Source organism: Panulirus ornatus, chromosome 50, assembly GCF_036320965.1.
Source record: "Panulirus ornatus isolate Po-2019 chromosome 50, ASM3632096v1, whole genome shotgun sequence".
Classification (NCBI taxonomy): Eukaryota; Metazoa; Arthropoda; class Malacostraca; order Decapoda; family Palinuridae; genus Panulirus; species Panulirus ornatus.
The window spans coordinates 28,090-233,089 of record NC_092273.1 but is presented as its reverse complement, the minus strand read 5'-3'; the positions used below and the strand labels follow the sequence as shown (position 1 = coordinate 233,089).

Below are 205,000 nucleotides of genomic sequence, written 5' to 3'. Positions count from 1 at the left end.
GGAAATAAAAAGAGCGTGGTTGAGAGAGCAGAAGAGGGTGTTTTGAAATGGTTTGGTCACATGGAGAGAATGAGTGAGGAAAGATTGACCAAGAGGATATATGTGTCGGAGGTGGAGGGAACGAGGAGAAGAGGGAGACCAAATTGGAGGTGGAAAGATGGAGTGAAAAAGATTTTGTGTGATCGGGGCCTGAACATGCAGGAGGGTGAAAGGAGGGCAAGGAATAGAGTGAATTGGAGCGATGTGGTATACCGGGGTTGACGTGCTGTCAGTGGATATATATATATATATATATGGTGTGGGAGGCAGTGGCAGTGCCACCCTGTGTCAGTGAGGTAGCTCCAGGAAACACGAAAAAAGACCACTTCTGCTCACTCTCTAGCTGTCGTGTGTAATGCACCAAAACCTCAGCTCCCTCTCCATGTCCTGGTCCCATAGACCTTTCCATGATTTACCCCAGACATTTCACATGCCCTGATTCAGTCCATTGACAGCACATCGATCCCAATATACCACATTGTTCCCATTCACTCTATTCCATGCTTACCTCCAGCATGTTCAGGCCCCAATCACTCAAAATCTTATTCACTCCACCCTTCCACCACCAATTTAGTCTCCTGTTTCTCGATATTCCCTCCACCCCTGACACATATATCCTTTTTGTCTACCTTTCCTCACTCATTCTCACCATATGTCCAAACCATTTTAATGCACCCTCTCCTGCTCTCTCAACCACACTCTTTATTACCACACATATCTCTTACCCTTTCATTACTAAATCAAACTACCTCACCCCCTCATATTGTCCTCAAACATTTTTATAACCACTTTGGGTAGCACTATACTGCTGACAACACTGGAATGGGTTGCATTTTAAATAGCTTGGAACCCCTGCCCTAGATTATCAGAGCTCTGTATTTCATTGGTTAAGGGAAAGATGGATAAGTTTCTCATAGGTTCTCTTCATAAGTAAACATGTCTTTTCATGATTTATATTATATTACCCCAACTCTTATCCTCATTTTCAATGCTCTGTTCATTTTTGAAAGTTTTATTCTTGTAGGATAAGGAATTCTGTAGAACCAACACTACAAGCCGCTGGTGATAATGTATATGTAGTAGTAAATACAGTCCAAAGCTCCATAACATGCTCTGCATTTTATGTTGATACTGTTGTTGACTTTAGATACACTTTCATCTTCGTCTTTACTTACTGTGGATCACTTTTTCTTGGTTTATTGCCTCAAGAGGCACAAAGAGCTGTTAGCAAAGGTCCAAAGGAGAGCAACAAAAACAGTACTAGAATTAAGAGAGCTTGACTTTCAGGAAAGGCTAGAGGCCTTAAGTATGCCTACCTTGGAAGAGAAAAGAGTGAGGGGTGGCCTGATCACAACATTCAAGTTTTTAAAATAGATTGATGATGTACATAATGAACAGTTCTTTGAGAGATGTATGGTTAGAGCATCAGAGGCTGTAATGTGATATTAAGTTAGAAACATGTTTATAAAGATGTGAAGAAGTACTTTTATAGGATGTATATGAGGGATGACTGAGTGGAATAAAATGCATGAAGACATGGTTGATGCAGACAATGTACACAAATTTAAAAAGTTGTATGTTAGTAGAGATTGTTCAAGAGATTGGGCCATTTGAGTGTAAACTCCCTTGCCATACTGCACAAAGAGATAATTGAAAATAAGCAACAAGATGGTGCCAGAATTAATTGAGCTTAGTTTCGATGAAAGCTTGTAAGCTACATAGGTTTCCTCCTCACAGGAGATGATTGAGAGGGGTGACCTGAGACTGTTAAGTTCCTAAATCAACTGGATGATGTTGACAGTCAACAGTTCTTCAGAAGGTGCATTACCAGAGTTATCAGAGCCATGATCAGAATTTGAGAAACAGGATGGTTAAGAATGAGGTAAATAAATACTAGTTTAGTGTGAGTAGTGAATGGTTGGAATAGTCTGAGCAAGGAGACTTTGAATGCCAGCAACTCACAAAAATTTAAAAGTCCTAATGGTACAAAAGATACAAGAGATGGTGCCCCATGACTATGAAATTCTCACCTTGCGATGTACTTCATACATGTTCACTATTTCCCTTGTATTAAGGTTGCACCATGAACAGATGAAGGATGGCCTCAAATGCTCACGTTTACTCTTTAGCTGTTGTGTATAATGCACCAAAACCAGAGCTGTTATATCCACATCCAAGCTGCTTAAACCTTTCTGTGATATCCCCTGACCATTTTATATGCTCTGCTTCAGCCCATTGTATTCAGACTCACCTCACTTTACCTCTCCATAAGTGCAAACCATTTTAACACACCCCCTTCAGCTTTCTCATATTTACCTCTCACTCTTCATACCTCACACTTTACCATATCTTTTCATAATTGATCAATTCTCCACACACCACTTATTGTCCTCAAATATTTAATTTCCAACACATCCACCAATTCTCATACTTTTTTATCTAGGGCCCATGCTCAGCATTCATACAACACCACTGGGACTACTGAAGAAACATACTCATCTCTGCCCTGACAGACAATAACCTCTCTTTACCATCACTCCTCAGGACACCCAGGACCTGAGTTCCCTTACCCAACCTATAGCTTACTTTATTTTCCATGTTTCCTTCAGCTGATGTATTAAAAAAAAAGGTTTTTGCCATTCAAACTCACACTCCAACCAATTTGTCCTTTCCCTTACTTGTATTCACCAACCAATCTGTCCCTTCCCTTACTTGTATTCACTAATCAATCTGTCCCTTCCCTTACTTGTATTCACATTAACTCAAAACTTTCTTCTTTTGCACACTCCCAAACTTTGAAACCAGCTTTTATAGTTTTCCTCTTGAATCTGCTACCAGAGCCACATCATCAGCAAACAGCAACTGACTCACTCTCCAGGCGCCTCATTTCCTATTAGACTACAGACCTCCCCTTCTCTCCAAGCCTCAGCATTCACCTCCCTCACCATCCCATCCATAAACAGGTTCATCACACACTCCTGCTGCAGACCTCCCTTCACATGGGACAGCTCACTCACCCTCATTTACTACCTGCATGCACACTTTACTGTCTAAATAAAGATTCCTCACTGCTTCTGGTAGTTTTCTACCCACACCATATATTTCTCACACATTCCACAAAGCATCTATGTCAGCCGTAGTTGATATTCTTTCTGGATCCATAAATGCCTCATGCAAATCCTTGTTTCTTTTTGATATTTCTAACAAATTCTTCAAAGAAACCTGGCTCACACATACTCTTCTGCTCCTTTCCAATCTAGTGCTCTGTGCATGCCATCCCTCTTTCACTCGCCACTTTTCTTTACAACTTGTCAAGTGCTGTCAGCAGTCTCATACCTCCATTATTTAGACATTTACTTTTGTCTCCCTGTAAGGTATACATTTTGAAAGATATTTATTTTAGTTACTTTGTAGATTCACTGATACACAGCCTTACATAAGTGTCCCAAATTTTTAGGCATGAAGATTCAATTGGGTCGAGCAAGGGAGTTCTTGAGACGTAATATGGTGATGATTGTCATGGTGCCAATCCTTGTTGGTGTACATTATGGCTGGCAGAAATTACAGGATATTGAAATGTTCGTCCCCAAGCAACAGCGTAGGGACCTTCCCATTATTCAGGTAAGCATCAGTTTTTGACTTGTTGATTGTACATATATACATAATACATATGCAGGTATAACCACAAAGAAACGGGAGATATGAAGTGTCAAATGCTTTTGTATGAATACACCATCAGGGCTGAATAGAGATAAAGAGAACCATAATATGATATACCAGCTGCCACTGGGCAAGGCAGGCGAATTGATTAACAAACAGGTGAACGGATTAAGGCACAGGTTACCTTTAATGACCTTAGCTCTCTCAGGTTAACCTATGTTCTGGCAAAGATATTTAAGCTTTTTTTTCTCTTATAAAGTTTTCTAATTTCTATAAACCAACATTGATATTCTGCCATGTTTGAATAGAGATGATTTAACAATATCTATATCCATTACTGAGTTATAGTATACTATAACTTTAATATTACTTCATTAAATAGCAAAGTCTGCCTCTAAGAAGTTGGACTCCTTTAAGTGCCAAAATAACAGTTGCTTCCTGTGTACAGAGGGTTGATTTGTCCTTGTATGGAGTACTGTTCTCACATCCGGGATGATTCTAGCTCTGCATCCTTACTTGACAGAGTTGAGTCGAAAGTGACCCAACTTATAAAGTCTCCCAGGCTAACTTTAAAACTTGAGAGAGTCTTGGAGAGTGTTTAGTGAAAGGCTTGCAGAAGATGAAATGTAGCAAAGCAGCTTGAATGGATGGTATTGCTGTTGAGTTTATTAAGAAAGAGGATGACTCTTGGTGATTGGTTGTTAAGGATATTTAGTGTATGTATGGATCTTGGTGAGGTGCCTCAGGATTGGCAGAATGCATGTATAGTGCCACTGTATAAAGGCAAGGGGGATAAAGATTAGTGTGAAATTACATTGGTATAAGGTTGTTAGGCTACTTTTCCTTCAGACACCCATTTTTGCCTTCCCATGTAATATTCTCTCTTTCCACACATTCTTTAGCACTCACAGAACCTTCACTTCCTCCCCACACTGTGACTCACCTCTGCTGCCATGGTATCATTCACTGCCAAGTGCACTCCCAGATATCTAAGACACTTCAAAGCCTACAATTTTTCTCCATTCAAACTTACATCCCAACTAACTTGTCCTTCAGTCCTGCTGAACCTAATAACCATGCTTTTATTCACATTCACCCTGAAAATTTTCCTTTCACACACTTTTCCAAACTCAGTCGCCAACTTCTGCTGTTTCTCTTTCAAATCAACAACTGGTGTTGTATCATCGGCAAACAACTGACTAACTTCTATTTCATCCCCAACAGACTGCATACTCACCCCTCTTTCCAAAGCTCTTGCAGCATTTACCTACCTAACCACCCTATCCATAAACAAATTGAATAACCATGGTGACATCAAACACCCCTGCCTCAGACCAGCCTTCACTGAGAACCATTCTCTCTCCTTTCTTACACCCATGATAAAAACTTCTCTGCTTCTAGCATATATTATTAAGACCGTCCGCAAAGCTTTTCTATCAACTGTATGCCTTCTCCAGATCAATAAATGCAACAAACTAATCCATCTGTTTTTGTAAGTATTTCTCACATACATTTTTCAAAGCAAAGACCAGAGCCACACATCCTCTACCACACTGCTTTTCCCCAATTTATTTCTCTGTACAGGTCTTCAACTCTCAATCAGTATTCACCCATACAACTTACCAGGTATACTTAACAAACTTATACCTCTGTAGTTTGAACACCCACCTTTATCCCCTTTGCCTTTATACAGTGGCACTATACATGCATTCCTCCATTCCTCAGTCACTTCAACATGATCCATACATGCAATGAATATCCTTTCCAACCAGTCAACAACACTGTCACCCCCTTTCTTGATAAATTCAACAGCAGTACCATCCACTTTCACTGCCCTGCTACATTTCAACCTCTACAAGGCTTTTACCATCTCTTCTGTCTTCAACAAACCACTCTTCATGACTCTCAGTTCGCATATCACCCCAACCAAAACACCCCCGTATCTGCCACTCTTATTAACAAACACTTTTAGCAATCCTTCAGAATACTCCATCACTATCTGTTATCACTTCCCCTTTTGCATTCTTTACCATTGATCCCATTTGTTCTCTTCTTTCGCATATTATTTACCTCCTTCCAAAACATCTTTTTATTTTCCATAAAGTTTAATGATTCTCTCTCACTTCAACTCTCACTTGCCCTCTTTTTCAACCCCTGCACCTTCCTCCTGACCTCCTGCTTTCTCTTATACATCTCCCAATCATTTGCACTCCTTCCCTATAAGTACAACCCAAATGTTCCTCTTTTCTCTTTCATTAGCAACCTTACTTCTTCATCCCACCGCTCACTACCCTTTCTATTTTGCTCACACTCCACCTTTTGCATGCCACATGCATCTCTTGCACATGCCATCGCTGCTTTCCTAGATACCTCCCATTCCTCACCCTCTCCCCTCATTTCATTTGCTCTCACCTTTGTCCATTTACACTCAGTCACTCCTGGTATTTCTTCACACAAGTCTCTTTTCCAAGCTTGCTTACTCTCATCAATCTCTCTCCTACATTGTTTCCTCTTTTTTGAAAACCCCTTCAAAGCTTCTCTCTCACCTCCGCAAGATAGTGATTATACATCCCACCAGTTGCCCCTGTCAGCACATTTGCATCCAAATGTCTATTTTACACACCTATCAACTAATATGTCGTATAATAACGCCAGTTGACCATCTCTCCTTCTCACATTCATATACTTGTGTTTATCTCTCTTTTTATACCAGGTATTCCCAATCACCAGTCTTTTCAGCACACAACTCCACAAGCTCTTCACTATTTCCGTTCATAACATTGAATACCCCATGCATACCAGTTATACCCTCAACTGCCACATTACATACCTTCAAACTGAAATCACCCATCACTAACACCCAGTCTCATACACCAAAGCAGCTGACACACTCACTCAACTGTTCCCAAAACACTTGCCTCTCATGATCTTTCTTCTCATGCCCAGGTGCATAGGCACCAATAATCATCTATCACTCACCATCTACTTTCAGTTTTACCAATAGCATTCTATAATTTGATTCCTTACTCTCAATCACAGAATCTCACAACTCCAGTTTCAGGAGTAGTGCTACTCCTTCATTAGCAATTACCCTTTCACCAACCCCCAACTTCACTTCCAAGACCTCCCCAAACCATTCTAACCTTTACCCTTGAGCTTCATTTCACCCAAAGCCAGAACATCCAGGTTTCTTTCCTCACACTTACTTCTTATCTCTTCTTTCTTTTCATCTTGGTTACATCCACACACATTCAGAAACCCCAGTCTGAGCCTTTGAGGAGGATGAGCACTCCCCCCTTGGCTCCTCTTTCTGTTTCCTCTTATAAAAATTGAATTACAATACAAGAAGGGCAGGGTTTTTAGCCCCCAGCCCTGCCCTCTTTAGTTGCCTTTTATAACACACAGGGAATACAGAGGTGGAATTCTTCCTTCCCGACCTGTCTGTTTTCCTGGTGCTACCTCACTGATGCAGGGGGTGGTAATGCTGTTTCCTGTGGGCTGGAGTGGCCCCGGAAATGGATGAAGGCTAGCGAGTATGAATATTTACATGGGCATATATGTAAATGGCTGTGTATTTGTATGTATATGTGTATGTGTTGACGTATGTGTATTTATATGTATGTGTACGTGTATCAGCATTTATGTACATATGTGTGTATGTGAATGGATGGCCCATTCTTTGTCTGTTTTCTGGTGCTATCTCTGACACAGGAAACGTTGATCAAGTATTATAATAAGAATGATGAATAGATAAAATATATTTATTTTATATTATACTTGATCGCCATTTCCAGCATCAGTGAGGTGGTGCCAGGAAACAGATGAAAAATTACCTAACCACTCATATACACACATATATATTCATAAACACCCATACACTTACATATACATACACATACAAATACATATTTACACATGTACATATTCATACTTGCTTGCCTTCAATCCATTCTTGGCGCCACCCTGCCTCACAGGAAACAGCATCGCTGACCCCCACTTCAGTAAGGTAGTGCCATGAAAACAGACTAAAAAGGCCACATTCATTTGCACTCAATCTCTAGCAGTCATGTGTAATACACTGAAATCACAGCTCCCTATCCACATCCAGGCCCCAGAGACCTTGCCATGGTTTACCCCAGACGTTTCACATGCCCTGGTTCAGTCCATTGACAGCACATCGACCCTGGTATACCACATTCCAGTTCACTCTACTCCTTGCATGCTACTCACTCTCCTGTATGTTCATGACCCGATCACTCACAATCTTTTTCATTTCATCCTTCCACCTACAATTTGGTCCCCACTTCTTGTTCCTTCCACCTCAGACACATATCCTCTATGTCAATCTTTTCTTACTCATTCTCTCCATATGTCCAAACCATTTCAACACACCCTCTTCTGCTTTCTCAACCACACTCATTTTATTACCACACATCTCTCTTACCCTTTCATTACTTACCCAGACACACCACACATTGTCCTTAAATTTCATTTCCAAAACATCCAACATCCTCCGTACAACCCTATCTGTCGCACATGCCTGGGAACCATATGATATTGTTGGAACTACTGTTCAAACATATCCATTTTTGCTTTCTGAGATAATGTTCTCTCCTACCACACATTCTTCATCACTCCCAGAATCTTTGCCCCCCTCCCCCACCCTGTGACTTACTTCTGCTTCCTGGTTCCATTCATTGCCTAGTCCACTCCCAGATATCTAAATCACTTCACTTCCTCCAACCTTTCTCCATTCAAACTTACATCCCAATTAACTTGTCCCTCAACCCTACTGAACCCTAATAACCTTGCTCTTATTCACATTTACTCTCAACTCCCCTTTCACACACTTTTCCAAATTCAGTCACCAACTTCTGCATTTTCTCACTTGAATGATCCACCAGTGTTGTATCATCAGCGAACAATAATTCACTCACTTCCCATGCCCTTTTATCCCCAACAGACTGCATACTTGCCCCTCTCTCAAAAACTCTCTCATTTACCCGAACATCCTCTTTTGGCCCACTTCTCTGTTCCTTCTTTTGAAAAATTAAAAATGAGAGGGGAGGATGTTCAGCCTCCCTGCTTCCTCCCCTTTTAGTTGCCTTTTATGACACAGGGAAAACGTGGGAAGTGTTATTTCTCCACTATCCCCGGGGATATATATATATATATATATTTTTTTTTTGCTTTGTATATATATATATATATATATATATATATATTTTTTTTTTTTCATACTATTCGCCATTTCCCGCGTTAGCGAGGTAGCGTTAAGAACAGAGGACTGGGCCTTTGAGGGAATAACCTCACCTGGCCCCCTTCTCTGTTCCTTCTTTTGGAAAATTAAAAAAAAATGAGGGTATATATATATATATATATATATATATATATATATATATATATATATATATATATATATACATACATATACATATATATACATATATATACATATATATATATTTTAGGGAGAACAAAAAGATGTTCTGGAAGGAGGCAAACAAAGTGCGCAAGACAAGATATATATATATATATATATATATATATATATATATATATATATATATATATATATATATATATATATATACTTTTTTTTTTGCATTGTATATATATATATATATATATATATATATATATATATATATATATATATATATATATATATATATATTTTTCATACTATTCGCCATTTCCCGCGATAGCGAAGTAGCGTTAAGAACAGAGGACTGGGCCTTTGAGGGAATATCCTCACCTGGCCCTCTTCTCTGTTCCTTCTTTTGGAAAATTAAAAAAAAAAAACGAGAGGGGAGGATTTCCAGCCCCCTGCTCCATTCCCTTTTAGTTGCCTTCTACGACACACAGGGAATACGTGGGAAGTATTCTTTCTCCCCTATCCCCAGGGAAATATATATATATATATATATATATATATATATATATATATATATATATATCTTGTTCTGACCAACAGCTCCATCTATTCCAAGATGGAACAGCTACAGCCAGTTTGAAAGAAGGATGAGTTGCCTGAAATGGACAGTTGATGAAAAGTGGCGTTGATGCTTCATCCTTGGGCTTTATGCAGGTATAGCTATCAACTGATGGGCATCTTCCCACCATATTAAGTTCTAAGGACTTCATCAGGTTCTAATAATCTTGTTTTTAGGTGAGATAAAACAGATACACAGAATGAAGAATAGGCAGTGCTAGGTGAAGACCCTTACTGGAAAAACAATCACTCTTGAAGTAGAACCTTCAGACACAATTGAAAATGTGAAGGAAAATAGTGAAATTGGAGAAAAATGTAGCTTAGACATTGAAGCTTATTGATACAGTGGTTAAATTGATGAGAACTGCTATTGACGTTTGTGTAAATAAATTATACATTTCCTTTTTTCCATAGCCAGAGGTTTAACCATTATGTGACATTCATTTTTTTCATTCATTTCAAGCTAGAAGTTTCAGTTTTCTAAATTGTTTCTTACATTTCTCATATGTATATATATGTATGTGTGTGTGTGTGTATATGTGCGTATGTATGTGTATGTGTGTGTATGTGTATATGTATATATATATATATGTATATTATCCATGGGGATAGGGGTGAGAGAATACTTCCCACGTGTTCCTCGCGTGTCGTAGAAAGCGACTAGAGAGGACGGGAGCGGGGGGCCAGAAATCCTCCCCTCCTTGTATTAACTTTCTAAAATGGGAAACAGAAGAAGGAGTCACGCGGGGAGTGCTCATCCTCCTCGAAGGCTCAGAGTGGGGTGCCTAAATGTGTGTGGATGTAACCAAGATGTGAAAAAAGGAGAGATAGGTAGTATGTTTGAGGAAAGGAACCTGGATGTTTTGGCTCTGAGTGAAACGAAGCTCAAGGGTAAAGGGGAAGAGTGGTTTGGGAATGTCTGGTGAGTAAACTCAGGGGTTAGTGAGAGGACAAGAGCAAGGGAAGGAGTAGCAATACTCCTGAAACAGGAGTTGTGGGAGTATGTGATAGAGTGTAAGAAAGTAAATTCTCGATTAATATGGGTAAAACTGAAAGTTGATGGAGAGAGGTGGGTGATTATTGGAGCATATGCACCTGGGCATGAGAAGAAAGATCAAGAGAGGCAAGTGTTTTGGGAGCAGCTGAATGAGTGTGTTAGTGGTTTTGATGCACGAGACCAGGTTATAGTGATGGGTGATTTGAATGCAAAGGTGAGTAATGTGGCATTTGAGGGAATAATTGGTATACATGGGGTGTTCAGTGTTGTAAATGAAAATGGTGAAGAGCTTGTAGATTTATGTGCTGAAAAAGGACTGATGATTGGGAATACCTGGTTTAAAAAGCGAGATATACATAAGTATACTTATGTAAGTAGGAGAGATGGCCAGAGAGCATTATTGGATTACGTGTTAATTGACAGGCGTGCGAAAGAGAGACTTTTGGATGTTAATGTGCTGAGAGGTGCAACTGGAGGGATGTCTGATCATTATCTTGTGGAGGCTAAGGTGAAGATTTGTATGGGTTTTCAGAAAAGAAGAGTGAATGTTGGGGTGAAGAGGGTGGTGAGAGTAAGTGAGCTTGAGAAGGAGACCTGTGTGAGGAAGTACCAGGAGAGACTGAGTACAGAATGGAAAAAGGTGAGAACAATGGAAGCAAGGGGAGTGGGGGAGGAATGGGATGTATTTAGGGAATCAGTGATGGATTGCGCAAAAGATGCTTGTGGCATGAGAAGAGTGGGAGGTGGGTTGATTAGAAAGGGTAGTGAGTGGTGGGATGAAGAAGTAAGAGTATTAGTGAAAGAGAAGAGAGAGGCATTTGGACGATTTTTGCAGGGAAAAAATGCAATTGAGTGGGAGATGTATAAAAGAAAGAGACAGGAGGTCAAGAGAAAGGTGCAAGAGGTGAAAAAAAGGGCAAATGAGAGTTGGGGTGAGAGAGTATCATTAAATTTTAGGGAGAATAAAAAGATGTTCTGGAAGGAGGTAAATAAAGTGCGTAAGACAAGGGAGCAAATGGGAACTTCAGTGAAGGGCGCAAATGGGGAGGTGATAACAAGTAGTGGTGATGTGAGAAGGAGATGGAGTGAGTATTTTGAAGGTTTGCTGAATGTGTTTGATGATAGAGTGGCAGATATAGGGTGTTTTGGTCGAGGTGGTGTGCAAAGTGAGAGGGTTAGGGAAAATGATTTGGTAAACAGAGAAGAGGTAGTGAAAGCTTTGCGGAAGATGAAAGCCAGCAAGGCAGCAGGTTTGGATGGTATTGCAGTGGAATTTATTAAAAAAGGGGGTGACTGTATTGTTGACTGGTTGGTAAGGTTATTTAATGTATGTATGACTCATGGTGAGGTGCCTGAGGATTGGCGGAATGCGTGCATAGTGCCATTGTACAAAGGCAAAGGGGATAAGAGTGAGTGCTCAAATTACAGAGGTATAAGTTTGTTGAGTATTCCTGGTAAATTATATGGGAGGGTATTGATTGAGAGGGTGAAGGCATGTACAGAGCATCAGATTGGGGAAGAGTAGTGTGGTTTCAGAAGTGGTAGAGGATGTGTGGATCAGGTGTTTGCTTTGAAGAATGTATGTGAGAAATACTTAGAAAAGCAAATGGATTTGTATGTAGCATTTATGGATCTGGAGAAGGCATATGATAGAGTTGATAGAGATGCTCTGTGGAAGGTATTAAGAATATATGGTGTGGGAGGAAAGTTGTTAGAAGCAGTGAAAAGTTTTTATCGAGGATGTAAGGCATGTGTACGTGTAGGAAGAGAGGAAAGTGATTGGTTCTCAGTGAATGTAGGTTTGCGGCAGGGGTGTGTGATGTCTCCATGGTTGTTTAATTTGTTTATGGATGGGGTTGTTAGGGAGGTAAATGCAAGAGTTTTGGAAAGAGGGGCAAGTATGAAGTCTGTTGGGGATGAGAGAGCTTGGGAAGTGAGTCAGTTGTTGTTCGCTGATGATACAGCGCTGGTGGCTGATTCATGTGAGAAACTGCAGAAGCTGGTGACTGAGTTTGGTAAAGTGTGTGGAAGAAGAAAGTTAAGAGTAAATGTGAATAAGAGCAAGGTTATTAGGTACAGTAGGGTTGAGGGTCAAGTCAATTGGGAGGTGAGTTTGAATGGAGAAAAACTGGAGGAAGTGAAGTGTTTTAGATATCTGGGAGTGGATCTGGCAGCGGATGGAACCATGGAAGCGGAAGTGGATCATAGGGTGGGGGAGGGGGCGAAAATTCTGGGGGCCTTGAAGAATGTGTGGAAGTCGAGAACATTATCTCGGAAAGCAAAAATGGGTATGTTTGAAGGAATAGTGGTTCCAACAATGTTGTATGGTTGCGAGGCGTGGACTATGGATAGAGTTGTGCGCAGGAGGATGGATGTGCTGGAAATGAGATGTTTGAGGACAATGTGTGGTGTGAGGTGGTTTGATCGAGTGAGTAACGTAAGGGTAAGAGAGATGTGTGGAAATAAAAAGAGCGTGGTTGAGAGAGCAGAAGAGGGTGTTTTGAAGTGGTTTGGGCACATGGAGAGGATGACTGAGGAAAGATTGACCAAGAGGATATATGAGTCAGAGGTGGAGGGAGCAAGGAGGAGAGGGAGACCAAATTGGAGGTGGAAAGATGGAGTGAAAAAGATTTTGTGTGATCGGGGCCTGAACATGCAGGAGGGTGAAAGGAGGGCAAGGAATAGAGTGAATTGGAGCGATGTGGTATACCGGGGTTGACGTGCTGTCAGTGGATTGAATCAAGGCATGTGAAGCGTCTGGGGTAAACCATGGAAAGCTGTGTAGGTATGTATATTTGCGTGTGTGGACGTATGTATATACATGTATATGGGGGGGGTTGGGCCATTTCTTTCGTCTGTTTCCTTGCGCTACCTCGCAAACGCGGGAGACAGCGACAAAGTATAAAAAAAAAATATATATATATATATATATATATATATATATATATATATATATATATATATATATATATATATCTTTCAAACTATTTGCTATTTCCCGTGTTAGCGAGTTAGCATAAAGAACAGAGGTCTGGGCCTTTGAGGTAATATCCTCACCTGGCCCCCTTCTCTGTTCCCTCTTTTGGAAAATTAAAAAAAAAAACGAGAGGGGAGGATTTCCAGCCCCCCACTCCCTCCCCTTTTAGTCGCCTTGTACGACACGCAGGGAATACGTGGGAAGTATTCTTTCTTCCCTATCCCCAGGGATATATATATATATATATATATATATATATATATTTTTTTTTTTTTTTTTGTCGCTGTCTCCCGCGTTTGCGAGGTGGCGCAAGGAAACAGACGAAAGAAATGGCCCAACCCACCCCCATACACATGCCTTGATTCAATCCACTGACAGCACGTCAACCCCGGTATACTACATCGATCCAATTCACTCTATTCTTTGCCCTCCTTTCACCCTCCTGCATGTTCAGGCCCCGATCACACAAAATCTTTTTCACTCCATCTTTCCACCTCCAATTTGGTCTCCCTCTTCTCCTCGTTCCCTCCACCTCCGACACATATATCCTCTTGGTCAATCTTTCCTCACTCATTCTCTCCATGTGACCAAACCATTTCAAAACACCCTCTTCTGCTCTCTCAACCACGCTCTTTTTATTTCCACACATCTCTCTTACCCTTACGTTACCTACTTGATCAAACCACCTCACACCACACATTGTCCTCAAACATCTCATTTCCAGCACATCCATCCTCCTGCGCACAACTCTATCCATAGTCCACGCCTCGCAACAATACAACATTGTTGGAACCACTATTCCTTCAAACATACCCATTTTTGCTTTCCGAGATAATGTTCTCGACTTCCACACATTCTTCAAGGCTCCCAGAATTTTCGCCCCCTCCCCCACCCTATGATCCACTTCCGCTTCCATGGTTCCATCCGCTGCCAGATCCACTCCCAGATATCTAAAACACTTCACTTCCTCCAGTTTTTCTCCATTCAAACTCACCTCCCAACTGAATTGACCATCAACCCTACTGTACCTAATAACCTTGCTCTTATTCACATTTACTCTTAACTTTCTTCTTTCACACACTTTACCAAACTCAGTCGCCAGCTTCTGCAGTTTCTCACATGAATCAGCCACCAGCGCTGTATCATCAGCGAACAACAACTGACTCACTTCCCAAGCTCTCTCATCCCCAACAGACTGCATACTTGCCCCTCTTTCCAAAACTCGTGCATTCACCTCCCTAACAACCCCATCCATAAACAAATTAAACAACCATGGAGACATCCCACACCCCTGCCGCAAACCTACATTCACTGAAAACCAATCACTTTCCTCTCTTCCTACACGTACACATGCCTTACATCCTCGATAAAAACTTTTCACTGCTTCTAACAACTTGCCTCCCACACCATATATTCTTAATACCTTCCACAGATCATCTCTATCAACTCTATCATATGCCTTCTCCAGATCCATAAATGCTACATACAAATCCATTTGCTTTTCTAAGTATTTCTCACATACATTCTTCAAAGCAAACACCTGATCCACACATCCTCTACCACTTCTGAAACCACACTGCTCTTCCCCAATCTGATGGTCTGTACATGCCTTTACCCTCTCAATCAATACCCTCCCATATAATTTGCCAGGAATACTCAACAAACTTATACCTCTGTAATTTGAGCACTCACTCTTATCCCCTTTGCCTTTATACAATGGCACTATGCACGCATTCCGCCAATCCTCAGGCACCTCACCATGAGTCATACATACATTAAATAACCTTACCAACCGGTCAACAATACAGTCACCCCCTTTTTTAATAAATTCCACTGCAATACCATCCAAACCTATATATATATATATATATATATATATATATATATATATATATATATATATATATATGTATGTATATATATATATTATTATTATTTTATTATACTTTGTCGCTGTCTCCCGCGTTTGCGAGGTAGCACAAGGAAACAGACGAAAGAAATGACCCAACCCCCCCCACACACATGTACATACATACGTCCACACACGCAAATATACATATCTACACAGCTTTCCATGGTTTACCCCAGACGCTTCACATGCCTTGATTCAATCCACTGACAGCACGTCAACCCCGGTATACCACATCGCTCCAATTCACTCTATTCCTTGCCCTCCTTTCACCCTCCTGCATGTTCAGGCCCCGATCACACAAAATCATTTTCACTCCATCTTTCCACCTCCAATTTGGTCTCCCTCTTCTCCTCGTTCCCTCCACCTCCGACACATATATCCTCTTGGTCAATCTTTCCTCACTCATTCTCTCCATGTGCCCAAACCACTTCAAAACACCCTCTTCTGCTCTCTCAACCACGCTCTTTTTATTTCCACACATCTCTCTTACCCTTACGTTACTCACTCGATCAAACCACCTCACACCACACATTGTCCTCAAACATCTCATTTCCAGCACATCCATCCTCCTGCGCACAACTCTATCCATAGCCCACGCCTCGCAACCATACAACATTGTTGGAACCACTATTCCTTCAAACATACCCATTTTTGCTTTCCGAGATAATGTTCTCGACTTCCACACATTCTTCAAGGCCCCCAGAATTTTCGCCCCCTCCCCCACCCTATGATCCACTTCCGCTTCCATGGTTCCATCTGCTGCCAGATCCACTCCCAGATATCTAAAACACTTCACTTCCTCCAGTTTTTCTCCATTCAAACTCACCTCCCAATTGACTTGACCCTCAACCCTACTGTACCTAATAACCTTGCTCTTATTCACATTTACTCTTAACTTTCTTCTTTCACACACTTTACCAAACTCAGTCACCAGCTTCTGCAGTTTCTCACATGAATCAGCCACCAGTGCTGTATCATCAGCGAACAACAACTGACTCACTTCCCAAGCTCTCTCATCCCCAACAGACTTCATACTTGCCCCTCTTTCCAAAACTCTTGCATTTACCTCCCTAACAACCCCATCCATAAACAAATTAAACAACCATGGAGACATCACACACCCCTGCCGCAAACCTACATTCACTGAGAACCAATCACTTTCCTCTCTTCCTACACGTACACATGCCTTACATCCTCGATAAAAACTTTTCACTGCTTCTAATGGGGAGGTGATAACAAGTAGCGGTGATGTGAGAAGGAGATGGAATGAGTATTTTGAAGGTTTGTTGAATGTGTCTGATGACAGAGTGGCAGATATAGGGTGTTTTGGTCGAGGTGGTGTGCAAAGTGAGAGGGTTAGGGAAAATGATTTGGTAAACAGAGAGGAGGTAGTAAAAGCTTTGCGGAAGATGAAAGCCGGCAAGGCAGCAGGTTTGGATGGTATTGCAGTGGAATTTATTAAGAAAGGGGGTGACTGTATTGTTGACTGGTTGGTAAGGTTATTTAATGTATGTATGACTCATGGTGAGGTGCCTGAGGATTGGCGGAATGCGTGCATAGTGCCATTGTACAAAGGCAAAGGGGATAAGAGTGAGTGCTCAAATTACAGAGGTATAAGTTTGTTGAGTATTCCTGGTAAATTATATGGGAGGGTATTGATTGAGAGGGTGAAGGCATGTACAGAGCATCAGATTGGGGAAGAGCAGTGCGGTTTCAGAAGTGGTAGAGGATGTGTGGATCAGGTGTTTGCTTTGAAGAATGTATGTGAGAAATACTTAGAAAAGCAAATGGATTTGTATGTAGCATTTATGGATCTGGAGAAGGCATATGATAGAGTTGATAGAGATGCTCTGTGGAAGGTATTAAGAATATATGGTGTGGGAGGCAAGTTGTTAGAAGCAGTGAAAAGTTTTTATCGAGGATGTAAGGCATGTGTACGTGTAGGAAGAGAGGAAAGTGATTGGTTCTCAGTGAATGTAGGTTTGCGGCAGGGGTGTGTGATGTCTCCATGGTTGTTTAATTTGTTTATGGATGGGGTTGTAAAGGAGGTAAATGCAAGAGTCCTGGAAAGAGGGGCAAGTATGAAGTCTGTTGGGGATGAGAGAGCTTGGGAAGTGAGTCAATTGTTGTTCGCTGATGATACAGCGCTGGTGGCTGATTCATGTGAGAAACTGCAGAAGCTGGTGACTGAGTTTGGTAAAGTGTGTGGAAGAAGAAAGTTGAGAGTAAATGTGAATAAGAGCAAGGTTATTAGGTACAGTAGGGGTGAGGGTCAAGTCAATTGGGAGGTGAGTTTGAATGGAGAAAAACTGGAGGAAGTGAAGTGTTTTAGATATCTGGGAGTGGATCTGTCAGCGGATGGAACCATGGAAGCGGAAGTGGATCATAGAGTGGGGGAGGGGGCGAAAATTTTGGGAGCCTTGAAAAATGTGTGGAAGTCGAGAACATTATCTCGGAAAGCAAAAATGGGTATGTTTGAGGGAATAGTGGTTCCAACAATGCTGTATGGTTGCGAGGCGTGGGCTATGGATAGAGATGTGCGCAGGAGGATGGATGTGCTGGAAATGAGATGTTTGAGGACAATGTGTGGTGTGAGGTGGTTTGATCGAGTAAGTAACGTAAGGGTAAGAGAGATGTGTGGAAATAAAAAGAGCGTGGTCGAGAGAGCAGAAGAGGGTGTTTTGAAATGGTTTGGGCACATGGAGAGAATGAGTGAGGAGAGATTGACCAAGAGGATATATGTGTCGGAGGTGGAGGGAACGAGGAGAAGAGGGAGACCAAATTGGAGGTGGAAAGATGGAGTGAAAAAGATTTTGTGTGATCGGGGCCTGAACATGCAGGAGGGTGAAAGGAGGGCAAGAAATAGAGTGAATTGGAGTCATGTGGTATACAGGGGTTGACGTGCTGTCAGTGGATTGAAGCAAGGCATGTGAAGCGTCTGGGGTAAACCATGGAAAGCTGTGTAGGTATGTATATTTGCGTGTCTGGACGTGTGTATGTACATGTGTATGGGGGGGGGGGGTTGGGCCATTTCTTTCGTCTGTTTCCTTGCGCTACCTCGCAAACGCGGGAGACAGCGACAAAGTATAAAAAAAAAAAAAAAAAAAAAAAAAAAAAAAAAATATATATATATATATATTCATAGTCGAGAACATTATCTCGGAAAGCAAAAATGGGTATGTTTGAAGGAATAGTGGTTCCAACAATGTTGTATGGTTGCGAGGCGTGGGCTATGGATAGAGTTGTGCGCAGGAGGATGGATGTGCTGGAAATGAGATGTTTGAGGACAATGAGTGGTGTGAGGTGGTTTGATCGAGTAAGTAACGTAAGGGTAAGAGAGATGTGTGGAAATAAAAAGAGCGTGGTTGAGAGAGCAGAAGAGGGTGTTTTGAAATGGTTTGGGCACATGGAGAGAATGAGTGAGGAAAGATTGACCAAGAGGATATATGTGTCGGAGGTGGAGGGAACGAGAAGAGGGAGACCAAATTGGAGGTGGAAAGATGGAGTGAAAAAGATTTTGTGTGATCGGGGCCTGAACATGCAGGAGGGTGAAAGGAGGGCAAGGAATAGAGTGAATTGGAGCGATGTGGTATACAGGGGTTGACGTGCTGTCAGTGGAGTGAATCAAGGCATGTGAAGCGTCTGGGGTAAACCATGGAAAGCTGTGTAGGTATGTATATTTGCGTGTGTGGACGTGTGTATGTACATGTGTATGGGGGGGGGGGTTGGGCCATTTCTTTCGTCTGTTTCCTTGCGCTACCTCGCAAACGCGGGAGACAGCGACAAAGTATAAAAAAAAGAAAAAAAAAATATATATATATATATATATATATATATATATATATATATATATATATATATATATATATATATATATATTATCCCTGGGGATAAGGGATTAAGAATACTTCCTACGTATTCCCTGCGTGTCGTAGAAGGCGACTAAAAGGGGAGGGAGCGGGGGGCTGGAAATCCTCCCCTCTCGTTTTTTTTTTAAATTTTCCAAAAGAAGGAACAGAGGGGGCCAGGTGAGGATATTCCAAAAAAGGCCCAGTCCTCTGTTCTTAACGCTACCTCGCTAACACGGGAAATGGCGAATAGTTTAAAAGAAAAAAAAAAGAAGATATATATATATATATATACATATATATATATATATATATATATATATATATATATATATATATGGGGGTGGGTTGGGCCATTTATTTCGTCTGTTTCCTTGCGCTACCTCGCAAACATGGGAGAGAGCGACAGAGCAAAATATTAATAAAATGTATATATGTAAATTTATATTTATTTTGCTTTGTTGCTGTCTCCCGCGTTTGCAAGGTAGCACAAGGAAACAGACGAAAGAAATGGCCCAACCCACCATCCTACACATGTATATACATAGACGTCCACACACACAAATATACATACCCATACATCTCAGTGTACACATATATATACACACACAGACACATATATATATATATATATATATATATACACATGCACACAATTCACACTGTCTGCCTTTAATCATTCCCATCGCCACCTTGCCACACATGGAATAACATCCCCCTCCCCCTTCATGTGTGCGAGGTAGCGCTAGGAAAAGACAACAAAGGCCCCATTCGTTCACACTCAGTCTCTAGCTGTCATGCAATAATTTATATATTTATATATTTATTTATTTAAATATATATATATATATATATATATATATATATATATATATGGATTTGTATGTAGCATTTATGGATCTGGAGAAGGCATATGATAGAGTTGATAGAGATGCTCTGTGGAAGGTATTAAGAATATATGGTGTGGGAGGCAAGTTGTTAGAAGCAGTGAAAAGGTTTTATCGAGGATGTAAAGCATGTGTACGTGTAGGAAGAGAGGAAAGTGATTGGTTCTCATTGAATGTAGGTTTGCGGCAGGGGTGTGTGATGTCTCCATGGTTGTTTAATATGTTTATGGATGGGGTTGTTAGGGAGGTGAATGCAAGAGTTTTGGAAAGAGGGGTAGGAATGAAGTCTGTTGGGGATGAGAGAGCTTGAGAAGTGAGTCAGTTGTTGTTCGCTGATGATACAGCGCTGGTGGCTGATTCATGTGAGAAACTGCAGAAGCTGGTGACTGAGTTTGGTAAAGTGTGTGAAAGAAGAAAGTTAAGAGTAAATGTGAATAAGAGCAAGGTTATTAGGTACAGTAGGGTTGAGGGTCAAGTCCATTGGGAGGTAAGTTTGAATGGAGAAAAACTGGAGGAAGTGAAGTGTTTTAGATATCTGGGAGTGGATCTGGCAGCGGATGGAACCATGGAAGCGGAAGTGGATCATAGGGTGGGGGAGGGGGCGAAAATCCTGGGAGCCTTGAAGAATGTGTGGAAGTCGAGAACATTATCTCGGAAAGCAAAAATGGCTATGTTTGAAGGAATAGTGTTTCCAACAATGTTGTATGGTTGCGAGGCGTGTGCTATGGATAGAGTTGTGCACAGGGGGATGGATGTGCTGGAAATGAGATGTTTGAGGACAATGTGTGGTGTGAGGTAGTTTGATCGAGTAAGTAACGTAAGGGTAAGAGAGATGTGTGGAAATAAAAAGAGCGTGGTTGAGAGAGCAGAAGAGGGTGTTTTGAAATGGTTACATGGAGAGAATGAGTGAGGAAAGATTGACCAAGAGGATATATGTGTCGGAGGTGGAGGGAACGAGGAGAAGAGGGAGACCAAATTGGAAGTGGAAAGATGGAGTGAAAAAGATTTTGTGTGATCGGGGCCTGAACATGCAGGAGGGTGAAAGGAGGGCAAGGAATAGAGTGAATTGGAGCGATGTGGTATACCGGGGTTGACGTGCTGTCAGTGTATTGAATCAAGGCATGTGAAGCGTCTGGGGTAAACCATGGAAAGCTGTGTAGGTATGTATATTTGTGTGTGTGGACGTAAGTATGTACTTGTGTGTGGGGGGGGGGTTGGGCCATTTCTTTCGTCTGTTTCCTTGCGCTACCTCGCAAACGCGGGAGACAGCGACAAAGTATAATAAAATAATAATAATATATATATATACATATATATATATATATATATATATATATATATATATATATATATATATATATATATATATATATAGGTTTGGATGGTATGTATAGGTTTGGATGGCATGTATATACATGTGTATGGGGGTGGGTTGGGCCATTTCTTTCGTCTGTTTCCTTGCGCTACCTTGCAAACGCGGGAGACAGCGACAAAGCAAAAAAAGAAAAAAAAAATATATATATATATATATATTTATTTTGCTTTGTCGCTGTCTCCCGCGTTTGTGAGGTAGCGCAAGGAAACAGACGAAAGAAATGGCCCAACCCACCCCCATACACAATGTACACACACACACGCCCACACACGCAAATATACATACCTATACATCTCAATGTACACATATATATACACACACAGACATATACATATATACCCATGCAAACAATTCACACTGTCTGCCCCTATTCATTCCCATCGCCACCTCGCCACACATGGAATACCATCCCCCTCCCCCCTTCATGTGTGTGAGGTAGCACTAGGAAAAGACAACAAAGGCCCCATTCGTTCACACTCAGTCTCCAGCTGTCACACAATAATGCCCGAAACCACAGCTCCCTTTCCACATCCAGGCCCCACACAACTTTCCATGGTTTACCCCAGACGCTTCACATGCCCTGATTCAATCCACTGACAGCACGTCAACCCTGGTATACCACATCGATCCAATTCACTCTATTCCTTGCCCGCCTTTCACCCTCCTGCATGTTCAGGCCCCGATCACACAAAATCTTTTTCACTCCATCTTCTCACCTCCAGTTTGGTCTCCCACTTCTCCTCGTTCCCTCCACCTCCGACACATATATCCTCTTAGTCAATCTTTCCTCACTGGTTCTCTCCATGTGCCCAAACCATTTCAAAACACCCTCTTCTGCTCTCTCAACCACGCTCTTTTCATTTCCACACATCTCTCTTACCCTTACATTACTTACTCGATCAAACCACCTCACACCACACATTGTCCTCAAACATCTCATTTCCAGCACATCCACCCACCTGTGCACAACTCTATCCATAGCCCACGCCTCGCAACCATACAACATTGTTGGAACCACTATTCCTTCAAACATACCCATTTTTGCTTTCCGAGATAATGTTCTCGACTTCCACACATATATATTATTGTAAATGGAAATGGTGAAGAGCTTGTAGATTTATGTGCTGAAAAAGGACTGGTGATTGGGAATACCTGGTTTAAAAAGCGAGATATACATAAGTGTACTTATGTAAGTAGGAGAGATGGCCAGAGAGCGTTATTGGATCACGTGTTAATTGACAGGCGCGCGAAAGAGAGACTTTTGGATGTTAATGTGCTGAGAGGTGCAACTGGAGGGATGTCTGAACATTATCTTGTGGAGGCGAAAGTGAAGATTTGTACGGGTTTTCAGAAAAGAAGAGAGAATGTTGGGGTGAAGAGGGTGGTGAGAGTAAGTGAGCTTGGGAAGGAGAATTGTGTGAGGAAGTACCAGGAGAGACTGAGTACAGAATGGAAAAAGGTGAGAACAAAGGAGGTAAGGGGAGTGGGGGAGGAATGGGATGTATTTAGGGAAGCAGTGATGGCTTGCGCAAAAGATGCTTGTGGCATGAGAAGCGTGGGAGGTGGGTTGATTAGAAAGGGTAGTGAGTGGTGGGATGAAGAAGGAAGATTATTAGTGAAAGAGAAGAGAGAGGCATTTGGACGATTTTTGCAGGGAAAAAATGCAAATGAGTGGGAGATGTATAAAAGAAAGAGACAGGAGGTCAAGAGAAAGGTGCAAGAGGTGAAAAAGAGGGCAAATGAGAGTTGGGGTGAGAGAGTATCATTAAATTTTAGGGAGAATAAAAAGATGTTCTGGAAGGAGGTAAATAAAGTGCGTAAGACAAGGGAGCAAATGGGAACTTCAGTGAAGGGGGCTAATGGGGAGGTGATAACAAGTAGTGGTGGTGTGAGAAGGAGATGGAGTGAGTATTTTGAAGGTTTGTTGAATGTATTTGATGATAGAGTGGCAGATATAGGGTGTTTTGGTCGAGGTGGTGTGCAAAGTGAGAGGGTTAGGGAAAATGATTTGGTAAACAGAGAAGAGGTAGTAAAAGCTTTGCGGAAGATGAAAGCTGGCAAGGCAGCAGGTTTGGATGGTATTGTAGTGGAATTTATTAAAAAAGGGGGTGAGTATATTGCTCACTGGTTGGTAAGGTTATTTAATGTATGTATGACTCATGATGAGGTGCCTGAGGATTGGCAGAATGCTTGCATAGTGCCATTGTACAAAGGCAAAGGGGATAAGAGTGAGTGCTCAAATTACAGAGGTATAAGCTTGTTGAGTATTCCTGGTAAAGTATATGGAAGGGTATTGATTGAGAGGGTGAAGGCATGTACAGAGCATCAGATTGGGGAAGAGCAGTGTGGTTTCAGAAGTGGTAGAGGATGTGTGGATCAGGTGTTTGCTTTGAAGAATGTATGTGAGAAATACTTAGAAAAGCAAATGGATTTGTATGTAGCATTTATGGATCTGGAGAAGGCATATGATAGAGTTGATAGAGGTGCTCTGTGGAAGGTACTATTTAATGTATGTATGATTCATGGTGAGGTGCCTGAGGATTGGTGGAATGCTTGCATATTGCCATTGTACAAAGGCAAAGGGGATAAGAGTAAGTGCCCAAATTACAGAGGTATAAGCTTGTTGAGTATTCCTGGTAAAGTATATGGAAGGGTATTGATTGAGAGGGTGAAGGCATATACAGAGCATCAGATTGGGGAAGAGCAGTGTGGTTTCAGAAGTGGTAGAGGATGTGTGGATCAGGTGTTTGCTTTAAAGAATGTATGTGAGAAATACTTAGAAAAGCAAATGGATTTGTATGTAGCATTTATGGATCTGGAGAAGGCATATGATAGAGTTGATAGAGATGCTCTGTGGAAGGTACTAAGAACATATGGTGTGGGAAGCAAGTTGTTAGAAGCAGTGAAAAGTTTTTATCGAAGATGTAAGGCATGTGTACGTGTAGGAAGAGAGGAAAGTGATTGGTTCTCAGTGAATGTAGGTTTGCGGCAGGGGTGTGTGATGTCTCCATGGTTGTTTAATTTGTTTATGGATGGGGTTGTTAGGGAGGTGAATGCAAGAGTTTTGGAAAGAGGGGCAAGTATGCAGTCTGTTGGGGATGAGAGAGCTTGGGTAGTGAGTCAGTTGTTGTTCGCTGATGATACAGCGCTGGTGGCTGATTCATGTGAGAAACTGCAGAAGCTGATGACTGAGTTTGGTAAAGTGTGTGAAAGAGGAAAGTTAAGAGTAAATGTGAATAAGAGCAAGGTTATTAGGTACAGTAGGGTTGAGGGTCAAGTCAATTGGGAGATAAGTTTGAACGGAGAAAAACTGGAGGAAATAAAGTGGTTTAGATATCTGGGAGTGGATCTGGCAGCGGATGGAACCATGGAAGCAGAAGTGAATCATAGGGTGGGGGAGGGGGCGAAAATCCTGGGAGCGTTGAAGAATGTGTGGAAGTCAAGAACATTATCTTGAAAAGCAAAAATGGCTATGTTTGAAGGAATAGTGGTTTCAACAATGTTGTATGGTTGCGAGGCGTGGGCTATGGATAGAGTTGTGCGCAGGAGGGTGGATGTGCTGGAAATGGGATGTTTGAGGACAATATGTGGTGTGAGGTGGTTTGATAGAGTAAGTAATGTAAGGGTAAGAGAGATGTGTGGAAATAAAAAGAGCGTGGTTGAGAGAGCAGAAGAGGGTGTTTTGAAATGGTTTGGGCACATGGAGAGAATGAGTGAGGAAAGATTGACCAAGAGGATATATGTGTCGGAGGTGGAGGGAACGAGGAGAAGAGGGAGACCAAATTGGAGGTGGAAAGATGGAGTGAAAAAGATTTTGTGTGATCGGGGCCTGAACATGCAGGAGGGTGAAAGGAGGGCAAGAAATAGAGTGAATTGGAGTCATGTGGTATACAGGGGTTGACGTGCTGTCAGTGGATTGAAGCAAGGCATGTGAAGCGTCTGGGGTAAACCATGGAAAGCTGTGTAGGTATGTATATTTGCGTGTCTGGATGTGTGTATGTGCATGTGTATGGGGGGGGGGGGTTGGGCCATTTCTTTCGTCTGTTTCCTTGCGCTACCTCGCAAACGCGGGAGACAGCGACAAAGTATAAAAAAAAAAAAAAAAAAAAAAAAAAAAAGGCAGACAGTGTGAACTGTGTGCATATTATTTACAGCATGAGCTTTATGTGGAAGAAAAGGATGATGATATTGAAGTTTATAACATCAAGCATTATTTTACAGTTTTGTCTAAATACAGAAGACACTATGGTAACCAAAAAGTAGTTTTTCTCAAAAAGCACTTGGCTCCTAAATCAGCTGCATATTTAACAAGTGACTGATTTATAAAAATAGATAGATTTGTAATAAAATACTGCACAAATGAATAATGATTCTGTCATGTGACTGCAATTTGGTGTAAGCAAAAACATTGCCCTAGGATCAAAACAGATCAATATGGAAAAAAAAAAATAGAGGTCATTTATGATGCAATGAACTTAACATACGTTTGTCAAGAAATAGAAAAGTATTTCAGAATTTAATGGGCTACAAAAGTTACAAAATCTACACCAACATAATCAAAGAGGTAAATAAATCTGTAATAAAAAATACCTAAGTGGGTGTTACTGGACTCCACTTGCAAGTGGTTACACCACAAAAAAGAAACCACTGGTGAGGCTGTATCATCATCAATGCACAGAAAGGACTACAGTCTCATCCAGGAACTTATCACTCCAGTGGAGTCCTTAATTTCCTTGTCCCTACATAGAGGGCACCCTCAAAGCCGTAGGAGCCCCATTAAAGGGGTCCTTGGGTTGTATAACAAGACAAGGGAATTTCTGCTTATGCAAATACAAAACAGAAAACTGTATTCTACCTTAACATTAATGTTATGAGCAAATTACAGACAATAAAAGACAAGGCCTGATGGAAGTGTTACTGTTTGCCAACTCTGAACACCCAGAAAAAATCTACAAGAGCCGGTATACTCAAATTCTAGTACACATTTATTTCCCTGGCAGTTGAAGCCCACCATAACTCATGTCCTACACAGTATAAACAATTGGAAACAAATTCTATTCTAGCAAGACAAATCAAAGAACCTAAGTGTGTTAATTTGATTATTAATTAGAACACTTAAATACTATGTAATTCAGGTTTAATAATTAAATGGGCTTCTAAATCTTTGTAATAAAAAATACTGTCATGACAAAAAATAAAGATAACCTTAACTTACTGGTATTACAGAGAAGTATTTCCTTTTAAAACTCACACTTTCACTGTCACATTACAATTATTATCATTATCATCACAAACATTTATAATATTGCTATACAAGATTACTGTGATAAAAAAATCTACAATATGTAAAATTATAAAATACTGATATGATTAATATTTTTTTTTTTTAAAGAAGGAACAGAGAAGGGGCCACGTGAGGATATTCTCTCAAAGGCCCAGTCCGCTATTCTTAATGCTACCTCGCTAATGCGGGAAATGGCGAATAGTATAAAAGAAAAAAGAATATATATATATATATATATATATATATATATATATATATATATATTTTTTTTTTTTTTTTTTTTTTTTTTTTTTGTCGCTGTCTCCCGCGTTTGCGAGGTAGCGCAAGGAAACAGACGAAAGAAATGGCCCAACCCACCCCCATACACATGTATATACATACGTCCACACACGCAAATATACATACCTACACAGCTTTCCATGGTTTACCCCAGACGCTTCACATACCCTGATTCAATCCACTGACAGCACGTCAACCCCGGTATACCACATCACTCCAATTCACTCTATTCCTTGCCCGCCTTTCACCCTCCTGCATGTTCAGGCCCCGATCACACAAAATCTTTTTCACTCCATCTTTCCACCTCCAATTTGGTCTCCCTCTTCTCCTCGTTCCCTCCACCTCCAACACATATATCCTCTTGGTCAATCTTTCCTCACTCATTCTCTCCATGTGCCCAAACCATTTCAAAACACCCTCTTCTGCTCTCTCAACCACGCTCTTTTTATTTCCACACATCTCTCTTACCCTTACGTTACTTACTCGATCAAACCACCTCACACCACACATTGTCCTCAAACATCTCATTTCCAGCACGTCCATCCTCCTGCGCACAACTCTATCCATAGCCCACGCCTCGCAACCATACAACATTGTTGGAACCACTATTCCTTCAAACATACCCATTTTTGCTTTCCGAGATACTGTTCTCGACTTCCACACATTCTTCAAGGCTCCCAGAATTTTTGCCCCCTCCCCCACCCTATGATCCACTTCCGCTTCCATGGTTCCATCCGCTGCCATGGTTCCATTTGCTGCCAAATCTACTTCTAGATATCTTAAGCACTTCAATTCCTCCAATTTTTCTCCATTCAAACTTACCTCCCAATTAACTTGTCCCTCAACCCTATTGTACCTAATAACCTTACTCTTATTCACATTTACTCTTAACTTTCTTCTTTCCCACACTTTACCAAACTCAGTCACCAGCTTCTGCAGTTTCTCACATGAATCAGCCACCAGCGCTGTATCATCAGCGAACAACAATTGACTCACTTCCCAAGCTCTCTCATCCACAAAAGACTGCATACTTGCCCCTCTTTCCAAAACTCTTGGATTCACCTCCCTAACAACCCCATCCATAAACAAATTAAACAACCATGGAGCCATCACACACCCCTGCCGCAGACCAGTATTCACTGAGAACCAATCACTTTCCTCTCTTCCTACACGTACACATGCCTTACATCCTCAATAAAAACTTTTCACCGCTTCTAACAACTTGCCCCTACACCATATATTCTTAATACCTTCCACAGATTCATAAATGCTACATACAAATCCATTTGCTTTTCTAAGTATTTCTCACATACATTCTTCAAAGCAAACACCCGATCCACACATCCTCTACCACTTCTGAAACCACACTGCTTTTCCCCAATCTGATGCTCTGTAAATGCCTTCACCCTCACAATCAATGCCCTCCCATACAATTTCCCAGGAATACTCAACAAACTTATATCTCTGTAATTTGAGCACTCACTTTTATCCGTTTTGCCTTTGTACAATGGCAATATGCAAGCATTCCGCCAATCCTCAGGCACCTCACCATGAATCATACATACATTGAATAACCTTACCAACCAGTCAACAATACAGTCACCCCCTTTTTTCATAAATTCCACTGGAATACCATCCAAACCCGCTGCCTTGCCAGCTTTTACCTTCCGCAAGGCTTTTACTACCTCTTCTCTGTTTACCAAATCATTCTCCCTAACCCTATCACTTTGCACACCACCTCGACCAAAACACCCTATATCTGCCACTCTATCATCAAACACATTCAACAAATTTTCAAAATACTCACTCCATCTCCTTCTCACATCACCACTACTTGTTATCACCTCCCCATTAGCCCCCTTCACTGAAGTTCCCATTTGTTCCCTTGTCTTATGCACTTTTTTTACCTCCTTCCAAAACATATTTTTATTCTCCCTAAAATTTAATGATTCTCACCCCAACTCTCATTTGCCCTCTTTTTCACCTCTTGCACCTTTCTCTTGACCTCCTGCCTCTTTCTTTTATACATCTGCCAGTCCTTTGCATTATTTCCCTGCAAAAATCATCCAAATGCCTCTCTCTTCTCTTTCACTAATAATCTTACTTCTTCATCCCACCACTCACTACCCTTTCTAATCACCCCATCACCCACGCTTCTCATGCCACAAACATCTTTTGCGCAAGCCATCACTACTTCCCTAAATACATCCCATTCCTCCCCCACTCCCCCTACATCCTTTGTTCTCACCTTTTTCCATTCTGTACTCAGTCTCTCCTGATACTTCCTCACACAAGTCTCCTTCCCAGGCTCACTTACTCTCACCACTCTCTTCAGCCCAACATTCTCTCTTCTTTTCTGAAAACCTCTACAAATCTTCACCATCGCTTCCACAAGATAACGATCAGACATCCCTCCAGTTGCACCTCTTAGTACATTAACATCCAAAAGTCTCCCTTTCGTGCGTCTGTCAATTAACACATAATCCATAACGCTGTCTGGCCATCTCTCCTACTTACATACGTATACTTATGTATGTCTCTCTTTTTAAACCAGTTATACCCAATCACCAGTCCTTTTTCAGCATATAAATCTGTAAACTCTTCACCATTTCCATTTACAACACTGAACACCCCATGTACACCAATTATTCTCTCAACTGCCACATTACTCACCTTTGCATTCAAATCACCCATCACTATAACCTGGTCTCATGCATCAAAACTACTAACACACTCGATCCCAAAACACTTGCCTGTCATGATCTTTCTTTTCATACCCAGGTGCATATGCACCAGTAATCACCCATCTCTCTCCATCTAATTTCAGTTTTACCCATATCAATCTAGAGTTTACTTTCTTACACTCTATCACATACTCCTACCACTCCTGTTTCAGGAGTAGTGCTACTCCTTCCCTTGCTCTTGTCCTCTCACTAACCCCTGACTTTACTCCCAAGACATTCCCAAACCACTCTTCCCCTTTACCCTTGAGCTTCGTTTCACTCAGAGCCAAAACATCCAGGTTCCTTTCCTCAAACATACTACCTGTCTATCCTTTTTTCTCATCTTGGTTACATCCACACACATTTAGACACCCCAGTCTGAGCCTTCAAGGAGGATGAGCACTCCCACGTGACTCCTTCTTTTTCTCCTTTTAGAAAGTTAAACTACAAGGAGGGGAGGTTTTCCAGCCCCCCTGCTCTCGTCCCCTTTAGTCACCTTCTACAGCACGTGAGGAATGCATGGGAAGTATTCTTTCTCCCCTATCCCCTTATATCCTATATATATTTTTTTATACTTAAACGCCATCTCCCACGTTAGCGAGGTAGCCCAAGGAAACTGATGAGGAATGGCCCAACCCCCCCCCACATACACATGTATATATATATAAACGCCTGCACACGCACATATACATACATTTACATTTCAATGTTTACATACACAAACATAAACATATATGCACATGTACATATCCATACTTGCTGCCTTCATCCATTCCCATTGCCACCCTGCCACAGATGAAATAGCATCCCCCCCAAGCAAGGCAGCCCCAGGAATGGACAAAAAAGGCCACAATCATTTACACTCAGTCTCTAGCTGTCATGTGTAATGCACCGAAACCACAGCTGCTAAGTTTACTCACAGATATCTAAAACACTTCACTCCTTCCAATTTTTCTCCATTCAAACTTATTTATTATTTATTTTGCTTTGTCACTGTCTCCCACATTAGTGAGGTAGTGCAAGGAAACAGACAAAAGAATGGCCCAACCCACCCACACACACATGTATGAACATACACGTCCACACACGCAAATATACATACCTATACATCTCAATGTATACATATATAATACACGCACAGACATATACATATATACACATGTACATGATTCATAGTGTCTGCCTTTATTCATTCCCATTGCCACCTCGCCACACATGGAATAACCAACCTCCTCCCCCCTCATGTGTGCGAGGTAGCGCTAGGAAAGACAACAAAGGCCCCGTTCGTTCACACTCAGTCACTAGCTGTCATGTAATAATGCACCGACAACAGCTCCCTTTCCACATCCAGGCCCCACAGAACTTTCCACAGTTTACCCCAGACGCTTCACATGCTCTGGTTCAATCCATTGACAGCACGTCGACCCCAGTATACCACATCATTCCAATTCACTCTATTCCTTGCACTCCTTTCACCCTCCTGCATGTTCAGGCCTCAATCACTCAAAATCTTTTTCACTCCATCTTTCCACCTCCGATTTGGTCTCCCACTTCTCGTTCCCTCCACCTCTGACACATATATCCTCTTGGTCAATCTTTCCTCACTCATTCTCTCCATGTGACCAAACCATTTCAAAACACCCTCTTCTGCTCTCTCAACCACACTCTTTTTATTACCACACATCTCTCTTACCCTATTATTACTTACTCGATCAAACCACCTCACACCACATATTGTCCTCAAACATCTCTTTTGCAGAACATCCACCCTCCTGCGCACAACTTTATCTATAGCCCACGCCTCGCAGCTATCCAACATTGTTGGAACGACTATTCCTTCAAACATACCCATTTTTGCTTTGCGAGATAATGTTCTCGACTTCCAGACATTCTTCAAGGCTCCCAGAATTTTTGCCCCCTCTCCCACCCTATGATTCACTTCCGCTTCCATCTGCTGCCAAATCCACTCCCAGATATCTAAAACACTTCACTTCCTCCAGTTTTTCTCCATTCAAACTTACCTCCCAATTGACTTGACCCTCAACCCTACTGTACCTAATAACCTTGCTCTTATTCACATTTACTCTCAACTTTCTTCTTTCACTCACTTTACCAAACTCAGTCACCAGCTTCTGCAGTCTCACACATGAATCAGCCACCAGCGCTGTATCATCAGCGAACAACAACTGACTCACTTCCCAGGCTCTCTCATCCACAACAGACTGCATACTTGCCCCTCTTTTCAAAACTCTTGCATTCACCTCCCTAACAACCCCGTCCATAAACAAATTAAACATCCATGGAACATCACACACCCCTGCCGCAAACCTACATTCACTGAGAACCAATTACTTTCCTCTCTTCCTACTCGTACACATGCCTTACATCCCGATAAAAACTTTTCACTGCTTCTAACAACTTGCTTCCCACACCATATATTCTTAATACCTTCCACAGAGCATCTCTATCAACTCTATTATATGCTTTCTCCAGATCCATAAATGCTACATACAAATCCATTTGCTTTTCTAAGTATTTCTCATATACATTCTTCAAAGCAAACACCTGATCCACACATCCTCTACCACTTCTGAAACCACACTGCTCTTCCCCAATCTGATGCTCTGTACATGCCCTCACCCTCTCAATCAATACCCTCCCATATAATTTACCAAGAATACTCAACAAACTCATACCTCTGTAATTTGAGCACTCACTCTTATCCCTTTGCCTTTGTACAATGGCACTATGCAAGCATTCCGCCAATCCTCAGGCACCTCACCATGAATCATACATACATTATATAACCTTACCATCCAGTCAACAATACAGTTACCCCCTTTTTTTAATAAATTCCACTGCAATACCATCCAAACCCGCTGCCTTGCCGGCTTTTATCTTCCGCAAAGCTTTTACTACCTCTTTTCTCTTAATCAAACCATTTTCCCTATCCCTCTCACTTTGCATACCACCTCGACCAAAACACCATATATCTGCCACTCTATCATCAAACACATTCAACAAACCTTCAAAATACTCACTCCATCTCCTTCTCACATCACCACTACTTGTTATCACCTCCCCATTAGCCCCCTTCACTGAAGTTCCCATTTGCTCCCTTGTCTTATGCACTTTATTTACCTCCTTCCAAAACATCTTTTTATTCTCCCTAAAATTTGATGATACTCTCTCACCCCAACTCTCATTTGCCCTCTTTTTCACCTCTTGTACCTTTCTCTTGACCTTCTTGCCTCTTTCTTTTATACATCTCCCACTCATTTGCACCCTTTCCCTGCAAAAATCGTCCAAATGCCTCTCTCTTCTCTTTCACTAATAATCTTACTTCTTCATCCCGCCACTCACTACCCTTTCTAATCTGCCCACCTCCCACGCTTCTCATGCCACAAGCATTGTTTGTGCAAGCCATCACTGCTCCCCTAAATGCATCCCATTCCTCCCCCACTCCCCTTACCTCCTTTGTTCTCACCTTTTTCCATTCTGTACTCAGAATGGAATTTACTTGTTCCTCAACCCTACTGTACCTAATAAGCTTGCTCTTATTCACATTTACTCATTAACTTTCTCCTTTCACACACTTTTCCAAACTCAGTCACCAACTTCTGCTGTTTCTCTCTTGAATCAGCCAACAGAGCTCTGTCATTGGTGAACAGCAACTAACTCACTTCCCAGGCCCTCTCATCCCCAACAGACTGCATACTCGACCCTCTCCAAAACTCTTGCATTTACCTTCCTAGCCACCCCATCCATATACAAATTAAACAACCATGAGGACATCACACACCCCTGCTGTGGACTGACATTCACTGGGGATGAATCACTTTCCTCTCTTTCTACTCGTACACATACCTTACTTCCTTGGTAAAAACTTTTCACTGCTTCTAGCAACTTACCTCCCTCTTTATAAACCAGGTATTGCCAATCTCTGGCCCTATTTCTGAACACAACTTTACAATTTGTCCACCATTTTTGTTTACCTTACTAAATACCCCATTACCCCGTTATTCTGTCAACTGCCACATTACCCATCTTTATATTTAAATCACTTCTTGCATTAAAACTGCTTACACATTCACTCAGACCCATCTTTACATTTAAATCATTTGTACCTGGTCTCTTGCATTAAAGCTGCTTACACATTCACTCATCTGCCCCAAAAACATTTACCTTTCATCTTTCTTCTCTTGGCCAGGTGCATAAGCACTAATAATCACCCATCTCTTGCAGTTCACTTTCATTTTTACCCACACTGGTCTGGAACTAAATTTCTTACATTGTTTTTTCATATTCCCACATCTCCTGCTTCAGCAGTAGTGCTACCCTAGAGCTTTCTCCCCTACCCCTAGGATGGGTGTTACCTTGTGGAAGCCATTTTAAGATTTGATCTTCCTGTGAGGTCAACTGCTCATATAAAAGAGGTCCTCGTACGAGGTTAACTGCCTCCTAAGTATTGAAAGAAAATTTGACTCATATCTGAAGTCAGTTTCAGATGAACCTCAAGAGGAGTGGTGATGAGGAGAAACAGTTTAATTCAACAATGAAGACATGCATTGAGCACTGTTGCTGATATTCTGGCAAAATCACACTGCATGTGTTCAAATAAATGTAGGTAGCTACACAAGACTTTATCATCTAATTTGGAATCTGTCTTTCTTGGAAGATTTTGGATTTTCTGAATTTCAGAAGTTCTCATTCCTTGGGTTCATCTCCAAAGGAACTACTTTTTGTGATTTTTAATTTACACATCTTTTGAACCTCCTTATAAGTTTCTCTTGTGTCTTTTTGAAAGGCACAGTTGCTTCTAGCTGCAACCTGAGTTGGGCTTATGGTGTCTTAATCTTGTTGTCAGATTATTATTCTTTCGTGTTATAGCTGCTTAATGGTTCATCATAAAGTTTTCTTCTTGGTAGCCACTAGGGTGAAAAGAAGTTTGTCTAAATGCAAGGACTTTTCATTGAAATTTCATTGAGGTGGGTAAGGATCATGTGATGTTTTAAAGGAAACATCTTTTTGTATCCAGGATTTGTAAAAGCCTCTCTGCAAGGATAATGTCTTCCTGGACTGAGTTTCAATTTGCTTGTAAGTCAGAGTTTGGGAATGTAGCCTTCATTTTCTGGTGGCCTTCTCTGATGGGAAGCAACTCTCAAGGTCATTGGCATCTCTCTAGGGTTTTTTATTTTTTTACAGTACTTTGTTCTAGATGTTGGAGGTCAACCTAATGTGGCCCTGAAGTAGCCACTCTCAGATCAGATGGATGTTGATTTGCCAAAAGTTAACCCTTAAGATATTGTTTTTGCCTCTATCTTTTTCTGAGAGTTTTCTTCTAATCCACCTACTGTGTAATGTCATGGCCTGCATGGTGAACTGACCCAGGAGAGAAGTGTAAGTTATAAAGTAAGGAGAGCTCTCTCACTGGGATGGTGTCCCATGAGAATTTTCATTATTCTGAGTTTTTTTTCCTGGCCTTGCTAGCTTCTCACATGTATTTTAAAAAACATTTCTCTGAATTAATGTGACCACCATTGGGTGGAAGCCATCATTCTGAGAATTGTAAGGGATGTTAGTATCAAAAGCCAGGGAATGATGATACTATTACTGAGAGGAATTTGCTATTTGGTAATGGGGTGGACCCAGGCCCAACTATGGGCTACTATTACTAACTAGGTCATTTAGAAGGATGGGAATCATTTACCTCATTAAAAATTAGTGCGTTAAGAGGCATCTACCCCATGAGCTCCCAGAAAATTTCTCATGGCTTGCAGGACACTATCCTGGAGAGAAAGGATTCTTTGCACTTCAATATTATACTTACATTTTTTTCTTTTGTCTTTACAGGGTGCAAAATATGTGAAAGGCGAAATCAAAAGCAAACTGGGATTGAAAAACGAATGATAAGCATCATCTGTTTTGGACCCACTGAAATATATATATAATTGTTAAGGTAACAAAATTCCACTGAAGTTTCAAAATCACAGATCAGTCTGTGATTTGACATTAAAGTTTTGTAATTCAAAACTTAAGTTTATACTCAGAGTGTGAATGAATGTTGCCTTTTTTGTCTGTTTTCCTGGTGCTGCGTTGCTGAAGCAGGGGTTAGTGATGCTATTTCCTGTGGGGTGGGGTAGCGCCAGGAATGGATGAAGGCAAGCATGTATGAATATGTACATGTGTATATATGTATATGTCTTTGTTTTTTATTATTACACATGATCACTGTTTACCGTGTCAGCGAGGTAGTGCCAGAAAACAGACGAAGACTGGCCCATCCACTCATATGTACATATAAATGCCCATATACATATCAACATATACACATATACCTACATAAACAAACATACATGGCCATATACATGTATACCCATGCACACATCCACACCTGCTTGCCCCCATCCATTTCCTGGCACCACCCCAACCCACAGGAAACAGCATCACCACCCCTGGCTTCAGCGAGGTAGCACTAGGAGAACAGACAAAAAAAAGGCCACATTTGTTCACACTCAGTCTCTAGCTGTCTTGTGTAATGCACCAAAATCACAGCTCCCTATCCACATCCAGGCCCCACAGACCTTTCCATAGTTTACCCCAGATGTTTCAAATGCCCTTGTTCAGTCCATTGACAGTGCGTGGACCCCATTATACTGCATTCTTCCAGTTCACTCTTTTTCTTGCATGCCTCTCACCTTCCTGTATGTTCAGGCCTTGATTGCTCAAAATCTTTTTCACTCCATCCTTCCATCTCCAGTTTGGTCTCCCACTTCTTGTTCCCTCCACCTCTGACACATATATCCTCTTTGTTGATCTTTCCACACTCATTCTCTCCATGTAACCAAACCATTTCAATATACCCTCTTCTGCTCTCTCAGCCACACTTTTTATTACCACACATCTCTCTTACCTTTTCATTACTTACTCGATCAAACCACCTCTAACCACATATTATCCTCTAACACTTCATTCCGACACTTCCAGCCTCCTCTGCACAACCCAGTCTTGAGCCCATGCTTCACAACCATATAACATTGTTTTAACTACTATTCCTTCAATCATACCCATTTTTGTTCCGAGATAACATTCTCTCCTTCCACACATTCTCCATTGCTCCCAGAACCTTCACCCCCTCCCCACCCTGTACCTCACTTCCGCTTCCAAGGTTTCATTCGCTGCGAAGTCCACTCTCAGATATCTAAAACACTTCACTTCCTCCAATTTTTTCCATTCAAACTTACATCCCAATTAACATATCCTTCAACACTACTTAACCTAATATCATTGCTTTTATTCACATTTACTCTCAACTTTCTCCTTTCACACACTTCTCCAAACTCAGTCACCAAATTCTGCAGTTTCTCACATGAATCACCCACTAGAGCTGTATCATTGGCAAATAACAACTGACTTGCTTCCCAGGCCCTCTCATCCCCAGCAGACTGCATACTTGCCTCTCTCTCCAAAACTCTTGCATTTACCTCCCTAACAACCCCATCCATAAACAAATTAAACAACCATGGGAACATCACGCACCCCTGCCACAGACCGACACACACTGGAAACCAGTCACTCTCCTCTCTTCTTACTCATACACATGTCGTACATCCTTGGTAAAAACTTTTCACTGCTTCTAGCAACTTACCTCCCACACCATATACTCTTAAGACCTTCCATAAAGCATCTCAATCATTCTTATCATTTACCCTCTCCTGGTCAATAAATGCTACATACAAATGCTTTTCTAAGTATTTCTCACACACATTCTTCAAAGCAAACAACTGATCTACACATCCTTTACCACTTCTGAAACCACACTGCTCTTCCCCAATCTGATGCTCTGTACATGCCTTCACCCTCTCAATCAATACCTTCCCATATAATTTCCCAGGAATACTCAACAAACTTATGCCACTGTAGTTTGAACACTTATCTTTATCCCCTTTGCCTTTGTACAGTAGCACAATGCATGCATTCTACCAGTCCTTAGGCACTTCACCATGATCCATACATACATTGAATATCCTTACCAACCAATCAACAACACAGTCTCCCCGTTTCTTCATAAGTTTTACTGCAGTACCATCCAAACCTGCTGCCTTGCTGGATTTCATCTTCTGCAAATCTTTCACTACCTCTTTTCTCTTAACCAAACCATTTTCCCTGACCTTCTCACTTCGCACACCACCTTGACCAAAACACCCTATATCTGCCATTCTGTCATCAAACACATCCAACAAACCTTCAAAATACACAACTCCACTCACTCCATCTCCTTCTCACTTCACCACTACTTGTTATTACCTCTCCATTAGCCCCCTTCACCGATGTTCCCATTTGTTCTCTTGTCATATGCACTTTATTTACCTCCTTCCAAAACCCTTCCAAAACATCTTTTTATTCTCCCTAAAATTTAATGATATTCTCTCACCCCAACTCTCATTTGCCCTCTTTTTCACCTCTTTTTGCACCTATCTTTTATACAGCTCCCATTCATTCGCACTACTTCCCTGCAGAAATCATCCAAACGTCTCTCTCTTTTCTTTCACTGACAATCTTACTTCTTCATCCCACCACTCTACCCTAATCTGCCATCCTCCCGCCTTTCTCATGCCACAAGCATCTTTTGCGCAAGCCATCCCTGCTCCCCTAAATAAATCCCATTCGTCCCCCACTCCCCTTACGTCATTTGCTTTCACCTTTTTCCATTCTGCACTCAATCTCTCCTGGTACCTCCTCACACAATTCTCCTTTCCAAGGTCACTTACTCTCACCACTCTCTTCACCCTAACATTCTCTCTTCTTTTCTGAAAACCTCTACAAACCTTCACCTTCGCTTACACAAGATAATGATCAGACATCCTCCAGTTGCCCCTCTCAGCACATTAACATCCAAAAGTCTCTCTTTCACGTGTCTATCAATTAACACATAATCCAATAACGCCCTCTGGCCATCTCTACTACTTACATACGTACACTTATGTATATCTCTTTTTAAACCAGGTATTCCCAATCACCAGTCCCTTTTCAGCACACAAATCTACAAGCTCTTCACCATTTCCATTTACAACACTGAACACCCCATGTACACCAATTATTCCCTCAACTGCCACATTACTCACCTTTGCATTCAAATCACCCATCACTATAACCTAGTCTCGTGTATCAAAGCTGCTAACACACTCACTCAGCTACTTCCAAAACACTTGCCTCTAACGATCCCTTTTCTCATGACCAGGTGCATAGGCATCATTAATCACCCATCTCTCTCCATCCACTTTCAGTTTTACCCACATCACTCTAGAGTTTACTTTCTTACACTCTATCACATACTCCCACAACTCTTGCTTCAGGAGTAGTGCTACTCCTTCCTTTTTTTTTGTCCTCTCACCAACCCCTGACAATACTCCCAAGAAATTTCCAAACCACTTTTCCACTTTACCCTTGAGCTTCATTTCACTCAGAGCCAAAACATCCACTGATATACACACACACACACACACACACACATATATATATATATTATTTTTTTTATTATACTTTGTCGCTGTCTCCCGCGTTTGCGAGGTAGCGCAAGGAAACAGACGAAAGAAATGGCCCAACCCCCCCATACACATTTATATACATACGTCCACACACGCAAATATACATACCTACACAGCTTTCCATGGTTTACCCCAGACGCTTCACATGCCTTGATTCAATCCACTGACAGCACGTCAACCCCGGTATACCACATCGCTCCAATTCACTCTATTCCTTGCCCTCCTTTCACCCTCCTGCATGTTCAGGCCCCGATCACACAAAATCTTTTTCACTCCATCTTTCCACCTCCAATTTGGTCTCCCTCTTCTCCTCATTCCCTCCACCTCCGACACATATATTCTCTTGGTCAATCTTTCCTCACTCATTCTCTCCATGTGCCCGAACCATTTCAAAACACCCTCTTCTGCTCTCTCAACCACGCTCTTTTTATTTCCACACATCTCTCTTACCCTTACGTTACTCACTCGATCAAACCACCTCACACCACACATTGTCTTCAAACATCTCATTTCCAGCACATCCATCCTCCTGCGCACAACTCTATCCATAGCCCACGCCTCGCAACCATACAACATTGTTGGAACCACTATTCCTTCAAACATACCCATTTTTGCTTTCCGAGATAATGTTCTCGACTTCCACACATTCTTCAAGGCCCCCAGAATTTTCGCCCCCTCCCCCACCCTATGATCCACTTCCGCTTCCATGGTTCCATCCGCTGCCAGATCCATTCCCAGATATCAGATATCTAAAACACTTCACTTCCTCCAGTTTTTCTCCATTCAAACTCACCTCCCAATTGACTTGACCCTCAACCCTACTGTACCTAATAACCTTGCTCTTATTCACATTTACTCTTAACTTTCTTCTTCCACACACTTTACCAAACTCAGTCACCAGCTTCTGCAGTTTCTCACATGAATCAGCCACCAGCGCTGTATCATCAGCGAACAACAACTGACTCACTTCCCAAGCTCTCTCATCCCCAACAGACTTCATACTTGCCCCTCTTTCCAAAACTCTTGCATTTACCTCCCAAACAACCCCATCCATAAACAAATTAAACAACCATGGAGACATCACACACCCCTGCCGCAAACCTACATTCACTGAGAACCAATCACTTTCCTCTCTTCCTACACGTACACATGCCTTACATCCTCGATAAAAACTTTTCACTGCTTCTAACAACTTTCCTCCCACACCATATATTCTTAATACCTTCCACAGAGCATCTCTATCAACTCTATCATATGCCTTCTCCAGATCCATAAATGCTACATACAAATCCATTTGCTTTTCTAAGTATTTCTCACATACATTCTTCAAAGCAAACACCTGATCCACACATCCTCTACCACTTCTGAAACCACACTGCTCTTCCCCAATCTGATGCTCTGTACATGCCTTCACCCTCTCAATCAATACCCTCCCATATAATTTACCAGGAATACTCAACAAACTTATACCTCTCTAATTTGAGCACTTACTCTTATCCCCTTTGCCTTTGTACAATGGCACTATGCACGCATTCCGCCAATCCTCAGGCACCTCACCATGAGTCATACATACATTAAATAACCTTACCAACCAGTCAACAGTACAGTCACCCCCTTTTTTAATAAATTCCACTGCAATACCATCCAAACCTGCTGCCTTGCCGGCTTTCATCTTCCGCAAAGCTTTCACTACCTCTTCTCTGTTTACCAAATCATTTTCCCTAACCCTCTCACTTTGCACACCACCTCGACCAAAACACCCTATATCTGCCACTCTATCATCAAACACATTCAACAAACCTTCAAAATACTCACTCCATCTCCTTCTCACATCACCACTACTTGTTATCACCTCCCCATTTGCGCCCTTCACTGAAGTTCCCATTTGCTCCCTTGTCTCACGCACTTTATTTACCTCCTTCCAGAACATCTTTTTATTCTCCCTAAAATTTAATGATACTCTCTCACCCCAACTCTCATTTGCCCTTTTTTTCACCTCTTGCACCTTTCTCTTGACCTCCTGTCTCTTTCTTTTATACATCTCCCACTCAATTTCATTTTTTCCCCTGCAAAAATCGTCCAAATGCCTCTCTCTTCTCTTTCACTAATACTCTTACTTCTTCATCCCACCACTCACTACCCTTTCTAATCAACCCACCTCCCACTCTTCTCATGCCACAAGCATCTTTTGCGCAATCCATCACTGATTCCCTAAATACATCCCATTCCTCCCCCACTCCCCTTACTTCCATTGTTCTCACCTTTTTCCATTCTGTACTCAGTCTCTCCTGGTACTTCCTCACACAGGTCTCCTTCCCAAGCTCACTTACTCTCACCACCCTCTTCACCCCAACATTCACTCTTCTTTTCTGAAAACCCATACAAATCTTCATCTTAGCCTCCACAAGATAATGATCAGACATCCCTCCAGTTGCACCTCTCAGCACATTAACATCCAAAAGTCTCTCTCGCACGCCTGTCAATTAACATGTAATCCAATAACGCTCTCTGGCCATCTCTCCTACTTACATAAGTATACTTATGTATATCTCACTTTTTAAACCAGGTATTCCCAATCATCAGTCCTTTTTCAGCACATAAATCTACAAGCTCTTCACCATTTCCATTTACAACACTGAACACCCCATGTATACCAATTATTCCCTCAACTGCCACATTACTCACCTTTGCATTCAAATCACCCATCACTATAACCCGGTTTCCTTTTTCCATAGCCAGAGGTTGAACCATTATGTGACATTCATTTTTTCATTCATTTCAAGCTAGAAGTTTCAGTTTTCTAAATTGTTTCTTACATTTTTCATATGTATATATATGTATGTGTGTGTGTGTGTATATGTGCGTATATATGTGTATGTGTGTGTATGTGTATATATATATATATATATATATATATATATATATATATATATATATATATATATATATATATATATGTATATTATCCCTGGGGATAGGGGTGAAAGAATACTTCCCACGTATTCCTCGCGTGTCGTAGAAAGCGACTAGAGGGGACGGGAGCGGGGGGCCAGAAATCCTCCCCTCCTTGTATTAACTTTCTAAAATGGGAAACAGAAGAAGGAGTCACGCGGGGAGTGCTCATCCTCCTCGAAGGCTCAGAGTGGGGTGCCTAAATGTGTGTGGATGTAACCAAGATGTGAAAAAAGGAGAGATAGGTAGTATGTTTGAGGAAAGGAACCTGGATGTTTTGGCTCTGAGTGAAACGAAGCTCAAGGGTAAAGGGGAAGAGTGGTTTGGGAATGTCTGGGGAGTAAAGTCAGGGGTTAGTGAAAAGACAAGAGCAAGGGAAGGAGTAGCAATACTCCTGAAACAGGAGTTGTGGGAGTATGTGATAGAATGTAAGAAAGTAAATTCTTGATTAATATGGGTAAAACTGAAAGTTGATGGAGAGAGGTGGGTGATTATTGGTGCATATGCACCTGGGCATGAGAAGAAAGATCATGAGAGGCAAGTGTTTTGGGAGCAGCTGAATGAGTGTTAGTGGGGTGAAGAAGGTGGTGAGAGTAAGTGAGCTTGGGAAGGAGACCTGTGTGGGGAAGTACCAGGAGAGACTGTGTACAGAATGGAAAAAGGTGAGAACAATGGAAGTAAGGGGAGTGGGGGAGGAATGGGATGTATTTAGGGAATCAGTGATGGATTGCGCAAAAGATGCTTGTGGCATGAGAAGAGTGGGAGGTGGGCTGTTTAGAAAGGGTAGTGAGTGGTGGGATGAAGAAGTAAGAGTATTAGTGAAAGAGAAGAGAGAGGCATTTGGACGATTTTTGCAGGGAAAAAATGCAATTGAGTGGGAGAAGTATAAAAGAAAGAGACAGGAGGTCAAGAGAAAGGTGCAAGAGGTGAAAAAAAGGGCAAATGAGAGTTGGGGTGAGAGACTATCAGTAAATTTTAGGGAAAATAAAAAGATGTTCTGGAAGGAGGTAAATAGGGTGCGTAAGACAAGGGAGCAAATGGGAACTTCAGTGAAGGGCGTAAATGGGGAGGTGATAACAAGTAGCGGTGATGTGAGAAGGAGATGGAATGAGTATTTTGAAGGTTTGTTGAATGTGTCTGATGACAGAGTGGCAGATATAGGGTGTTTTGGTCGAGGTGGTGTGCAAAGTGAGAGGGTTAGGGAAAATGATTTGGTAAACAGAGAAGAGGTAGTAAAAGCTTTGCGGAAGATGAAAGCCGGCAAGGCAGCAGGTTTGGATGGTATTGCAGTGGAATTTATTAAGAAAGGGGGTGACTGTATTGTTGACTGGTTGGTAAGGTTATTTAATGTATGTATGACTCATGGTGAGGTGCCTGAGGATTGGCGGAATGCGTGCATAGTGCCATTGTACAAAGGCAAAGGGGATAAGAGTGAGTGCTCAAATTACAGAGGTATAAGTTTGTTGAGTATTCCTGGTAAATTATATGGGAGGGTATTGATTGAGAGGGTGAAGGCATGTACAGAGCATCAGATTGGGGAAGAGCAGTGCGGTTTCAGAAGTGGTAGAGGATGTGTGGATCAGGTGTTTGCTTTGAAGAATGTATGTGAGAAATACTTAGAAAAGCAAATGGATTTGTATGTAGCATTTATGGATCTGGAGAAGGCATATGATAGAGTTGATAGAGATGCTCTGTGGAAGGTATTAAGAATATATGGTGTGGGAGGCAAGTTGTTAGAAGCAGTGAAAAGTTTTTATCGAGGATGTAAGGCATGTGTACGTGTAGGAAGAGAGGAAAGTGATTGGTTCTCAGTGAATGTAGGTTTGCGGCAGGGGTGTGTGATGTCTCCATGGTTGTTTAATTTGTTTATGGATGGGGTTGTAAGGGAGGTAAATGCAAGAGTCCTGGAAAGAGGGGCAAGTATGAAGTCTGTTGGGGATGAGAGAGCTTGGGAAGTGAGTCAGTTGTTGTTCGCTGATGATACAGCGCTGGTGGCTGATTCATGTGAGAAACTGCAGAAGCTGGTGACTGAGTTTGGTAAAGTGTGTGGAAGAAGAAAGTTGAGAGTAAATGTGAATAAGAGCAAGGTTATTAGGTACAGTAGGGGTGAGGGTCAAGTCAATTGGGAGGTGAGTTTGAATGGAGAAAAACTGGAGGAAGTGAAGTGTTTTAGATATCTGATATCTGGGAATGGATCTGTCAGCGGATGGAACCATGGAAGCGGAAGTGGATCATAGGGTGGGGGAGGGGGCGAAAATTTTGGGAGCCTTGAAAAATGTGTGGAAGTCGAGAACACTATCTCGGAAAGCAAAAATGGGTATGTTTGAGGGAATAGTGGTTCCAACAATGTTGTATGGTTGCGAGGCGTGGGCTATGGATAGAGATGTGCGCAGGAGGATGGATGTGCTGGAAATGAGATGTTTGAGGACAATGTGTGGTGTGAGGTGGTTTGATCGAGTAAGTAACGTAAGGGTAAGAGAGATGTGTGGAAATAAAAAGAGCGTGGTTGAGAGAGCAGAAGAGGGTGTTTTGAAATGGTTTGGGCACATGGAGAGAATGAGTGAGGAGAGATTGACCAAGAGGATATATGTGTCGGAGGTGGAGGGAACGAGGAGAAGAGGGAGACCAAATTGGAGGTGGAAAGATGGAGTGAAAAAGGTTTTGTGTGATCGGGGCCTGAACATGCAGGAGGGTGAAAGGAGGGCAAGAAATAGAGTGAATTGGAGTCATGTGGTATACAGGGGTTGACGTGCTGTCAGTGGATTGAAGCAAGGCATGTGAAGCGTCTGGGGTAAACCATGGAAAGCTGTGTAGGTATGTATATTTGCGTGTGTGGACGTGTGTATGTACATGTGTATGGGGGGGGGGGTTGGGCCATTTCTTTCGTCTGTTTCCTTGCGCTACCTCGCAAACGCGGGAGACAGCGACAAAGTATAAAAAAAAAAAAAAAAAAAAAATATATATATATATATATGGGATATAATGCACCTATATTTTTTACCATGTTTCACTATCTTTCTTGTATCTCTTTCTCTTTTCAAAAGGAGTACTCCCTCAGGTATTCTAATTTTGTTACTTCATTTTGACTTGGCCTTTATTTTAACATTCAAATCATCGTCTTCCTTTCTGCATTTGCTTAATAATCTCTTTTTTTTGCCACATCCACTTTCATTCTCTCTTCCAAAAGTTAAGCTTCTCTTCTCTTGTACTTGCACTCCATGAAGGCATGTATCATCAGCTAAAGAGTATGTATGCTCCATATCTCGTTCTCTTTTCTGAATATCATCATAACATTATCCATACACGTTGAAGATAACATGAGAGATATCACACTTACATGTCTTACCCCATCTTTCTATCATTTATTTATTTTTTTATACTTGATTGCCATTTCCCATGTTAGCAAGGTAGCGCCATGAACAAAGAAAGGCCACATCCGCTCGCATCCATTCTCAAGTTGTCATGTGTGATGCACCAGAACCACAGCTTCCTATCCACATCCAGCCCTCCCACCCAACCTTCCTGTGGTTTATCCCAGATGTTCCACATACCCTGGTTGTCCATTGACAGCATATCTACTGTAGATCACTGTATAACACATAATTCCAGTTCTTTTATCCCATTCATGCCTTTCACCCTTCTGCATGTTCAGGTCCCAGTCACTCAAAATGTTTTTTACACCATCCTTCCATCTCCAATTTGGTCCTCCCATTCTCCTTGTTCCCTCCACTTCTGACACATATATCCCTATTCATTCTATCCATAAGTTCAAACCATTTCAGCACACCCTCCTCAGCTCTGTCAACCACACTCTTTTTATTAAGACACTTCTCCCACCTTTTCATCTCTAGCTCCCTAGGGTAGGGGAGAAAGAATTCTCAACATACTTCTTTGATGTCTTAAAAGGTAAATAATGGGAGCAGGTGCAGGGGCCTGGAAACTTTTCCCTCCCTGTATTTCAGTTTCTAAAAAATGGAATGTAAGAAGGAACTAGGGAGTGCTGTCTTTTGTTATATTATTATTATTGTTTATTATTATTATTATTATTATTATTATTATTATTATTATTATTATTATTATATCCCTGGGGATAGGGGTTTAAGAATACTTCCCATGTATTCCCTGCGTGTCGAAGAAGGCGACTAAAAGGGGAGGGAGCGGGGGGCTGGAATTCCTCCCCTCTCGTTTTTTTTTTAAATTTTCCAAAAGAAGGAACAGAGGGGGGCCAGGTGAGGATATTCCAAAAAAGGCCCAGTCCTCTGTTCTTAGCGCTACCTCGCTAATGCGGGAAATGGCGAATAGTTTAAAAAAAAAAAATATATATATATATATATATATATATATATATATATATATATATATATTTTTATATTATATTATATTATTTTATATTTTTATATTATCCCTGGGGATAGGGGAGAAAGAATACTTCCCACGTATTCCCTGGGTGTCGTAGAAGGCGACTAAAAGGGGAGGGAGCGGGTGGCTGGAAATCCTCCCCTTTCTTGTTTTTTTTTTTTTAATTTTCCAAAAGAAGGAACAGAGACGGGGGTCAGGTGAGGATATTCCCTCTAAGGCCCAGTTCTCTGTTCTTAACGCTACCTCGCTAACGCGGGAAATGGCAAATAGTATGAAATAAAATATATATATATATATATATATATATATATGCAAGAGAGGTGCAAGAGGTGAAAAAGAGGGCAAATATGAGTTGGAGAGAGAGAGAGAGAGAGAGTATCATTAAATTTTTTTTTTTGCCGCTGTCTCCCGCGTTTGTGAGGTAGCGCAAGGAAACAGACGAAAGAAATGGCCCAACCCACACCCATACACATGTATATACATACGTCCACACACGCAAATATACATACCTACACAGCTTTCCATGGTTTACCCCAGACGCTTCACATGCCCTGATTCAATCCACTGACAGCACGTCAACCCCGGTATACCACATCGTTCCAATTCACTCTATGCCTTGCCCTCCTTTCACCCTCCTGCATGTTCAGGCCCTGATCACACAAAATCTTTTTCACTCCATCTTTCCACCTCCAATTTGGTCTCCCTCTTCTCCTCGTTCCCTCCACCTCCGACACATATATTCTCTTGGTCAATCTTTCCTCACTCATTCTCTCCATGTGCCCGAACCATTTCAAAACACCCTCTTCTGCTCTCTCAACCACGCTCTTTTTATTTCCACACATCTCTCTTACCCTTACGTTACTTACTCGATCAAACCACCTCACACCACACATTGTCCTCAAACATCTCATTTCCAGCACATCCATCCTCCTGCGCACAACTCTATCCATAGCCCACGCCTCGCAACCATACAACATTGTTGGAACCACTATTCCTTCAAACATACCCATTTTTGCTTTCCGAGATAATGTTCTCGACTTTCACACATTCTTCAAGGCTCCCAGAATTTTCGCCCCCTCCCCCACCCTATGATCCCCTTCCGCTTCCATGGTTCCATCCGCTGCCAGATCCACTCCCAGATATCTAAAACACTTCACTTCCTCCAGTTTTTCTCCATTCAAATTCACCTCCCAATTGACTTGACCCTCAACCCTACTGTACCTAATAACCTTGCTCTTATTCACATTTACTCTTAACTTTCTTCTTTCACACACTTTACCAAACTCAGTCACCAGCTTCTGCAGTTTCTCACATGAATCAGCCACCAGCACTGTATCATCAGCGAACAACAACTGACTCACTTCCCAAGCTCTCTCATCCCCAATTTTAGGGAGAATAAAAAGATGTTTTGGAAGGAGGTAAATAAAGTGCGTAAGACAAGGGAACAAATAGGAACATCAGTGAAGGGGGCTAATGGGGAGGTGGTAACAATTAGTGGTCATGTGAGGAGATGGAGTGAGTATTTTGAAAGTTTGTTGAATGTGTTTGATGATAGAGTGGCAGATATAGGGTGTTTTGGTCGAGGTGGTGTGCAAAGTGAGAGGGTTAGGGAGAATGATTTGGTAAACAGAGAAGAGGTAGTAAAAGCTTTGTGGAAGATGAAAGCTGGCAAGGCAGTGGGTTTGGATGGTATTGCAGTGGAATTTATTTGAAAAGGGGGTGACTGTGTTGTTGACTGGTTGGTAAGGTTATTTAATATATGTATGACTCATGGTGAGGTGCCTGAGGATTGGCAGAATGCTTGCGTAGTGCCATTGTACAAAGGTAAAGGGGATAAGAGTGAGTGCTCAAATTACAGAGGTATAAGTTTGTTGAATATTCCTGGGAAATTGTATGGGAGGGTATTGATTGAGAGGGTGAAAGCATGTACAGAGCATCAGATTGGGGAAGAGCAGTGTGGTTTCAGAAGTGGTAGAGGATGTGTGGATCAGGTGTTTGCTTTGAAGAATGTTTGTGAGAAATACTTAGAAAAGCAAATGGATTTGTATGTAGTATTTATGGATCTGGAGAAGGCATATGATAAGAGTTGATAGAGATCTGTGGAAGGTATTAAGAATATATGGTGTGGGAGGAAAGTTGTTAGAAGCAGTGAAAAGTTTTTATCAAGGATGTAAGGCGTGTGTATGAGTAGGAAGAGAGGAAAGTGATTGGTTCTCAGTGAATGTCATTTTGTGGCATGGTGCGTGATGTCTCCATGGTTGTTTAATTTGTTTATGGATGGGGTTGTTAGGGAGGTGAATGCAAGAGTTTTGGAGAGAGGGGCAAGTATGCAGTCTGTTGTGGGTGAGAGAGCTTGGGAAGTGAGTCAGTTGTTGTTCGCTGATGATACAGTGCTGGTGGCTGATTCGGATGAGAAACTGCAGAAGCTGGTTACTGAGTTTGGTAAAGTGTGTGAAAGATGAAATCTGAGTAAATGTGAATAAGAGCTAGGTTATTAGGTAAGGGTTGAGGGACAAGTCAGTTGGAAGGTACTTTTGAATGGAGAAAAACTGGAGGAAGTGAAGTGTTTTAGATATCTGGGAGTGGATTTGGCAGCGGATGGAACCATGGAAGCAGAAGTGAGTCATAGGGTGGGGGAGGGGGCGAAAGTTCTGGGAGCGTTGAAAAATGCGTGGAAGGTGAGAATGTTATCTCAGAAAGCAGATATGTTTGAAGGAATAGTAGTTCCGACAATGTTATATGGTTGCGAGGCATGGGCTATAGATAGAGTTGTGCGGAGGAGGGTGGATGTGTTGGAAATGAGATGTTTGAGGACAATATGTGGTGTGAGGTGGTTTGATCGAGTAAGTAATGAAAGGGTAAGAGAGATGTGTGGTAATAAAAAGAGTGTGGTTGAGAGAGCAGAAGAGTGCGTTTTGAAATGGTTTGGTCACATGGAGAGAATGAGTGAGGAAAGATTGACAAAGAGGATATATGTGTGTCAGAGGTGGAGGGAATGAGGAGAAGTGGGAGACCAAATTGGAGGTGGAAAGATGGAGTGAAAAAGATTTTGAGTGATCAGGGCCTGAACATGCAGGAGGGTGAAAGGCATGCAAGGAATAGATTGAATTGGAACGATGTGGTATACTGGGGTCGACATGCTGTCAGTGGATTGAACCAGGGCATTTGAAGTGTCTGGGGTAAACCAGGGAAAGTTGTATGGGGCCTGGATGTGGAAAGGGGGCTGTGGTTTTGGTGCATTATACATCACAGCTAGAGACTGAGTGTGAATGAATGTGGACTTTGTTGTCTTTTCCTAGTGCTACCTCATGCACATGTGGGGGAGGGGTTTGTCATTTCATGTATGGCGGGGTGGCGACGGGAATTAATGAGGGCAGACAGTATGAATTATGTACATGTGTATATATGTATATGTCTGTGTGTGTATATATATGTATGTGTTGAGATGTATAGGTATGTATATGTGCGTGTGTGGATGTGTATGTATATACATGTGTATGTGGGTGGGTTGGGCCATTCTTTTGTCTGTTTCCTTGCGCTACCTTGCTAACGCGGGAGACAGTGACAAAGTATTAAAAAAAAAGAATGATAATGATAATCTATAGATAAGCGCCCATACACACTTATATACATACATATCAACATATACATGCATATACATACATATATACACATGTACGTATTCATATTTGCTTGCCTTCATCCATTTATAGTGCTACCCCGCTCCACAAGAAAGAGCATCGCTTTCCCTGCTTCAACGAGGTAGCACTAGCAAAACAGTTAAATATGGCCACATTTGTTCGCACACAGTCTTTATGTGTCGTGTAATATACCGAAACCATAGCCCTCTGTCCACATTCAGGACCCACCGACCTTTCTTTCACTCTATTCCATGCACTCCTTTCACTCCCCTGCATGTTCATATCCTGATCAAAATCTTTTTCACTCCATCCTTCCACCTCCAATTGGTCTCCTGCTTTTCCATTTTCTCTCCACTTCTGACAGACATGTCCTCTTTGCAATTTATAGATCTAGAGAAGGCATATGAGATGGTTGATAGAGATGCTTTTTAGAAGGTCTAAAGAATGTATGGTGTGGGAGGTAAGATGCTAGAAGCAGAGAAGTTTTTATCAAGGGTGTAAGGCATGTGTATGAGTAATATGAGAGGAGAGTGATTGGTTCCCAGTGAGTCAGTCTGCTGTAGGGGTGTGTGATGTCACCATGGTTATTTAATTTTTTATGAATGGGCTGATTAGGGAGGTAAATGCAAGAGATTTGGAGAGAGGAGCAGTATGCAATCTGTTGGGGATAAGAGGGCCTGAGAAGTGTCAGCACTGGTGGCTGATTCGAGTGAGAAACTGCAGAAGTTGCGAATAAGAGCAAGGTTATTAGGTTCAGCAGGGTTGAGGGATATGTTAGTTGGGATTAAGTTTGAAAGGAGAAAAATTGGAAGAAGTGAAGTGTTTTAGATATCCAGGAATGGTCTTAGCAGCAAATGGAACCATGGAAGTGGAAGTGAGTCATAGGGTGGGGAGGGGTTGAAGGTTCTGGGAACAATGAAGAATGTGTGGAAAGAGAACTTTATCTTGGGAAGCAAAAATGGGTATGTTTGAAGAATAATAGTTCCAACAGTATTATGTGGTTGTGAGGCATGGGCTGTAGATGGGGTTGTTTGGAGTAGGGTGGATGTGTTGGAAATGAAATGTTTGAGGACATTATGTGGTGTGAGATGGATTGATGAAGTAAATAATGAAAGGGTGAGAGAGGTGTGTGGAATAGAAAGTGTGTGTTTGAGAAAGCAGAAGAGAGTGTGTTGATATGGTTTGGACATATGGAGAGAATGAGTGAGGGAAGGTTGACAGAGAGGATATATTTGTTAGAAGTGGATGGAGCAAGAAGTGGGGGACCAAATTGCATGTGGAAAGACGAGTGAAAAAGATTTTGAGTGTTCAGGCCCTGAACATGCAGGAGGGTGAAAGGTATGCATGGAATTGAGTGAATTGGAAGGATATGGTATACTGGGGTCAATGTGCCATCTTTGGACTGGACTAGGGTATGTATAATGTCCAGGTTAAACCATGGAAGGGTCTGTGGAGCCAAGATGTGGATAGGGAACTATGGTTTCGGTGCATTACACATGACTGCTAGAGAATGAGTGTGAACAGTTGTGGCCTTTTTTTATTCTGTTTTCTAGTGCTACCTCATTAATAAAGGGGATGGCGATTGGTTATGGAGGAGGAGAAGAGAATGTATATGTGATTTTTTTATCTTCTCATTCATGCATTTGTGCTGTTTCCTGTGGGGTAGGGTGTCAGGAATGGATGAAGGCGAGCAAATATGAATATGTACATGTGTATATATGCATATGTATATGTATGTATGTTTAGATGCATGTATTTATTATTTTTATTTTGCTTTGTCACTGTCTCCCGCGTTAGCGAGGTAGCGCAAGGAAACAGACAAAAGAGTGGCCCAACCCACCCACATACACATGTATATACATACTCGTCCACACACGCAAATATACATACCTATACATTTCAACGTATACATATATATATACACACACAGACATATATATATATATATATATATATATATATACATGAAATAACAACCCCCTCCCCCTCATGTCTGCGAGGTAGCGCTAGGAAAAGACAACAAAGGCCCCGTTCATTCACACTCAGTCGCCAGCTGTCATGTAATAATGCACCGAAACCACAGCTCCCTTTCCACATCCAGGCCCCATAGAACTTTTCACGGTTTACACCAAGATGCGTCACGTGCCCTGGTTCAATCTGTTGACAGCATGTCGATCCCGATATACCACATCGTTCCAGTTCACTCTATTCCTTGCACGCCTTTCACCCTCCTGCATGTTCAGGCCTCGATCACTCAATATCTTTTTCACTTCATCTTTCCACCTCCAGTTTGGTCTCCCACTTCTCGTTCCCTCCACCTCTGACACATATATCCTCTTTGTCAATCTTTCCTCTCTCTTTCTCTCCATGTGGCCAAACCATTTCAAAACACCCTCTTCTGCTCTCTCAACCACACTTTTTATTACCACACATCTCTCCTACCCTATTATTACTTACTTGATCAAACCACCTCACACCACATATTGTCCTCAAACATATCATTTCCAGCACATCCACCCTCCTGCGCACAACTCTATCCATAGCCCACGCCTCTCAACCATACAAATTGTTGGAACCACTATTCCTTCAAACATACCCATTTTTGCTTTCCGAGATAATGTTCTTGACTTCCACACTTTCTTCAAGGCTCCCAGAATTTTTGCCCCCTCCCCCACCCTATGATTCACTTCTGCTTCCATGGTTCCATCCGCTGCCAAATCCACTCCCAGATATCTAAAACACTTCACTTCCTCCAGTTTTTCTCCATTCAAACTTACCTCCCAATTGACTAGACCCTTAACCCTACTGTACCTAATAACCTTGCTCTTATTCACATTTACTCTCAACTTTCTTCTTTCACTCACTTTACCAAACTCAGTCACCAGCTTCTGCAGTTTCTCACATGAATCAGCCATCAGCGCTGTATCATCAGCGAACAACTGACTCACTTCCCAAGCTCTCTCATCCACAACAGACTGCATACTTGCCCCTTTCCAAAATTCTTGCATTCACCTCCCTAACAACCCCATCCATAAACAAATTAAACTACCATTGAGACATCACACACCCCTGCCGCAAACTTACATTCACTTAGAACCAATCACTTTCCTCTCTTCCTACACGTACACATGCCTTACATCCTCGATAGAAACTTTTCACTGTTTTTAACAACTTGCCTCCCACACCATATATTCTTAATACCTTCCACAGAGCATCCCTATCAACTCTATCATATGCCTTCTCCAGATCCATAAATGCTACATACAAATCCATTTGCTTTTCTAAGTATTTCTCACAAACATTCTTCAAAGCAAACACCTGATCCACACATCCTCTACCACTTCTGAAACCACACTGCTCTTCCCCATTGTGATGCTCTGTACATGCCTTCACCCTCTCAATCAATGTATGTATGTATGTATATATATGTATGTGTAGGTGTGTATATGTATATGCATGTGTTTGTGAGTGGATGTGTCTTTCTTCATCTGTTTTCTGGAGTGGATGCATAACAAAGTTATGTTGCTAGTGAATTAGAAAAGGGTGTTACTCACAGGGAAAGAGTGTGATTAATAAGGAAATCTGCAAAAGAAACAGTTGAGGGTCAGGAAGAAGATGGAGGAGCTGAAAAGGAGGGCAGGTTGGGGACAGTGTGCTGTGCGAGGAGGATTGATTGAGCAAATTATGATAGGGTAAGAGAGAGGAGTTGTAATACAAAGATTATGATTAAGTGATATGAAGAGGGTGTGCTGAAATGCTTTTGACATATGGAGAGAATGAGTGAGGAAAGGTTGACAAAGAGGATATATGTTTGAGAAAATGAGGGAACCAGGAGAAAGGGAAGACCAAATTGGAGAGGGAAGGATGGAGTGAATAAGATTTTGAGTACTTGGGACCTGAACAAGCAGAAAGGCGAAAGGTGCGCATGGGATAGAGTGAATTAGTGTTATGGTATACATGGAACGATGTGCTATCACTAGACTGAACCAGGGCATATGAAGCAGCTGAGGTAAGCCATGGAAAAGCCTGATGGGCCTGATTATGGATAGGGGACTGTGGTTTTGGTGCATAGCACATGACAGATAGAGAATGTATCCAAGTGAATGAGGTCGTTTCTTTATCTGTTTCTGGCAGTACCATGCTAATGCACAAAACAGTGAACAAGAATGAAAGAAAGAAAAATTTTCTTTCTAGATCATGAGCAACCTTTTGCAAGTTAGCTGGTGTGTAAGGGTTAAGTGAGGATAATTCTTTTTAAAGATATCTCCTAAATTCATTGCTATATCCATGGGATAGATAGGTATATGTCATTTCACTGCACTCACTTCCCCAATCCATGTCCAGTATATTAAAGTAAAACATGAAGTACATATTCTTTTTGAGTGATTAATTATGGTAAATTTACATCATATCAGGTACAACATAGAAGCCATTTCATTGCAGTATGACTGGTGTCCAACTTGAGGAAGAGCATGTGAGAGGGTTGTTCTGCCACAGCATGCAGGATCCAGCATATATCTCAATGTTATGCCAGTATCGGAGACTCCTTTTTTCGATGTATGGACCAAAAGGAAGCTCAGTTTTGATTTCTAATGCTGCAGGAAGGGAAATTTTGATTGCATCATCTTCTGAAGTTATAAAACAGTTATCATTTAATCATCCAAGTGTAAAGTACATTAATGCACTGATAAGTGCTCAGCATGCAACTTGTGGTCTGAATGGTCTCTACACTGGTGCCCTTTGTGTCAGGCTGTTAGAAGAAGCTCTGAGATGTGAGGAGGATGTGCCTCACCCAGTGCTCAGTGATATTTCAGAATGGATCATATCTGAACTACTAGACCTCCTTTCAAAGTATCCAGCTGAAGTAACCCTGGATTTGGACATTGGGGATATGGAGCAAGTTACTTCATTTGTGAAGACAATACTTAGGGCAAAGAACTGTTTGAACCTTAGCACACCAGCAGTTCATGATCTCAGTCTTAATATTGTTCGAGCATTTCTTAAAAGTGTCCCAAATGAATATTCCTCAAATGGGTTTGGCCATGTCTACATTGCTACCCAAGAAGGATCCTCATGTACAGAGGGCATGGTCTTTGATGGTGTCTTACACAGGGAACCAGACATATGTCCTCAACGAATTGAGAAGATGGGAGTGCACAACATCTTTAGCATCTTGCTCTTTAGTGTGCCAATACTTTGTGTGGAAGGAAGGAATATATCCATGCATTGGAGAGGGAGAGGAACAGTAGAGGAAAATTTCATTAATAAAGTTCTTCCTAGCCTTCTTTCATGTATGAAGAGGAGAAACATCCATATATTAGCTAGCCAGAAGCCAATCCACCCAGTTATTAAATTTGAACTAGAGCGAAAAGGTTATTTAGTACTGGAGAGAATGGGTACGAGCACCACTGAAGCAGTTATGAAAGTAAGTGGTTGTCAAGCTGTCAGTGACTTATGTAACCTGTCGGTGGAACTGGATAATGTTTTATTGGGCAAGTTGACCACTGTACAGCATATTGTATATAACCAGAAAACTTATATTTTACTTGACTACACTGAAAGTTGTGTTTCTACTCTCCTACTTCCTGTGGCAAGTCCAAGCATTCTTTCAACTCTTAAGGTGGGTTTTATTGTTCATTTTAGTCTGTGACACTTGGCTTGAATTACCTTTCCAGATTAAAACTGCAGCAAATTTCTTATTCTTAGATGAAATTTACCTGTCAGGATGCCAAACTTCCACCAGTTCTTAACACAGTAGTAAACATTAACTCATGTGGCTGAAGCTTGAAAGTATTATTAGTAATTTAATGTGCACATTTATGGATGTAAGGAGATGACCAGAAGGATTACATAGAGTGTGTTAAAACGGATGGGAGGGACCATAGGAGATACGAGAATTATGATGTATTGGTTGATATTCTGCACAAACCACCCAGCTTTACAGCAGGCTGTAGGTGAACATGGCTAAGAATGTGTGCAAATATATGAAAAACAAATAATTGGTTTAATTTTCAAATGGAATTCAAATCCTTTTGATGTTGGTGAGTTATGTAAGGCATTTATGATAACTGAGGTGGAACTACACAGAAAAGCAGATACCTGCATACAGTTTCAGGTCTGAGGCCGAAATGTCCTTTATGGTCACATCTGCAGGAAGAGGAAATCCAGTACAGCGTTGGTGTTCCATTTTTTTGTGTCTTTAAAGTATAAGTGCCAAGAAAGTTTCAAGTGATACCAAAGTGATTGGGAAATTTATATTGATGATTTACCAGTTTTAGGAAGGTAGCAAATGATCCCAGGCATTTGGTTGTCCCTACCCTTTACTAGACAGCTAGGCTGGGGATTCCAAGTTCTACAGAATTAATTTTCCCAAAGTGCATTCCTGAGTGTGCCATTCATCTGCCCCATTTAAATGGGATTTATGTTATTGATCATAAGTATATGGCATAGATAATGAAGTAAATGATATGCTTCTTTGTCCGTGTACAGCACTATAGTTTATGTTATTGATTATAAGTATATGGCATAGATAATGAAGTAAATGATATGCTTCTTTGTCCGTGTACAGCACTATAGTTTATGTTATTGATCATAAGTATATGGCATAGATAATGAAGTAAATGATATGCTTCTTTGTCCGTGTACAGCACTATAGTTTATGTTATTGATTATAAGTATATGGCATAGATAATGAAGTATATGATATGCTTCTTTGTCCTTGTACAGCACTTTAGTTGATGTTATTGATCATAAGTATATGGCATAGATAATGAAATATATGATATGCTTTTTTGTCCTTGTACAGCACTATAGTTTATTCATATTTGTGTCTATATTTTCTTATATAGGTAGTAGGTGGTGTAAGGTGCTTACCACTAGGTAAGCACAAACTAGGGAGGTGTTGGGAGGAGTAGTGATATGATAGCAATGAGTCAGCTCTGCATTGGCTCAGGTCATTTTCTTTCTTTACCTCATAAACACATGGGTCACTGGAACTCAAATGCAAACCTCTCTCCCTTTCACCTAACAACATTTAACTCATATGAAGCTTATTCTAATATCATGTTTCCTTTATCCCTTGGAGTAGGGAAGTAAGAAAACTACCCTTTTATCTCCAGCCTGTCATAAGAGGTAGATAGTAGGGGCAGGCACAGGAGCTGGAAACTGTCCCTGTCCCTTGCATGTATTTCACTTTATGAAAGTGGAAAAGGAGCCAAATGAGGAGTGATTTGCGAAGGCTCTGGCTACGATGTCTGAATGTGCATGGATGTAGCCAGGATGAGAAAGAAGAGATAGGTATTACAGTTGGGGAGAGGAACATGGATGTGCAGGCTCCAAGTGAAATTAAACATTAGGGAAAGGGAGAAAATTGTTTGGGAATGTCCATGGTGTAAATTCTTGGGTTAGTGTGAGGATGAAAGCAAAGGAAGGGATAGAACTTTTATTGAAGAAGTTTTAGGTGTGTTAAGGAATGTAAGGAAGTGAGTTACAGATGGTTGTGGTTGAGAATGTAAGTATGTTATGAGAGGTGGGTGATTGTTATTTCTTTTGTACTATCACTCAGAAAAGTATCTGAAAAATAATGTTCATGACAATGAGACACATCAGAAGTACACTTTTGGGAAATGGTAGAGGACCAGGCATGAAGGTGGTAGCCCTGCATGCCACAGCAGTTGCCGTATAGCATGTACAACATTTCCTGTCGTTAACATCTTCCATATGAATATAATTTGTATGGTTATATTAACTGGGAATGGCAACACACGTAAAGACATTTTCAGTGTTAGACACACATCATAAGCAATATGTTAATGGTTATGCTTAAATGTGCCTTCTTGCAACATTACCTAGAAGTAAATGCATGTGTTGACTGTATCCTTAAGTTGCATTTGATACTCAAGCATTTATTAGATATCAAGATAGTATTTTTTTTTTTTTTTCTTTTTTTTTTGCTTTGTCGCTGTCTCCCGCGTTTGCGAGGTAGCGCAAGGAAACAGACGAAAGAAATGGCCCAACCCACCCCGATACACATGCCTTGATTCAATCCACCGACAGCACGTCAACCCCGGTATACCACATCGCTCCAATTCACTCTATTCTTTGCCCTCCTTTCACCCTCCTGCATGTTCAGGCCCCGATCACACAAAATCTTTTTCACTCCATCTTTCCACCTCCAATTTGGTCTCCCTCTTCTCCTCGTTCCCTCCACCTCCGACACATATATCCTCTTGGTCAATCTTTCCTCACTCATTCTCTCCATGTGACCAAACCATTTCAAAACACCCTCTTCTGCTCTCTCAACCATGCTCTTTTTATTTCCACACATCTCTCTTACCCTTACGTTACTTACTCGATCAAACCTATTCACACCACACATTGTCCTCAAACATCTCATTTCCAGCACATCCATCCTCCTGCGCACAACTCTATCCATAGTCCACGCCTCGCAACCATACAACATTGTTGGAACCACTAATAGTAATATAATAATTATATATTATTATTTTGCTTTGTCGCTGTCTCCCGCGTTAGCGAGGTAGCGCAAGGAAACTGACGAAATGGCCCAACCCACCCACATACACATGTATATACATACATGTCCACACACGCAAATATACAAAGCTATACATCTCAATGTACACATATATATAGACACACAGACATATACATATATACACATGTACATAATTCATACTGTCTGCCTCGTACATAATTCATACTGTCTGCCTCTATTTATTCCCATCGCCACCCCGCCACACATGGAATAACAACCCCCACCCCCCTCATGTGTGCGAGGAAGTGCTAGGAAAAGACAACAAAGGCCCCATTCGTTCATACTCAGTCTCTATCTGTCATGTAATAATGCACCGAAACCACAGCTCCCTTTCCACATCCAGGCCCCACACAACTTTCCCCCAGACGCTTCACATGCCCTGATTCAATCCATTGACTGCACGTCGACCCCGGTATACCACATCGTTCCAATTCACTCTATTCCTTGCACGCCTTTCACCCTCCTGCATGTTCAGGGCCCAATCACTCAAAATCTTTTCACTCCATCTTTCCACCTCCAATTTGGTCTCCCACTTCTCGTTCCCTCCACCTCTGACACATATATCCTCTTGGTCAATCTTTCCTCACTCATTCTCTCCATGTGATCAAACCATTTCAAAACATCCTCTTCTGCTCTCTCAACCACACTGTTTTTATTTCCACACATCTCTGTTACCCTTACATTACTTACTCAATCAAACCACCTCACACCACATATTGTCCTCAAACATCTCATTTCCAGCACATCCACCCTCCTCCGCACAACTCTATCCATAGCCCACGCCTCGCAACCATACAACATTGTTGGAACCACTATTCCATCAAACATACCCATTTTTGCATTCCGAGATAATGTTCTCGACTTCCACACATTCTTCAAGGCTCCCAGAATTTTTGCCCCCTCCCCCACCCTATGATTCACTTCCGCTTCCATGGTTCCATCCGCTGCCAGATCCACTCCCAGATATCTAAAACACTTTACTTCCTCCAGTTTTTCTCCATTCAAACTTACCTCCCAATTGACTTGACTCTCAACCCTACTGTACCTAATAACCTTGCTCTTATTCACATTTACTCTTAACTTTCTTTGTTCACACACTTTACCAAACTCAGTCACCAGCTTCTGCAGTTTCTCACATGAATCAGCCACCAGCGCTGTATCATCAGCGAACAACAACTGACTCACTTCCCAAGCTCTCTCATCCACAACAGACTGCATACTTGTCCCTCTTTCCAAAACTCTTGCATTCACCTCCCTAACAACCCCATCCATAAACAAATTAAACAACCATGGAGACTTTACACACCCCTGCCGCAAACCTACATTCACTGAGAACCAATCACTTTCCTCTCATCCTACACGTACACATGCCTTACATCCTCGATAAAAACTTTTCACTGCTTCTAACAACTTGCCACCCACACCATATATTCTTAATACCTTCCACAAAGCATCTCTATCAACTCTATCATATGCCTTCTCCAGATCCATAAATGCTACATACAAATCCATTTGCTTTTCTAAGTATTTCTCACATACATTCTTCAAAGCAAACACCTGATCCACACATCCTCTCCCACATTTGAAACCACACTGCTCTTCCCCAATCTGATGCTCTGTACATGCCTTCACCCTCTCAATCAATACCCTCCCATATGATTTACCAGGAATACTCAACAAACTTATACCTCTGTAATTTGAGCACTCACTCTTATCCCCTTTGCCTTTGTACAATGGCACTATGCAAGCATTCCGCCAATCCTCGGGCACCTCACCATGAATCATACATACATTAAATAACCTTACCAACCAGTCAACAATACAGTCACCCCCTTTTTTTAATAAATTCCACTGCAATACCATCCAAACCTGCTGCCTTGCCGGCTTTCATCTTTCGCAAAGCTTTTACTACCTCTTTTCTGTTTACCAAATCATTTTCCCTAACCCTCTCACTTTGAACACCACCTCGACCAAAACACCTTATATCTGCCACTCTATCATCAAACACATTCAACAAACCTTCAAAATACTCACTCCATCTCCTTCTCACATCACCACTACTTGTTATCACCTCCCCATTAGCCCCCTTCACTGAAGTTCCCATTTGCTCCCTTGTCTTACGCACTTTATTTACCTCCTTCCAAAACATCTTTTTATTCTCCCTAAAATTTAATGATACTCTCTCACCCCAACTCTCATTTGCCCTCTTTTTCACCTCTTGCACCTTTCTCTTGACCTCCTGCCTCTTTCTTTTATACAACTCCCACTCATTTGCATTTTTTCCCTGCATAAATCGTCCAAATGCCGCTCTCTTCTCTTTTACTAATAATCTTATTTCTTCACCCCCCACTCACTACCCTTTCTAATCAACCCACCTCCCACGCTTCTCATGCCACAAGCATCTTTTGCACAAGCCATCACTGCTTCCCCAAATACATCCCATTCCTCCCCCACTCCCCTTACCTCCTTTGTTCTCACCTTTTTCCATTCTGTACTCAGTCCCTCCTGGTACTTCCTCACACAGTTCTCCTTCCCAAGCTCACTTACTCTCACCACTCTCTTCACCCCAACATTCTCTTTTCTTTTCTGAAAATCCCTACAAATCTTCACCTTCGCCTCCACAAAATAATGATCAGACATCCCTCCAGTTGCACCTCTCAACACATTAACATCCAAAAGTCTGTCTTTCGCGCGCCTGTCAATTAACACGTAATCCAATATAGTATAATCCAATATAATAATATGTAAGGTAAAGAGTAATGGCATATCATGTTTATTACTTTAATATCACATGCAGAACCATCTATCACATGCAGAACAGTGTTCAAGTGTTTGGGTATGGATGCTGCCAACTGTTGTCCCTCTGGGCTATGAAGGTGTTCCTATGCCTGCAAGGCACTAATGATGACCATAGCACAACTATGATTGTATATGTAGGTATATGTTTATGTGAATGGATGTGCCTTTCCTTGTCTGTTTCCTGGCATTACCTCATTATCATGGGAAATGGCAATGAGCAGAAGAGGGTGTTTTGAAGTGGTTTGGGCACATGGAGAGAATGAGTGAGGAAAGATTGACCAAGAGGATATATGTGTCGGAGGTGGAGGGAACGAGGAGAAGGGGGAGACCAAATTGGAGGTGGAAAGATGGAGTGAAAAAGATTTTGTGTGATCGGGGCCTGAACATGCAGGAGGGTGAAAGGAGGGCAAGGAATAGAGTGAATTGGAGCGATGTGGTATACAGGGGTTGACGTGCTGTCGGTGGATTGAAGCAGGGCATGTGAAGCGTCTGGGGTAAACCATGGAAAGCTGTGTAGGTATGTATATTTGCGTGTGTGGATGTGTGTATGTACATGTGTATGGGGGGGGGGGGGTTGGGCCATTTCTTTCGTCTGTTTCCCTGCGCTACCTCGCAAACGCGGGAGACAGCGACAAAGTATAAAAAAAAAAAAAAAAAAAAAAATTATTATTTATTTCATTATACTTAATCGCCCTCTCCTATGTTAGCAAGGTAGCGCAAGGAAGCAGACGAGGAATGGCCCAACCCACCCACATACACCTGTATGTACAGAAACACCTACACACACACATAGACATACATATACATTTCAGCATATACATGCATAAACAAACACAGACATATACATATATACACTTGCTGCCTTCATCCATTCCCATCGCCACCCAGCCACACATGAAATAGCTTAAGCCAAGAGAACAGATGGGAACATCGGTGAAGGGGCCAATGGTAGGTAATAACAAGTAATGATGAAGTGAAGAGGAGTGAGTATTTTGAAGGTTTGTTGAATGTGTTTGATGATAAGAGTGGCAGATATAGGGTGTTTTGGTCAGAGTGTTATGCGAAGTGAGAGGGTCAGGGAGAATTGTTTGGTATACAGAGAAGAGGTAGTGAATGCTTTGCAGAAGATGAAAGAAGGCAAGGCAGCGGGTTTGGATGGTAATGCAGTGGAATTTATCAAAAATGGGGGTAACTATGTTGTTGATTGGTTGGTGAGGATATTCATTGGATGTATGGATCATGGTGAAGTGCCTGGGATTGGTGGAATGCATGCATAGTGCCATTGTACAAAGGCAAAGGGGATAAAGGTGAGTGTTCAAATTACAGAGGTATAAGGTTGTTAAGGATTCCTGGGAAATTATATGGGAGGGTATTGATTGAGAGGGTAAAGGCATGTACAGAGCATCAGATTGGGGAAGAGCAGTGTGGTTTCAGGAGTGGTATAGGATGTGTGGATCAGGTGTTTGTTTTGAAGAATGTATGCGAGAAATACTTAGAAAAACAGATGGATTTGTTTGTAGCATTTATTTCATATTATATGATGAAGGCATCTAATAGGGTGGATAAAGATGCTTTGTGGAAGGTTCCAAGAGTATATGGTGTGGGAGGTAAATTGCTAGAAGCAGTGAAAAGTTTTTACCAAGGATGTAAGGCATGGGTATGAGTAGGAAGAGAGGAAAGTGAATGGTTCACAGTGAATGTCGGTTTGTGGCAGGGATGTGTGATTTCTCGATCATTGTTTAATTTGCTTATTGATGGGGTGGTTAGGGAGTTGAATGCAAGAGTTTTGGAAAGAGGGGCAAGTATGAAGTCTGTTGTGGATGAGAGGGCTTGGGAAGTGAGTCGGTTGTTGTTTGCCAATGATACAGCACTGGTGGGTGATTCGGGTGAGAAACTGCAGAAGTTGGTGACTGAGTTTGGTAAAGTATGTGAAAGAAGAAAGCTGAGAGTAAATATGAATAAGAACATGGTTATTAGGTTCAGTAGGGTTGAGGGACAAGTAAATTGGGAGGTAAGCTTGAATGGAGAAAAACTGGAAGTGAAGTGTTTTAGATATCTGGGATTGGATTTGGCAGTGGATGGAACCATGGAAATGAGTCACAGGCTGGGGAAAGGTGCGAAGGCTCTGGGAGCGTTGAAGAATGTGTGGAAGGCGAGAACGTTATTTCAGAGAGCAAAAATGGGTATGTTTAAAGGAATAGTTGTTCCAACAATGTTATATGGTTGTAAGGCATGGGCTATAGATAGGGTTGTGCAGAGAAGGGTGGATGTGTTGGAGATGAGATGTTTGAGGACAATATGTGGTGTGAGGTGGTTTGATCAAGTAAATAATGAAAGGGTAAGAGAGATGTGTGGTAATAAAAAGAGTGTGGTTGAGCGAGCAGAAGAGGATGTATTGAAATGGGTTGGTCACATGGAGAGAATGAGTGAGGAAAGATTGACCAAGAGGATATATGTGTCAGAGGTGGAGGGAACGAGGAGAAGTGGGAGACCAAATTGGAGATGGAAGGATGGAGTGAAAAAGATATTGAGCGATTGGGGCCTGAACATGCAGGAGGGTGAAAGGCATGCAAAGAATAGAGTGAATTGGAACGATGTGGTATACCGGGGTCGACGTGCTGTCAATGGATTGAACCAGGGCATGTGAAGCGTCTAGGGTAAACCATGGAAAGTTTTGTGGAGCCTGGATGTGGAAAGGGAGCTGTGGTTTGGGTGCATTATACATGACAGCTAGAGACTGAATGTGAACGAAAGTGGCCTTTGTCTTTTCCTAGCACTACCTCGCGCACATTTGGGGGGAGGGGGTGGTTATTTTCATGTGTGGCGGAGTGGCGATGGAAATGAATAAAGGCAGACAGTATGAATTATGTGCATGTGTATATATGTAAATGTCTGTGTGTGTAAATATATGTATACGTTGAGATGTATAGGTATGTATATTTGCATGTGTGGATGTGTATGTATATACATGTGTATGTGGGTGGGTTGGGCCATTCTTTCGTCTGTTTCCTTGCACTACCTCGCTAACGCAGGAGACAGAGACAAAGCAAAATGAATAAATAAATAATATATCTATCTTGTGAAGGAGAAGATGAAGATTTGTAGAGGCATTCAAAAAAGAGAGCATATTGGGAAGAAGAGAGTGGTGAGAGTAAGTGAGCTTGGTTAGGAGACTTGTGTGAAGAAATACTAGAAGAGATTGAGTATAGAATGGCAAAAGGTGAGAGCAAATGACATGAGGGGAGTGGATAAGAAATGAGATGTATTTAGGGAAGCAGTGATGGCATGTGCAAGAGATGCATGTAACATAAGAAAGGTGGGAAGTAGGCAAATTAGAAAGGGTAATGAGTGATGGGATGAGGTAAAGTTGTTTGTGAAAGAGAAAAGAGAGGCATTTGGGCAGTACAAGGAAGGAGTGCAAATGACTGGGAGATGTATAAGAGAAAGTGGCAAGAAGTCAAGAGGAAGGTGCAAGGGTTGAAAAAGAGGGCAAATTAGAGTTGGGGTGTGAGAAAGTCGGTAAACTTTAGGGAGAATAAATTGATGTTTTGGAATGAGGTAAATAATGTGCATAATACGAGAGAAGAAATGGGAACATTGGTGAAGGGGGAAAGTGATAACAGGTAGTGATGAAGCAAGGAGATGGAGTGAGTATTTTGAAGAACTGTTGAATGTGTTAGACGATAGAGTGGCAGATGTAGGGTGTTTTGGTTGGGGTGATGTGAGAAGTCAGGGAGAGTGGTTTGGTGAAAGCCTTGCGGAAGATGAAATTTTGCAGTGTGGCGGGATTGGATGGCGTTGCAGTTGAATTTACGGTTAAAAAATACTGAAGGTAGAGAATGATGGAAGAATGCATGGAATAGCATATGTAAGAGAGGCATGTAAGGACAGGGATAAGTGGAGTCTCTTGCTGTTGCCACCCCTTCAATGGGAGTTCCAAAGGAAATGGGTCAGAGATATAGGTAAATAGATAGATGCAGTTTACCATATCATTCAATTGGTAAGATGTACCTGGCACAGGAAACATTCCAAACTGTACACTTGTACAGCCCATATTTCTGTTACAGTATATTTCTTAATATTGTACTCTTATTCATTTATTAGTATATGAATTAGTCATAAACCTACTAAAGTGAATTGCATTTAACAATATATTAAAAATATAATTTAACTTATTCTTTGCATAGTTAAAGACAAAAGTTATGAAAATAAGTGATGAAACTCCTGGTGCTCGGAATATTTTTCCTATATTTTTTCAGATGTAATTCATAATTGGGGAACTGGGAATACCTGTTTTAAAAAGAGAGATATACTTAAGTATATTCCTGGGAAATTGTATGGGAGGGTATTGATTGAGAGGGTGAAGGCATGTACAAAGCATCAGATTGGGGGAGGAGCAGTGTGGTTTCAGAAGTGGTAGAGGATGTGTGGATCAGGTGTATGCTTTGAAGAATATATGTGAGAAATACTTCGAAAAACAAATGGATTTGTATGTAACATTTATGGATCTGGAGAAGGCATATGATAGATTTGATAGAGATGCTCTGTGGAAGGTATTAAGAGTATATGGTGTGGGAGGCAAGTTGCTAGAAGCAGTGAAAAGTTTTTATCGAGGATGTAAGGCATGTGTATGAGTAGGAAGAGAGGAAAGTGATTGGTCCTCAGTGAAAGTAGGTTTGTGGCAGGGGTGCGTGATGTCTACATGGTTGTTTAATTTATTTATGGATGGGGTTGTTAGGGAGGTGAATGCAAGTTTTGGGGAGAGGGGCAAGTATGCAGTCTGGTGTGGATGAGAGGGCTTGGGAAGTGAGTCAGTTGTTCACTGATGATACAACACTGGTGGCTGATTAGGGTGAGAAACTGCAGAAACTGGTGACTGAATTTGGTAAAGTGTGTGAAGGAAGAAATCTGAGAGTAAATGTGAATAAGAGCAAGGTTATAAGGTACAGTAGGGTTGAGGGGCTAGTCAATTGGGAGGCAAGTTTTAATGGAGAAAAACTGGAGGAAGGGAAGTGTTTTAGATATCTGGAAGTGGATTTGGCAGCGGATGGAACCATGGAAGTGGAAATGAGTCACAGGGTGGGGGGAATGGGCAAAAGTTCTGGGAGCGTTGAAAAATGTGTGGAGGATGGGAACATTATCTCGGAAAGCAAAAATGGGTATGTTTGAAGGAATAGTGGTTCCAACAATGTTATATGGTTGCAAGGTGTGGGCTATAGATAGGGTTGTGCGGAGGAGGGTGGATGTGTTGGAAATGAGATGTTTGAGGAAAATATGTGGTTTGCTCAAGTAATGAAAGGGTAAGAGAGATGTGTGGTAATAAAAAGAGTGTGGGTGAGAGAGCAGAAGAGGGTGTATTGAAATGGTTTGGTCACATGGAGAGAATGAGTGAGGAAAGATTGACAAAGAGGATATATGTGTCAGAGGTGGAGGGAATGAGAAGTGGGAGACCAAATTGGAGGTGGAAGGATGGAGTGAAAAAGATTTTGAGCGATTGGGGCCTGAACATGCAGGAGGGTGAAAGCTCGTAAGGAATAGAGTGAATTGGGATGGTGTGTTATGCCAGGGTTGATGTGCTGTCAATGGATTGAACCAGGGCATGTGAAGCGTCTGGGGTAAACCATGGAAAGTTCTGTGGGACCTGGATGTGGAAAGGGAGGTGTGGTTTCGGTGCATTATACATGACAGCTAGAGACTGAGTGTGAACGAATGTGGCCTTTGTTCTCCTTTCCTAGCACTACCTCGCACGCATGCGGGGGGAGGGGGTTTGTCATTTCAAGTGTGGCGGGGTGGCAGCGGGAATGAATAAAGGCAGCAAGTATGAATTATGTACATGTGTATATAGCCATATGTCTGTGTATGTATAGGTACGTATATGTGCATATGTTGACATGTAAGTGTGTTCGTGGGTTGGGCCATTTTTTCGTCTGTTTCCATGCGCTACCTTGCTAACGCAGGAGACAGTGACAGAGTATGATAAATAAATAAATACTTAAGAATACGTATGTAAGCAGAAAGCATTTTTGGATTACATGTTAATTGATAGGCACGTGAAAGAGAGACTTTTGGATGTTAATGTGCTGATAGGGGCAACTGGAGGGATGTCTGATCATTATCTTGTGGAGGTGAAGGTGAAGATTTGTAGAAGTTTTCAGAAAAGAGAGAATGTTGGGGTGAAGAGAATGGTGAAAATAAGTGAGCTTAGAAAAGAGACTTGTGTGAGGAAGTACCAGGAGAGATTGAGTGCAGAATGGAAAAAAGGTGAGAGGAAATGACATAAAGGGAGTGGGGTAGGAATTGAATATATTTAGGGAAGCAGTGATGGCTTGTGCAAAAGATGCTTGTGGCATGAGAAAGGTGGGAGGTGGGAAGATTAGAAAGGATAGTAAGTGGTGGAATGAAGAAGTAAGATTGTTAGTGAAAGAGAAGAGAGAGAGGCATTTGGACGATTTTTGCAATGAAGTAGTGCGAATGACTGGGAGATTATAAAGGAAAGAGGCATAAGGTCAAGAGAAAGGTGCAAGAGGTGAAAAAGAGGGCAAATGAGAGTTGGGGTGAGAGGGTATCACTAAATTTTAAGGAGAATAAAAAGATGTTTTGGAAGGAGATAAATAAAGTGCGTAAGACGAGAACAAATGGGAACATTGGTGAAGGGGCTAATGAGGAGGTAATTACAAGTACTAGTGAAGTGAGGAAATGGAGTGAGTATTTTGAAGGTTTGTTGAATGTATTAAATGACAGAGTGGCAGATAAAGGGTGTTTTGGTTGAGGTGGTGTGCAAAGTGAGAGGGTCAAGGAGAATGTTTTGGTAAACAGAGAAGAGGTAGTGAAAACTTTGCAGAAGATGAAAGCTGGTAAGGTGGCAGGTTTGGATGGTATTGCTTTGGAATTTATAAAAAAAGGGGGTGACTGTGTTGTTGACTGGTTGGTAAGGATATTCAATGTATGGTTCATGGTGAAGTGCCTAAGGATTGGCAGAATGCATAGTACCATTGTACAGAGGCAAAGGGGATAAAAGTTAGTGTTCAAATTACAGAGGTATAAGTTTGTTGAGTATTCCTAGGAAATTATATGAGGGTATTGATTGAGAGGGTGAAGGCACGTACAGAACATCAGATTGGGGAAGAGCAGTGTGGTTTCAGAAGTGGTAGAGGATGTGTGGCTCAACCCTACTGTACCTGATAACCTTGCTCTTATTCACATTTACTTTCAGCTTTCTTCTTTCACACACTTTACCAAACTCAGTCACCAGCTTCTGCAGTTTCTCACCTGAATCAGCCACCAGCGCTGTATCATCAGCGAACAACAACTGGCTCGCTTCCCAAGCTCTCTCATCCACAATAGACTGCATACTTGCCCCTCTTTTCAGAACTCTTGCATTAACCTCCCTAACAACCCCATCCATAAACAAATTAAACAACCATGGAGACATCATGCACCCTTGCTACAAACTCACATTTGCTGAAAACCAATCACTTTCCTCTCTTCCTGCTCTATAAAAACAAGTATGGATGCCTACCAAAGCGGCAGAAGGCTAAAGTAATGCATAAAGGACTGAGTAAGTGACTAAGCATTGTAAGCTACATACAGTTGTGCAGGAGAAGTGATCAGCAACTGTGAGATCTTTCTGCTTTATCCTGGATCAGCAGCAAAAATGGCTCTCTCAAGGGACTGGAGAAATAGTAGGCTAGGGGTAAGGATTGTGATGAAACGTTAGATGAGGGAGGATTTGCTTGCATGGATACATTTACTTGGCTCTTTGTATCTTAGTCAGTGTCTCTGCAGAAGGCATATGTACAAGCTGAAATGATGGAAGAAGAAAACTTAGCTCTCTCTTGCTTTTACTCATCCTAATATATTCATTTAGTTTATTCCATTGATGCTCAGTTTCACGTAATGGCCTTTGGTTGTTGTATGTCTGCATCTTACCAAGAACTGATGTGTGTGTGTATAGGAAATAAAATGTCTGATTATCAGAAAACTGCTATTTTTCAGGAGATAACAGAGAGTTGCCTGGCAGCCCTGAGAATGGTGGTGGTGGATGGGAAAGTGGTGGCTGGTGGAGGTTGTTTAGAGGCTTGGATTGCTACTAGGATCATCTTTCTTTTAAACACCAACAAACAACACCTCATAGATGTCATGGATGCCTCTCCTTATCACATAAATAAGGTGAAGTACTCTACTACTGTTATGATCTCTTGTTAGTATATGAAAGATTTCTAGTCTGAACTTTTGAATGTAAAAACAAACAAAATATGTCACTTCCTATGTGTGTTGTTGAGGATTTGAGTTGAATTTTTGTTTTCCAAAAGCCACAATTTATTCATTAATGTATTGATCACCATGGTGCTCAGACTTTTCTGGGTACCAACAAAATGGAAACTTATAATTGCAAAATAACTACAGTTAAAAGGAAAGTTAGATGTGAAGTCTGACTAATCTTCTTAGGAAACCACAATCATATCAGGTTAGTTGATTCTGTTAGAAAGACAATATATTTTTACATGTTTCTCATTAAGTGAGGTAGCTCTGAGAGATGATGACTGAATAGCCTCATACACCCTCAATCTAATGGTAGAAGCAGTGAGCAAGTATCAAAGAATTTTTTTTCATACTTAATTGCCGTTTCTTGCATTAGCGAGGTAGCATCTGGAACAGACAAAGAATGGCCATATCCACTCACATCCATTCTTTAGTTGTCATGTGTAATGCACCAAAACTTCAGCTCCTTATCCACAACCAGCCCCCATAGACCTTTTTCCGTGGTTTACCTCGGACATCTAACATTCCCCGGTTCAGTCCATTGACAGCACATGGACTGTTATACCACATCATTCCAATCACTCTATCCCATGTATGCCTTTTACCCTCATGCGTATTCAGGACCCAATTGGTCAAAATCTTTTTCATTCCATCTGTCCATCTCCAGTTTGATCTCCCCATTTTCCTTGTTCCCTCCACTTCTGACACATATATTCTTGTTGTTAGCTCATTCTATTCCTATGACCAAACCATTTCAGCATCCCCTCTTCTGCTTTTTCAACCACTTTCTTTTTATTACCACACATCTCTCTTTTTGTTTCATCACATACTCATTCAAATCACCTCACACCACCCACATATTGTCCTCAAACATTTCATTTCCAACACATGCACTTTCCTTCACACAGCCTTATCTTTAGCCCATGCCTTATATCTATATAATATTGTTGGGACTACTGTTCCTTCAAACATACCCATTTTTACCCTCCTAGATCATGTTCTCTCTATCCTAACACTTTTCTATGATCCCAGAACCTTCAACCCCTCTCCCACTCTGTGACTCACTTCTGCTTCCATGGTTCCTTTCACTGCCATGTCCACTCCCAGATATCTAAAACACTTTACGTCCTCCAGTTTTTCTCCATTCAGATTCACATCCCAACTGACTTGTCCTTCAACCATGTTAAACTTAATAACCATGCTTTTATTCGCATTCACTGTCAACTTTCTACTTTCACACACTCTTCCAAATGTAGTCACCAACTGCTTTATCCCACTTGAATCTGCCTTTAGTACTTTATCATCAGCAATAATAGCTGACTTATTTCTCAGGCCATCTCATTCACTGACTGACTGCATACTCACCCCTCTCCCAGACTTGCATTTGCCTCCCTCACCAATCTGTCCTTAAACAAATTGAACAACCGTGATGACATCTTACACTCCCACTGAAGACCTTCCTTCACTAGGAACCACTCACTCTCCTCTCTTCCTACTTGTACACATGCCTTACACCTATGATATAAACTTCCCACTGCTTTTAGCAGCTTACCTCCCACACCATATATTTTTAAGAACTTCCATAAAGCATCTCTGTCTACCTAGCATATGCCTTCTCCAGATCCATAAATGCCATACAAATCCATCTGTTTTTAAGTAAAGCAAACACCTGATCAACACATCCTCTACTACTACTGCTCTTATCCAGTTTGATTTTCTGTACATGTCTTCACCCTCTCAGTTAATACTCTCTCATACATTTCACCAGATTTACTCAACAAATTTATACCTTTGTTGTTTAAACACTAATCTTTATCCCCCTTGTCTTCATACAGTAGCACTGTATGTGCATTTCCTCAATTCTCAGGCACATAACCATGATCCATACATACATTGAAAATCCTTACCAGCCAATCAACAACACATTCAGTCCGTTTCTAAATAAATTTAACTGCAGTACCATCCACTCCAGCCACCTTGCCTCATTACTTCTTTTGCAAGGCTTTCACCACCTCTTCTCTCTCTACCTAACCACACTCTCCATGACATTCTCTCTTCACATACCTTCCTAACCGAAACACCCTATATATGCCACTCTGTCATCAAACACATTTAACAAAGCATTAAAAATACTCACTCCATCTCCTCCTCACTTCATCCTTTACTGTTATCACTTCCCCCTTTTGCCCCTTTCACCAATGTTACCATTTGTTCTCATCTTCCACACATTATTTACATTGTTCCAAAACTTCTTATGTGTTAGAAATGTAAGGAACAAAGAGAATGAGGAGGCCAAATTGGAGATGTATTGAAGTGCTGTCAATTTACTGAACTAGGTCATGTAAGTGTTTTGAGGTAAACCATGGAAAGGTCTGTGGGACTTGGTTGTGGATAGGGAACTGTGGTTTTGGTACATTTCACATGATAGCTAGAGAATGACTTTGAGCGGATGTGGCCTTTCTTCATAAATGCAGGAAAAAGCAATCAAGTATGAAAATTTTTATAGTTTAATCTGGAGAGTAAAGGGGTGTGCAAATAGGAATGGAGGAGGGTAAGTAATTCCAAGTGAAGGTGGTTCTGCATCAGGTGTTTGCAATGTTATTGTGGCTGCTTCTCTTGCTCATTTACAAGGTGATGAGGAAGGTAAAGGTCTTGGAGAGAGGGAGGGGGTGTACATTATTCTTGGTGATAGGAGAGTTGAATCATTTGCCGTTTTGCAGATGACATGCCTTTGGTAGAATAATTAGGAAAGAAACTTTGGAAGCTAGTGCCATAGTTTGGGAGGATGTGAAAAGGTGAATTTTTAAGTTGATTTGAATGAAAATAATGTCATGAGGTCTAGCAGGGGCACAAGTGTGAATGTAAAGAATGTGGATGAAGTTGAATGTTTTCATACCTGGAAGTGGACATTGCAGTGAATGAAACTGTGGCAGTTTTAGGAAAGGTAGGTAATGTGTGGATCAGATTTTTGTAATAAAGATGACAATCAAAAGTATTTAGCCAAAGGTAAGAGGTTGTATGCAGCTTATGTGGATCTGGGGAAAATGCATGACAAAGTTGAGTGGAATGCTTTGTGGGATGTGTTAAGGATATATGGCTTAGGGGAACAATTGTTAGATGCTGTAAAAGCCTTTTATAGATTAGCAAATATGTGTGTAAGAGTGGATGGAGAGATGAAAGTTTTGGGATACATGTGGGTGTGAAGCAGGGCTGTATGATATATATGGTATTGCAGTGGAATTTATTAAAAAAGAGTGTGACTGTATTGTTGACTGGTTGGTAAGGTTTTTTAATGCATGTATGACTCATGGTGAGGTGCCTGAGGATTGGCAGAATGCGTGCATAGTGCCATTGTACAAAGGCAAAGGGGATAAGAGTGAGTGCTCAAATTACAGAGATATAAGTTTGTTGAGTATTCCTGGTAAATTATATGGGAGGGTATTGATTGAGAGGGTGAAGGCATGTACAGAGCATCAGATTGGGGAAGAGCAGTGTGGTTTCAGAAGTGGTAGAGGATGTGTGGATCAGGTGTTTGCTTTGAAGAATGTATGTGAGAAATACTTGGAAAAGCAAATGGATTTGTATGTAGCATTTATGGATCTGGAGAAGGCATATGATAGAGTTGATAGAGATGCTCTGTGGAAGGTATGAAGAATATATGGTGTGGGAGGCAAGTTGTTAGAAGCAGTGAAAAGTTTTTATCGAGGATGTAAGGCATGTGTACGTGTAGGAAGAGAGGAAAGTGATTGGTTCTCAGTGAATGTAGGTTTGCGGCAGGGGTGTGTGATGTCTCCATGGTTGTTTAATTTGTTTATGGATGGGGTTGTTAGGGAGGTGAATGCAAGAGTTTTGGAAAGAGTGGGAAGTATGAAGTCTGTTGTGGATGAGAGAGCTTGGGAAGTGAGTCAGTTGTTGTTCGCTGATGATACAGCGCTGGTGGCTGATTCATGTGAGAAACTGCAGAAGCTGGTGACTGAGTTTGGTAAAGTGTGTGAAAGAAGAAAGTTAAGAGTAAATGTGAAAAAGAGCAAGGTAATTATTAGGTACAGTAGAGTTGAGGGTCAAGTTAATTGGGAGGTAAGTTTGAATGGAGAAAAACTGGAGGAAGTAAAGTGTTTTAGATATCTGGGAGTGGATCTGGCAGCGGATGGAACCATGGAAGCGGAAGTGAATCATAGGGTGGGGGAGGGGGCGAAAATCCTGGGAGCCTTGAAGAATGTGTGGAAGTCGAGAACATTATCTCGGAAAGCAAAAATGGGTATGTTTGAAGGAATAGTGGTTCCAACAATGTTGTATGGTTGCGAGGCGTGGGCTATGGATAGAGTTGTGCGCAGGAGGGTGGATGTGCTGGAAATGAGATGTTTGAGGACAATGTGTGGTGTGAGGTGGTTTGATAGAGTAAGTAATGTAAGGGTAAGAGAGATGTGTGGAAATAAAAAGAGCGTGGTTGAGAGAGCAGAAGAGGGTGTTTTGAAATGGTTTGGGCACATGGAGAGAATGAGTGAGGAAAGATTGACCAAGAGGATATATGTGTCAGAGGTGGAGGGAACGAGGAGAAGTGGGAGACCAAATTGGAGGTGGAAAGATGGAGTGAAAAAGATTTTGAGTGATCGGGGCCTGAACATGCAGGAGGGTGAAAGGCGGGCAAGGAATAGAGTGAATTGGATCGATGTGGTATACCGGGGTTGACGTGCTGTCAGTGGATTGAATCAGGGCATGTGAAGTGTCTGGGGTAAACCATGGAAAGTTGTGTGGGGCCTGGATATGGAAAGGGAGCTGTGGTTTCGGGCATTATTGCGTGACAGCTGGAGACTGAGTGTGAACGAATGGGGCCTTTGTTGTCTTTTCCTAGTGCTACCTCGCACACATGAGGGGGGAGGGGGATGGTATTCCATGTGTGGTGAGGTGGCGATGGGAATGAATAGGGGCAGGCAGTGTGACTTGTGTGCATGGGTATATATGTATGTGTCTGTGTGTGTATATATATGTGTACATTGAGATGTATAGGTATGTATATTTTTAATTTTCCAAAAGAGGGAACAGAGAAGGGGCCCAGGTGAGGATATTCCCTCAAGGGCCCAGTCCTCTGTTCTCAACGCTACCTCGCTAATGCGGGAAATGGCGAATAGTATGAAAGAAAGAAAAGATATATATATATATATATATATATATATATATATATATATATATATATATATATATTTTATTTTTTTTTTTATTATACTTTGTCGCTGTCTCCCGCGTTTGCAAGGTAGCGCAAGGAAACAGACGAAAGAAATGGCCCAACCCCCCCATACACATGTATATACATACGTCCACACATGCAAATATACATACCTACACAGCTATCCATGGTTTACCCCAGACGCTTCACATGCCTTGATTCAATCCACTGAATATATATATCTTTCTTTCAAACTATTCGCCATTTCCCGCATTAGCGAGGTAGCGTTAAGAACAGAGGACTGGGCCTTTGAGGGAATACCCTCACCTGGCGCAATTCTCTGTTCCCTCTTTTGGAAAAAAAAAAAAAAAAAAAAAAAAAAAACGAGAGGGGAGGATTTCCAGCCCCCCGCTCCCTCCCCTTTTAGTCGCCTTCTACGACACGCAGGGAATACGTGGGAAGTATTCTTTCTCCCCTATCCCCTATATTTTCATAATACCCACCATTTCCCGCGTCAGCATGGTAGCGTTATGAACAGAGGACTGAGCCTTTGTGGGAATATCCTCACCTGGCCCCCTTCTCTGTTCCTTCTTTTGGACAACTAAAAAAACGAGAGGGGAGGATTTCCAGCCTCTTAGGCTCAGTCTTCTGTTCCCAACAGTACCTCACTAATGTGGGAAATGGTAAATATGTATGAAAAAAGTGTCACGACTCAGTCTGCTTGAGGTTGCACTGCAACTGAAAAGTTTCCTTTGTCAAGGATAAGTTATCATTTGGAGTACAGTCTAGTCTACTTTTCCTTGTTCCAGGAAGCAGTGCTGCCTTGGGCTGTAAGATGACTCTTCCATATAAATTGGTGCTGAGGTGATTATAAATAAATATGAATGACAAGCTGTCTGTGGGCTGAATCAGGGAATACAAAGCAGTTAGGGCAAATTGTGAAATAGTATGAAAGGCTCAGCTGTAGATATTAAATTGGTTTTGGTATAATATACAAAAGAGCAAGAGACCATATGTGTGCATGTGAGATTGCTGTTAATCTATTCTTGACACTACATCGTGAAGATGGGAAAGGCAATTAAGGGTTAAAAAGTACATGTTTGTGTGATAACAATTTCCGTGTTATAGGGAAAGAGTCTTAAGCTTGTGTTGTCCCATCTCTTAAACTTGTATATGTACCATGTCTTTACTCTTATGAAACAAATGTGCCCCAGCCTAAATTAGGTACTGTAACCATTTATTGACCATCCTCAAAGGAAGGATGAACAGCTAGGTTGGCTGTGAGCTGCCTGCCACATCCAAGGTTTTAACCCTGGTAGGCTCATGTGAGCCAGTACATCATAGAAGTCCATATGTGTGTATGTGTGTGTACACGCATGTGTGTATATGTGCACGCAGCATGTATACCCACCACTGGGTTTAAATGCCATATATATATATATGGAAAAAGGTGAGAACAATGGAAGTAAGGGGAGTGGGGGAGGAATGGGATGTATTTAGGGAATCAGTGATGGATTGCGCAAAAGATGCTTGTGGCATGAGAAGAGTGGGAGGTGGGCTGTTTAGAAAGGGTAGTGAGTGGTGGGATGAAGAAGTAAGAGTATTAGTGAAAGAGAAGAGAGAGGCATTTGGACGATTTTTGCAGGGAAAAAATGCAATTGAGTGGGAGAAGTATAAAAGAAAGAGACAGGAGGTCAAGAGAAAGGTGCAAGAGGTGAAAAAAAGGGCAAATGAGAGTTGGGGTGAGAGACTATCAGTAAATTTTAGGGAGAATAAAAAGATGTTCTGGAAGGAGGTAAATAGGGTGCGTAAGACAAGGGAGCAAATAGGAACTTCAGTGAAGGGCGTAAATGGGGAGGTGATAACAAGTAGCGGTGATGTGAGAAGGAGATGGAATGAGTATTTTGAAGGTTTGTTGAATGTGTCTGATGACAGAGTGGCAGATATAGGGTGTTTTGGTCGAGGTGGTGTGCAAAGTGAGAGGGTTAGGGAAAATGATTTGGTAAACAGAGAAGAGGTAGTAAAAGCTTTGCGGAAGATGAAAGCCGGCAAGGCAGCAGGTTTGGATGGTATTGCAGTGGAATTTATTAAAAAAGGGGGTGACTGTATTGTTGACTGGTTGGTAAGGTTATTTAATGTATGTATGACTCATGGTGAGGTGCCTGAGGATTGGCGGAATGCGTGCATAGTGCCATTGTACAAAGGCAAAGGGGATAAGAGTGAGTGCTCAAATTACAGAGGTATAAGTTTGTTGAGTATTCCTGGTAAATTATATGGGAGGGTATTGATTGAGAGGGTGAAGGCATGTACAGAGCATCAGATTGGGGAAGAGCAGTGCGGTTTCAGAAGTGGTAGAGGATGTGTGGATCAGGTGTTTGCTTTGAAGAATGTATGTGAGAAATACTTAGAAAAGCAAATGGATTTGTATGTAGCATTTATGGATCTGGAGAAGGCATATGATAGAGTTGATAGAGATGCTCTGTGGAAGGTATTAAGAATATATGGTGTTGGAGGCAAGTTGTTAGAAGCAGTGAAAAGTTTTTATCGAGGATGTAAGGCATGTGTACGTGTAGGAAGAGAGGAAAGTGATTGGTTCTCAGTGAATGTAGGTTTGCGGCAGGGGTGTGTGATGTCTCCATGGTTGTTTAATTTGTTTATGGATGGGGTTGTAAGGGAGGTAAATGCAAGAGTCCTGGAAAGAGGGGCAAGTATGAAGTCTGTTGGGGATGAGAGAGCTTGGGAAGTGAGTCAGTTGTTGTTCGCTGATGATACAGCGCTGGTGGCTGATTCATGTGAGAAACTGCAGAAGCTGGTGACTGAGTTTGGTAAAGTGTGTGGAAGAAGAAAGTTGAGAGTAAATGTGAATAAGAGCAAGGTTATTAGGTACAGTAGGGGTGAGGGTCAAGTCAATTGGGAGGTGAGTTTGAATGGGGAAAAACTGGAGGAAGTGAAGTGTTTTAGATATCTGGGAGTGGATCTGTCAGCGGATGGAACCATGGAAGCGGAAGTGGATCATAGGGTGGGGGAGGGGGCGAAAATTTTGGGAGCCTTGAAAAATGTGTGGAAGTCGAGAACATTATCTCGGAAAGCAAAAATGGGTATGTTTGAGGGAATAGTGGTTCCAACAATGTTGTATGGTTGCGAGGCGTGGGCTATGGATAGAGATGTGCGCAGGAGGATGGATGTGCTGGAAATGAGATGTTTGAGGACAATGTGTGGTGTGAGGTGGTTTGATCGAGTAAGTAACGTAAGGGTAAGAGAGATGTGTGGAAATAAAAAGAGCGTGGTTGAGAGAGCAGAAGAGGGTGTTTTGAAATGGTTTGGGCACATGGAGAGAATGAGTGAGGAGAGATTGACCAAGAGGATATATGTGTCGGAGGTGGAGGGAACGAGGAGAAGAGGGAGACCAAATTGGAGGTGGAAAGATGGAGTGAAAAAGATTTTGTGTGATCGGGGCCTGAACATGCAGGAGGGTGAAAGGAGGGCAAGGAATAGAGTGAATTGGAGTCATGTGGTATACAGGGGTTGACGTGCTGTCAGTGGATTGAATCAAGGCATGTGAAGCGTCTGGGGTAAACCATGGAAAGCTGTGTAGGTATGTATATTTGCGTGTGTGGACGTGTGTATGTACATGTGTATGGGGGGGGGGGGTTGGGCCATTTCTTTCGTCTGTTTCCTTGCGCTACCTCGCAAACGCGGGAGACAGCGACAAAGTATAAAAAAAAAAAAAAAAAAAAAAAAAACATATATATATATATATATATACATATATTTTCATACTATTCGCCATTTCCCGCATTAGCGAGGTAGCGTTAAGAACAGAGGACTGGGCCTTTGAGGGATATCCTCACCTGGTCCCCTTCTCTGTTGCCTGTTTTGGAAAATTAAAAAAAATATATATATATATATATATATATATATATATATATATATATATATATATATATATATATATATATATATATATTTTTTATTTTTTTTTTTTTTTTTTTATACTTTGTCGCTGTCTCCCGCATTTGCGAGGTAGCGCAAGGAAACAGACGAAAGAAATGGCCCAACCCACCCCCATACACATGTATATACATACGTCCACACACGCAAATATACATACCTACACAGCTTTCCATGGTTTACCCCAGACGCTTCACATGCCTTGATTCAATCCACTGACAGCACGTCAACCCCGGTATACCACATCGCTCCAATTCACTCTGTTCCTTGCCCTCCTTTCACCCTCCTGCATGTTCAGGCCCCGATCACACAAAATCTTTTTCACTCCATCTTTCCACCTCCAATTTGGTCTCCCTCTTCTCCTTGCTCCCTCCACCTCCGACACATATATCCTCTTGGTCAATCTTTCCTCACTCATCCTCTCCATGTGCCCAAACCACTTCAAAACACCCTCTTCTGCTCTCTCAACCACGCTCTTTTTATTTCCCCACATCTCTCTTACCCTTACGTTACTCACTCGATCAAACCACCTCACACCACACATTGTCCTCAAACATCTCATTTCCAGCACATCCATCCTCCTGCGCACAACTCTATCCATAGCCCACGCCTCGCAACCATACAACATTGTTGGAACTACTATTCCTTCAAACATACCCATTTTTGCTTTCCGAGATAATGTTCTCGACTTCCACACATTCTTCAAGGCCCCCAGAATTTTTGCCCCCTCCCCCACCCTATGATCCACTTCCGCTTCCATGGTTCCATCCGCTGCCAGATCCACTCCCAGATATCTAAAACACTTCACTTCCTCCAGTTTTTCTCCATTCAAACTCACCTCCCAATTGACTTGACCCTCAACCCTACTGTACCTAATAACCTTGCTCTTATTCACATTTACTCTTAACTTTCTTCTTCCACACACTTTATATATATATATATATATATATATATATATATATATATATATTTTTTTTTTTTTTTTTTTTTTTTTTTTTGCTTTGTCGCTGTCTCCCGCGTTTGCGAGGTAGCGCAAGGAAACAGACGAAAGAAATGGCCCAACCCACCCCCATACACATGCCTTGATTCAACCCACTGACAGCACGTCAACCCCGGTATACCACATCGCTCCAATTCACTCTATTCTTTGCCCTCCTTTCACCCTCCTGCATGTTCAGGCCCCGATCACACAAAATCTTTTTCACTCCATCTTTCCACCTCCAATTTGGTCTCCCTCTTCTCCTCGTTCCCTCCACCTCCGACACATATATCCTCTTGGTCAATCTTTCCTCACTCATTCTCTCCATGTGACCAAACCATTTCAAAACACCCTCTTCTGCTCCCTCAACCACAATATTTTTATTTCCACACATCTCTCTTACCCTTATATTACTTACTCGATCAAACCACCTCACACCACATACTGTCCTCAAACATCTCATTTCCAGCACATTCACCCTCCTCCGCACAACTCTATCCATAGCCCACGCCTCGCAACCATACAACATTGTTGGAACCACTATTCCTTCAAACATAGCCATTTTAGCTTTCCGAGATAATGTTCTCAACTTCCACACATTCTTCAAGGCTCCCAGGATTTTCACCCCCTCCCCCACCCTATGATTCACTTCCACTTCCATGGTTCCATCCGCTGCCAGATCCACTCCCAGATATCTAAAACACTTTACTTCCTCCAGTTTTTCTCCATTCAAACTTATCTCCCAATTGACTTGACCCTCAACCTTACTGTACCTAATAACCTTGCTCTTATTCACATTTACTCTTAACTTTCTTCTTTCACACACTTTACCATACTCAGCCACCAGCTTCTCTAGTTTCTCACATGAATCAGCCACCAGCACTGTATCATCAGCGAACAACTGACTCACTTCCCAAGCTCTCTCATTCCCAAGAGACTGCATACTTGCCCCTCTTTCCAAGACTCTTGCATTTACCTCCCTAACAACCCCATCCATAAACAAATAAAACAACCATGGAGACATCACACACCCCTGCCGCAAACCTACATTCACTGAGAACCAATCAATTTCCTCTCTTCCTACATGTACACATGCCTCACATCCTCGATAAAAACTTTTCACTGCTTCTAACAACTTGTCTCCCACACCATATAATATACTCTTAGTACCTTCCACAGAGCATCTCTATCAACTCTATCATATGCCTTCTCCAGATCCATAAATGCTACATACAAATCCATTTGCTTTTCTAAGTATTTCTCACATACATTCTTCAAAGCAAACACCTGATCCACACATCCTCTACCACTTCTGAAACCACACTGCTCTTCCCCAATCTGATGCTCTGTACATGCCTTCACCCTCTCAATCAATACCCTCCCATATAATTTACCAGGAATACTCAAAAAACTTATACCTCTGTAATATGAGCACTCACTCTTATCCCCTTTGCCTTTGTACAATGGCACTATGCAAGCATTCTGCTAATCCTCAGGCACCTCACCATGAATCGTACATACATTAACTAACCTTACCAACCAGTCAACAATACAGTCACCCCCTTTTTTAATAAATTCCACTGCAATACCATCCAAACCTGCTGCCTTTCCGGCTTTCATCTTTCGCAAAGCTTTTACTACCTCTTCTCTGTTTACCAAATCATTTTCCCTAACCCTCTCACTTTGCACACCACCTCGACCAAAACACCCTATATCTGCCACTCTGTCATCAAACTCATTCAACAAACCTTCAAAATACTCACTCCATCTCCTTTTCACATCACCACTACTTGTTATCACCTCCCCATTAGCCCCCTTCACTGAAGTTCCCAATTGCTCCCTTGTCTGACGCACTTTATTTACCTCCTTCCAAAACATCTTTCTATTCTCCCTAAAATTTAATGATACTCTCACTCTAACTCTCATTTGCCCTCTTTTTCACCTCTTACACCTTTCTCTTGACCTCCAGCCTCTTTCTTTTATACATCTCCCACTCATTTGCATTATTTTCCTGCAAAAATCGTCCAAATGCCTCTCTTCTCTTTCACTAATAATCTTACTTCTTCATCCCACCACTCACTACCCTTTCTAATCAACCCACCTCCCACACTTCTCATGCCACAAGCCATCACTGCTTCCCTAAATACATCCCATTCCTCCCCTTACCTCCTATATATATATATTTTAACTTTCTAAAAGGGGAACAGAAGAAGGAGTCACGCAGGGAGTTCTCATCTTCCTCGAAGGCTCGGATTGAGGTGTCTAAATGTGTGTGGATGTAACCAAGATGAGAAAAAGGAGAGATAGGTAGTATGTTTGAGGAAAGGAACCTGGATGTTTTGGCTCTGAGTGAAATGAAGCTCAAGGGTAAAGGGGAAGAGTGGTTTGGGAATGTCTTGGGAGTAAAGTCAGGGTTTAGTGAGAGGACAAGAGCAAGGGAAGGAGTATGTGATAGAGTATAAGAAAGTAAACTCTAGATTGATATGGGTAAAACTGAAACTTGATGGAGAGAGATGGGTGATTATTGGTGCATATGCACCTGGGCATGAGAAGAAAGATCATGAGAGGCAAGTGTTTTGGGAGCAGCTGAATGAGTGTGTTAGTGGTTTTGATGTACGAGACCGGGTTATAGTGGTGGGTGATTTGAATTCAAAGGTGAGTAATGTGGCAGTTGAGGGAATAATTGGTATACATGGTGTGTTCAGTTTTGTAAATGAAAGTGGTGAAGAGCTTGTAGATTTATGTGCTGAAAAAGGACTGGTGATTGGGAATACCTAGTTTAAAAAGAGAGATATACATAAGTATACATATGTAAGTAGGAGAGATGGCCTGAGAGCATTATTGGAATGTGTTAATTGATGGGCGCATGAAAGAGAGATTTTTGGATGTTAATGTGCTGAGAGGTGCAACTGGAGGGATGTCTGATCATTATCTTTTGGAGGTGAAGGTGAAGATTTGTAGAGATTTTCAGAAAAGAAGAGAGAATGTTAGGGTGAAGAGAGTGGTGAGAGTAAGTGAGCTTGGGAAGGAGACTTGTGTGAGGAATTACCAGGAGAGACAAAGAAGGTAAGGAGGTAAGGGGAGTGGGGGAGGAATGAGATGTATTTAGGGAAGCAGTGATGGCTTGCGCAAAAGATGCTTGTGGCATGAGAAGTGTGGGAGGTGGGCAGATTAGAAAGGGTTGTGAGTGGTGGGATGAAGTAAGATTATTAGTGAAAGAGAAGAGAGGCATTTCGACGATTTTTGCAGGGAAATAATGCAAATGAGTGGGAGATGTATAAAAGAAAGAGGCAGGAGGTCAAGAGAAAGGTGCAAGAGGTGAAAAAGAGGGCAAATGAGAGTTAGAGTGAGAGTATCATTAAATTTTAGGGAGAATAGAAAGATGTTTTGGAAGGAGGTAAATAAAGTGCGTAAGACAAGGGAGCAAATGGGAACTTCGGTGAAGGGGGCTAATGGGGAGGTGATAACAAGTAGTGGTGATTTGAGAAGGAGATGGAGTGAGTATTTTGAAGGTTTGTTGAATGTGTTTGATGACAGAGTGGCAGGTATAGGGTGTTTTGGTTGAGGTGGTGTGCAAAGTGAGAGGGTTAGGGAAAATGATTTGGTAAACAGAGAAGAGGTAGTAAAAGCTTTGCGGAAGACGAAAGCCGGCAAGGCAGTGGGTTTGGATGGTATTGCAGTGGAATTTATTAAAAAAGGGGGTGACTGTATTGTTGACTGGTTGGTAAGGTTATTTAATGTATGTATGACTCATGGTGAGGTGCCTAAGGATTGGTGGAATGCTTGCATAGTGCCAATGTACAAAGGCAAAGGGGACAAAGGTGAGTGCTCAAATTACAGAGGTACAAGTTTGTTGAGTATTCCTGGAAAATTATATGGGAGGGTATTGATTGAGACTGTGAAGGCATGTACAGAGCATCAGATTGGGGAAGAGCAGTGTGGTTTCAGAAGTGGTAGAGGATGTGTGGATCAGGTGTTTGCTTTGAAGAATGTATGCGAGAAATACTTAGAAAAGCAAATGGATTTGTATGTAGCATTTATGGATCTGGAGAAGGTATATGATAGAGTTGATAGAGATGCTCTTTGGAAGGTATTAAGAGTATATGGTGTTGGAGGCAAGTTGATAGAAGCAGTGAAAAGTTTTTATCGAGGATGTAAGGCATGTGTATGTGCAGGAAGAGAGGAAAGTGATTGGTTCTCAGTGAGTGTAGGTTTGCGGCAGGTGTGTGTGATGTCTCCATGGTTGTTTAATTTGTTTATGGATGGGGTTGTTAGGGAAGTGAATGCAAGAGTTTTGGAAAGAGGGGCAAGGATGCAGTCTGTTGTGGATGAGAGAGCTTGGGAAGTGAGTCAGTTGTTGTTCGCTGATCATAAAGTGCTGGTGGTTAATTCATGTGAGAAACTGCAGAAGTTGGTGACTGAGTTTGGTTAAGTGTGTGAAAGAAGAAAGTTGAGAGTAAATGTGAATACGAGCAAGGTTATTAGGTACAGTATGATTGAGGGTCAAGTCAATTGGGAGGTAAGTTTGAATGGAGAAAAACTGGAGGAAGTGAAGTGTTTTAGATATCTGGGAGTGGATTTGCCAGCGGATGGAACCATTGAAGCGGAAATGAATCATACGGTGGGGGAGGGGGCGAAAATTCTGGGAGCATTGAGGAATGTGTGGAAGTCAAGAACCTTATCTCGGAAAGCAAAATGGGTATGTTTGAAGGAATAGTTGTTCCAACAATGTTGTATGGTTGCGAGGCGTGGACTGTGGATAGAGTTGTGCGCAGGAGGGTGGATGTGCTGGAAATGAGATGTTTGAGGACAATATGTGGTGTGAGGTGGTTTGATCAAGTATGTAATAATAGGGTAAGAGAGATGTATGGTAATAAAAAGAGTGTGGTTGAGAGAGCAGAAGAGGGTGTTTTGAAATGGTTTCGTCACTTGGAGAGAGTGAGTGAGGAAAGATTGACAAAGAGGATATATGTGTCAGAGGTGGAGGGAACGAGGAGAAGTGGGAGACCAAATTGGAGGTGGAAAGATGGAGTGAAAAATATTTTGAGTGATCGGGGCCTGAACATGCAGGAGGGTGAAAGGCGTGCAAGGAATAGAGTGAATTGGAACGATGTGGTATACCGAGGTCGACGTAGTGTCAATGGATTGAACCAGGGCATGTGAAGCGTCTGGGGTAAACCATGGAAAGTTGTGTGGGGCCTGGATGTGGAAAGGGATCTGTGGTTTTGGTGCATTATTACATGACAGCTAGAGACTGAGCGAACAAATGGGGCCTTTGTTGTCTTTTCCTAGCGCTACTTCGCACACATGAGGGGGAGGGGGTTGTTATTTCATGTGTGGCGAGGTGGCGATGGGAATGAATAAAGGCAGACAGTATGAATTATGTACAAAAGCCACATTCGTTCACACTCAGTCTCTAGCTGTCATGTATAATGCACTGAAACCACAGCTCCCTTTCCACATCCAGGTCCCACAGAACTTTCCATGGTTTACGCCAGACGCTTGACATGCCCTGGTTCAATCCACTGACAGCACGTCGACCCCGGCTTACCACATCGTTCCAATTCACTCTATTCCTTGCACGCCTGTCACCCTCCTGCATGTTCAAGCCTCGATCACACAAAATCTTTTTCACTCCATCCTTCCACCTCCAATTTGGTCTACCAGTTCTCATTCCCTCCACCTATGACATATATATCCTCTTTGTCAATATTTCCTCACTCATTCTCTCCTTGTGACCAAACCCTTTCAATACACCCTCTTCTGCTCTCTGAACCACACTCTTTTTATTACCACACATCTCTCTTACCCTTTCATTACTTACTCGATCAAACCACCTCACACCACATATTTTCCTCAAACGTCTCATTTCCAACACATCCACACTCCTCCGCACAACTCTATCTATAGCTCACGCCTCGCAACCATATAACATTGTTGGAACCACTAATCCCTCAAACATACCCATTTTTGCTTTGAGATAATGTTCTTGCCTTCCATACATTTTTCAACGCTCCCAGAACCTTTGCTCCCTCCCCAACCCTGTGACTCACTTCTGCTTCCATGGTTCCATCCGCTGCCAAATCCACTCCTAGATATCTAAAACACTTCACATCCTCCAGTTTTTCTCCATTCAAAGTTACCCCCCAATTGACTTGACCCTCAACCCTACTGTACCTAATAACCTTGCTTTTATTCACATTTACTCTCAACTTTTTTCTTTCACACACTTTACCAAACTCAGTCACCAGTTTTTGAAGTTTTTTACCCAAATCAGTCACAGGCACTGTATCATCAGCGAAACAACTACTGACTCACTTCCCAAGCTCTCTCATCCACTACAGACTCTATACTTGTCCCTCTCTCCTAAACTCTTGCATTCACCTCCCTAACAACCCCATCCATAAACAAATTAAACATCCATGGAGACATCACAGACCCCTGCCGCAAACCTACATTCACTGAGAACCAATCACTTTCCTCTCTTCCTACACGTATACATGCCTTACATCCTCGATAAAAACTTTTCTGCTTCTAACAACTTGCCTCCCGTACCATACATTCTTAATACCTTCCACAGAGCATCTCTATCAACTCTATCATATGCCTTCTCCAGATCCATAAATGCTACATACAAATCCATTTGCTTTTCTAAGTATTTCTCACATACATTCTTCAAAGGAAATCCCTGATCCACACATCCTCTACCACTTCTGAAACCACACTGCTCTTTGCCAATCTGATGCTCTGTACATGCCTTCACCCTCCCAATCAATACCCTCCCGTATAATTTCCCAGGTATACTAAACAAACATATGCATCTGTAATTTGAGCACTCACCTTTATCCCCTTTGCCTATGTACACTGGCACTATGCATGCATTCCACTAATCCTCAGGCACCTCACCATGAGTCATACACACATTAAATATCCTTATCAACCAACCAATCCTCAGGCACCTCACCACGAGCCATACACACATTAAATATCCTTATCAACCAGTGAACAACACAGTCACCCCCTTTTTTCATAAATTCCACTGCAATACCATTCAAACCCACTGTTTTGCCTGCTTTTATCTTCTGCATATCTTTTACTACCTCTTCTCTGTTTACCAAATCATTCTCCCTAACCCTCTGACTTCGCATAGCACCTCAACCAAACACTCTATATCCGCCACTCTATCATCTAACACATTCAACTAACCTTCAAAATATTCACTCCATCTCCTTTTCACATCACCACTACTTGTTATCATAACCTTCCCATTGGCCCTCTTCACCAATTTTCCCATTTGTTCTCTTACGCACTTTATTTACCTCCTTCCAAAACATCTTTTTATTCTCCCTAAAATTTAATGACACTCTCTCACCCCCAACTCTCATTTGCCCTCTTTTTCACCTCTTGCACCTTTCTCTTGACCTCCTGCCTCTTTCTTTTATACATTTCCCAGTCATTTGCACTATTTCCAAGCAAAACTCATCCACATGCCTCTCTCTTCTCTTTCACTAATAATCTTACTTCTTCATCCCACCTCTCACTACCCTTTCTAATCTGCCCACCTCCCACGATTTTCATGCCACAAGTATCTTTTGTGCAAGCCATCACTACTTGCCTAAATACATCCCATTCCTGCCCCCACTTCCATTATGTCCTTTGCTCTCACCTTTTTCCATTCTGTACTCAGTCTCTCGTGATACTTCATCACACAAGTCTCCTTCCCAAGCTCACTTACTCTCACCACTCTCTTCACCCCAGCATTCTCTCTTCTTTTCTGAAAACCTCTACAAATCTTCACCTTCGCCTTCACAAGATAATGATCAGACATCCCTCCAGTTGCACCTCTCAGCACATTTAACATCCAAAAGTCTCTCTTTCGCGCACATATCAATTAACACGTAATCCAATAACGCTCTCTGGCCATCTCTCCTAGTTACATACATATACTTATGTATATCTCTTTTTAAACTAGGTATTTCTAATCACCAGTCCTTTTTCAGCAAAGAAATCTACAAGCTCTTCACCATTTCTATTAAAACACTGAACACCCCATGTACACCAATGATTCCCTCAACTGCCATATTACTCATCTTTGCAATCAAATCACCCATCACTATAACCCAGTCTTGTGCATCAAAACAGTAGTACTAACACACTCACCAAGCTGCTCCCAAAACACTTGCCTTTCATGATCTTTCTTCTCATGCCCAGGTGCATATGCATCAATAATCACCCATCTCTCTCCATCCACTTTCAGTTTTACCCATATCAATCTAGAGTTTACTTTCTTACACTCTATCACGTACTCCCACCACTCCTTTTTCAGGAGTAGTGCTACTCCTTCCCTTGCTCTTGCCCTCTCACCAACCCCTGACTTTACTCCCAAAACATTCCCAAACTACTCTTCCCCTTTGCCCTTGAGCTTCGTTTCACTCAGTGCCAAAACATCCAGGTTCCTTTCCTCAAACATACTACCTATCTCTCCTTTTTTCTCATCTTGGTTATATCCACACATATTTAAACACCTCAATCTGAGCCTTCAAGGAGGATGAGCACTCCTTGCAGGACTCCTTCTTCTGTTTCCTCTTTTAGAAAGTTAAAATTCAAGTAGGGGAGGGTTTCTAGCCCCCTGTTCCTGTCCCCTTTAGTCGCCTTCTACGACATGTGAGGAATCTGTGGGAAATATTCTTTCTCCCTTATCAAAACAGGACTACCAGGCTAGTACTGCCATCTAATTACAAGCACTGTGCACCTACTCCAAACTTGCTTGATTTCTTCACAGAAATATTCTTGCCATCTCCTGTCTACTCATACATTTTTAAGCACAATCATGATAGAGTCCACAAATCCATGGCCCCTTGTCCAGCATCCTGGGGTGCCAAGAATCTCTGGGTTGCCACTTTACTGCTGGTGAGAAGGAGGGCTCAGACAGTAGTATTACTGGCCCCTTCCTTGACTTTTCCCTCTGTTGGACCTGTTTTTTCTATTCACGATACCATCATTTGTGGTCTCTCTGGTAGCCTCTCTTCTGCTGAACACTATCTGCCTAGTACCTCTCTTTATTTCTTTCTTTTCTCTGAGACAGAGTTGTGCAGTGATGTTCTCACTTGTTCCATTTTCATATTCAACTATGATCACTCACAATTCTGATTTAAAGGTGGTGTCTGTGCTTATTTCAACATCAACACATCTGTTGCATGCCTGAAGGACCTTGAGTCCCCAAATTTACATGTTATATGGCTCAAGGTCTGTCTCCCAACTACCACACTTTTCCTCTGTTTCACCTATTCCTCTCCTTATTCTACAAATTATATATCTTTCTTTGACTGTCTAAACTCCTGCCACGAGACTGTGGCACCCTCTTACCAGCAAACCGAGATCTTCTACTTTGGGGATTTCAATGTTCACCATAGGGAATGGTTGAATTCCTCACGTTCTCCATTCTTAATGATGTAGTGCAAATTATCTCCCACCCTACCCATATTCCTGACCGCTGTGACCACTCCCCTAATATTCTGCATCTGTTTTCCATCTCAAGTCCATCCCGCTGTAACTGCACAATCTTGCCTCCAGTTGGTTCATCTGATCACACAGTTATTCATGTATCTATTTTAATGGTGCCTCCTTCCTCCAGCAGCTCCTTTTGAGCATAAATACTGGCACCTTAGCAAAGCTGACTGGAACATCATATGTAACTTTTCTTACTTTTTTGGGGGTAAATTACTATGTTATGTGGTGATGCTTCTGTCTCTGCTTAAAACATATCAGAGGTTATTCTTGCAGAATAACCAAGACGACTTTTTTTTTCAATCCATTTTTCAATTGTCCCGGTTCTGAGGCCATTCAAGCAAGGGATCAGGCTTGGAAAAACTCTCCTTCCTCTTCTGACTCCCATTCAGCTTTTATCACTGCCCATAACCATTGCAAGTACATTATCCGTGAGGCAAAGCATTCCTCTATTCAAGGGAAGTGCAATAACCTTTCCTCGTCATCCACTGATAGATCTTTCTGGTCTTAAGCTAAGGACATATCCTACAAGTTCTGTTGCTCTGCCTTTACTACACTTTTCTTTTATGGTACTATAGGTTTCTCTCCTATAGACAGGGCAGCTCTCTTTGGTTCCCATTTCTCTCCCGTAGACAGGGCAGCTCTCTTTAGTTCCCATTTCTCTCCTGGAGACAGGGCAGCTCTCTTTGGTTCCCATTTCTCTCCTGTAGACAGGGCAGCTCTCTTTGGTTCCCATTTCTCTCCTGTAGACAGGGCAGCTCTCTTTGGTTCCCATTTCTCTCCTGTAGACAGGGCAGCTCTCTTTGGTTCCCATTTCTCCTTTAACTTCACCTTCAGCTTAACATTCCTTTACCCCCCTGATGCTCCTCTACTTGTCCAATGCCCCTCCTGTATCCTCTTTTTGGGTTATCTGAAAAGCTCTTCCTTTGCTGGATATGCACAACACTTATGGTCCTGATGGCATCCATTCCCATGTACTGAAAGAGTGTGCTTCTGAACTTGCTTATCTGTTCCATTTCTGTTTAAAAATATAAACTTTTCCTTCTTCATGGAAGCATGCATTAATAAATCCCATCCCTAAGAAGGGTGACCATTCTGATCCCTTTAACTATTGTCCTATTGCTTTAACATCTATCACATCCAAAGTCTTATCTCTCCTCAATTCCCATATCCTTAAATCTCACTGTCTTCTCTCTGACCACCAGTATGGCTTCTGTAAGGCAAGATTCATTGGTGATATTCTAACTTATTTTAGTAATGTCTGGTCATCATCCCTGAAAGATTATGGGGAGTCAAGTGTAGTTGCCTTTGACTTATGCAAAGCTTTTGACTGGGCATGGCATCAGGGTCTCATCTCGAAGCTCCCTCCCTTACTTTTCTCCTCATCAAGCTTTCTGTCTGGCCGATATATCTCCATCAACCGTGGTGTCCCTCAAGGTTCTGTCCTGTCCCCTACACTTGTTCTTTTTGTCAATGATTTCTTCTCTTCCACAGATAACCAAATGCACTCATATGCTGTTGACTCAACACTGCATTCATCCACATCCTTCAGTTCTGCTCTTTCTCTCACTCATTCTACATCTTGTCATGACGCAGCTTCCTCAGATTTGGACAGGATATCTCAGTGGGGCAGATGAAATCTACTATAGTAAAGTTTGACCCCTCCACAATCATAACCATCTCTCTTTTGAAAACTCACAACTCTCATCTCTCCTTTGAAGGTTTTGTAATTCCTCCTCTTGACTTAATGAACATACTTGGCATTACGGTAACATCCTCTTTATGGAAATAGCTAAGTCTCCTTCTAGGAAACTACTTGTCCTGTTTAGATGTCAGCATTTCTTCTGAACAGTTGCTCCTTTTATTCAAAGGATAGATTCATTGTTGTATGGAGTATTGCTATCACATCCGGGGTGGTTCTAGCTCTACATTCTTACTTGACAGTCAAGTCAAAAACAGTCTCACACATAAACTCTCCCAGGCTAACTTCAAAACCCTCTTGCCCAGTGCCACATTGTTTTTTACATTCCCTCTTCTGCATGTATTACTTTGGTTTTTGCTCTTGGAGCTTGTGTGCCCCCGCAACTAGCTATACCATGCAATACTTGGTAGGTTGCTGTGTGACATGATTACCATGTGGCCATTGGCATCTCAAGCGTGGTTTGTCTCGAGTTACATAGATACACAAACCAAAGGTCCAAATGAGTTGCTCTGGCCATAATGCTAAAAGCTTTGGAGATCTACCTTCTCATGTCTTTCCCAATAACTCTGAATTGGCACATTTTAAAAGAGAGGTTTTTCACTTCCTTGAAAATTCATAAATACTTTCCGTTGTGTCTTCTTTTTCCCATTCATTATCCTCTCTTTATTTTCATTAAGGCCCGGTCTTGATGTAGACTTTTGTCCATGACTAGTTTCTCCATGAGAGAGAGAGAGAGAGAGAGAGAGAGAGAGAGAGAGAGAGAGAGAGAGAGAGAGAGAGAGAGAGAGAGAGAGAGAATATACAGAGTAGATGACAGACATGTATTTTGGGACAAGTAATGAATAAATAAAATAGCATTTTTCTGGAAAGTAAACTAACAGTGGATAAAATAAATGCTTGGACATTACTCATCTCAAGCAACATTTGAATAAATAAACTAAGTAAGAAGCATGAAAAAGAAAGACACACATGTATCTAAATAATGTTGATCCACAGTGGTACTTTGGGGTAAGCAAAATCTTCATAATTCATGTGAGAATTAAACATCTCCCAAGCTTTCACCTGTTTTCCGAGACCTCTTCAGAGGAATATCAAAAGAGTATTATATGAAGTTATATGACCAAATATAAAAGGAACAAGGCTTTTAGCCTGACCAATCAGAACCTGACTGATTTACCAGTCCTTGAGGGACATATTGCCCGACCTGACCTCGGGTGAATTAAGTCCAGGCTATGGTCCTGTATTGCTTTTTTTATATTTGGTATATCCAGATGCAATTTATCAATAAATCATTGAGTCTTATATGTCCTTACTACTAATGACTTTTATTGATGCAGTAAGTTTTGAATTAATCGTTCTCATATGTCTAAATATCTGGAATATGATGTTACCACAAAGGTAAAACATTGACCTAAAAGAGAATATACATTTCTGTGTTATAATGGAAGTCAGTAGTTTTTATTTTTTTGTCTTAAACTGATTTAAGGAAAGTTTCTGTAGTTTGGTACCCTTTTGTGAATCAAGGAAGAGGTGTAGTGTTTCTGTCCACACCTTGAAGACAAAAGATGTCAAAGAGTGGCTAAAGTTAAGAAGTGTATCAGGTTTGGTATTGTAGGAAAACCATAAATTAAATTTTGTCATATGAAATACATTGTTGATAAAATTCTTGGTTACCAAGAAAAACATGATAATTGTATGTTGAAATTGTACGTGTACTTTAGTGTAAATTGTCAAAATGTGATAAACTATATCCCATGAAAATGGTACTGGTAGAGTTGACTGGTGTGTTCCCATGCTCTATACTTTGGGTGAATATAGCTAAGTAAAAATATTTTTATAATTATTAGAATTAACGGGCATGCCAGATTAAAAACAAATAGTTGTGCAATATGTAACAACATTGAAAGGGACATGTCACTAGTGAGGGACCTCCATAAAATACAATTTTAATTTTTTCCTTTTTAGGATAATGTCTAGTAAGACCAGTAGCATAATTATCAAAAGTAGTGAATAAATGGCGAGAAAAAAAAAGCTGAGAATTGAACACTTCTAGGTCATGGAGCGGTGAGGCCTGTGATGCTTGCCAAACCTGCTGCCTCCTCCTACACATTCCTGGTATGAAGAAATGTAAATATATGAACTTTGTGTATCACAATGTTAAAAGATGGCTTGAGGATGTAGGTCTGGGTAGATGAAGAGACTATATGCACCAAATTCACCCATTGGAATTTGGGAAGGAGTTACTGGTAATGAATTATTACAGATTCTTGTATTAGACTCGGTTATACCAAGTTACCTATGAATTATTGTGCTATAGTAATTCATTAACAGGGACAGACTCGTGTGTGTGGTAATAAGTTCTTATGTAATTAAAGATTTTCTTCTTATGCTAGAAGGTACTGCTATATTGTATTCCATGTAATGCTTCATGATCATTTCTGTATCCTGTAAAGGCTATAAAACACTTCAAAAAAGAGAATTTCATTAGTTTTGTATTTCAGGTTGGAAACATCTTCATCCGTGTTTTTATGGAACTGGCTCTGCAACTATGTGGTGGTTCATCAACAACAAGGTTTGATTGGTGTGTGGACTCTGTGTTCCACCATATGTGGCATACTCAAGCAAGGGTTATAAGGGAAGACAGAGGTATGGGTACCAACATCCTGTCACCATGTGTCATCCCCCAACAGTGTCTTTGTGGGTTGGTAAAAGAAGACGATTTGAAATACAAATATAATGGAGGATGGCATCCTGTAGAGTTTCAACACCATGATCATACTGTTCAACAATCTAGACTAAATAAATGGGTAGGACAAAGCAGGGCAGATACTTGTCCAAGAGTACCAGATAGTCATAGTATTAAATCAGATATTGAGGGTAGAAGTAGTTGTGATTCTTTAGTCAGTGACTTTGGGTCCCATAACCTGGACTTGGAAGCAGATAGCTTGGAGGAGTCAAGAGAGACAACTGTAGATGAAGTGGATAGTCTTGAGAAAACTGTAAATAGTCAGGAGGAAGAAATTGACAGTTTAGAAGGAAAACTAGAGAGTTTAGATGCTGAAGATGTGGATAGCCTAGATGACATGTTAGAGAGAGTGGCCGAGCCAAGTAAGTTTAAGGATAAACCATTTAAAGGCAAGCTCGAGGCTCGGGCAGAAGGTGCATTATATGACAGTTTCCCTGCAAAGTACAATGCTGTAAGACTCTCCCTTGAAGGTTTTACACATTTATTTCACATTGGTCAGTGTGTGTTTGATAAATGAAAATTAAAATTATTTTAAGACTCCTGTATATAAAAGTTGCAGCTCTTTATATGCCTTTCAATCCCTTGGAGGAAAAGTAACCATCTTGGGATATGGGTGTCAATAGAAAAAAAATTGGATATGAAAAAGGTTAGAAAGGATGAAAGAAATCAATGATTCATGTAATGAGAGACTTGGGCTGAAGGAAAGAGAAATGAAGCTTTTAAAATTTGAAAAATGTGTCCCATGACCATGAGATTCTCCAGAATAAGACATGCCACCAACTTGCCTTTCCTACTTTTGCTAGCTGGAATATCAGATACACAGGTAACTGCATTGGAAGAATTTTGATTTACTTTTACTTTTCCTGCTTTACTGATGCAGCATGAGCAACAAATGAATAATGACTTCATTAGCACACACCCACCTTCTTGCTATAATGTACTGAATCTAAAGCCTGCCATTCACAACCAAGCCCCACAGACTGTTTCATGGTTTGATAATTATAATAATCATATATAGTAGCCTCAAATACTACTACTAGCATTACTATAACCTAGGAATAGGAGCTAAATACTTTCTACATTTAATCCTTCAACCATTCCACCAACATGTACTTGAATTAAGATTTCCTGCCACAATAAGAAGGCTAAGATCTTGGTTAGGGTATATGGTTGCTGAATGCATTTGTAGGACACATGCCTTCCAGGCATGTGCATATGATGCTGCCATGGCCAATATTTCCTTACTTCTGGGGCCTGGATGTGGATAGGGAGCTGTGGTTTTGGTGCATTATACATGACAGCTAGAGAATGAGTGTGAACAAATGTGGCCTTTTTTGTCTTTTCCTGGCGCTACTTAGCTGAAGCAAGGGGTAGCAATGCTGTTTCCTGTGGGGTGGAAGAGCGCTAGGAATGAATGAAGGCAAGCATAAATATCTACGTGTGCATATATGTAAATGTTTGTGTTTATATATATATATATATATATATATCCCTGGGGATAGGGGAGAAAGAATACTTCCCACGTATTCCCTGCGTGTCGTAGAAGGCGACTAAAAGGGAAGGGAGCGGGGGGCTGGAAATCCTCCCCTCTCGTTTTTTTTAATTTTCCAAAAGAAGGGACAGAGAAGGGGGCCAGGTGAGGATATTCCCTCAAAGGTCCAGTCCTCTGTTCTTAACGCAACCTCGCTAATGCGGGAAATGGCGAATAGTATGAAAGAAAAAGAAGATATATATATATATATATATATATATATATATATATATATATATATATATGTTAATATATATATATGTGTGTGTGTAAGGGTGTTTATGTGTATATATATATATATATATATATTATTATTTTTTTTTTTATACTTTGTCGCTGTCTCCCGCGTTTGCGAGGTAGCGCAAGGAAACAGACGAAAGAAATGGCCCCCCCCCCCCATACACATGTATATACATACGTCCACACACGCAAATATACATACCTACACAGCTTTCCATGGTTTACCCCAGACGCTTCACATGCCTTGATTCAATCCACTGACAGCACGTCAACCCCGGTATACCACATCACTCCAATTCACTCTATTCCTTGCCCTCCTTTCACCCTCCTGCATGTTCAGGCCCCGATCACACAAAATCTTTTTCACTCCATCTTTCCACCTCCAATTTGGTCTCCCTCTTCTCCTCGTTCCCTCCACCTCCGACACATATATCCTCTTGGTCAATCTTTCCTCACTCATTCTCTCCATGTGCCCAAACCACTTCAAAACACCCTCTTCTGCTCTCTCAACCACGCTCTTTTTATTTCCACACATCTCTCTTACCCTTACATTACTCACTCGATCAAACCACCTCACACCACACATTGTCCTCAAACATCTCATTTCCAGCACATCCATCCTCCTGCGCACAACTCTATCCATAGCCCACGCCTCGCAACCATACAACATTGTTGGAACCACTATTCCTTCAAACATACCCATTTTTGCTTTCTGAGATAATGTTCTCGACTTCCACACATTCTTCAAGGCCCCCAGAATTTTCGCCCCCTCCCCCACCCTATGATCCACTTCCGCTTCCATGGTTCCATCCGCTGCCAGATCCACTCCCAGATATCTAAAACACTTCACTTCCTCCAGTTTTTCTCCATTCAAACTCACCTCCCAATTGACTTGACCCTCAACCCTACTGTACCTAATAACCTTGCTCTTATTCACATTTACTCTTAACTTTCTTCTTCCACACACTTTACCAAACTTAGTCACCAGCTTCTGCAGTTTCTCACATGAATCAGTCACCAGCGCTGTATCATCAGCGAACAACAATTGACTCACTTCCCAAGCTCTCTCATCCCCAGCAGACTTCATACTTGCCCCTCTTTCCAAAACTCTTGCATTTACCTCCCTAACAACCCCATCCATAAACAAATTAAACAACCATGGAGACATCACACACCCCTGCCGCAAACCTACATTCACTGAGAACCAATCACTTTCCTCTCTTCCTACACGTACACATGCCTTACATCCTCGATAAAAACTTTTCACTGCTTCTAACAACTTTCCTCCCACACCATATATTCTTAATACCTTCCACAGAGCATCTCTATCAACTCTATCATATGCCTTCTCCAGATCCATAAATGCAACATACAAATCCATTTGCTTTTCTAAGTATTTCTCACATACATTCTTCAAAGCAAACACCTGATCCACACATCCTCTACCACTTCTGAAACCACACTGCTCTTCCCCAATCTGATGCTCTGTACATGCCTTCACCCTCTCAATCAATACCCTCCCATATAATTTACCAGGAATACTCAACAAGCTTATACCTCTGTAATTTGAGCACTCACTCTTATCCCCTTTGCCTTTGTACAATGGCACTATGCACGCATTCCGCCAATCCTCAGGCACCTCACCATGAGTCATACATACATTAAATAACCTTACCAACCAGTCAACAATACAGTCACCCCCTTTTTTAATAAATTCCACTGCAATACCATCCAAACCTGCTGCCTTGCCGGCTTTCATCTTCCGCAAAGCTTTCACTACCTCTTCTCTGTTTACCAAATCATTTTCCCTAACCCTCTCACTTTGCACACCACCTCGACCAAAACACCCTATATCTGCCACTCTATCATCAAACACATTCAACAAACCTTCAAAATACTCACTCCATCTCCTTCTCACATCACCACTACTTGTTATCACCTCCCCATTTGCGCGCTTCACTGAAGTTCCCATTTGCTCCCTTGTCTTACGCACTTTATTTACCTCCTTCCAGAACATCTTTTTATTCTCCCTAAAATTTAATGATATATATATATATATATATATATATATTTTTTTTTTTTTTTTTTTTTTTGCCGCTGTCTCCCGCGTTTGCGAGGTAGCGCAAGGAAACAGACGAAAGAAATGGCACAACCCACCCCCATACACATGCCTTGATTCAATCCACTGACAGCACGTCAACCCCGGTATACCACATCGCTCCAATTCACTCTATTCTTTGCCCTCCTTTCACCCTCCTGCATGTTCAGGCCCCGATCACACAAAATCTTTTTCACTCCATCTTTCCACCTCCAATTTGGTCTCCCTCTTCTCCTCGTTCCCTCCACCTCCGACACATATATCCTCTTGGTCAATCTTTCCTCACTCATTCTCTCCATGTGACCAAACCATTTCAAAACACCCTCTTCTGCTCTCTCAACCACGCTCTTTTTATTTCCACACATCTCTCTTACCCTTATGTTACTTACTCGATCAAACCACCTCACACCACACATTGTCCTCAAACATCTCATTTCCAGCACATCCATCCTCCTGCGCACAACTCTATCCATAGTCCACACCTCGCAACCATACAACATTGTTGGAACCACTATTCCTTCAAACATACCCATTTTTGCTTTCTGAGATAATGTTCTCGACTTCCACACATTCTTCAAGGCTCCCAGAATTTTCGCCCCCTCCCCCACCCTATGATCCACTTCCGCTTCCATGGTTCCATCCGCTGCCAGATCCACTCCCAGATATCTAAAACACTTCACTTCCTCCAGTTTTTCTCCATTCAAACTCACCTCCCAATTGACTTGACCCTCAACCCTACTGTACCTAATAACCTTGCTCTTATTCACATTTACTCTTAACTTTCTTCTTTCACACACTTTACCAAACTCAGTCACCAGCTTCTGCAGTTTCTCACATGAATCACCCGCCAGCGCTGTATCATCAGCGAACAACAACTGACTCACTTCACAAGCTCTCTCATCCCCAACAGACTTCATTCATACTTGCCCCTCTTTCCAAAACTCTTGCATTTATATATATATATATGTGGATGGGCCATTCTTAGTCCCTTTCCTGGCAACGGCGATAAAAAAAAATTTATATTTAATTATTATTATTATAATCGCTGTTTCCTGTGTTCGTGAGGTAGCGGCAGGAAACAGACAAAGAATGGCCCAACCACTTATATACACATAAATGCCTATACATGTACATATACATTCACATACACTGATATACACATGTACCTATTCATGCCTTCCTGGATCTACCCTGCCCCATAGGAAACAGCATTGCTACCACCTGCTTCAGCGAGGTAGCACCGGGGAAACAGACCAAAAAAAGCCACATTTGTTCACACTAAGTCTCTAGCTGTCATGTGTAATGCACTGAAACCACAGCTCCCAATCCACATACAGGCCCCACAGACCTTTCCATGATTTACCCTAAACACTTCACATGCCCTGGTTCGTGTATATATATTTCATACATATTCACCATTTCCCACGTTAGTGAGGTAGCATTAAGAACAGAGGACTGTGACTTAGAGGGAATATCCTCACTTGGCTCCCTTCTGTTCCTTGTTTTGGAAAATTAAAAACAGGAGGGGAGATTTCCAGCCTCCCGCTTTTTGAAAATATATAAAGGGTAAAGGGGAAGAGTGGTTTGGATTGTCTTGGAATTAAAGTCAGGGGTTGGTGAAAAGACAGGAGCAAAGGAAGGAGTAGCTCTACTCCTGAAGCAGGAGTTGTGGGAGTATGTGATAGAGTGTAAGAAAGTAAACTCTAGATTGATATGGGTAAAATGGAAAGTGGATGGAGAGAGATGGGTGATCATTAGTGCCTATGCACCTGGTCATGAAAAAAAAGATCATGAGAGGCAAGTGTTTTGGCAGCAGCTGAGTGAGTGTGTTAGCAGCTTTGATGCATGAGACTGGGTTATAGTGGTGGGTGATTTGAATGCAAAGATGAGTAATGTGGCAGTTGAGGGTATAATTGGTATACATGGGGTGTTCATTGTTGTAAATGGAAATGGTGAAGAGCTTATAAATTTGTGTGCTGAAAAGGGACTGTGATTGGGAATACCTGGTTTAAAAAGAAGAGATGGCCAGAGAGTGTTATTTGATTACATGTCACGTGAAAGAAAGACTTTTGGATGTTAATGTGCTGAGAGGGGCAACTGGAGGTGAAGGTTTGTAGAGGTTTTCAGAAAAGATGAGAAAATGTTGGGGTGAAGATAGTGGTGAGAGTAAGTGAGCTTGGAAAGGAGACTTGTGTGAGGAAGTACCAGGAGAGACTGAGTGCAGAACGGAAAAAGGTGAGAGCAAATGATGGAAGGGGAGTGGAGGAGGAATGGGATGTAATTAGGGAAGCAGTGATGGCTTCTGCAAAAGATACTTATGGCATAAGAAGCGTGGGAGGTTGGCAGATTAGAAATGGAAGTAGTGCGAATGAGTGAAAGATGTATAAAAGAAAGAGGCAGGAGGTCAAGAGAAAGGTGCAAGAGGTGAAAAAGAGGGCAAATGAGAGTTGGGGTGAGAAAGTATCATTAAATTTTAGGGAGAATAAAAAGATGTTTTGGAAGGAGGTAAATAAAGTGCATAAGACAAGGGAACAAATGGGAACTTCAGTGAAGGGGGCTAATGGGGAGGTGATAACAAATTGTGGTGAAGTGAGGAGATGGAGTGAGTATTTTGAAGGTTTACGAATGTGTTTTGAAAATAGAGTGGCAGATATACGGTGTTTTGGTCGAGGTGGTGTGCGAAGTGAGAGGGTGAGGGAGAATGGTTTGGTGAACAGAGAAGAGGTAGTGAAAGCATTGCGGAAGAGGGAAGCCTGCAGGTTTGGATGGTAATGCAGTGGAATTTATTAAAAATGGGGGTGACTGTGTTGCTGACTGGTTGGTAAGGATATTCAATGTATGTATGGTTCATGGTGAAGTGCCTGAGGACTGGCAGACTGCATGCATAGTGCCATATTACAAAGGTAAAGGAGATAAAGGTGAGTGCTCAAATTACAGAGGTATAAGTTTGTTAAGTATTGCTGGGAAAATATATGGGAGGGTATTGATTGAGAGGGTGAAAGCATGTACGGAGCATCAGATTGGGGAAGAGCAGTGTGGTTTCAGGAGTGGTAGAGGATGTGTGGATCAGGTGTTTGCTTTGAAGAATGTATGTGAGAATTACTTAGAAAAACAGATGGATTTGTATGTAGCATTTATGGATCTGGAAAAGGCATATGATAGAATTGATGGAGATGCTCTGTGGAAGGTATGGGAGGTAAGTTGCTAGAAGCAGTGAAACGTTTTTATCAAGGATGTAAGGCATGTGTACAAGTAGGAAGAGAGGAAAGTGATAGGTTCCCAGTGAATGTCTGTTTGCGGCAGGGGTGCATGACGTCTCCATTGTTGTTTGATTTGCTTATGGATGGGGTGGTTAGGGAGGTGAATGCAAGTTTTGGAGAAAGGGGCGAGTATGCAGTCTGTTGTGGATGCGAGGGCTTGGGAAGTGAGTCGGTTGTTGTTCGCTGATGATACAGCACTGATGGCTGATTTGGGTCAGAAACTGCAGAAGTTGGTGACTGAGTTTGGTAAAGTGTGTGAAAGAAGAAAGCTGAGGGTACATGCTAAGAGCAAGGCTATTAGGTTCAGTAGGGTTGAGAGAAGTTAATTGGGAGGTAAGTTTGAATGGAGAAAAACTGGAGGAAGTGAAGTGTTTTACATATCTGGGAGTGGGTTTAGCAGCGGTTGGAACCATGGAAGCAGAAGTGAGTCACAGGGTGGGGGAGGGGGCAAAGGTTGTGGGAGTGTTGAAGGATGTGTGGAAGACGAGAACATTATCTCGGAGAGCAAAAATGGGTGTTTGAAGGAATAGTGGTTCCAACAATGTTATATGGTTGCGAGGCATGGGCTATAGATAAGGTTGTGCGGAGGAGAGTGGATGTGTTGGAAATGAAATGTTTGCGGACAATACGTGGTGTGATGTGGTTTGATCGAGTAAGTAATGAAAGGGTAAGAGAGATGTGTGGTAATAAAAAGAGTGCGGTTGAGAGAGCAGAAGAGGGTGTATTGAAATGGTTTGGTCACATGGAGAGAATGAGTAAGGAAAGACAGACAAAGGGGATATATTTGTCAGAGGGGGAGGGAACGAGAAGTAGGAGACCAAAATGGAAGCAGAGGGACAGAGTGAACAAGGCATGCAAGGAATAAAGTGAACTGGAACGATGTGCTATACCGGGTTCAATGTGCTGTCAGTGGATTGAACCAGGGCATGTGAATCGTCTGGGGGTAAACCATGGAAAATTTTGTGGGGCCTAGTTATGGAAAGGGAGCTGTGGTTTCGGTGCATTACACATGACAACTAGAGACTGAGTGAGAATGAATATGGCCTGTGTTGTCTTTTCCTAGCGATACCTCACATGCACACATGGGGGGAGGGTGTGCTGTTTCATGTGTGGCGGGGTGGGGGAATGGATGAAGGCAGCAAGTATGAATATATACATGTATATATATGTAGATGTCTGTGTATGTATATGTATGTATACGTTGAAATGTATAGGTATGTATATGTGCATGTGTGGGCATTTATGTATATGCAGGTGTATGTTGGTGGGTCCGGCCACTTTCGTCTGTTTCCTTGTGCTACCTCTCTAATGCAGGAGACAGCGACTAAGTGTAATAATATAATAATAATATAACAAAATAAAGGCCAAATAATGATCATTTGCAACAACATATTAGATAGAAAAATATAAAACAAACCTGGTGGTCACTTGTTAGCTGTTATCTATAATACTAGTCACAGCTTATGGATTTTACTTGGCTACATTTACATTATCTTTCATTATGTCTGGATAAAATGTTTTTATGAAACTTGGGAAAAAAAAATGATATGCAGGTGGACAGAAAAAAATTAGAGTGAAAAAGGGACTAGAGTCCTCATTCTAAAGCTATGTTGTGAAGTTTCCAGCTTGAAGATGCCTAAAGAAATTAACAAATAATAATGTAAGTACAAATCAAATGACATATACCTCTCAAATTTCCTTTTGTGAATGGAATTACTGACACAAGAAATGCAAATTTTTCCGTTATTGTTGTTGAGGTTGGAGTTCAAAACCAATGCCATTCTGAAGTTGACTGAAATGAAAATAAATACCTTAGACATATCAGTTTCATAACAAAACTGCTTACAGCATAAATCTAGCAGTTGTCTTAAAATGTCTGAAAACTTGAGTTATCAAATACCAAATAACAATGGTACTTGTTGAAAGTTATCATACCAAATAAGATTAGTTTTTATCTTTTATAAACCAGGATAAGTATGTTATTGTTGATTATCCCCAAATACCATATTCAGTAGCATTACACTTTTATTACTTCAGCATTCACTGAGCCAATCATAGTTCCTTCATCCTTTGAGGGAGGATGAAGTTCTAATCGTCCATATGTGCCTCCCACAAGACCTTTGGCTAGACGTTCAGGATTTAGCACCACACACTTCTCCACATCCTAAAGAATAGATATAACATTATGAGACAAGATACTATCAATGAACATTTTGTGTTGGTATACATGTTTGAATGATGGCACAAATACCACAGAAATTAGTCATAGCAACATTCAAGTGGTAAAATATATTTCTTGAAACATTCATGACAACAAAAGGATGAATCCCATACTTACATCAGGTTAAAAAATAACGAAGTGGGTTTAGTCCTTATGTTTAATTAACATCAGAACATGCATATCACCCTAGTAGTAAACGAATAATATTAATTATTATGTACAGTCAGCAAAGAGTTATCTACATCCTTGAGTTAGATGCATTCAAAATGGACACAACTACTCTCCTGTTTCAGTTGGTTTGGTAATCCTGACTGAGATACTACTACTTTCATATTATTTATGCTGACCAATGACCACTCTGTAGAGGAATATTTTTATTTGTTATACTTGATTGCAGATTCCTACATCAGTGAGTTAGCGCCAGGAAACAGACAAAGAATGGCTCATCCACTCATATATATATATATATATATATATATATATATATATATATATATATATATTTTCTTTCTTTCATACTATTCGCCATTTCCCACGTCAGCGAGGTAGCGTTAAGAACAGAGGAATGGGCCTTTGAGGGAACATCCTCACCTGGCCCCCTTCTCTGTTCCTTCTTTTGGAAAATAGAAAAAAACGAGAGGGGAGGATTTCCAGCCACCCGCTCCCTCCCCTTTTAGTCGCCTTCTACGACACGCAGGGAATATATATATATATATATATATATATATATATATATATATATATCCCTGGGGATAGGGGAGAAAGAATACTTCCCACGTATTCCCTGCGTGTCGTAGAAGGCGACTAAAAGGGGAGGGAGCGGGGGGCTGGAAATCCTCCCCTCTCGTTTTTTTTTGATTTTCCAAAAGAAGGAACAGAGAACGAGGCCAGGTGAGGACATTCCCTCAGAGGCCCAGTCCTCTGTTCTTAACGCTACCTTGCTAACGCGGGAAATGGCGAATAGTATGAAAGAAAAGAATATATATATATATATATATATATATATATATATATATATATATATCCCTGGGGATAGGGGATTAAGAATACTTCCCACGTATTCCCTGCGTGTCGTAGAAGGCGACTAAAAGGGGAGGGAGCGGGGGGCTGGAAATCCTCCCCTCTCGTTTTTTTTTAATTTTCCAAAAGAAGGAACAGAGGGGGCCATGTGAGGATATTCCGAAAAAGGCCCAGTCCTCTGTTCTTAACGCTACCTCGCTAATGCGGGAGATGGCGAATAGTTTGAAAAAAAAAAAAAAAAAAATATATATATATATATATATATATATATATATATATATATTTTTTTTTTTATTTTTTTATACTTTGTCGCTGTCTCCCGCGTTTGCGAGGTAGCGCAAGGAAACAGACGAAAGAAATGGCCCAACCCCCCCCCATACACATGCACATACACACGTCCACACACGCAAATATACATACCTACACAGCTTTCCATGGTTTACCCCAGACGCTCCACATGCCTTGCTTCAATCCACTGACAGCACGTCAACCCCTGTATACCACATGACTCCAATTCACTCTATTTCTTGCCCTCCTTTCACCCTCCTGCATGTTCAGGCCCCGATCACACAAAATCTTTTTCACTCCATCTTTCCACCTCCAATTTGGTCTCCCTCTTCTCCTCGTTCCCTCCACCTCCGACACATATATCCTCTTGGTCAATCTCTCCTCACTCATTCTCTCCATGTGCCCAAACCATTTCAAAACACCCTCTTCTGCTCTCTCAACCACGCTCTTTTTACTTCCACACATCTCTCTTACCCTTACGTTACTTACTCGATCAAACCACCTCACACCACACATTGTCCTCAAACATCTCATTTCCAGCACATCCATCCTCCTGCGCACATCTCTATCCATAGCCCACGCCTCGCAACCATACAACATTGTTGGAACCACTATTCCCTCAAACATACCCATTTTTGCTTTCCGAGATAATGTTCTCGACTTCCACACATTTTTCAAGGCTCCCAAAATTTTCGCCCCCTCCCCCACCCTATGATCCACTTCCGCTTCCATGGTTCCATCCGCTGACAGATCCACTCCCAGATATCTAAAACACTTCACTTCCTCCAGTTTTTCTCCATTCAAACTCACCTCCCAATTGACTTGACCCTCACCCCTACTGTACCTAATAACCTTGCTCTTATTCACATTTACTCTCAACTTTCTTCTTCCACACACTTTACCAAACTCAGTCACCAGCTTCTGCAGTTTCTCACATGAATCAGCCACCAGCGCTGTATCATCAGCGAACAACAACTGACTCACTTCCCAAGCTCTCTCATCCCCTGGGGATAGGGGATTAAGAATACTTCCCACGTATTCCCTGCGTGTCGTAGAAGGCGACTAAAAGGGGAGGGAGCGGGAGGCTGGAAATCCTCCCCTCTCGTTTTTTTTTTTAATTTTCCAAACGAAGGAACAGAGGAGGGCCAGGTGAGGATATTTCCACAAAGGCCCAGTCCTCTGTTCTTAACGCTACTTCGCTAATGCGGGAAATGGCGAATAGCTTAAAAGAAAGAAAAAAAAATATATATATATATATATATATATATATATATATATATATATATATATATTATTTTTTTTTTTCATACTATTCGCCATTTCCCGCGATAGCGAGGCAGCGTCAAGAACAGAGGACCGGGCCCCTGAGGGAACATAATATATATATATATATATATATATATATTTATATATATATATATATATATATATATATATATATATATATATATATATATATATATTTTTTTTGCTGTGTCGCTGTCTCCCACGTTTGCGAGGTAGCGCAAGGAAACAGACGAAAGAAATGGCCCAACCCACCCCCATACACATGTATATACATACGTCCACACACGCAAATATACATACCTATACATCTCAACGTATACATATATATACACACACAGACATACATATAAACACATGTACATAATTCATACTGTCTGCCTTTATTCATTCCCATCGCCACCTCGCCACACATGAAATAACAACCCCCTCCCCCTTATGTGTGCGAGGTAGCACTAGGAAAAGACATCAAAGGCCACATTCGTTCACACTCAGTCTCTAGCTGTCATGTAGTAATGCACCGAAACCACATCTTTCCACTTCCAATTTGGTTTTCCACTTCTCCTTGTTCCTTCCACCTCTGACATATATCCTCTTTGTCAGTCTTTCCTCACTCATTCTCTCCATGTGACCAAACCATTTCAAAACACCCTCTTCTGCTCTCTCAACCACACTCTTTTTATTACCACACATCTCTCTTACCCTTTCATTACTTACTTGATCAAACCACCTAACACCATATATTGTCCTCAAACATCTCATTTCCAGCATATCCACCCTCCTCCACACCTCTATCTATAGCCCACGACTCGCAACCATATAACATTGTTGGAACCACTATTCCTTCAAACATACCCATTTCTGCTTTCCTAGATAAAGTCCTCGACTTTCACCCCCTCCCCCACCCTATGATTCACTTCCGTGTCCATGGTTCCATCCTCTGCCAAATCCACTCTCAGATATCTAAAACACTCCACTTCCTCCAGTTTTTCTCCAATCAAACTTACCTCCCAACTGACTTGTCCCTCAATCCTACTGTACCTAATAACCTTGCTCTTATTCACATTTACTCTCAGCTTTCTTCTTTCACACACTTTACCAAACTCAGTCACCAGCTTCTGCATTTTCTCATCTCCCAATTAACTTGTCCCTTAACCCTACTGAACCTAACAACCGTGCTCTTATTCACATTTACTCTCAGTTTTCTTCTTTCACACACTTTACCAAACTCAGTCACCAGCTTCTACAGATTCTCACTCGAATCAGCCACCAGCGCTGTATCATCAGTGAACAACAACTGACTCACTTCCCTAGCCTCCATAACAGACTGCATACTTGCTCCTCTCTCCAACACTCTTGTATTCACCCCCATAACAACCCCATCCATAAACAAATTAAACAACTATAGAGACCACGCACCCCTGCCACAAACCGACATCTATTGGGAGCCAATAACTTTCCTCTCTTCCTACTTGTACACATGCCTTACACCCTTGATAAAAATTTTCACTGCTTCTAACAACTTACCTCCCACACCATATATTCTTAATACCTTCCACAGAGCATCTCTATCAACTCTATCATATGCCTTCTCCAGATCCATAAATGCTACATACAAATCCCTTTGTTTTTCTAAGTATTTCTCACATACATTCTTCAAAGCAAACACCTGATCCACACATCCTCTACCGCTTTTGAAATCACACTGTTCTTCCCCAATCTGATGCTCTGTACATGCCTTCACCCTCTCAATCAATACCCTCCCATATAATTTCCCAGGAATACTCAACAAACTTATACCTCTGTGATTTGAACACTCACCTTTATCCCCTTTGCCTTTGTACAATGGCACTATGCATACATTCTGCCAATCCTCAGGCACTTCACCATGAACCATACATACAATGAATACCCTCACCAGCCAATCACCAACACAGTCACTCCCTTTTTAATAAATTCCACTGCAATACCATCCAAACCCGCTGCCTTGTCGTCCTTCATCTTCCGCAAAGCTTTCAGGACCTCTTCTCTGTTTACCAAACCATTCTCCCTGACCCTCTCACTTTGCACGCCACCTCGACCAAAGTACCCTATATCTGCCACTCTATCATCAAACACATTCAATACGCCTTCAAAATACTCACTCCATCTCCTCACTTCACCACTACTTGTTATTACCTCCCTATTAGCCCCCTTCACTGATAGTACCATTTGTTCTCTTGTGTTACGCACTTTATTTACCTCCTTCCAAATCATCTTTTTTTTTATTTATATATTTATTTTTTTTTTTTGCTTTGTCGCTGTCTCCCGCGTTTGCGAGGTAGCGCAAGGAAACAGACGAAAGAAATGGCCCAACCCACCCCCATACACATGTATATACATACGTCCACACACGCAAATATACATACCTACACAGCATTCCATGGTTTACCCCAGACGCTTCACATGCCTTGATTCAATCCACTGACAGCACGTCAACCCCGGTATACCACATCGCTCCAATTCACTCTATTCCTTGCCCTCCTTTCACCCTCCTGCATGTTCAGGCCCCGATCACACAAAATCTTTTTCACTCCATCTTTCCACCTCCAATTTGGTCTCCCTCTTCTCCTCGTTCCCTCCGCCTCCGACACATATATCCTCTTGGTCAATCTTTCCTCACTCATTCTCTCCATGTGACCAAACCATTTCAAAACACCCTCTTCTGCTCTCTCAACCACGCTCTTTTTATTTCCACACATCTCTCTTACCCTTACGTTACTTACTGGATCAAACCACCTCACACCACACATTGTCCTCAAACATCTCATTTCCAGCACATCCATCCTCCTGCACACAACTCTATCCATAGTCCACGCCTCGCAACCATACAACATTGTTGGAACCACTATTCCTTCAAACATACCCATTTTTACTTTCCGAGATAATGTTCTCGACTTCCACACATTCTTCAAGGCTCCCAGAATTTTCGCCCCCTCCCCCACCCTATGATCCACTTCCGCTTCCATGTTTCCATCCACTGCCAGATCCACTCCCAGATATCTAAAACACTTCACTTCCTCCAGTTTTTCTCCATTCAAACTCACCTCCCAATTGACTTGACCCTCAACCCTACTGTACCTAATAACCTTGCTCTTATTCACATTTACTCTTAACTTTCTTCTTTCACACACTTTACCAAACTCAGTCACCAGCTTCTGCAGTTTCTCACATGAATCAGCCAACAGCGCTGTATCATCAGCGAACAACAACTGACTCACTTCCCAAGCTCTCTCATCCCCAACAGACTTCATCCTTGCCCCCCTTTCCAAAACTCTTGCATTCACCTCCCTAACAACCCCATCCATAAACAAATTAAACAACCATGGAGACATCACACACCCCTGCCGCAAACCTACATTCACTGAGAACCAATCACTTTCCTCTCTTCCTACACGTACACATGCCTTACATCCTCGATAAAAACTTTTCACTGCTTCTAACAACTTGCCTCCCACACCACATATTCTTAATACCTTCCACAGAGCATCTCTATCAACTCTTATCATATGCCTTCTCCAGATCCATAAATGCTACATACAAATCCATTTGCTTTTCTAAGTATTTCTCACATACATTCTTCAAAGCAAACACCTGATCCACACATCTTCTACCACTTCTGAAACCACACTGCTCTTCCCCAATCTGATGCTCTGTACATGCCTTCACCCTCTCAATCAATACCCTCCCATACAATTTGCCAGGAATACTCAACAAACTTATACCTCTGTAATTTGAGCACTCACTCTTATCCCCTTTGCCTTTGTACAATGGCACTATGCACGCATTCCGCCAATCCTCAGGCACCTAACCATGAGTCATACATACATTAAATAACCTTACCAACCAGTCAACAATACAGTCACCCCCTTTTTTAATAAATTCCACTGCAATACCATCCAAACCTGCTGCCTTTCCGGCTTTCATCTTCCGCAAAGCTTTTACTACCTCTTCTCTGTTTACCAAATCATTTTCCCTAACCCTCTCACTTTGCACACCACCTCGACCAAAACACCCTATATCTGCCACTCTATCATCAAACACATTCAACAAACCTTCAAAATACTCACTCCATCTCCTTCTCACATAACCACTACTTGTTATCACCTCCCCATTTGCGCCCTTCACTGAAGTTCCCATTTGCTCCCTTGTCTTACGCACTTTATTTACCTCCTTCAAAAACATCTTTTTATTCTCCCTAAAATTTAATGATACTCTCTCACCCCAACTCTCATATGCCCTCTTTTTCACCTCTTGCACCTTTCTCTTGACCTCCTGTCTCTTTCTTTTATACATCTCCCACTCAATTGCATTTTTTCCCTGCAAAAATCGTCCAAATGCCTCTCTCTTCTCTTTCACTAATGATCTTACTTCTTCATCCCACCACTCACTACCCTTTCTAATCAACCCACCTCCCATTCTTTTCATACCACAAGCATCTTTTGCGCACTCCATCACTGATTCCCTAAATACATCCCATTCCTCCCCCACTCCCCTTACTTCCATTGTTCTCACCTTTTTCCATTCTGTACTCAATCTCTCCTGGTACTTCCTCACACAAGTCTCCTTCCCAAGCTCACTTACTCTCACCACCCTCTTCACCCCAACATTCACTCTTCTTTTCTGAAAACCCATACAAATCTTCACCTTAGCCTCCACAAAATAATGATCAGACATCCCTCCAGTTGCACCTCTCAGCACATTAACATCCAAAAGTCTATTTCTTTTTTTTTCAAACTATTCGCCATTTCCCGCGTTAGCAAGGTAGCATTAAGAACAGAGGACTGGGCCTCTGATGGAATATCCTCGCCTGGCCCCCTTCTCTGTTCCTTCTTTTGGAAAATTAAAAAAAAAAAAAAACAAGAGGGGAGGATTTCCAGCCCCCTGCTCCCTCCCCTTTTAGTCGCCTTCTACGACATGCAAGGAATACGTGGGAAGTATTCTTTCTCCCCTATCCCAGGGATATATATATATATATATATATATATATATATAATTTTTTTTTTTCATACGATTCGCCATTTCCTGCATTTGCGAGGTAGCGTTAAGAACAGAGGACTGGGCCTTAGAGGGAAAATCCTCACCTGGCCCCCTTCTCTGTTCCTTCTTTTGGAAAATTAAAAAAAAAAAACAAGAGGGGAGGATTTCCAGCCACCCGCTCCCTCCCCTTTTAGTCACCTTCTACGACACGCAGGGAATACGTGGGAAGTATTCTTTCAACCCTATCCCCAGGGATAATATATATATATATATATATATATATATATATATATATATATATATATATATATATATATCCCTTCATACTTGCCCCTCTTTCCAAAACTCTTGCATTTACCTCCCTAACAACCCCATCCTAAACAAATTAAACAACCATGGAGACATCACACACCCCTGCCGCAAACCTACATTCACTGAGAACCAATCACTTTCCTCCCTTCCTACATGTACACATGCCATACATCCTCGATAAAAACTTTTCACTGCTTCTAACAACTTGCCTCCCACACCATACATTCTTAATACCTTCCACAGAGCATCTCTATCAACTATCATATGCCTTCTCCAGATCCATAAATGCTACATACAAATCCATTTGCTTTTCTAAGTATTTCTCACATACATTCTTCAAAGCAAACACCTGATCCACACATCCTCTACCACTTCTGAAACCACACTGCAAAGGTTTAAAAAGCGAGATATACATAAGTATACTTATGTAAGTAGGAGAGATGGCCAGAGAGCGTTATTGGATTACGTGTTAATTGACAGGCATGCGAAAGAGAGACTTTTGGATGTTAATGTGCTGAGAGGTGCAACTGGAGGGATGTCTGATCATTATCTTGTGGAGGCTAAGGTGAAGATTTGTATGGGTTTTCAGAAAAGAAGAGTGAATGTTGGGGTGAAGAGGGTGGTGAGAGTAAGTGAGCTTGAGAAGGAGACCTGTGTGAGGAAGTACCAGGAGAGACTGAGTACAGAATGGAAAAAGGTGAGAACAATGGAAGCAAGGGGAGTGGGGGAGGAATGGGATGTATTTAGGGAATCAGTGATGGAGTGCGCAAAAGATGCTTGTGGTATGAAAAGAATGGGAGGTGGGTTGATTAGAAAGGGTAGTGAGTGGTGGGATGAAGAAGTAAGATCATTAGTGAAAGAGAAGAGAGAGGCATTTGGACGATTTTTGCAGGGAAAAAATGCAATTGAGTGGGAGATGTATAAAAGAAAGAGACAGGAGGTCAAGAGAAAGGTGCAAGAGGTGAAAAAAAGGGCAAATGAGAGTTGGGGTGAGAGAGTATCATTAAATTTTAGGGAGAATAAAAAGATGTTCTGGAAGGAGGTAAATAAAGTGCGTAAGACAAGGGAGCAAATGGGAACTTCAGTGAAGGGCGCAAATGGGGAGGTGATAACAAGTAGTGGTGATGTGAGAAGGAGATGGAGTGAGTATTTTGAAGGTTTGCTGAATGTGTCTGATGATAGAGTGGCAGATATAGGGTGTTTTGGTCGAGGTGGTGTGCAAAGTGAGAGGGTTAGGGAAAATGATTTGGTAAACAGAGAAGAGGTAGTGAAAGCTTTGCGGAAGATGAAAGCCGGCAAGGCAGCAGGTTTGGATGGTATTGCAGTGGAATTTATTAAAAAAGGGGGTGACTGTATTGTTGACTGGTTGGTAAGGTTATTTAATGTATGTATGACTCATGGTGAGGTGCCTGAGGATTGGCGGAATGCGTGCATAGTGCCATTGTACAAAGGCAAAGGGGATAAGAGTGAGTGCTCAAATTACAGAGGTATAAGTTTGTTGAGTATTCCTGGTAAATTATATGGGAGGGTATTGATTGAGAGGGTGAAGGCATGTACAGAGCATCAGATTGGGGAAGAGCAGTGTGGTTTCAGAAGTGGTAGAGGATGTGTGGATCAGGTGTTTGCTTTGAAGAATGTATGTGAGAAATACTTAGAAAAGCAAATGGATTTGTATGTAGCATTTATGGATCTGGAGAAGGCATATGATAGAGTTGATAGAGATGCTCTGTGGAAGGTATTAAGAATATATGGTGTGGGAGGCAAGTTGTTAGAAGCAGTGAAAAGTTTTTATCGAGGATGTAAGGCATGAGTATGTGTAGGAAGAGAGGAAAGTGATTGGTTCTCAGTGAATGTAGGTTTGCGGCAGGGGTGTGTGATGTCTCCATGGTTGTTTAATTTCTTTATGGATGGGGTTGTTAGGGAGGTAAATGCAAGAGTTTTGGAAAGAGGGGCAAGTATGAAGTCTGTTAGGGATGAGAGAGCTTGGGAAGTGAGTCAGTTGTTGTTCGCTGATGATACAGCGCTGGTGGCGGATTCATGTGAGAAACTGCAGAAGCTGGTGACTGAGTTTGGTAAAGTGTGTGGAAGAAGAAAGTTAAGAGTAAATGTGAATAAGAGCAAGGTTATTAGGTACAGTAGGGTTGAGGGTCAAGTCAATTGGGAGGTGAGTTTGAATGGAGAAAAACTGGAGGAAGTGAAGTGTTTTAGATATCTGGGAGTGGATCTGGCAGCAGATGGAACCATGGAAGAGGAAGTGGATCATAGGGTGGGGAGGGGGCGAAAATTCTGGAGGCCTTGAAGAATGTGTGGAAGTCGAGAACATTGTCTTGGAAAGCAAAAATGGGTATGTTTGAAGGAATAGTGGTTCCAACAATGTTGTATGGTTGCGAGGCGTGGGCTATGGATAGAGTTGTGCGCAGGAGGATGGATGTGCTGGAAATGAGATGTTTGAGGACAATATGTGGTGTGAGGTGGTTTGATCGAGTGAGTAACGTAAGGGTAAGAGAGATGTGTGGAAATAAAAAGAGCGTGGTTGAGAGAGCAGAAGAGGGTGTTTTGAAGTGGTTTGGGCACATGGAGAGGATGAGTGAGGAAAGATTGACCAAGAGGATATATGTGTCGGAGGTGGAGGGAGCAAGGAGAAGAGGGAGACCAAATTGGAGGTGGAAGGATCGAGTGAAAAAGATTTTGTGTGATCGGGGCCTGAACATGCAGGAGGGTGAAAGGAGGGCAAGGAATAGAGTGAATTGGAGCGATGTGGTATACCGGGGTTGACGTGCTGTCAGTGGATTGAATCGGGGCATGTGAAGCGTCTGGGGTAAACCATGGAAAGCTGTGTAGGTATGTATATTTGCGTGTGTGGACGTATGTATATACATGTGTATGGGGGGGGGTTGGGCCATTTCTTTCGTCTGTTTCCTTGCGCTACCTCGCAAACGTGGGAGACAGCAACAAAGTATAAAAAAAAAAAAAAAATATATGGTTTGCGGCACGGGTGCATGATGTCCTCTTGGTTCTTTAATTTGTTTATGGATGGGGTTATTAGGGAGGTGAATGCAAGTGTTTTGGAGAGAGGGTCAAGTATGCAGTTCTTTGTGGATGAGAGACCTTGGGAAGTGAGTCAGTTGTTGTTCGCTGATGATACAGCGCTAATGGCTGATTCAGGTAAGAAACAGCAGAAACTGGTGACTGAGTTTGGTAAATTGTGTGAAAGAAGAAAGCTGAGAGTAAATGTGAATAAGAGGAAGGTTATTAGGTACAGTAGGGTTGAGGGATAAGTCAATTGGGAGGTGCATTTAAATGGAGGAAAACTGGAGGAAGTGAAGTGTTTTAGATATCTGGGAGTGAATTTGTCAGCGGACGGAACCATGGAAGCGGAAGTGAGTCATAGGTTGGGGGAGGGGGCAAAGGTTCTGGGAGTGTTGAAGAATGTGTGAAAGGCAAGAACATTATCTCAGAGAGCAAAAATGGGTATGTTTGAGGGAATAGTGTTTCCAACAATGTTATATGGTTCTGAGGCATGGGCTATAGATAGGGTTGTGGGAGGAGGGTGGATGTGTTGGAAATGAGATGCTTGAGGACAATATGTGGTGTGAGGTGGTTTGATCGAGTAAGTAATGAATGGGTAAGAGAGATGTGTGTTAATAAAAAGAGTGTGGTTGAGAGAGCAGTAGAGGCTGTATTAATATGGTTTGGTCACATGGAGAGAATGAGTGAGGAAAGATTGACAAAGAGGATATATGTGTCAGAACTGGAGGAAATGAGAAGTGGGAGACCAAGCTGGAGGTGGAAGGATGGAGTGAAAAAGATTTTGAGTGATCGGGGCCTGAACATACAGGAGGGTGAAAGGTGTGCAAGGAATGGGGTGAATTGGAATGATGTGGCATACCAGGATCAATGTGCTGTCAATGGATTGAACCAGGGCATGTGAAGCGTCTGGGGTTAACCATGAAAAGTTTTGTGGGGCCTGGATGTGGAAAGGGAGCTGAGGTTTCGGTCCATTACACATGACAGCTAGAAACGGAGTGTGAACGAATGTGGCCTTTGTTGTCTTTTCCTAGTGCTACCTCGCGCACATACAGGGGAGGGGTTGTCATTTCATGTGTCGCAGAGTGGCGATGGGAATTAATAAGGGCAGACAGTATGAATTATGTACATGTATATATATATATATATATATATATATGTATGTGTCTGTGTATGTATATGTACGTATAAGTTTAAAGGTATAGGTATGTATATGTGCGTGTGTGGGAGTTTATGTACATACATGTGTATGTGGGTGGGTTGGGCCATTGTTTTTCCTGTTTCCTTGCACTTTTCACTGCTTCTAGCAACTCACCTCCCACACCATATACTAAGATCTTAATAGCCTCCACAGAGCATCTCTATCAAGTCTATCATATGCCATCTCCAGATCCATAAATGCTACATCCAAATCCACCTGTTTTTCTAAGTATTTCTCACATACATTCTTCAAAGCAAACACCTGATCCACACATCCTCTACCACTTCTGAAACCACACTGCTCCTCCCCAATCTGATGCTCTGCACATGCCTTCACCCTCTCAATCAATATCTTCCCATACAATTTCCCAAGAATACTCAACAAACTTATACCTCTGTAATTTGAACACTCACCATTATCCCCTTTGTCTTTGTACAATGGCACTATGCATGCATTCCGGCATTCCTCAGGCACTTCACTATGAACCATACATACATTGACTATCCTCACCAACCAGTCAACAACACAGCCACCCCCATTTTTAATAAATTCCACAGCAATACCATCCAAACGCTATAATATTTCATATTATAGCGTTTGTTCTTAATTTGTTAAATTCCTTACATGGCAACTCACTTTTTAAAGATGAAAACACATCTTTAAAACGTGAGCTGCCATGTCAGGAATTTAACAAATTAAGAACAAACACTATAATATGAAATATCTACTGTAGTGTTCTCAGAACAGGTATCTGATTTATCACAATTAAATATTCTTCCCTTATTTACTCTCCCTCCACTATATGGAATCAAATGGCTTGGATGTAAAACATGATTTGAAAAACACAACACCATCCATCTCAGTACTCAGAGAGGATTACAGATAATGATGAACCAAATTTATTATACAAAGTTGACAAACTTTATAAGAAATAAAAGATACTTGTAGGAGAGAAATATGTTGACATTTTGGATGAAGATGCTGCTACCATCAGAGACAGCAATGTTCATCAAAGGGTCACCCTTCTACCCATTCAAGACAATATCCTGTCCACACTTTGTAGGTTGTCAAAAATTGGTTCATTCATCACCCTGAAACTATGCTGTTGCCACATCCACCTAAATCTCCAGATCTAAACCCAATCAAAAATGTTGGGTGGCCTTGGTAAACAAAACTGGCCAAAATAATTCCAACAAGTACTGCTGTAGCCAGGAGGAAGTCATCACTAGTGCAATATTGCTGAAGGAGGGCCCAAGAAGCCTGGTTGGACACATGAGAGAAGCCATAGGAATCCATGACACAAGGTTGATTGATGGCATTGGTGCTTGGAATGCTTCTTACAAATGTACTACTTTGGATGATAAGTAGTTTTCCCACTGTGAAATGACAGTCGCCAACTCTGCTGGTTAACTAGGACATACAACCAAATCAATATTGTGTATTTACATGTTCAGAGTTTGTTCAGGGAGACACTAATACTAAATAATACAATGTGGGTATACCAGCTGCATGCCAGACAGTAGAGTTGAGGACCCCAGATCTGAAAATCATTTTATGGAAGAGGGAACAGAGAAGAGGGCCAAGTGAGGATATTCCTTCTAAGGCTCGGTCCTCTGTTCTTAACACTACCTCACTAACGTGGGAAATGCAAATATGTATGAAAATAAAAGTACACTTGGTCCATCCCCAGAAATGATAAATGTTAATGGTAATAAGTAGACTTTGGTGCTTATCAAGAACTGACCCTTGCAAAGTATCGAAGATCTGATGGAAGTACAAGGACATGTGGGGTGCATGGAAGCCTTGCATGGGTTTCTGCTTGTTCTTGATCTATACACATTCCCTCTGGTGCAGGGTAAAGTGGGTATAAACTTTGCTGCCATAAGACGTGACGAGTTAGTCTCCCCAGACGGTCCGAGCCTTGAGGAGGGCTGTTGGATAAAGTATTAAAATCTCCATCATTAATTTCCTTCAGCTGGGAAGTTAAAATAATATATTCATTATAGAAACATATATGGACTATATGTCCTAATGCTGTTATAAGTTAAATTCAGCTTTAGGTCAAGATATATAAAAGTAAGAACAGTAAAACTGGATGAGCTGCATAGCATAAATATCTCGTCTAATTGGAGGGACACAGAAAATAATTATATGTATTTAACAATGATAGATTGAAAATAATTACACATATTTAACAAGGATGGATTGAAACACTTCTACCATCTCTCTCTCTCTCTCTCTCTCTCTCTCTCTCTCTCTCTCTCTCTCTCTCTCTCTCTCTCTCTCTCTCTCTCTCACAAAATATTTAACTATCAACTAGAAAAAAAAATATCAACACAGACACATCCACTTGTGAAATGTTTGTGGATCAACTGGAAGATGTAACCACTTGTGGTAGTGGTGAGTGCTGGTGATGAAGGTTATATGGACCCCAGCTGGATAAAATCAATATCACACACTGGCAAGGTATATTGGAGGGCTGCAGAGATAGCAAAGTCAGGGTTAGAAGATGATTTTCCAGGAGAGGCAGCACATGGGATGGTGGAGGTTGATGGAACAAGAGAGGCAGCACATGGGATGGTGGAGGTTGTGGAACAAGAGAGGCAGCACATGGGATGGTGGAGGTTGTGGAACAAGAGAGGCAGCACATGGGATAGTGGAGGTTGTGGAACAAGAGAGGCAGCACATGGGATGGTGGAGGTTGTGGAACAAGAGAGGCAGCACATGGGATGGTGGAGGTTGTGGAACAAGAGAGGCAGCACATGGGATGGTGGAGGTTGTGGAACAAGAGAGGCAGCACATGGGATGGTGGAGGTTGTGGAACAAGAGAGGCAGCACATGGGATGGTGGAGGTTGTGGAACAAGAGAGGCAGCACATGGGATGGTGGAGGTTGATGGAACAAGAGAGGCAGCACATGGGATGGTGGAGGTTGTGGAACAAAAGAGGCAGCACATGGGATGGTGGAGGTTGTGGAACAAGAGAGGCAGCACATGGGATGGTGGAGGTTGATGGAACAAGAGAGGCAGCACATGGGATGGTGGAGGTTGTGGAACAAAAGAGGCAGCACATGGGATGGTGGAGGTTGTGGAACAAGAGAGGCAGCACATGGGATGGTGGAGGTTGATGGAACAAAAGAGGCAGCACATGGGATGGTGGAGGTTGTGGAACAAGAGAGGCAGCACATGGGATGGTGGAGGTTGTGGAACAAGAGAGACAGCACATGGGATGGTGGGGGTTGATGGAACAGGAGAGGCAGCACATGGGATGGTGGGGGTTGATGGAACAGGAGAGACAGCACATGGGATGGTAGGGGTTGATGGAACAAGAGAGGCAGCACATGGGATGGTGGAGGTTGATGGAACAAGAGAGGCAGCACATGGGATGGTGGAGGTTGATGGAACAAGAGAGGCAGCACATGGGATGGTGGGGGTTGATGGAACAGGAGAGACAGCACATGGGATGGTGGGGGTTGATGGAACAGGAGAGACAGCATATGTAGATACTCTTTGTGAGAATTTGTTGAGAGGCAGCTTGATGGATGTCTGGTTATTTTGTGTGGAAGGCAAACATGAAGATTTGTAGGGGTTTCAGAAAAAAAGATGATATGAGTGTGAAGAGGATGGAGGAAATATATGACACCGAGAAAGAGGTGAGTGTGAAGAAATCCCAGGAGAGATTGGGTGCAGAATGCCAAAGGTGGGAGTACACAAAGTAAGGCGAGTGGCTGAGAAATCTTCTCCAATCAACCTCACACCCCAACTAACTTGTCCCCCTGACCTGCAAAGCCGAATATCCTAACTTCATTTCACAATTCCTCTGTACTTCCTCCTTTCACACACACTTCTAAACTTACATACCAACTTCTGGAGTTTTTAACTTGAGTCTGCACTAGTGCTTGGTCACCAGCAAACAATGACTGACTCACTTCCTGCCACCCCTTACAGACTGCATACTTAACCCATTCTCCAACCCCTTGCCATACTTCCTTCACTAACTGAGTTACAGAAATGAAACAGCCATGGAGACATCACACACCTTCTGCAACCCCACCTTCACCTGGAACCACATACCTTCCTCTCTACCAACTCATATAAATACATATATATATTTATATTTTATATTCATTATACTTTGTCGCTGTCTCCCACGTTAGTGAGGTAGCATAAGGAAACAGAAGAAGGAATGGCCCAACCCACCCACATACACATGTATATACATAAACGTCCACACACGCACATATGCATACCTATACATTTCAACTTATACATACATATACATTTCATATTTATTTATTATACTTTGTCGCTGTCGCCCGCATTAGCGAGGTAGCACAAGGAAAAAGACGAAAGAATGGCCCGACCCACCCACATACACATGTATATACATACACTTCCACACACGCACATATGCATACCTATACATCTCAACGTATATATATATATATATATATATATATATATATATATATTTTTTTTTTTTTTTTTTGCTTTGTCGCTGTCTCCCGCGTTTGCGAGGTAGCGCTAGGAAACAGAAGAAAGAAATGGCCCAACCCACCCCCATACACATGTATATACATACGTCCACACACGCAAATATACATACCTACACAGCTTTCCATGGTTTACCCCAGACGCTTCACATGCCCTGATTCAATCCACTGACAGTGCGTCAACCCCGGTATACCACTTTGATCCAATTCACTCTGTTCCTTGCCCTCCTTTCACCCTCCTGCATGTTCAGGCCCCAATCACACAAAATCTTTTTCACTCCATCTTTCCACCTCCAATTTGGTCTCCCACTTCTCCTCGTTCCCTCCACCTCCGATACATTTATCCTCTTGGTCAATCTTTCCTCACTCATTCTCTCCATGTGCCCAAACCATTTCAAAACACCCTCTTCTGCTCTCTCAACCACGCTCTTTTTATTTCCATACATCTCTCTTACCCTTACGTTGCTTACTCGATCAAACCACCTCACACCACACATTGTCCTCAAACATCTCATTTCCAACACATCCATCCTCCTGCGCACAACTCTATCCATAGCCCACGCCTCGCAACCATACAACATTGTTGGAACCACTATTCCTTCACACATACCCATTTTTGCTTTCCGAGATAATGTTCTCGACTTCCACACATTCTTCAAGGCTCCCAGGATTTTTGCCCCCTCCCCCACCCTATGATCGATCCACTTCCGCTTCCATGGTTCCATCTGCTGCCAGATCCACTCCCAGTTATCTAAAACACTTTACTTCCTCCAATTTTTCTCCATACAAACTTACCTCCCAATCTTTCTTTCCTTTTAAACTATTTGCCATTTCCCGCGTTAGCGAGGTAGCGTTAATAACAGAGGACTGGGCCTTTTTTGGAATATCCTCACCTGGCCCCCTCTGTTCCTTCTTTTGGGGAAAAAAAAAAAAAAAAAAAACGAGAGGGGAGGATTTCCAGCCCCCCCGCTCCCTCCCCTTTTAGTCGCCTTCTACAACACGCAGGGAATACGTGGGAAGTATTCTTAATCCCCTATCCCAATAAATATATATATATATTTATTTATTTATTATTTTATTTTGCTTTGTCGCTGTCTCCCGCGTTTGCGAGGTAGCGCAAGGAAACAGACAAAAGAAATGGCCCAAGCCACCCCCATACACATGTATATACACACACGTCCACACACGCAAATATACACACCTATCCATCTCAATGTACACATATATATACACACACAGACACATACATATATACCCATGCACACAATTCACACTGTCTGCCTCCATTCATTCCCATCGCCACCCCGCCACACATGGAATACCATCCCCCTCCCCCCTCATGTGTGCGAGGTAGCGCTAGGAAAAGACAACAAAGACCCCATTCGTTCACACTCAGTCTCTAGCTGTCATGCAATAATGCTCGAAACCACAGCTCCCTTTCCACATCCAGACCCCACACAACTTTCCATGGTTTACCCCAGACGCTACACATGCCCTGATTCAATCCACTGACAGCGCATCAACCCCAGTATACCACATCGATCCAATTCACTCTATTCCTTGCCCGCCTTTCACCCTCCTGCATGTTCAGGCCCCGATTACTCAAAATCTTTTTCACTCCATCTTTCCACCTCCAATTTGGTCTCCTACTTCTCCTCGTTCCCTCCACCTCCGACACATATATCCTCTTGGTCAATCTTTCCTCACTCATTCTCTCCATGTGCCCAAACCATTTCAAAACACCCTCTTCTGCTCTCTCAACCACACTCTTTTTATTTCCACACATCTCTCTTACCCTTACATTACTTACTCGATCAAACCACCTCACACCACACATTGTCCTCAAACATCTCATTTCCAGCACATCCACCCTCCTGCGCACAACTCTATCCAGAGCTCATGCCTCGCAACAATACAACATTGTTGGAACCACTATTCCTTCAAACATACCCATTTTTGCTTTCCGAGATAATGTTCTCGACTTCCAAACATTCTTCAAGGCTCCCAGGATTTTCGCCCCCTCCCCCACCCTATGATTCACTTCCGCTTCCATGGTTCCATCCGCTGCCAGATCCACTCCCAGATATCTAAAACACTTTACTTCCTCCAGTTTTTCTCCATTCAAACTTACCTCCCAACTGACTTGACCCTCAGCCCTACTGTACCTAATAACCTTGCTCTTATTCACATTTACTCTTAACTTTCTTCTTTCACATACTTTACAAAACTCAGTCACCAGCTTCTGCAGTTTCTCACATGAATCAGCCTACAGCGCTGTATCATCAGCGAACAACAACTGACTCACTTCCCAAGCTCTCTCATCCACAACAGACTTCATACTTGCCCCTCTTTCCAAAACTCTTGCATTCACCTCCCTAACAACCCTATCCATAACCAAATTAAACAACCATGGAGACATCACACACCCCTGCCGCAAACCTACATTCACTGAGAACCAATCACTTTCCTCTCTTCCTACACATACACATGCCTTACATCCTCGATAAAAACTTTTCACTGCTTCTAACAACTTGCCTCCCACACCATATATTCTTAATACCTTCCACAGAGCATCTCTATCAACTCTCTATCATATGCCTTCTCCAGATCCATAAATGCTACATACAAATCCATTTGCTTTACCAAGTATTTGTCACGTACATTCTTCAAAGCAAACACCTGATCCACACATCCTCTACCACTTCTGAAACCACACTGCTCTTCCCCAATCTGATGCTCTGTACATGCCTTCACCCTCTCAATCAATACCCCCCCCATATAATTTACCAGGAATACTCAACAAACTTATACCTCTGTAATTTGAGCACTCACTCTTATTCCCTTTGCCTTTGTACAATGGCACTATCCACGCATTCCGCCAATCCTCAGGCACCTCACCATGAGTCATACATACATTAAATAACCTTACCAACCAGTCAACAATACAGTCACCCCCTTTTTTAATAGATTCCACTGCAATACCATCCAAACCTGCTGCCTTGCCGGCTTTCATCTTCCACAAAGCTTTTCTTCTCTGTTTACCAAATCATTTTCCCTAACCCTCTCACTTTGCACACCACCTCGACCCAAACACCCTATATCTGCCACTCTATCATCAAACACGTTCAACAAACCTTCAAAATACTCACTCCATCTCCTTCTCTCATCACCACTACTTGTTATCACCTCCCATTAGCCCCCTTCACTGAAGTTCCCATTTGCTCCCTTGTCTTACGCACTTTATTTACCTCCTTCCAAAACATCTTTTTATTCTCTCTGAAATTTAATGATACTCTTCTCACCCCAACTCTCATTTGCCCTCTTTTTCACCTCTTGCACCTTTCTCTTGACCTCCTGTCTCTTTCTTTTATACATCGCCCACTCAATTGCATTTTTTCCCTGCAAAAATCGTCCAAATGCCTCTCTCTTCTCTTTCACCAATAATCTTACTTCTTCATCCCACCACTCACTACCCTTTCTAATCAACCCACCTCCCACGCTTCTCATGCCACAAGCATCTTTTGCGCAATCCATCACTGATTTCCTAAATACATCCCATTCCTCCCCCACTCCCCTTACTTCAATTGTTCTCACCTTTTTCCATTCTGTACTCAGTCTCTCCTGGTACTTCCTCACACAAGTCTCCTTCCCAAGCTCACTTACTCTCACACCCTCTTCACCCCAACATTCACTCTTCTTTTCTGAAAACCCATACAAATCTTCACCTTCGCCTCCACAAGATAATGATCAGACATCCCTCCAGTCGCACCTCTCAGCACATTAACATCCAAAAGTCTCTCTTTCGCGCGCCTGTCAATTAACACGTAATCCAATAACGCTCTCTGGCCATCTCTCCTACTTACATACATATACTTATGTATATCTCGCTTTTTAAACCAGGTATTCCCAATCACCAGTCCTTTTTCAGCACATAAGTCTACAAGCTCTTCACCATTTCCATTTACAACGCTGAACACCCCATGTATACCAGACTAGAGGGGACGGGAGCGGGGGGGCCAGAAATCCTCCCCTCCTTGCATTTTAACTTTCTAAAATGGGAAACAGAAGAGGGAGTCACGTGGGGAGTGCTCATCCTCCTCGTAGGCTCAGATTGGGATGTCTAAATGTGTGTGGATGTAACCAAGATGTGAAAAAAGGAGAGATATGTAGTATGTTTGAGGAAAGGAACCTGGATGTTTTGGCTCTGAGTGAAATGAAGCTTAAGGGTAAAGGGGAAGAGTGGTTTGGGAATGTCTTTGGAGTAAAATCAGGGGTTAGTGAGAGGACAAGAGCAAGGGAAGGAGTAGCACTACTCTTGAAACAGGAGTTGTGGGAGTACGTGACAGAATGTAAGAAAGTAAATCCTAGATTAATATGGGTAAAACTGAAAGTTGATGGAGAGAGATGGGTGATTACTGGTGCATATGCACCTGGGCATGAGAAGAAAGATCATGAGAAGCAAGTGTTTTGGGAGCAGCTGAACGAGTGTGTTAGTGGTTTTGATGCACAAGACCGGGTTATAGTGATGGGTGATTTGAATGCAAAGGTGAGTAATGTGGCAGTTGAGGGAATAATTGTTATACATATATATATATATATATATATATATATATATATATATATATATATATATATATATATATATATATTCTTTCTTTCTTTTAAACTATTCACCATTTCCCGCGTTAGCGAGGTAGCGTTAAGAACAGAGGACTGGGCCTTTTTTGGAATATCCTCACCTGGCCCCCTCTGTTCCTTCTTTTGGAAAATTAAAAAAAAAAAAAAAAAATGAAAAAAAAACGAGAGGGGAGGATTTCCAGCCCCCCGCTCCCTCCCCTTTTAGTCGCCTTCTACGACACGCAGGGAATACGTGGGAAGTATTCTTAATCCCCTATCCCCAGGGATAACATATATATATATATATATATATATATATATATATATATATATATATATATATATATATATATATGTTTTTTTTTTTTTTCCCCCAAAGAAGGAACAGAGAAGGGGGCCAGATGATGATATTCCCTCAAAGGCCCAGTCCTCTGTTCTTAACGCTACCTCGCTAATGCGGGAAATGGCGAATAGTATGAAAGAAAGAAAGATATATATATATATATATATATATATATATATATATATATATATATATATATATATATATATATATATTTTTTTTTCTTTGTCGCTGTCTCCCGCGTTTGCGAGGTAGCGCAAGGAAACAGACGAAAGAAATGGCCCAACCCACCCCCATACACATGCCTTGATTCAATCCACTGACAGCACGTCAACCCCGGTATACCACATCGCTCCAATTCACTCTATTCTTTGCCCTCCTTTCACCCTCCTGCATATTCAGGCCCCGATCACACAAAATCTTTTTCACTCCATCTTTCCACCTCCAATTTGGTCTCCCTCTTCTCCTCGTTCCCTCCACCTCCGACACATATATCCTCTTGGTCAATCTTTCCTCACTCATTCTCTCCATGCGACCAAACCATTTCAAAACACCCTCTTCTGCTCTCTCAACCACGCTCTTTTTATTTCCACACATCTCTCTTACCCTTACGTTACTAACTTGATCAAACCACCTCACACCACACATTGCCCTCAAACATCTCATTTCCAGCACATCCATCCTCCTGCGCACAACTCTATCCATAGTCCACGCCTCGCAACCATACAACATTGTTGGAACCACTATTCCTTCAAACATACCCATTTTTGCTTTCCGAGATAATGTTCTCGACTTCCACACATTCTTCAAGGCTCCCAGAATTTTCGCCCCCTCCCCCACCCTATGATCCACTTCCGCTTCCATGGTTCCATCCGCTGCCAGATCCACTCCCAGATATCTAAAACACTTCACTTCCTCCAGTTTTTCTCCATTCAAACTCACCTCCCAATTGAATTGACCCTCAACCCTACTGTACCTAATTACCTTGCTCTTATTCACATTTACTCTTAACTTTCTTCTTTCACACACTTTACCAAACTCAGTCACCAGCCTCTGCAGTTTCTCACATGAATCAGCCACCAGCGCTGTATCATCAGCGAACAACAACTGACTCACTTCCCAAGCTCTCTCATCCCCAACAGACTTCATACTTGCCCCTCTTTCCAAAACTCTTGCATTCACCTCCCTAACAACCCCATCCATAAACAAATTAAACAACCATGGAGACATCACACACCCCTGCCGCAAACCTACATTCACTGAGAACCAATCACTTTCCTCTCTTCCTACACGTACACATGCCTTACATCCTCGATAAAAACTTTTCACTGCTTCTAACAACTTGCCTCCCACACCATATATTCTTAATACCTTCCACAGAGCATCTCTATCAACTCTATCATATGCCTTCTCCAGATCCATAAATGCTACATACAAATCCATTTGCTTTTCTAAGTATTTCTCACATACATTCTTCAAAGCAAACACCTGATCCACACATCCTCTACCACTTCTGAAACCACACTGCTCTTCCCCTATCTGATGCTCTGTACATGCCTTCACCCTCTCAATCAATACCCTCCCATTATATATATATATATATATATATATATATATATATATATATATATATATATATATATATATATATATATATATGTGTGGAAATAAAAAGAGCGTGGTTGAGAGAGCAGAAGAGGGTGTTTTGAAGTGGTTTGGGCACATGGAGAGGATGAGTGAGGAAAGATTGACCAAGAGGATATATGTGTCGGAGGTGAAGGGAACAAGGAGAAGAGGGAGACCAAATTGGAGGTGGAAAGATGGAGTGAAAAAGATTTTGTGTGATCGGGGCCTGAACATGCAGGAGGGTGAAAGGAGGGCAAGGAAATAGAGTGAATTGGAGTCGATGTGGTATACAGGGGTTGACGTGCTGTCAGTGGATTGAAGCAAGGCATGTGAAGCGTCTGGGGTAAACCATGGAAAGCTGTGTAGGTATGTATATTTGCGTGTGTGGACGTGTGTATGTACATGTGTATGGGGGGGGGGGGCCATTTCTTTCGTCTGTTTCCTTGCGCTACCTCGCAAACGCGGGAGACAGCGACAAAGTATAAAAAAAAAAAAAAATATATATATATATATATATATATATATATATATATATATATATATATATATTCTTTTGGTTTGGATGGTATTGCAGTGGAATTTATTAAAAAAGGGGGTGACTGTATTATTGACTGGTTGGTAAGGTTATTTAATGTATGTATGACTCATGGTGAGGTGCCTGAGGATTGGCGGAATGCGTGCATAGTGCCATTGTACAAAAGCAAAGGGGATAAGAGTGAGTGCTCAAATTACAGAGGTATAAGTTTGTTGAGTATTCCTGGTAAATTATATGGGAGGGTATTGATTGAGAGGGTGAAGGCATGTACAGAGCATCAGATTGGGGAAGAGCAGTGTGGTTTCAGAAGTGGTAGAGGATGTGTGGATCAGGTGTTTGCTTTGAAGAATGTATGTGAGAAATACTTAGAAAAGCAAATGGATTTGTATGTAGCATTTACGGATCTGGAGAAGGCATATGATAGAGTTGACAGAGATGCTCTGTGGAAGGTATTAAGAATATATGGTGTGGGAGGCAAGTTGTTAGAAGCAGTGAAAATTTTTTATCGAGGATGTAAGGCATGTGTACGTGTAGGAAGAGAGGAAAGTGATTGGTTCTCAGTGAATGTAGGTTTGCGGCAGGGGTGTGTGATGTCTCCATGGTTGTTTAATTTGTTTATGGATGGGGTTGTTAGGGAGGTGAATGCAAGAGTTTTGGAAAGAGGGGCAAGTATGAAGTCTGTTGGGGATGAGAGAACTTGGGAAGTGAGTCAGTTGTTGTTCGCTGATGATACAGCGCTGGTGGCTGATTCATGTGAGAAACTGCAGAAGCTGGTGACTGAGTTTGGTAAAGTGTGTGAAAGAAGAAAGTTAAGAGTAAATGTGAATAAGAGCAAGGTAATTAGGTACAGTAGGGTTGAGGGTCAAGTCAATTGGGAGGTAAGTTTGAATGGAGAAAAACTGGAGGAAGTAAAGTGTTTTAGATATCTGGGAGTGGATCTGGCAGCGGATGGAACCATGGAAGCGGAAGTGGATCATAGGGTGGGGGAGGGGGCGAAAATCCTGGGAGCCTTGAAGAATGTGTGGAAGTCGAGAACATTATCTCGGAAAGCAAAAATGGGTATGTTTGAAGGAATAGTGGTTCCAACAATGTTGTATGGTTGCGAGGCGTGGGCTATGGAGAGAGTTGTGCGCAGGAGGATGGATGTGCTGGAAATGAGATGTTTGAGGACAATGTGTGGTGTGAGGTGGTTTGATCGAGTAAGTAACGTACGTAAGGGTAAGAGAGATGTGTGGAAATAAAAATAGCGTGGTTGAGAGAGCAGAAGAGGGTGTTTTGAAATGGTCTGGGCACATGGAGAGAATGAGTGAGGAAAGATTGACCAAGAGGATATATGTGTCGGAGGTGGAGGGAACGAGGAGAAGTGGGAGACCAAATTGGCGGTGGAAAGATGGAGTGAAAAAGATTTTGTGTGATCGGGGCCTGAACATGCAGGAGGGTGAAAGGAGGGCAAGGAATAGAGTGAATTGGATCGATGTGGTATACCGGGGTTGAGGTGCTGTCAGTGGATTGAATCAGGGCATGTGAAGCGTCTGGGGTAAACCATGGAAAGCTGTGTAGGTATGTATATTTGCGTGTGTGGACGTGTATGTATATACATGTGTATGGAGGTGGGTTGGGCCATTTCTTTCGTCTGTTTCCTTGCGCTACCTCGCAAACGCGGGAGACAGCGAGAAAGCAAAGAAAAAAATATTCTTTTTTTTTTTTTAAATATTCGCCATTTCCCGCGTTAGCGAGGTAGCGTTAGGAACAGAGGACTGGGCCTTTTTTGGAATATCCTCACCTGGCCCCCTCTGTTCCTTCTTTTGGAAATTTAAAAAAAAAACGAGAGGGGAGGATTTCCAGCCCCCCGCTCCCTACCCTTTTAGTCGCCTTCTACGACACGCAGGGAATACGTGGGAAGTATTCTTAATCCCCTATCCCCAGGGATAATATATATATATATATATATATATATATATATATATATATATATATATATATATATATATATATATATATATTATCCCTGGGGATAGGGGATTAAGAATACTTCCCACGTATTCCCTGCGTGTCGTAGAAGGCGACTAAAAGGGTAGGGAGCGGGGGGCTGGAAATCCTCCCCTCTCATTATTCTTTTTTGATTTTCCAAAAGAAGGAATAGAGAAGGGGGCCAGGTGAGGATATTCCCTTAAAGGCCCAGTTCTCTGTTCTTAACGCTACCTCGCTAACGCGGGAAATGGCGAATAGTTTGAAAGAAAGAAAGATATATATATATATATATATATATATATATATATATATATATATATATATATATATATATATATATATATACACTCAGACATATACATATATACACATGTACATAATTCATACTGTATGCCATTATTCATTCCCATTGCCCAACACACATGAAATGGCAGCCCCCTCCCCCCGCATGTGCGCAAGGAAGCGCTAAGAAAAGACAACAAAGGCTACATTCGTTCACACTGTGGTGTGAGGTTGTTTGATTGAGTAAGTAATAATAGGGTAAGAGAGATGTGTGGTAATAAAAAGAGTGTGGATGAGAGAGCAAAGAGGGTGTTTTGAAATGGTTTGGTCACATGGAGAGAATGAGTGAGGAAAGATTGACAAAGAGGATATATGTGTCAGAGATGGAGGGAATGAGGAGAAGTGGGAGACCAAATTGGAGGTGGAAAGATGGAGTGAAAAAGATTTTGATTGATTGGGGCCTGAACATGCAGAGGGTGAAAGGCGTGCAAGGAATGGAGTGAATTGGAACGATGTGGTATAATGGATTGAACCAGGGCATGTGAAGCATCTGGGATAAACCATGGAAAGTTCTGTGGCGCTTGGATGTGGAAAGGGAGCTGTGGTTTTGGTGCATTACTACATGACAGCTAGAGACTGAGTGTGAACGAATGTGGCCTTTGTTGTGTTTTCCTAGCGCTACCTCGTACACATGAGGGGGAGGGGGTTGTTATTTCATGTGTGGCGGGGTGGCGATGGGAATGAATAAAGGCAGACAGTATGAATTATGTACATGTGTATACATGTATATGTCTGTGTGTGTGTGTGTACGTATACGTTGAGATGTATAGGTATGTATATTTGCATGTGTGGACGTGTATATACATACATGTGTATGTGGGTGGGTTGGGCCATTCTTTCATCTGCTTCCTTGTGCTACCTCGCTAACGCATGAGACAGCAACAAAGCAAAATAAAAATAATTTTTCAAAGCAAACACCTGATCCACACATCCTCTACCACTTATGAAACCACACTGCTCTTCCCCAGTCTGATGCTCTGTACATGCCTTCACCCTCTCAATCAATACCCTCCCATACAATTTCTTAGGAATACTCAACAAAACTATACCTCTGTAATTTGAGCACTCACTTTTACCCCCTTTGCCTTTGTACAATGGCACTATGCACGCATTCCGCCAATCCTCAGGCACCTCACCATGAGTCATACATACATTAAATAACCTTACCAACCAGTCAACAACACAGTCACCCCATTTTTTAATAAATTCCACTGCAATACCATCCAAACCCGCTGCCTTGCCGGCTTTCATCTTCTGCAAAGCTTTTACTACCTCTTCTCTGTTTACCAAATCATTTTCCCTAACCCTTTCACTTTGCACACCACCTCAACCAAAACACCCTATATCTGCCAATCTATCATCAAACACATTCAACATATACATACACAGACATATTCATATATACACATGTACATATTCATACTTGCTGCCTTCATCCATTCTCATCGCCACCCCACCACACATGTAATGACACCCTCCCTCCCCCTGCGTGCACATGCGAGGTAGTGCTAGGAAAAGACAACAAAGGCCACATTCATTCACACTCAGTGAAAGAAGAAAGCTGAGAGTAAATGTGAATAAAAGTAAGGTTATTAGGTTCAGTAGGGTTGAGGGACAAGTCAATTGGGAGATGAGTTTGAATGGAGAAAAACTAGAGGAAGTGAAGTGTCTTAGATATCTGAGAGTAGATTTAGCAGAGGATGGAGCCTGGAAGTGAAAGTGAGTCACAGGGTGGGGCAGGGGGTAAAGGTTCTGAGAGTGTTGAAGAATGTGTGGAAGGCGAGAATGTTACCTCAGAGAGCAAAAAATGGGTATGTTTAAAGGAATAGTGGTTCCAACAATGTTATATGGTTGCGAGGCGCAGGCTATAGATAAGGGTGTGCGGAGGAGGGTAGATGCGTTGGAAATGAGGTTTGAGGACAAAATGTGGTGTGAGGTGGTTTGATCAAGTAAGTAATGAATGGGTAAGATGGTTTGATCAAGTAAGTAATGAATGGGTAAGAGAGATGTGTGGTAATAAAAAGAGTCTTGAGAGAGCAGAAGAGGGTGTATTGAAATGGTTTGGTCACATGGAGAGAATGAGTGAGGAAAGATTGACAAAGAGGATATATGTGTCAGCAGTGGAGGGAATAAGGAGAAGTGGGAGACCAAATTGGAGGTGGAAGGATGGAGTGAAAAAGATTTTGAGTGATAGGGGGCTGAACATACAGGAGGGTGAAAGGTGTGCAAGGAATAAAGTGAATTGGAAAGATGTGGTATACCAGGGTCAACATGCTGTCAATGGATTGAACCGGGCATGTGAAGCATCTGGGGTAAACCATGGAGTATTGTGGGGCCTGGATGTGGAAAGAAAGCTGTGGTTTCGGTGCATTACACATGACAGCTAGAGACTGAGTGTGAACAAATGTGGCCTTTGTTGTCTTTCATGGCACTACCTTGCATGCACCCAAGGGAGGGGGGTGCCATTTCATGTGTGGCGGGGTGGCAATGGGAATGGATGAAGACAGCAAGTACGAATATGTACATGTGTATATATACGAACAAAGTGCATATGAACGCACTCCTTCAAAGAACATACAAACCTCCAATAGCCAGGAGGCTTGTATGTTCTATGAAGGTGCGCATTCATATGCACTTTGTTCGTATTCATATACCTCCACTTTGTACAATTAGGCTCGGTAAAATGCTTTCTGCTGGCTGTGTGAGCCTGATGGGAAATGACTGGTGTAGGCCCCGTTGCTAATCAACGTGAGACGAAGGGTACTATGTACATAGTATTCAAATAGTCATTTCCCTATTAGGGGCAATCATAGCCTAGCAGTAGCGCTCCCACCTGTTGCACAGGGGTCCTGGGTTTGATCCTGGCTGCTAGAGGTTTGTATGTTCTATGTGTATATATGTAAATGTCTGTGTAGGTATATGTATGTATGTATACGTTGAAATGTATAGGTATGTATATGTGTGTGTGTGGGCGTGTATGTATATACATGTGTATGTGGGTGGGTTGGGCCATTCTTTCATCTGTTTCCTTGTGCTACCTCGCTAATGTAGGAGACAGTGACAAAGATAATATAAAATAAATGAATATATATATTATTTAGATTTATTATACTTAACTGCCATGTCCCACATTAGTGAGGTAGCACAAGGAAACAATATATAATTTTGGTGGAGGCTCAACTTAAGGATAAAAGTCTACATCAAGGCTGGGCCTTAAATGAAATATAGAGAGGTTAATGAAACAGAAAAAGTGGAGACAAAGGAAAGGGTTTATAAATTTTGTAAGTGAAAAACTGGTCTTTTAAAATGTGCCACATTATAGTTATTAGGAAAGACATGGGAGGGTACAGAATTGCAAAGCTTTGAGGTGTAAGGAAAGAAATAGTTATCAAAACTGTCAACCCTTGAGATGCCAAGAGCCACAAAGTATTCATGTGGCACGGCAGCTTGCTGAGTGATGCATGGTCTAGCTTGTGGGGGTACCATCAACAGCCAGCTCTCAGGATCATAAACCAAAGTAATACCTATAGAAGACGGACAGTGAACTAACACTGCATTGGAGGGCAAGTGGGTCAAGCTTTGAAGTTAGCCAGGGAGAGTTTACAAGTTGGACAACTTTTGACTCAACTCTGTGCATTAAGGATACAGACCCAGAACTATCTCAGACATGAGAGCAATATTTCATACATGGACAGATTAATTCTTTACATAAATGGAGCAACTCTTTGGAAGAAAATAAATTTCAAAATCTAAACAGGACTCCTAGTTTCTTGGAGGAAGATTTAGATGTTTCCATAATGCAGGGTTTCCAAGACAAAGTGGATGTTACAGTAATACTAAGTATGTTCACTAAGTCAAGAGGTGGAATTACATAACCATCAAAGGAGAGGGGATAGTTGTAAGGAATTACTGATAGAGATGTGCAGAAACTGGTCTTGGAGGCATTATATTTAATCAGATTCTGTCTACCACACTCAGACATCCTATCCAAGTCTGAGTTTACGGAGGAAGTTAAGTCGAGATAAGCTACAGATCAAGTGAGAGAAGAAAGAACAAAATTGGAGGATGTGGAGGAGTGCAGTGGTGAGGTGTCAATGTATGAGTGTACATGGCTATTTTTGGGGGAAAGGAAATCACTTATAGAAAGGAGAAATAGGGTAGGAGAGTAGGAGACAAGGCAGAACCTTGAGGGACACCACTGTTAATGGAGAAAAAGGAAGAGGCTGATCTATCAACAACAATAGAAATATATTGGCAAGAGAGAAAGTTAAATATGAGGGAGCAAAGTGAGGAAAGAAGCCAAAAGAGGGAAGCTTACAAATGAGACCTCTATGCCACACCTTGTTAAAAGCTTTGGATATATGAAAGGCAACCACACAGGATTCCCCAAAATCTTTCAGGAATGACGACCAAACATTATCAAGTTAGAAAAGAACATCACCAGTTGATCCTGCCTTATGGAAAACATCCTGGTGATCAGGGAAAAGAATGAGATTCAATAAGTTTGAAGTTATTGTAGTTGAAGAGGGAATCAAAACCTTTGGAAATTGTAGATGTCAAAGCAACAGGATGATAGCTAGAGGTGTTAGAACGGTCACACTTCTTATGGATGGGATGTACCAACACATGCTTCCAAGAACAAGGGAAAGTTCTAGTTTTGAAACAGAAGCAGAACAGACAAGCAGGCACAAGAGCAAGTGTAGAGGTACACTCTTTCAGTACATGGGGATGGATGCCATCAAGACCATAAGCCTTGCTTTTTGGACAGTTTGAAAAGATACTATGAGGAGGGGCATAGGATTAGTAAAAGGAGAATCAGGAGGTGAAGGAATGCTATGGCTATGCAAGATAGAGTTATAGAAGAAATGGGAATCAAAAAGAGATGCTTTGTTAATGGGAGAGACAGTGATAGTAATGTCAGAACAGAAAAGAGAAGGAAAGGTAGAGTGATAGAAGTTATTAGTGATGCCTTTACCTACAGGCCAGAAAGACCTATCAGTGAATGACAAGGAAAGGTTATCACACTTCCATTGAACAAAGGAATTATTTGTAATAACTACAGGTTGAATGGAAGTTGGAGAAAAGAGAGATTTTCCAGTCTCAATATGCTTGATCCCTTGAACGGCCTCAGAATAGGACAGTTGAACCATGGACTGGAAGAAGGGGTTACCTTGGAGGAAGAGGGGATAAGTCCTTTCACTCCTTTAACAGTATCCTTTGCTGTGTGTTTGGTGGAGAAAGAAGTATCACATAGGAGACAGTTATTTTCCCAAGGAAAGTAAGAGAAGAACATGACTTAAACTCTTGATGAAAATCCAGTTTCTGGTATCTTTTCTCACACTATATATCTGTACGACTTCCACAAGAGATCCCTATCAACCTTGTCATACACTTTCTCCATATCCACAGCCAATAAATGCCAAATACAATTAGTTCTTTTTCTCAGTTTCTCACAAGCATTCTAAACAGCAAACACTTGATCCACACATCTTTTATCATCCTGAATCCACACTGTTTCTCCCTAGTCTGATGTTCTGTACATGCCTTCACCCTCATGATCAACACTTTCCCATTCAACTTAGTAGATACACTCAACAAACTTATACCACTGTAGTTCAAACACTTGCCTTTGTTCCTTTTGCCTTTATACAATGGCATCATACATCCAATTAGCCAATCCTAATCATGCTCCATACATATGTTGAAAATCTTCACTAACTAGTCAACACAGACACCACCTCTCATTAGAAATTTAACAGCGATACCATTCACTCCAGCTGCCTTGCCACATTTCATTTTAAACAAGGCTTTCATCACCTCTTTTTCTCTTCGATAAACCACTCTCCCACTCTGCATACCTCCCTGACTGAACTACCGTTCATCAAATACATTCAACACCTTCAAAAGCTACCCTACTGCACATTCTCCACCCCTAACAAATGTAACACAAACAAAACATGCACACTAAAATAATCCATCAAGCACTAAACAACCATCCTCTCAACTCAATGCCACACTTCCCAAACAAACACAAGTCACACTTTCTCATCTACACTCTGTACATCAGCCATCCCTACAACAAACAAACATTATTTCAACATATCATTAAACAAATGATACCCACAGTACAACTACCACAACGAATACACCTAACAATTGCTACTTAATTGCTCTATATTCTCTCCATGGACACACATCACTAGACTTTATGACCTATGGTCCTGATCAGTGGCCAAGGCTACCTTCCTGAGCTCCAGGAGTCTTACACAGACAGCAGGAACTCCTGAAGCAAGAAATAACTAAGTCTCAGTGTTACCAGTCTCAGCTTGCTTGTTGTTACACTGCAAGTGAAAGTCACCTTCAACAAGGCAGTATCATCATTGGTTTATGAAAGGGAGTACAATCTTGTTAAGGAACTTCTAGTTCCATGAGGGTTCACCTTCCAGCTTCTGATTATGATGTTGCTCGTAAGCTACAGGAGCCTTATGGTCCATGGGTTATATCATGATAAATAATAATAATACTAATACTACAACCACCAGCTTCCTCCAGTGACACACACACTCCACAAACGGCGGTGTCCTGGGCGTCAAGAGATGATAAAGATACTGGAAGTGTAGACACTTTCCTGTTCGACTGATTGATAGCAAAGTGATTCTCGTTGTGCAGATGATAAGAGATTATTGTACGTGAAGGATGATTATTGAATTATAGGGATTATCTTTTTCTTTCAAGTAATGACAGAAGTTATCGTTATTGATAATATTAGGAGAGAAAGAATACTTCTCACGTATTCCCTGCGTGTCGTAGAAGGCGACTAAAAGGGAAGGGAGCAGGGGGCTGGAAATCCTCCCCTCTCTTTTTTAATTTTCCAAAATAAGGAACAGAGAAGGGGGCCAAGTGAGGATATTCCCTCAAAGGTTCAGTTCTCTCTTCTTAACGCTACCTTGCTAACGCGGGAAATGGCAAGTAGTATGAACAAGGTATGAACTACTACTACTACTACTACTACTACTACTACTACTACTAATAATAATAATAATAATAATAATAATAATGATACATATGAAACTGGAGGGATGTCTGATCATTATCTCGTGGAGGCGAAGGTGAAGATTTCGTAGAGGTTTTCAGAAAAGAAGAGAGAATGTTGGGGTGAAGAGATTGGTGAGAGTAAGTGAGCTTGGGAAGGAGACTTGTGTGAGGAAGTACCAGGAGAGACTGAGTACAGAATGGAAAAAGGTGAGAGCGAAAGATATAAAGCAAGTGGGGGAGGAATGGGATGTATTTAGGGAAGCAGTGATGGCTTGTGCAAAAGATGCTTGTGGCATGAGAAGCATGGGAGGTGGGCAGATTAGAAAGGGTAAAGAGTGGTGGGATGAAGAAGTAAGATTATTAGTGAAAGAAAAGAGAGAGGCATTTGGACGATTTTTGCAGGGAAATAATGCAAATGACTGGGAGATGTATAAAAGAAAGAGGCAGGAGGTCAAGAGAAAGGTGCAAAAGGCAAAAAAGAGGGCAAATGAGAGTTGGGGTGAGAGAGTATCATTAAGTTTTAGGCAGAATAAAAAGATGTTTTGGAAGGAGGTAAATAAAGTGTGTAAGACAAGGGAACAAATGGGAACATCAGTGAAGGGGGATAATGGGGAGGTGATAACAAGTAGTGGTGATATGAGAAGGAGATGAAGTGAGTATTTTGAAGATTTGTTGAAAGTGTTTGATGATAGAGTCGCAGATATAGGGTGTTTTGGTCGAAGTGATGTGCAAAGTGAGAGGGTTAGGGAGAATGATTTGGTAAACAGAGAAGAGGTAGTAAAAGCTTTGCGGAAGATGAAAGCCGGCAAGGCAGCGGGTTTGGATGGTACTGCACTGGAATTTATTAAAAAAGGGGGTGACTGTATTGTTGACTGGTTGGTAAGGTAATTTAATGTATGTATGATTCATGGTGAGGTGCCTGAGGACTGGCGGAATGCTTGCATAGTGCCATTGTTCAAAGGCAAAGGGGATAAGAGTGAGTGCTCAAATTACAGAGGTATAAGTTTGTTGAGTATTCCTGGGAAATTATATGGTTGGGTATTGATTGAGAGGGTGAAGGCATGTACAGAGCATCAGACTGGGGAAGAGCAGTGTGGTTTCAGAAGTGGTAGAGGATGTGTGGATGAGGTGTTTGCTTTGAAGAATGTATGTGAGAAATACTTAGAAAAGCAAATGGATTTGTATGGAGTATTTATGGATCTGGAGAAGGCATATGATAAGAGTTGATAGAGATGCTCTGTGGAAGGTATTAAGAATATATGGTGTGGGAGGTAAGTTGCTAGAAGCAGTGAAAAGTTTTTATCAAGGATGTAAGGCATGTGTATGTGTAGGAAGAGAGGAAAGTGATTGGTTCTCAGCGAATGTTGGTTTGTGGCAGGGGTGCGTGATTTCTCAATGGTTGTTTAATTTGTTTATGGATGGGGTTGTTAGGGAGGTGAATGCAAGTTTTGGAAAGAGGGGCAAGTATGAAGTCTGTTGGGGATGAGAGAGCTTGGGAAGTGAGTCAGTTGTTGTTCGCTGATGATACAGCGCTGGTGGCTGATTCATGTGAGAAACTGCAGAAGTTGGTGACTGAGTTTGGTAAAGTGTGTGAAAGAAGAAAGCTGAAAGTAAATGTAAATAAGAGCAAGGTTATTAGGTACAGTAGGGTTGAGGGACAAGTCAATTGGGAGGTAAGTTTGAATGGAGAAAAACTGGAGGAAGTGAAGTGTTTTAGATATCTGGGAGTGGATTTGGCAGTGGATGGAACCATGGAAGCGGAAGTGAATCATAGGGTGGGGGAGGGGGCGAAAGTTCTGGGAGCGCTGAAAAATGTGTGGAAGTCGAGAATGTTATCTTGTAAAGCAAATATGGGTATGTTTGAAGGAATAGTGGTTTCAACAATGTTAGATGGTTGCGAGGCGTGGGCTATAGACAGAGTTGTGCGGAGAAGGGTGGATGTGGTGGAAATGAGATGTTTGAGGACAGTATGTGGTGTGAGGTGGTTTGATCGAGTAAGTAATGAAAGGGTAAGAGAGATGTGTGGTAATAAAAAGAGTGTGGTTGAGAGAGCAGAGGAGGGTGTTTTGAAATGGTTTGGTCACATGGAGAGAATGAGAGAGGAAAGATTGACAAAGAGGATATATGTGTCAGAGGTGGAGGGAACGAGAAGAAGTGGGAGACCAAATTGGAGGTGGAAAGATGGAGTGAAAAAGATTTTGAGTGATCAGATCCTGAACATGCAGGAGGTTGAAAGGCGTGCAAGGAACAGAGTGAATTGGAACGATGTGGTATACCGGGGTCGACGTGCTGTCAATGGATTGAACCAGGGCATGTGAAGCACAATAAATAAATAGATAATATATTTATTTACATATTATACTTTGTCGCTGTCTCCCGCGTGAGTGAGGTAGCGCAAGGAAACAGACGAAAGAATGGCCCAACCCACCCACATACACATGTATATACATACACGTCCACACACAGCACATATACATACCCATACATCTCAACGTATATTTTTTTTTTCGCTGTCTCCCGCGTTTGCGAGGTAGCGCAAGGAAACAGACGAAAGAAATGGCCCAACCCACCCCCATACACACGTATATACATACGTCCACACACGCAAATATACATACCTACACAGCTTTCCATGGTTTACCCCAGACGCTTCACATGCCCTGATTCAATCCGCTGACAGCACCTCAACCCCGGTATACCACATCGATCCAATTCACTCTATTCCTTGCCCTCCTGTCACCCTCCTGCATGTTCAGGCCCCGATCACACAAAATCTTTTTCACTCCATCTTTCCACCTCCAATTTGGTCTCCCACTTCTCCTCGTTCCCTCCACCTCCGACACATATATCCTCTTGGTCAATCTTTCCTCACTCATTCTCTCCATGTGCCCAAACCATTTCAAAACACCCTCTGCTGCTCTCTCAACCACGCTCTTTTTATTTCCACACATCTCTCTTACCCTTACGTTACTTACTCGATCAAACCACCTCACACCACACATTGTCCTCAAACATCTCATTTCCAGCACATCCATCCTCCTGCGCACAACTCTATCCATAGCCCACGCCTCGCAACCATACAACATTGTTGGAACCACTATTCCTTCAAACATACCCATTTTTGCTTTCCGAGATAATGTTCTCGACTTCCACACATTCTTCAAGGCTCCCAGGATTTTCGCCCCCTCCCCCACCCTATGATTTACTTCCGCTTCCATGGTTCCATCCGCTGCCAGATCCACTTCCAGATATCTAAAACACTTTACTTCCTCCAGTTTTTCTCCATTCAAACTTACCTCCCAATTGACTTGACCCTCAACCCTACTGTACCTAATTACCTTGCTCTTATTCACATTTACTCTTAACTTTCTTCTTTCTCACACTTTACCAAACTCAGTTACCAGCTTCTGCAGTTTCTCACATGAATCAGCCACCAGTGCTGTATCATCAGCAAACAACAACTGACTCACTTCCCAAGCTCTCTCATCCACAACAGACTTCATACTTGCCCCTCTTTCCAAAACTCTTGCATTTACCTCCCTAACAACCCTATCCATAAACAAATTAATCAACCATGGAGACATCACACACCCCTGCCGCAAACCTACATTCACTGAGAACCAATCACTTTCCTCTCTTCCTACACGTACACATGCGTTACATCCTCAATAAAAACTTTTCACTGCTTCTAACAACTTGCCTCCCACACCATATATTCTTAATACCTTCCACAGAGCATCTCTATCAACTCTATCATATGCCTTCTCCAGATCCATAAATGCTACATACAAATCCATTTGCTTTTCTAAGTATTTCTCACATACATTCTTCAAAGCAAACACCTGATCCACACATCCTCTACCACTTCTGAAACCACACTGCTCTTCCCCAATCTGATGCTCTGCACATGCCTTCACCCTCTCAATCAATACCTTCCCATATAATTTACCAGGAATACTCAACAAACTTATACCTCTGTAATTTGAGCACTCACTCTTATCCCCTTTGCCTTTGTACAATGGCACTATGCACGCATTCCGCCAATCCTCAGGCACCTCACCATGAGTCATACATACATTAAATAACCTTACTAACCACTCAATAATACAGTCACCCCCTTTTTTAATAAATTCCACTGCAATACCATCCAAGCCTGCTGCCTTGCCGGCTTTCAACTTCCGCAAAGCTTTTACTACCTCTTCTCTGTTTACCAAATCATTTTCCCTAACCCTCTCACTTTGCACACCACCTCAACCAAAACACCCTATATCTGCCACTCTATCATCAAACACATTCAACAAACCTTCAAAATACTCACTCCATCTCCTTCTCACATCACCACTACTTGTTATCACCTCCCCATTTGCGCCCTTCACTGAAGTTCCCATTTGCTCCCTTGTCTTACGCACTTTATTTACCTCCTTCCAGAACATCTTTTTATTCTCCCTAAAATTTAATGATACTCTCTCACCCAACTCTCATTTGCCCTCTTTTTCACCTCTTGCACCTTTCTCTTGACTTCCTGTCTCTTTCTTTTATACATCTCCCACTCAATTGCATTTTTTCCCTGCAAAAATCGTCCAAATGCCTCTCTCTTCTCTTTCACTAATAATCTTACTTCTTCATCCCACCACTCACTACCCTTTCTAATCAACCCACCTCCCACTCTTCTCATGCCAGAAGCATATATATATATATATATATATATATATATATATATATATATTATCCCTGGGGATAGGGGAGAAAGAATACTTCCCACGTATTCCCTGCGTGTCGTAGAAGGCGACTAAAAGGGGAGGGAGCGGGGGGCTGGAAATCCTCCCCTCTCGTTTTTTTTTTTGATTTTCCAAAAGAAGGAACAGAGAACGAGGCCAGGTGAGGATATTCCCTCAGAGGCCCAGTCCTCTGTTCTTAACGCTACCTTGCTAACGCGGGAGATGGCGAATAGTATGAAAGAAAGAAAGATATATATATATATATATATATATATATATATATATATATATATATATATACACACACACAGACATATGCATATATACACATGTACATAATTCATACTGTCTGCCCTTATTCATTCCTGTCGCCCCCCCACCACACATGAGATGACAACCCCCTCTCCCTGCATGTGCGCGAGGTAGTACTAAGAAAGGACAACAAAGGCCACATTCTTTCACACTCAGTCTCTAGATGTCATGTATAATGCACCGAAATCACAGCTCCCTTTCCACATCCAGGCCCCACAAAACTTCCGATGGTTTACCCCAGACGCTTCACATGCCTTGGTTCAATCCACATCGTTCCAATGCACTCTATTCCTTGCACGCCTTTTACCCTCCTGCATGTTCAGGCTCCGATCACTCAAAATCTTTTTCACTCCATCTTTCCACCTCCAATTTGGTCTCCCACTTCTCCTCGTTCCCTCCACCTCTGACACATATATCCTCTTGGTTAATCTTTCCTCACTCATTCTCTCCATGTGACCAAACCATTTCAAAACACCCTCTTCTGCTCTCTCAACCACACACTTTTTATTACCACATATCTCTCTTACCCTTTCATTACTTACTTGATCAAACCACCTCACACCACATATTGTCCTCAAACATCTCATATCCAGCACATCCATCCTCCTCCACACAACTCTATCTATAGCCCACTCCTCACAACCATATAACATTGTTGGAACCACTATTCCTTCAAACACCCATTTTTGCTTTTCAAACAACATTAATATTAATGATAACTTTTTTGAACATACTTACCATTTCCTGCATTAGCGAGGTAGCATTCAAGAATAGATGACTAAGCCTTAGAGAGAAAACCCCCTCACTTGGCCCCTATCTCTGTTCCTTCTTTTGGAAAAGTAAAACTGGAGGGGAGGGCACCCAGGTTTCTTTCTTCAAACATATTACCTATAACTCCTTTATTCTCATCTTGGTTACATCCACACAGCCTTCAAGCAGGATGAGCACTGCCCACCTGACATCCCAATTTACTTGCCCCTCAACCCTACTGAACCTAATAACCTTGCTCTTATTCACATTTACTCTCAACTTTCTCCTTTCACACACTTCTATAAACTCAGTCACCAACTTCTGTAGTTTCTCACCCAAATCAGCCACCAGAGCTGTATCATCGGTGAACAACAACCAACTCACTTCCCAGGCCCTCTCATCCACAACGGACTGCATAGTCGCCCCTCTCTCCAAAACTCTTGCACTTACCTCCCTAACCATCCCATCCATAAACAAATTAAACAACCATGGGGATATCACACAGCCCTGCCGCAGACCGACCTTCACTGGGACCCAAACTCTCTCCTCTTTTCCCACTCATACACATGCCTTACATCCTCAGTAAAAACTTTTAACTGCTTCAAGCAGCTTACCTCCCACACCATATACTCTTAAGACCTTCCACAAAGCATATCTATCAACCATATCATATACCTTCTCCAGATCCATAAATGCTACATACAAATACATCTGTTTTTCTAAGTATTTCTCACACACATTCTTCAAAGCAAACACCTGATCCACATATCCTCTACCAATTCTGAAACCACAAAGCTCCTCCTGAGTCTGGTACTCTAGACATGCCTTCACCTTCTCAATCAATACCCTCCCATACAATTTCCCAGGAATACTCAACAAACTTATGTATCACAAATAACAAAAAGGAGCACAGCTTGTGCTACTAATTGTAGCACAGCTTGGAGGCTGTAGGAACCCCATAAAAGGGTCCTGGGATTATTTGATATATAATGAATCATTTACACAGATAAGCAAGTATAGCATACAAATTAATACTTGGAGGTGAATTTTTTAGAATATCATAAAACATAATAATCTATATACATATCATGCAAGTAATGATACTAACAGTGAAAACTTACTAAGATATCTCTTCCTTGCCAAGGTGGAAGAGTATGTCAGTGGCAGTCAGAGCCACAACGACACCTTCAATGTCCAAAAGGGCAGGATCACTCGCACATGTAACATTTCCATTCACAGAATAAGGTGGAGTTGGATACATCATGGGGGAACAAACATCACGACTGGATGGCACAAGTATTACCTGTGTCAATAAGCTGCAAAAGAAGTTTCCATTAACTTTTGAACAGTTGAAATATATGAATTACCTGTGAGATTAGTGATACTGTTGTTTTTTAACTAAACTGTTCATGAACAATATTCATACTGACTTCAGATTTCTACCAATAACTTACAAACCTGTTGCAATGTTAATAAAATGATAGGTCTATTTCACATAATGGAAAATATTACACATCAAAGTTCAATGGCATGGTATTACTTTGACATCTCTGAGAAAAGTAAATCCTTTTAAGCTGGTACTCTAATCCTAAGCTGGATGCCATTCAGTACAATTGACCTAACACATCTTTCTCATTATAGGGGGGGGGGGATATAAATGCACAAACATTTATTTTTGTTACAGAGACTACACCTAACCTCAGTTTACATAAGTAACAAAGGTTACACATCCTTCTGAAAAAAATACAAAGAAATATAGAGGAATTCAAACAGCAACAATCCATTGGGTCTTTTTGAGGCTGTTTGTGATAGTGGAGGATAATAAAATCTTAAAGATTAGTGTTGTAAAAGTTTGGAGGCAAACACATAATTTTGGCTAAGAAGGCATAAATAATGTGAATTATGGACTTGAAGCAAAGTATTCACCATGCTTGTTCTTAAACATATCTATAATACTGCTTTCAACAACTCTAACTGGCAAATCATTCCACATGTAACAAACCCTGTTGATAAAAAGTACTTCATCTCACAAAAGGTAAAAACGTTTGCCCACGAGTCTGTGTCCATTAGTATGAATGTAATCGTATGAATCAAGTTTTAAGTAACTTGATAGATCAAGACAAAGCCAGATCACCTCTTAAACCCCTCTTTTCTAAGCTAAAATAGATTGAAGTCATTTAATATGCTCTTGTAGAATTTTTTTTCAGTCCAGGAATCATCTTGGTAGCTCAACACTGTACCCTTTCCACTCTGTCTCTTTTTAGGTTGGGTTACCAAAACTGAACACAACATCCAAGATGTGGGTTAATCAATGAACTGTAAAGAGTAAGGATGATTTCCCTGGACGTAAAATTTGAAGGCCCTACCCGTGGAGCTAAGAATTTTGCTCACTCTTTTCACAGCTTCTGTGCTTTACTTACTTGGTTGTAAGTCATTAGAGATTATTACAAGCAAATGTTTTTCTTTGTTTACCTTTTGCAGTTCAACAGAACTTGTACTGTAGCTTGCCTTTTAGTTTTTACAACTGATATGTAACACTTTGCACTTATTGATTTTAAAATTCATATGCCACCCATGAGCCCAATCCATGTCTGTCTATGTCAGTTTGGAGCTGCAGATGTTCATGTTCATTTGTAGATTTATTTTTCAGCTTTGAATCATCAAAAAATTTTGATATCCTCCAATGCATCCCATATCATTAACATATATCCTTGTAGCATTCCACTTGGTACATCTAACCATTCTGAGATGTGACCATCAATCACATCTGTTTGTTTATGGCCAGTCAACCAATTTTTTATCCACTAAAGTTCAACCCCATCAATGCCATACGACTTAATTTTAGCTAGTAACCTTTGATGCGGAATCTTATCAAAAGCTCTTTGAAAATCTAGGTAGATAACATCAACTGCTTTACTTTCATTCTATATGATTATACCATAAAAGCACATTTGTCACGATTTGAGTGATTCATTGAAAACCACACTAAAAACTGTTTACTGAGTGGTGACCCCTCCAAATGGGTTACAATTCTATCTTTAAAGATGGTTTCCATAAGCTCTCCAAATACAGGTGTTAAACTAATGATAATTTCTGGGCAGTGGCTTATTACCTTTGTTGAATATCAGTGTTACAATGCACTTTCTGTTCATCTGGAACTTTTCCCATTGCAAGCGACTAATTGAAAAGGGCTTAGGGCTTAATCATTTCATTTTTTGCCTCTTTCATTGTTCTCGGATAAAACTTATCAGGGTCTGCCATTTTACTTATATCCTTCCGTTTATTGCCAAAGGTATATCTCCAGCTTTTATGTAAATTTGTTGAATAACTTTCCCCTCTCTTATCAATGAAACATGATTTGGGAAATGGGTTGTCTTCGATTGCAAATACAGGCCATATTTTAACCCTGTAAGTGATAGGAATACTAAAAGCTTATATATCAGTTACATACTTGACATTCTTCATGAGATGGTACTCTTCAAACCAGTATGGCTCAACTTAGCAAATCTGAGGGTCTTTGATGAGACAACGACTCATGCTTCAGAGCATCAGAACAGATAACACACTGCCTCTCCTGCCCAAAAACGGAATTTTAGTACTGTCTCTAGGAGTACTGAAGTGACAACATAGAACACAACCACTCTGCTATGGTGACCCAAATGTGTGTATACAATATTCTTACTGTAAGTTAAGTCAAATTCATTAGCTTATAACATGGCACTTTTTTTTACAGGAGATTTCTTTGCTTAAAAGATGGTTGGCTGTTTCGCTCACACGATTTTCTACTTGCAATATGAATTAGGGGTCAGAAATAAGAGACATACTTAAAGAAATAGAAGGATTTCTATGTGGCATTTATGGATCTGGAGAAAGCATATGATAGGGTTGCCTTGTGGAAGGTTTTAAGAATATATGGTGTGGAATAAAAGCTTCTAAATGCAACGAGAAGTTTTTATACGTGTAAGGTGTGTGTATGAGTAGGAAGAGAGGATAGCAAGTGGCTCCAAGTGAAGGTTGGTCTGAGTGATGTCACCACGGTTACTTAATTTGTTCAAGAATTGGGTGGTGATGAAGGTAAATGCAAGTCTTGGAGAGAGGGGAGAGTATGCACTCTGTAGGGAATGACAGGGCCTTAGAAGTGCCAGATGTTGTTTGCTGAAGTCACACTTCTTGTGGGAGATCTGAGTTAGAAATTGCAGAGGTAGGTGACTGAGTTTGGAAGGAGGAGGAAGCTGAAAGTAAATGCAAATAAAAGCACGTTTATTAGGTTCAGCAAGGTAAAGGGACATGCTAGCTGGGGTGTGAGTGAGAAAGGAGAAAATTTAGAAGAAGCGAATTGTTTTTGATACCTACGACTGGACATGGCAGCAAATGGAATAATAGAAGTGGAAGTCAGTCATAGGGTTGGTGAGGGTCAAAGGTCTTGGTAGCACTGAAGATTATTTGGAAAGAAAGGTTATCTGGGAGGGCAAAAATGGGTATGTTTTAAAGAATAGTAGTCCCATCAATGTTGCATGGATGCAAGGCATTGGCTATATATGAGGATGTGTAGAAGAGTGTAGATGTGTAAATCTGAAATCAAATATCTGAGGTGGTGGTCAAATAAGTAATAAAAGGGTATGGGAGGGGTGTGATAATAAAAATAGTGTTGTGAGAGCTGAAGAGGGTGTGATGAAATGGTTTGGACATATGGAGAAAATGAGACACGAGAGGCTGAAAGTGGATATGTGTCAGAAATAGAGGGGACAAGGAAAAGGGGAGAGACCAAAGTGGAGATGGGAGGATGGAATGATCAAGATTTTGAGTAACTGGGACCTGAACATGTGTGCATGTGTGTGTGTGTGTGTGTATGTGTGTGTGTGTGTAAGGCATGCATAAGATAGAGTGAATTGGAAGAATACATTGTACAGGGATTGACACACTGCCAATGAACTGAATCAGGGCATATTATGAAGTGAAAGGAAACCATGGAAAGGTCTATGGGGCTTGATTGTGGATAAGGAGCTGTGGTTTCAGTGCATGGCAGCACATGATAGGGAATGGAAACACCAATGAAGTACAAAAAAAGACAAAAAAAATATTGAATTTCTAAACATAAGGGAAAATAAAGAAACAAAGAAGAATGAATAATCTTTAGTCTTACTTTTCTACTAAAGAAGTAATGATTCGTAAACAGCGACTAAATACAGCCTCATGGGTTTCCTTGAGTTCACTGCTGGTAACTAATGGATGAGTAGCATCAAGGAAGGGACCCAAAAGGACCAGTAGGTGTGGTGGATTCTCATGCACAGCAGTCAACAAATCCGTCAAGGGCTCATACAGGAGGTTCTCCGTTGTTGTAAAAGGTCCACAGGCCACCACAATTTGTACTGGTCCTGTTTACAAGTAATAGTTCATGTAACATAAGAAGAATACACATATCCACCTCAACTCTGCCTTAATTTGATAAACCTACTTCAGGAGTATGGGAAATTCTATCTTAGTAAGCACCACTTCATGAGACTTACATCACATATGTAAATGTGCTGGTTGTCTTATCCTCACAAGCTGTGTATTATTTTTGATGTCAACATTATATGCAAAGAAAACTAAAGAATATGAGGCTCTAACAGATCATACATAATTTACTTGGAAAGTGCTGAAATTTCATAAAGAATAAAACATTAAAAATTACTAGCCTTAACCCTTTCACTGAACATTCATGAGAAATGATCCTACCAGTATGCATGGGGTAATCTGAACATAATATCTATGTATTCATTATGAGTAAAGAAAATGCCGAAAAAAGTACTATCTATGGTGGTCTAGCAGAGTGTTGAATGGAAGGGGAAGGTGTGTGAGGACAACATGGTGGCTACATGTTTCCTTGAAGGTACAATAATGGTGGTTTTTTCCAGGCTCATTATCAGAATATACATGGAACCATGGAAGCAGAAGTGAATTACAGGGTGGGGGAGGGGGCGAAAGTTCTGGAAGTGTTGAAAAATGTGTGGAAGGCAAGAACATTATCTTGGGAAGGAAAAATGGGTATGTTTGAAGAAACAGTGGTTCCAACAATGTTATATGGTTGCGAGGCATGGGCTATAGATAGAGTTGTGTGGAGGAGGGTAGAAGTGTTGGAAATGACATGTTTGATGACAATATGTGGTGTGAGGTGGTTTGATTAAGTAATGAAAAGGTAAGAGAGATGTGTGGTAATAAAAAGAGTGTGGTTGAGAGAGCAGAAGAGGGTGTTTTGAAATGGTTTGGTCACATGGAAAGAATGAGTGAGGGAAGATTGACAATGAGGATATATGTGTCAGTAGTGGAGGGAACAAGAAGTGGGAGACCAAACTGGAGGTTGAAGGATGGAGTGAAAAAGATTTTGAGTGATCGGGGCCTGAACATGCAGGAGGGTGAAAGGTGTGTAAGGAATAGAGTGAATTGGAACGATGTGGTATACTGGGGTTGACGTGCTGTTAATGGATTGAATCAGGATATGTGAAGCGTCTGGGGTAAACCATGGAAAGTTTTGTGGGGTCTGGATGTGGAAAGGGAGCTGTGGTTTCGGTGCATTATAAATGACAGCTAGAGATTGAGTGTGAACAAATATGGCCTTTGTTGTCTTTTCCTAGCGCTACCTTACGCGCATATGGGGGGGAGGGGGGTGTCATTTCATGTGTGGCAGGGTGGTGACAGGAATGAATAAAGGCAGCAAGTATGAATTATGATGTGTATATATGTATATGTCTGTGTATGTATATATATGTATACGTTGAAATGTACAGGGATGTATATGTGTGTGTGTGTGTGGACATGTATATATATACATGTGTATGTGCGTGGGTTGGGCCATTTCTTTCGTCTGTTTCCTTGCACTACCTCACTAACGCAGGAGACAGCGACAAAGTATGATAAAATAAAAAATACTCTAATCATACATATTAAAAAAATCTGGAGCAAGCATATGATGGGATTGGTAGGGATACTTTGTGGAGGTTATTACAAATACTTGTCTTGGAAGAAAAGCTACTAAAACAGCGAGGAACTTTCAGTTAGAGTACAGCACATGAGAGTAGAAACAGAGCGGGGTAAATGGTTCCAGATGAATTATGATATGAGTGTGTGATATTCCCATGGCTGTGTGATCTATTTATGGATGAAGGAAGTGAGGGACATTAGCGTGAGTCTTGGAGAGAGGAGCAGGTCTGCAGTCTGTTGGGAATTGGACAACCGAGGAGGCCAATCACTTAATGTTTGCTAATAACATGGTTCTAGAGGCAGATCAGGGAGATAAACTGCAGAGGCTGGTTTCTGACTTTAGAAGAAAGATGAGAATGTATATAAAAAAAAATAGAGTAAAGTTTAGCCAGGGAAAGAGAAATTTGAATGGAGAAAACCTCAGGGAAGTGGACTGTTTTAGATACTTGGGAGGTCATGGCAGCAGATGGAACCATGGAAGTTAAGTAATCCACAAGCAGTTAAGAGAGCCAAGGTCCTACGTCCAATGAGCAATGTTTGGAAAGAGGGCAAAGATGGGTGTCTCATGGTTTAGTAGTCTCATTGGCATTTTATGGTTGCAAGGCATGGAAAGGTCTGTGGGGCCTAGATGTGGATAGAGTTGTGGTTTCAGTGCATTACACATGACAGCTAGAGACTGAGTGTGAATGAATGTGGCCTTTCTTGTCTGTATTTCTGGTGCTACCTTGCTTACGCAGGGGGTGGTGATGCTGTTTCCTGTGGGGTGGGGTGGTGCAAGGAATGGATGAAGGCAAGCAAGTATGAATATGTACATGTGTACATATGTATATGGCTGTGTATGTATATGTATATGTTTTTTTTTTTTTTGCTTTGTCGCTGTCTCCTGCATTTGCGAGGTAGCGCAAGGAAACAGACGAAAGAAATGGCCCAACCCACCCCCATACACATGTATATACATACACGTCCACACACGCAAATATACATACCTACACAGCTTTCCATGGTTTACCCCAGACGCTTCACATGCCCTGATTCAATCCACTGACAGCACGTCAACCCCGGTATACCACATCGATCCAATTCACTCTATTCCTTGCCCTCCTTTCACCCTCCTGCATGTTCAGGCCCCGATCACACAAAATCTTTTTCACTCCATCTTTCCACCTCCAATTTGGTCTCCCACTTCTCCTCGTTCCCTCCACCTCCGACACATATATCCTCTTGGTCAATCTTTCCTCACTCATTCTCTCCATGTGCCCAAACCATTTCAAAACACCCTCTTCTGCTCTCTCAACCATGCTCTTTTTATTTCCACACATCTCTCTTACCCTTACGTTACTTACTCGATCAAACCACCTCACACCACACATTGTCCTCAAATATCTCATTTCCAGCACATCCACCCTCCTGCGCACAACTCTATCCATAGCCCACGCCTCGCAACCATACAACATTGTTGGAACCACTATTCCTTCAAACATACCCATTTTTGCTTTCCGAGATAATGTTCTCGACTTCCACACATTCTTCAAGGCTCCCAGGATTTTCGCCCCCTCCCCCACCCTATGATCCACTTCCGCTTCCATGGTTCCATCCGCTGCCAGATCCACTCCCAGATATCTAAAATACCTTACTTCCTCCAGTTTTTCTCCATTCAAACTTACCTCCCAATTGACTTGACCCTCAACCCTACTGTACCTAATAACCTTGCTCTTATTCACATTTACTCTTAACTTTCTTCTTTCACACACTTTACCAAACTCAGCCACCAGCTTCTGCAGTTTCTCACATGAATCAGCCACCAGCGCTGTATCATCAGCGAACAACAACTGACTCACTTCCCAAGCTCTCTCATCCACAACAGACTTCATACTTGCCCCTCTTTCCAAAACTCTTGCATTCACCTCCCTAACAACCCCATCCATAAACAAATTAAACAACCATGGAGACATCACACACCCCTGCCGCAAACCTACATTCACTGAGAACCAATCACTTTCCTCTCTTCCTACACGTACACATGCCTTACATCCTTGATAAAAACTTTTCACTGCTTCTAACAACTTGCCTCCCACACCATATATTCTTAATACCTTCCACAGAGCATCTCTATCAACTCTATCATATGCCTTCTCCAGATCCATAAATGCTACATACAAATCCATTTGCTTTTCTAAGTATTTCTCACATACATTCTTCAAAGCAAACACCTGATCCACACATCCTCTACCACTTCTGATACCACACTGCTCTTCCCCAATCTGATGCTCTGTACATGCCTTCACCCTCTCAATCAATACCCTCCCATATAATTTACCAGGAATACTCAACAAACTTATACCTCTGTAATTTGAGCACTCACTCTTATCCCCTTTGCCTTTGTACAATGGCACTATGCACGCATTCCGCCAATCCTCAGGCACCTCACCATGAGTCATACATACATTAAATAACCTTACCAACCAGTCAACAATACAGTCACCCCCTTTTTTAATAGATTCCACTGCAATACCATCCAAACCTTCTGCCTTGCCGGCTTTCATCTTCCGCAAAGCTTTTACTACCTCTTCTCTGTTTACCAAATCATTTTCCCTAACCCTCTCACTTTGCACACCACCTCGACCAAAACACCCTATATCTGCCACTCTATCATCAGACACATTCAACAAACCTTCAAAATACTCACACCATCTCCTTCTCACATCACCACTACTTGTTATCACCTCCCCATATACATATGTATATGTATATATGTTAATATGTATATGTACTTGTATGGGTGTGTATGTATATATGTGTATATGAGTGGCTGGGTCTTTCTTTCTTTGTTTCCTGGGGCAAACTCACTGACCCGGGGGACAGCGATCAAGTACAAAAAAAAAAAAAGAAAAAAAGGAATAAATATATACATATTTTTTCATGCATTTTTGCCATTTCCTGCATTAGCAAGGAAGTGTTAAGAGCACAAGACTGAGCCTAAGAGGGAAAATCCTCATTGGGGAAGAGCAGTGTGGTTTCAGAAGTGGTGAAGGATGTGTGGATCAGGTGTTTGCTTTGAAGAATGTATGTGAGAAATACTTAGAAAAACAGATGGATTTGTTAATAGCATTTATGGATCTGGAGAAGGCATACATGATAGGGTTGATAGAGATGCTTTGTGGAAGGTACTATGAGTATATGGTGAGGGAGGTAAGTAGCTAGAAGCAGTGAAAAGTTTTTATCAAGGATATAAGGACTGTGTACGAGTAGGAAGATATCAGAGTGATTGGTTCCCAGTGAATGTCGGTTTGCAGAAGAGGTGTGTGAAGTCCCCATGGTTGTTTAATTTCTTTATGGATGGGGTTGTTAGGGAGATAAATACAAGAGTTTTGGAGAGAGGGGTGAGTATGCAGTTTATGTGGATGAAAGGGCCCGGGGAGTGAGTCAGTTCTTGTTTGCTGATGATACAGCTCTGGTGGCTGATTCGGGCGAAAAACTGCAGAGGTTGGAAAATGAGTTTGGAAAAGTGTGTGAAAGGAGAGAGTTGAGAGTAAATGTAAATAAGAGCAAGGTTATTAGGTTCAGTAGGGTTGAGGGACAAGTCAATTGGGAAGTAAGTTTGAATGGTGAAAAACTGGAGGAAGAGAAGTGTTTTAGATATCTGGGAGTGGACTTAGCAGCGGATGGAACCATGGAAGCGAAAGTGAGTCACAGGGTCAGGGAGGGGGCGAAGGTTCTGGGAGCAATGAAGAATGTGTGGAAGGAGAGAACATTATCTCGGAGAGCAAAAATGGGTGTGCTTGAAGTAATAGTAGTTCCAACAATGTCATATGGTGTGGGATATATGTGTCAGAGGTAGAGGGAACGAGAAGCAGGAGACCAAATTGGAGGTGGAAGGATGGAGTGAAAAGGATTTTGAGCGATCTGGGTCTGAACATGCAGGAGGGTGAAAGGAGTGCAAGGAATAGAGTGAATTGGAATGATGTGGTATACCAGGGTTGATGTGCTGTCAATGGACTGAACCAGGGCATGTGAAGCATCTGGGGTAAACCATGGAAAGTTCTGTGGGGCCTGAATGTGGATAGGGAACTGTGGTTTCAGTGCAATACACATGACAGCTAGAGGGTGAGTGTGAAAGCATGTGGCCTTTCCATGATTTACTCCAGAAGCTCCATATGCCTTTGACAGCACGTCCACCCCCATATACCACATCCTTCCAATTCACTCTATTCCTTGCATGTCTTTCACCCTCCTGTATGTTCAGGCACTGATCGCTCAAAATCCTTTTCACTCCATCCTTCCACCTCCAATTTGGTCTCCTGCTTCTCGTTCCCTCTACCTCTGACACATATATCCTCTCTGTCAATCTTTCCTCACTCATTCTCACCATGTGACCAAACCATTTTAACACATCCTCTTCTGCTCTCTCAACCACACTCTTTTTATTACCACACATCTCACCCTTTCATTACTTACTCGATCAAACCTTCTTACACCACATATTGTCCTCAAACATGTCATTTCCAACACATCTACTCTCCGCACAACCCTATCTATTGCCCATGCCTTGCAACCATATAACATTGCTGGAAACACCATTCCTTCAAACATACCCATTTTTGCTCTCCGAGATAACGTTCTCGCCTTCCACACATTCTTCAATGCTCCCAGAACCTTTGCCCCCTCCCCCACCCTGTGACTCGCTTCTGCTTCCATGGTTCCATCCATTGCTAAATCCACTCGCAGATATCTAAAACACTTCACTTCCTCCAGTTTTCTCCATTCAAACTTACCTCCCAATGAACTTATCCCTGAACCTAATAACCTTGCTCTAATTCACATTTACTCTCAGCTTTCTTCTTTCACACACTTTACCAAACTCAGTCACCAACTTTTACAGTTTCTCACCCGAATCAGCCACCAGTGTTGTATCATCAGCAAACAACATCTGACTCACTTCCCAAGCCCTCTCATCTACAACAGACTGCATACTTGTCCCTCTCTCCTAAACTCTTGCATTCACCTCCCTAACAAATTAAACACCCATGGAGACATCACGCAGGAAAAATAAGAAACAGCCCTACCTTAAGCAAATTCTCATCATATGCACTCGCAGGAAAGTAGGCATTACCATTAATAATTTTGATGGTACAGATGAGGGAATGGCCTCATTCACTCATATCCATTCAGGAATGATATCAATAGTAAAACCTTCTGAAAGGTTTAATTTCATTTCAACTGCACATCAAATACTTTCAAGGATAAAATAAATATTCAACACTCTGAAACACCCCATATGTCTGTGATGCACTAAATAAAAAAAATCAAAAAACATATGTATACCTTATGCTGGTTTCAAAGGTTATCTATAACCCTGCAGGCCTGCTTGGAACCAAACTGCTTTGTGGTCGACCTACTCAGGCCATAGCCTGAGGGCCTAGACAACCACCACATCCTAGTTGCTTTGGCACATTTTGAATGAGCCTTTTTGAAATTTCTTTCCTGTACAATTGACAATGTTTCCCATGGTTAAAGACAATGTATAAAACAATTCTGGCCTCTAGACATTTAAGGTATTACTTGTACTGAGCTCATTCCATATTTTGATTTCAATGATAATATTCTAGTCTCCCATGACTGTTATGCAAAGATGGAAGTGTATTATGAGTTAAAGATGGGAAGTATGTCTTACAAGGGATCAATCCCCACCACCCTCCTCCTTCCTCCCACTGAAATCCTCTCTGGGTCAATCCCCACCATCCTTTCCTTCCTCCCACTGAGATCCTCTATGAGTCAATCCCCACCATCCTCCTCCTTCCTCCCACTGAAATCCTCTCTGGGTCAATCCCCATCCTCCTCCTCCTTCCTCCCACTGAGATCCTCTCTGGGTCAATCCCCACCACCCTCCTCCTTCCTCCTACTGAAATCCTCTCTGGGTCAATCCCCACCACCCTCCTCCTTCCTCCCACTGAAATCCTCTCTGGGTCAATCCCCACCACCCTCCTCCTTCCTCCTACTGAAATCCTCTCTGGGTCAATCCCCATCCTCCTCCTCCTTCCTCCCACTGAAATCCTCTCTGGGTCAATCCCCACCACCCTCCTCCTTCCTCCTACTGAAATCCTCTCTGGGTCAATCCCCATCCTCCTCCTCCTTCCTCCCACTGAAATCCTCTCTGGGTCAATCCCCACCACCCTCCTCCTTCCTCCTACTGAAATCCTCTCTGGGTCAATCCCCACCATCCTTTCCTTCCTCCCACTGAGATCCTCTATGAGTCAATCCCCACCACCCTCCTCCTTCCTCCCACTGAAATCCTCTCTGGGTCAATCCCCATCCTCCTCCTCCTTCCTCCCACTGAAATCCTCTCTGGGTCAATCACCACCATCCTCCTCCTTCCTCCCACTGAAATCCTCTCTGGGTCAATCCCCACCATCCTTTCCTTCCTCCCACTGAGATCCTCTATGAGTCAATCCCCACCACCCTCCTCCTTCCTCCCACTGAAATCCTCTCTGGGTCAATCCCCATCCTCCTCCTCCTTCCTCCCACTGAAATCCTCTCTGGGTCAATCACCACCATCCTCCTCCTTCCTCCTACTGAAATCCTCTCTGGGTCAATCCCCATCCTCCTCCTCCTTCCTCCCACTGAAATCCTCTCTGGGTCAATCCCCACCATCCTCCTCCTTCCTCCCACTGAAATCCTCTCTGGGTCAATCCCCACCATCCTCCTCCTTCCTCCCACTGAAATCCTCTCTGAGTCACTTTTTCTTCACCTTTCACCTGCTATTCTTCTTAACTTTCCTCACCAGCTGATACAGTGGATGATAAGTGTGCCTTCTCAAAGCAATGTCATCTCTCAATCTTAACAATATTGGGTAGAGTCAGAGCATTCATAACCTGTGAGGCTGAGGGACATGCTTTACCCAGTACAAACAGGGGTGTTGATTTTTTTTTTATACCTGCCACACAATGGAAGAAACCACTAGAGGTATCAATATCACCAAAATCAGCTGGCAATATAAGCAGAAGTGGGCAAAGCTAAAACAATGATGCTGACAGTCATCCTCAAAAGAAAAAATCACATGATGATAGATGCCATTTGTGGGATAAAGTCCTTTTCAGCTCAATAAACACTGAATCATGTTGATATCTAAATCTATCACTCATATCCAGGCTAGCATCCATGCATAAGCCCACATGAGACCCTGGAGGACTGATGAAATTTGTGGTTCTACATAATATCTGGGGAAAGGGGAGAAAGAATATTTCCCATGTATTCCTCATGTGTCGTAGAAGGCGACTAAAGGGGATGGGAGCGGGGGCTAGAAACCCTCCCCTCCTTGTATTTCAACTTTCTAAATGGGGAAACAGAAGAAGGAGTCACGGGGGAGTGCTCATCCTCCTCGAAGGCTCAGATTGGGATGTTTAAATGTGTGGATATAACCAAGATGAGAAAAAAGGAGAGATAGGTAGTATGTTTGTGGAAAGGAACCTGGATGTTTTGGTTCTGAGTGAAACGAAGCTCAAGGGTAAAGGGGAAGAGTGGTTTGGGAATGTCTTGAGAGTAAAGTCAGGGGTTAGTGAGAGGACAAGAGCAAGGGAAGGAGTAGCACTACTCCTGGAACAGGAGTGGTGGGAGTATGTGATAGAGTTTAAGAAAGTAAACTCTAGATTGATATGGGTAAAACTGAAAGTGGATGGAAAGAGATGGGTGATTATTGGAGCATATGCACCTGGGCATAAGAAAGATCATGAGAGGCAAGTATTTTGGGAGCAGCTGAGTGAGTGTGTTAGTAGCTTTGATGCACGAGACCGGGTTATAGTGATGGGTGATTTGAATGCAAAGATGAGTAATGTGGCAGTTGAGGGAATAATTGGTGTACATGGGGTGTTCAGTGTTGTAAATGGAAATGGTGGGGAACTTGCAGATTTATGTGCTGAAAAAGGACTGGTGATAGGGAATACCTGGTTTAAAAAGAGAGATATACATAAGTATACGTATGTAAGTAGGAGAGATGGCCAGAGAGCCATGTGCTGAGAGGTGCAACTGGATCATTATCTTGTGGAGGCAAAGGTGAAGATTTGTAGAGCTTTCCAGAAAAGAAGAGAGAATGTTGGGGTGAAGAGAGTGGTGAGAGTAAGCAAGCTTGGGAAGGAGACTTGTGTGAGGAAGTAGGAGAGACTGAGTACAGAATGGAAAAAGGTGAGAACAAAGGACATAAGGCGAGTGGGGGAGGAAAGGGATGTATTTAGGGAAGCAGTGATGGCTTGCACAAAAGATGCTTACGGCATGAGAAGCATGGGAGGGGGGCAGATTAGAAAGGGTAATGAGTGGTGGATGAAGAAGTAAGATTATTAGTGAAAGAGAAGAGAGAGGCATTTGGACGATTTTTGCAGGGAAATAATGTAAATGACTGGGAGATGTATAAAAGAAAGAGGCAGGAGGTCAAAAGAAAGGTGCAAGAGGTGAAAAAGAGGGCAAATGAGAGTTGGGGTGAGGATCATCAAATTTTAGGGAGAATAAAAAGATGTTTTGGAAGGAGGTAAATAAAGTGCGTAAGACAAGGGAACAAATGGAAACATCAGTGAAGAGGGCTAATGGGGAGGTGATAACAAGTAGTGGTGATATGAAAAGGAGATGGCGTGAGTATTTTGAAGGTTTGTTGAATGTATTTGATGATAGAGTGAAAGATAAAGGGTGTTTTGGTCGAAGTGATGTGCAAAGTGAGAGGGTTAGGGAGAATGATTTGGTAAACAGAGAAGAGGTAGTAAAAGCTTTGCGGAAGATGAAAGCCGGCAAGGCAGCGGGTTTGGATGGTATTGCATTGGAATATATCAAAAAAGGGGGTGACTATATTGTTGACTGGTTGGTAAGGTTATTTAATGTATGTATGACTCATGGTGAGGTGTCTGAGGACTGGCGGAATGCTTGCATAGTGCCATTGTACAAAGGCAAAGGGGATAAGAGTGAGTGTTCAAATTACAGAGGTATAAGTTTGTTGAGTATTCCTGGGAAATTATATGGGAGGGTAATGATTGAGAGGGTGAAGGCATGTACAGAGCATCAGATTGGGGAAGAGCAGTGTGGTTTCAGAAGTGGTAGAGGATGTGTGGATCAGGTGTTTGCTTTGAAGAATGTATGTGAGAAATACTTAGAAAAGCAAATGGATTTGTATATAACATTTATGGATCTGGAGAAGGCATATGATAGTTGACAGAGATGCTCTGTGGAAGTTATTAAGAATATATGGTGTGGGAGGTAAGCTGTTGGAAGCAGTGAAAAGTTTTTATCAAGGATGTAAGGCATGTGTATGTGTAGGAAGAGAGGAAAGTGATTGGTTCTCAGTGGATGTTGGTTTGTGCCAGGGGTGAGTGATGTCTCCATGGTTGTTTACTTTGTTTATGGATGGGGTTGTTAGGGAGGTGAATGCAAGAGTTTTGGAAAGAGGGGCAAGTATGTAGTCTGTTGTGGATGAGAGAGCTTGGAAAGTGAGTCAGTTTTTGTTTGCTGATAATACAGTGCTGGTGGCTGATTGGTGTGAGAAACTGCAGAAGCTAGTGACTGAGTTTGGTAAAGTGTGTGAAAGAAGAAAGCTGAGAGTAAATGTGAATAAGAGCAAGGTTGTTAGGTACAGTAGGGTTGAGGGACAAGTCTATTGGGAGGTAAGTTTGAATGAAGAAAAACTGGAGGAAGTGAATTGTTTTAGATATCTGGGAGTGGATTTGGCAGCAGATGTAACCATGGAAGCAGAAGTGAATCATAGGGTGGGGGAGGGGGCGAAAGTTCTGGGAGCGTTGAAAAATGTGTGGAAGTCAAGAACATTATCTTGGAAAGCTAAAATCGGTATGTTTGAAGGAATAGTGGTTCCAGCAATGTAATATGGTTGCGAAGCGTGGGCTATAGATAGAGTTGTGCGGAGGAGGGTGGATGTGCTGGAAATGAGATGTTTGAGGTCAATGTGTGGTGTGAGGTGGTTTGATCGAGTAAGTAATAATAGGGTTAGAGAGATGTGTGGTAATAAAAAGAGTGTGGTTGAGAGAGCAGAAGAGGGTGTTTTGAAATGGTTTGGTCACATGGAGAGAATGAGTGAGGAAAGATTGACCAAGAGGATATATGTGTCAGAGGTGGAGAGAACAAGGAGAAGTGGGAGACCAAACTGGAGGTGGAATGATGGAGTGAAAAAGATTTTGAGTGATCGGGGCCTGAACATGCAGGAGGGTGAAAGGCGTGCAAGGAATAGAGTGAATCGGAACGATGTGGTATACCGGGGTCGATGTGCTGTCAGTGGATTAAACCAGGGCATGTGAAGTGTCTGGGGTAAACCATGGAAAGTTTTGTAGGGCTTGGATGTGGAAAGGGAGCTGTGGTTTCGGTGCATTATACATGACAGTTAGAGACTGAGTGTGAATGAATGTGGCCTTTGTTGTCTTTTCCTAGCGCTACCTGATGCACATGTGGGGGAGGGGGTTTTCATTTCATGTGTGGCGGGGTGACAATGGGAATAAGGGCTGACAGTATGAATTATGTACATGTATATATATGTAAATGTCTGTGTGCGTATATATATGTATATGTTGGGATGTATAGGTATGTATATGTGCGTATGTGGATGTTTATGTATATACATGTGTGTGTGGGTGGGTTGGGCAATTCTCTAGTCTGTTTCCTTGCGCTACCTCGCTGACGCAGGAGACAGTGACAAAGTATAATAAAAAAAATAGAAATGTAGAGAAATATTTCATTTTTTCCTTATCTCTGATAATTCTTTCTTTTTATCCTTATCCTAGGTCTGATAATGATATGACAATAGGACTTTATAGAGAGGGAAAAGACTGGACTTTATCTGTACCTTAGGAGATACTATGGGCAAAGTGAGAGGAGGTATGACAATGAGAGTCAATAGATGGAAGACATGGGACTTTACCTGTACGACTGGAGATAGTAATGGGAGAAGGAGGAGGAGGAAGAACTTTTCCAGGTACCAACTCCTTAGCAATCAGCTTGTTGCCACCTGTGTTCACACCATGGATGCAAACGACCTAGAATGCACATAACCTATCAGATTATGACTCACTCTACAAATCTTACAATCTTGCTTTATTTCACCACACTGATTTTCTTCAAAAATTATTTCAATTGAACTATCTAACTTGACAGTCAAACTAACCAGGCAAATAAGGGGTTTCCATTCTCATCAATACCATATACAACAAAACAACAGTTTCTCTATATGTCAATATATGCACTAGCAAATATGTAATTGCCTACTCATATAACAATGGAGTCTTTAAACTTTCAGTGCAACAAGTTTTCATAATGTATGTATTAACAGTTTCTGCAGTGTCCTCTCACTGATCTATCTTCAGTAATTTCAATAAAGTACTCACAATCGATTCTGAAATTCAATGTGCATCATGTCTCACCTCTCCTGTATTCCAGCATGGGAAATTCATTGAAACTAACTTCTTTTAATTCACCTCCAATATTTCAGGTTAAAATCTTTCCTGTGCTCCAATAATCTTCCCTAACACAATGATTTGTTTCTTTAACTGTTTCACTCCTACTTAGCTTTTGTTTCAACTATATAAGCTGTACATTCTGAATCTTCCCTCCCATGTCTGAGGTAAACTAATGGTTCCTTTGCTCACTAGAGGTATGTTAAAGTAAATCCAGAAAAGATACAAAATTTTCTGCTTGAAAGATAATTTCAACAAGGAATTAGTAACTAAGCATTACTAATTTCTGAATTTTCTAAGTAATGTTAAATGATGAGAATGTAATTACCTATTTGTACTATAAAGAAAGGAGTTTTACATTCATGGGGCCCCATCTCTTGAATGTTCTCTCTGATCATAGAAATTCTAAACTTCTTTAAACTCTCAAAATTACTTTATTCTCATTCAGTTCATTCCTTCCACCTACCACTCTCATATTGTAAAAGTACTTCTTCACACATTTCTAACAAGTTTTTCTTTAATTCTATGTTATGGCCTCCGGTTGTTCTGTCCTTGCATCTTTCAAAGAACAATGTACAATCTACATCAAGCTAATGTAAAAAATAAAAAATTATGATAAAGCCCCCCCTCTAGCCTTTTACTGTAATTCAGCTCATTTAAATACGATACCATCTTTACTGCCCTCCTCTGGATCTTCTGTATTAGCTCTTTGTGCTTCTTTAGATGTGATGACCAAATTTGAGAAGCATATCCTAGTTTATGGCTTATGTAGGGTGTGAACAGTTTGTTCAATATTTCCATATCCATACACTTGCTTGCTATTCTAATATCTATCAGCAAACAGTTCGTCTCCTTTACTGTTCTCCTAATGTGAGACCCTGGCACTAGGTTAGGGATGATGTTGACTCCCAAGTCTGTCTCACAAACAGGTTCCTGCAACTTGATTCCTGCCATATAATTACTTTATGGTTACTTAGGTGGAATTTCATCAACCATACATTAGACCAACTTTAGATTCTGTCTACATCCCCTTGAAAGTTGATGCAATCCTCCTAACTTTTCACTCTCCTTGTGTCTTTCAAGTCATCTGCAAACATATTTGAGTCCAGACCTTCTGGAAAGTTATTAACATAGATCAAGAAAAGTAATGGTCCCAGAACAGAACCCTGCGGCACTCCAATGACAATCCTAACTCAATTTGAGATGGCCCCTCTGAATGCAGCCTTTGTTCCCTTCCAAATGTCAAATCTTTATGAACCAATATGTCAGTATGAAAAAACGTGATGAAATTTTTAATGAATATGACAAGCATGCAATCACAGACAAACTTATCAGATGAGACCTAATAGAAGCAACTGATCAACTTAAAGACAACTCAGCACCTGAGCCACATTCAATTCCAGCAAATTTCTATTGCTGCTGAGACAAAGATCAGACCAAGTAAGCATATCAGATATACACAAAATGGGATACATAACACCAACAGACAAAGGAGGATCCAAATTACTGCTGAAACAATGCAGACTAGTTAGCCTAACTTAGCATATGATCAAAGTATCTGAAAAGGTAATAAATAACCATATACTGGAACACCTAATTTCTAACAGATTCATTAAAGAAAGACAGCATGGCTTTGTTCCTAGTAAAAGCACACAAACACAACTACTAGCTCATTATAACGACATATATGAAAATTTGTCAGAAGGGAAAAGAATCGACACTTTTTCTTGATTTCGCAAAAGCATTAGGTACAGTGAACTATGGACTTTTACTTCAGAAAGTGGAGAGTCAAAACATAAAAGGAAAAATGGGAAATGGATCAAAGAATTTTCAACCACCAGAAAATTCAGAGTAGTTGTATAAGGAAACACATCTGAGGAAGACAATGTATCATCTAGGTACCAAAATAAACAGTTCTAGCTGTAATACTCTTTGTAATCATGATCTCATACATAGATAAGGAAGTAAGAGAGCTATCTATCTATATCTCTGATGCTCATTCCCTCCGGGAACTCCCATCAAGGGATGGCCAGAGCAAAAGAAATGCCACTTATCCCTGTCCTTACATGCCTCCCTCACATACACCATTCCATGCATTCTTCCTCTGTTTCCCTCCCTCCAGTATTCCTCCAACCTATTTGCCTATGTCACAGGTGGTTTTCCACTCACACCAACCTCTTTAACTGTACTATCATACACTCCTTGAAAGCTCCCAGTCTTGCATTCTTTCCTCATGCCCAAGCCACCTTAAAGTACTATGTTACACCCATTCTACTACTCCACAATTCATTTCCTTTGTATTCCTTGCCATACCACATCTCTCATACACCCCTTCATTTCTTTCATTCCATCTAGTCACACCACGTGCTATTCTCAAACAACTTATTTCCACAGCCTGCATTCTTGACCTCTGTACTTCATGCCATGCCCATATTTCAGCTGCACAGCTCAGAGTTGGGAGGCCTATGCAGTCCCTAAATTCTCTTATCACTTCCATACTTACACCTCTACTCTTCATTATTCTATTAAGGGACCCAATGACTCTTCTTCCCTGTACTGCTCTCTCCCTTATCTTTCCTTCAGTATCACCACACTTACCCAAGACAGGTCCCAGATACTTAAATTCCCTTACTTCTTCCAGTCTTTTCCCCCCTACATACACAGCACAAGTTAGTACACTTTCTTCTTTCACTCTATGTGGTTTTACAAAATCTGTACTTTCACTCCATTTCCTTTCAAACACCATTACTGTACTTTTACTTGCGTTTACTTTCAATCTCCTCTGCTTACACATCATAAATCACACTCACAACCTTCTGCAACTCCCCATCACTCTCCACAAACAACACAATATCATCTGCAAACAGGCTCGCCACTATATCTCATCACCACACTCCATCTCTGCACCCCTTTTCCCTAGTTTTGCTTTCATCTCTCTTATAACTCTATCCATATATACATCATAAAGCCACAGTGACATCACACAGCCCTCCCTCACACCTATATGTATCCCAAAACTTTTACTCAGCTCTCCATCCACTCTTACACATGTATTTACTCCTTAATAGAGAAGGCTTTTACACCATCCAAAAGTTCCCCCATACCACATATCCTTAACAAATCCCATAAAGCATTCCACTCAACTCTGTCATCCACTCGACTCTGTGATATACTTTCTCCAGATCCATAAAAGCTGCATACAATTTCTTACCTTTTGCCAAATACTTTTCCATGGTCATCTTTACCACAAAAATTAGATTCACACATCACCTACCTTTCCTAAAACCCCCTTGCTCTTCACTTGTTCTGCATTTAGTCACTTCCATCATTGTCAATTAATATTCTTGCATACACTTGTATACTTAACAGACTTATTCCCTTATAGCTGCAACATACATTCTTCACACCTTTTCTTTTGAATAGAGGAACAATAATAGCCTTCACCTAATCCTCAGGCACAACCTTGTTTTCATGCTAAATTACATATAAGATGCTCTCATTCTATCACACTTTCTCCTCCATACTTCAGCATTTCAGCCATAATCCCATTCACTCCTGTGCCTTTCCTACCTTTAGCCCATTATCGCCCTTCTTACCTCCCTCTTTGCTATAGACTCCTGCACTTGTATCCTCTTCCTTCCATCCCCCATACCCATGCATGTAACAACTGCTGCCTTCCTTTTTCCCACATTCATCAGTTCTTCAAAATACTCTTTCCATCTTCCTTTCACTTTCTCCTTTTGATTCAGCAACTCTCCTTCCTCACTTCTCACATCAACATTTCCACTCTTACATCCACCTCTTTCTTTTTCATCTTCCAGTATAGTTTCTTATCACCACCAAACTTTTCACTTAACTTTCTTCCAAAATCTTCATCTACTCTTTCTTTGCTTTCCTCAGATATTTGGTAGATAACAGGAGTGTAAGTAGAAAATATATAAACTTCAAAAGATATATGGACAGTATCTACTGATGGGCAAATGAGAACTTAAAGGAATTCAATGACGAGGAATTTGAAAATATTAGTCATGGAACAGCTAATGCTATTTCAGATCCCATACAGAGGCTCTACAGGAAAAAAAATAAGAGTGAAGCAAATGCCAGAGATCTAAGAATAATCATTAGCAAAAAACTTGAAATCAAGGAATACTGAAAAGACAATGCTTTCAATCCAAATAATGATACATAAGAACATCTACAAAAAGACAGACAAATCCAAATAATGATATTTGAGAACATCTACAAAAAGACAGACAATCAATGATGAAAATGTTAATGTATATTCAAGCAGTAAACTTGAATACTGTTGTGTCATATAGTCAACAGTGAAGCAGAGTGATTTAGACAAGATAAAGAGAATACAAACATATTTTGCAAATAAAAATGGACTAAAGCATAGTCTTAAACATAGAAGAGAGAAATATGAAAATATATGCCTAGCAACAAAGAAAGGTAATAAAGAACAGTGTTTTGAAAGTAACCAGACAAGGATGGACAATACATAATCAGTGAATCAAGAGCAATTCCTAGAAACATACCAAAAAGGCATACAACAAAAGATATATGAATACAAAGCAAGGAAGTTGGGGTGATTTTTTTTCATACATGTCATTTCCTTTGTTCACAAGGTAGCACAAGGAACAGACAAGAAAGGCCAAGTTCATTCACATCCAATTTTCAGCTGTCCTATGTAATGCACTGAACCACAGCCCCATATCCACAACCAGGCCCCACAGAACTTTCCATGATTTCCTCCAACTGCTTCACACACCCTGGTTCAGTCCACTGACTTCTGTATACCACATCATTCCAATCCACTCTATCCTGTGCATTCCTTTCACCCTCCAGCATGTTCAGGCCCCAATCACTCAAAATCTTTTTCACTCCATCCTTCCATTTTCAATTTGGTCTCCCTCTTCTCCTTGTCCCCTCCACTTCTGACATATATCCTCTTTGTCATCCTCTCCTCACTCATTCTCTTCATATTTCCAAACCATTTCAGCATAATCTTTTCAGCTCTCTCAACTACACTATTTTTTTTACCAAACCTCTCTCTTATCCTTTTATTACTTGATCAAACCACCTTACACCACATATTGTCCTAAAACATAATTTCCAACACTACCACCCTCCTCTGCATGTTCTCATCCATAGCCCCTGCCTCACATCCATACAATATTGTTAGGACAATTATACCTTAAAACATATCCACTTCTGTCCTCCCTCCGTTGGCTTCAATTCACCTTACAAGACATCTATCTGATGCTAGCCACCTACTGACCTCCAGTGTTGACCTCCCTCCTCATCATGTCATTTACCTACACATTTCTCATTTTATTCTCCATTTTCCTCTCTAACTGATACACACTTAAAATGTTCCTACTCACCACTAATGTCACCCAACTATCTAAATATTTTCCATACGGTCACCAAGAATGCATGGCCCACAGGTCAATGGCTATGCAACCACAAGGGTGGTTGTAGGGGCTCTAAGGGGAGCAGAATTTTTTCCTGTGCCTTCCTGGTTAAAAAAGAGACTTTTAGGTTAGTAATACAAGTACTAATCCATTTATCCACATTCCAGAAAACCAGACATTCCAGAAATCCAAATATTTTGAAACTGGCTAGTTTTGAATGTGACGGGATTTGTAAATCAAGCATACCCTGCTTTAGAAAGTTATTAATTTGTATCTCTTCAATACAATTTTGTTCTTTATTTTTCATCGTTTATTTCATTTTTTACGTATATATTTTAGGCCAAGTTCCAGAAAACTGAAAAATCCTGAAATCCGAGCCGCCTCTTGTCCCAAGTTTTCCAGATAAATGTTTCAGTACCTGTAGTACAATACCTTATCTAGATAAATCAACATGTGATAACGGATGAACTCCTCTAAGGATTAGTAGGTGATGATGGGTGCAACATAGGGAAAATGTTATATAAAAAATACAGTATATCACTGTTATTTTCACCTTCCTTCATCCACTAAATATGGCTTTTGCAATCTGAAATGACAGAGCAATGACAGGTCTTAACAAAAAGCTAAGCAAGATACAAGTAGGCAAATGTATGATAAAACTGAAGACAACTGCAACAAACCCCATGTGCATGACTTTCCCTCAATACAGTAGAGCATAATTAGGAAATTGCAGAAATTACCAAAAGGGTGAAAAGTCAATAAGTAGAGACACAAACCCAAGCTTCATACATGTAACTTAATTGTTCATGTAAAGGATATGCCTCCTCATATTCACCAAAACACATTTCAGATTAACATCTTGGCAGAAAACTAACCTGGCCAGGAAACAGGGAAAATTCAGCAAGTTGTGACAAATCTAATGGGACTGTCATGCCACCACAAATCTCTTCAGAACCCTCCAGAAGCACTGATGCAGCATTCAAATGCCCAACACTATCACAACAGATGCGCCCCACTACCGTTATGCTCTCCTGAAAGACGAAGAAAAAAAATGATCTTTAAGCAATGAATAAACTGTAAAACAATTGCTGACTGTAAAAAATGGACCCATCAACTCATGAGTACCTATGCTGTGGTATACCCATCAAGAATAAACATGAAATAAAACCATGTAAACTGTGTATTCACCATCAACTTGTACCTTATTGGATTTCCATTACTCTCTGTACACTCCTTGAAATCACCAGGAACAGAATTAACAAGGTTCTGAAGCCAGTTAGCATTTTTGCCCAAATTTCACAAATGGCTGCCTACAGCTTATGTGGCGACAAAGTATTCCTGTTACATAATTTCATTTTCATAAGCACCCAGAAGTATTCTATTGGGTTTAAATCCAGTGAATTCCTGTGCCATTCAATGAAAAACTTCACTGCACGGTCCTTGTGCCAATCAGTGATAGTTTGGCATTGTGGCAGGAAGCCCCATCCTGCAAGAACACTTCAGCCTTGCACTTTTTTACTGAATCTAAAAGATGCTCACACAGTAGCTATAGCTAACACTCTCTGTTTAGAGTTTCATTCTTTGGCAACACTACAATGTCCCCAACACCATCATGACTGAAAAAATCCTACACCATAAGTGAAGTAGGGATCTTACAGTACTTGCAATGTACTTAGGGTCAAATGGATGACAACCTGGTCGACTGTACATATGTCTGCCATGGCCACCTGTCACAGAAAAGGTGGAATCATCACTCCAAAAGACACTTCTGAACATAACTATATCCCACACTATATAATTCTTGCAAGAATTGACTCTTCTTGTGGTGCCTCTTTGCCTCTCTCCATATCAATTTTTCTTTACACAACCTCTCCATATGTCTGAACCATTTCAGCACTTCCTCCCTCAGCTCCTCTAATCAGGCAGCACTTACTACCACAACAATCTGTTACACTGTTATTCCTTACATGGTCAACCCACCTCAAACCACATATCATTCACTAACATTTCAAATCCACCATTTCACCTTCTTGCTTTGAATTAATGACCCAACAATCACATCCATACAATGCCATCAAGAGCACTTTACCCAGAAACACATCCATCTCTGTCCCACCATATGACGACTTCTCCTTCTGCACATTCCTTAATACACCCGGATTTTATTCTCCTATCCCACCCTATGATTCACTTCAGTTCCTATGGTTCCATACACTGTCATATCCACTCCCATATACTTAAAGCACTCCATCTCCCTAAGGGCATTCCCACATGAACATATGGTTAAATTAACCTGTTTAATCACCTGCTGCACCTCAATATATAACTTCTGTTCACATTCATATTCAGCTATCTTCCTCTAAACACCCTCCTAAACTTTACCACCTGCTTCTGAGTTTCTATCTGAATTCTGCCACCAGAGCTGCATCGTCAGCAACCATAAACTCAATTCACCTCATATACTATCCCACCACCAGCATACCACAGACCTGCCCTTTATATACAGTCCCACCACCAGCATACCACAGACCTGCCCTTCATATACAGTCCCACCACCAGCATACCACAGACCTGCCCTTCATATACAGTCCCACCACCAGCATACCACAGACCTGCCCTTCATATACAGTCCCACCACCAGCATACCACAGACCTGCCCTTCATATACAGTCCCACCACCAGCATACCACACACCTGCCCTTCATATACAGTCCCACCACCAGCATACCACACACCTGCCCTTCACATACAGTCCCACCACCAGCATACCACAGACCTGCCCTTCATATACAGTCCTACCACCAGCATACCACAGACCTGCCCTTTATATACAGTCCCACCACCAGCATACCACAGACCTGCCCTTCATATACAGTCCCACCACCAGCATACCACAGACCTGCCCTTTATATACAGTCCCACCACCAGCATACCACAGACCTGCCCTTCATATACAGTCCCACCACCAGCATACCACTGACCTGCCCTTCATATACAGTCCTACCACCAGCATACCACACACCTGCCCTTTATATACAGTCCCACCACCAGCATACCACAGACCTGCCCTTCATATACAGTTCCACCACCAGCATACCACAGACCTGCCCTTCATATACAGTCCCACCACCAGCATACCACACACCTGCCCTTCATATACAGTCCCACCACCAGCATACCACAGACCTGCCCTTCACATACAGTCCCACCACCAGCATACCACAGACATGCCCTTCATATACAGTCCTACCACCAGCATACCACAGACCTGCCCTTTATATACAGTCCCACCACCAGCATACCACAGACCTGCCCTTCATATACAGTCCCACCACCAGCATACCACAGACCTGCCCTTTATATACAGTCCCACCACCAGCATACCACAGACCTGCCCTTCATATACAGTCCCACCACCAGCATACCACTGACCTGCCCTTCATATACAGTCCCACCACCAGCATACCACAGACCTGCCCTTCATATACAGTCCCACCACCAGCATACCACAGACCTGCCCTTTATATACAGTCCCACCACTAGCATACCACTGACCTGCCCTTCATATACTATCCCACCACCAGCATACCACAGACCTGCCCTTCATATACAGTCCCACCACCAGCATACCACTGACCTGCCCTTCATACACTATCCCACCACCAGCATACCACTGACCTGCCCTTCATATACTATCCCACAACCAGCACACCACAGACCTGCCCTTCATATACAGTCCCACCACCAGCATACCACTGACCTGCCCTTCATATACAGTCCCACCACCAGCATACCACAGACCTGCCCTTTATATACAGTCCCACCACCAGCATACCACAGACCTGCCCTTCATATACAGTCCCACCACCAGCATACCACAGACCTGCCCTTCATATACAGTCCCACCACCAGCATACCACAGACCTGCCCTTCATATACAGTCCCACCACCAGCATACCACAGACCTGCCCTTCATATACAGTCCCACCACGAGCATACCACAGACCTGCCCTTTATATACAGTCCCACCACCAGCATACCACAGACCTGCCCTTCATATACAGTCCCACCACCAGCATACCACTGACCTGCCCTTCATATACAGTCCCACCACCAGCATACCACAGACCTGCCCTTCATATACAGTCTCACCACCAGCATACCACAGACCTGCCCTTTATATACAGTCCCACCACTAGCATACCACTGACCTGCCCTTCATATACTATCCCACCACCAGCATACCACAGACCTGCCCTTTATATACAGTCCCACCACCAGCATACCACAGACCTGCCCTTCATATACAGTCCCACCACCAGCACACCACAGACCTGCCCTTTATATACAGTCCCACCACCAGCATACCACAGACCTGCCCTTCATATACAGTCCCACCACCAGCATACCACTGACCTGCCCTTCATATACAGTCCCACCACAAGCATACCACTGACCTGCCCTTTATATACAGTCCCACCACCAGCATAACACAGACCTGCCCTTCATATACAGTCCCACCACCAGCATACCACAGACCTGCCCTTCATATACAGTCCTGCCACCAGCATACCACACACCTGCCCTTCATATACAGTCCCACCACCAGCATACCACAGACCTGCCCTTCACATACAGTCCCACCACCAGCATACCACAGACATGCCCTTCATATACAGTCCTACCACCAGCATACCACAGACCTGCCCTTTATATACAGTCCCACCACCAGCATACCACAGACCTGCCCTTCATATACAGTCCCACCACCAGCATACCACAGACCTGCCCTTTATATACAGTCCCACCACCAGCATACCACAGACCTGCCCTTCATATACAGTCCCACCACCAGCATACCACTGACCTGCCCTTCATATACAGTCCCACCACCAGCATACCACAGACCTGCCCTTCATATACAGTCCCACCACCAGCATACCACAGACCTGCCCTTTATATACAGTCCCACCACTAGCATACCACTGACCTGCCCTTCATATACTATCCCACCACCAGCATACCACAGACCTGCCCTTCATATACAGTCCCACCACCAGCATACCACTGACCTGCCCTTCATACACTATCCCACCACCAGCATACCACTGACCTGCCCTTCATATACTATCCCACAACCAGCACACCACAGACCTGCCCTTCATATACTATCCCACCACCAGCATACCACAGAACTGCCCTTCATATACTATCCCACCACCAGCATACCACAGACCTGCCCTTCATATACAATCCCGCCACCAGCATACTACAGACCTGCCCTTCACATACAGTCCCACCACTAGCATACCACAGACCTGCCCTTCATATACAGTCCCACCACCAGCATACCACAGACCTGCCCTTCATATACAGTCCCACCACCAGCATACCACAGATCTGCCCTTCATATGCTATCCCACCACCAGCATACCACAGACCTGCTCCTCATATACTATCCCACCACCAGCATACCACAGACCTGCTCCTCATATACAGTCCCACCTCCAGCATACCACAGACCTGCCCTTCATATACAGTCCCACCACCAGCATACCACAGACCTGCCCTTTATATACAGTCCCACCACTAGCATACCACTGATCTGCCCTTCATATACTATCCCACCACCAGCATACCACAGACCTGCCCTTCATATACAGTCCCACCACCAGCATACCACTGACCTGCCCTTCATACACTATCCCACCACCAGCATACCACTGACCTGCCCTTCATATACAGTCCCACCACCAGCATACCACAGACCTGACCTTCATATACAGTCCTGCCACTAGCATACCACAGACCTGCCCTTCATATACAGTCCCACCACCAGCATACCACAGACCTGCCCTTCATATACTATCCCACCACTAGCATACCACAGACCTGCCCTTCATATACAGTCCCACCACTAACATACCAGAGACCTGCCCTTCATATACTATCCCACCACCAGCATACCACAGACCTGCCCTTCATATACGGTCCCACCACCAGCATACCACAGACCTGCTCTTCATATACAGTCCCACCACTAGCATACCACAGACCTGCCCTTCATATTGTATACAGTCCCACTACTAGCATACCACAGACCTGCCCTTCATATACAGTCCCACCACCAGCATACCACAGACCTGCCCTTCATATACAAACCCACCACCAGCATACCACAGACCTGCCCTTCATATACTATCCCACCACCAGCATACCACAGACCTGCCCTTCATATACAGTCCCACCACCAGCATACCACAAACCTGCCCTTCATATACAGTCCCACCACCAGCATACCACAGACCTGCCCTTCATATACAGTCCCACCACCAGCATACCACAGACCTGCTCTTCATATACAGTCCCACCACCAGCATACCACAGACCTGCTCTTCATATACAGTCCCACCACTAGCATACCACAGACCTGCCCTTCATATACAGTCCCACCACCAGCATACCACAGACCTGCCCTTCATATACAGTCCCACCACTAGCATACCACAGACCTGCCCTTCATATACAGTCCCACCACCAGCATACCACAGACCTGCCCTTCATATACAGTCCCACCACCAGCATACCGCTGACCTGCCCTTCATATACAGTCCCACCACCAGCATACCACAGACCGGCCCTTCATATACTATCCCACCACCAGCATACCACAGACCTGCCCTTCATATACTATCCCACCACCAGCATACCAATGACTTGCCCTTCATATACTATCCCACCACCAGCATACCACAGACCTGCCCTTCATATACAGTCCCACCACCAGCATACCACAGACATGCCCTTCATATACTATCCCACCACCAGCATACCACAGACCTGCCCTTCATATACAGTCCCACCACCAGCATACCACTAACCTGCCCTTCATACACTATCCCACCACCAGCATACCACTAACCTGCCCTTTATATACAGTCCCACCACCAGCATACCACAAACCTGCCCTTAATATACTATACCACCACCAGCATACCACAGACCTGCTCCTCATATACAGTCCCACCACCAGCATACCACAGACCTGCCCTTCATATACTATCCCACCACCAGCATACCACAGACCTGCTCCTCATATACAGTCCCACCACCAGCATACCACAGACCTGCCCTTCATATACAGTCCCACCACCAGCATACCACAGACATGCCCTTCATATACTATCCACCACCAGCATACCACAGACCGGCCCTTCATATACAGTACCACCACTAGCATACCACAGACCTGCCCTTCATATACAGTCCCACCACCAGCATACCACAGACCTGCCCTTCATATACAGTCCCACCACCAGCATACCACAGACCTGCCCTTCATATACAGTCCTGCCACCAGCATACCACAGACCTGCCCTTCATATACAGTCCCACCACCAGCATACCACAGACCTGCCCTTCATATACAGTCCCACCATTAGCATACCACTGACCTGCCCTTCATATGCTATCCCACCACCAGCATACCACAGACCTGCCCTTCATATACTATCCCACCACTAGCATACCACTGACCTGCCCTTCATATACAGTCCCACCACCAGCATACCACAGACCTGCCCTTCATATACAGTCCCACCACCAGCATACCACAGACCTGCCCTTCATATACTATCCCACCACCAGCATACCACAGACCTGCCCTTCATATACTATCCCACCACCAGCATACCACAGACCTGCCCTTCATATACAGTCCCACCACTAGCATACCACAGACCTGCCCTTCATATACAGTCCCACCACCAGCATACCACAGACCTGCCCTTCATATACAGTCCCACCACCAGCATACCACAGACCTGCCCTTCATATACAGTCCCACCACCAGCATACCACAGACCTGCCCTTCATATACAGTCCCACCACTAGCATACCACAGACCTGACCTTCATATACAGTCCTGCCACCAGCATACCACAGACCTGCCCTTCATATACAGTCCCACCACTAGCATACCACTGACCTGCCCTTCATATACTATCCCACCACCAGCATACCACAGACCTGCCCTTCATATACAGTCCCACCACCAGCATACCACAGACCTGCCCTTCATATACTATCTCACCACCAGCATACCACAGACCTGCTCCTCATATACAGTCCCACCACTAGCATACCACAGACCAGCCCTTCATATACAGTCCCACCACTAGCATACCACAGACCTGCCCTTCATATACAGTCCCACCACTAGCATACCACTAACCTGCCCTTCATATACTATCCCACCACCAGCATACCACAGACCTGCCCTTCATATACAGTCCCACCACTAGCATACCACAGACCTGCCCTTCATATACAGTCCCACCACTAGCATACCACAGACCTGTCCTTCATATACAGTCCCACCACCAGCATACCACAGACCTGCCCTTCATATACAGTCCCACCACCAGCATACTACTGAGCTGCCCTTCATATACAGTCCCACCACCAGCATACCACAGACCTGCCCTTCATATACTACCCCACCACCAGCATACCACAGACCTGCCCTTCATATACTATCCCACCACCAGCATACCACAGACCTGCCCTTCATATACAGTCCCACCACCAGCATACCACACACCTGCCCTTCATATACAGTCCCACCACCAGCATACCACTGACCTGCCCTTCATATACAGTCCCACCACCAGCATACCACAGACCTGCCCTTCATATACAGTCCCACCACTAGCATACCACAGACCTGCCCTTCATATACAGTCCCACCACTAGCATACCACAGACCTGCCCTTCATATACAGTCCCACCACCAGCATACCACAGACCTGCCCTTCATATACAGTCCCACCACCAGCATACCACAGACCTGCCCTTCATATACAGTCCCACCACTAGCATATCACAGACCTGCTCTTCATATACAGTCCTGCCACTAGCATACCACAGACCTGCCCTTCATATACAGTCCCACCACTAGCATATCACTAACCTGCCCTTCATACACTATCCCACCACCAGCATACCACAGACCTGCCCTTCATATACAGTCCCACCACCAGCATACCACTGACCTGCCCTTCATATACAGTCCCATCACCAGCATACCACAGACCTGCCCTTCATATACAGTCCCACCACCAGCATACCACAGACATGCCCTTCATATACAGTCCCACCACCAGCATACCACAGACCTGCCCTTCATATACAGTCCCACCACCAGCATACCACAGACATGCCCTTCATATACAGTCCCACCACTAGCATACCACAGACCTGCCCTTCATATACTATCCCACTACCAGCATACCACAGACCTGCTCCTCATTTTAAGACCCTTTTCTTCCTGTCCCTCACTAACCAATCCCTCAAGAGATTAAAAAACCACAATGACATCACAAATCCTTGAAGCAGTTTCACTGTCACTGGAACCACTTACTCTCCTCCCTTTCTACTTGCAATTTCATAAAATGCACCTCTTCTAATTAATTTCTTTCACTAAAACATGATGGTTTACGCATATCACTCACCAAAGTTTTTCTCACCTAATACCTCAACAGTGTTACACATATTGGTCTTGTCTTAAAACAACAATCCCTTCATATGATCATATAAATATCTATATAAATTACCTTACTTCAAACTAGATTTTTCAATCAGTTTTTCATAATTTTCTCAATATGAAACCTACAAGTGCTAATGTACTTACATTAGAAGCTATTCTGGGGTGAGAATATTCTTCCACCCCAAGTACCTCTTTCAACTGGTCTGCCATATCATTAATGGCATTGTCAAGTGTTTCAGCTGCATCCCTTAACTTCTCAAACATATATTTGTAGCTCTGAGTCATGGGCTCCTCACTTCCCATGGCCATCATCTTCACCTGTAACTCATAAAAAATAAAGAATGAGTAAAATCCTAAATTCTTTTGAGGGACATGATGCAGCAATCAGCCCTACAGCTGCTTGGTTGGCAAAACCACCCCAGAAGACTCATTCACTCATGCTATTAACTCATTAATTTGATTTTCTATAAACTTTATAAAAAAGTTACATTACTAACATTTGCAAAATACTCATATGATAACATGTACATGCAAATATCGAAAAATATGCAAATGCACATATTTAGACCATCACCAATAGGGCCAACTTGTGGATAGGGAGGGATCTCTTGTCTCATGACAGCTACAGAGTAGATATGAGTGAATGAGGCCATTTCTACATATGCTCCTGAGGTTACCTTGCAAACACAGGAAATGGCAAACATGAATACAAGAAGGGGAGGGTATCCAGCCCCTCGCTCCCGCCCCTTTGGTCGCCTTCTACAACATGTGGGGAATACAGAAACACAATTCCTCTAACCCTTCCTCAGGGGTATTTTAACTTTCTAAAAGGAGAAACAGATGAAGGAGTAATGCGGGGAGTGCTCATCCTCCTCGAAGGCTCAGATTGGGGTGTCTATATGTGTGTGGATGTAACCAAGATGAGAAAACAGGAGAGATAGGTAGTATGTTTAAGGTAAGGAACCTGGATGTTTTGGCTCTGAGTGAAACGAAGCTCGAGGGTAAAGGGGAAGTGTGGTTTGGGAATGTCTTGGGAGTAAAGTCAGGGGTTAGTGAGAGGACAAGAGCAAGGGAAGGAGTAGCTCTACTCCTGAAACAGGAGTGGTGGGAGTATGTGACAGAGTGTAAGAAAGTAAACTCTAGATTGATATGGGTAAAACTGAAAGTTGATGGAGAGAGATGGATGATTATTGGTGCATATGCACCTGGGCATGAGAAGAAAGATCATGAGAGGCAAGTGTTTTGGGAGCAGCTGAATGAGTGTGTTAGTGGTTTTGATGCACGAGACCGGGTTATGGTGATGGGTGATTTGAATGCAAAGGTGAGTAATGTGGCAGTTGAGGGAATAATTGGTATACATGGGGTGTTCAGTGTTGTAAATGGAAATGGTGAAGAGCTTGTAGATTTATGTGCTGAAAAAGGACTGGTGGTTGGGAATACCTGGTTTAAAAAGAGACATATACATAAGTATATGTATGTAAGTAGGAGAGATGGCCAGAGAGCGTTATTGGATTATGTGTTAATTGATAGGCATGCGAAAGAGAGACTTTTGGATGTTAATGTGCTGAGAGGTGCAACTGGAGGGATGTCTGATCATTATCTTGTGGAGGTGAAGGTGAAGATTTGTAGAGGTTTTCAGAAAAGAAGAATGTTGGGGTCAAGAGAGTGGTGAGAGTAAGTGAGCTTGGGAAGGAGACTTGTGTGAGGAAGTGCCACGAGAGACTGAGTACAGAATGGAAAAAGATAAGAACAAAGGAGGTAAGGGGAGTGGGGGAGGAATGGGATGAATTTAGGGAAGCAGTGATGGCTTGTGCAAAAGATGCTTGTGGCATGAGAAGCATGGAAGGTGGGCAGATTAGAAAGGGTAGTGAGTGGTAGGATGAAGAAGTAAGATTATTAGTGAAAGAAAAGAAAGAGGCATTTGGACAAATTTTTGCAGGGAAACAATGCAAATAACTGGGAGATGTATAAAAGAAAGAGGCAGGAGGTCAAGAGAAAGGTGCAAGAGGTGAAAAAGAGGGCAAATGAGAGTTGGGGTGAGAGAGTATCATTAAGTTTTAGGCAGAATAAAAAGATGTTTTGGAAGGAGGTAAATAAAGTGCGTAAGACAAGGGAGCAAATGGGAACTCCAGTGAAGGGGGCTAATGGGGAGGTGATAACAAGTAGTGGTTATGTGAGAAGGAGATGAAGTGAGTATTTTGAAGGTTTGTTGAATGTGTTTGATGATAAAGTGGCAGATATAGGGTGCTTTGGTTGAGGTGGTGTGCAAAGTGAGAGGGTTAGGGAAAATGATTTGGTAAACAGAGAAGAGGTAGTAAAAGCTTTGCGGAAGATGAAAGCCGGCAAGGCAGCAGGTTTGGATGGTACTGCAGTGGAATGTATTAAAAAAGGGGGTGACTGTATTGTTGACTGGTTGGTAAGGTTATTCAATGTATGTATGATTCATGGTGAGGTGCCTGAGGATTGGTGGAATGCTTGCATAGTGCCATTGTACAATGGAAAAGGGGACAAAGGTGAGTGCTCAAATTACAGAGGTATAAGTATGTTGAGTATTCCTGGGAAATTATATAGGAGGGTATTGATTGAGAGGGTGAAGGCATGTACAGAGCATCAGATTGGGAAAGAGCAGTGTGGCTTCAGAAGTGGTAGAGGATGTGTGGATCAGATGTTTACTTTGAAGAATGTTTGTGAGAAATACTTAGAAAAGCAAATGGATTTGTATGTAGCATTTATGGATCTGGAGAAGGCATATGACAGAGTTGATAGAGATGCTCTGTGGAAGGTATTAAGAATATATGGTGCGGGAGGCAAGTTGTTAGAAGCAGTGAAAAGTCTTTATCAAGGATGCAAGGCATGTGTACGTGTAGGAAGAGAGGAAAGTGATTGGTTCTCAGTGAATGTAGGTTTGCGGCAGGGGTGTGTGATGTCTCCATGGTTGTTTAATTTGTTTATGGATGGGGTTGTTAGGGAGGTGAATGCAAGCATTTTGGAAAGAGGGGAAAGTATGCAGTCTGTTGTGGATGAGAGAGCTTGGGAAGTGAGTCAGTTGTTGTTCGCTGATGATACAGCACTGGTGGCTGATTCATGTGAGAAACTGCAGAAGCTGGTGACTGAGTTTGGTAAAGTGTGTGAAAGAAGAAAGTTGAGAGTAAATGTGAATAAGAGCAAGGTTATTAGGTACAGTAGGGTTGAGGGTCAAGTCAATTGGGAGGTAAGTTTGAATGGAGAAAAACTGGAGGAAGTGAAGTGTTTTAGATATCTGGGAGTGGATTTGGCAGCGGATGGAACAATGGAAGTGGAAGTGAATCATAGGGTGGGGGAGGGGGCAAAAATTCTGGGAGCCTTGAAGAATGTGTGGAAGTCGAAAGCATTATCTCGGAAAGCAAAAATGGGTATGTTTGAAGGAATAGTGGTTCCAACAATGTTATATGGTTGCGAAGCATGGGCTATGGATAGAGTTGTGCGGAGGAGGGTGGATATGCTGGAAATGAGATGTTTGAGGACAATATGCGGTGTGAGGTAGTTTGATCGAGTAAGTAATAATAGGGTAAGAGAGATGTGTGGTAATAAAAAGGTGTGTGTTTGAGAGAGCAGAAGAGGGTGTTTTGAAATGGTTTGGTCACATGGAGAGAATGAGTGAGGAAAGATTGACCAAGAGGATATATGTGTTAGAGGTGGAGGGAACGAGGAGAAGTGGGAGACCAAACTGGAGGTGGAAAGATGGAGTGAAAAAGATTTTGAGTGATCGGGGCCTGAACATGCAGGAGGGTGAAAGGCGTGCAAGGAATAGAGTGAATTGGAACGATGTGGTATACCGGGGTCGATGTGCTGTCAGTGGATTAAACCAGGGCATGTGAAGTGTCTGGGATAAACCATGGAAAGTTCTGTGGGGCCTGGATGGGGAAAGGGAGCTGTGGTTTCGGAGCATTATTACATGACAGCTAGAGACTGAATGTGAACGAATGGTGCCTTTGTTGTCTTTTCCTGGCATTACCTCGCACACATGAGGGGGGAGGGGGTTGTTATTTCATGTGTGGCGAGGTGGCGATGGGAATGAATAAAGGCAGACAGTATGAATTACGTACATGTGTATATATGTATATGTCTGTGTGTGCATACATATGTATACGTTGAGATGTATAGGTATGTATATTTGCGTGTGTGGACGTGTATGCATATACATGTGTATGTGGGTGGGTTGGGCCACTCTTTCATCTGTTTCCTTGTGCCACCTTGCTAACGCGGGAGACAGCGACAAAGCAAAATAAATAAATATAAAAATAGAGGTAATGATGCTTAAAGCCCTTGTGCTAATGCCCTCACCTGTGGGGTAAAACCAGGGTTGGCTTTCCATGATGCCTTGCCACAGTCTCCATATGAGGCAACAACGATTCCTGCATTAGTCCTGGAGGAGTACTTTTGCGAGGGCGTTGCCACACTAGGCGACAGTGTTGCTGGAGAGAACTGAGCCGAGATCGAACGAGTGGGACCAATGTGGCGCTTGTTGCCATTGTTTTCAGGCATCAACTGCCGCTTGCTTGTCTGCTGGAAGACCAAAATAGATGGATACAATGTACTTTAAAGCTTGGCTAGCAACTGCCCAAAATAAATCAAGTCTTCTCTTATATAGTTCCAAGTACCTTCTATGTCAATATCAATCAATTTTCAAAAATCTTAAGCTTTCTCCTATAAGCACAATAACCTACTACTAATACTCACTTCAAAGGATGCATGTGCAAATATCAGAAATCGAAGTTCACTACTTATCATATCATGTAGGAAATCTACTTGTGTATCATAAATAACAATCTTTCTCAGTGTTCCTATTCCCAATAAAAGTAATACTGTTGTATAACAAATACGAGTGGGACTAACAAGAGCCTCAAAAAAAGGTTAATTAATATGTTGATCCAAGAGTCCAGACAATTATCAATCATTACTGATGACAAACATTACAGCAGGAAATGATCCAAGAGCTGTAGTTAGCATATACTGATGACAAATACTACAGTCAGAAGCTGGTCCATGAAACTCAACAAAGACATGACAGCTTCATAAGAATGAAAGTAATGAATCATACAAATGAAGAAGAGAACAAACGTACATTCGTAATGTAATAATGTGTTTTCCATTCTCAAACAATAAATACAATTCAATACAGTTTTAAAAATGTAATAATCTGATATAACACTTTTTTCATCGGTGCACCAAGCATTCAGTTAGGCATGCTGGTGTTCAAATTGCATCCGAAAAAGAAAGGTAAGAATAAAAACAATGGTAGTATCAGTGGTACTTTACATGGCTTTTAAAGTAACTCTACTGTACTGGTGAGCATGCATACCACAGAACTTGAAACAGGTAACCTCCAGGTCCTGTTCTGAGAAAAGTCAGGTGTTAGCATATCTAACCTTGCACTGTCAGCTGTCAACACTAGGGTACACATAGATGATAGTCATGTTTCACTATGCTTGCCCTTCCTCTCACCAATATGCAGAACAAATGACAGTCAGGTAGGTATCAGAAATCTGGGTTGACAGTAATCACCCTTATCACTCACATAAACATCAACTAAGTCAGTAGCCTTGTGCTGACAGTCATCATCAATGCCACTCACTTCAAGTGAGTCGGATGTTAGCTAGCATGATCCTGTAGTACATTATATGCCGATGCCTTATGTATATGCTGTATGTTAACTGACAGTCAAGTGTCAGTAATTCTGAGCTTGTAGTGCATGCTGTCAACCTCCTGTCAAATGTCAGAAAGTCTGAACCTGCACTAACTACGTTAACCACTTGTTGTGACATCAAGTGACAGCCAAGACCACTGTACTGTCATCCAGTGATTTTGTGACCTGTGGGCAGACAGTTTAGTTTGTACAAATCTTAGAATTATGGGCTCAGAGCATTAGACTATTGTTGGTATATTTTCTATATACTATACGAATCATAAATTTATCTTAGGTGTTTATCTTTCTCCTACCTCTTCACCTTAAGCAAGATAGTAGGTCAGTGGATGATCCCCTGGGAATTTCAATCCTAAATGTGACACTGATATTGGCAACCCACCAGGACTCAAAACCATTCTTGTCAGGATGCTAATCTTAAGGTAAATTGTTTTTCTGATGGTAAGTGGTTAGGTGAAAAGAGAAGAGAAGATGAAACCTTATGCAAGATGAAATGTGGCAGGAGAGCTGGAGCGGATGGCATTGCAGTTGAATTTCTTAAGAAAGGGGGTGACTGTTGTTCACCATCTAGTTAATATTTTCAATGTGTGTATGTATCATGGTCAGGTCCCACAGAATTGGCAACATGCCTGTATAGAGCTGTGCCTGTATAGAGCTGATGTACAAAGCAAGCAGACAAAGATGAGTGTTCAAATTACAGAGGTATAAGATTGTTGACTCCTTCTTCTGTTTCCCATTTTAGAAAGTTAATACAAGGAGGGGAGGATTTCCGGCCCCCCGCTCCCGTCCCCTCTAGTCGCTTTCTACGACACGCGAGGAATACGTGTGAGGTGTGAGGTGGTTTGATCGAGTAAGTAACGTAAGGGTAAGAGAGATGTGTGGAAATAAATAAAAAGAGCGTGGTTGAGAGAGCAGAAGAGGGTGTTTTGAAATGGTTTGGGCACATGGAGAGAATGAGTGAGGAAAGATTGACCAAGAGGATATATGTGTCGGAGGTGGAGGGAACGAGGAGAAGAGGGAGACCAAATTGGAGGTGGAAAGATGGAGTGAAAAAGATTTTGTGTGATCGGGGCCTGAACATGCAGGAGGGTGAAAGGAGGGCAAGGAATAGAGTGAATTGGAGCGATGTGGTATACAGGGTTTGACGTGCTGTCAGTGGATTGAATCAAGGCATGTGAAGCGTCTGGGGTAAACCATGGAAAGCTGTGTAGGTATGTATATTTGCGTGTGTGGACGTGTGTATGTACATGTGTATGGGGGGGGGGGTTGGGCCATTTCTTTCGTCTGTTTCCTTGCGCTACCTCGCAAACGCGGGAGACAGCGACAAAGTATATAAAAAAAAAAAAAAAAAAAAAAAAAAAAATTGTTGACTGTACCTGGTAAGTTGTATGAAAGTGCTGTGACTGAAAGGATGGTGGCACGCACAGAGCATCAGGCTTCAGAACACTGTAGTTTCATGAATTACAGAGGATGTGTGGATCTTGAATTTGCCCCTTATCCACAACCAGGCCCAATAGACCTTTCCATGGTTTTCACCAGATGCCTCAAACACTAGCCTGGTTCAGTTCACTGATGGCACATTAACCCCTGTATATCACATTGTTCCAATTCACTTTATCCTGTGCACAACTTTCAACCTCCTGCATGTTCAGGTCCTTATCACTTAACATATTATTCACTCCATCCTGCCATCTTCAATTTGGCCTTACCCTTCTTGTCCCCTCTACTTCCAACGCATTTATCTTCTTTGTCAAACTCTCCTCACTCATTCTCCCCATATCTCCAAACCATTTCATCATAATCTCTTTGGCTTTCTCACCCATGCTTCTTATTACCACACATTTCTCACTCTTTTATTACTTAATTGATCATACAGCCTCACACCATATAGTCCTCAATCATTTCATTTCCACACATCCACCCTCCTTCTCACATCCTCACTTATGGCCAATGCTTCAATCAATACTACACTGTACATTAATGGGACTACTATATCTTCGATCATACTTCTTTGGCCTTCCACATAATGACCTCTCTTTCCACACATTCCTCAATTCTCTCAGAACCTTCATCCCCTCATCCATCCTAAGACTCGCTGCTGCTTCTATGTTTTCATTCACTGTCATGTTTACTCCCAGGTATCTGAAACACTTCACTTCCTCCAAATTTCATACATTCGAAACACTTCACTTCCTCCACATTTCATCCATTCAAACTTACACCCCTACTAACCTGTCTCTCTGCCCTGCTGAATGTAAGATTCTTACCTTGCTAGGAGGTGAGTAGTTTGCAGCTGACACAGCACCAGTGGCAGATTCAAGTGAAGAACTATAAAAGCTGGTATCTCAGCTTGGAAGAGCGTGTAAAAGGAGAAAGTTGAGAGTAAATGTGAATAAAAGCAAGATTATTAGTTTTAGCAATGAAAGAAAGAGAGATTATTTGGAGCATGTTCGAATGAAAAGATCTTAGAAGAATGGGAGTGTTTTAGATACCTGAGTGGAAATGGCAGAGAATGGGAACATGGCAGCTGATGTGAGTGACAGGGTGGGTAAGTGGACAAGATGGGTATGTTTATGGTACAGCAGCCTTGTCAGTGCTCTATGGATGCAAGGCATGGGCCTTAGACAAAAATGTAAAGAACAAAGAGAATGTGTTGGAAATGAAATATATATGACAACCACATGTGATGTCTACAGGATTGATCAAATAAGAAATGATAGTGTAAGAGAGAGGTGTGGTAGTAAGAGGAGTATGTATGAGGGAGCTAAAGATGGTGTACTGAATTGGTATGGACATATGGAGAGTATGAAAGAAAAAAGGATGATTAAGAGGGTATACTTGTCAAAAGTGAAGCAAACAAGGGAAAGGGGGAAACTACGAAGGATGGAAAAATGGTCTGTGGGGCCTGGTTGTGGATGGGGGCTCTGGTTTTGGTGCATCATATATGACACCGAAAGAGTGGATGTTATCAAATGAGCCCATTTCCTTGTTCCTATCACTACCTAACTAACACAGGAAATGACAAACATGTATGAAGAAACAAACCAAAAAAAGTTTTGCTGAAGTGAAGTGGAAGTTCATTAAGATTGTTTTTTACAGTTTTTCTATGACAAATGTATTAGTGCTGCAATCACTCTGCTCATTTCTTTTTGCTATTCTATACATATGAGCAATAAGGACAATCATGGATCTTGGTAGGTTAGTCAAGCCAAAGCAATCTTTGGGTTATTCAGGTGAGGATCTAAAGAAAGTCACTGAGAAAGAACAGGTGTTTGCCCTGAGAGATCAAATGATATTGATAAATGAGCAAAATAATCAGCTGGAACTAGTCAAAATGCAAAGAAAATTATCAATCCACTGCCTGCAACTACTTTAAATATTAAGTGTACCCTCAGTGCAACAATATTCAATAAATTAGAAAATCTGTTAATTTTGTCTTACCATTAGAGATTTTTTCTTCAAATTATACATATTTTAATTACCTATCTATTTACTTTACTTGATCGCCATTTCCCATGTCAGTAGGGTAGCACCAGGTAACAGATGAAGAATGGCCCATACACTCACATAAACATATATACACATAAATGCCCATATACATACATATACATATCAACATATACACATATACATACACAGATATATACACAAATGTATATATTCATGCTTGCCTTCATCCATTCCCGGCATGACCCCACCCCACAGGAAACAGCATTGTTACCCCCGTTTCAGCGAGGTAGCACCAGGAAAACACACAAAGAAGGCCACATTCATTCACACTCAGTCTCTAGCTGTCATGTGGGATGCACCGGAACCACAGCTCCCTATCCTCATCCAGACCCCACAGACCTTTCCATCGTTTCCCACAGATGCTTCACATGCCCTGGTTCAATCCATTGATAGCACATCAACCGCGGTACACAACATAATTCAAATTTGCTCTATTCCTTGAACACTTCTCACCTTCCTGTCTGTTCAGGCCCCAATTATTCAAAATCTTTTTCACTTCATCCTTCCACCTTCAATTTGGTCTCCTGCTTCTCTTTGTTCCCTCCACCTCTGACACATATATCCTCTTTGTCAATCTTTCCTCACTCATTCTCTCCATATGTCCAAATCATTTCAACACACCTTCTTCTGCTCTCTCAACCACACTCTTTTTATTTCCAAACACCTCTCTTACCCTTTCATTACTTACTTAATCAAACCACCTCACACCATATATTGTCCTCAAACATTTCATTACCAACACATCCACCCTCCTCTGTACAACCCTATCTATAGTCCATGCCTTGCAGCCATATATATTGTTGCAACTACTATTCCTTCAAACACACCCACTTTCGCTCTCTCAGACACATTCTTCATTGCTCCCAGAACATTCGCCCTCTCTCTACCCTATGACTCACTTCCATTTCAATGGTTCCATTTGCTGCTTTGTTCACTCCCAGATATCTAAAATACTTCACTTCCTCCAGTTTTTTCCGTTCAAACTTACATCCCAATCAACTTGTCATTCAACCCTAGTAAACCTAATAACCTTGCTCTTATTCACATTTACTCACAACTTTCTCCTTTCACACACTTTTCTAAACTCAGTCACCAACTTCTGCATATATACATATATATGTAGTTATTTTTTTTTTACTATGCTTGATCACTGATTCTCGCATTAATGAGGTAGCACAAGGAAACAGACAAAGAATGGCCCATCCACTCATACACACATATATATACATAAACACCAATACTTGCATATATACATGCATGTACATATCAACATGTACATACACATACACAGACATATACATATATACACATGTACATATTTATACTTGCTTGCCTTAATCCCTTCCCGGCACTACCCCACCCCATAGGAAACAGCATCATTACCCCCTGCTTCAGCAAGGTAGCACCAGGAAAACAGACAAAGAAGGCCACACTTGTTCACACTCAGTCTCTAGTTGTCATGTGTAATGCACCGAAACCACAGCTCCCTATCCACATCCAGGTCCCACAGACCTTTCCATAGTTTACCCCCAAACATTTCACATGCCCTGGTTCAGTCCACTGACAGCACGTCCACTCAGGTATACCACATTGTTCCAATTCACCCTATTCCTTGAATGCCTCTCACCCTCCTGTGTGTTTAGGCCCTGATCGCTCAAAATCTTTTTCACTCCATCCTTCCGACTCCAATTTGGTCTCCTGCTTCTCCTTGTTCCCTCCATCTCTGACATATATATCCTCTTTGTCAATCTTTCCTCACTCATTCTCTCTATGCGTCCAAACCAGTTCAACATACCCTCCTCTCTCTCAACCACACTCTTTTCATTTCCACACATCTCTCTTACCCTTTTATTACTTACTCATTCTAACCACCTCAATCCACATATTGCCCTCAAAAAATTCATTTCCAACACATCCACCTTCCTCTGCACAACTGTAACAATAGCCCATGCCACACAACCATGTAATATTGTTGGAACTTCTATTCCTTCGAACATACCTATTTTTGCTCTCCGAGATAACATTCTCTCTTTCCACACATTCTTCATCACCCCCCTTCCCTACCCTATGACTCACTTCCATAGTTCCATTCACTCCCAAGTCAACACCCAGTTCACTTTACTTTCTCCAATTTTTCTCCATTCAAACTTACATTCCAACTAACTTGTCCCTTAACCCTGCTGGACCTAATAAACTTGCTTTTATTCACATTTACTCTCAATTTTTGCCTTTCACACACTTTAGCAATCTCAATTTTTCACTCAAATCAACCACCAATGCTGTATCATCCGTGAACAACAACTGACTCACTTCAAAGGACCTTTCATCACCAACAGACTGCATAATTACCCCCCTCTCCAAAACTCTTGCATTAACCTCCCTAACCACCCCATCCATAAACAAATTAAACAACTATGTAGACATCACACACCCCTGCCATAAACTGACATTCACTGGGAACCAATCACTTTCCTCTCTTCCTACTCGAACACATACATTACAACCTTGATGAAAACTTCTAGCAACTTACCTCCCATACCATATATTTCTAAGTCTTTTCACAAAGCATCTCTATCAACCTTATCATATGCCTTCTCCAGATCCATAGATGCCACATACAAATCCATATGTTTTTCTAAGTATTCCTCACATACATTCTTCAAAGTAAACACCTGATCCATACATCATCTACCACCTCTGAAACCACAGTGCTCCTCCCCAATCTGATGTTATGCACATGCCTTCACCTCAATCAATACCCTCCCATGTATTTTCCAGGTATCCTTAACAAACTTATGCCCCCATAGTTTGAACACCCACCCTTTGCCTTTATATAATACAGGCATTCTGCCAATCATCAAACACTTCATCATGATCCATACATACAATGAATACTTCTACCAACCAATCAACAACACAGTCACCCCCTTTCTTGATACATTCAACTGCTATACCATCCACTCCCTCCGCCTTGCTGGAATTCATGTTCCACACGGCTTTCACCACCTCTTCTCTCTTAACTAAACTACTCTCCCTGACTCTCTCACTTCACAAACCATCCTGACCAAAACACCCCATATCTGCCACTCTACCATCAAACACATTCAACAATCCATCAAAATACTCACTCCATCTCTTCCATACTCCATCACTACCTGTTATTACTCCCCCCCTTCCCTGATGTTCCCATTTGTTCACTTGTCTTTTGCACATATTTACCTCCTTCCAAAACATCTTTTTATTCTCCCTAAAGTCTAATGATACTCTCTCACCCCAACCCTCATTTGCCCTCTTTTTCAACCCTTGCTCCTTTCTCTTGACCTGCCGCTGTCATTTATACATCTCCCGGTCATCTGCACTCCTACCTTATAAGTATTGTCTAAAAAACTCCCTTTTCTCTTTCACTAACAATTTTACTTCTTCATCCCGCCTCTCACTACCCTTTCTAATCTGCCCACCTCCCACCTTTCTCATGCCACATGCATCTCTTGCACATAACATCACTGCTCCCTTAAATACATCCCATTCCTCATCTACTCCCCTCACTTCATTTGCTCTCACTTTTTGCCAATCTACACTTAATCTTTTCTGGTATTTCTTCACACAAGTCTCCTTTCCAAGCTCACTTACTCTCAGCACATAACATCCAAAAGTCTCTCTTTTACAGACCTATCAATTTATATGCAATCTACTAATGCTGCTGAGCATCTCTCCTACTCACATAGATATACTTGTGTATATCTTGTGTATTCCCAATCACCAGTCTTCGTCACACAAATCCATAAGCTCTTCACCATTTCCATTCACAACACTGAATACTCCATGTGCAGCAATTACACCCTCAACTGCCACATTACTCATCTTTGCATTTAAATCATCCATCACCAATACCCAGTCTTGTGCACCAAAGCTATTGACACATTAAGTCAGCTGCTCACAAAACACTTGCCTCTCATGATCTTTCTTCTCATGACCAGAGGCATAAACACCAAAGATCACCTATTTGTCACCATCCACTTTCAGTTTTACCTACATCGTCTAGAATCTACTTCCCTACATTCTGTCACACACTCCTAAAACTCCTGCTTCAGGAGTGACCTCACCTCTCTCAGATTACAAACTCAAATTCACTTATGTTCTGGGAAACACATTTACAACTTTTTCACTTATAAAGTTATCTAATCTATAAAAACCAACATTTTGATTTCGATGTGGTTTCAGTGCATTACACATGACAGCTAGAGACTGAGTGTGAACGAATGTGGCCTTTGTTGTCTTTTCCTAGCGCAACCTTGTGCACGTGCAAGGAGAGGGGGTTGTCAGTTCATGTGTGATGGGGTGGTAGCAGGAATGGATAAAGGCAGCAAGTATGAATATGTACATTAGTATATATGTATATGTCTGTGAATGTATATGTATGTATATGTTGAAATGTATAGGTATGCATATGTGCGTGTGTGGGCGTTTATGTATACACGTGTATGTGGGTGGGTTGGGCCATTCTTTCGTCTGTTTCCTTGCACTACCTTGCTAATGCGGAAGACAGCAATGAATAAAGGCAGCAAGTATGAATTATGTACATGTGTATACATGTATATGTCTGTGTATGTATATATATATGTATATATGTATGCAAGAGTTTTGGAAAGAGGGGCAAGTATGAAGTCTCTTGGGGATGAGAGAGCTTGGGAAGTGAGTCAGCTGTTGTTCGCTGATGATACAGCGCTGGTGGCTGATTCATGTGAGAAACTGCAGAAGCTGGTGACTGAGTATGGTAAAGTGTGTGAAAGAAGAAAGTTAAGAGTAAATGTGAATAAGAGCAAGGTTATTAGGTACAGTAGGGTTGAGGGTCAAGTCAATTGGAAGGTAAGTTTGAATGGAGAAAAACTGGAGGAAGTAAAGTGTTTTAGATATCTGGGAGTGGATCTGGCAGCGGATGGAACCATGGAAGCGGAAGTGGATCATAGGGTGGGGGAGGGGGCGAAAATCCTGGGAGCCTTGAAGAATGTGTGGAAGTCGAGAACATTATCTCGGAAAGCAAAAATGGGTATGTTTGAAGGAATAGTGGTTACAACAATGTTGTATGGTTGCGAGGCGTGGGCTATCGATAGAGTTATGCGCAGGAGGATGGATGTGCTGGAAATGAGATGTTTGAGGACAATGTGTGGTGTGAGGTGGTTTGATCGAGTAAGTAACGTAAGGGTAAGAGAGATGTGTGGGAATAAAAAGAGCGTGGTTGAGAGAGCAGAAGAGGGTGTTTTGAAATGGTTTGGGCACATGGAGAGAATGAGTGAGGAAAGATTGACCAAGAGGATATATGTGTCGGAGGTGGAGGGAACGAGAAGTGGGAGACCAAATTGGAGGTGGAAAGATGGAGTGAAAAAGATTTTGTGTGATCGGGGCCTGAACATGCAGGAAGGTGAAAGGAGGGCAAGGAATAGAGTGAATTGGATCGAAGTGGTATACCGGGGTTGACGTGCTGTCAGTGGATTGAATCAGGGCATGTGAAGCGTCTGGGGTAAACCATGGAAAGCTGTGTAGGTATGTATATTTGCGTGTGTGGACGTATGTATATACGTGTGTATGGGGTTGGGTTGGGCCATTTCTTTCGTCTGTTTCCTTGCGCTACCTCGCAAATGCGGGAGACAGCGGAAAAGAAAAAAAAAAATGTTGAAATGTATAGGTATGTATATGTGCGTGTGTGGATGTGTATATATATATATATATATATATATATATATATATATATATATATATATATATATATATATACATGTGTATGTGGGTGGGTTGGGCCATTCTTTTGGCTGTTTCTTTGTGCTACCTCACTAATGCGGGAGACGGCGACAAGGTATAATAAATAATAAATAAATCATTAATATCTGTACTATGTTCTATTAAGGACAATTCTACAATATTTCTATCCATTACCGAGTATGTGATAACGTTAACACTACTCTAGTCAGTTTGATGACCAAAATCTTTGAGGTGGACGGACAAATAGTGCATTGGAATCTTGGCCATATCTAATAACATTTTATGTTGTTTAACCTTGATATTAAGAACCTTATCTGTTTGCCCTATGTAAAACTGATCACAATCTTTACAGGGGATATTGTATAAACAACCCTCCAGAGAAGTTACAATATTTCCGATTCGACTTTCCCTAACCAAGTTATTATTGCTGAAGACTACAATACCAGTAAATAACTTTGATAGAACAGGACCATTAAGCAACTTCTCACAATAAGGTAATTCTAAGAAGTTTTTGTTCACAAATCGTTCTTTAAGTTGAACACTGTAAAAAAGATATGACATACTTAAAGTAAAGAAATTTGAGAAGTCTGCCAAACAGTTGGGGGAACTTCATAATGACATATGTCTTGATAAACAAAGAAGGTAAAACCTGATATTCAATCTACAGATGCTGTTGAGAATGTACACAGTCTGACATGTGAACTCTATGAAGCTAAAGGAAGGTGAAAAACTCCCAGATTTGAATGCAGTATGCAGAGCTGAAGTGAGGATGATGTCAGTTAATGTAGGTGGAGTGAATGGGAGATGAATAAAGGTGCTGAGACAAAGGGTGTTGTGCTGCAAAAAATTGACATGGCTTGGTGGAGAAAGAACAATTCATAGGTGAGATGAAAACTTGTGTGCTTCTAGATGGAACTGCTTGCGTCAGGGCAGATAATCCATACTAAAAAGGGAAGTTGGAGGTGTTGTGCATGATTCACTTCTAAGCAATATTCCAGAAGTCAGGGAACCTGCAGATCTTGAAGAGGATGATACATGCGCAGCAGCGCAATTGTTAGCTGAATCCAGATGACAAAGATGACCAAACAAAGCACGTGTCTTATAAAGAGAATTTTACTGCAGGATCGGATAAAAAGAGAAAAGTTAAATCAGTTACAAAGCCAACTAAGTTCATGAGTCAAGTATTGTGCTTAGCTCATGAACTAATTTTTGGAGGACATCTACATGCTAAGACAGCAGACATTTTGGGTAATTTCTTTTTGCCAGGCCCTGTATGAGCTGAAACAAAAAGCTACTGCAGATCATGTATGGTTTGTCAGTGCTCTATACTGAAGGGGTTACTGAAAAAGTTACAACTAGGATTTTTGCTACTCCTAGATGGACCATTTGAGCTGTAAGATGATATATGATTCAAGTTCGGATGCCAACATGTCAGAAGGAACAAAAGCTTAAGCCAAAGAATTGTTAGGGGAGTATTCAGATGTTCTTATATATGTACCTGGATGGAGCACACTTGACAAACACACAATTCATGATACAGCTACAAAACAAATCCATTATCATGCTTTATCCATTGCCTCACACACAAAGAGAAGTAGTCAACATAGGTTTGGGAGATGATGGAACTTGGTACTGTGGAACCCTGAACATTTCCATATGCATCAGTTGTAGTTACTGTAAAGAAGAGGTGTGGTAGTAATAGACATTGCTGTGACATGAAGAAAGTGAATCAAGTGTATGTGCATGATGCTGAACAAATTTCATATAAAAAAAGAGACTCTTAAACAGTTAGACATGGACATATCTCTTACAAAGGTGGATGTAACAAAAAGATATTGGTAAGTACCACTAGATGAGGATGCTAAACCGTCGCCTTCTTTTCTTACTGTCTCAATTTTGTACTGTACCATTTGCCTTACCTAATGCTCCCACATAATTTGTTAGGGGAAATGAGAGGCATGGGTAGTTTTGTACATGATACCCTGATTCATTCCACAGCTGGCATCACTAGAATAGCTGTTGGCTAAGTTACATAGATAAGTTTTACAGCATGATCAAATAAGTGTATCATTAGCTGTGAAAGTGTTATTTTGGGTTAAAAAGTTTGTCAGGATCAGCTGGAATCATCCCATGATAAAGAAACAGCCACGAGCCTTCTCAACTACTGTAGTGGGTATCAGAAGACATAAAAAGCCAATTTTGTCACTACTGCATCACCATTAACTGACAATTTGGAGGGTGTTCAAGTCATAGCATTTCAAATGCTTAAAACTAAATTAGTGTAAAGCAGTCATATCAGGGGCTAATGCTGCTGACACTGTTGCAAGAACATGGAGGTGAGAAATTACTAGTCATGCATGATAGCAGAAAGTTAATACAAAGAGGACAAGGAGATGCAGAGCATGCAGTAATAGAGAAAGACTGCTTGAAAACAGTGTGGGCAATTCAGAAGCTTGAAGTATTTCCTTATGGGAAGGTAGTCATCATAAAAAGCAATAACTGACCACTTGCTTAAATGCAAAAATGTAAAGTAACTAATGACAGAATCTTGAGAAGGTATTTTACTTTACATCCTCATCAGTCTAGGAGTGAAGCAATTAATGGCTGGGAGAACATTGGTACAGATTACCCAGGTCATCAGACATCCTAAGTGAGAAATGTGGTTAATTCAGAATTCATTATACATTATTTTTCTTACTGATATTCATGATGAGCTATGGAACAGATAAATCAACTTGATGCAATTTCTTTCAAGAGGAAGGAAAATGTCCTGATCTATCTGCAGGAAAAATTGTTAAAACAATTTCTTTAAGGAAGGGGTGAAATGTCAGATTTGAGCTATTTCTTTCATACAACATATCATTCACTCTACTCATGAATTAATATTGTGGATTTATTAAGAGGCTGATAATATATGACTTCAAGTAAAATAAGTTTACTAAAATATCAGTGCAAGTAAATATCAGTGCAAGTAAAGAAGTCCCTTGCCAACCACAAGGGTCATATTCCCCCAAAAAGCCCATGGTTGGCAAATCTACAATTGGAAAGGTACAAGGCCTGTGAGAAATGGGGAGTTATGGTGAGCACCTCTTCTGAGACATAATGAGTTTTATAATGATCTATATGCAAGGAAAAAAAAGCATTCTATATTCTAAAAAGATGCATGGCACAATGGTGATCTTTTGGGAGCAAATGGGGAGACGGAGTGAAATATCACTTGTAGATGTTTGGTGAGACAACCAGTCTGCAGATAATATGCTCACCAAAGGATGTCAGAGGCAGTGCAGTTGTAGATGGTCTCGTGCTCATCAGAGAAAGTCGTCAGAGGCAGTGCAGTTGTAGATGATCTCATGCTCATCAGAGAAAGTCGTCAGAGGCAGTGCAGTCTATAGATGATATGCTCATCAGAGGAAGTCGTCAGAGGCAGTGCAGTCTATAGATAATCTCATGCTCATCAGAGGATGTCAGTAGTGTCAGAGGCAGTGCAGTCTGTAGATGATCTCATGCTCACCAGAGGATGTCAGAGGCAGTGCAGTCTCATGGAAAACAACAGGATTTGGGAGAAGACTCCAAAGATCAATTGGACATTGAGTTGAAGTTTGTACAGTGCAATGACATGGGTCACAACATGGTTATATACCTTACAAACAGCTGGGCATATGTATGTGCACATAGACTCAATTAGCCAGTGACTACTGATTACCCCAAAATACCAACTTATGCTTTTGTGCTCTGTAATAGACTATCTAGGATGAATATATTGAGATTCGGGATTCAGAGTGAGTTTCATTGTTATATTTCCTATAGAGCATTCATATTTTGTTCTTAGACTTATCATGTTACCTTTTAACACCCCTTCACCCTGAGCAAGACAGAGAATTTCAATCTTAGGTGAGACACACCACTTGTGTACATATCAACTAACAGTATGGTATTAGTTGGCTTGATTACATGCCTGTGTCACCATATATGTATGTGACAGACTATCATATCAGGAAACTTAGTTTCAAGGTGTTCCCTTGCACCACTTATGTGCACAGTCAGGTGCCCACAAGCCTGAGCATGCACTGCCCCTTCCAGAGATATGAAAATAAATAAACCTGACATTAGAGTGCTTGTTCAGCTTGATTTTGCAGCCTGTTTTTACTACATTAGAGTGCTTGTTCAGCTTGATCTTGCAGTGCCTGTTTTTACTACATTAGAGTGCTTGTTCAGCTTGATCTTGCGGTGCCTGTTTTTACTAACTCTTGTGTGTGCTCAATTGTCCTTTAAATCTTTCCATCTATCTGTTTGCCTGTTAGCTAACTCATGTGTGTAGCTTAACCAAAATGAAGTTATAAATATAAAAGTAATTAATAATTTCATCATTATAAGAGGAAGTGAAGTGTTTTAGATATCTGGGAGTGGATCTGGCAGCGGATGGAACCATGGAAGCGGAAGTGGATCATAGGGTGGGGGAGGGGGCGAAAATTCTGGGGGCTTTGAAGAATGTGTGGAAGTCGAGAACATTATCTCGGAAAGCAAAAATGGGTATGTTTGAAGGAATAGTGGTTCCAACAATGTTGTATGGTTGCGAGGCGTGGGCTATGGATAGAGTTGTGCGCAGGAGGATGGATGTGCTGGAAATGAGATGTTTGAGGACAATGTGTGGTGTGAGGTGGTTTGATCGAGTGAGTAACGTAAGGGTAAGAGAGATGTGTGGAAATAAAAAGAGCGTGGTTGAGAGAGCAGAAGAGGGTGTTTTGAAGTGGTTTGGGCACATGGAGAGAATGAGTGAGGAAAGATTGACCAAGAGGATATATGTGTCGGAGGTGGAGGGAACGAGGAGAAGAGGGAGACCAAATTGGAGGTGGAAAGATGGAGTGAAAAAGATTTTGTGTGATCGGGGCCTGAACATGCAGGAGGGTGAAAGGAGGGCAAGGAATAGAGTGAATTGGAGCGATGTGGTATACCGGGGTTGACGTGCTGTCAGTGGATTGAATCAAGGCATGTGAAGCGTCTGGGGTAAACCATGGAAAGCTGTGTAGGTATGTATATTTGCGTGTGTGGACGTATGTATATACATGTGTATGGGGGGGGTTGGGCCATTTCTTTCGTCTGTTTCCTTGCGCTACCTCGCAAACGCGGGAGACAGCGACAAAGTATAATAAAATAAAAATAATAAGAGTATTGTACCATGAATGTAATTTAGATGAAATAAGCAGAAACAATAAAAACCAATGCTACCAAGAATAAGTCAAGGAAAAAAATCACCAATAGGCTGCAAAACCATAAAAAAAGAGACATGATTCTTGAGGCAGATGTTTTGCTGGACTGGAGCTGTGTACTGTTGCTACATGAATATGGATGTAGTTATATGGCTGCCACTAGTGGTGCCCTATATGAGTACAGATCTAGTCGGGTGCCCTATATGAGTAGGGATCTAGTCAGGTGCCCTGTATGAGTAGGGATCTAGTCAGGTGCCCTGTATGAGTAGGGATCTAGTCAGGTGCCCTGTATGAGTAGGGATCTAGTCAGGTGCCCTGTATGAGTAGGGATCTAGTCAGGTGCCCTATATGAGTATAGATCTAGTCATCAAGCTGCCACAAGTGCTGTTGCTAGATGAGTATGGATCTAGTCATGAGGCAATCAAACATGAACCAGAACCCTACCCACCAAGCACCAACCATACTTCACTCCCTGTTCAGAAACACATCACATCCATGTGACGTACATAATAACACCATCATCTGCATGTAAACTTATGGTTCATACTATGCATATCAAGAGGCCCTGGACTAAAGACAATTATGGTTGAAAGCCTCATCACCACCACCACCACCAGGCCCACGGTCACCCAGGTAAGTGAACACTGCTAAGGTTACGAACACAAATGGGATGGGATCCCATGAGTATATACTGTATCTGCCTCCTCACAGCAAAGAAAGTGTTTGTAAAATTATGATACAGCACCCATGGCAAGTCAGATAATAGTTCAGTAGCAAAACTGCCACAAGTTTATTTTTCAAGTTCATCCAACACGGATTGTAGAAGAAAGCTGTTGTAATTTTCTCGAAGACATCTAATTGAACTATTTTGGGGTGGTGGCCATCCTTTGTGACCATGCATATGGTCATCAAAGGTCATTAAGTGCACTCTCTATATTAAACAATGGAAATGTTAGTTGGCCATAAAAACTGAATTACACTTTTCTGTTTTGTTTTTAATATTTTCAGACACAAAGACAATATTTTCACTGGGATAATAATATCCAAATACACAATACAGTACTCCATTACAAACATCAGACAAATAAAAAGCACTACATTTTCCCCAATACTCTTGAAGAATGGCCAACAGCAAAGAACTAGCACAATTATGACCATCACACTACTCAAACACATGTTGCTCTGATAGCCAAATGGAAAGTTATAAATTCTATCATCAAGATGTATGCATATAACAATGCAAGAGGATGCACCATACAAGATGCATCTAAACAAATCAATAACTGAAATATTGTGTCTAAAGATGAACATCATCAATCAAATCATTGCAAATATCTGGCACAATGCAAAGCTTATGCTAAACATTAAAAGCAGAGTGATCAAATTATGACACATTTCTAAAGTTCGAGAACAGCTGATTTACTTATGCAAGATCTCCTTATCAGAGGATTCTGCCATTGTACTGCTCTGTTTATTCTTACACTTTTCCCATCAAGCTTTTGCTAACTTTCTCCTGAGTGTCAGCTAACTTTCCTTCCTGTCTCCTAAATTTCTTTCGTCCCTAACTTCCTCTTGCGTCCGCTAACTTTCTCTCGTGTGTCTGATTGCTTTTGCTTGTGGGTCTGCTAGCTTTGTTTTGCGTCAACCAACTTTTGTCTCATAAATTTCTATTGTGGTTGCTAACTTTCTGTTGTGTCCCCCTACTTCCTCTTGTGTGTCCCTTAACTTTCCCTGGTGTGTCACTCACCTCTCTCTCACAAGTGTTCAATAACTTTTTCTTGTGTGTCCATTAGCCTTCTCTGAAGTGTCTGTTAACTCTCTCTTGGGTGTCCCTTAAATTTCACTTAAATATCCCCTAACTTAATGTGAACTTCCTCTTTTATTTTAACTTTCTCTTGTGTGTTTGCTAAATTTCTCCCTTAACTTTCTCCTGTGTATCCACTAATTCTCTCCTGCATGTCTCTTAACTTTCTCTTGTGTATTCACTAACTCTCTCCTGCACGTACCTAACTTTCTCTTTTGTATCCACTAATTCTCTCCTGCATGTCCCTTAACTTTCTTTTGTCCACTAACTTTCTCTTGTCTGTTCCATAACTTTCTCATGTGTCCACAATTTTCTCTTGTGTCCCTTAACTTTCTCTTGCATATCCCCTAGCTTTGTGTGTTAACTTTCTATTTTCCATCAACTTTCTCTTGTGTCCCCAAACTTTCTCTTTTCCATTACCTTTATCTTATATGTCTGCTAACTCTCTCATCTGTGTCTCCTAACATTCTCTTGTGTCTGCAAAACTTATCATATGTCCCTTAACTTTCTCTTGAGTATCTCCTAACATAGTGAGTTTACTTTCTATTGTCCCCTAACTTATTCTTGTGTGTCTGCTAAGTTTGTCTTCAGCATCCACTAACTTTGTCAAGTGTCTATCACAACTTTCTCTTGTGTGTCCCCTATCAGTGGTACATCCACTAAGTTTCTCCTGTATGTCCTTACATCTATTTCACCGTTAACTTTCTTTTGTTTTCCCAAATTTCTTATGTATACACTAACATTTAGTTCTGTTAACTTTCTCTTCCCCTGGCAATCTCTAGTCCACTAACTTTCTTTTGTGTCCCCTTCATTTCTCTCGAGTCCACTAACTTTCATAGTGAGTCTAACATAGTGAGTTTACTTTCTATTGTCCCCTAACTTATTCTTGTGTGTCTGCTAACTTTGTCTTCAGCATCCACTAACTTTGTCAAGTGTCTATCACAACTTTCTCTTGTGTGTCCCCTATCAGTGGTACATCCACTAAGTTTCTCCTGTATGTCCTTACATCTATTTCACCATTAACTTTCTTTTGTTTTCCCAAATTTCTTATGTATACACTAACATTTAGTTCTGTTAACTTTCTCTTCCCCTGGCAATCTCTAGTCCACTAACTTTCTTTTGTGTCCCCTTCATTTCTCTCGAGTCCACTAACTTTCTTTTGAGTCCCCTTCATTTCTCTCGTGTCCACTAACTTTCTTCTGTGTCCCCTTCATTACTCTCGTGTCCACTAACTTTCTTTTGTGTCCCCCTTCATTTTTCTCATGTCCACTAACTTTCTTTTGTGTGTCCCCTTCATTTCTCTCATGTCCACTAACTTTCTTTAGTGTGTCTCCTTCATTTCTCTTGTGTCAACTAACTTTATTTTGTGTGCCCCCTTCATTTTTCTCATGTCCACTAACTTTCTTTTGTGTGTTCCCTTCATTTCTCTTATGTCCACTAACTTACTTTTGTGTGTTCCCTTCATTTCTCTAATGTCCACTAACTTACTTTTGAGTCCCCTTCATTTCTCTCGTGTCCACTAACTTTCTTCTGTGTGTCCCCTTCATTACTCTCGTGTCCACTAACTTTCTTTTGTGTCCCCCTTCATTTTTCTCATGTCCACTAACTTTCTTTTGTGTGTCCCCTTCATTTCTCTCATGTCTACTAACTTTCTTTTGTGTATCCCCTTCATTTCTCTTGTGTCAACTAACTTTATTTTGTGTGCCCCCTTCATTTTTCTCATGTCCACTAACTTTCTTTTGTGTGTTCCCTTCATTTCTCTTATGTCCACTAACTTACTTTTGTGTGTTCCCTTCATTTCTCTCATGTCCACTAACTTACTTTTGAGTCCCCTTCATTTCTCTTGTGTCCACTAACTTTCTTCTGTGTGTCCCCTTCATTACTCTCGTGTCCACTAACTTTCTTTTGTGTGCCCCCTTCATTTTTCTCATGTCCACTAACTTTCTTTTGTGTGTCCCCTTCATTTCTCTCATGTTTACTAACTTTCTTTTGTGTGTCCCCTTCATTTCTCTTGTGTCAACTAACTTTATTTTGTGTGCCCCCTTCATTTTTCTCATGTCCACTAACTTTCTTCTGTGTGTTCCCTTCATTTCTCTTATGTCCACTAACTTACTTTTGTGTGTTCCCTTCATTTCTCTCATGTCCACTAACTTTCTTTTGAGTCCCCTTCATTTCTCTCGTGTCCACTAACTTTCTTCTGTGTCCCCCCTTCATTACTCTCATGTCCACTAACTTTCTTTTTTGTGCCCCCTTCATTTCTCTCATGTCCACTAACTTTCTTTTGTGTGTCTCCTTCATTTCTCTCATGTCCACTAACTTTCTTTTGTGTGTCCCCTTCATTTCTCTTGCGTCAACTAACTTTATTTTGTGTGCCCCCTTCATTTTTCTCATGTCCACTAACTTTCTTTTGTGTGTCCCCTTCATTTCTCTCATGTCCACTAACTTTCTTTTGTGTGTCCCCTTCATTTCTCGTGTCAACTAACTTTATTTTGTGTGCCCCCTTCATTTTTCTCATGTCCACTAACTTTCTTTTGTGTGTTCCCCTCATTTCTCTTATGTCCACTAACTTACTTTTGTGTGTTCCCTTCATTTCTCTCATGTCCACTAACTTCCTTTTGTGTCCCCTTCATTTCTCTCATGTCCACTAACTTTCCTTTGTGCGTCCCCTTCATTTCTCTCGTGTCCACTAACTCTCTTCTGTGTGTCCCCTTCATTTCTCTCGTGTCCACTAACTTTCTTTTGAGTCCCCTTCATTTCTCTCGTGTCCACTAACTTTCTTTTGTGTGTCCCCTTCATTTCTCTCGTGTCCACTAACTTTCTTTTGTGTCTCCTTCATTTTTCTCGTGTCCACTAACTTTCTTTTGTGTGTCCCCTTCCATTCATTTCCGTCCAATAACTGCTCTTCTTATCTTTTTAGTAGCATTTAACTTTCTCAACTGTGCCTGCTAAATTTTTCTTCTGTGTTTGTCAACTTTCTGGCCATGCTGGTGCTGGCCCGTGATGTGATCAGCCTAGCCAACTACTGGTGCTGGTCCATGATGTGATCAGCCTGGCCAACAACTGGTGCTGGTCCATGATATGATGAGCCTCGCCAACTACTAGTGCTGGTCCATGATGTGATCAGCCTGGTCAACTACTGGTGCTGGGCCATGATGTGATGAGCCTGGACAACTATCGGTGCTGGTCCATGATGTGATTAGGCAAGCCAACTACTAGTGCTGGTTCATGATGTGATCAGCCGGGTCAACTACTGGTGCAGGTCCATGATGTGATCAGCTGGTCAACTACTGGTGCTGGTCCATGATGTGATCAGCCTAGTCAACTACTGGTGCTGGTCCATGATGTGACCAGCCGGTCAACTACTGGTGCTGGTCCATGATGTGATCAGCCTGTCAACTACTGGTGCTGATCCATGGTGTGATCAGAATGGTCAACTACTGGTGCTGGTCCATGATGTGATCAGCCTAGTCAACTACTGGTGCTGGTCAATGATGTGATCAGCCTAGTCAACTACTGGTGCTGGTCCATGATGTGATCAGCCTGGTCAACTACTGGTGCTGGTCCATGATGTGATCAGCCAGGACAACTACTGGTGTTGGTCCAAGATGTGATCAGCCTGGACAACTACTGGTGCTGGTCCATGATGTGATCAGTCTGGTCAACTACTGGTGCTGGTCCATGATATGATCAGCCAGGACAACTACTGGTACTGGTTCAAGATGTGATCAGTCTGGTCAACTACTGGTGCTAGTCCATGATGTGATAAGCCAGGACAACTACCGGTGCTGGTCCATGATGTGATCAGCCAGGACAATTACTGGTGCTGGTCCATGATGTGATCAACCAGGACAACCACTGGTGCTGGTCCATGATGTGATAAGCCAGGACAACTACTGGTGCTGGTCCATGATGTGATCAGCTAGGACAACTACTGATACTGGTCCATGATGTGATCAGCAGGACAACTACTGGTGCTGGTCCATGATGTGATCAGCCAGGACAACTACTGGTGCTGGTCCATGATGTGATCAGGCAGGTCAACTACTGGTGCTGGTCCATGATGTGATCAGCTAGGACAATATGGTGTGGTCCAGATTGACTGGTCATACTGTGCTGTCCATGATGTGATCAGCCAGGACAACTACTGGTGCTGGTCCATGATGTGATCAGTCTGGTCAACTACTGGTGCTGGTCCATGATGTGATCAGCCAGGACAACTACTGGTGCTGGTCCATGATGTGATCAGCCAGGACAACTACTGGTGCTGGTCCATGATGTGATCAGCCAGAACTGCTGGTGCTGGTCCATGATGTGATCAGGCAGGAGAACTACTGGTGCTGGTCCATGATGTGATCAGCCTGGTCAACTACTGGTACTGGTCCAAGATGTGATCAGTCAGGACAACTACTGGTGCTGGTCCATGATGTGATTAGCCTGGTCAACTACTGGTACTGGTCCAAGATGTGATCAGCCAGGACAACTACTGGTGCTGGTCCATGATGTGATCAGCCAGAACTACTGGTGCAGATCCATGATGTGATCAGCCAGGACAACTACTGGTGCTGGTCCATGATGTGATCAGCCTGGTCAACTACTGGTACTGGTCCAAGATGTGAACAGCCAGGACAACTACTGGTGCTGGTCCATGATGTGATCAGTCAGGACAACTACTGGTGCTGGTCCATGATGTGATCAGCCAGGACAACTACTGGTTCTGGTCCATGATGTGATCAGCCAGGACAACTACTGGTACTGGTCTATGATGTGATCAGCCATGACAACTACTGGTGCTGGTCCATGATGTGATCAGCCAGGACAACTACTGGTGCTGGGCCATGATGTGATCAGTCTGGTCAACTACTGGTGCTGGGCCATGAAGTGATCAGTCTGGTCAACTACTGGTGCTGGGCCATGATGTGATCGGCCAGGACAACTACTGGTGCTGGTCCATGATGTGATCGGCCAGGACAACTACTGGTGCTGGTCCATGATGTGATCAGTCTGGTCAACTACTGGTGCTGGTCCATGATGTGATCAGCCTGGCCAACTACTGGTGCTGGTCCATGATGTGATCAGCCAGGACAACTACTGGTGCTGGTCCATGATGTGATCAGCCAGGACAACTACTGGTGCTGGTCCATGATGTGATCAGCCAGGACAACTACTGGTGCTGGTCCATGATGTGATCAGCCAGGACAACTACTGGTTCTGGTCCATGATGTGATCAGCCAGGACAACTACTGGTGCTGGTCCATGATGTGATCAGCCATGACAACTACTGGTTCTGGTCCATGATGTGATCAGCCAGGACAACTACTGGTGCTGGTCCATGATGTGATCAGCCAGGACAACTACTGGTTCTGGTCCATGATGTGATCAGCCAGGACAACTACTGGTGCTGGTCCATGATGTGATCAGCCAGGACAACTACTGGTGCTGGTCCATGATGTGATCAGCCAGGACAACTACTGGTGCTGGTCCATGATGTGATCAGCCAGGACAACTACTGGTGCTGGTCCATGATGTGATCAGCCAGGACAACTACTGGTGCTGGTCCATGATGTGATCAGCCTGGCCGTGTTGATGAGTGTAGATCTAGTCATGCTCCAGGATCATCATGCACTAGACCTGCACCCACCCACTCGACCTGCCTCTGCTTCTGGGTAATAAGACGCGTGAGTGAGTGAGTGAGTGGTGTACCATATTGTGTAGGACATGTATGTATGTATGTATGATATAGTGAAAGTCGCACTCCAGGAGGCCCACCAACATAATGTACATACACAGTACAATATAAGTACAACCAGGGAGATTGCATGGGATATTGGCCCGAGTGCAGACAGCAGGCTTCTACTGACACAACCATCAAGGACAAAAAAAGAAAGGAAGGAAAGAAAGAAAGAAAGAAAGAAAGAAAGGGTTAAAAGTTTGACACTGTATTAAGAGTCACTATATATATATATATATATATATATATATATATATATATATATATATATATATATATATATATATATATATATTATATTTTTTTTATTATACTTTGTCGCTGTCTCCCGCGTTTGCGAGGTAGCGCAAGGAAACAGACGAAAGAAATGGCCCAACCCTCCCCCCATACACATGTATATACATACGTCCACACACGCAAATATACATACCTACACAGCTTTCCATGGTTTACCCCAGACGCTTCACATGCCTTGTTTCAATCCACTGACAGCACGTCAACCCCGGTATACCACATCGCTCCAATTCACTCTATTCCTTGCCCTCCTTTCACCCTCCTGCATGTTCAGGCCCCGATCACACAAAATCTTTTTCACTCCATCTTTCCACCTCCAATTTGGTCTCCCTCTTCTCCTTGTTCCCTCCACCTCCGACACATATATCCTCTTGGTCAATCTTTCCTCACTCATCCTCTCCATGTGCCCAAACCACTTCAAAACACCCTCTTCTGCTCTCTCAACCACCCTCTTTTTATTTCCACACATCTCTCTTACCCTTACGTTACTCACTCGATCAAACCACCTCACACCACACATTGTCCTCAAACATCTCATTTCCAGCACATCCACCCTCCTGCGCACAACTCTATCCATAGCCCACGCCTCGCAACCATACAACATTGTTGGAACCACTATTCCTTCAAACATACCCATTTTTGCTTTCCGAGATAATGTTCTCGACTTCCACACATTCTTCAAGGCCCCCAGAATTTTCGCCCCCTCCCCCACCCTATGATCCACTTCCGCTTCCATGGTTCCATCCGCTGCCAGATCCACTCCCAGATATCTAAAACACTTTACTTCCTCCAGTTTTTCTCCATTTAAACTCACCTCCCAATTGACTTGACCCTCAACCCTACTGTACCTAATAACCTTGCTCTTATTCACATTTACTCTTAACTTTCTTCTTCCACACACATTTCCAAACTCAGTCACCAGCTTCTGCAGTTTCTCACATGAATCAGCCACCAGCGCTGTATCATCAGCGAACAACAACTGACTCACTTCCCAAGCTCTCTCATCCCCAACAGACTTCATACTTGCCCCTCTTTCCAAAACTCTTGCATTTACCTCCCTAACAACCCCATCCATAAACAAATTAAACAACCATGGAGACATCACACACCCCTGCCGCAAACCTACATTCACTGAGAACCAATCACTTTCCTCTCTTCCTACACGTACACATGTCTTACATCCTCGATAAAAACTTTTCACTGCTTCTAACAACTTTCCTCCCACACCATATATATATATATATATATATATATATATATATATATATTATCCCTGGGGATAAG

General features: G+C 41.9%; 2 protein-coding genes across 5 annotated transcripts; one reads left to right on the top strand and one right to left on the bottom strand.

The window, feature by feature from the left end:
- The first annotated feature begins 3,626 nt into the window (after window positions 1-3,626).
- On the top strand, window positions 3,627-94,704 carry LOC139764467 (molecular chaperone MKKS-like). Of its 3 annotated transcripts, none has more exons than XM_071691020.1 (5): window positions 3,627-3,660; window positions 35,830-35,935; window positions 54,920-55,901; window positions 69,825-69,998; window positions 93,896-94,704. In XM_071691020.1, exons 3-5 carry the CDS (start codon window positions 54,921-54,923, stop codon window positions 94,655-94,657), a joined length of 1,917 nt encoding a protein of 638 aa, XP_071547121.1. In that variant the 5' UTR covers window positions 3,627-3,660; window positions 35,830-35,935; window position 54,920; the 3' UTR covers window positions 94,658-94,704. The 3 variants fall into 3 exon arrangements, with proteins under 3 accessions (XP_071547121.1, XP_071547118.1, XP_071547120.1); XM_071691017.1 differs by having other exon boundaries at window positions 54,920-56,096; XM_071691019.1 differs by lacking the exon at window positions 69,825-69,998 and having other exon boundaries at window positions 54,920-56,096.
- Window positions 94,705-102,843: 8,139 nt separating this feature from the next.
- Window positions 102,844-180,278, bottom strand: PolA2 (DNA polymerase alpha subunit B). Of its 2 annotated transcripts, none has more exons than XM_071691015.1 (9): window positions 180,057-180,278; window positions 175,878-176,051; window positions 167,062-167,217; window positions 160,238-160,352; window positions 147,524-147,755; window positions 143,502-143,696; window positions 117,386-117,572; window positions 103,291-103,433; window positions 102,844-103,061 (listed from the first exon to the last, which is right to left on the bottom strand). In XM_071691015.1, the coding sequence occupies exons 1-9, from the start codon at window positions 180,255-180,257 to the stop codon at window positions 103,013-103,015; spliced, it is 1,452 nt and encodes a 483-aa protein (XP_071547116.1). In that variant the 5' UTR covers window positions 180,258-180,278; the 3' UTR covers window positions 102,844-103,012. The 2 variants fall into 2 exon arrangements, with proteins under 2 accessions (XP_071547116.1, XP_071547117.1); XM_071691016.1 differs by having other exon boundaries at window positions 103,302-103,433.
- Between the last annotated feature and the right edge of the window lie 24,722 nt (window positions 180,279-205,000).

Excerpts from the sequence above, each read along its gene's own strand:
- PolA2 (XM_071691015.1), bottom strand. The coding sequence starts at position 180,257 with ATGCCTGAAAACAATGGCAACAAGCGCCACATTGGTCCCACTCGTTCG. Across the intron at positions 176,052-180,056 it reads ACCCTGGTTTTACCCCACAG|GTGAAGATGATGGCCATGGG; the intron begins GTGAGGGCATTA and ends TATGAGTTACAG. Across the intron at positions 103,062-103,290 it reads AATGCTGAAGTAATAAAAGT|TCAACTTCAGAATGGCATTG; the intron begins GTAATGCTACTG and ends TTTTCATTTCAG.
- LOC139764467 (XM_071691017.1), top strand. The coding sequence starts at position 54,921 with ATGACTGGTGTCCAACTTGAGGAAGAGCATGTGAGAGGGTTGTTCTGC. Across the intron at positions 56,097-69,824 it reads GCATTCTTTCAACTCTTAAG|GAGATAACAGAGAGTTGCCT; the intron begins GTGGGTTTTATT and ends GCTATTTTTCAG. Across the intron at positions 69,999-93,895 it reads CTCCTTATCACATAAATAAG|GTTGGAAACATCTTCATCCG; the intron begins GTGAAGTACTCT and ends TTTGTATTTCAG.